Raw genomic sequence first — 243,793 nt, 5'->3', positions numbered from 1 at the left:
TATTTAAACCATCAGGGCAATGGCTCTCAGCCTTTCCAGACTACTGTCCCCTTTCAGGACTCTGATTTGTCTTGCGCACCCCCAAGTTTCACCTAATTTAAAAACTACTTGCTTACAAAATCAGACATAAAAATACAAAAGCGTCACTGTTCCTGAACAACCGCTGGCGTTCTCATCTTCACCATCAAATTATAAAATACAGTCATTGGGCTATAAATATTGTCCATACAGTTCAGTGTACAGAGCGGTAGAAACAAGTCATCTGTATCAAATTTTAGTTCGTATTGACCTAGTTTACGGAGCAGCCTGTTGTAAAACGAGGCAAATATCTAGAGGAGCAGCTGTACCCCCTAGAAGACCTGCGCGGACCCCCGGGGGACGTGTGCCTCTGGCCGAGATCAGGGCAGGGACACCGTTGAAGGCACCCTGGCCCTGGCGCTCTTTCCAACCAGCGGCTGTCTCTGCAGCTGGGCCCCCTGCTCCCACCCCACAGAGGCTCCGCGGGCCCAGCCGGGCCGCGCTCCGTCTCCCATCCCAGCGCGGTGCGGGCCGGAGCCTGCTTAGCTTGGGGGCGGTGCCGGGCTCGGGGGCGGCCCCTCGCGGCGGCCGGGCCGAGCGGCAAGAGGCGGCCGGCGGCGAGCCCGGCCCAGCGGCGAGCGGGGCATGGAGAAGGCGGCCGGCGGGGAGCCGCGGCCACGGCGGCGGCGCTCGGGCTCCAGCCCCAGCCCCAGCCCCGAGCCCGGCCGGTCTCCCAGCCCCAGCCGCCTGGACGTGAGCTCGGCCCGCTTCGACCCGCTGCTGGCGCTGTACTCGGCCCGCACGCCGCTGCCCTTCCCCGGCGCGCCCTGCTTCAACAACCTGGCCGAGTACGAGAGCTTCCAGCGGGGCCTGCGCCGCCCGGCCGCCCGCCGCCGCCCGCCGGGCAGCGCCCGCCGCCGCCCGCCCGCCGCCGACCCCGAGCGGCTGCAGCGCCTCCGCGGCCTCATGGTCAGCCGCGACCCCGAGCGCGAGGCGGCGGCCCGCGGCCGGGCCGGGCGCCGCCGGGCCCCGCGCAACGTCCTCACCAGGATGCCGCGTAAGGGGGGGCTGTGGGGGAATGGGGTGCGGGCTGTGGGGGGGAGCGGGAGGGGAAGCGGGGGGGTGCGGGCTGTGGGGGGGAGGGGGAGCAGTAGGGGAAGCGGGGGGGTGCTGGCTGTGGGGAGAGGTGGGGGAATGGGGGTGCGGGCTGTGGGGGGAAGGGTTATGGGGGTGCGGGCTGTGGGGGGAGGGGGTGCGGGCTGTGGGGGGAAGGGTTATGGGGGTGCTGGCTGTAGGGGGAAGGGGGGAATAGGGTAGTGGGGAGAGGGGGTAGTGGGAGGGTGCTGGCTGAGGGGGGGGGGAGGGGGAGCAGTGGGGGAAGCGGGGGGTGCTGGCTGTGGGGAGCAGTGGGGGGAGGGGGTAGCGGGGGGGTGCTGGCTGTGGGGGGAAGGGTTATGGGGGTGCTGGCTGTGGGGGGAGGGGGAGCAGTGGGGAGAGGAGGAGTGGGGAATGGGGGTGCTGGCTGTGGGGGGAGGGGGTGCTGGCTGTGGGGGGAGGGGGGAATAGGGTAGTGGGGAGAGGGGGTAGCGGGGGGGTGCTGGCTGTGGGGGGAAGGGTTATGGGAGTGCGGGCTCAGGGGGGAGGTGGGGGAATGAGGTGCTGGCAGTGGGGGGGGGAGCTGGCTATGGGGGGAGGTGGGGGAATGGGGTGCTGGCTGTGGGGGGAGGGGGAGCAGTGGGGGAAGCTGGGGGGTGCTGGCTGTGGGGAGGGGGAGCAGTGGGGGAGGGGGTAGCGGGGGGTGCTGGCTGTGGGGGGAAGGGTTATGGGGGTGCTGGCTGTGGGGGGAGGGGGAGCAGTGGGGAGAGGGGGAGCGGGGACTGGGGGGTGCTGGCTGGGGTGACGGGGGGTGCTGGCTTGGGGGGATGTGAGCCCTCTGTATTTTGTTGTTGTTTATAAAATATATACTTCACTGATGGTGTTTCATATCTGTTCTAGTTCACGAAGGCAGCCCTCTTGGTGAGCTACATCGTTGTGTCAGAGATGGTGTAAAAGTCAATGTCCACATCCGAACTTTCAAGGGGCTGCGTGGAGTCTGCACAGGGTTTTTGGTTGCGTTTGACAAATTCTGGAATATGGTAATTATTGTACTACTCCTTGACTCACAACCTCTGCACTGGAAACACCTAAACACCCCCTGGGAAAGGGACTAAACTGGCAAACTTGGAGGAGGTGGGAATGTAGTATTGTTAATCATGAACCCATTTTGCCCTTGTACTGAATGCTGGGATGTATTTAACAATTTCCCAAGTTTCTGTTACCAAACATAGAGAGCTAAAATATAAGGGATAGCAGAAATCTCTAAAATCTGCTCTGCAGGATCTAGGCATGTGTGTTGGAAACTACTCCCCTGCCTTTCCTCAAAACAATTTTTCTTGCTTATTTTGCCCCCCTGATCATTTTCCTTACCTTGATCTTCTGAATCTTTCGTTGTTGTTTTTTTCTCCAGGAGACTGATTTTTCTTTCATTTGATGTCACTCCTTAAATTACTGTCTTTTCCACATGCAAAATTCTTCTTCCACATATTCCATGGAGCTGGGGTAGTGCTTCATGCAGTCCCTCTGTCTCTTCTTAAGGCAAGAGTCCCCAGTTCTCCCCTTGGAACTATGTTTGCCTCTTAGGCCAGCTGTAGGGCCTTAGCCATCTTCTCCTTCAGCTGGGCCCTCTTCCCCAAAGAGTTCAGCAAGCAGGCCTGCTCCTGCTATGAATCTGCTGGTCTGCTTCCTAAAGCTCATCTCAATTGGCTGGGAGAAAGGGGAGTTTTGATTTATCCATTCTGAAAGGCTCCTGTTCCCAGGCCCTTAAAGAAACAGTAATGGGATTTCCTCCCAAACACTACCTGTTCCTATGACCACTTCCTCTCTACTAATATCTCTTACAACTTTGTTATATCAGACCTCTCAAAATCTTAAAGGACCACACCAGGTGATGGAGAGTGAGCTGACCCCAAGGCCCCATTTCCTTAAAGGGGACAGACTACCATGTTTCAGTGCTACAAAAGCAGAGCAAGGCAAGATTGCCCGAAGATTTTTGAGAGGGGAGATTGGATAGAGGGAAGGCAGCTGTCAAAGAGTTTTGAGCCCTGAAGGTGGGAGAGTGTTGGAAAAAAATCAGTGTTATCTTGGGATAGAAAACAAAAGTATTTGTGTGTGAGGATGATGGGGAGGATTTGGGAGTAATGTAGAAGCAGCTGCTGGGCACTACAGGGGCTTTGCAAAAAGAAAAGGAGAACTTGTGGCACCTTAGAGACTAACAAATTTATTTGAGCATAAGCTTTCGTGAGCTACAGCTCACTTCATCGGATGCATTTGTTTTTATACATCAATATAACTAAGTGTCTTGGACATAAAGAAACACATTCCTGTGTAGTGCTTGTTGCTAGATTGTCTTTGAGACAGGACACTTTTTGATGGCTTTATAAGGTATGATACAAAGCTATTCTGAAGGTCAGAGTGTTAAGAACTTTATCTTGAACCTTTTCCTTTGTCTTCTTCTAGGCCTTGACAGATGTAGATGAGACCTACAGAAAGCCAGTACTGGGCAAAGCATTCTACAGTGAACCTCAGCTGACTCTTACCAGGGTAAATAGCTTTCTAATAGCTTATCAACTGACTTTGTGCCTTATTTTTGTAGTAGTTAAAAAGATAGCATTTCCATCTGAAACTGTAGTATTTACTTTTACAGATAACCCTAGAAGATTACTAGAACTGAGAGTTCAGAGCAGAAACTCTGCCCTCCTCCCCCCGCCCCCATTTTATTTGTTTGTTTTGTGCATTTGACAGTGCTTTGTCTATAGTCAGTTTCACTGTTCATTTGGTAGTCATTTGAATGTCTGTCTGTTGCAATACCATGAAGCTGTCCCTCTCATGTCCTGCTCTGGAGCTCACATGCTTGCTGTTTTCCCGAGCCCCGCAAGAGGGCATTTACCAGTTACAGCAAAGCTGAAACTGAAGAGGCAATAGGCATACACATGAACAGCAAGGAAGGGGGTGATGGGGGATGGACATGCATGTTGTTGCTTTGGGCCTGCTCAAAAGACCTTTCTAAACCTCAGCAGGGGAGCTGAGAAATCCTTGAACGAATTTATTATAAGGAATTTGTTTTTAAACTGGGGACATTCTATCCAAACAACAGATTTAAATAAAAAGAAAAGGAGTACTTGTGGCACCTTAGAGACTAACCAATTTATTTGAGCATAAGCTTTCGTGAGCTACAGCTCACTTCATCGGATGCATCGGATGCATCCGATGCATCCGATGAAGTGAGCTGTAGCTCACGAAAGCTTATGCTCAAATAAATTGGTTAGTCTCTAAGGTGCCACAAGTACTCCTTTTTTTTGCGAATACAGACTAACTCGGCTGTTACTCTGAAACCAGATTAAAATCGTTTCCTCTTCTCTCTCCCCCCCCCCCCTTTTTTTTATTTTTAATCTATCAGTTAAAAAACATTCAAGTTGCCAGTGTTCCTTTTAAGCCCATTCATACTGGGGCTGGAAATTGGACATGCCAAGCAATCCAGTGTATATTTCACGTCAGCTTTATGCATAATGCTAGCATAATAATTTCTTTTCCAACTTCAGCACCTTTACACTTTCAGATTAATTAACTCTTTTTTTATATATCAGTTCTGCTATCCTAGGCATTTTTATGAATAGTTACTATTGGTTTTGGCCTCTCACCTCCCAAAACCGCCCTCTTCCTTGGTGCCCCATTGTCTCATTAAAGGAACCCCAGATCTGTTCTCCCTGAATGAAGTCCTGACATATCGAGGCTCCACATCACAGCTGTTTGTCTCCTGGCTGAGGTGGAGGGGATAAGGATTCTTTTAGCACTATCTTACTATGTTTTTGGGGTAGAGGGTGGTTTAGAGGTCATTGAACAACACACTGACTCCTGTCTTCCCTGCCATAGTGTTGAATACTGTCTCCATGGCAGTATCGCCCATGCAAAACCAAACTCCCTATTAGTCATGAGATGCTAAAGGCACTCTTGCATAGTCTGTCTAGCAGATCTGGATGCGTGAGACACCCATTCACCTTACTTCTTGGTTTAACTCTGGGAAAAATCTAATATCGGTTGATGATCATGTGTCCTGGTTGCTGATTCTGGGCCAGGTGCTCAGTGCTTCATTTAGGAGTGGAGAATGAGAAGCCTCTGTTTATGAATGTGATCGTTTTACCTGAATGTTCCCTTGTAGCTGTTCGACAGACTCAAACTGCAGGAGTCCTTGATAAAGAAGGGAGCTGACTCAAGGACAGCAACAGAGGAGCCAGCCCTGACAAATGAATCAAAGACCCTTGGACGGAAAGCTGGGTCAGGACGCGGGAGAGCAGAGGATGAGTGTGGGATGCAGACATTTTTGGGTGGAGCTGGAGAAAAGAAGACAACAAATGACAACTTGCATCTGGCAGTCAAGAATAAGGCTGACCTGCCAAGCAGGACGGCCCAGACAGAGGGCACTAGTGCAGGGGGTGCTAATGCAAAAGGCCAGCCACGGAAAAAGCGGAGGCCCAAAGTGGATTATCAGCAGGTGTTTACGCGTCATATAAACCAGATATTTATCCGAGGAGAGAATGTCTTGCTTGTTCATTTAGCGCATTGACTTGGCTGAGCCTTAGTATATTTAACACATAGCATGAATTGCAGCTACAGCTCTGTGCTACTTAGCATTGTTGTGAAGTACCGTGGTATCATAACTGTTTCCCTTCCTTCAACCATAACAGGATAGGGGAAATAGATGCAAGTTTGTTGGAGGTTGCGGCATTTTGAGCCAGCTGCCAGATCAGCCTCGCTAGACCTCTTCCATTCAAGGGGTTGAAGGCAAGTTCAGCAAGAGTTTGCTTCTGCAAGATGAGGAAATGAGAAGAATCGTCAAGGCAGGACAGGAGGCTTCTTAACAGGCTAAATTAAGACGGTTGGGGGTGAAATCAGTGTGCTTGGTTATGGGACAAAATAGTCACCCCACATTTAAAGAGCTTGCGACTCAGCATACAGTCTAAAATGAGTGACCAATGCTAAATACTCTCTCATAATTGTGAGAGAAATTAGTTTAAAATGAAACCAGCAACTTATGGAGTATTAGTTTAATAATAATTTAAAGTCTGGCAAAGAATAATTCTTCTGTCTTAGTGTGTAAGGGAATTAACAGCCTATGCAAAAGAGGGACAACAGCAATGGCGTTAACCTTTAGTTTCCTGCTGTGGCAGGCACAGCTCTGTAAATGCACCCCAGTCCTGAGCTGCTGCACCTTCTGTTGTCAAAGCCTGTCTCTTGAACAAAGACAATGTTGGGGTGTATCTGATGTGTCTAAATAAGCATTTGACGATCTCTCACCCTTCGGAAAAAAACAACCCTCTTTAAGGCAGGATTTGAACTTGTCTCCATTGGTATAGCTTGTGCTCTTACTCACTTGCCATGCTTTCTCCCTGCACTGCCAGCCAGCAGTTAAAGTAGTCAGTCCAATAACTTGGAGTTTTTGTATGAAACAAGAAATCCTACTCCAGTCTTTTGTATTTCTTATCATCCATTGGCCACATAGTATAACAGTGAAATGGTGACACTATGTACTTTTCTTGTCAAATTTGAAAAATAATAACTTGTGCTTAGCACAGTTGTACTGTATCGAAGCACCTTTGAAGTTCCCTCTATTGAAATGTGAGATGCTGCCTCTCCAGCAGTTCTGATGGGAACACAAATCTTAATGATTCTTTCCAGATAGTATATCTGTATGAATGATGCGCCCTCTAATTCCAGCTGAATTGAATTTCAGCGATGTACTTAATGTTTTATGAAACATAAAAATTAATGCTAAGCCCCAACAAATCAGTGGTTTAATTTCAGTAGTGTTCCCCTCCTCATATCTAAATCACTGAAGAATAGCCTCAAACCACTGCACTGTATAAACCGTTGACCAACAGCTATTGGTAAATTCCTAGAGCCTAAGGCTGGAAGGGACCATTAGGTCATCTAGTCTGACCTCTTGGTACATGACTCACAAACTGGGAGAGTGGTAAGTAATGAAGAGGACCAGTCACTGATTCAGAGTGATTTGGATCGCTTAGTAAACTGGGTGCAAGCAAACAAGCATTTTAAGATGGCTAAGCGAAAATGTATACTTCTAGGAACAAAGAATGTAGGTCATACAGGATGAGGCAACTATCCCAGGAAGCAGTGACTTTGAAAAAGATTTGGGGTCATGATGGATTATCACCTGAACGTGAGCTCCCACTGTGACACTCTGGCCAAAAGAGCTAATACAATCGTGGGATGCATAAATGGGTATCTTGAGTAGGAGTAGAGATTATTTTTACCTCTGTATTTGGCATTGGTGCGACTGCTGCTGCAATACTGTGTCTAGTTCCGGTGCCAACAATTCAAGAAGGATGTTGATAAATTGGAGAGGATTCAGAAAAGAGCCACAAGAATGATTACAGATTAGAAAACATGCCTTATGATAAATAGATCAAGCTCTTGGAGTTTGGCTTAACACAGAGAAGGTTAAGAAGTGACTTGATTACAGTCTGAGTAACAAGAAAAGGAGTACTTGTGGCACCTTAAAGACTAACCAATTTATTTGAGCATGAGCTTTCGTGAGCTACAGCTCGCTTCATCGGATGCATACGATGAAGTGAGCTGTAGCTCACGAAAGCTCATGCTCAAATAAATTGGTTAGTCTCTAAGGTGCCACAAGTACTCCTTTTCTTTTTGCGAATACAGACTAACACGGCTGTTACTCTGAAACCAGTCTGAGTAACAAATACTTAATAATGGGCTCTTCAGTTTATCAGAGAAAGGTACAGCATGATCCAATGGCTGGAAGTTGAGCCTAGACAAATTCAGATTGGAAATAAGGTGTAAACTTTTAACAGTGAGAGTAATTAATCACTGGAACAAGTTACCAAGGTTTGTGGTAGATTCCCTATCATTAAACATTTTAAAATCCAGAATAGATGTATTTCTAGAGCAGATCTTTAGCTGTTATTTTGGGGCTGTTCTCTGGACTGTGTTCTGTAGGAGGTCAGACTAGATAACCACAATGGTCCCTTCTGGCCTTAGAATCTATATCCTAGGCCATTACATTTCACTCCTGTATTGATCTCAGTTACCTGATGCTGCAAAGCAGCTCCCCTGCTAAAAATGAGGATTAAGACTGTCCAGCATTCTGATGGGAGAACAACTTCTTAATGCTTTATAACCTGAGTCATAATGCAATAAAAAGTCAGCCCTACAATTTACTGGTTATACAAAACCTTAGAAGTATAACTTTGCTGTTAAAAGTGATGTATAAATTGTTTATCATTAGGAATACATCTGATACAGTTTCTGGACATTCAAAATAGCCTTTTGTCTGGGGGGCTGTTTGAAACTTCTGTAGACCTTTCAAATAAAGCACCTATTAGGGTTTGGATGACTGATGGGATAAGTCTCCAAATTGCCAGTTCAAATCCTGTCTTCAATAAGGACTGGAAATGAAATGGAATCTAATCACTGTCACTGAAGACTATAGGGGGAATAAATATAAATTCAATAAGATTCTGAAAACTTGCTATGAAAAAAAGTGAATTACTATAACTTTTTATAATTAAGCATAGCTTTGTTACCAAACCACTGCCTGATCTCAGACTTTGGCCACTGAAAAGGCTTCTCTGGTCTCAGGCTCGGTCCATCCCTCTTTTGAGCTATTTTCCCTATTCTTAAAAAGCCTTCTATTGATTCTTCTTTCTCCCTGCAGTCCTTTCTAAAATCTTCGAGCAGAAATCTTATTTTCATATTTGCCCTTAATTCACTCCACCTTTCCAGTTTGGTTTTCTATCAGGTCACTTTATTAAGAGAGCTCTCATATGAGTTATTAAATTGTTGCTTGAGGTTGCAGCCAAAGATTTTACTTCTGTTCTTGACTTCTCATAATCTTCTGTCACTGACTTATTTTTTTTCATTGCCTCAGTTGTTTTTCTGACTGCACTTCAGTGTTTTCCTTATCTCGTTCTGTTTTTTTGGGTATCCTGGGACAACCATTTCTCTGCCTCTTCTCCTGTCTCAGCCCAAAGGGCTCTGTTCTTGGTCCCATAATCTATTTCTTCCAACTCACTCGGTGTGATTATCTCTGCTCAGGCCCAATCTTAGGGTAACATTCAGTTGTGTTCTTTCCTTTTCTTTTTTCTCCTATACCCATAATTCTTTCTACCTTGCTTGATTCCATTTCCACTTGGACTAAAACCACTCGCCTTAAATTAGATATGACCAAGATGAATGTTCTCTCTTCATCTCCACTGCTTACTTTTCTTTCTTGTTGATACTCCTATCAATCTGGTTGCTGCTGCTTCTATGAGTCTTGATGTTATCTTCAACTAACACCTTTTCCCCACCCTTTTCTCTTGTTAAACCTTGCAGATATCACCTTCAAAACAAATCTCTGGAGGCTTCTTATTTACATTAAAGTAAAAATGCTGATCCTTGAGCTGCTGATTTAGTGCCTTAATTTCTGCATAGCTATTGATCTGCTTTTCCAAAATCTTCTAGTCCGCCACCTCAGTTGACTAATCACCCAACACATGTACCTTTTTGCTCTCTCACCATTCACGTTGCTGTTTGTTTCATTTCAGTGTCTTGCTGTCCATCAGTGTTGTCAGTTTAAAAATTCTTTCTTACAGTGCTTGATCTGGTCCTTCTTCCTTTTATTGCCCCTTTCATATCTCCAGGTGTTTCTAAATATTGCCGCCTCTTTCTATAGCCCCAGATCTGGTGCTTTCTTCCCCTCCTCCACCTCTTTCTGACATTCTGTGACTTTTAAAACCCATCTGCAAAATTGTTTATTGTTGTCTCTTGTGAGTGTAAGGTATTGTCACTCAGCCATAAACAAGTCAATAGTGATCCTGTGTGTTTCTTTTATCCGTATGCAGCACTTTGGATAAAAGTTACTATACAAGGGCTTGTCTACTTGGGCAGTCATTTGGGAATAGCTATTCCTAATTAACTCCATGTGTGGACACAGTTATTCTGAACTTAAAGTACTAACTGGAACAGATAATATGCTTTAAATTCACTCTTCCTTATTCTATATTAACTTTTATATGTCAACAAGCCCTAAATAAAATCTGTGATCTTCTGGAATGAATTCTTCTACAACATCTGAATCTTCATGTTAATATTTGAAAAACAGTATTTAAAAACAATTTTTATATTTTTTGATTATTTATCTCCTTGATTTTTCCCTAAAAAAGGGTCTTTTTCATACATATACTGTTTGCTCTTACCATTCATTTACCACAGCAGTTAACTGTGGTGTCACAAATGAGATAACTTCAGGTGAAGAACAAACAGCAGGAGCAGATGGGGAAACAAAGAATTCCATGGATAGAATATCTAGGGTACATGGGAAAGGGATGGACATAACGCTTGCATTCTGTCTAGTCTTTTTTACTGTTCTTTAAGATGGTTGGATAACAGTGATTCATTCACTGGGTGTGTGTTTTGATGTGCCAAATTTTATTACACGAAACAAAGTCCTCTAAACTGCCTTTTGAAGAAGAGTCATGAAACCTTGGTAAATATTAGAAATGGTTCTAAAAATACTAAGAAAATACAGAATCTGTGGAATAATTTGATGTCAGCTGTTATGTGAAAGGTCCTTGAATCAAACTGCTTTCACACTATCAAATATGCTGTAATCTCTTTATTGCTAACACAAAACAATGGGGAAAAATAATTATTAGTACTTTACTTTTTTTTTTTAATAAGTGATCTTTAAATCAGAGCCCTAACCCCACTAGGATTAGAAGTGTTACAGTTGTATTTATGCATGGAAGCCACTAAGGAGCATGTTAGCATATTTGGCCCAGATGTTTTAAATATAGGTGACGATGCTGTGGTTCTGCTTCTTTTTGTGGACAGGGCAAGAACGGTTTTCACTGTTTTCCTGCCATGGTATCCGCTGTCACTTGAATGTGGCCCTTGCATTAGAGTAAATGGGTCTAAAGAAATGGAACCAACTTTAATAGAAAGTGTAAAATGTTTGTTCCTGTTCTAAACTGATTAGCCTTTCTGTTGGTGGCTGACTAAAGGTTTTCATTGTTATCTCCTGCCAAGTATTTGTTACTGGGTATCTAATGCATTCTTCTTCATGACCATGTTCAATATTTCTAGGCATGGGTTTCCCTTGTGCAAATTTTGGAGATAGGTGTAGACAGTCAACAGGCATAGGGCACCAGACGGAGACATGGGCTGCTGTTGGATCTTCTACCCACTCCTTACAGAGCAATGGGGCAAAACTTTCTAAACTCCATCTTTGGGCAGAATCCTTAGTTGGGATTGCTCTTTGACCTGTCTGGAGTGAACTGTAGTGTTTTTTGTTTTGTTTTATTTTCCCACAGAGATAAATTTCCTAGTTTGTTAGAAAAGATGTGTCCATCACCTTTTCTGCCTACTTTCCAAGATCGAACCTACCATGGAGTGACTTTGTCTAAAAATAAACCCAAATGAATGAAAGTCCTGAAATCAGTGCTACACAAAGTATCTTTAGCAACCAAAGTGAGCTTCAATTTATGCTTGGACTCCTTGAGATTTGCCTCTGAGTCCTTGGCATACACTGCAGTAGCTAAGAGAGAGCTGTGGTAACTTACGTTCCTGAGAAAGGGGGCGGGGGGCTAAGCCAAACATCTCATAGCATTCTCAAATTGTGCAGGTGGAAAATTTTCTTTGGGAAACCACTGGAGGACTAACAGGAATAAGAAATATTTCCCTGCTGTAGTCAGTAGAAAAGAGACTTCAGACCATCCTACCAAAGGGAAATACTCGAAACTTTTCAAGGCTTCAGTTCTTCCCAGATCTCTAGGGCTTGATGGCAGCTATTGTAGAGAAGGCTAGAAGCAAAGCCAGTTCCACAAGCAAGCAGAAGAAATTCCACCTGACTCTCTCTGCTTCACTTGCCCACGGACTAGAGCCCTTGAGAGACAGACTCATTCAGTTTGCGGACATCTACGCCTTCACCTCAGACAGATGAGTTCTAGGTAGAGCCTGATGTAAACCTGCCTCCTGTCACTATCCTACAGGTGAGCTGTTGACTAATCTTGCATCAGAAGATTCTTGAGAGGTGCAGTACAGCTGCTTAATCTTCAGAGATCCACCAAGTAGCACTGCGGAGGCTTAACTTGGTATTTTGATGCCTGCAAAAAGGTGGCAGGTTCTAAGACCTATGCAGCCATCATCCTTTTATCAGGTGCTCTGCAGAAAGTGTTATGTAATTATTACTGAGTCATTCCGAGGTCAGATCAGGTGTGTCCAATTAATTCCAGTGTGGAAGCATGTGGGTCTGGAGTGCCACACTTGAAGGCAGAGGGAAGCAGGGACAGAGGCCCTACAGGGAAATCTTCAAACTGCCAAACTCAAGGAAACTCACTTAAAGTGAGGTTCATGTTCCTTTTTGTTACCAAAAATGTCAAATCCCAGAGGGGGGTAAGTGTGGGCTTTGCGGGAGGGTGTGTGTGTGTGTGTGTGTGTGTGTGCTCTGTTCAGAATGGTTCGTTACAATGCTGTAATGAAAATGGTACCCAAACTGCTTCAGCCACTCTTTGTCTTGCCATCAAAGTAACATTACATCAGTGTGACATTCTGTCTATGAAGCCAGTGCTGCGTGTTGCATGCCTACAAAGTGGTCCTAAGATTAGACCCATCCTTGAAGTAAACACTTCTTCATAGGTCACAAGGTTGCATTTGTTCCCTTCTGTCGTAACTCTGTACCTCAAGAGGAAAATAGCATCAGCTGGCTGCAAGGAAAACTCTAGAAACTTACTTGGAATGAACAGGTGTCTTCAGAAAGTCCACGGCTGCCTGTGCCATATCGTGCTCATGGGAAAAGAGGCCTTTAAGTCATCAGTTGTCTTGTTGCTGAAATTGCGCAGTGAAGAACTTTTTTCAATCTAAGCACCCATTCTTTCTATAATCGATTATTGCCCATCAGACCAGATCCCCAACAGCATTCTGAGCAGGAAAATCTCAGGCCAACTATGAAAAGATTGGCAAGGGAGCCAACTGGTCCTCTATCCATATGGCCACTGCACAATTAATGCACAGACTTTGGTGACTGCTGCTGCTTTTGTTGGACAGGTACTGCATGCAGTAATATGCTCTCCACCCACACCCCAAATTCTGCTGCTTCCCTTAGCCTATCCTTTGGATTTTACCACTATTTAAAATCTCGTACTAAGAAATGGTAAAGCCAGCTATGAGTACGGCGGAGAGACGTTTCCTTACCTGACAACAGGTTTTCTTCTCTTAACCTTCTCAGATTTTAATGTAATTTGGCCAACATTGGGTGGTTTATGCTCTGCAGACAACATGGGAAGTGTTAAGGGAACGCGTTCTCAACTACAAGACGTCCATGACATTAGTTCGCTGCGTATTTTACAGCGCGTGAAACATACACTCTGGCAGTGATTCTAGGGGACACAGCCAAGCCCTATCTCTGCTAACCGACATGTTTGATCCTACCTCCAAAATTTGCAGGGGAAACCCATTGGGAAAAGAAAAATCAAGTAAGCAAATTTGTCTTTTTTGCACTAGAGAGGCGTCTTGGTGATTCTTGTTTGTTTCCTAGGGACAGAGGAGAAAGGACTAATTCAGTGGGGGAATATCAGAGATGGCTTGTCTCATGGTGTTTACAAGCCCTTTTAGATGTCATTATAAGTGCTCTTGCTCTCAGCTGACATACCTGAAAGCCTGTCAAGGAAGGAGAAATAGCTATTTTATTAGCTTCTAGTTTCATAGCATACAGTAAGATGACTTAGCTGAAGAAAATTAGTACACGTGAGACTTTGTCAGCCTTGTATTCGTTGAGAATGAAAAGTAGTTTGATCAGTTTGTGTAAAAACATATCCATCCTCCTTTCCTCTCAGAAGATCGGAGCTCTCCCTCAGGAAAGAAACGAAAGCTGCTTCTGCTCCTTTAGCAATTGCTTCTGATTTTTACTGCTTCAGAGCAAAGTGCAGCTGTATCATTGTACCTTCCACTTGGTAGATCACTTGAAGTTTAGAAATGGAGAGAAATGTTCCACTTATTTAAAACCTAAAATGGGCATTATTAGGGGAGGTGACAGGCTGACCTTGGTTCTGGTAGTGCTTGTATCCAGTGTAGCTGCATGGGTTGGGACTTGCTTTATATATTGGTAACTGATTAGCTATATATGTGAAAAAGAGAAGAACAGCATGATCTAATGGATTGAACTCAGGACTGAGAGTAAAGAGCTGCCTAGTTCTAATCCTGCTTCTGCTAACCTGCTGCATGGCTGTGGCAAGTTTACTTTCACTCTGTCTCACTTTCCACATCTGCTTATCTCACAGGTGTGCACCGTATAAATGCCAAATATTCTCAAAGCCATAATACATCAGGTGAAGCAGATATACAGGTCATCTGCCCTCTTCAGCCACTTGAAGGCACCTAACCTTTTAGCCTGGTGTCATGGCACGGTACAGATGTTCAGCTATCAACTGTAACACTTCAGTCTTGAAATGACTTGTCTACAGGGCTACACCTGGAGTGACTGCAAATTTCTATTTCACAACTGGAATACCATGGTTATAAACAAGTGTGTAACTTGCTCATAATTATCTTTCTCTGCCTTCCTAAACATTTAGTTTCTAGGAAGGAATTTGCTCTCCAGATACAAATATTTGTATAAAAGTGCTGAAACTGCAAAGCAATAAATATCTGTGTAACACTGGTAGTTTCAAGGAGATTTTTTTTTGATGCTCTGTTTAATTTGTGTATCAATTAGCTCCTACTCTAGTGGTTAGAACAGAAGACTCCTAGTAGAGACCCCTGGCAGTTTGGGTGGTGTGTGTGTGTTTTAAAAAATAAAATAAATAAATAAATAGGGATTGCATCAATAAATAAAGACTCTTCCAAACTAGTTTCTATCACTTTATTAAAAGTGGACCAATTTAGCTGTGGTACAGGGTACTCACCAAAGTGATATTCAACAGCTATTTTATTATGTAATTCTAGCTCATGCCCCTCAAAATAAAAAAGTTGTTTATGCCCTGGCCACTGGATTCTATTCCCAGCGGTGTAGGTGACCTGTCTAATCTTGGGCAAAATATTTAAGCTGGCTGTTGCGGTTACCCATCTGTGCAATAGGGATAATGCCTGCACACCTCTGAGAGATGTTGAGACTTAAAGTTTGTGAAGCATTTGGAGACCCTTAGATGGGAGCTGCTAGTTATCTGAGGTAGTAGTATTATTAGGGTGGCACCTAAGCAGCCCAGTAGTGGACCAGGACCCTATGGAGCTAGGCACAGTGCAGACACAACAAAAAGATGGGCCCTGCCCCCAAAGAGCCTCTTAAAGGGAAAGTTCATGTGTCCAAGTTCCACCTGGCTAGCCACTGAAAATGAGGATTCCCATCCTTTGTGGAAGAGATTAAGCAAGAATCCCTCATCTGTGCCAGTTTTCCCTGCCAGTCGCCTTGCTTATAAGGCTCAAGATAGTAGGCAAGAGCTATTGTTTAGCATGATCATGGTGTGCCATTTACCTAGCTAGGTCCTAATTTAGCAAAGTACTTAAGTACGTGGCAGACTTTAAGGATGTTAGTACCTTGCTGAATTGGGGCCATAGGCCACCATTAGCCTACTTTGCGAAGTGTTGGGGCAGTTCTATTTGCCATATAAATCCTGTGTGGGTAGAATAGCTTGGTGTGTTTGTTTGGGTATCTGTGCTCTTAGGCTCTTTAATCCAGGCACATGTATAATTATTAAAAGACTTAATCTATTGTTGTAATCCAGGTCTGTTTAAAAAAAAAAAGCAGAAAGCCTAATAAAAAGGCAATGAGTGACAGCGCTAAGATGTATATAGGAAGGGGGAAGAGGGGTCCTGCCTGGGCTTCACAAGGAAGGGTCATGACTCATTGACTTTCATTGGGAAACTAAAGCATTACCCAACTCCAAGAAACGCATTTTTTTGCTAGGAGTCAGCTCTTTCTTCCCTGTCCCTCTAACTTTTTCCTTCACTATAGATCATTTTATGAGATTTCAACAACTGATTTTTGCCCTGTGGAGACAGGGCTAGGCTTAGACTCCATCCAGATCTGCACAACACTTAAATCAGGTGCTTAACTTAAAGTACATGGGTAGTCTGCATTAACTTCAAATGAACTTCAAGTGCTTGAAATGAAGCATGTGCTTAAATACCTTCCTGATTTGGGGCTCCAAAGAAGTTGCATTAGTTGGGCCCCCAAAGGGTTGGAAAACCAGGTGCTATACTGCTGCAAATACCTGCCATGAGCATCTATCTCCTTGTTTTATTGCTCCCAAGTGCAGTTGAATTAAACTCACTTAATTCCTGTACTATTTTTAATGGAGAGGTGATGTGTATCTAATGCTAGTTAAGCAGATCCTAGCCAAAGCTCTTTAATTGCTTCAGATTAATCAAATGGGACCAGTGATGGTTCAGATGGTAAAACTACAGTTTTTGAGACAGGATTACAGGTTCATGCCCTAATGAGATTCTGCACAATGTCCCCAGAGCCCTACAAGCAGTGGCCTCTTGGTTGTGGTGTTGCTCTGTCCCTGTTTTGGGGAAGGAGTTGATATTGTAAAAAAGAGGGGAAAAATATTGGTGTGCTTTGTTTGGTTTTTTTACTGCTTTATAAGAAATAAAACCTCCTTGTTTTGGAATTTCTGGAAAAATAAGTCTCTGGGCTTTGTGGGAACACTTCTTTGGTGCTTCACACATGCACTGAGTTTTCTCAGCCCTTGAAGGAGCAACTGACTCCCGAACAGACACGGTTTCTTTTAAGAATCTGAGTTAAGCAGATGTCGAAGTTTTGACCAGTCTGAATAAGTCACTTCCCCTCTCCGTTCAGGTTTTGCTTCCAGGATCTCTGACATGATATAAGAATAAAAACCTTTCAGGCCTTCTTTGCAACTCATGTGGGGGGGGAAAAAAAAGAGCAGAACCCCAATTTTAGTTTCTTTGAAGGTCCTCTCTCAGGGCTTTTGGGAACTCCCTCAGAGCCTTTCCCTCCAGAGAAGAAAAATCACATTGCTTTAGGGCAGCTGAAGCCTGAAAGGCAATAACTCTCCAGTCTTCAGCAAACTGTTGTGAGCATGCTGACACTTGGAGGTATCTATGGAGGGCTAAAACCTAATCTTACAAATGTGGAAAGCATGCCTTGCTGGAAGAAGGGTTATTTTCTGCCAAGACTGGGACCTGGTAAATCTAGGCTCTGTAGCTTTACAACAGATTTTGTGCATTACCTTGAGCATGTTATATGCACATTTGGGGCCTGGTTTTCAATGCTGAAGACCCTCTACTCCCAGTTAAAATCATTGAGAGTTGTGGGTGCATGCTCAGCAGCTCTGAAAACCAGCCAAGTGGCTCAAGTTGGCAAGACCAAAATTGAGGCCTAGCAGCTACTCTTGAAAACACTGGGCTGTGATCTCTGCATATCCATTTCTTATCTATAAAATTGGGACAATAATACTTCTGAATCTCTCAGGTGGCATGCTCAGAAGACTGATGGCTGTGAAGAGTCAGATACTATGCTGATGAGCACCAGCAAAAAGCCTCTGCAAATAAATAGATATCCCAACCTCTAGCTGGTGTTCTGGGTTTTTCTCTCTTTGCCTTGCCTTGCCCCGCCCCATCGTTAATTTGTGGTGCCTCGCTCCCCACTGGAAGCAACCACTTTTCATGTCCAAACACTGCTTGAAAAACTTGTTCTGAATTCTGGGTGCTTCTCCTCAACTTCTGATACGCTTTGTGTTTGTATATTATTTATTATCCCAAACACCTTATCCATTCCATTCTATTCAGCTTTTTACATGCCTCAGAGATCTCTCACCCTCTCTGGAATTTATTACTCAGAAGAGGAGGATGCTCGGTCTAGCTAAGTCTCCCTTCGTAACACAAGTGTAATGAATTACTACTGAGTATTTGGTCTTCATGCCTTTTCAGTCCCTGAAATTTCTTTCCCCTGCTCAGAGATACACAGACTATGCCAGATGAGGTCTTTGAGGGGCATACACACCGCGGGCTGTCACTTAGGGCATGGCTACACTTGCAGATGTCGAGCACTTTGAGTTAAACCCGCCTTCAGAGAGCGCAGTAGGGAAAGCACTGCAGTCTGTCCACACTGACAGGGACAAGCGCACTGGCGTGGCCACGTTTGCAGCGGCATTGGGAGCGGTGCATTATGGGCAGCTATCCCACAGAGCACCTCTTCCCATTCTGCCGCTGTGGCTTGTGGGAAGGGGGCAGGAGGTGCGGGGCATTCTGGGTCCTGTCCCAACACCCCGTGATGCATCGGTTCACATCCCAGCAATCCCTCTGCTTCCGTCCACATTTGGCACCATCTTTAAATGTTTTTGTACTGTGCGCTCTGTCTTCCCTTTCGGACTGCGGGAATGGAGCCCGAACTGCTGGGGAGTATGCTGACGAGTCTCGCCAGTACGTCACGTTTGGCAGTCGAGTTATTCCTTAGGATCCAAAGTGACAGTGAGGGCTCCGACGATGATATCGACTCGAGTAATGCATAGAACACGAGTTTGCTTGTGGCATTCAGGGACATGCTCACCACCATGGAATGCCGCTTTTGGGCTCGGGAAACAAGCACTGAGTGGTAGGATCACATCATGATGCAAAGTCTGGGATGACGAGCAGTGGCTGCAGAACTTTCGGATGAGAAAAGCCACTTTCATGGAACTGTGTGAGGAGCTCGCCCCCACCCTGCGGTGCAAGGACACAAGATTGAGAGCTGCCTTGACGGGGGAGAAGTGGGTGGCTATTGCGATCTGGAAGCTGGCAACTCCGGACAGCTACCGATGGGTCGCTAACCAGTTTGGAGTGGGAAAGTCGACTATTGGAATCGGGTTGATGCAAGTTTGCAGGGCCATTAATCGCATCCTGCTCAGAAGAACCGTGACTCTGGGTAGCGTGCATGACATCGTGGATGGCTTTGCACGAACTGTTTGACACTAAACTGGGAGGAGAGGTAGATACGCTGGAGGGCAGGGATAGGATACAGAGGGACCTAGACAAATTGGAGGATTGGGCCAAAAGAAATCTGATGAGGTTCAACAAGGACAAGTGCAGAGTCCTGCACTTAGGACGGAAGAATCCCATGCACCGCTACAGACTAGGGACCGAATGGCTCGGCAGCAGTTCTGCAGAAAAGGACCTAGGGGTTACAGTGGACGAGAAGCTGGATATGAGTCAACAGTGTGCCCTAGTTGCCAAGAAGGCCAATGGCATTTTGGGATGTATATGTGGGGGCATTGCCAGCAGATCGAGGAACGTGATCATTCCCCTCTATTCCACATTGGTGAGGCCTCATCTGGAGAACTGTGTCCAGTTTTGGGCCCCACACTACAAGAAGGATGTAGAAAAATTGGAAAGAGTCCAGCGGAGGGCAACAAAAATGATTAGGGGACTGGAACACATGACTTATGAGGAGAGGCTGAGGGAACTGGGATTGTTTAGTCTTCGGAAGAGAAGAATGAGGGGGGATTTGATAGCTGCTTTCAACTACCTGAAAGGGGGTTCCAAAGAGGATGGATCTAGACTGTTCTCAGTGGTGGCAGATGACAGAACAAGGAGCAATGGTCTCAAGTTGCAGTGGGGGAGGTTTAGGTTGGATATTAGGAAAAACTTTCACTAGGAGGGTGGTGAAACACTGGAATGCGTTACCTAGGGAGGTGGTGGAATCTCCTTCCTGAGAAGTTTTTAAGGTCAGGCTTGACAAAGCCCTGGCTGGGATGATTTAGTTGGGGATTGGTCCTGCTTTGAGCAGTGGGCTGGACTAGATGACCTCCTGAGGTCCCTTCCAACCCTGATATTCTATGAAATGGGTTTCCCTGATTGCAGAGGGGTGATAGATGGCACTCATATTCCAATTCTGGCACCAGCGCACCTAGCCTCCGAGTACATTAATCCAAAGGGGTATTTCTTTATGGTTCTCCAGGCACTGGTGGATCACTGTGGGCGTTTCATTAACATTAACGCAGGCTGGCCCGGAAAGGTGCATGACGCACACATCGTTCAGAACACTGGCCTGTTCAGGAAGCTGCAAGCCGGGACTTTTTTCTCGGACCAGAAGATCACCAAAGGGGAAGTCAAAATGCCCATTGTGACCCTTGGAGACCCCACTTACCCTTTAATGCCGTGGCTCATGAAACCCTTGACAGCAGCAAGGAGCCTTGACAGCAGCAAGGAGCGGTTCAACAGGATGAGCCGGTACAGAATGACTGTGGAGTGTGCTTTTGGCCATTTAAAGGGCCGGTGGCGCTCTCTGTATGGGAAGCTGGACCTGGCCGATGACAGCATCCCCGCGGTTATATCCGCGTGCTGTACCCTCCATAACATTTGTGAAGGGAAGGATGAAGGATTCACTCAGGCATGGAACTCGGAGGTTCAACACCTGGAGGCTGAATTTGAACAGCCAGAGAGCAGGGATATTAGAGGGGCCCAGCGCGGGGCTGCAAGGAATAGGGATGCCTTGAGGGAGCAATTTGAGGCTGAAAACCACCAGTAATGTCTGGTACTCTGCACGGGAGTGAAGTGCAGTGGTTCCAATGTTAGTAGGAATCTGTGTTTGCTACGCTGATTTGCCGTGCCTGTTTCTTTCCAGGGCTAAGGTATCTTTTACTTTATGTAATAATAAAGAATGTTTTCGAAGCCAAAAAATCCATTTATTGGAAAGAAACACAACTGCTTGGGAAACAGAAAGGGCAAGGGGGTGGGGTGGGGAACGGTACAATCACAGATTTGCTGTTCTCGTACTCAGCCTTCCTGTCTGGAGTGCCGTGCAATGAGTGCTGCACTTCAGGATGGCTCTACTGCCTGGTGATGGGGGTTGAGCGCAGTGGGTCAGGGTCGTAATTTTCAGGGCTGGGTGGTGAAGCTACAGGTGTTGAGGCAGCTGGTGGCAGTAAGAACCCAGATGTTGGGGAAAGTGGGTTGGAGGCGACATGGGGGCACAAAGGAAAGTTTTGGGACAAGGGCTGCGGGGGGTGGGGGGGAGGCGGGCGCGGTAGTGCTCCGCCTGCATGGCTACGAGCGCCTGGATCGAGTCCGCTTGGCGCTCCATGATGCTTATCAGCCAATCTGTGCTTTGCTGCCGGAGCACCGCGCTTTTGGGCCGGCGCTCCTCATTCTGCTGGTGGATCTTCCTTGCACTCTCCCGCCACTCCTGCACTTTTCGATTTTCATTACTTGAATGCTGCATTACTTCATGCAACGTCTTCCTTCCTTCTACGTGGCCTCTTTCTGATTCTTTGAAGTCTTTTGGCCGGTAATAACACGGATGGCTGAAATCTCAACGTTGCATCTGTAAAGGCAAAATGCAACACTTACCAGAGGCAGCATTGTTCACACCAGACAGAGCAATGATTCCCCCGTACGTAAGGGCAAGCACAGTCTACACAATAGCATAATTTGCCCGTCCCAAAGCGAGCGCACATAACCCACGGGAGCCCCAAAATGGTGAGTAAGCACAGGGTCAAGCGTGACTGATTGTTTCACGGCTGTACTGTCCTCTGGGCTTCTGTGCCTTGGGGAGAGCCAACAATGGCAGGGGGCCCCAATACTGAACACTGTCCCCACATTTTCCACAGGAGTTCGTCCTGGAAGATACCTCGCTGCTGAGGGTGACCTGGGAAACAAGGGAGGATCTCCTACTGCAATGCGGATACTGCCCTGGCCCATATGCAGCTTGCCCGTGTGCAGCAATGGTCCCCCCGCCCCTCCCGGCACAGTGGTGCGGACAAATTAGCCTGACTGGGACAAGGAACACAGTGGCTCTCCCGAGAAACCTGCGCAAGCACATTGCCCACATTCTGGCTGAGACCTTTGAAGAGATCACTGAGGCCGATTACCGCGATGTGAGAGAGCACATCAACGCCCTATTCCGCATCTAGGCAGGCATGCAGCCCTAACCCTCCTCATCCCAACAGCCTGCACCGAATAACTTCCTTCCCAAAAAAAAGCCACTTACCGGGAACCTCCTCTGGTGTGTGTCCTTCCCCAAGCACCAGCCGCCGCGACTGGCTACCTTCCTCCTGGCTTGAGAACAGCTCCTGGCTGCATGCATCTAGGGAGTCCGGGGTGTCTTCCTCCGCCTCAGCCCCCTCACTTCCGCTTTGCTCCTCCTCCTCCTCTTCCTCCTGCGTTGTTGCACTGGGATCTGAAGTGTCCATGGTGGTCCTCGGAGTGGAGGCGGGGTCGACCCCAAGTATCGCGTCCAGTTCTTTGTAGAAACGGCAGGTCGTGGGGGCAGCACCGGAGCGGCTGTTTGCCTCGCGTGCTTTGTGATAGGGATTCCGCAGCTCCTTCACTTTAACCCTGCACTGCAGTGTGGCCCGGTTATGGCCCCTTTCCATCGTGCCCCTTGATATCTGCCCGGAAGTATCGTAATTCCTGCGGCTGGAGCGCAGCTGGGACTGGACAGCTTCCTCCCCCCAAACACTGATGAGGTCCAGCACCTCGCCATTGCTCAATACGGTAGCTCGCCTGGCACGTGGAGGCATGGTCATCTGGAAAGATTCGTTGAGAGCACTCCATGCCTGGCTGAGCAAACAGGAAAGGGATTTTCAAAATTCCCAGAGAATTTAAAGGGCAGGTCTGATGGTTGGTCACCTGAGGGCAGGGCAGTAGAGTTCAAAGTGATGACCAGAGTGGCTAGAACAGGCATCGTGGGACACTTCTGGAGGCCGATCAGGGCACACTAACATACCAGGGCGTCCACACTGGCGCCGGGGCACTCCAGCGGGGGTGCATGAAATGTTATTCCACTCACCGAGGTGCATCACCAGGAGTGCTCTACGTGCCTTGCCAGTGTGGACGCGGAATGAGCTAGGGCGCCCGGGGCTCCTTTATTGCATTGTAACTTGCAAGTGTAACCAAGCCCTTAGGGAGAGAAGGCTGGCTGGACCCAGGGTGCTGTGTTGGGCTGCTAGCAGACAGAGCCTCCCTCAAAGAAGGTAGGCCTACAACAGGGAGCCAAATGAAAGCTGGGGGGAAAAAAAGAGTCCACCCAGGGTTCTCTGTGCTGGCAGAGAGGCCTGCAGGGAGTAGGAAGATTCCTGCTGGATCAGAGACTGCCCTGCCAGGGGTGTAGAGAGAACTCTCCTACAGGAGCACTGGCTGGATGGCAGGCAGTGCTAAGAAGCTCAGCAGTGAGCCTGGAGAAGAGGTCTAGAGAGAGATGCTGATACACAATGAGCCCGAGAAGAGGCTGGGGGAAAGGCCTAAAATAGGGCAAGGTAGGAATTGGCCCAGGTAGACAATCCTTGGCTGCTCATTAAAGGGGCCCTGGAGCCCAGAACAGAGCGAAGGCTCTCCCAACCAGCCCACTGAGGAAGGTGGAGCACAATCCCCCTGATATTAGGGGTAAGGACTAGTGAGTCTGGAGTTGGGCTGAAGCCCCAACTTGAGGTTGGCAGACAATTGTTTGTTGGACTACTAATTTACCCCAGAGAAGGTGGGATTATAGATTTCCCAGCCGGAGGGCCGGGTCACAGTGGACATCAGCAGGGTCTGCCAAAGCAGGAGACCCTGACATGCCATGCCTAGCCACAAGGGAGCACCCTAGCTGGTGAGTCACACTGCTAACAGTGTTACCAGAAAAGCACACTGTCGATTTTCAGCCCATGCTCATGAGTCAAACTGGGAAAAAGAGGTGATAGAGACTGTTCTTAATCTCAGAATCTGCTAAAGCAATCAGCAGCAAAATATTTAACAACTTTGATATTTGAATGTGCTATCATTAGGTTTCAGAGTTAATACCCAGTGGGTATGAACTGGATAGTTAATAATTAAAGCACTTGGGCGGGAACCTCTGTCAGTGTCAATAGGCATAGATCCATTCTAGTTGGTGGAGGCCTTGTTTTTCTGGCTGTAGACTCAGTAAGACAACAGCGTATCAGGTCATGTTCAGAAGGTTTTCTTCATAACAAAGGCTGGAAACTTAAGCATTCATTAAAAAAAATAAAGCAATAAGTCTTTCGAAGCTGATGGGCACCCCTGGGAGAGGCTGCTTTGAGGAACTGGCTCTATCTGACCCTGTCCAGGCCTCAGGACCTTTATCGCCTTCCCTTTTGCTTTGTACAATATTTGGCAGATTTTATAACAGATGGTTTTAATATAACTGCCCAAATCGCCCCTAAATCTCTTCCCCGGGCTAGTCATCTCTGCTGGACTCTGCTCTCTAGCTCCCAAGCTGAGCAGATTGAGATCACATTTAATTTGCTTGCCTCTGTTTCACTCTAGCTGGTGCCACAGCCGCAACTCTTCCCTTGTTTTATTGTGTCGTTAGAAACGGTAGCTGTTTCGGGACACTTAATGCAGGTCAGCAGCAGTGCTGCTTCTCACAGATAAAGCTCGAGTCTGGGGCAGGGCTGGGCCTGCGTGTGTTATCACAGTCCCATACCTCACAGCACAGCTGACTCACAGGGCTCGCTGGAAAACAACTGCCCCTGCACATGGCTAGTGAGTCCCTTTGAAGGCAGACAGACCGGATGGCTCAGATGCAGGTTGTAGGTCAAACCCAGCCCCGGTTGATAGCAAGCAAACTCTGCGAGCTGTTCTGCCTGGCATCTTCTGTAGGTGCCGAATACCCAAAAGACAGGGTTTGAACCAAGCCCCCTTTGAAATACAGACCCTTAGACTGCTCTTTCTTCACTTAAAAGTTCCTGGAGCACATTGCTCCTTCAGAGTTCAGCTAGCATGGGGATGGGAGTAGTATAGGAGACTGTGTCGGAAAGAATAGCATGGACTTTATGGGCACCGCAAGCGTGGGCTGCTGGAGGAATAAATCCCTGACCAGGCCAGTCTCTGAAAGGGGGAGTTAACTGCACTCAAGGTGGTTGTAATATGGAGGGGAAAGGCTTGAGGATGCTTTGCTTTCTCGCCTTTTCACACCAGTACAAGGCCTGACTTCAGCTGAACCTTAAATTGCCTTCTGCACTTAGCTTCAACTGCAAAATCCCAGTCTGCTTGTCTCCCTTCCCACCCACTCCTGGAGGAGAAAATCCTGAAATTTTGTTATAGTCTTATTACAAGAAATCCTTTTTTCAGCTTTTTCATTCCACCACGAGGTGGCACTAGGTTAAAGAGAAACCCCTACACAAGGCTGGCTGGGGAGTTCTCCAGTCGCAATAGCCGGTTAGTGCTGAATACTTACAAGCCCAGACTGAGGCCATGAAAGTTACACACGATGCAGCCGGCCCAAGTGGCAACACTGACCTTTCTTATCAACACTGAGTTTATTTAGTCCGAGGCACGGGGAAGCCAGCTGTGTAGAAGAGGCAGTACCGAGGACAGCGTGGCTGGCAGCAGAAGGGGGTTACCTTGATAAACTGCACATACGTGAGTCTCGAACTGGAAAGAGCCGGGCTGGGCATTGTGCCCCATTCCGGGCGATTCTCAGTCTGCACTTAAGTTAATGTAGCTGCTGACCTTTACTGTGTCCCCTACGAGCTCGGCACTCGTGCTAGTGGGATTTGGAACTGGTCACAACCTGGGCCAGATCAAACCAGAGATCATTAATGAAGATGTTCATTTAGACTGCTCTGATGGCCAACCCGCACTAGACACCACCCTTCAACTCGGCTGGGCAGAGCATCACATTCTCCACTGGGTACAATCTGCTTGGGAGCGTCAGACTCTGCAATTCTATGACCACATCCTGGATGGCTCAGGAGCTTGGTAATGGAAATATAGAGCCTTTCACCTTCAGGTCACGGGGTCACATTCAATCCAGATTGGTACTGACCAAAAATTGCTACTCAGCTGTTGAGTGGCCTGTGCAAATTGGGTGGGGGCTCAATTCCAGAGCCCAGTGCAAGGTGTCCATGTGAAGAAAATGTCACTGCAAGTGGCACTGGAAATCCCAAGACTGAATGGAGCTGAGGCTGAACCACCCCTCCCTCCTTGGAGGCGATTCCTGCACAGCAGAAAGCACATGGGTTGGAAGGGCAGCGGGGGAAGCCAGAAGTGCTACTGCCCTGTGCTGTAGATGAGGATCGGCCTTCAGCCTCCTGGCCTGTCAAGCTGGTTCCTTCCATGACACTGAATTGCACACAGATGTTTCTCTCCTGCACAGTCATAGCACGGAAAGCTGAGACTCACGGTCATACAACAATGACAAAAACAGCCAGGGAAAGTAAAATAGGTGGCCAAACAGCAGAAGGCAAAGGGTTTCAGATGCGATGTTATCGGAGAACATCGTGACAAGCAGTAGCTGTTCGGGAATGTCTTTCAACCTGGAAAGTAATTAGGAATTGGTTTGCCTTAAGTGTCAGCTTCAGGGTCACTGGGTGTAGTATCTCATAACTGGGATAGGGTATGATCAACCTGTGTGTGTGTCCAGTTACTACAATGGCTGGAGGTAGAGCAAATAATGAGGAGCAATGCAATTGGATACCAGAAAATTCACATCACTTTGATGGCTGGACATGTAGAACTGCCTGTAAATAGAATAATTTAAGTAGGAACAAGCTAACGATCTAACATGTCCTCTATTGGGAGACTATTCTACTTCTTCCAGGGAGATAGCCTTTTCCCGTCATGGACTGTCAAGATCTGATCTGTTAAGTGGAACAATCCTCTGGCAGGTGGAGCAGGAAAAGCGTGTGGGGCTTTCTGTGGAAGAACTGAGAGCACCAGCCTAACAGCATAAAGCAACAGGAAAAATGGCAAACCTGATACAAGGCAGCATCAGCAAAGAGAGAATACCAAACCACAGGCACTGCTGCTATCTAAGGTGGCTGTTAGGCTGTCTGTGCAGCATTAGTTCTGGTGCCACAGGCTGGAGGACCATGGGACTGTAGTCACTCCATAGCAGACCAGGTCCCTTCCTGAAAGCATCCAAACCCACCCAGATCACCTCCTCCATCCTGGTGTGTCATTAAGCCTAAAGGGGATGGCTAAGAAGCACTCTTCCTTCCTCAGTCCAGACAGCATGGTGCACGACCCACCCCTCCCTAGAGCTCGGACAGGGTGCCCTCATGTATCAGTGAAGCCTGAAACCACCTTTGCAGAGACTCTCCAGACACTGGCTGAAGGTAGGAATAAGAGAAGATCATTTGGCCCAAGCAGTATGTCCATTTTAATTAATCTCAAAGTGTTTATCCAGTCGCACCCTCCTCCGGCTCCAGACATACAGCACAGTGTCACTGAGACCCACCCATACCACATTTTTTGAAGACTTTAGTCATTACCCAGCACGAACTTTCCATACAACTGTATTTATTCCCTTGAAAAGACCCATTTGTGTTTGAACAAAATAGTCAGACTGCTAAAAGACTGAACAAATTCCAAAAACGGGCACCATGCATTACAAAATCCACTTGATCCTGACCCTCCGGCTGACTGTCGTTTTATGCACTGGCAGGATTTCCCAGGCTTTAGTTCTCCATGCCGCTAATGCTGGGGCGAGCTGTCCTTTCCCCAAAACCACCTCCCCACCTGGGGTTGCTCCTAGCAACTGTGCTATCAGTAAGTCCTTCTCTGAGCGACTAACCCCGCTCCGGATTATGATCTAATGGCATCACCCTGAGTGCGGTAGGCAGCCTATCTTCAGTTCCCTTGAAAAGTCCACCCATCCGCACTAGTTGCCTGATTGGTACCCTCTACCGTACATGTACTGATTTTTGTTATCTTAGGTCCTTGATGGGATTTTAAAAAAGACTAGATGAGTATCAACTAATCACTTCTCCTTCACTGCTTCCGGCACCTGTGCCTGCCACTGCATGACTATAGCCACACAACTACCCCACCCTCACCCAATGGACCAGCTCCCACAGTGTCAAAGGGAGCAGGCATGTGCTCCTTCCTGGCCTGCTAAACAGGCCTAGGATTTCCTGATGCTCTGCTGACTTGCAACACCAGGAGCACAGAAGGGCCAAGCTGCTTATTGGCTTTGAAATGCCCTATTTCTTTTAACCACAACCTAAACATTCATTGCCTGGAAGATTAGGAAATGTATAGCAATCCCTCCAGGGCTCTCTTTGGGGTGAGTTTGTAATTAAACCTACCAGAACTACATGTTTGGATCAATGAATGTGTTTAGAAGCACATTCTCTCTGATCTCTTTTTTTGTGCCCACAATTGTCTGTACATTCACTTTTTCCACTGATGTTATTACCTTTACACACACATTTGGATGGAAGGAGGCACATTGGCTCAGTGAACAGATTCTGGGCACACTAGACAGCATTACAATCTACTGTGTAAATCTCAGGTTCAGTACTTTAACAATGGATTGTTGACTATCAAACTGCAGTGGTGCCTTAGAAGTTGTCCTGGTCGGTTTGCTGTTGCAATGTTCTAGTGACTTTCCCTGGTGTTTAATGCATAGCTCACATGAAATATATTCTGCAGAGAAGGTAGTGGTGAGAGTTCTAGAAGCCAGTGTCCTGGTTCTATCCTTGATTCTGCATCACATGGTACAATGGTTGGCTCTGTGGAAGCACAGAGCGTGGGGCCTGGTACACTAGAAATAGATGTGTGTGTGTGTGTGTGTGTGTGTACGTACATGCGCGCACGTGCTACACAAACACACACCCCTCCCTGGCAAAGATATTATACCTTCTTTAGTTTCATCTGTGTGTCAGGACTTGGAATATGCTTCCAAAATGCAGTTCTAATGTTCGTGGTCTCACAGTGACTCCAGAGCAAAAATGCTGGACTTGCAAGTAAAATTATGTTTATTCTAAGTGCCAAACAACCTCAACCTGGGATCTGAACATTAAGCTGGGTTTATTCCACTGCCTGCATCACCAGCTGTACTAGAGGCTCTGCAGAACAGGTATACCCGCACTGCCCTTTGTAGAAGGAAGGGAGTGGCCCTCCCATTGAAAGCTGGTAGAGAATTTTGTTGAAGATACACAAAAATGCAGTCCAACACACCCTCTCCTAGCTGGGTTGGCTCCTGCAATGCTAATAGCAGTAAAAGAATACTGAATGTACTGGATTATAAATTACTTTTAACACAGCAGGGCCTAGTCAATAGAGCTAAAGCCAGCAGAGGATCTGGCCCTAGATCCATTGGGCCCACACCTAAACGTGCATTAAAAGGAGCTCCATTGCAGTCAATGGAACTGCAGCAGTGTAAAAAGGTGTTTGGATGGTAAACCATCGTCAGCCAAAAATGCTGTTTGTGATGCAGTGAAATTCATACACACAGACAACGCTACTAGGAAACCACATCCGGACTGGCTTCAGAAATTCAAAGCAGAAACAGAAATTTCCTCTTTAAAATCTCTCGCCTTATTCCTAGCTGTGATTTCAAAGGGCAAGGTCCTCCTCTGTGGAAGGGGCTCAGAACAAAGGAGAGACTGTATACAGGCATGTGAAGGAACTGAAGTCTAGTTTCCTGGCCTCGTGGAGTTTAACCCCTTACGCTCTCACCATGAGTTGTGTGCGCAAATCAAAAATTAGTGAACGATTTTGGTAACCCCCTGGCATCACCAACATTTTGTAAAAAGACTAATTGCCAAGAAGCGTATGCATGTGGGACCATTAGTAATTCTATAGCTATGCAAATTAAAACAGTGATGTATGATTTATAGCTTTAATAATGTTCTGAAGGCTCTTAAATTTTAATCACTTGCAACATCCTTTTTAATATTCAATTACTTTATTAACTAATTAGGTCACTTGCTGAAAAAGCACATGAGGCTGGTGCTATTTTAATAGCAGCTGTGCATCACAAAATCTTTGAAATGGTGTAAAGGGTTTATTTATTTTAAATAGATCATTAAGATTCTCTCATTAATAAACCAATTATGAAAAAAGGCAAGAAACTGATAGGTGCCAAAAACGACACCAGCAATGTCCATAGGCTTATTCAGTTTCTGAACAGTCAGCGAGGTGCTGAAGTCAGATGGACCATGGCCACTGAAGTACTTTCCTCGGTGATTCATATTCCGCTGAGGAATTAGCTCCAAGGTACATCTGGTTCACTATAGATATACCTAGTACTTTTTGTACTAATTTAGATTCAACTACTGAAAGCGCCACAGGTTACTGATTCTGCTGCATCTGAAACCTTGAAAAGTAAACCCTTTAGAAGGACCCCCTCACTGCGTTACAGCCCTTTTGTATCCTTTAGAAATAGCGAACACAGAGCATCTTACTTGCATGGTGCATCTTAGTTCTGTTGGTCTGAGGCTTTAAAATTAAAGTAAAAACATTCCAAAGGAACAAAGGGGACTTAAGCAGCACTTTTGAAAGTAGGGCTTGGTCAAGATCGAAGCACCTAGGATCCTGTGTCATTAAAAGTCAACAGGATTTTGACTCCTTTAGTGCCTAAGTCGCTTTTGAAAATTGGACTTGGGCTCCAGAGCCACATAGGTGCTTTTGAAAAAGTTACCTACAGCCTTTCATCAACGCTTGGCACACCCAACCCCAGGTCAGTCGTGACCCCAAGTTGTCACCGTCTTAAGGGTTGTTTGGTGCTCTCAGTCCAATCCTCCGTAGCAAAGTATCTATTCAGCTCAAAGTTCTCCATTTGGCGTCTTTGCTGACGGTCTCAGCTGAAGAGAGACGGGCTCAATGGATGTGGTCAATAAACCACCTTCACCTTTAGAAGTGGCCCCTCGAGGTCAATTAAGACACACTCAGGTAAGGCAATGGACAATAGCTTACTCTGCCACTGGGGATGCTAAAACTATTCTGTAGCTAGAGAGGGGGCTTCAGGCTCCTAGGGGTTATCAGTCTGACCAGCAGGATTCACTCTTTGCAAAGTGTACATTTGCACATCTATGTGCCTTTTCCGGGGAAGTTTGGACTGGGCTTTCCCACAAAACACAATTAAATTCCCTGGGCTCCAGGGTTAAGATAAAATCAGTGTGTTCTTTACCTGCACATATTGCATTGACCCAATTTTCACTACAATCACAAATATTTGCTGCCAATGGAATTTACGCTCCGACTTCCTTTGACTCATGTGACCTCTGGCCCTAGCTGGTAAATCAATCCTCTTCAGTTGCTGATGGGCAAATAGCAAAACTTGCTATCAGTCTGCATCACACCACTCACTACCGTCTAGCAATAGAATTGTGGGCCTGTCTCTAGCTGGCATGGCTCCTTGTACCCTGCCATTGGAAAGTGACCTAATAAAAGGCAGTGATCCAATATTGGTTTTCAGAATGTGAGATAAATAAGTGGTGGGGAAAAATTGGAGTCATTCTAGCAGTAACTGTGGTTTAAATAATCTGTCAGTAATAACAGGGTTCCTTTCACCTATGGGCAGACTGGTGGAGTCTTTCAGGGCTTATGTAGTCCGGGAAGCAGTCCCCATTGCCAAAGAAGCTTGAGGTGTATAATGAACACAGGATGCTATGGGATGGGAAAGGTGTATCAGCATTCATTGGGGATGACCTGCAACACTCACTTGTGACTTCCCAGCTGCTAAATATTGTGCCTCTTATTCAGGCCAGACCTCTACACCCCACAATTGTGTATGACATATGCGTGGACACAGTCCCACCAAAAAAAAAAAAATCTTAAGGAGTAGGAAATTGTCAGGACCCACAAGAAAACAAGAGACTGAATTGATAGCGAACAGCCCCCGAGCCCAAGTATTCACACTCCACCTAGTGGCAGAATTTAACTCTGCAAACAAGCTGACCATCAGTGTGGCCACTGTTATAAAACAACTGTAGTCAGTCATTTGTTTCAAATCTTAGGACCAGTGAGAAAAAAAAAATACATTACTCCATTCCTGAAGTAATGTCTCACTCCAACTAGCAGAGTTTAGCTTTAATTGTATGAGTGTCATGGTATGTGGGGAAAAGTAAAGTTATCAGAAGCAATATGCAGCAGATCTGTAGCAAATACATACAGCTTTGCTTTGGATTGAAACTTTTTCTCTTTTGTTTCTTGCTCACTAAATGCTACTGCTCATGAGGAAAGAGCAGTGCTGAGCTCAATGCCACTGCAATCATACTGACTTTAGTCACAGCAAAAATCCAGATTTTTCTATTTCACCCCAATCAGACAAGTTTCCCTACAAACTACTTTGTGAGCCAGAGTTGGGAGTGACTTGGGGGCGAGAGATGTCTGTGTTCTAATCCCAGCCCCAGTGCAGACTCAGGCAAGCCACACACTGCCTCAGTTTCCCTCACCAGCAAAATATGAAAAATACACACCAGTCTCACAGGGGGTACGTGAAGATTAGTTAGCATTTGAAGGAAACTGCTGATCAGTATTAACCATCTATCACTAATGGGAACCGGACTGTACCGCAGTGTTCCCCAGTACAGAACTGCACCTGTTTATCACTTTGCATCCAAAATCCCAAACAATCATCAGTACTTCTCGTATGGCTTATAGACCCATCTAGTCATGCACAGGAATTGGGCACTGGGTCACTCCGAGAGGATCTCTACAAGACAGAGCACTGGGTGCCTGAAACAATGCTAATCCTGTTTAGAATCCTACCAAGGCATGTTAGGAAGCAAAGGTGGGGGACGACATCATAGGAGGACAGCCACCATTCTCCTTCTCCTGCCATGGATTGGTATGACACATGCTGCTACATATGCTGGATTCAGCTCTTGAGGTCAGGGATTTTAGGAATATAGCCATTGACACCTCCCAGTTCCTGCAGCCTTCTTTTCACAGGAAAAGAGGCTTAGTCTCTGAAATCTGCTGTGTTGATTTCACTCTATGAACACACTGGTGTATCAGAACAGCTCCCAGAGTGTTATCATTCCACTTAGAAACCTGTAGTTCTCTGTCAAATAGGTAGGTTTTATTGCAGTTCCTGTAATTCCTGCCCCGTCATTTATTCATATGCTGGATTCCTAGGTCTCCTAATTCATTTGTGCTGAAGAACAACTCCCAGCTTTGTAGAACACAGTCAGACAAAGCAGAGCGTGGCGTTTGAACTAAAAGGTCACCAGCGCCCAGCACACAACTGGCACCAGGAGAAATAAGGAAAACAACGTGCAATAGAAACCACCACCAATGCTTTGTGACTTCAACCACCATCCCCTGCCGTCTCATGAATGGAAGCAGAAGCCCTGTTCTCCGGCACAAAGACACTGGTACCAAGGAGTTGATTCTTAGCCTCGCCAATGCGATTCAATGTGACAGTGACACTTCACAGCACAGTGCACCCAATCTCATTTGACGCTGACAAAGATTGTTTCTGCTTTATATCTATTGGTTTATTAATGGACTACAGCCTCTTAAGCAGATGCATATTCATTAGATAGCCAGCTGTTAGGAGGTTCCCAGATGTCGAATGTAGCTCTGTCTTGGAATGTAATTTTTTCCCCCCCTTATCATGAAGCAAAGCAATTGAAACCCTATTAAAGAACCAGTTAATTACTAAACCAGTACCTTATGGCACAAGGGTTGTTTTTTTTTAAATATAATTTAAATCTGGAAACTCTTGGGGACTGCTAAAATTGTTTTAAAAGAGCCAATAAATAATCCTATACCTGTTTATGTACATCATATATACAGAATAGGTAAAGAGTCCTACCAACTGTAAGTATTTATTGCTACTATGAGTGTAAAAAATTCAGATTTACATTTATCAAGGAAGGCTCTCGAAACCTAGTTAAAGACTCCTTTCTAATAAACATTTCCATTCAGTATAGTTTCCTGTATGGTTTTCCTCCTATTATTGTGTACAGGAACAACATAAAAATGGAGAGTTTTTGCTTCTACTTCCTTGAAGCTTTTAGATGTCTGAAGAGAAGCAAATCCCTTGCATCACATATGGCTAGCCACATCCCTGGTGAGCCAACAGGCTGTCTGTCCAAAATAACCTACAAACTCCTTAGGACAGGAAGTCCTATGTACATTAGCTGCACTCAATAAATGATTGTCTCCATTACAGCCTTATTCTTCCCAATCCCTTTCAAGGCTTTTCACTTTAATATTTTTTTTTTAATGTTTGTAAATCTCTATGAATGTCTGAAAAATCAGCTCCAAAATACAAGCTTTCAATTTGTTTTTGAAACTTTACAGGAAAACACACACACACCCCATATTAATATGTTTGCTCAAAACATTAGGTGAGCTCTGACTCTAACAATGTTAAGGGAAAATTGTTCACACTGATTCTGGATAATCTGGTGGAAACAGAATTGAAGTTTATAGACAGCTGGGCGTCATACCATTCCGCAGCAGAAAAAGGAACCAGAGACTCCAATGAACATCTAGTACAGTGGTTCTCACCCTCTTGAATACAGGAACCGCTCTCCCATTTAGCAATAGGGAAAGGGTATGGTGGTCACATTCCCCTTCTGACTGTTTGCAACCTCCAGGTATAATAGATAGTTTCTAGCAATCTATACATATTGGACTTCCATTTCTTTATCTTGTGCTTTCATTTCTTATTCTTTTATAGTCAAACACCAGAGCATTGGGAGACTGCTTCTTCTTACTATTCCATCGGAAGTCAACCCTCAGATAAAGGAAACTAATGCATTGCTCAGCAATACAACACAAATATATCGGTAGTCCAAAAATATTCACATCTGGCCATCTCTCCCCCTCAGTGCAAACTGACATTACTAGGTCTGTGATATCTAAAAGAGAAAAGCATTAACGATCATATTGTAAAGCTACTTTCTTTTCCTGTGGTCGTAACTCCTTAGTTTATTAGACTGAAGAAAATTTTTACATTTATTTTTCACTGTTTTTGCAACAAAGTCCTGTTTGACTTTGGTTTATAGTTAATTTCACTTCCAGATTCTCAGAATTGCAATGCTGAAGTTGCCAAAACTTTTGTAAGTGCGATTTAACCATTTTCCACTGGAACATTAAAAAAATGGAAACTAATATTGGCCTTTTGGTTTCACAGAGGTTTATTTTTGGACCAATTTTGAGAGAAGTGTCCCTTTAAAACATTTCCACCTCCTCCACAAATACATTAAAACTATTAATCAACACCAGGTATGCAACTAGTGTAGGAGTTATTATAAATACTTATATACGCACACTCACAGAGGAAGGCAGAGCCTGCAGAAACAAGTTCTTGGAGTAAGTGCCTCCAGGAGCAAAGACCTAGGAGAATAAAAAAGTCTTCAGATGTTTGTTAGGCTGTTATTGTTGGTATCACCTTGTGTATAGGATGCCTGCCTGCATTATGTAAACGCTTCATTGATAAATCCCTCCCCTACCTCCCTCAGCAAGCTGCCTCAGACAGTTCCTAGCTGAAACAGATGCTGCTATAAATACCCTTGTTTAGCGGTTTTGAATGTAATTTTTCTTTTGTAGAACATACTGAATGCTCTGGTTATCCCTGAACCTGCATCTGTGCTGCAGTTTTACTTTGCAAGACTCTGGGTGCACACAACAGGAAGACGCATGTGTTTTTAAACGATCTCCTACACCCAGAGCCAGATGTATGGGGACAGAGTCTACTGCCCACCCTCCTTTAAAATCGCAATGGAACTACCTGTAGATTGAGCAGCTATTCATTGTGAGGGTGGCAGAAGCTGGAGGTCACTGAGTGGTCAACAAAGCAGCAGGCAGAAGTTAGCTCAGTTTGAAAACTCCATGCAGGGACACTTCTTTCCTACAAGATTGAAATGAATATGATTATGCAGATGTATTGGCACTGGTTGGGGCAGCCTAGGGAATGCTCCATGGCTGTATTTATTTACTTAATTTTATTTTTTAGCACCCAACCTGTGAGCACTTTCATCATGATTAATAGGTCATACAAAAGTTAGGACTGGATGTAAGCAGGAAAAAAAGCCAGCCCCTCCCTTACCACTAATAATTCATCAACAGACTCACCATCTCATCAGCATATATAACCGACTAGTTAGCCACATATATGGTTTGGTGATAAAATCCAAATCCGATTGCAAAGTTAATAAAAAGCTATTGTACAGGTTCTATAATGTGTCATGGTCATTTGGTTGCGTATTCAAAATCTTAAGTGACTGTACTAAGGAATAGGGGAATCAGATTTCATTTTTACAAGTTCCAGCTGTATTTATTTTATAAGATTGATTTAATCATGAGAGTTTCCTAGAATGTTTTCCTTATCTTTACCTGTGTGAGCAATATAAAGAGTATTAAATAATGGTCTTTACATATTTCATATCCTGAAAATTGGCTGGTGGGACTTCTTAAATATGTGGTCACTACCTTTTCTAAAAACTTACGAAGATGTGTTTGTGGATCTGAGATTTCAGTTTTTCATAATACAGATCCCTTTAAAGAGAAGTGGAAACACTAATTTCCCTGCCTAATACTTCTACATTCATCCTCCGTAGTCTCTCCAACACCAAGACAGTCTTTGTTGTGCATCCTTTATATTGACAAGGAAGTAAACCTCATTTTGTCAAGTTGTGTCAAAGCATTACCTTTGACCACTGTCTGCATGTATTCCCTTAACCTTTGTCTCTACACTTTGCATGCTCCTTGGGCTGGGACCAAGTTGCCTTTGGAAAATCCTGGATTATTTTGGACATTACCCAAACCAAGTAATCCCCTCCATCCACAGCTTTGGGTTAAATATGGGTCACCTATGGATTATGCTCATTCTTAAAAGCATTGTCAGATTTATATTTTTGCAGGATGGCAGGCGCTGCAACTATGGGCCTGATCCCAGTGAATTAAATGGAAATATTCCCATCAACTTCAAAGAGCTTTGAACTAGGCCCTCATTTGGCAATTTATGGCAAATATATTGATTTGTGTCACTTTTTTCTGTTAAAATGGCTTCAAAGGACTTTGGTTAGCATGAGGACTGCAGATGCGTGTGTAGGCCAGCTGCATGGGCTATCATGCTGCAAAGCACTGAGAAACAGCTCAGGAAAAAACATTCAACAGAGCATATCAAGAAGATTGAAAGATTCCCTCCTCTCCCAGCACTAGTGGGTATAACAGCTGAGTAACTTGAATGAAACTAAAAGCAGGCTGCAGAATTCTGCCCAGATTCCTCCATTTGCATATGTTCACTAGAGCTTCTCAGGCGTGCTGTGCTGGGGTCATAAACCAACTCATGAAATGGAAAGAATTGCAGATTCCACATAAACACATGTATGGAAAAAAAGGTTGAACTTTGGGCCTCCAGTCTTCAACCATGTCTCGAAGGTAAACATTTAGGCCCTTCGTATTTTGTCAGTACTTCTGAGGTGGAGGAAGAGGAAAACCCAGGTACAAGCTACAGCAAGCCTATTTCAAAGGATTGATACAGTTCTTGAGTTTTGTTCCTATACCAGAACATGAAGATCCTGGCCAGCAAAGCTGCTCCACACAGGACGATAGCTAACACAGTGCTCCTTCACAAGTTGTTTGCTCAGCCAGCCAATGAAGGCTGAAGAACCAACTTCATTTTACCCCAGTGATCCTCAGAGGGAGGCTTGGGAGCCACAAGTGGCTCTTTAATGCGTCTCCTGCCATTCTTTGCAGCGCATATTAAAACCACTGATTTAATTATTAACCAATCCAAAATATTAACCAATCAGGATGCTTTTACTATATTATCAACCAATTGTAGAATACTTGGTCAGTCATTTTAATACTGTGGCTCTTTTGGGTAATGTTGATTGCTAATTTGGCTCCTGAACCACTGAGGTCCGAGTATCACTGCTGTATAGTAACATTTTTATTGCTCTCCCTAGGTGAGTATCACCAGCGGAGGTGCTAGACTATATTGGTCACAAGCATTTTTACCCGTTGACTAACCCTGCAGATCTAGAGGACATGGTGGCTAAATTGCCGGTGGTCAGCCCACATCAGTGCTCCCAACAGGGGACATGCACTGAGGAGAGATTGAGACAGACTAGTGTAGGACCGGAACAGGAAGTTTCTCCTATCCTTTCACATGTGCATGTGTCATTACAACATATTGAAAATGTTAGGGTAAGAAAAATTAGTCAACTTGGTCATGTAACTGTCCGCAAACCAGTCTTGCTATTTTTAAAAGAAATGAGCAGAGTGGAATTAGACTTATGGCAAAGTTGGGAAACTTTATTTAAAAAAACACACACATCAAAAACCCCAACAACTAAGTAGTACTAAATACATCAACCCAATAGCTACTAGGCTGCAGGCTGGGCAAACTGCTGGATTATTCTTGTGTTTATTAATCCTGGGAGTGCAGTGTCCCTAGAATTGCTTTTCATTAAGGGGAAGCACCCAGGGTCACACCTCCCGGTATCTTCCTATATTTGCTCAGCATCTGCTTTGCACTAGAGCAGAACACTTTGTATGGTCCTATATGCATACATTGGGCTGAAGTTTGCAGAGAAGTGCCCAGCCATTAAAAATGGATTCACTTGCTCCTTGGGCAGAGCCTTTAAGGATGGAAGAACCTCTTTGAGGCGTTCCAATGAATGTCAAGGAGCCAGGATATTAGCCCATGCCTCACCTTTTTCATAATTCTTTATGGACTAATAGCCTACTGTTGTGTTGGTCTATGCGAAGACTCAGTTCAGTATTAAGATTATGGTCTAAGGACAGAGGTATGAGATCTATGAAATGAGTAGGGTGGCTTCATTTGGAGCCATTCCAATCCATTGGCTACAAAAAATATCTTAGAAAAGAGAGGATTTATAATAGGGACCAGAGTAACCCCAATGAGTTAACTTCTAAAAGTAACTGAGAAACCAAGGCAAGGCCATAGATTCTATGTTCAGTTAAAGGACTGTCAGGCCCCATCCATAACAACCAGCCAAACTGAGTTTAAAGCACATCACTCTAAACAGCTGACTGTAGCTTCCAAATGTTTATACAGAGGACGTTCATATTGACTGTGTTTGACATTCTCAAGTTGTGACACAATCTAACAGTTTGGCCTGTATGTTTGGCTTTCTGTGCTTCTCCACCATACTCTCCAAAAATAATCTGTTCCCTCCGCCTGGCAATTCTGTTTTCCAAACCAGCTTGAATCGTACCATCTGTCACAAGTTCTGAAGAGGATTATTCCAACGAAGTTTAAAGGTTTCAAAATGGCAACTGGAGAGAAGATCTCTCTTGCTCATCCACTAAAGTCTGCCTTGATTACTTTGATGTAACAACACTTGAAAGCTCCTATTCTTTGAAACTAATTTAAACACATTGAATTGTTGAAAGATTAAAAACCACAGTCAGCTAATTACACTCACTCTCATCTCTTATTCAGCAAATGAATCACTTTTCATTACCACTTAGCTGAAGTACATGAATTTCTGCCTAATTAGAAATGTTGTAGATGGAGCATTAGCAAGGCTGGAGTGGGTCAGGATATCTTGCCTGCTTCATTTTTAATTCCTAACAGTAGAGCCAGATAGGAAAGGCTGGAGATAAGAAGTCATTAAACAAATTTAAATTATTTATAAAAATTACTTTGCCCAAATTATAATTATTTTTTTTCCCAAACGCTCTTATAAACGTCAAATGGAATGAAAGGAAAAGCGGCCCAACACTGATTTTAATGACCATTTTAATGTTATGTATAACAGAACATTGTGCATACAATGGAAACAAAGTTTTATCAATTTAATAATAAAAAAGAAATCCAACATAAGAAAGGGGAGGTAATAAATTTCATACCTATAATATAGTGCTTATTCTCAATAATACTCCCAGCTTGTGAGTATAACCATGTCTTTGTATTCCAGACTCTAGAATCATGATTCATGTGTGAACTTAAAATGCAGAATTACAGCAGGAAAACAAAACCTTAATTAATTTCCTTTATTTTCATTAAATCAATAAAATCTTTGACTGCTACAGGTTTCCTTTAATATATATGTATTATATATATATATATTTAACTCCTTTCTATTGGATTCCACCACTGCTAATGCCATATTTACACCAAAAAGTCACCAAATGTTGTATAAAATCTAAAATCCAATGCTGTTGGATTGACAAGGTTTAGAGATTTATATTAACTTAAAAAGAATGTAGTTACCTTGTTACTTTTCTTTTTGTAAAGATTTTTTTTTTTTTTTGCCTTTTGACTGCTGCTGACACTGTAAACCAGTGGCTCCTAGGGTGTATGTGGCATGAAGTTGCCACTGAAATAGAACTGCAAAAAGTGTATATATACTGGAGTTTTCTGAAAGGAAACCATAAAGCAGCTCCGGATGAAATCTCTCCCAATTCAGCACTGGGTATTAATTATATCAGTAAAGGTGTGAAAAGCCCCTAAACCTATTAATGACCAAATTGCTTAAAGAGGTTTTTACAATAAAAATTTGGATATTATAGCAGTGTTGCTGAAACATCAGCAAAGTACACACACATTATTTATACACACATGTGTGTGTATATATACATATACATATATATATATATATATACACATATATATATATATATACACACACACACACACACACACACACTCTCCAGGTCCCTTTGAATTAGCCATAAGCACATATGTAAGCCTTTTTTTTGGACAAAAATATATATTCTTATAAAAAACTGATCATTGTACTTGAGTGACTTCAAATATGGACTCAGAGTGGTAGTAAAAGGAATGGCTTCAATTATGACAAAGCGATTCAGGGAGAGAAAAATCAAGCTCTTCAAGAAAAAAAAGAAAAGTATAAAATTAGATTCAAACAGATTTACCCAACACCCATTCCAGTCTCCCCACAAGTTTCAATGTTAAAATTGGTTCTTCCATCTAGAAAGGCTTTTGATGGTCTTGCTACAAAACAATGGCCTCTTAATTGCAAAGTCATCCAATTGATTCATCAGAAGAACCTTTCCTCTCCCCAGAGCTTGAATGCTAGGTGTTTCAAGCTTTTACAAAATAGCCTTTTGATTCTTTATGTAGGTTCATTTTAATTAACTGATAAAAGGAAAAAGGTATTGATCAGTGTTCTCCATCCCTCCCCCAGCTCTATTTGTGCAGCTAAAAATCCTTCATTCACTCTGACCAATTCTTTACAATCTTTATTTGCTAAAATTGGCAAAATTTGCAAAGGCATCTTGCTTGGATTGCACAGTTCCAGGAGTCATAGCAGAGGTCATAGCTATATTGGGTACCCCCATGCCCATTGTGCCTGTCAAACCCATTCCAGCAGCTGGCATCCCCATGTTCACATTCATTCCCATTATTCCCTGGTTCATCATAGGTGTGTTTCCCAAGGAGGTCATACCCATTGTACCCGTCATAACACTGGGCATCCCCATTCCCACAGGAATGGACCCTCCCATCAATGAACTTGTTGGGGATCGAACAGGCATCACGTTGGACTGGGAGTTGAGGCTCACGGCTGCAAAATTTTGAGTCATCACATTCACAGGTTGTTGCATATCTGCAGAAAAATAAAATACAACAGCCTTTAATTTAATCAATATCCTAGGGTTGAACATGGTGAGTTACAATCTACTTTTAGAAGTTATGTAGCTATATCGTGACTTTACAGTGAAGGACAAAAGTTATATTTATGTTCTCTAGCCAGTTAGCCTAAAAAAATAATTAATTTCCACATCTCTTCCTTCTTCAGTTAAAGTTCAGAAAAGTCTAACAGTTTTACGATATGTCTTACACCCAGGTTAACTATTGCTAACAAATTGAGCTCTGAGGACAGACAGTTGATACCATCCATAGGAAGAGCTTAAGAGATGAGGGAGACCTAATGTGAAGATTTGGGAATGAAGCAAGCCTCTGCAGTTAGAGACTTGGCTTCACAGCCCTGAAACATTCCCGGGCTCATTCTTCTGGATCATGTTACGGTAACAGAGCTGCCAATGGTTAGAGGCAGTGTAGCAGATGAAAAATGGGGTTATGAATAAAATTAAGAGAAAAGGTGATCTAGTAAAGGGGTCTTTTTTTTTTAAAAAAGACACATTGGGAACATCTGTATAGCAGGTCATGCCAGTGAAGTATTATTAAATCAATGGGATCACTTACTCTGTTGCTGAATCATTGTATTAAGCGATGGCTGCTGAGGTTTGGAAGGCTGCATACCAGGTACTAAATTGTCCAAACTGATATTTACACTGGGATCTGACCAAGTGGATGGTAGAGTTTTGCTGGCATTTTTTTGGACCATCTCTGTACTCTGATTATAAAGAGGACTGGGCTTCTGCAGCATAGTGTTAACATTCTGCAAAGGCTAGAAACAAAAGAAACTTTTTTTTTTTAAATGATACCATTCACTCCCTAACATTTACTACTGCTGTGTCTAAGAAATAAACAGTTCCATCACATCATCATAAAGTACAACAAATGGTTGTTTATGTTTGCATATGAGAAGTTAAAAAGCCAAAGAGAAATGTCATCAGTTTTTATGAGACAAAGAGTTCATATAAAGAGTTCATATCTTTCAAAGTAGTTTCCCCATCAGTTGGTATCTTGTTGGAAATGATCAGGATGGTATTTCATATGTTAGCACTAAGCATTTTGCATCAGTGCATTGTCTCTCAAAATCAGAGTTGCCTGGTGTCTCCCAGACCAGGTGCCCATTCTATTCTGGGCTTTTTGAAATGCATTTGTAGGTTTTTTGCACAAGAGTCAATGTGCTTTGGTTTCAACAGCCAATTACTTTCCACTGGAGTAACTCCTCTGTGTGTCAGGGCAACACACAGATGAGGGTGAGGACTGGTCCACCAGTTGCCTGACAATGTAGGCTGCGCACATATGCTATTGGGTTTTTTCACGTTCGAACTTTAAAACCTTCCCTCCCCCAAAAAGGATAACAGAGCATCTCAGATAGAGTGACCGAGTGATAAAGAAAGCATCTGAGAGCTACAGGTAACAAGGAGGTTTAAGCTAAAATAAGACAAAAACATTCTAGAACCTTTTCTTCACAGAGGAACCAGTCATTAAGGGATTGAGTAACAACAGCATACCTGTGACCTTGACATGGGTAGACCAATGCCCACCGCACTAGAGCTCATCATAGCAAAATTCATGCTTTGCGAAGAAGCCATGGTTGCTTGAGAGGAGCCCATCAAATCAAAGAGGTCAGTAGAATTTGAGGCAGCTGGAGGATGGCCAAGAGCTGGCTGCGAGCTACCAAAGAGCTCTACAGCTGGCTGGGCAGTGCCTCCGAAGAGCTCTCCTGCTGAAGCACTGGGACATGGAGAGGCTTGGTTGAAGGCACTCCAGTCGCCAAAGTCTCCGTTCCCACTTGCTGCTGTACCTGGGGGTGAGGGAAGGAAGGTAAAAGATTTTGAAAGGCACAGAAAAACATCACATTCTCTGAACTGAAACAAATGAGACCTGATTTGTGTCCGTCCAGATTAACATCTGCAGGTAGAATCTCCATCTGGACATCATTCCTTCTCATGAATATTCCAACAGTTTTAACAAGGTAGCAAAGGAAATATGAAACACCCATGCACAGACAAAAAATTACATCTGATAATGTGTCACCTATGGACCTGGGTGAGTGGGACACAGGTTTCCTTCAACTAAGTTTGCAGCATCCAAATACTTCTAAACAGACACTGGAAAAGTAGATTTGAGGTTCTGTCAAAAGCAGAGCTAGAAGTTTAAGAATCAAAACTTGCCAGTACTTTAATCCAATGCTCTGATACTCTCAATAGAGCCATGATCCCATCTAATGGGTATCATCCAGTCATTGTACATGAGAGGCACAATTTCACTGTCATAGCAAAGCATACAAGAAAACAGCCATTTGTTCAAAACTTTTTAATTACATATAATTAATAGTTTTTGCACAACATAGGAACATAGTGACACTGAGTGGGATACCAATAAAACCAAGAGCTTTCAAAACAGATTACCAGAGGGTCCTTATCTTATATATGGTACCGGTTTCAGATCGCATGCCCCAATGCCTACATACAGACCAGCGAGCCCAGGATATGACAGGATCATTACTTCCATTTCCTTACTTTTCTAACGATCAGTCAAACCACTGACATCAAAATAAGTTTCCTTCACTTACAGGAAAAAAGTAAGTTACAAGAAACATCATGGGTAACATTTTATAGTGAAAGTTATTTAAAATATCCCAAAAGCTGTGGTGTTTTTTGTGGTTTTGTTTTTAAAGGGCCATAATCTTCTAGAGTTTTTTTTTTTGGGGGGGGAGGGGGAGGGGCATTGCATAGGTCAGATTTTTGGTTATGTGGCTAATGTTTTACAGGTCTGGATGTAGTAGATGAATATCATTCTTCTGGCACATGAAATGCACAGGACTGCTTTATTTGCTACATGGATGCACAGCTTAGAGGGAACATTTCCACCATGCATAAGAATTATGATATTCCCCCGTAGGACTGATGAAGTTCTCACTCCCAGCTAGGCCACAAGCAATATCCCTGCAGTAGGAAAAGAGCTCTGAACTCGAATGATTAAATCAACTCCACTTCCCCTTGCAAGAGCAAAGGAAGAGGCTCTGATTGAGATTTCACGGATTTCAAAGTTACTAGACCTATGCACCTGGCTAGGAGTCCCACCCACACACCTGGCTATTTCCTAGAGCTGTATTTTGTCTAGTCAAAACCAAGGGCAATAATATTTTACACTCCATGTAAATGCTTCAACACCTGTGTGATCAAACCTGGTTTTAATTACCTTTACCTTCACGCGTGTGTTAAATTTTAAGTAATGGAAAAGGGGGCAGGAGGAAAGAAGCGAGTTAGTTTACAAAATCCAAGCACTACCAGCAGCTTTAATGCAAGAAATGGACTAATTGTCATTAGCTCAGGGCCTTACTAGAACGTTTTGCTTTCATTTCCCTTACAAAAGGGACCGTATTGGAGTATTTCAATTAGTACTGCATATTAAAGATTTAAACCCACTTTAAAGTATTCCTGATGGACAAGTAAACGCTGAATGTGCTGATTCTATGTGTATTGCATGCACATCTCTGAACACACAATAAGAAAAAGTGGGGTAAGAGGAGAAGGTTTTGCCCCCCTTTTGGGGAACTTGATCAAAGATGATTAATCCAGGAAGAAAGGATTACTAGAGGGGCTTATATTGTTAGAGAATGATTAATTATTTCACAAGACTCCTGGCCCCTTGTATAATGGTGATCGGTATAGATTAATCATGTTAATGCAGATAAAGGATTGTGTCATTTAGGCTGTATTCATACACAAATTATTTGCATAGTAGGCAGCTTTATACTTGTAAAAAAGAACTTTATTTTGAATAAGTATCACAAGTAAGGAAGCCTGTACAATTAGGATAGTGCTGTTTTTTTCCTGCCGGTTGAAATATTAAAGGTGTGTTAACCCACAGATGCCCAATACAGCTTTCCTAAATGTAGCAAATAATGCAAAAAGATTCCCAGGTGCTGATCTGCAGCCAATTTGCCAAGAGATTTACTAATCTGACATAGAAATGTCTTCATTCCTTCTGGATTTACTCCTATACCCCTAGCTGATGCACAACTCCCAACTGCCTCAATAGAAGAATTAAACCCTTTTTTATTGTAGCTCCATACTTTTTGGTCAACCGCAAATGCATGTATTTAGCAACATTGTTAAGTTGGCTCCTGCAAGTGGCCGAGCACCCTCAACTCCTACTGGAAGGCTGAGCTCAGAAAAACAGAAGTTAAGAAAGAAGAGATTTTAAGTGGTCAGCTCCAACACACTTTGCTAGCATAAGACTGTTCACTCTGGTTTGCTTACCGCTACTTTGTTCAGAATAGTTTTAAGCATCACAAGCGACGTGGGCTCCATTTCCCTTGAGAAACTACTCCCCAGCATGATATTTCTTTATGGATGCATTCTCCTTGTTAGAAGGAAGAGCTGTTCTCTCTTACTCCTAGATATATTTCTTGTGCCCCTATAAACAGTTCCTTCCCCTCTTTGGTGTTCATATCTTTCCAATACTTCTAAACAAGTTGTCATTTAGCTAAGCTATGAAAGACCATCGATCAGTTTTAGCCCACGAATATGCATAAGCATCTTCCACTGAAGACAATGAAGTTATGCCAGAGTACTGAGGGCATAACTTGGCCTCATGTCAGTCCTTCCAGGTGTAACTCCTATTCCACCTGGAGGTTTTGAAATCTTGATAGTATCCCCCTTGACATCCATCAAAGCCAATATACCTTTGTCTCTCCATTTATACTATACAAATGTTTTGTTAATCTTGGAAGACAAGTGGGATTTTGGGTATCTTTAGGGATTATCATTCGTCCTGCATAGGTGGGCTGTTATTCCTCATTGCATATGAGCCTATATTTTTGGTTTTATTTGTTAGACTTTTATAGGTGAATTGTTTATGGGAGTGTGCGCGGAGGTGGGGTTATCCTGAGGTTAAATTCCAATTTGCCAATGTAGTATTCAGTCTGAGCTTTGGGCTAGGTCAAATATTGTTATTTTCCCCCAGAATTTCCAACATACTAAAATTCCTTTGTATGTGTCCTCATGGACATTCACAAGCCTCCCAACTAAGTATTCTCTCATATTCCAGGATTAATACAGTTGCTATGCTACGCCAGTCCTGGAAAGGATCCCTGAGGCCAGTGTTCCCTCTAATTTTTCCCACTCATGTGTGGATTGAATTTTTTTATGTACACCAATATGGAGGTGATGTGTGACACATTACCTCCACATTGGTGCACGTAACAAAATTCATGTGCTGGGGGTGGGGCCAAGGGGTTCGGAGTGTGGGAGGGTGAGGGCTCCGGCTGGGATTACAGGCTCCTGGGAGGGGCCAGGGATGAGGGGCTCAGGGCTGGGGCAGAGGGTTAGGATGCAAGGGGGGGTGGGGAGGGGAGGGAGGGCTCCGGTGTTCAGGGTGCAGGCTACCCTGGAGCTATGGCGGGGAGAGAAGATTCCTCCTAGCTCTCTATCCCAGCAGCAGGGCTGGGGCCACAGGGGAGGCGCCTATCCCCCGGCAGGTGTGCGCGTGTGTGCGCACGCGTGCGCGCCTCTCCCCCAGCCGCAGCAAGTCTGGGGCTGGAGGAGAGGCATCTCTCCCTGCCGTGGCCCTGAGCGGCTGCGTGGCCACGCAGCTTAGAGGGAACTTAGCCTGCAACACCGCTGAACAGTTTGATACATTGTTGTCTGTCATTACCATGTGTTTAGGGCCCTTCAATCACTTTTCAGTCCGTGGCTGTGCTCACAGTCAAGCAACAGAAATTTGTTTTTGAAGACAGACTATCAAATACTTTTCTGAAATACTGCTGTCCCACTCAGGCAATTTTTTAGAGCGCTTGCTTGTATCTGAAAAAAAAGTTTGTGAACTTTTGACTGGAAAGATCAGGAGAAAGGCTGCCTTTTCTCAGAGAAAAAAGTTTGTCAGATGATCTTACATAAGGCATTAGAACATTTTGATGAACAGTGATTAGATGTATCAGTTAGCGATTCGCTCTATCAATAACAGCCAAGAAAGCATGAAGAGTTCTCCAATGATTTTGGAAACACAAATACGGTCAGTGGGAGCACTCAGCATACCACTAAGACTCCTATTAAAAAAGCTCCCCCTCCCCATTTCCAAGTATTATAAAAACCATGTTTTTACTGTGGAGTTTTTTCTGATGTTTAATATGTGTTTTTCACCTGGCACGCTACACCCACAAAACTTGGAAGTGTTGAATACCTTGAGTAAGTTTTATTGTCTTGATTTTCCACCCTAAAAGCCACATCTTATTTTGTTATGGTTCAAGAGAGACCATAATTCCAAATGTCAATTTGTAAGGAATTCTATTTTCACTAAAACAAAGTTATGCCTGAAGTTCCCACTGGTACAGTGTTTTATGAAATAAGGCCCTCACAAATTTCAGAATCAACTATATCTGCTATTGCCAAGAAGTGGGGTTCTCGCTTTCTGTCTGCAACATACCACAGCTGTGTTTTCATGGACTATTTAAGTACTTAAACCTTATGCCAATACAAAGATGAAGTTTAAATACTGATTTGTGACATCCACAAACTCTCCTCTAAGCCACCTGACATCCAGGGTGGACAATGATATTAAAAGCAACTTGGGAATCTGAATCACTTTGAAATGAATGAAGGGGGAGGGTAAAGACTCATCTAAATTTCCGTTATTAGCCTCCATTTTTTCTGACTATTTATGTACTATTTCTCCTCACTCCCTGTCTCCTTCTGATGGAAGTGACTATGAAGTCTGCCAATTTCCTCTAAGATATCTTCTGAATTTATAGCAACATTGCTAAGGGATGCTTCTCAGCAATGCAGCGTGCATCAAATAAGGCAAATAGGGTTCTAACCCATACCCATTAAAGGAGTACAGAAGAATCATTTATCAAAACCAGAAAGCTGTCCTTTATTTATCCTCAACTGTGTGAAAATACCCATAAGAGACCCAAAAAGCTATCAAGCACCACTGAGGTGAGGCATGTGGCTTTCTTGGTCAAACTATACAAACACAAACCAGCCCCAGGAAAGGGAACTGACTGCCAATAATGCCACAAAAAGGAAAATGGCTTCATTCCCTTCTCCTCATCCCTAATGGCAGCTTTTCAGTCAGTAAATTATCCTACCTTGTGGTGAGGGGAAACTTGCTGAGGCAGCAGCAGAGCCAAAGTCAGCGAATCCTCCAAACGGGTCAGTCGATCCACCTAGATATGAGAGGAATCACAGTGTTCTTACAGGATTGTTGAGAGATACCCTGCTCAATGAACTTGACAAGGGCTTTCTGTAAGCTGCTTTCAGGCGTTCCATTTTATTTTTAAACCTCTTGCATTTGGCAGTCAGAGCTTGTTGATTCTGTCGTATGTCTGTACCATTTTTTGTGGCTTTATTACCACCACCACTCTGTATTTATATGAACCTAGACAAATTGGATTCTTCTGGCCTATGCTGCAGATCTAGCTGATTGTGCTTTGCCATATAGGTGGTGGGGAAAACAATAAAGATGCAAGTTCTGTTTCACAATTCATTCTAAAATAGTAATTTATACACCGCAATGAAGCTTGAGAAATCAAACTGGCAGGAGATGGTGCTGGTATGGTATAAACAACTAAGTAATGGGAGGATTACAAAATTAAAACTTGAGAAGCAAAAAAATATCAAAATAAATACTTTTTGTTACTGGAGGAATCCTTAATTTATTATGCTGCTTACCATGAAAAATTGAGAAACATAAAAACTAAATATAAGAAGACTTAAAGCATGAATGATTCTGCAGTGATCTTGGTATCAAGATTTCAAGGACAAAGCTTGCATTGGTGTTCATTTTTTATAAGTTTGCTTTCTCTCTAGAGCAACAACATTGAAGTCCCAGCCATGCATTTGTAAGCTACCAGATAAATTATTAACTTTTGAATACAGTATTGTAACTATTTTTCATTAAAGCATATTCAACCCAAACTAGAAAGAAAAGGAAAAAAGCTCTAATAATTATATTTGGGACAACAGAATAGGCAGAAGGCTAATTGCTTAGTCCAAAACACACTTTGCTTTACAGTGTAGTTTTGATCACTTCTTTCCCTTACAGCTTTTAAGTGGCTATTCTAATGGCCTAAAAGTACCAAAAAGTTGACCTTATTTTTGTTTGTCCTTAAAGATTTCACCTCTGAACAGTCACACCCTGAGAAGTAGCAGCAGCAGTTCAATTATTGTGCTTTTAGTGTTATGCGTACATTATATAGGTTACATCACAGCTGCTTAGCCTGCAGTGCTTAGAAACTAGCCAGGTGGGACTGGAACATCTGTGCTGCACTCAAACACCACCAGGGACAGCTTCCAACATCTGGTGCCACTTCTGAATTGTCTTATCGCTGCAAGACATTCTGCCCCATCTGCTACTCTCAACTGGGTTAATTAAACTAGAACTATCTCCTTTATAATAAACGGCTAGCAGTAATAAAAGGAACAATTCACTTTCTAATACATGTGTACTTGTATTTTTTTTCAATTTTTTTTTATTGTAGTCAATATCAGGAAGGCATGACTGTTTTTCAAAGGGGATATGGTCTCTACCTGCAGAATGTGTATGATTTGATATAAAGCAGCAAATAAAGAGAAAGGGAAGACCATGCATCTCTGAATTCCCACAGAAGGTTAATTCCATTGTAATTCCTGTACCACTCTTTTTAGAAAAGAGACAGGAAATTTCAGTCGGATGATGATGCTGTCCGAACAAATGTAGTAGAATTTATATAAAACTATTTGTTTAGTCTGTTGTATTTTGATATAAAAACCTTGCATTGGATATAATGTAAATGTGGGAGGGAGGTGGCATGAGCCAGTCAAATATCAGAGTTGGAAACTAAGTGAGAAGATCAAACTTACTGGGTCTACTGCAAAGGAAACACTTTAATAGTAATACCTCATTTGCTTCCTGTTAAGGAAGGTGAAGATTTGATCTTTTTGTATACAGAACATACAATGCAAGTTCTGTATTCTCCTATGTCAAACCACCTCAAGATCAGCTGCTTTCCTGACAAGCCTAAAGAGGTAACCCATAGCCACAGCACTGACTAACCCCCTCACTTTGAACCCAAAAGATGTAAAGGATTTCTGAATATTCTTCAGGTCTTTTGTCTCAATGGTCATTCTTGCCAATTTTCTCTCTCTCATGTGCCTGTTTCATTTTCAGATTGAACACTAAGCTAAAGAGGAAAGCAGCAGAACCTAGACAGAAAGCAACAAAAGCTGCTCTCAATGGAGGAAGCCATTGGCCTAGAATTAAACCGAGCCTCCAATAATCCGGGCGCTGTCTTGTTGGTGTGACTTCTCTATGCAAGTCTGTCTTTACACCATCTGTAAACAGGATGTAACTTACTTGGGCAACTTTAGTAATTTGTAAATCTCAAATTTCACCATCCCTTTCCTGTACTGTAAAGCTTGCTCAGTGTTCCCTCATCTCAGGAGAAACAATTACAGCACCTACTACACTGAGAAATACATATAGATGAACAGTTGTTTAGCAAACGCCTCCACAGATCCTTGAACTCATAGTATTTCCCTGCCAATTTCTTTACAGGGGAGACCAAAGGCTGCTTTTGACCCCTCCACTATGTCTTGTGACCCAGGAAATGTTCCCACACCCTGTGCTGCAAGGAACATATTGGTCATCACAAGCGACCTGCATGTGAAGGACAGTGCTAATCTTCACAACATGAGCTATCCTCAAAGATTCCCACAGGAGATCTGTCGCTATAAATGAACTCTTTCCATCTGCCTTCACAGGGCAGCAAGGAGATTATTTACAATGACCAGCTGGTAATATGCCTCTTCTCAATACCACTCCTCAATGCTGCTGAAGAAGGGAAAAATTGCTGTACCACTGTAGAGCAACAAAAAGAATCAGAAGGTCAGATGTGCTCAAATGTGGAGAGCTCCGTTTGTTTGAAAAGCAAGGAGTCAGTTTAAAAGTGAAAAATTCCTCTCAGTTTAGAATTTTTTAAAAACAACTCTCTCTCTCTCTCTCTATATATATAAATGGGAGATTATACATATACAGTGTGTGCTTGTGTATTTTTTATATATCTCCCATTAAAACTGGATTTAAAAGGGAAAGAATAAAGTGTTACAAAATAGGCTTTTTACAAAAAACCTGACAGAGGGTATTTCCAAGGATAAAGGGGCAAGGTGGAAGACAATGTGGATTCTGCATCTGGAACATATCAGAATGGCCACAGATCTCAGCATTCCCAAAATGCATGCCTCACTCATTTACCTTTCCCTCAATAAAGGCAAATAAAAGTTAATGTATGAAAACTTTAAAGATCTCTGGGAAGCGGGAAGGAAAGAAACTTAAGACAGATACTAATTTATTATTTATTTTAAACTAGGTTGTCTGGTGAGTACTATGGGTGCTGTTTCTACCCAGCATCACTGCTTTGTCACCCATACTATTTTCAGGATCACACCATTACTGCACAAGTAGTACCTCAGATATTTATCACATTTGAGAGTTATTTCATGAATGCGTAACATGCCCAAACTAAACAAGTTTGCACTCTTTTGATAAGTGACATTGTGCAATGCAGCAGCATTGAGATTGTGCCACATCGTTCCTGGCTGCTAAAAGTGTAATCCTTTACTGAATTTTCATGCACTTATGGATTCATAAATAACCCACAAAGTTAGGAATTAAATACATTTTAAGTTTTATGTAAATCTTATACTATTATATCTAGTTAATGATTATGCATCATCCACAAAGCTATTAGCCTTTGGTTTGGGGCAAAACTAGGAAGCGTGGCCTTAAAAAAACCAAACGTATCACATAAAAGAGTAACAAGTTATTTGAAAAATTGTAAATTTGTTTTGATCAATACAACTGGAAAAGCTGCAATCAATTCACAGAATTTAAATATTGTAACCCAATCTGCTATGGGGAGGAGGCTCATTCACCACCACTATAAGCTACTGCAAATACTACAAGGAAAGAAGCACTACCAAGGGGCCCCATGTTACACAGAAACAGCAGCTTGTGTTAATTAGGAAAATTTCTGTTTGCAATTGAGAGAGAAACCTTCTCTCAAAGGTTTCTTGCCAACTAAAAGGGTCACATTGGTGCTTAATTTTCTGTTAAAATTGATCTTGATACAGAGGAAAAAATTACATCCAGCCATTTGACCACCTGAATCCTCCTCCAGTTAACTCTTCTTTGATTGTCCCATTAAAACACCCTAGATACATGACAAACTCCCTTTAATAGTTTATGATCCACTGTTTTAACTGTGGTTGGCATGAAGGTCTGTAGCATAACAAGATTTTTTTAAAAAAATTATATTCGCTCTCTCACACCCAACCCAGTTTTGTACTTTTGTAGGCAAGTCACTGAAATCTAAAGCTTGTCTAAAAGAGTTACTGTGATTTCATAGTTTAGTGAAAGTGTGGACATGAGTGAACTTAAATTTCAGCTTAGTATTTAGAGAATAATTCACCATAAATTAATTGAACAGAAATGTAACTTCAGAGTGAGTTTTTTGGCATTAGGGTTGGGGTTATCCAGGGGTCATGAGAAGATAAAAGAAATGAGTTTGCTTTTGCTGTATACATTAGATGTGGCTAGTGAATGGAGGACATCCATTTCTATAGCTGCCTATCCCTTAACTTGTAACATGAGAAACTTAAAGCTGACTGGATTGTGCTTGCTTTTAGAATTAATTATAAATAACTCTGCATTATAATCCATGCAGTTTCTGACAGACTGATTTAGTGGCTAATCTTTATGATTTGCTAAGGTTATTATTAATCCTATGTACAGTAAAAGCAGTGTTATCTAGCACTTTACCAACCGGACAGCTTTATAAACCGGTATTTCTGATCTTCATTGAAAGTCCGGTTTATAGTCCAGTTGGCACTGGGTCATCAGCCTCCCTACGTGGCTCAGCATGGCTCCCCAGAAGCGGCGACATGTCTCTGCTGCTCCAAGGCAGAGGCGCAGCTAGGCATCTCTGCACACTGCTCCGGCCCTGCCCCAAGCGCTGGCTCCGCAGCTCCTGTTGGCAGGGAACGGTGGCCAATGGGAGCTGAGGGGGTGGCGCTTGCGGGGGAGGCAGTCTGCAGAGCCATCTAGCTGTGCCTCTGCCTAGGAGCAGCAGGAACATGTTGCCACTTGAGGGGAGCTGCCCAAGGTGAGTGCCACCTGGATCCGGCACTCCAGCTGCTGCCCCGAGCCCTCTCCCTCACTCAAAGTCCCTCCCAGAGCACATACCCCATACCCCCTCCTGTGCCCCAACACCCAGCCCCATGCCCCCTCCCACACCCAAACTCCCTCCATCTTAGTTAACTGGATTTTTTTCATTTACTGGCACCCCCCATTCTCCCAACATGCCAGATAAAAAAGCTTTTACTGTAATATGGTAATTTGTGTGCAGTTATAAACTTATGCACAGTTGTCCATTTTTTGAGTACTTGAAACATTTTGCTTTGCTTTTCACCATTTTTCTGTTTCCCTTTATCCTTACAATATTAAAACCCACAAGCTTGTGCACAGACAGACAGTCACAATTAAACAGATCACAGATTAAGGATAAAGATATATACCTGTTGAGATTGGCTGGCCAGCACCATCAAACAGATCAAACAGATCATTAGACGACTTGCTGCCAGGGGGTACTGAAGCCTAAAGACAACAGAATTTACCAGCTTTTTAAAAAACATGATTGAAGCACTATTTACAGTTCAACTGCAAGTCTGGCTTTCTAACGGTCTTATCACAAACTTCACGCATGAACTGAGCATTGTTCTCCTGATGAAATGGCCCCCCAAAATGGCCAGAATGTCTGCAGAGATGCAGATGGGTAGAGGGGAGCTTGTTTGAGTAACCTAATTAAGCAAAGAGACTTCACTAGAATATATTTCAGAGAACCTGAAGTTAAAAAGTGCTGAAGGAACTAATTACCTAGTTATTTTTACTATCTGTAGCCATTTATGTCCATGGAAGATTTAAACCGGAGAAGCAAACATCAAAAGGAATGCATGTTTAAATCACTCTGGTTTTGGTTGAATGATGTAAACCTTACGTAAAATACTAGTAAAGAAGGTCACCGTTAATAGGTGGTGAGTATGTTCCATTAGTACTCCAAGTAATGGATCTTAGGGCTTGTCTACATAGGGAGATTTTCTTCCCACATACTTATAGCAGAATTATTAATTCATTAATACATAATTATTCCATATAGTTATACTGGTATAAGTCTCCATGCGGACACTATTCCAGAATTACATTGAGTTTATTCCATAATAATGACTGTGCTTTGGAAAATTATAAAATCACTTATTTTGGAATTGTGTGTCCACAGGGGAATTTACACTAGTAAAACTATTCTGGTATAGCTATGCAAGAAAATTTTGCCATGGAGACAAGCCCTTAGTTAATGGACAGAGCTATCTGGGAGAAAAAGTGTTTTGCAAGACATTAATAACTGACTTGTATTATCAAATATAATTCCAAAGTTACTGGGGGACCCTGACTTAGACGGAAAGCAGTATTGAAGCTTTCCTTTTATCAGTCATGTCCCAAGGAAGAGAATGCATTTCCTGACAGTACCATGACCCATCAGAAGTCACTTCATTGGCATAGTCACTAATACTAGCATTGGTCATGAATTTCCAAGAGAATATTTTTCATCACAAAATGCTGATTTGGCCAAACTATTTTCAGGAAAGGGTCAATTCTGACAAATTTTGAAAAAAAAAATTGGAAGAGCGTTTTGAAATTTTCTAAACATCTCATTTTGGCACTATGAAACAAAAATATTTTGTTTTTTGGTTTGAAACTAGTTAATTTATACTAAAAATACAAATTTTAAAAGGTCTGAATTGAAGTGAAACATTTAATTTAACCCGATCTGAAATTTTTGGATTATTGGTTTGTGAACGTTTTTGAAATTTCAACTACTTGTCTGATTCAGGATGGGAAGTTTTTTTTAAAAAGTCTTCATATGTGATGAGAAAACTGCTTCCCACCCAGCTCTAATACATGAGATCACCATCTGTTTGGTTAATCTGTCATACTCTGAATCCTATATATATAGGAAACATCACAAAGAATGCACACATTTTAGTCAACGTTACTGCTCCTGCAGTACAATGGTATTCTTAATGTTCTATGAACCTTGGCACTGCGGTCAAGTGCATCTATGGCAGACTGATGGATGGCCTGCTGAAAAGTCTGTTAAGTACAATTTTACTAAACGTCTGCCTGACTACTTGCCTGTGAGGAAACGTTTCTTCCTCAAACACACTGGCACAGTTTGTGGATTCTCTTACTTTAGGTGGAAGTGGGAGACAGTCCAGACAATCAATCCTGGTCAACAACAAAAAGAGGAAGGTCTGCTGACCCTCCAGAACTCTCCTGGCAGGCTTCCACATTTTACGATGGTTTCTACCTACTAGAGGAACAATCATGGACTCAGACATTAGTCCGGGGAGGGGGAGGGAGGAAGAGATCCCGAATGGCTGACATTAGCTTTATTCTTCCAATGAGAGTTTTGTACCCCTCTAACGCACTCATTAAATTAGTACTTGTGGGCTACAACCAGCAGTAAGAAAGAATCAGACACATAAGAGCATGATCATCTGGGAGGGGAAAGCCTTACAATCCCACTCTCAAAAGAGTTTTAAAATTAAAACTGCTTCAGAACCCTCTTCCCACAGGCAGCACTAAGGCCGTAGTCTAGTTTGTAGATCCTGGTGAAGATACGCATCAATGGCCAGTCAACTCTGAACATCTCTTCAGGTGAGGGCCTGTGTCAATAGAGAGCATTGCCCCTGTAGACTTTTGGGAACCGGTCTACCAATGTTGGGGTAGACTTTTCTAATATCACATCTTAGCCATTTGGAAATGGTTATTTTGAAGACTTTTTATTCCTGTATTTGGCGTGCAATCAGATTCACAGATCTCTAGTCAAGCTGATAACTCATCTGAGATCCAGTTTGTGCATGAATTCCTCCTTATGCTTCAGATTCAGATAGAGGGAAAGATGATTTTCTTAACATCACAGAGGATTCACAACAGCAATTACTGAAAGCAAAGTTGACAAGATCACCTTGTCCTTGTGAAGTATACAGGATGCTTCTTTGTCTGGGTAGTCTGAATACCTACAGAGGTAATGGAAACCAAGAAAGCTACTTCATTGGACCACAAGTACATGGATATGATAACATGGAATTTGAGAGCTTAAGACCCAGATCAAGTTCCATATAGGTTGTTTGTATAAAGGCGGCTTTATTTGGACTCTGATAAATCATGCTATGTGAGAAAGATAGTGAAGACTTACTGCCTCCTCCTAGAATGCTGGATATGTTAAAGAGTTAAGTGATGGCTTGTCTATGGGATCAGACTATTTATTAAGAATGAAGGAAGGTCTTTAGTTCTTCTTAGTGTCACACAGTCCATTAGCTCCATCCATTGAGTCTGAGCCAGAAATAAGCAGAGGCCTTCTAAGACTGCGTTCCTTTCGAGACGATGGTATAACATATGAATTAGATAAAATCTCTTTAGTTATGCTACATTCAAGAGCCATACTTCAAAATTCAGAAAAGCAGGTTCCAGATGGAAGATCAGGGTAACCAATAGATGACACGTACATATGGTTATCATCTCCATTTGTTCAAAGTATCAGGGCCTCATTAACCAACTGGTTATGAGCAGGACGACAAGTAATTTCTCTCTTTTTACACTGTTCTGTTCAGTAAAAGCATTGGGAGAGCAGAAGTAACTTGGAAGAGAGCTTCCATGCCTAGAACTATTGAGTGTGTCCTTCAAGACATTTGTTTTACTTGTGATTTGGCTGTGAAGCAAATAGGAACACTTAAGGCTGGCTGAATCTCAGATATGATAGGGAGGCAACCTAGTGACAGAGGATGTGGAAAAAGCTAATGTGCTCAATGCTTTTTTTGCCTCTGTCTTCACTAACAAGGACAGCTCCCAGACTGCTGCGCTGGGCATTGCAACATGGGGAGTAGATGGCCAGCCCTCTGTGGAGAAAGAGGTGGTTAGGGACTATTTAGAAAAGCTGGACGTGCACAAGTCCATGGGGCCGGACGAGTTGCATCCGAGAGTGCTAAAGGAATTGGCGGATGTGATTGCAGAGCCATTGGCCATTATCTTTGAAAACTCGTGGCAAACGGGGGAAGTCCCAGATGACTGGAAAAAGGCTAATGTAGTGCCAATCTTTAAAAAAGGGAAGAAGGAGGATCCTGGGAACTACAGGCCAGTCAGCCTCACCTCAGTCCCCGGAAAAATCATGGAGCAGGTCCTCAAGGAATCAATCCTGAAGCACTTACACGAAAGGAAAGTGATCAGGAACAGTCAGCATGGATTCACCAAGGGAAGGTCATGCCTGACTAATCTAATCGCCTTCTATGATGAGATTACTGATTCTGTGGATGAAGGGAAAGCAGTGGATGTATTGTTTGACTTTAGCAAAGCTTTTGACACGGTCTCCCACAGTATTCTTGTCAGCAAGTTAAAGAAGTATGGGCTGGATGAATGTACTATAAGGTGGGTAGAAAGTTGGCTAGATTGTCGGGCTCAACGGGTAGTGATCAATGGCTCCATGTCTAGTTGGCAGCCGGTGTCAAGTGGAGTGCCCCAGGGGTCGGTCCTGGGGCCGGTTTTGTTCAATATCTTCATAAATGATCTGGAGGATGGTGTGGATTGCACTCTCAGCAAATTTGCAGATGATACTAAACTGGGAGGAGTGGTAGATACGCTGGAGGGCAGAGATAGGATACAGAGGGACCTAGACAAATTGGAGGATTGGGCCAAAAGAAACCTGATGAGGTTCAATAAGGATAAGTGCAGGGTCCTGCACTTAGGACGGAAGAACCCAATGCACAGCTACAGACTAGGGACCGAATGGCTAGGCAGCAGTTCTGCGGAAAAGGACCTAGGGGTTACAGTGGACGAGAAGCTGGATATGAGTCAGCAGTGTGCCCTTGTTGCCAAGAAGGCCAATGGCATTTTGGGATGTATAAGTAGGGGCATAGCGAGCAGATCGAGGGACGTGATCGTTCCCCTCTATTCGACATTGGTGAGGCCTCATCTGGAGTACTGTGTCCAGTTTTGGGCCCCACACTACAAGAAGGATGCGGATAAACTGGAGAGAGTCCAGCGAAGGGCAACAAAAATGATTAGGGGTCTGGAACACATGACTTATGAGGAGAGGCTGAGGGAACTGGGATTGTTTAGTCTGCAGAAGAGAAGAATGAGGGGGGATTTGATAGCTGCTTTCAACTACCTGAGAGGTGGTTCCAGAGAGGATGGATGGTTCTAGACTATTCTCAGTGGTAGAAGAGGACAGGACAAGGAGTAATGGTCTCAAGTTGCAGTGGGGGAGGTTTAGGTTGGATATTAGGAAAAACTTTTTCACTAGGAGGGTGGTGAAACACTGGAATGCGTTACCTAGGGAGGTGGTAGAATCTCCTTCCTTGGAAGTTTTTAAGGTCAGGCTTGACAAAGCCTTGGCTGGGATGATTTGATTGGGGATTGGTCCTGTTTTGAGCAGGGGGTTGGACTAGATGACCTCCTGAGGTCCCTTCTAACCCTGATATTCTATGATTAAGTACTGGTTGCTCATTCTCCACTCTGATGACTGGACAACTTGACAATTCAGTCAGACTGGATTTTCAGGTATGTAGGACTAAATGAAGGCTAGGTTTCTCTCTTCCCATTCCATACTGTGAAATGTCTCAGCAGTTAAGAGCTTCTGATCCCTCCCTGCCAGCTGATGCAGACAAAGGTGGTCACTTATCAACTTAAAAGTACTGACCCTTGGGGAGGTCTGGGAAGCTAGGAATGTGAACTTCACTGATCTCAGCCTGAAGAGACTTTTTTCATAGCTTTTTCCACACTGTGGATGACCAAATGCCCTGAGGGTTGTGTGGGAGCCCAAGGTGAACCCCCACGCCTGAAAACAACAAGAAGTCTATTATTTTCTGACTTATTGCAGATAGGACAGCAGCGTAGTGCCTGTCAGAGAGCGCTTGATGAAAGACCACCACAGGAAACATTTGGAAGTCCAATGGGAAACATGCTCTTCCTTTTTATGGCAGAGAAGCGAGTAGCCTCAGCTTTGCAGCAGAAATCTCTGCAACAACCTCTTGTGGAGTCTAACCAAAGAAGACACATCTTTGCTTGAGAACATTGTGTCTAACAGCCTGAGGCAGTCTCAGTGACACTAATTTTTAGAACAAGAAAGTTTAATTTCAGAGGATTACAATTTCAAATAAGGAACAAAGAGCAGGACAGGAATAAAGATCCAATTTGCATGTCAGTGTCAGATTAAAAATAGACACTATAAAAGATATACATATAGGCAAGATGTGCTCCTAAAAGTTTTTGCCATATTTCAAGAGATGTCAATAGGCTCTTGAATTTTTCAATATTTTCCGATGTGTGTAAGCGAACCTTACAAAAAGGTTCATAAACTGTGGATTGACCATAAATAATCGTTTGACAGAGTCTGGCATGCCCACAATTACAGGGAGACAAAAAGCAGAAAGAAAACAGATGGGGTAGGAAAGGAAATACATTAGTAGAAACCCAAGGGAAGCTAGGAAGACTAGACCCTTCACCTATACTACATAAGTAGATATGTTTAAACACTATTGAGAAACAGGCTTTCAACCCAGCCATGTTATAAAAGACTTTTTTCCTCTTTCCCTTTGCGTACAGAAAAAAAGGTGAGTTGTGGCTGGGCCACAAACTTGTTCCAACAATTATTTTGTAGCTTAGATTGGACTGTAATTAAAACACTGCCCCAGACGCTGAGTTTTCTAGTCTAATAGCAACAGAGATTGACGACCCGGACCAATATTTGTGAACATACTATATGGCTGCCCATGCAGGGGCAAGGGAAAAAAGCTTGCCACGAGTATTTTTTCCCCCTTAGATATGTCCAAACAATTTAGGAGCAAATTCAGCCTAGTGAGAAATCAAAATCATATTTCTGTCTTTTAAGTTGGGGCTTTCATTTTGAAAGCTTTGCTAATTATATATGGCTGAATGTGGTGTTTTTAAACAAAAATGTTAAAAATCAGAACTATTGTATAGAATACTAATGTTTGAAATACCACACATTTGGAGATTAGAAACAGAAGTATCTTTTGAATCTTAAGTTCTCGCCTCCTGCAATTTTTTTTTTTTGGAGATAAAAACAGAGAAATGATAGTTACTTTGCTCCAAAAACCACATCCACCCATCAGAGCCTGTCCATTCTAAATGTGCGTAGCGATGGCACTATACTACTACATAAGGGACATATATTCTAGGTTCAATTTTAGGGTCTTACACGCTACTGAAAATCCAACCCTTTAATTTCTGGAAAAATAGTTACTCTTTGGGCTGATCTATAATCTACTTAATTCAGAGTCCCCTTGTTCTTAAAACAAAAATGGTTTCAGAGTTGGAAGAATGGAAGTTTACATCTTACCTTTACCGTAGATTGTGGGGTATGAGCTGCATTCTGATCTGGACTGGTTTTGTCTCCCGTGTAATGTGCTGCTGCTCCCAGATCAATGGTTTTGGAAGGGTTTGCTGTGCGTTTGTGTCTAGTGGTGGTGGTGGTCTCTGTGGCCTGCGTTATATGAATGTGTTTGGTCGTCACAGTCTCCTCTTCATCTTTGAATTCACCTTTGGGGGATTTACCTCTTCTTGCTTTCTTTTCCTCATCACTGTCACTAGAAGAGCAATGAAGAATGAAACAAAAATGATGCTAGTAAGTACAAATATGATTCAGTTCCTCCTCACCAAGATTCAAAGCCCACTGAAATCAATGGAGTCTTTTCATCTACTTCAATGGACACTGGATTCAGGCCTAAGAATTTTGACTATCATCCCCTTCACAGTGTTGACTGGTATTAACAAGAGACTGTAAACAGCGACTTAGGGAAAGGAGTACTCAGCTTTAATATTTGAGAAATTAATACTTTGCATTTATGTGGCACTTTACAAAAGTGGGGGTAGCATTATCCCAATTTTTCCCCAGAGACTTTTCTGTGCACGTGTGGGGTATAAAAGCATTTGGTAGACACAGCTGTCTAGCCTGTTATAATCAGGGATATTTAGAAAAAGAGTAAAAAGAAAAGGAGTACTGGTGGCACCTTAGAGACTAACCAATTTATTTGAGTATAAGCTTTCGTGAGCTACAGCTCACTTCATCACTCTAAGTGCCACAAGTACTCCTTTTCTTTTTGCGAATACAGACTAACACAGCTGCTACTCTGAAACCTAGAAAAAGAGTGAAGTTGGTAGGCCTGTTCAACACTTGCCCCAAGAGGTATTCACTGGTCCAAATGAAGCAGCGCACCAAGAAAGGATGCTAGCCTTAAGATGCCAAGCATACCAACTCCACTTCCAGCCCATTTCCCATTTGAGATATATGGGCTTTTATTTCTTTGAAGTATTCGTGAAAAAAAGGTTACCCAGCTTTAATAAGACTGGGTCACAGTATTATACAGAACTGTTCTAAATTTCCCAGCTCAGAAAACACATTTATTCTTACACCTCAAAGCACGTGTCTGTTTTAGTTGAAATCTTTTTATGCACCACAGTAACGTATGTTTAATCTGATTATTAAATTCTCCATTCTTACTTCGCTCGTGACCTAAGGTGGTGTACAAGCTCATTCATTTTTGCAACAGGCATATTGCATGTTATCATTAGGGCAACAGAATTGTACACAACAATGAAAAATGCTAGAGAGAAAGCTTAAATATATTGAAAACTATTTTGAAATAGCAATTCCCTTCTGGGTACATAGTTAAAAGTGAAAGGTTTTTATATTTTAATAATGCAGAAGAGTACTAACATATGTAATTGAACAAAGATTGTCCTTTTGTCAGGGGGGATATGACAACCACAACATACTCGGAGCAGTGCTTCCCAAACTTGTTCCGCCGCTTCTGCAGGGAAATCCCCTGCAGGGCCGGGCTGCTTACTTACCGCGTCCGCAGGTTCGGCTGATCGCGGCTCCCACTGGCTGCGGTTTGCTGCTCCAGGCCAATGGGAGCTGCTGGAAGTAGCGCGGGCCAAGAGATGTGCCGGCCGTCGCTTCCAGCGGCTCCCAGTGGCCAGGAGCGGCGCCGCTTCCAATGGCTCCCAGTGGCCAGGAGCGGCAAACTGCGGCCAGTGGGAGCCACGATCGGCCGAACCTGCGGACGCAGCAGGTAAACAAACCGGCCCAGCCGGGGCTTTACCTGCACAAGAGGCGGAACAAGTTTGGGAACCACTGCTCTAGAGGGTAGCCTTTGTTCTCTGCTGAGAATAGTGGGGTGGACTGTCATACTTCATATACCTAGAGGAAACGGGAGACATACAGTCTAGTTGCCACTGGAAGTGCTTCAATTCATGATCACTCAAAAACGTCCAGCATTCCATTTTGTATTCCAAAGACTAACAGCATTAGCTTTAGCCAGACATACAAGCAAGTATGGTGCAAGACTCTCACACAGCTCTGCCAGTGCACCTAACCCCTGACTTGTAGCAACTGTTTCAGCTCTTGGCCCTCTGAGCCTACAGTACTATTAGCACCATGCACAAATGAGGGAATAGAATGAGACCTCTACATTCATTTTCAGTTGTGATATCAGGATTTTAATCCAAGTCTCCAAAAATGACTGGCAAGCTCACTAATGCAATGCATCATTTAGTCACCCCACTCCTGGCTTAGGCTGTAAGCTCTTTTGGGGGCAGGGTCTTTCCATTGTGTGTTCATGCAGTGCTCAGCACAATAGGTCTCCAACCCTGACTGGGACCTTTAGATACTACTGCAATACAATTACTACTGTTAATTGTTAATCACATCAGTGCAGTCCCCGGTACCTAATGTGTACATGTGTTGTGGGGAATTTGAGGAAGAGGAGATGTTAACAAGTGCAGGTGCTGCCACATCCACGGATGAAATGTACGCTTCAGATGTATGCCCATATTACACTATAACACAAGTTTCAGAGGAATGAGCAAGGTTAATCTTACTTGCTCAAGAGTAAGACAGAGATGACCCTTTAGTGATCTACACCATCTTAACTGCTGCACTACCAGAAATTCTAGCTCTACAAAACATAAAAAGGGTTTGAGTGGTCAACTGATCTCCAAAATCTACAGCATTAGAGAAACGACGTTTAGGTGGATACATGTGTTATATCTGAAAGTTTTCCAGAGAGGTTAAATATATATTCTGAAATGTAGGACATAAAATATTACAGTGCCCAATTTTCTATAATAAATTGTACTGCTTCAAACTGAATGTCCCAGGAGATTTGTTTTGATTTTTCTTTGATGGTCACATTAACAGCAATGAAACATTATAGATTAATGTTCGCTTTAAGTGTGTTTACTATGTACAGAATAAATCCCTATAAAATCGCACCGCTTCATGTGAGAACTGCATAGTGAATGTTAAGAAGTTTCATCTGGTATTGTATTGAATCATTAAATTCAATGTCCTATGAGCAATGCACGTTCACATAACAGCCAGGAGCTGAACTCTAGCCTGTGGTCTCTTCCTTTACTTTAGAGTCTCTCCCCTCACCCTCCCCCCGCCCTGGGACTGAAAATGGTTTACTATCCCTTAGATTCTGGGGGAGATAGTTTGAGGCAGAATGCCTAAACCTAGTCAGCCCACAAAGAAGGATTACCACTCTTTAAACCAAGGTCACCTTTAGCAAAGATGACACTTACGGTTTTATGGGAGACCAACACCACATTTTGTTTTCCTTTGCCATCTGCTGCCTACACTAGCTTCTTAAAATGTTCGAGAGAAATAAATTTGGACAGAGTTCAAGAATTCCTGTTTGGTATTAAGAAATTGTTTTACAGATGCATGAAGGTACCTGGTGGAAAATACTGCTTCTGTACATGAGGATGGGATCAGCATTAATGGAGTGCAAAGCAATGAGGACACTGGGGTCAGGCTTGGATCATTAGTGTAAGATTAGGGGAAATCCCAACGAACAACAGAAAACCAGGGGCTTTTTTAGTGACTGCTTTCTGAATTGCCTTCTCTTCTACCATTTCAGTTCCAACGAGCCATCAATACTGGTAAGTTGGGAAAGGAACACAATTCTGTGAGACAGGAATGTTTTCCTTCTAAGGTTCAAAAATAGCCATATCTCAAATTGTAGGCCCAGTTTCTCTGCAGACAAACAGCTGCACATACCTTAAGTGTAGTTCTGCTCTGAAAAATGGCATGATGGGGTTACATATTTCTCTCTCAATGACTTAGATCAAGTGTTCAGCATATAAGTAAAAAAGAACCTTTTTTCTAACTAGATCAGGAATCTGAAAGTCAAGCTGGGTTCTTCTAGTTCATGCATCAATAAAAATAAAGATTGTAATTGGAATTTTAAGCATTCTAATGACGAGATGAAACGCAGACGGAGTCTGTTCTCATCCTTCCAGAGCAGTACTGACTGCAGTGCAAACAGGAGTTAAAAAAAATTTTAATCAGCAACGTCAACAGTTGAGACTGAACACAGAGAAGATCTGTGGATTGAGGCAGTACCCCTTACGTAGTCACTTTTCAGAGTAGAACAGCACATTAATTCTACATTACTGCACCCTCACAGACTGCGAATAAACTGTGGAGGATGTTTGTTTTTAAGTGAATTCATTTAGGTGGTAGTATTGCTGAAAAGGATCTGGGGCTTACAGTGGCTCACAAACTGAATGAATCAACAACGTGATGCAGCTGCAACAAAGGGTGATATTCTGGGATGTATTATGAGGAGTGTCATATGTAAAGACATGGGAGATAAAAGGCAGTTACCTTTTCAGTAACTGGTGTTCGAGATGTGTTGCTCATGTCTATTCCACAATAGCTATGCGTGCTCGCCATGTGCACTGGTGCTGGAAGTTTTTCCCCTAGCAGTACCTGTAGGGGGGGGAGTGCCCCCCACGGCCCCTGGAATGGTGCCTGCCTGGCACGATATAAGGGGAGCTGTGCGCTCCCCCCCCCGCCCCAGTTCCTTCTTGCCAGACAACTCCGACAGAGGGGAAGGAAGGCGGGGTGTGGAATAGACATGAGCACCACATCTTGAAGAACACCAGTTACAGAAAAGGTAACTGTCTTTTCGTCTTCGAGTGATTGCTCATGTGTATTCCACAATAGGTGATTCCAATCTATATCTGCTGGAGGTGGGTAGGAGTTCACAAGTTCCCAGGACGGAGGACAGCCCTGCCGAACCCGGTGTCATCCCTGGTTTGGGGAACGATCGCATAGTGCAAGGTGAACGTGTGAACTGAAGACCACATGGCGGCCCTACAAATGTCCTGGATGTGGACGTGGGCCATGAAGGCAGCCGATGAGGCCTGCGCCCAAGTCGAGTGTGCCCTCACAATGGGTGGCGGGGGACACACCCGCCAACTCATAACAGGAGTGGATGCGCAAAGTGATCCAAGTCGATCCGCAGAGTGGAAGTCGGCTGGCCCCTCGCGCGGTCAGCTGAGTCGACGAACAGTTGCAAGGACTTTCTGAACCGCTTGGTCCGCTCGAGGTAGAAAGCCAGAGCCCGCTGCACATTGAGCATGTGGAGACGGCGCTCTTCACTGGATGCATGAGGCTTGGGGCAGAGGACCAGTAGAAAAACGTCCTGACCCATGTGGTAGGCGGAGACCACATTCGGGAGGAACGCGGGGTGTGGGCAGACCTGGACCATGTCCTTATGAAACACAGCGTATGGTGGCTCAGAGCTCAGGGCCCTGAGCTCCGAGACTCGCCTGGCTGACGTGATTGCAACCAGGAAGGCCACCTTCCACGAGAGGTGAGACCAGGAGCATGTGGCCAGTGGTTCAAATGGGGGCCCCGTAAGAGGAGCCAACACCAGGTTTAGATCCCACTGCGGGACCGGGGCTCTAGAATACAGAAAAAAAGCCAGTCCAAACCCTTAAGGAACTGGCCAATCATAGCATGGGAAAATACCGTGCCCCCTTGCACTGGCGGATGGAAGCCAATATGGCTGCCAGGTGCACCTTGACTGACGAGGGTGCCAGGCCCTGGGCCCTCAGGTGGAGGAGGTAATCAAGGATGAGCTGGATTGGGGCAGCCACCAGGGAGACACTGTGGTCTGCCACCCACCTAGAGAAAAGGGACCACTTCACCAAATAAGCGCAGCGAGTGGAGGGCAGTCTACTTTTGAGGAGGACGCACTGAACCTGTTCTGAGCATGTCCTTTCCTCTCCACCTAGCCACTGAGCAGCTACACCGTGAGGTAAAGAGCTGCTAGGTTGGGATGGAGGTGGCAGCCCTGGTCCTGAGAGAGCAGGTCCAGGCAGAGCAGCAACGGCCACTGCGGAGCTACTGCCGGGCCCCAAGGGTCCTGTACCAACGCTGCCTGGGCCACGCCGGGGCAATCAGGACGACCCAGGCCTTGTCTGTCTTCATCTTCTCCAGGACCCTGCTTATTAGAGGGAAAGGTGTAGAGAAGTCGGCCTGACCAGGACAGGAGAAAAGCAGAGACAGCACCCCTCCCCGCTTCCCCCCGGAGCAGAACCGGGGCATCGCTAGTTCTGCCAAGTCGCGAATAGGTCCACCTGGGGAGTTCCCCACCTTCGGAAGAGCCGGTGGGCCACTTAATCTAAATCTCTCTTGCTACAGATGAAACCCCATTGCTGGGGGTCCTGTCTTCAGTGGACATGGAAAACAACGTCCCTGGACGTTGCCCAGAGCACCGCAGATGTCGGTCCCATGCTCCAGAGGCAAGCCGCCGCTGGGATCTCCGCAGTCGCCTCCAGCCCGGTACCGGTACCAGTCGAGGGAACATTCCCGATGCTGTTCACCGCCGAGCGACCACTTGGGGCAGAGTCCATGTGGATCGCCCTCAGCGCCGACTAGACTGTCTGGGTTCCGTCCAACTGGGACTCTCGGCACCGCTTGTCCTCAAGAAGCGAATATCGACGGGACCAATTAGCTATTATGAAAAACTTTTAACTATAAAGGTAGTTAAGCTCTGGAATATGCTTCCAGGGTAGGTTGTAGAATTCCCATAGTTGGAGGTTTTAAAAAACAGGTTGGACAATCAGTCAAGTTTACCTGATCCTGCCACAGTGTAGGGGACTGGACTTGACAACTTCGACATACATTTGTATGATTTAGGACAGAGGATCTCAGCATTCCCAGACTACTGTACCCCTTTCAGGAGTATGACTGGTGTTGCGTATCCCGAAGTTTCACCTCACTTAAAACTACTTGCTTACAAAAATCATACACAAAAATAAAAAAAAAAGTGTCACAGCCACACTATTACTGAAAAATTACTTGCTTTTTCATTTTTAATAATAAAATTAATTCATAATAAAATTAATTGGAATATAAATATTGTACTTACATATCAGTGTATAGTGTATACAGCAGTATAAACAAATCATTGTATGAAATTTTAGTTTGTTCTGACTTTGCTAGCGCTTTTTATGCAGCCTGTTGTAAAACTAGGCAAAATCTAGATGAGTTAATGTACCCCTGGAAGAGCTCTGCATACCCATGAGTATGTGTACCCCTAGTTGAGAACCACTGATTCAGGTTATTTCCATGAACCCAGAAGGATAGAAGGATACAAACTCCATATCTATTGCACACATTCTTCAAAGTACCATTCTGTGCAGTGTTGGATTTTTAATTTTTAAGCCACACACAATTACTAAAATCCAATTTCTTCCAATCACTGATGCTTAGACATTAAATATTTATGTAGAACTTACACCTGCAGTATTCAATTAGTGGGTTATGGAATAGGAAACGATAAAAATAGGTACCACAGTTTTAAGAGCATAAATAGCTATCAATATGATTTTTATTGGGTTTTAATTACACATTACATCATGAGATTCCTATGACAATATGGACCCGCCCTGAGGACTTTGCTCCTCCTGCGGACAAAACTTCCATTTGTTTCAATTCCCACTGCACAAGTAATGGCTTCCAGACTAGGCTCCACATGTATGCTGTTCAGGCAAAAAGATGCTTTTGGATTGCTTTTTGTGCAGTACTAGAGACACGGCATATTGGCAGAAGTCTGGATTATTTTGCATTTTGGGACTTAGATGGCACCACCTCACCTTAACTACCACTTGGAAGAGCATTTTTGCTTGTGTATGTTGCATAATTTCCCCTTTTTACTCCTTGTTTAAAAGCTGATTATTTAATAGTACCAAATGCTTTTATGGCACTTTACAGAATCAAAGACATTGTCCCTGGGCTGACATTTCTGGTAAAAGATGAAAGGAAAGAGAAAGGATAACAACCAAATATGCAAGATGTAATAACTATAAGGTGTGAAAGAGCAAATGATTAAGTTAGAGAACTGGTTAGTGCAGAAGATTAAAAACACTGGAGTAGAGCAGAGATTAGCAGTTGAAAGCTAGCTGAAAGATGACTGTTTTGGGGTGGGATTAGAAGGTGGAGAGAGGCTTGCTTGGCACACTTGGAGATGGAGATACACCCAGGTGATGAGCAGTAGTGGGAGGAAGAACACAGTGGCACAAGACAACATGAGGGGAATATCAAGGTAAATATTTGTTCATTTTCTATTTGAAATATAGCTAAGGATCTTTAAGGATGTTCTTGTGAGCAAAATTGCTTCTGAAGGATAAGGACATAAAGCTCAAATCAATGTACCATTATTGTTAAATCTGAAGTTGTTTAGGTTTCTTCTGATCCTCTCTCTTTGTAGTCTATTGATGATAAATTCTAAGAGGGAACGCTGACGTGTGCATAGAGTACCAGGTTTTGGTTTATTAATGTCCTAGGGGGAAGGCCATATTGCCCTGTTCTGAATAGTGCAGCCATTAGTATTACTTTCACTTCCCTGATGGACCACTTGGTATTAAAAAAAATACTTATACATAGTGTTTTGAAAAACTACCAATACACGTAAATGCACGATGTATTAGAATTCCTACAATTTTAGAATGTTTACCCAAAAGGAAATTATTTAAATGAGCATTTTCTCTGAAGCAATTTCAGATTGTTAAGAATGGTTTTGATCTCTCAATAATAAAATTTAATACACCTGTTAAACTGTGCTGCCTTTAGAGTTCATACTGTAGGCAAACACACCTCAGTTTTATTTTCTTACTGCAGAGGATTTAGTGGCCAGGTGAACAAACATTTGTCATACTTTACAAAAAGGTTAGCTGAAAATAAAACTATTTGTTTCAAGTACAAGAGTAAGTGGGCCAAATCTCTGTTCTTCCTGAGATCTGCTCAATACAGAAACCCAGTGAAAACAATGAAAATAGGAGATGGAGGGTGGGGCTAAAGTGGCTATAAGCAATTTCTGTGTCTCCTCCTATTCTTGGGTCATTTAGGAGTTTGCCTGGACTCTGCCATAAAATAGAGCAGCTTCAAGGCTGCTGCAGTGGGCCCAGGAGGCCAATAGCTGAGAATTACTAGAGTTCAATGCACTTTGGCCAGACTCCCCCTGAACAAGCAGTTGCAGGGCCAGGGAAGTTATGCTGGCTCTACACCACCCAAAGAGCCTTCTTATTCTCTGGGGTTGGGGAGGACAGCTACATAGCCCCCAGCCCCCCGCCCCCCCCCCCCCCCGGACCAACAGAGCAGTGTAAAGGGGGTGGGAGAGGGTCACACAACAAACTGGCCCCAAATTGTATTTCTATTAGGAGGGGAAAGCATGGCAAAAAACTGCAGACACCTAATAAGCCTTACAATAACAGTGACTATTCAGAATAGATACAGCTATTTTAACACAGTAAAAGTACCTGCATCTTTCAGGAGAGTCCTCTCTATCTTTCCTCCGGAACTTGCTGATGGTATCATCAATTGTGCTTCCAATTTTGTCACTCAGTTCACCTAGTTTATCGCTGAATGGAAAAGCTCCCTTGTTTTTATCCCATTCTTCATCCCATTTTGACTTGGGCTCAGAATCATACCTTTCACCTATATAATTTGTGAAGACATAATACTGATGGTAAACACACAAAAAAGCCTGTAGTCTTTTTGGAGTCATCCCCCCTTACCCCCACAAAAACTGTAACCTTATGAGTTTTCAAAGCAAACTGAAAGCTCCCACAGTGCTGAATCAACACTGCTACAGCAAGGCACGCCATGTAAGGCCAATCATTAAGTGGCAGAAATGCAGATTCAAAAGCTTTTGTTTATGATAACTACACAACCTTAATGCACTGCACAGCATAGCACATCAGGATAGCGTTAAACCTTGTTGGAGGAGCAGCATAATAGAATCAACTCAGGCTGTATAAGCAACTTATCAGAATTGGAACATGCCATTTTTATAATGGTCACTTAATGTGCAATACTGCATTCCGGCCCAAGCTGCTATGCTAAGTGGTAAATCTTTCAAAGATTTTATACATTTTAAAAGCTCATGAATACACAGAGGCACAGTACCAAACACCAAAACAGACTAGTGTGAAAACATATGGTAATATTTCTAGCATCTATTCCAGTTAAAAAACCCTCAAAAACAACAAGAAGATTTAAAAACCATTAAGGAAAGTACAGCAACTTACCTTCTCAGCAGCCAGTCAGTGCTTTCATTTCTCAACACTACAGTGCCATCAAGAATTAGCAGCAAAATAAATCTGCTTCTGAATGTTGAGAAGCAAGAACTCCAACTAGCTGCTGGTTAGTTTAGAAAAAAGATTATAGCTTTGCTTGAATTACGTGCAAATAGTCCATGTACACATCTAAATGGAGATTTATTAAAGTAGATATTTTCACTAAAACTTCCCCTTGAATTGTTGGAATCTGAAACAATGACGACGACTGCACTACGTTTGAAAATTTTAGCCACCCAATCAGTGGCTTGGTTTTCATAGGGCAGGTATTTGGATCCTGGAAATATTAAGCCACTTATGGGGTACCTAAATTTGTATTCAAGTACTTACATTTAAGCACCAAACATTTGAACATGTTGGTTATAGTGCATAAGAATTAGAAAGGAGACATTGACCAGCCTGCTTTTAGTGCCTTACCTGAGTGAAAGGGAACTAGCAAGCAGACAGCAAAAACAGTAAATTTGGGAACTCATAAGAAAGTTGTAAGATACTTAAAAAAAATACAAGGATCATGCTCATTTAAAAGTTTTAAATCCACACACAATGAATAAGTGATAGGAATATGAAAAAGGTTCAACTGAATCCAAATTATGCCTCTCTCCAACCTGAATTACACATGCAAAAATAAAAATCTCAATCTCTGGAAAAGAAAATGTGAAGATCAAAATGACTCACTTTGTTAGTTTTTTTGGTATAATACAGAATCTGGACATGTACAGATATGCTTTCTGATCAAATGGCTCGATGTTAGTATCCAGCTGCCTATATCCTTTTCTCCATTTTATATGTACCAAGACTATATTGAAAGTGTCTACCAAACCAGATAATCAATAGTGCTCTCCATCACAGGAAGCAGAGAAAGTGCTAGAGAGCACATCAATGTGCACTGAATGTGCTTTTTTTTGTTGTTGTTTCTGTATTTTAACTTACATTGTGTTTCCTTGTGTGTTATAAACATTTAGAACGCTGACAAGCAGCTTAAAAACCTGGCCTGATGTACTGAAATGTAGATTGAGACAAGAAAAAGAAATATTGGTTGGGTGGGGTTGTGTAAAAAAAAGTTGCCCTATGTAAAAAGTTTATTCACATGTTCCAGAACTTTGTTACACAGCATTGTTAAAAATCATGGGCTATTTTGATGATAAAAAATAGCCTGTTCACATTTTTTTAAACTCACAAAATAACCCAAACGGATACGTTTTTGGATACTTTAGAAAAAGCAAAAAGAATCTTAAAACTATTTCCCCCCATAAATCCTACTGGATCCCTCTGCAAAAAATACATTTTCTGTATAAGAGACTATTCCTTTCCAGCTGAAAGACCTGACCTTGTATGTAAAATTTCAGCCTGAAGGGGGGTTTTTTGTGCTGGCATTTTAAGATGATGCAAATGGCTTGCAAACACTTCAATATAGTGATAAATGAAGTGATGCTAATTATAGATCCTTTAGTATAAAAACAAAATACATTTGAATGAGATGACACAGGTTCAGATTTGGAAGTGTGGTGAAAAGAGCCGAAGAGAATATGGAAAAGGAATGAAGTTTTCCACTGATCAACATGGGGTGGGTAAGTTATCTTTGGACAGAGTAAAACAAGAGCCAACCCAGACAGAAAGATAGGAGACAACAATGAAGAAGGTACAGAGGCAGTGGCCCATGAGTGTTCTACAAGACAAGAGGATTACCATAGCCCCCAGCAGGTAGCAAAAACCCAAAGAAATATATTGCAAGGAGGCACTTATCCTACAGCATGGTGGAACTGCCTGTCTACCTTATTTATTTCGACCGGGGGGGGGGGGGGGGAAGGAAGGGAATCCTTCCCTATACCATGGAGACGGTTCAGCCCACTGGCACTTACACATACCCTTCCTCCTCACTGTGGTGGAAGGGTCCATAGTGCCACACAGTGGCTTGTGCAGAGCAAGTCTCCAGATCACAGAGGATGCATACTCCTGGCACACCTCTCTCACATACAGTCCATTCTCGCACAGAGAAGTCACACTGGTTTCACTGCACAGGAGCACTCAGAAGTTGTGAACATGAGGGTTGGACTTTCCTCTTAGTGGAAAATATCCTGATCTCTAATAATACCAGGGAGAATATGGACAGACTGATGGTTTAGATGCAACATGTTGGGCTACACCAAAGAGATGCAAATTTAGATGCATGCTCAGAGCTTTGTTCCTCACTGTGGCAGGGCTGGGAGCATGCAGGAGGCCAAGGAGGGAGTGGTGCACAAAGATGTGCCTTGCATTGCTCATGAGTGATCATTTAAGAAAAGCAGAGAGAGGTGGGGAAGCTTCAAAGCATGGCAAAAAAAGGCCTGATGTGAGATATCAATGCCTAAGTCATAGGAAAAAACCCATCGGTTCTATGAAGCCAGATTTTAGGCAACCACTCCTGCAGATGAAGGGCAACTTCCCCTGGACACATTAGGCTCTGGAGCACCTATTGTCAAGGAGAGATGCAGAGTTATGAATGGTCAAGTGACCTTAATGGTATTTATAGACTTATACATTTTTGCATTTTAACCCTAGAATATCCCTTTAAACTGATTTTTAAGACAAAGCTACTGCTTAGATTTCCCCCCTTAAATTCCCTAAGCTTCAATACCAGCTGTTGCTCAAATAAGGTTCCTTTAAGTTTCCCAAGCACCCATTGAAACACTGAACGGGTGACCTGCCTTCAGTTTTGCAAGGCAGAGTGGGCCTGGTGGGTGCAATAAAGCAGCACAGTACATATTCAGCTGCAAGTTTCCTAGTGTATCAAGGCAAAGTGGGTGTGGTGCTGGCACTGGGAAGCACGCTCCTTAAGGTGCACATGGGAACTGCAGATTCAACGCATGCAATAAAAAAAAAAAAAAACACAGACCAGATGCAGACCCCTGAATTCCATTAGAGATTGTAGATCAGCAAGCAGCACCACACGCACATTAACAAGAACACACAGACCTGATGTGAATATCAAAATACATACATATGGTGGCTTATATGCCAAGGGTCCATATAATGCTACCCGGGGAGTTTAAGATCTGCTCGCATATCTTAAGGTACACATTGTTTTACTTTAACACCATACACTCACCACCAAAACAAAATCAAAGGCACTCAGCGAGAACAGTTCGCTAAGACAAGGGTAGGATGTCTAGGTCAAGCCACTTTTCAGCTATGAAGAGGTGACAAGGTATTAGCAATTTAAAAAAAAACAGAACAAAAAAACCACAGAATTCTTCTGGAAGCCCTGTATTTTTAAAATGCCTTGTTTGATTTGCTTCAAACTTTCCATTAGAATTCTATTGTGGCAAAAGACCCTACATGCCAATTTTTAGGTAGATCAGTTAAGTTTTGGAAGTGTCAGTGGATCACCATCAGCCATATAAAAAAAAATCTCCATTTTAGTTCATTTAAGTGACTCCCCCTCCTGCCCAGGGACATTTGAAAATATTTAATTTCTATTCAGAGGTACCAGAAGGATGTGAAAAGTTATTAGCTTGATAAGAGTATTAAAATTGCCAGTATTATATTTTAAAGAGTCCTTTAGAAAGGGACAATTTATCCAGGAAGGATTTGCTCAGTAAGTAGCTACTCTTTTAGTATTTATTTGCTCCGTGCAGCACATCCATGAAATCAAGCTAAGTCACTGGGTGCAAATTGCTCTCCTCAGCTAGTTGACCAACACAGCACTGAACTCACCATATCTGAACCCTCCGACACTGTCAGAAGAAACCCCAATATATTTGTCTTTGTTCTTCTTTGCCTTTTTCCTCTCTTCACGAAGTCGATCATCATCCTGGGCAAACTCTACCATTTCTTTTACCTTTTGGCGTATGTTTATACCTTGGTCTTTGCCATTCTCATCTGTATATATTGGCAAAGGGGAAAACATTCAGAAATAGCTGTTAGAACTGAGCATTAGACAAGCTAACAAATTTAAAAAGTTACAAAATGAACAATTATGAGAAAAATCCTAAAATGCACTGAACCTGTCTAAAATATGAGGTCAAACATAACATTTTATTTCAATTGAAATTTCATCCTCAACTAAATCATGTATTTTCATTAAGCACAATTTTTATTTAGAAAGGTCTAGCATTAATCTTTAACAGACCAACAGCAGCAAGTTTTGGAGTAAAACAACCAGACTCAGATTTAAACTATTTTCTTCACTCATTTTATTCCGATTTTAACCCATTTTAAGAAGCAGCACCAGTTTTTAGCTTTTTTAGTGCAGTTTTAGAAACACTAATTGCTAGAATTCTGTCACACTGCAAAGCTAAAATCTAAAATTTGCTTTTCTCGCCAGCCTCTTTCACATTCAAAACACACATTGGCCTTGCTGCCTTTGCACTGTAAATATTATTTGGTGGGAGGAAAAAAAACCCCCAGCTTCAAACAGATGTGTGTGTTTTGGAGCTCTAACCTTTTCTTCCCATATGATTAAAGCTATTCCTTTACGGACACCACAGGGGACCAGTCTCTAGTGCATATTTTAATATAAACCCGAACACTCATGTTGTGTTGGTTCTGTTGTTATTAGCCAGTCTTTTCTGCAAGTTCTTGTCTTCACTAATTAATACTCTAGGGTCCCATGTCTTGGATTCTGCACTCTTCACACAACCGGCAACAGTCACATTCTAATTAGAGCAGGGAAGCTTCTAAGCTGGTTCAGGTGACTGACAACTCCAACTCCTGTTTTAATTTGCTTATAAGATTTTTTCTATTGCTCACCTACAAAGTGGTAATTTTCCAGGGAGCGCAAATCATAAATGTGTTCTCTGGCACTCGTAACAACACGCTCTGATCCATTCCTTATGAGGTAAGCTAGGAGCAGCAAAGACTATAAAAATACAAAGCACATTAAATGACTGCATGACCAAAAGCTCTATCAGAATTTGTTTTAAGTGCAATAAAAAACTAAATCCTAAAATCCAAAAGTCAGTCAATGTCAAGGTTTGTTCCCCTTTTAAATAAGTAACTATTACACTGATTTGCCTTATCAGGTTCTCTTTTTTCCTTCCCCTTTTTCATTTATAAGCATCGCAAGCAAATTTGGATTGCATTTGTTCAGTAAAAACAAAGTAGATTGTTATCAGATCATCACTAATTCTTGAAGCAAAATAACTTTTCATCAGAAAAAGATGGTGATGGAAATTTAAAAAGCAAACCTAAACCTGTAAAACAAAACAGTTTTCCTGTATCCCTCCTGCCCCTTCAATTCCCCAAAGTTTTTCATTTAAAAGCAATTTTTATGGTGACTTATTTCTGTTGCTCTCTACAGGAATGTGTTCATGTATAAAATACAGTATTCTGGAGTAAGTTTAAAGGAAACTTCAAGAGAAAAATTTTAAGAAGTTGAAAAAGTATTTTTTAAAATTGTGAACTTCCTTGAACTTCAGTAAGTTCCATCTAAAAAAAAGTCACATGAAACAGTCTATCAGCTAAAATACGTACTCAAAATGCAATATATTCAAACCTGGTAGATAATTCCAACTTAATTTAGAACATTAAGTAGTACATATGATAGCATTAAATATTAATTTACATTATACTTCAGGGAAAACAATTACGAGTACAAAGCACTGGGCACCCCAAGAAAACAGTATACCTTAGAATTATTTTTGTCTTGTTATATATAATCTAAGCCTCAAACAAGACACAGTAGGATCTAAACCTTAAATTTTAAAAATGGTATGTGCTATACCAATCCCACCCCATCCCCGAAAAAAAAAACAATATAATCCTACATATGTTGTTACACTGGAAGTACAGCATTACAATAATTAAGGAAAAAGATGTACTTCACACAAATTATTCAAAGCCACGAAAACTTCAACTGGTGTTCAGTGCTTTCTCTACCACTAATAAGACAAAAGGCAAATGAAATACAATCTTCAAAATTAGTGGGAAAATTTGGATTCTTTTCAGGCAGAATACTTAATGTAAATTAAGTTTTAAGCTGTTTAACTTGGAAACAATTTTAATTTTTCTAGTTAGAAACAATATCCTTTAGAATGCTTAAAAAGAATTTGAAAATATCTTGAAAAAGAATTGTTTACCAACAGGCATACATACAAATGATATTTCTTTTGTTTAAGTACAAAATGTAGATGTTATTCTGTTTGACACTCCTACAACAGTAAAATAAGATTACTATGTTAATTAAAAAGCATTTTACACAAAACACTTGTTTTTAGAAAGCTCTATACTGCAGAACAAAACAAAAACAGAAATTTGACTTTTATAACAGAGTTAATAGTAACATCTGACAGGAGAAAACTAAAGTTTATTGGTAATACAAACGTAACATAGTTGAATACGTACATGCACAACAGTGCATCAAGATATGAAACTAAAATTAATACCTTGTTTGTTCTTCAGTACACAGAGTAAGAGTAATCACACCCTAAAAATGTCTTATATGCACACACCTTATAAACTCTCCTCCAGTTCTTTTTATTATCTTTCAGCATTCGAGTCCAAAGCATGTTCATAAGTTCTGGAAACTGCTCATACATAAATGTAGCTCTAGGAGAATTAAACAAAAGGAGCAAAGCAATTATTTTCATAAGTTTTCCCTAGTAGTTTGCTACAATTAAATGTTGACAGTAGATGGCAGACTTGGTCTAAAACTATTGTAATTCCATCACACTCCAAGTGAAGAGCTACCAAAATTTCTTATTTATACAGATGAATTTCACACACCATTTCAAACAAAGCTGAGTATCTATCAATTTGGTGGAGGCGGGGGGGAGGAGGGGAGAAGAGGAATCTATTCTCTTCAAAGCAATGGTTTAATGTCTACAACATGACTATGGTGGTGCCCCTCATAACTAGCTCATCACACACTATCCAAGCCCTTCTCTGAAAGATAAACTGATACATATGTTCAGGAGCAAAAATTTGGCTAATCTTACTCTGTTTAAACCCTTAAAAATCATTGGAGCAACTGGCCCCAAATAGGATCTTTTTATTCTGAAAACCCCACAAAATTATACATATTGTAAGACCAAGAATTAAAAAAAAAAAAAAAAAAATACACTGCAAGTACCCTGTGACATGTCTCCGATTTGGTGATTCTGATTTTTTTCTCCAGCATATAATCTTAAAATTTAATTTACAATTATTTGTCAGCTCTTCTCTATCAACCTGGCATCCTTGCTGGTTTGGCAGCAAATTTTACATTTCTGTATAAAGATGCATCTTTTTCATCACTGCTGAGTCAAATCATCACTTACTTGGCAATCTCTCCCATGAGCTGCCCTGAAGGTCCCCATGGATCATCATTGGTTGCTTCTCGAACCTTAGACTCGATGTCTGAATAATTCATAACCACGTTGGTGCTGCAAAGGAAAAAAAATAAACACACACATGAAGATTAGCATCAAACTGAGAAACACATGAAAACTTAATAATGACACTAGTGGGTACCTTAATGAGATTCCCACCCTGTAGAGGTAAGAAAACATCTTTAGTGAAGAAGCTACCCTGAGGACATTATACAACACATTTAAGTTATCTTTAAGAAGATTTTTACTATTCCATTAGTCTTCAAGAATACAGATGAGAGACTAGGGATTACACGAGAGTTGGAATCAGTCCAGTAAAAATGGCTTTTGGTCAACTTAAAACTGAAACAACCACTAGAGTCTAAATTGGTAGTTTCCCCAGCTAGATCTGGCTTGCTTGCAGGCTTACATGTTGCACAATTATTTGCCAGTACTTCTATAACTCAATGAACAGAAGTGGATGTGTATTTTTTCAAACCATGTGCATTATAATGAAATCCAAACAATGTCAGTATCCCAGCAGGTGCTAGCAAAATTACACAGATAGGAGAAGCTGGAAAGAAGGGAGATGAGAAATTCACAGGGAAGTATGTTTTTTAGCTTGAACAGTTTTAATTAAGGGAAAATGGGAAGGAGAAAGGGAGAGAAGCTACAGGGCTCCCTGTATGCCGATTAAAGGAATGAAAACAATATCAAGAGTTCAAGGACCCTCTACGGGAGTTCTTGCAAAAATGCAATATGGAAAGAGGAAAAAAGATGTTGCAGTACTATCTCTAAGAGTCAAAGAATCTGCCTTCTTAATGAATAGCTGCTGCAGAAAATGTTAACGTTTAATTACAAGTCTAATTTTTAATGCTTTCTTACGAAAAAGAAGTCCTAATATACTCTGGAAGCAAGATGATCTGCCTTAACCTGAACAAAAGAGGGGCTCAATGGATTTATTCCTTAACTGTATTCACATGAAAAGAGCTCTCCAACAGCAATATTTAAAGATGTATTGCTTTCAGATGTTGTGCCAGTGGGAAAATGGAATAATTGTGCATATTCACATTTACATCAGAGAAACACTGCACAACTAAAAGCACACCATTACCTATACTCTGCCTACTTGTAGAATGTTCTCACACGCTCTAGTGTATTTAAAATAGATATGCAATGGTTATGTTTATACCCCTTATACTACAAAGTTTAGAAAAAAAACTGTTAAAGACATTATACAACTGGTTTCAGAACCTGAAAGAAGTTGCTGCAACATGATTGTTTTCAACTGGGAGTCCATAGAACGTCTTGTAAACCAACTGGAATGAAATGCGGAACTGGTCCAGTGGCCTAGTAGTAATGCTATGGCGGAGACTAGGTTCACCTTCCTTTGTTCTCTGAATCCGGAATGGCAACAAAAACACTGCTTTACAGTCACCCGTCTGGGTGTTTAGGGAGAAGCATGAATAGGTTTTAAAATGACACCCATCCAACCCTTCGTGCAGAAAAATGATGAAACTGGGAGTGTAAAACAAAAGAGAAAGGAGAAGCAAAAAGTTTAAGAGCCAGAAAAGGACACAGAGGGTAATAAATCCAGAGGTAGAACTCCTAGACTTAATCAGGGATTCTCAGCATTCGAATTCTTGCAATCAGATTCTGAAAAATAATTTTATCTGACTGTGTCTGAAGAAAGCATAACCTACATGGATGAGTAAGTAATCAGCAAGCCAATAGACTATGATCTGTATAAGAAAGCATGTCCAAACTCAGCAATAGGTTTGAACAATAGCAATTAGGGTTGTATAAAGTCACCGTTAAAAACTATTTAAAAAACCCTACAAACTTTTGTTTCTGCTGTTTTGTTTGCTGTAGACATCCAGATGTAAGCTAGTACCATTTTCAATTCTCATGCATATGGAACATTTTCATTTATTTGTTTAACTACAGGCTTCAGAAGCTTTGCAGCTTTCAGCACACTAGTTTTCTTGTCCTATGTAAGGAAAACTTGTGGGTCAAAAGGGAAAGGTTCTGTTTGTTTCTATAAAACCTCCCCAAGCTCTTGTTTGAAGGGATGGATGGGGATGGGGAATATAAAAAAGTTTCCTATATTTCAAGTAACGTTTGAGATTGGGAAAAAAAAAAATCACATAAAAAAGAAACTTACAGTAAAAATACCAGCATCAACTAAATAGTTTCTCAAAGTACAGGGCTAACACAGTACTGGGGTGAAAGTAAGCAATGGGGGGGGGGGGGGGAGTGCAGTTAAACCCCACTAAAATAGAAAGACATGCTCCATTTCTAAAACCATCCTACAGTAAAGTTATTGTTCTCAGCAAATTGTAGAAAGCTCTCAAATACCAAGATGAGATCTAATGGCACAAAACGTTCCAAAACAAAATATCTTTAAGCCACAGTTAATTCAGAAACAAATGTAAACTTAAAAAAGTTGTATAGTTTGGCTTTGTTCCAGGTCTTTTAAAAATAGCTATTTTTAAAAAGGTGGAAATATAGTTTTATTCTTCCTTTCCCATGTTTTCTATGGCCCTCATTCCATGCCCTACCCATGATTCCTGTGACCTTTGCAGCAAAAAATAATTTATGTCCAGATGTGAAGGGAAAAAGTGACTAGTTTGATTGCCAAGACTTCCTGTGATTGATATAAATTTAATATCCGAGGACACTTTCAGACGCCAGGGGGGGCTCTCTGATTAGTTTATACTGGGCAGCTTCCAGGGAATCGTGCTGGACTTCATGGACAGATTGCTTTGAAAACAAATGGTTATGCAATAGTTAAGACTAACAGAAGGAATCCTAGTACTGAATGCTTAAAGCACACTATAATCTCAAAGATTCCCTTTGGATTTACACCAACTCATTAATTTAAAGCCCTCACAATTGAAATCTTATAACAAGCCAGTTTTGACATGGATAGAGATGTTAAGTAAACGGAAGAAGTGGATTTAGCCATTAGGTTAAAAGTACGGCATATGGAAAAGATAAATTAATGATTACAAAACCTTTGCCACATTCCTTTCTGCTTACATGGTACATGTTAGCTTTCTTATAATTGTCTTTTTAATCTTATAGATCAGTGTCAACTCCCACTGATACATTTTAATATTTTTTTTCATTCACTGTTCCAGCACCTTTTTTCAAAGTCAGTGATGTCAGTATAGGTTTGGTTATTATATTTCTAGCCAGAAAGAGGCACTAGCAATAAATAAATAAATAAATGGGTTCAGTAAAAAAAAGCCGTGGTCCGTGGGGTGTTCTTTATTTTAAAATCTCAGCAACAGATGGGTTAAGTTTATAAATACAAAAAGCTACACATTTACAACAATTTTAAAAAGGTAGCTCAAGTGATGCTCTCAAATTCTTTGGCAGTGGGAATGCCAGTACACCTCATTATTTAAAAATATTTGGCTTGTCTCAGTGTGGATCAATTAACAAAGATTAAATATTCTTCACGTTTTTGAAAAAATGAATATTTATATTTAACACCTAATTCTACAGCCAGATAAACTAAAAAAGAGAGATGCCTTTATTGTGATTAAACATACCCAGTTTACTTGAAGTGTTTTATGTGCTTCTGAAAAGGAAAGGATCTCTGAAAGAACTATACAGCAACTTCATAAATATTCCAAATTTCTTTTTGAGTTATGGTTTCCTGAGATCTAGAATATTTGCAATGCGGCTCTCATCAAGGCCCAAGTGTCATGCCTTAAAATGAGTTAAAAACAGAAAATAGGGGAAACGGGTTGGAGAGAAATATTGTACATGCTTCATTATATTTCCTGCTGCTTGTCTTTTTTTTGTGGGGGAGAAGGGAGAAAGGAGGTGTGGGAGAAAAAAGTCAGTTCTGTAACCATTCCTACAAAGATAACAGAAAGCCAAAAAACAATAAGCTCCATCCAAAATTTGGTGTGCAGAATATTTACAAATTAGCTATCCGTTCCCACTCATATTATAGAACACTCATAAATCACATCAGCTTTCAGGAATAAAATGAGGGAAGAAACCTGAAATGCTCTTCCGAAGACAAACATATATGGATTTCTTAAAGCATACAAATGAAATAGTTCATTTGCAAGTAAAGATTTAAATGCGTTACAATTTTCTGAAGGAGTGTACTTCACAAGACTAAATACAGAAAGCATGAAGAGATCATTTTTCACCATACAGATGGTACACACAACTCAGGAACAAAGTAGGCACAAGAAACACTGTGTACATAAGTAAGTGATAACTATGTTGTGCACATGAGTTTTCTAAGTACTTGATTTCAATACATTCCGTGGCTGTGATAACAGTAATATTTTAGGCTACTGTACTATGGCTCTTCACAACACTGAACCCCATAATGAATCATCAGATCTCGATAATGCTCCTCAGCTCTGAAGAACAGCGTATTAAAGAGGGTGAAGTGTATTATGCTCTCCAGAAAGTATCAACGTCTCTTCGAAGTGTTTTACCATAAAACACCCATAAAATAAACACTGAAAAGGAAAGTTCCCTTAGGCTAAAAAATCACTTTAGTGCCAGGAAAAATCTGTTCTATTTTGCATTTTCAGCCAAAACATTAGGGATAACAGTTTTAAATAATACTTGCAATGTTGTGAGGTGAAACCTTGATCAATCAATCATGTGGTTTTCATTATTCTGGATTACAGGACACCCTCCACAGATTCTTATGCTGTACTTGTACCCAAATTGGAACTCCTAAGGGAGGTTTACCATCCAACTCTAGATTTTGGGAAGCAAAACAAATACCTGGTTCACTAGAAAATGACATTTCAGTCCTTCAATGTGCACAAGAATCCTCTAATGACGAGAAGTTTCTGGATTCAGAAATGTCCAAGTGATTCCCCCAACACCCAGATCCAGACCCAAACTGTGAAATATCCCTGAAGTATCAAGGAATACAGTACTGCTGTACAAGTATCAGTATAAAAATTTGAAGTGGATAAAAACTAACTATTGCAGCACACTTTAATCAGTATTTACTGGAGTTTGCAAATACAGTTCTTGCCACGGGGAGAATCACTGTGCTGAATAAAACTACGCTCCCATGTAAGCAACACTAGTAAAGTATTCCTTTAATTCAATCCCCACTGTAGCACTGACTATTACTTCAAAGTAGCTAGAAGAGCCGATATTAGGTAAGGAATGCAAATATGAGCCAATCAAAAGGGGTTGAGAAAAAAATTCACACACTAAGAAGTGTAATGGGAAAGTGTAAAACGTATCCACACACAGAACCCACTTAATACTGGTTAAGGGACAAAGCAGCATAACAAAAGTTATTTAAATTAGTATTTTGCACAACTAAAAAACCTCAAGTGCAGCCTGAGGTAAGAGTCAGGGCACTCCATTTAAAGAGCTATGAGAATTAGGACTCCTATTGATGTAGGTGGTGTCAGCAAGTGCACAGGCTCAATTCTGGACAGGAGATCTGCACTAGCTTTGTTCAATGCTAAGTCAAAACTAGTGAGAACTAAATCATCATACACATTGTAAGGAGAGTGGTCACTTTAGATAAGCTATTACCAGCAGGAGAGTGGGGTGGGGGAGGTATTTTTTCATGCTGTGTGTGTATAAAAAGATCTTCTACACTTTCCACAGTATGCATCCGATGAAGTGAGCTGTAGCTCACGAAAGCTTATGCTCAAATAAATTGGTTAGTCTAAAGTGCCACAAGTACTCCTTTTCTTTTTGCGAATACAGACTAACACGGCTGTTACTCTGAAACCTAAAATAAATTGAAGTCATAGTGAAAGGGAATATTATAATAGTTTCTTTATAGTGATGGAAAAAGGTATTGGATTGGACAGGGCAAGACTAATTAGAAACATTTCTCAAACCTTTGGGAAGCTACCCACTGTGCTGAGGGAGCAAGCAGCATGAAAAGGGAACCTGGCTACCCAGTTAAATTTTTTAAATGCATATTTCAAACCAATTATGATATCATATATACATGAACTCCTATGTGCATAATATTATACCTTTAACTTTTACTCCAAGGACCTTACTGGATTATGCACCTTCTGTTTTTCCTTTTTTAATTTTACAACTGGGAACACTAAAATACTAAAAGCTGAAACGAGAAACTCTTTTACCACCATTAACAATTTGCAATGAAAGATCATTCCTTAAATATCTCCATTTGAAGAGTAAAGCTGAGTTAAGAAAAATGTTATATATTATAGAAAGCTTTAATACCAACACTACTGAATAAACACCAAATTTAAAAAAAAGAAAAAAAGAAAGAAAAACAGCAACCCACATTTGAAATCATTCCTTCCCAAGAATTACTCCTTTGATAAAGACTATTAGGTTAGGTACTGGGCAACAAAAGCTCTATTAGTGTAAAACATTGCTTAGTATAGGGAGAAAATTTTGCAAGAGATAAGCAATTTTTTTTTTAAATAACTGAAGTTATTTCTATAAGAGCTATCACAGTATATGCCTAATAGTCCTATCCTCAATCTATAAATTACCATCTGCTGAACAGTCATACCTTTTAACAATTTTGAGATGTGAACACTTCAGTTTTCATCAAGTCTAATTTTGTTAGTTGCTTATTCCCTTTTTATGAAGCAGTTCCCACAATACCTTCTACCTGACCACTTCAAACAGAGTTTTCTTATTAAGCGGAGAATAAAATAAAATCTTATATTGGGGCCATGAAAATATGGTTATGTATTCAGAGTTGGTAACAATCTAGTGCTCTCCTCTTCTACATCAACAAATGGGTGTTTTTTTGCAACCTCAAGCCCTGCACCCATAAAACCAAATAAAAATATGTTAACAAAGATCTGTTGTATTTTCAGACTGGCCATATCAATCTAGTTACTTGTCAACCATAAGAGGTCAATGGCTGACATCATCTGAAAATGGATATGCAAAATAAATAAATAAATAAATCCATCTTACAACAGGGGTAAATATCACATTGTATCTGGCTCAATAAGCAAGTAGTTCCTTGCACTCTCTCCCTCCTGCACAGCTGTCTCAATCAGAGTATCAAGACTCTTGAGGTGGGGTACACACAAACACACAGGAATGTTTATCCATGTAATATTATGCTAGTAATTAACTCCTGAGGTAAACCTCTCCCAAGTCCACACTGGACATGCTCAGTTTCCAGGAACGTAAGCAGACTCAGACTGAGCTCTGTGTTCATTCTAGTAATATGAGTGCTGGAGACCATCTCTCCTACCAATTTAACTACTAACCATTTCAGTGCATGTTATTGGGATCTGCTCTAAACACCCAAACTGGAGGAGATAGGACTTTGCTTGTGGTAAGAGACAGAAACCCAGTTTAATAGTTCAGTCAGCTCATTGGTGCCTCTCTTATGAGCTTTGTTCAAACCTGTCCCCTGACTTCACACAAGCAGCACAGCTAGGGGCTAAAAATGGCATAATAGGTAAAATGAGGGGGTTTATTTAAACGTGAGGTTATACTACACTACCTTTAGAAGTCAAAGATAGTAACATCCACACTTACAGAGTAAAATAACCTCTCTTTTACACATCATATCACCAGGGTGAACATTTATCACATCACCAGGGTGAACATTTATCACATCACCTTAACAGCAGAAAAAGCAGCTCACATTAATACTATATTTGCAATGAAGTAGCAGTTATCCAGTAGACCTTGTGTTTAGAAAGAAGTCAGAAAATTTTCCTCTACCATTTAACAGGGTCGTCATCATCAAGAGATAGAACAGAAGTGCTATGTCCAAACGTCTGAGTGGATAAAGTATCTTTAGTACCTAGATTGCTAATCAAAGGATCCTCAGTCATGTACTGTAGGAGGAAAACAGATGCATTTTAAAAAGTTAAAGGTTTTCCTTCAATATAAACAACCCAGTCTTAATATTGGGCTCAGAAGTTGGCCTCTACTGTTGATGTGTCATAACATACAAAATTTCCAACTGGCTCATATAGAAGACATTTCCCCACATTCCTACCTAAGCTGCTCTTAACCTGTTTAGTCCATCTATATACAGTTTACAATTAGTTTTCCAGAAGCATTACTTTGTTATTAAAATAATTTACCTAATACTTAGCCAGCTGTGCCTGAAATATTTCAATAGCGCATTTAAACTGTAACATGAGAAACCTGAGCTCCTGAACCTCAGCACTGCTCATCAGCCACTAGGGGCCAGCACAACATGTGAGAAACACTAACATCCCAGAAGAAGAAAAGTGATCATACAGCTCTATTCATCTCCTTCTGTTAGCAGATTATCATGGCATCACTTGTTCCAGACTCTGAGGAAACAGAGTTGATCACCCATCCAAAACAAGCACCTGTTTCAGAAATATATTTTTTTTGTAAACTTTTAAGTCCTGTTCCTTGTATATCAGAGCTCAGAAGAAAAGGTGTATTACAGCCTTAGGATTTCATTGGCTTAACCTGTTACAGTATGTGTCACTGCCTCAGAAAGCTTAATGCACCAAGTAGCTTGGTTCACAGATGGGAGTCGGAGGTCACATGCTTACTTGCCTGTCTGCTCTCCCAACCACCCCCCCAGAAATTCAAGTATCAAAAGTTCCTCAAGCCTACTGACTAGGTTTGCAGAGGAAGGGAAGTCAATTGTACCTGGAATAAATCTTAACAGTGCATTTAAAAAAAAAAAAAAAAAAGTCTTCATCAATCCAACATAGGTTAGTTACCATCTTACCAGCCAGCAATCCCCCACTTATTCTCAACTAGCCAGCTCATGTCATTTTCATTTAGTTTGTGTCAGTTATGTCAGTATTGTTATGAAATGTGCAGTCTGGATTTAAGATCTTACAGATGCAACATATGGATGCCAACTATGACACCAGCAGGTCAAATTCAGCTGAGAAATAGATGGGCACCCTTATTCTAAAATGCCTCTCAAAATGCCTTCGGTCAAGTGCTACCTGACCACTTGAAATTACCTACTTTTGAACAGCAGTTTAAACCACCACAAGAATGAAGACCAGTGGCACAATTACAAGGAGTTGGAGCAGGAGAAGGCATGAAGGGCTCACTCTCCCACAAGGGTTTTGCACTTGCTCAAAGTTCCATAGGCTGTGGAACTGGGGAGGGATATGGCCCAAACAGTTTTAAGCAGTGGTCCCGTACTAAATCAGTACAGCTGCTGTCAGAGTTGTCTGGAGCATTGCTCAGACTACATGGTTGCAGTGCACTGAAATCTGACCCACCTGCCCCTCCATAGAGAGGGGCTGCTGAGCCAAATTTTAGCAAGTGGCGTTGTGAGTTGGCACACAGGAAGTCTGTTAGCATACGGGGCAGTGTGGGGGAGTCCGGCAAATATTCAACTCCTTGTGACACCTGCTCATGCGCTGTGTGGGTAAGAGGGGAGACTTGCCAGCCAAGGGAGATCCCAGGTCCCTGCAGGAGGAGGGTGGATGAGTGGGGACCAGAACAGGTTCCAGGCTGAGGGGCGGAGGGAGAACCAGAATTTGCTCCCCCTCCCCAAAGAAATATCTGAATTGGTGCCACTGATGACAACAGCAGGCAATGTTGTATATAAATACCAGATATGATAAGAATTCTCTCTGGAACTCTCAATCATTTGAGTTTTTTGACCAATGATACCATCTTCACTATACCACAGTAAGAGTCTGAATATCGTTTTAATTTTTTCAAGTTAGCAATTTCATAATTTATGTGGCAGATGTGCAAGGCAAATTGTACAGAAAGAGATAAGCCAAGAAAAACATCCTGGTGTCCACAACTGAATTATGACTTGGGGGAGGAAGGAACTATAAAGCTATTTCCTGTGCCTTACAACTTCTGTGGTTAAAACAGTACCAAGTAAATAAGATAACCCACTATGCAGCAACCCCTTTTTCAAACCTTTAAAAAGCATGCCAAATTAAAGAAATGAGGGTTGCATGCTGCTATGAACACTTTAATACGCTGTACAGAATATACCCTCCTTTCCCTTCATGAACTACTTTTACTTCTCACTTAAAACAGATGTTTAAGTAACAGAATCATTCCACTTTAGCTATAGCACAGCATTGGTATAAGTACATTTTTTTCCCTTTTCAAAATGTTTTACAAAACATGAGACTATTGTTTTTAAGTAGTTATACAATGAAATCTGCATTAAAAGGTCAGTGTCCCGTGTCATAAGAGAGGAAGTCACCCTCTTCTGGTGAAATTTTAAAAGTGCTTTGGGAGAAAAAAACCCCCACACTATCAACAGTTCAGTCTTTCCTGTCCACTGAAGTTTGTGTGTAATCAATTAGTACTTGTTCAAAAACAGAATGATAAATGTATTTTCCAGGGTGGGAATTTCAAAAGCAAATCAAGTGACTCAGGAGCAAAAGCTCTATTGAAAACTCAATCTGACTTGTGCGCCTAGATCACATAGGTACTTTTGAAAAATCCCACCCATAATCTTCAAACCCATGGGCTCTCTTTCCCAGGTTACAGATCACTGTGGAAATATTTCACCAATGTGAGCTAAGCTCATATTTTGTGCACTGCTTGTATTACAAACAGACCCACCCTCAGGCCTTTTACAGACAGCAGTTTAAGCTAGCCAAGAAGCACAACAGCACAGGACAATGGGACACCTGGATTGGAAGATAACCTTAGAACTATCTAAACTTGTAGTGATCCAGTACCATACACTGAACAAAAAATATCTAGTCTGTGATGCTGTACCTAGGAATAAGAGAAAGTTTTCATGGAAGTACTTCAGATAGTTATATTCTTTGAAAGAATTCTTGATGCATATGACGCTACAAACCTCTAGCCATTGGGGCCACAGGTAAGCTCTCTCACAGTGGTGAGCACTCAAGTCTGATAGTATTTAAGGGTTCAAGGCCCCAGTGACTGTTTTTTCCCCTAACATCTCAAAGTCCATTATCCTTTTCCAGTGACGAGTATAATTTAGGGAAGAAGGCTGGCAAACTGAGAATCTGATTTAAGTTGAAGTCAGAGTCTACCTCGGGTAAGAATTTTGGTTGTGGGCACAGGGTGAAATTCTCAGTTCCACTCAAGTCAAGGCAAAACTCCCACTGATTTCAGTGGGCCTGGGATTCTACGGGGTTTCCTAACCAAATAAAATAGCATAAGGAAGATCAGCCACCAGGGCCAATAGTTCACTAACTCTCCTTGATGTTGTTATTGGCAATAAGGAAGGCAATCTAAAGTGGTTAAAGGCTCAAAGGCTGGTTCCATCAGCTTTGTGAGCGCTAGATTTACAATCACATTAAGGCATCTACTGGGATAAGAACAAGTCAGAGGACTGAAAAGGTGTTTCGGGAAGCTGATACAGTGGCCACATTAAGACTTACCAAGTTCAGCAAGAAACCATTTCTTAATAAATTAAATTTTTATATTGTGGTTGCTCCTAATGCCAAGGATGGGCCCTACTGTGCTAGCTGCAACACAGACGACACCCCTTCTGCAAAGAACTTACAGTCTAAGAGCCATATGTAACATGGATGAAAGCAGCAAGTGGCATAATAGATAACAGAAATGTCACTCAAGTGTCTTCAGTGTCAAACATTTGCTAATTCTTCAAGTAATTCCTTATATATAAAATCAGTAGACTTGAATTACACACACACACACACAGTTACAGTGCATATTTCCAGTTCTTCACCCATCAGAATGTTACAGAAAGTATCCATGTTAGAGTTTATGCAGACAGTCACAACCCAAACAGTTTTAATACTAAGCAAAAGTATCAACAATTGTAACATTCCTGGGTAACGTAATTAGTTACTTCAATCAAATGATATCACTTATGGCAAGCCATTAGTGATATTAGCACATTTAGTGTTGTCAACAGATACTCAGTACCACATCTAAAGCATGCCTCTTCTCTTATCCAAGTCCTTCAACCCTGGTCTATTCCTTGGTTACCTCTTGCCTTCCTTCCCCAGCCCCAATCTTTCCCATTTTCAGTCTACCCAAAGTCCTGCAACTTATTTAAAAAAAATAAAAAATAGGATATGCTGTCAGTGGCTTCCTCTAATCATTACCATCTTCTCTCCAAATTCAAGCTGTTTGGCCCCATCTATGGCCATGTCTACGGTAGGATTAAAGTTATTAACATATGATCTCTCTCTTATACAAACTTCCTTCTTTAAAAAGGTTGTTTAACACACAAAGTACTTAGAAAGTTCTAAATTCAAGTACTTAAGAACCACACTTCCTTTTAATGGGAGGGCTCGACAGCTACATGGTAAATATAGAGTAAGAATTTCATTTCATTATATTAGGTTTCTCAGTGAATTTACAATGTTTAGATTGCACAGTATTCACTGCTATAATGTTACAGTCACTGCACCTTTTTACAATGAAACATATCCTAAGAATGGAATTAGTAAAAATGTAAACCAATTTCACAAAGAGATTTAATAGTTCCTTTTCGATACACCCTCTTAGCTGAAGACAAGACTCAATACTTACATTGCTAAACACTGGAAAAGTAAGCTTGTGTTCAAACGAATAGAACAGAGAAAGTAGTCATGGAACTGCAAATTGGGCAAATTTCCCCATCTCTCTTCCTACACCAATATGCACACACAAATCTGGCTTATTACAGTTGAAGTCACTGTTTAGCAGGCTTAGTTCCTTTTGATTTGTATGCTCCCAAGGTTATGCAAATTACATTTAGACTATGATAAATATACAACCAAAAGATGTAAAAACATGTAGTTTGGGGATCCTAGTAATTTGACATATAGATTTCTGGTTCTTACAGTTTAGATACATTTTGTAGCCAGAATGATTACACTTACTTCTCTTTTTAACCAGTTCTCAGACTTTTAGATAATGAACAGGACAAGTGAATAAAACATTTTCTTTCGGGTAATGGGCAAACTAGCAATGAGATTAGTATTTTTAAATTAACTGTGTTCGTGTACAGGATTTAGACATCTCGTTCCCTCCCTCAGGACAGAGTTAGCCACTACCTAAAAGAGGTAACACTAGGGATTGAGAGTGATTGCTTCCCTAGCCTGCCATCCGACTGCTGGTAGAGCTGCTCACCAACCACATCCAGGAGGAAAAGAGTGCTCTGGCCACAGCTACTGCTGACTGCTCCTTCTGCCCAAACAGCCACCTCTTGGGGGATAGAGGGCTTCTAAGGAAGAGAGATGAAATGTTTAATTAAGAAGGAAGAAAGGATGGCAGCCAGAAGTTTGCCATAATGACGATGATTTGCCAGAAGACCTACATAAGCTTTTTTGCTGGGCGCTTTGGCTCTTTCCCCTTTTGAAGAAGAGTCCTTACTTGATTTCTATAGCGGGGTTTGCTTGTTCTATCAATGACAAGACCATGATGTACTAAAGGAAAAACAGACATCAAAGTCCTTTTGAGGTCTAGTATTTGCACCCCAAGGGACAGGGCTACAGGTGAATGTTCTCCTTCTGCAGTTTCCCAATCCCCAGCACTAATCAGAAAGGGATGCTTTAGTAGTTCTCTTCTCTCAATGTACTAGTGTTTAAATCACTCGGAGAATTAATCAAAAATTCAAGAGATATATGTACACCACGTATCTACAGTTGCACATAAAGTTTCAACGTCTAAAGCAGAACTGTAAACCAAGTAAAAGACATCTGTTTTAAATGAAGTTGAGGATATTAAACATGTTTTAAGAAATTAAATGCGGTTATTAATGGCACAAAAAAGGAAAACCATAGAGCAAGAATTTGAGGATACTTGAGATTAAAGTAGTTGAGAGCTACTTGAACTTTTAATCAAACTAAATTCAACCCACTCAGGAGGCTGCAGAATTTCTACCATATCCCTGGTGAAATTCTTGTAATCCGGAACGGAATGATTTGGGGGGCAGGGAGGGGGAAGAGGAGAAAGTGAGAGGAGAAGGAAATAGTCCTGATGATCTCTTCAGTGTCTTGTCTAAGTTGTGATTGTGTAAGAGCACCTGTTTTACTTTTACAGAAGGTAAAACAGGTGCTCTTATTTACCCTCTCATAATACAATAATGGGGCAAATTACACAGCAAAATTTCAAACTGATAAAAAATATACTTTTACATAACAATTAACCTTTGAAACACACTGCCATAATTTATTGATAGCAAGAGCGTAGACATTTATCTAGATAATGAGAATATCCATAATTGTATTAGATAAGAAATTAAAAATAGTACGGATATATGCCTTTATTCTTCAGAGCATAGGTTTAAAAATAACTAAGCATATCCCTTAAAATATTTATAGTCAGTAAAATATATATAGTCAGTATGATAATTCCTAAGCTTCTTAGAAGGAAGAACAGGAGACATGTGGGAGACGCAAGAGGTTTTAGCCAGAAGTTAAAGCTAAAGTGGAAAGGAAAGAGTTACACTTAAAACATTTAACAGCATTGTTGCGTCATCAGTTAGCGGACAGAATACTAAACTGTTATTGGAAGATAATTTCCACAAATACATTTTACAATAAAATTACAAACATCTATTTTGATTTTTTAAAGAGCTTGTTACATGGGTGTAATTGAAAATAGCCACTGTTAGTGTCTTATATTCAGTTACGAAAGCCTGAGTCTCTTGCTTTAGATGCAAAGAAAAACATGAACTCAGTTGTTTGATACATAAGATGTCCTATAACAGAAGCAGCATATTATTTGCACAGACAGGTGCAACAGTGTTTGAACATCTAAAACCCTGTATAGGGAGGCAGGGCTCCTGTGTTAAGCCATGCTCGGTTTGTTTGAACCCTGCACTGGAGCACAGTACAGTTACTGCTAAGTTATACAAGCAGGTGGATTTTGTTGAAACTCTCTTGGCATGAGGAAACAAGGGTCTGGGTCAAAGAGCTCAAGCAGCAATAAACCTTGGAGAAAGCTTTGGCGTTGTTTGAGTGTTGTGTTACACAAAGTCAAATCTCAGAAAAGGGCTAATCTGGACTATACAAAATGTGCATGTGATTTATTCAGAGGAGGTTGGAAACCACACCTGTTTACAGAAGGGTCAGAGGCAGCAGCAGCTAATTGATTGTGAGTAATACACAAACATTAATTTACAAAATATTGATCGAATATTAGTATTTATCTACAGTTACAGATGGAATCACTAATTAAATTGGATTATTTATTCTGCAATCAGTTGCTGGAGTCAACCGTTCTTAAAAAAGGAAAAAGCACTCAGTCTGCAAATTAGATGCTTAATGCAAAATCACCTCCCATCAAGTGAATGCACATCATAACTATTTTCTTTTAATAGTCAAACCCATCCTTATTTAAAATGCAACACATTTTGCTCTTGAACATTGAGCCTAGTTCATCCCCAGTGCAGTTCAAATGAATACGATGGTGTTATACCAGAGATTAATTTGGGCCCATTACATGTTACAATACATGTGTATTACATATAATGTTATAGACTTTCAGATATTTTGAGTGCAAAGGATACTAAATATGCAGAGCATTGCACCAATGCCGCCTTTTGTCTTTTGGGATGAATTTGGCGAATCTCTCAGTTATGTGCGTGACACACTGGCAATGTTGGCTACACTAAATAGAGTGCAAGCTTCCCACCCAGAACTTCCACTGTCTTTCTTGACCAGCAAAACTCCTGCTACAAGACCTCTCAAGTGAAGGCTCCCGTTGTACCAAGGTTTGCTTTCCAGATGCTACCCATAGCAAACTTAATATTTTTATGACAGTAACTCTTAAAGGACTATACAAACACATAGGAGTATCAGTCTTGATGACCTTTCCAACTAAAAAGACATAACAGGTATCTTTACACCATCCCCATTTTACAGATGGGGAATTAAAGCAGCGAGATTAAGTGACTTACCCAAAATTCAAACAGTAAGTCTGTGGCAGAGGCAGGAATGGAACCAGATCACGTGAGACCCAGTCCAAGGCCTCAGCCTGAAGGCCATCCTTCCACCTTAGCCAGTTCGGTTTACAATATAAAGTGTTGAACATACTTGCTTGTCTACACTAGAGAATTCTGTAGAAGTTATACTTCCCCTTGTTCCAACACAAGTTCAGATGAACCAGTGGGAACCATAGGGTAGATGATGTTCTTGAAGCTGTACTAGTTTACACCGGTATATTCATAAGTGTCACTGAAGCCTTGCCTAGACTATGAGCCCCACCAATTCAACTGAACCAATGCGAGAACTGATGAAGTTTTATTGTAAAATTCCATGATGTGAATACAGCTGTTGATTTGGTGTTTGAACTCTATGTGTAAACTAACTTATGTACATTTTTTTATTTGGACATGTTAAAGCACTTATTTCCTTTATTCCTCTGACAAGTGTCTCAAGTGTCTCTGGGACACATAAGAACAAGTGAAATCTGATTATATTCTGTAAGAGTCAAAGTACTTTTGATATGAAAGGCCCAAGTCTCCAGTATCACATCTTTCACCCCTGAAGTTAATCAGCTAAAGAGTTATTTGAGCAAGGATGGATTTTGGAGGAGAAAAAGGGAGCACATCATTTCACTTCCATTGTTAGCCTATACCTTAGCCTACAAAACATTCAACAATGACTAGGCCAGCTGATGTGGTGTGTCTGCTGCTTATTATACTAATCATAATAGTATTATTGAGCTCCTGTGCTCCCCCATCCATTTGTTGCCTCTGTCATGTTCCTTACTTGGGACAGAAACTCTTCCTTATGCTGCATGCAATGGCTCACACAAAACCACCTCAATCTTGATTGAGGTATCTAGGTACTACTGCAATACAAACGAAGAATCATCCCAAATTTTACTAATATAGTAACTATAGTCACAGTTTTTTCCTTTTACAAGATACCTAAGCATAGCATATCATGCAACACTTCACTGTTTTTTACTCCCCTACTCAGCTCTTCACCCCTTGCTGTGTTTATATAATTTACGCAGTAATGTCCTTGTAGGAAAAAACTAAATGTGAAGTGCATTTATAAAATGCTGAATAGATGTAAGTCACTGTCTGAGAAACATTTCTGATGTCATTTTCCTCCAGCATAATTACATTTGATTAAATTATCACTTTAAGGCCCCAATCCCCCCATCCCCACAAGAGCCCCTGAAGCTTGCACAGAGCCCCACTGAAGACAAAGGGGCTTCCACGTCCAGGCCCCAAAAGTCTTCAACTTCCTAAAAATCTCCACACAGCGAAGAGAATCAGGCTTTTGCCTCTAGAAAGACCATGAGACACAAGTGATAAAAATAATGGTTTCAAATGGACAATCAGGGTTCAATTCACCCACCTTTTCTTTTGGTATAAAGGAGAGACAACAGCACTAGGGATTATAAGAAGCTGCATAAAAACAAGAAAGAATTAACTGAATCCCTTGAACCTCATGCTTCATATTACTAACAATACTAAGGAGAAAGGATTTGTGGAAATCAGTGCAGGATTATTCCAAAGTAACTAGCTGTGGGGCAACTTTTCTTTTTAAGTTTGTAAAATTAAGTGCAGAAACACTCAATTACTCTTTGCATTGCAAACAATGATGTATCAACATGCTAATGCAGAGACAATTTCTCTGTTAAAAAAAATTACATTAAGATAATTCTTCTAGAAAACAAAAGCCGTCGTACCCCACGCAAGAATTTGGTTGATTTAAAAAATAAAACTAACACTGAGGATATTGGTCTATTGATGACTGTTCATTTACTGGTCTCTTTTGATTGTGTTCCAGTAAGGCATATAACAGATCACACCATGGCTTTCTAAAGAGATCAAGAGCATGTGACAGGGTTATGCTGCCAACATACAAGTAACACAGCTTGCCAAAGAATGGTCTTGACACTATAAATGCTTGAAAAGTATTAGCTGAACAATTAGAAATTGAGTGCTTATGCCACAAAATAGAAAGGAATTCTTAGAGAAAGACTTCAGCCACCGGTCCTAGCGAATACACTGTGTAGTGCAGTGATTCAAACTGGAATTCTAGATACATCTAAAACTATCCTTACATCTAGGAATCAAGCTGGAATTTGAATATCCAGGAATTAGTGGTTGGAGGGGCTATGGTAGACAAAGAAGAATGTACACACTTCACAATAAAGCACAGTTCTTACTTTGCAAAACAGCCACTGTAACGGACCAGGTTTATCAAACAAGACCCATTCATTGGCTTTCCATCACTGCATTGTTAGCTCAAGGTATAACTCTACCATTGTCCCTAAATCAACTCCTGATTACACACAAAACACTCTATATCTCGAGTTAAGTGGTGCTTTAACTTTAGCTAGCTGGCCTGTCAGGGAGCAAGGGTTAAAGCTCAAGTGCTGCTGATGCTTCAGCTAGTAATAAAGTGCGGTCTCCTCTACCCTGTTCAGCTAATACAATAATCACTTTGGTGCTGATAATCCACACACAGTCATAAGAACATAAGAATGGCCAGACTGGGTCAGACCAGTGATCCATCTAACCCAGTATCCTGTCTTCTGACAGTGGCCAATGCCAGGTGCCCCAGAGGGAATGAACAGAACAGGGAATCATCAAGTGATCCATCCCCTGTCGCCCATTCCCAGCTTCTGGCAAACAGAGGCTAGGGACACCATCCCTGTCCATCCTGGCTAATAGCCACTGATTAACCTATCCTCTATGAACTTATCTAGTTCTTTTTTGAACCCTGTTATAGTTTTGGCCTTTACAACATCCTCTGGCAAGGAGTTCCACAGGTTGACTGTGCATTGTGTGAAAAAATACTTCCTGTTTGTTTTAAACCTACTGCCTATTAATTTCATTTGGTGATCCCTAGTTCTTGTGTTATTAGAAGTAGTAAACAACACTTCCTTATCTGCTTTCTCTACACCAGTCATGATTTTGTAGACCTCTATCATATCCTCCCCTTAGTTATCTCTTTTCCAAGCTGAAAAGTCCCAGTCTTATTGATCTCTCCTCATACGGAAACCATTCCATACGCCTAATCATTTTTGTTGCCCTTTTCTGAACCTTTTCCAATTCCAATATATCTTTTTTGAGATGGGGCAACCACATCTGCACACAGTATTCAAGATGAGGGCATACCATGGATTTATATAGAGGCATCATGGTATTTTCTGTCTTATTATCTATCCCTTTCTTAATGATTCCCAACATTCTGTTCACTTTTTTGACTGCCGCTGCACATTGAGTGGATGTTTTCAGAGAACTATCCACAATGACTCCAAGATCTCTTTCTTGAGTGGTAACAGCCAATTTAGAACCCATCATTTTATTTGTATAGTTGGGATTATGTTTTCCAGTGTGCATTACTTTGCATTTATCAACACTGAATTTCATCTGCCATGCTGTTGCCCAGTTACCCCATTTTGATAGATCCTTTTGTAGCTCTTTGCAGACTGCCTGAGTCTTAACTATCTTGAGCAATTTTGTATCTGCAAGTTTTGCCACATCACTGTTTACCCCTTTTACTAGATCATTTATGAATAGGACTGGGCCAAGTACAGACCCCTGGAGGACACCACTATTTACTTCTCTCCATTCTGAAAACTGACCATTTATTCCTACCCTTTGTTTCCTATCTTTTAATCAGTTACCAGTCCATGAGAGGACCTTCCCTCCTATCCTGTGGCAGCTTACTTTGCTTAAGAGCCTTTAGTGAGGGACCTTGTCAAAGGCTTTCTGAAAATTTAAGTACACTATAGCCACTGGATCCTACTTGTCCACATGCTTGTTGACCCCCTCAAAGAATTCTAGTAGATTGGTGAGGCATTATTTCCCATTAGAAATACCATGTGGACTCTTCCCCAGCAAATTATGTTTATCTATTTGTCTTACAATTTTGTTCTTTACTATAGTTTCAACCTGTCTGCCTGGTACTAAAGTCAGGCTTACCGGCCCAAACTCTGGAGCCCATTTTAAAAGCAGCTTCAGTGTTGTTTTGCAGTGCGACTACTCTCACTCAAACTAGGCTAACTCAGGAGAAGTGAAGTCAAGCCAAGCCAACACTGCAACTAAGACAAACCCTTAGTCATTTTTTTAAAACAAGTTTATAAAACCTGAATATTTTCGCTATCCTGCAAGCATCATCTACAGTTAGAGAGTGTGTTTATTTAGTGGGGTTTTTGTTTGTTTTTTTAAAAAAAATCACTGTTGAAAAAAACCACCCTCCATCCCAGTCCTCATCTTCTGAATTACTAATACTACTTTTCAACCCACCCAAGAACATTAATTTCCTGGGAAACATTCTCAATCTACAGACTTCTACGGCTTCTACCGCTGCAGCATCTGAGTACCTAACAAACATTGATAGTCTTACAATGCACCTTCTCAATACATTGCTCTTTAGTATTGTGTGTTTGCTTACAGGCTTTCAGTTCATGGGACACCAGTTATACCCAAACCACATATTATATCAAGGGCTTTACTCACATGTAGCTGTAATACATCTACTGCATTCCTTTCACAAGCAAGACTGAAATCTGATAAAAAAAGTTATCAAATTTATCTCGCAAATCATGCCAGATAAATACAGTGACCAAGTGACACTATTTTTGCCCTATATTGTGCTAAAGCAAGAATGCATTGGCTGTGACTAGATCAATGGAGCTCATTCCTAGACTCCACTGGCATATAGCAAGAAGAGCACATTGCAAATGATAAAGAAACACAAATTTAAGACAGTTTCCAAAGTGGCTTCCCTTTTTCTGCAGATGCAAGAATTGCCAAAACTAAGGCTATCCCCCTCCATTCAACCCTGATAATAAATGGGCAGGGGAAAACTCTTGAGCTCAAGTAATCTAGAGTTTTGAAGAAGCTGAAATATTAGTTCAGATGGTAAAGCAATAGTCCGTGGTCTCACTTCGTGATCTAGTTAATTTTAGCCTGATTACACCCAATTTGCTGACATAAAGAGGTTTTTCAGCATAAATCTATTAAATGAGAGCTGACCAACTCAACAACTTGAAATTTTTCATTTCATACATCTTTTAATAACCCCTTATTACATTCAGGTCAATATGCTGGCTAGTTACGTGATGGAGATATCAACAGGTACTCTTCCAATCTCAAACACCACTACTCATTTTTTAGTGCCCCGGCACTGGCTCAGACATTCTGCAGAGAGGCTATGCTACAACATACTAAGGTCTTGTCTACACTGCATGTTGATGTGCACCAGCTGGGATGTAAACTATAGTGCACACCAGTGTGCTGTGCACTAACTGGGCCCGTTGATGCACGCTAAAAGTTCCCTAGCATGCACTGATGTAGTTCTATTTCAAACAGTACTATGTCAACATACACTAGAAGACTTTTAGTATGCACCAATCATGTTCACACCACACTCGTGTATATTAGAATTTACACCCAAGCTGGTCTGCACTAACGCTTAGGGCTTGTGAACACAAAAACTCTGCCACCTTAGCTATGCCTGTATAGTTAAAAACAGTACAAACCCCGAGTGTTGACACAGTTAGGAGAATAACTTACACCTGCATAACTTACACTTTCCTACTGGTATAATCTAGTCCAATGTTGGGGGTATACTGCTTTAACTATTTAGGTCTGCAAACCCCAAACTTTTGAGGATTGTCCCCCCCACCGCTGTCCTTGCCTCCCCTTCTCCCCCACCCCCCTGGAGCGGGACTGCAGCTGTGTGTGGGAGTGTAATATGAACAGGAGTAAGGGGGCCGCGGCTAGGGATGGGTCTGGGAGCGGGGCCACGGCTTAGGGTGGGATCAGGGCTGCAGCCAGGCCTGTGGCCAGCTGCAGGTCTGCTCCTGGCCTTGCCCCCAGGCCAGGAAAGGAGCTGCAGCACACTTTGGGGACCTCTGATTTAGGTTTAAAAAAAACTCACCCCCCCCCAACCAAAATAGTTAAATCTGTACAAAAACTGTAGATCAAGCCCAAGACAGCTGAAACTAAAATGAAACAAGTTTTCCGGAGAATGGAATATATTCCTTCTTCTCTAGAAGAGATATTATGTAATGAGTTATACTACAAACCTTTTAAGTTAAAAAGAACTCCAGATATTTTATAAGGAGGCAGTATATTTTCTTGTCCTCTTCCCTCTGGATATTCTAGGAACACTCTACTCTAGTTTACTTTAAGTGTTGTATCAAGGCAGCCCCTAAGATTCCAGACATTGTTTCCACTATAACCTTACTTTCAGAATCTATTCCTTGGCCATAACATTTTAATCCAGTCTGCCATAAATGGGTCTGTCTGAATCCAAGTTCTCCCTTAGAAAAATATAACAGAATTTTCACATTAAAAAAACCCTAAGCCTGAATAATCTCTGCATGCAAAATTTTAGCTCCCTAAGTAAACATTGTTTCAAATGCATACTGGGAACAATATTCAGATACATCTTAAATATATTTGAACCCAATGGTCTGTAACATCACAATGTACAATAGCACATTTTTTTCTAAATCTTCATCCTTTTATCAAAAGAAGCAGCTTTAAAGAACAGCAGCAAAAAAACACTGCTGCCCAATCTTCTCCTGTTTCAGATTTTTCTCTGTTCTCTGATGAATTTGGATTACTATAATTTTGCTTTCCCACTCCCTGAATAGCTAATTAAGGATAACAAAAGATGCAGTTACCAACTCTCAATATACTCAATTAGCTCAATACTTCTGTTTACCTTTAAGATTTCAGTGAAGCAGAGTCACAACCTACAAATCCTTTTATTTTATAGAGTTGGAGAAAGTTATTTCATAAGATGTAACAAACCAGAGAATCTTATATGAATGGCTACAGTCCACCTCCATTTGTTCACACTAAACTATGCCAGACAAATTGCATACAAATAAAATTGTGACAATGGAACATCCAGGATAAGAGATATCTATATACGTCAGTCGCTCTTTAAACTTTTCTTTTTGGGGGGGGGGGGGCGCGGAGGCAGTGGGGGAGAGAGAACTTAACTGAGACGGAGCTAAAAATACATTACAAATACCTTATGGTGATCACTGAAGATAAATATTCTTTTGTATTGCAAAGCTTGGCTGCCAATATTATATACACAAAATAGTTTTTTAAAATGCTCATACAGAAGGACAATGTGAAGTTTCCTCTCCTTTCGGAGGTATCATTTATTAAAATGGTTCCACTAGGAGAGCAAACAATTAAATCCTCAAAAGACAATATACGGTGGTTTCATTTCCATCATAGCCCCAGTTTCTAGTTTCTGCCTGCAAGTACAATGAAAAGAGGAAAATCTGAGATGAAGCAACAGACTTTAACACATTAAAATAATTTTTCACTATGATCAGATATAAAAACTTACAAATTAATGGGAAGATTTGTACATACAGTAAACCTCAGAGGAACAAATAACTCGGGAGTGGAAGTGGTTTGTAACTCTGAAATGTTCGTAACGCTAAACAAAACGTTATGGTTGTTCTTTCAAACGTTTACAACTGAACAGTAACTTAATGCAGCTTTGAAACTTTACTATGCTGAAGAAAAATATTGCTATTAACTATCTTAATTTAAATGAAAAGCACAGAAACCATTTCCTTATCTTGGCAAAAAAAATTAAACTTTTCCCTTTATTTTTTTAGTAGTTTATGTTTATAAACCCCCAGTATTAGGTAGGTTTTTGTGTGTGTTTGTTTTTTGTTTGGTTTCTGCTGCTGCGCTGTCCGGTTTCAAATGAGGTGTGTGGTTGACTGGTTTAACTCTGGTGTTCTACTGTACTAGAATCTGATCATTGCAATTGTGCTAGGTAAATTGCTATAATATATTTATATTATTTTGCATAATTAACCAAACGAATTCTGTCATTTTGACAGTCTAATGATGGAAAATAGGAATGAGAACCCAGTTTCCAATTAGAAAGTTTTGGATTTTTAAGTTTCCAAGTTACTGCAAGTAAAACTATATTATGATGTCACCAAAAAGATTATTAATTTACCATGCAACAGCCTGAATGTTTAGTATTTTCAAGGCTTAATTGGAAAGCAGTTTCTTTCAGCCTTACTTCATCTCATCATATGGTGACTAGAAAGCATCATGAAAAATTACAGCTTTCTTTCATGCTTCAGAGATGCACACACAGCTACTGACTTCAGTGAGATCCCCATCTAAGGGGAGATTCTGACTGTATCAAATTCATTCCAAAATGAATTTGAATATTTTAAGAAGTTTTAGAACCTCAATAGAACACAACCCCCAAAACACTTCCTGTCCCTTGCCAGTCTTCCACAGTGCTCCCCCCTCCAAGTCCCACTTAAAAGACAAGTTTCAGACTAGCAGCTGTGTTAGTCTGTATCCGCAAAAAGAAAAGGAGGACTTTAGAGACTAAGGTGCCACAAGTCCTCCTTTTCTTTTTAAAAGACAAGAAATCCTACCTTGTGTGTGTGAAGCTGCATGTCAGGTGGCACTCAAGTGATAAATGAGGCGAATATCAGTTGCTGTTTTGGGGGCAAGGATAGGGCAGACAACAAGGAGAGGAGCATATTCCCTAATCCATATTAGGTCTTTTTATCATTGCTGCAGATTAATGAGGCTGGGCTGTGTATTTTAAGAAGTTTGAGAAATTCTAACTTATCCTGTCATTTTAACATTTCTAATTGTATCCTAGATGGGCCAGCTATTTTCTGCTACACAATAAATATGCAGTCTATATCAAACTGGTGAGGTAGATATGGAATACACTTTAAGAGTATCATAGAAAGCTTCCTTAAAACACAGACACTCCACAGTGGCTTGGTATCACACTAGCTGGAACCTAATGACAATCTGATCCATGTCCAAACAGATTTACTTATCTATTCAAAAATACTATTCTACACAAAGTACTGGTTTGTTAATGATTCATCAACCCTAAAACAAGAATAATTAAAGTACATCCCTCCAGTGCTTCGAACACAATTTACATTAGCTTAGAACTTTGAGTTGAAAGTGTCTCATATGTGGCTATCTGCACAGCTACTAAATCAAATTTTAGTCGCCAAATGTGTGATCTACTTCAGTTTGCTGCTGTTTTCACAAATTAGCAGAGGTGCCCAAGATAAACCAGAAATAATGTCGTGTTCAACCCCAAAAGAGTGACTGGGATGAGAATGCAACAAACATTGGGTAAACAAAGTCAGAAGTCTGAAGCAGTGATGTGCGAAGGAGAATGCAGCCCTAAGAAAGTGTGGCCAAGTCTAAAGTTGTAATCATTGTGACATGCACAACTGTCCTAAAACATTACTAAGAGCAACTCTTCTAGAAACCAAAAACCACCTCGTCACAACCTAGACATTAAATATTTCTGCACTACCCCATCTTTATAATCCTTGCCCTTCAGGGACAGAGTAGGGGAGTCCCTTTTGAGGTTGCAAAATTCCTCAAAACTCTTAGGGCTTGTCTATACTTACATTTTATAGCACTCTAACTTGCTGGCTCAGGGGTGTGAAAAATCACCCCTGAGTGCAGCAAGTCTGAGCTGCTAGTATAGACAGGCCCGAGCGCTGGGAGCCATGCTCCCAGCGCTCAGAGCTAATCCCGTGGTGGAGGTGGAGTACCAGGAGCGTTCCCATGGGAGTGCTTTGAAGTTTCCAGTGTAGCCATGCCCTTAGTTTGTGTTTTTACACTGGCTTCACTTAGGCCTATTGATGGAATTATTCAGTCATGAAAGTCTCCATTGTACTTACAGATCTCAAAGGTTATGTCTACACTGGGAAGTGTTTCCTAGCTGGCACTGATGGCCATTTGGGCTAGCCACCTGAGTCCAAGGTTCCCCAACCCCCTGGTCTGAGTTCAGGTGGCTAGCCTATGGTGCAACATCCACAAGGTGATTTTTTGCATGCTAGCTCAAGTTGAGCTAATGAGAGTATCTGGACTGGGAATCACACCTCCCAGTTGCAGCACAGACATACCCAAAGTGATTACCCAGTCTGGGAAATATCAAAGTATGTAACTTAATCAGTTGAAACTAGATTAATTGAAACCTAGTTATTTGGATTGCTTTCTTTAAGCTTAGTACAGTCCCAACTGAGGACACTGAGGCAAAATTCCAAACTGACATTCTCTCTAAAAGAAGATACTCAATAATTTGGCTCTACTCTTCAGAAACAGGGTATGAACAGGGAGAAATAAAATTAGTCTTTAAAGAAACTGTTGGACTTCTTTATGTGAGTGACCTTTGTAGTCCCAGATGCACTACCATCTCTGTCTAAGGAGCACATTCTCAAATGTGAAGGACTTTAGCTAAACAATATCATTTATTCCAAGTCAAGCTGGGAAGTTAAAGCTCTCACATAACTCAAAATATACATCTCCTCTGTCTACCTTTATCGGTTTCCTGTGAATACAGACTGCGATGTCAGTAAGATGAGAGACATGCTGCAAGAAAGATGGAGGCAGACCAATGAGAGAGCTGAACACATTAGTATGCACATTGCGGAATAATGGCAGGCATTTGCCACACCATCTTAGTCAGGTCTAGGAGCGCCTCATTAACAGGTAGATTCACTCTGGAGGGTGTTGCCAACTGCAAGGTATCCAGCAGCTTGTTTTGAGGATCCTTGACCTCCTCCAGCAGGATCTGCAGAATATCTGCTACCCTTCTAATGAGGTCCTGAAACTGCCTGAAGTCATCAGCCATGGAAGGTAGTGGAGGCATAACGGTCTCATCCGGTGATGATGAAATAGGAGTGTCAGGGGTGACAACTTCTTCTGCCCTAGCTTCCTGTTCTTTGAAAGTTTCCACCTGTGGTGGGGGGATGGGTGGGGAGGAGGATGTGAAACCTTGGTCTCCCTGGGGGATGACATGTCGTCTGTTAAATTGATGCCAACAGGTAGCCCACAGGTCCCAATACAGCCATTATGGGTCTGCAAAGATGCAGAGCTGCATGCAAAGCTGGTTCTACCATCCTTGGTCACCTGCAAGCTCCTCCCTGTGGCTGGCTAAAAGCAGATTCCCAAAGGCTTACGTAGGAGAACCCTCCCTGGAACCAAGGAGACCTACTGGGAATCTTCTTCTTGCACATCTTCCAATGGGGGAGGTCAGGAAGCAATTGAGGATGGAGGAGAACCCTGGGCCATGGGATGGCTGCTCAGAGACAGAGGCCTCAGTAACGAGAGACATTCAGTACCTGTCAACAATGGGACTCAGGTTCTTCCAACACTGAGAGGTACCTCAAGTATAGGAATTCCCAACAGCATCGAGGACGATGGGCATAGTACAGGCATTGTAGATATCAGATGCCATTGCTTGCTGAGTACCGAGGGTACCACTTGCACAGAAACTCTCAGCTGAGCTGCCTGCATCAATATTGATGGCTGGATTGAGGCGTGTGTCAGCACCAATGGCTGATGCTTCAGGCCAAACTCAACGGTTCTCTGTGCTTGTTCTCCTTACTGGTGGGGAGCATCGGTGCCCTATTGGAGCCATGCATCCTCTCCTTGGAGCTCCAGGGCTCCACAGGCCTGCTGTACTAGAGGAAGAGTCCTCAGACTCAATGCTACCTTCAGAGACCGAGGACCTTACCAGGGATGTGGTCTTTTTTGGAGCAGGCTCCTTAGAGTGAGAGTCCACGGTCCTCTTTCTGGGAGTCTTCCCAGTGGATTTCATAGACTTTCCTTTCTCAGAGGAACCATGCCCTGAGATTGATGGGGCACTGGATCTATCCGGGGACAGATGTATTGGGGGGGTGGGGGAGGCTCCTGACCTGGCTTAGGGTGTATTCCATGGCTTGAAGGGTGTATTCCATGGCTAGCAGTTTGAGCTTTATCTCACTGTTCTTCCTTGCTCTGGACATAAGAACCAAACAGAATTACTTCTGGGAGACATGGGAATCCCCCAGGCAATGGACACACTTGGCATACCTGTTGCTTACCCATAGAGCCTCCCGAGAAGAGAGGCAGTGTTTGAACTCTGGCAAGCCAGGCATGTCCTGCCAGGAGAAGACAATTCTCCGGGAGGGAAGAGAGGGGGGGGAAAAAATCTTAAAAAAAAAAAAAACAACCAAAAAACCCACTATACTGAACACTAAGGAATTGTCTTCATTACCAGGGTAAGTCGATTTAAGTTATGCTACTCCAGCTACGTGAATAACTTACCCCAGTATATTTGCTGCGCTGCATCAACGGGAGACGCTCACTGGTCGACTTACCTTACTCTTCTCGGGGAGCTGGAGTACTGGAGTCGACCGGAGAGCACTCTGCTGTCGATTTAGCGGGTCTTCACTAGACCAACTAAATTGACACCACCTACATCAACTGCAGCAGCGTCGATCTTCCCAGCAGTGAAGACCAGCCCTTCCTTACAACTATCTAACTGCAAGAAAAAACAGAAGGCCGAGTATGCTCTAGGTGGGTGTGGTAGGGTTCCCTCTCAGACCAAGGCGGTAGAGAAGAAACTGAGGGCAGCTTCATCACACACCTCTATATAGCCTCAGGGTCTGCCATGAGGAAGTACAGGGCACATGTGAAGGTCATATGGATGCTGCTAGCTCGAACTCTCCAATCAAGGGCTCAAGAGGTGCAATGTGCACCTGAAGTAGAGCACCCATAGGGACACTACTCGAAAAAGCAGTTTGAGTTCAAGACGCCCGCTATATACTACTGGTTTCTCTAGCAGCCCATAGTTGAAGTGCAGGGTTTTTTCTCCCACTGATACATGTACATAACTGTCACAAACAATTGGAGTGATGTATGTGCATAGAGGGAAAAATGGTGATCTGCTATTTATGTCTTCATTATTTGTAACTGGATTTTATATTACTTTGTTCAACAAGTTATGAGGTTTTGGAGGAAAGGGGTTGTTTGGTTTTTTTTTAGTAAAAGTGATTGACCAGATGCCTTTAACATGGTTGCTCAGAAAAAAATAGAAGCTCTCTCTCTTGAAAACATCTCTATTTTCAAATTGTCACTTTATACACCGGAAGTTAGAGCTAATCAAGTATTTTTATTCTGTTTTTCTATTTTGTAAACCATTTTCCAATTTTGAAACAGGAGAACAATCAAAACTAATTAAAGTAAGTAGAAATATTTAAATCTCAAGCATACAAAGGCTGCGTTTTAAAGTGGCACGTGAAAACAGAAATGCACATTGATATTTTTTGGCGTGGAAAAGGGACAGCCCTATCATTATGCTTTCAGTCACCACTAATTTACAGCTGAGCACTCCTCTCTTAATGGTCTTTCAGCCATTCAAGTATTCCTTTTATTTAAAGACGGACTGAGAAAACAAAAGCAGGCTCACACTCCCAATTTGTGGGGGTGGGAAAGCACCATCCTACAATCAAGGAAATCTCTTGTTTTTATTACTGAGTTCTGACATGGAGCCATCACTAAATCCGATATCCCAGTCACCTATCAGGGTACACACAATTTACTCACCCCAGAGGCCAAGAGGATCTTTTCTTTCCTAACGTTGCCATAAAGCCAATCTTACAACGAAGCAAAGCTATTCCAGCTAGGAGCAATTCAGAGGGATTCATAATTTTTTGCATCTGCCTCATTATCATGTTGCTTCCAGAAAATGAGGAAGAGAAATGGCCATCAGCCAGCTCTACCTCTAAACTCTGTAAATGTGCTCACTGTTCACCCAAGGGGGAGAGAGAGAGCCAGGCACCAATGGATCCTCACTTTAAGGTTTCCACTGAAACAGATCATGGCAGTCTATGCTGTCACGCATGGGAAAAAAAATAAAGACAAAAAGCAGGTGCTGCATAGTTTAGTTAGAAGCTGAAATTAGAGGGTGCATACACAGCATCTGAGTGCAGGATTCTTCCTTTGGAATTCAAATGATTTAGTTACAGCTGCGATGCTTATGTATAGATTACTTGGAAAGGAGCAATCCTGATTAGAAATGTATACAATGGAAAGAAATTAGTTAGGCTTTTGGGAAGAAAGCACGTGTACACCACACTATTTATAACGCACTGTGGTAGGCAGCATATCTGGAGGAAATAGCACAGCACTGGGAGCAAAGCACATCTGAGTTTTAATCCTGGTTCTGCTGCTCTCACACTGTGTAGTGCTGGGCAAGGCACTTCACCTCCGCCTGACTTCCCTTAGCCATAAAATGAAAGCAAGGCTTAGCTACTTGAGAGATGTCAAAGTTAGTTCATGTCTGAAGAGCACTCTAAAGATGCTTAGATCAGGCACTCGAACTAAGATTAGCATACAGTACATACAGTGCTTATCTTGGTTCTAAGTGTTGTATTTTTACACTCCATACAAGGGTAAGAGTTTCAACCAAATTGGGTCCTGTTCTATAACTAGGCTCTGAGGAACGATAGAAATACAAATAAATAATAATTAAGGAGCTCTAAGATCAAGCCATCACAGGAATAAAGCTTGAGTGGATGAGTTATGACACACAAGCTTCCCAAAGTCTTCCTGATCACAACTGCCTTTTTAAATTTAAAATTATGTGCCCAATTAGATCACTCCACTGGCTGAACATTCTAACACCACAGAATGCCGTTACCCATTAAATGCAATTACGTATGGCAGGTCTTAGTACAAGAGGTTACAAATCATCAGTGGTACAATGCCTATGAATGCACACAAGGTAGTATGTCAAGGGACAAAGGGGCACATTTTGGAAAGTAATTTCTTCAAGCCATCCTAACCATCCTTATGAATATCAGGCAATTAGAGCTACCTTCACTTGTCTGCATGAACCATAAGATTTCATTAATATTGAATGTCAGGTATTTCAAGATCTTAAACCACAGAAATTGCCATACTGGATCCAATTGCGGTCCATCCAAGTCCAATACGCCATATGACAGGCAGATGCTTCAAATGGAAGGTTTAAGAAACCCTGTAATAGGCAATTATGGAATAACTTGCCAGCAGACATGATTCTTCCTTACCCCAGCAGAGGTTGTAGGTCTTTACCCAGAAGCATATGGTTTTATTTCCTTTCCAAGTTGGCAGAGGACAGATTTCACTGCTTCCTGGAAACTGAGGAATCAGAGTAATTTAGCAACACAGAACCACACCAAAAGGGTGAAATACAGCTTCATTGTAGAGGGGAAAAAATAATTAATGTTTTAATGATTACCACGATTTACTCAGTTTTTTGGGTATTCACGTAAACCAAGTGCTCTGCACTCAAACCTATTTTGTATAATACATGTATATATTTGTGTGTATATGACTACACCCACTTATCTTGCATTAAAAATATTGCTTCACTTTCATCTACCTCTTATTTTCTGGGCGATAATTTACTGGTACATTTTGGATAGAGGAAAAAAAGCTTTGCCTCAAAAACAGCGCATAGGCACAGAGGTGCAGAAGTTGTGTTCTTTCAAAAATGAGTAATTTATAGTACAATATTAAATGACATGCACTAGTTACTAGTGCGATTCATTTAGAAAGGTAGACAAGTAGGTAGAGTGACTACTTGAAATTAAGCTGGAACTGTTCTCTTTGTTACTAAGCTGTTCATTCAAGCCCTACAAGAAACAAAAGGCTCTGGGAAAGATGCTGCCTGTGACAGCCGTGCTCAGCAAACACAGTTACATACAAGCACAGAGTGTATCATATAGCTTCACAATGATCTTTCTTCTCAATCCCAACACTACGTTCCTTCTCTCTCTCAGAAGGACTGAAGAGCAGAGAAGAAAAGTACATTTAAGGATGGAGACAGTAACAATCACCTTGCTTGTAATAAGGATACAAAACGCTCACTGTTAAAGCAGTTATCACCAGGAGGTTTCATAAAGCAGCAATGGGAGGATAACTCATGCAGTGAGGGTTAACTGTCCCTTACATACAGTGATCAATATGCTCCTTGCTCTAGAGATCTTACTTATGCAGAACAAAATAAATCTTAAATATAAGGTAAAATGAAATGACCCTGGAGCTAGAGGGGAGTTTACAGGAAGGTCAGACAGCTGTAGATAAGTACTAGACAGTTATTTACCCTTCAGCTGGATATATCATGTGACAGATCATTTACCATAATACCTGCTATTACTAAGCCAATGAGCAATAACTCAGTCATGGAAGGGCTGAATACTCTGGGTGGACAAATCCATAAACCAAAAAGAAAACTGCCTGTTAACAAGCTCAGCAATTACAGGCATAAGGAAAAATTGCTGAAAGTAGGTAAATGAGGTGATTTAAATCACACAGTGGGGTAATGGTAAGGCCCTACTTACATCTTGGTCACACATCAGCAAAAAAATATAAGCAACAGGGAGTTGAAAGTGAAATATAAGCCATATAACTGTAGGGTAAACTACTGATGAGCAATACTATTTAATCACTAAACATGGTGCAGACTTAACATGGGCAGATACACAAGCACATGCGACTAGGCGACAGGAACTCCAGAGTACTAGCGTTCATTACCATTGTCTCACACTACAGAGCTGAGCACTTAATACTAGTGCAAACGTTACTACCCATTCTAAACAGGGACATAAACACTTGCTCTGCATATCAAAACACAGAAATTACCTAAATGCATATATTTGGCAGGACAGTAATAGTGAAATATGTTTCCATAAATATCTCACTTGAAGTAGGGCCTACAGTGATATGGAACTATACACTGTCACGTGGGAGTAGAGCTATATATATGCATTTACCTCTATAGCCAACAGCGAGGAGGCATGTTGAAGTGTTGTGTAGGTGACACTTTCACCCTGGGGAGGGGTATGGTCAAGTTTCAACTATCAAAGCTCCAAAGCAATTCTATGATGTCCTCCAAGACTGATTATGTAACTATGGGATCAGAACCCATCTACGGGGGGGGCGGGGAGGGGGAACTATATAAGGGCAGGGAATTTAGAATTCAAGATCTCCCTCACCCTTTTAATTAACCCGTATATCCAAGTATCTCCAAAACATAAGCAGAGTAGCTACCAATCTTCTGTACCACTAACTCATACATCTAAACTGTAATCCAAATGAAAACAGTCTGAAAACATTTGGATCATCCTGTGCTCATTACATTCATATTTTTCAGTGTGACACCTACTTTGTCTAGGCCATTCCTGGTTTTAGATCTTCCAAACCTCTTATTTCAAGATTACTTTCTCCTTATAGGAGAATGTTAATTTTTAAATTGATAAAATCAGATTGTCTAACATTTTGTACTATTATCAATTCATTTCTCACTCCAGAAGCCATGGGCATTCAGGAGATAACAGAAGCTCGGAGCAGTAAAATAATGAAATGCTGCAGAAAGTGAAACCCCTGGCTATAAAGTCAACAGATTGAGATCTGATTGTTGCTTGTCACAGTAGGTCCAAGGTTAAGTAGGATGGAGGGAACAAGTTATCAATGTGCTCTAAAAGCCTGTGATGGGAGCTTCTTAGACAACACGCAAAGTTACGACATGTTATATTTATGCATCAGCTTTTATTCCCCCCACAGGATCCCAAACTGTTTGGCAAACTATAGAAACACAAACATATGAATCGTACCCACACTACTTTAAATGCAGCCACTTCAGGGGAAGAACACATCTGTTGTTTAAACAGGGCAAAGCAACAATATGCAAACAGTTCATTCAGGACAGTAAATTAAGAATACTGCATCCAACTGAAAGCAGAAGAGGGATTCAGGAAGTCAAAACATATGTACAATTACCTAAATTAGAATTTGGCAAGGATACTAGAGCTAACATTTCCATTCCTTTGAAAAGTACACCAAGGGATCTTAAGAACATAACCATACTGGGTCAGACCAAAGGTCCATCTAGCCCAGTATCCTGTCTACCAACAGTGGCCAATGCCAGGTGCCCCAGAGGGAATGAACAGAACAGGGAATCATCAAGTGATCCATCCCCTGTCGCCCATTCCCAGCTTCTGGCAAACAGAGGCTAGGGACACCATCCCTGCCCATCCTGGCTAACGGCCATTGATGGATTTATCCTCCATGAATTTATCTAGTTCTTTTTTGAACTCTGTTATAGTCTTGGTTTCACAACGTCCTCTGGCAAAGAGTTCCACAGGTTGACTGTGCGTTGCATGAAGAAATACTTCCTGTTTGTTTTAAATCTGCTGCCTATTAATTTCCACTTGGTGACCTCTAGTTTGTGTTTTAGAGTAGCAGCCGTGTTAGTCTGTATCCGCAAAAAGAAAAGGAGGACTTGTGGCACCTTAGAGACTAACAAATTTATTTGAGCATAAGCTTTCATGAGCTACAGTTAGTTGAATGACAGGGTTCTTTTTTGGACTGTGTCTTGTTTTAAACTTTCCTTTATAAGCTTCTCTGGAAAAACCTTTTATAGAATACGAAGCATTGCACACAACAAAACTGAAAAAAGGAAATTTCAAGATACATAATATTTACAAAATATTCAGTCCCCATAGTTAAAATTGGCTAACATCAAGGCCTAAAATGGATGTTTCACCCAAGAGACTAAGGCCAGGTTCCCACTACAAACTCTTGTCATGTGATGAGGTGTGACTTGACTGAAATAGCTATGCTGGCAAAAAGCCCTACTGTAGACATTTATGCCAACAAAATTGTGCTTTTGATGGCATAGCTGATTTTACTTGTAGGGGCTGGGCTTAAATAAACAAGACCAACAAAAGCACAGATTTGCTGGTATCAGCTGCCTCTACACTAGGATTGGCCAGTATAACAGCACAGCTATACTGGCAAAGCACTACTAAAGTAGACCTTAACCTAAGTTTCTGACGGCATAGCACTTCATAACATTCTGCCAGGGCACTGGTTCAGCAATGACTCAGAGGGGAGGGTGCCACCTGAATCACCAGGATCACATCATGCAATACCCTAGATTTTTCTTCGGCAGGAAGAAGAGAGCTCTGCAGACCAGAATCAACCCTGTTTGGTGGTAGGACAGTGAACAAGATGACAGCTCAATGCAGTAGGGCTGCAGTCAAAGTTTATTGTTTTGTTTCAAATATTACTTAGTTTTTTAAAAAACAAAACTAACTTCCAAATGACACAAGCTCACAGATTCAAAAGGTTTCATCTGTTCCAATGTTAATTTACTTTCAAGTTAATAATAACTCAAAAATAGCAATTTATTCCAGAAAAGATGAGAAAATTCAAGTCAGAAGCCTGCAAGCAGTAATAAGCTATGCAAACAGGCAGTTCCTCATACTAATATGACACATTTGAGGAATACTTGTACAGACTGTGATATTTAGTAGCCTATGTTTTAAAATACTTCTGAACATCTCTGTGAAAAATGTGGTAATTAGAGACAGCAGGGATAAAATTAAAGGTGCAAAATCCCCTCCATAGATAGCAACAGAACTACATTAACCACTTGGTTTAGGCCCCAAACTATTTTCAACTGGCCAGTAAAGACATGGCATGAAATTATTGTTCATGTACAACTACTCAGTAAACCTATAAATTTAACAAGAAAAAAGTGTGAAGACTATTAAAAGGTTATATTAATAGCTAAAAATACTCAGGTCACACAGTGGAAACTGGAATAGTGTCTTCCCAAAACTTAAAGGGATACGATCAGGTAGTTAAAATAAAAAATTACAACTTTATTAAACATAAAAATCTCACAAAACTTTAGTTAAAATAGAAATATTTTCATGAAATTGAAGTAATCAAGATAACTTCTTTTTGGGGGGATTTAAATATTCCTCTTTAGTGTTTGGTTTGCAACCACCACTGCCTGGGTCCCAACCTGCAATTTGCTATGCATGGGTCCCTGGACCAACATGGAGCCAAGTGAATGGGGTTCTGTGTGGGCACAAGGGTCTACCCACATTAATAAATTGCAGGATCAGTGCCTTGGAATGGAAGCTCTTTGAGGACAGGACCACATTTTTGTTATATGTATGAACAGTGCCTCACACAATGGGAACTTAACCCCGTTTTGGACATCTAGGTACTACTGCAAAGTGATGCTAGTGCAGCTAAATCAAAAAGTAAAACTAGACAACTCAGTTTCTACCTAAACTGAGGGAAGCATACAAAGTAAACACCTTAAAAATGTTAATTATAAACTTGGATCTTTATTTGCACTTTTCATAATCTCTTGTCATGCCCAGTCTATTTTCAGATCATAAACTCTCAGGGGAAGGGAATGTGTTTTATACCTCTTCTGGAATTTCATCTAGCACACGCAGATGTTAACAACAAAATAATAAAAAAATAAGTAGTAATAGTAGTAACTTAAAAACAAATGATTACTAACTCCACAATGTCTTTTTTAGAGAATGAGAGCCTGGACAGTCTAGAAGTGGTTCTCCAATTTGACATCTGAGATGACTGATCAAACAGAGCTCTAAGCCAGCAAAAGACAAAGTGAAGGACACAGGTCATTGTGGTGTGAATCACAACAAAAGAATAGAAATAAATGATTGAATGGAAGTGTTCTTTTGTTATCAAGATATTTCTAACATAAACTTTTTGTATGAATTTATATAACAGATCAGTAAGTTACAATAGTAAGAAGGCCAAAATCAGCTTTACGTGGAACCAAGGTCTAGGAGATAAAATAAGCAAAAGACTTCAAATTAAAGTTTTCAGAACTGTGTTTTCAAGTTACTTGCACACATTTCAAGCCACTTCCTTATTTAAATCCCATTCTCCCTCTTCAAAGGGAGAAAGTGTTACTCTTGTTAAAATTCAACACTGTAGAAATAGAGGATTTTTTGAATGACTGATTTTTAATAATAAACAGAGTGGAGAAGCTACGATAATGGTCAAAGCCAGTGGATATGGCACTAGACATGAATAAGGAGACTGAGTTCTATTCCTAGCTCTTTCACTGAATATCTCAGCTTCCTTCTATATTAATGTTTAGGAAAGTAAAATAAATGTGTATGTATATTTGTTTATAACAAAACCTATGCAACAAAAACTAAACCCTGACCCCTGACAATGTCTTTTTAAAATCTGGAATTCAAGATCAGCACAGGAATACTAGAAACTGAAGGCCAACAAAACCTGACATACCACTTTTTCTATCTATTAAAACTAGTGTCCGCCATTGACAAGAATCAATTGCTGTCATAAAAAGGAGACTCAGCAGAGAAAAGGTAAACAACTTCCTGAGAAAAAGTCTTACACCCTGCATATTTTAAATGTCAACTTTGTTTCCTGTCCTAGAAAAGTCTCAGTTGTGTACTGAGTCAGGGTGCACCAGGAAGCAAAATGAATACTTAACCAGTGTCAATAAGAAACCGCTGTTCCTCTTCAGCTGGCTGTTTCTAAAGCAGGCTGGTTAAAAACTGTTCAGACAAACTAGAGTAACTGAAGATTAAACAAATAGAGTCATGTTTTGAAAGACAGATTCTTAAATTTTAAGGTCAGAAGTGACTATAAGATCATGTAGTCTAACCGCCTGTATAGCGCAGGCTAGAGAATTTCATCCAGTTACTCCTGTACTGAAGCTGATAGCTCATGCAAAGTTGCAAAAAGTTTACCATTAAATAAAAACTGCATTCTCTGATGCAGACACATTTTGGGTGAAATTCTCAGTCTTTTCTCCACCACAACAAATAAGGAATGGCAGAGAAACACACTAAGTGATAACTCATGTCGTGCTACATTCTTCAAAATGAGACAAAGGTGATGGTCATGATGATAGTAACCAAGGCAGCCAGGCTAGTGATAGAATTTCTCATGTGCAGCATGTAACTGCAAATAGCTGAGTCTACATGTTAGGTTGCCCTAAGGCACCTTACATCAACCTAATTCTGTAAGCATCTACATGAAAATGTAGCTCCCACCAATGTAACTCGCCCACTACATTGACTTAATAATTCCACCTCCAGAAGAGAAGTAGCACTTAGGTCAATGTAATCAGGTCGACACAGCATCAGTGTAGACACTGCATTGCTTACATTGACTGTTGCTGCCTTTCAGAAGCCATCCCACAATGCCCCATACTGACAGTTAAATCACTGCAAGCACTCCTTGTGAGGACACGATACAAGGAGCATAGTGTGGATGTGCAAAACCAATTTAACTACTGTGGTGGCTGTCTGTTGATGTAACTTAAACCAGCTTCATTTTGTAGTGTAGACTTGCCCTAAACTATCTGGGGTTTTTTAAGGTCCTCACAAAAGGAGTGTTTTATTTCCTGGATTGCCTTTTCCCCACCCACTTCGGCTCTGGCCTAAAGGCTGTGAGTCAGTTATAGCCACAGTAGCGATAAGGTGCAGCATGTGAATTCGGGGAGGGGGTGGCAGAAAACCTGAGAGAAGAGGAAATGAACCTTTGCAAGTATTCTGGGGATTTCTTCCAGTACAGGTCATTTTTTAAGTGTATCACTTCCTCTCCCACCTGAGAGGCCTGGAGGCCATGACAGGGGCCAAATAAGCAAGGGTCAGCTGCAAAGACAATGAACTTGGGGAGCAAAGGGGGGCAGGGGAAACTAGCAGTTAGCCATGACAGAGGGCAGATCATCCAGAAGAGAGGTGGATGAGAGGGGCAGCAGCCATGATGTGGGGGCAAATCAGCGATAATAATGGGAGGGAGGGAGACAGATCAGGTAAAGGAGGGAGAGGCATCGAGGTTGTCAGAGGGGCATCAGCCATGATGGGATGGGGTGGAAGGGAAGGCTGAGAGAGGAGCAGCAGCCATGACGGGACACACGGCGGGGGGGTGGGGGGCGGGGCAGATGAGGCTGTGAGGGGGCAGCAGCCATGACGGGACACATGGCGGCGGGGGGGGGGGGCAGGGGCAGATGAGGCTGTGAGGGGGCAGCAGCCATGACGGGACACATGGGGGGGCAGATGAGGCTGTGAGGGGGCAGCAGCCATGACGGGACACACGGGGGGATAGGGAGGTAGAAGGGCTAGTCACAAGGTATGGGGTCAGAAGCCATAACAGGGGAGTCAGCTGAAGGGGCCGTGAGGGCAGCACGAGGAGATAGCTTGGCATGGGGGAGGGGGGGCGCTCGCCAGCTCAACAGGGGGCGGGGCAGCGGCCACGTCGGAGGGCAGGAGGGGCCCAGTGAGGGGTAAGCGCGCGGCCGCAGGCCCGGACCCCGACACCCCATAATACTCACGCCTTGTCCACCAGCTCCCGGACTTTCCACATATTGAGCATGGCGGCGCGGAGCGCTCCCCGGCCTAGGTCCCCTGCTCCGCCGCCCGGAGCCCCGCTCGCCGCTCCCTGGGCCCCCGCCGCCGAGGCACCGCCAGGCCAGACCCGCCTCGGCTCGCTGCCTCCTCACCCCACAGCTCAACAGCACCCACGGACGCGGCGCGGCCTCCGGAAGCCGACACCGCATCCCCGCAAGGCCTGCTGGGACTTGTAGTCCGCTCCCAGGCGGGGAGCGGCGGTAGCCGCTCTCGGCCTTATCCCTCGCAAGGCATGCTGGGGGAGGGATTCCTCTTTTGCCCCGCTAAGCTTGCTGGGAGTTGTAGTCCTCGTGGAGTAATCGGAAGAACTGTGGGAGTTCCTCGCAAGGTAGTCTGGGAAGGGTAGCCTGTCTTCTTGGGGGGCATCGCTTCCCTCCGCGGGCTGCCGTTGGGGTTTATGACATGTCTGCAGACAGTGCTGGGGGGGCGGGGGGACTGCAGCGTCGGGGCACCCCTTCCTCGGAGCACACCCTCTCTCCCCAGTGCCCCGGCGTCCTCAGACTGGGGTGTCCCGCCGCCCTCCCCACTGGGCGAGACAGCCGCCCGCTCCTCTTTCATCAGCCTGGGCACAATTCGGTTTTTTCATTTGTTTTAAAAAATAATTCTCACAGATAATATCGCTGTATTTTTCAACTTTTTTTTATCTATTTAATTTTTCACAGTTGTGGGAAATTTGGGGGGGGGAGGGGAGGGGTGTCCGACAATAATTATTTAATGCAAACTTCACAAAGCTAAAAAACTTTTAGGAGCCAAATCATGTGGGAGGAAGAATTGAATCAGAAAAATGTGAAGAATACGTGGAAATCATGTAAGAGCGGCTTTGCGAGATGCTAAAAAAAACAAACACCGCAATCAAAGAAGACCATGCAGGTAAAACAACAACAACAACCTGGTTTAGAGGGGAAAGCAGCTATACAAATTATATATATATATATATATATATATATATATATATATATATATATATATATATATATTTACAGTTGGAAGGGTGGGTAAAGATGACAAGAGTCAAGCCCCATTATCCTGGGGGCTCAACACACATAAATTAACATTGTCCCTGCCCCCAAAGTGCTTGCAATCTAATTTAAGTCAAGTTGCAACAAGTGATTGTAAATCTGGGGTAGAGATGACAAGATCATGAGGTTCCATAGGCTGTCTACCTGCACTATTTGATGGCTCGTTTAACTGCACAAGAAGTTTTAAGGGCAGGAAGGAAAACAAAGTACCCTATTTTACTGAATATCCACCAACATTTGGAAGTGAATAAATGGGGACAAAATAAAATGGAGACACAGTTTTGAATAACAAGGAAATACACTGACACAAGAGAGCATTTTTGGAGGAATGTCATGAGAAAATAAATATTTTGCTTCAATATTATGGTCTGAGTGTTTGCAGTAGGGATAATTGGTTGGTGTTCAGTTGTTCTATTTAATTACCACAGCAGTCAAACTTAAAATGTTTATAACAGTTTATTACCACTCATTAACTTTCATTTGGCATTGTGGGTGCTCAGTATCTTTGAAAATCAAGTTGTAGGTGTATTAAGATAGGAACTGAAATATACTGAGGAACTCCAAATTAGTAGGCCCTTTTTGAAAATGTTGGCTTACGGTCACACCACAAACCATTGTTGTACATCAGATGAGTAACCAGGTAGTCTGCCGCCCTGTCTCATGCTCTAGTTACAACATGGCCTTTGCCTTTCATCCTATTTATGTGTATTTAATAGATTCTCTTGAAACACCAGCACAGATTAATTTCTTCTTTTAGGGCCATGCAAGAAATGACAAGGACACAGGTCTATGCAGATAACTATTTAAACCACAAAACAATTATATAAGAATAACTTCTGATTAAAATATGTTTTTAGCCTCCAGGCTAATGCATTTTTATATATATATATAATGGTCCAATAAGAGGTATCACATTACCTCTTTTGGCCATTTTTTCCCTACAGAATACATGTGGAACTAGGTAGAAACATTTTCTTTAATAATGATAATTATCTTACTTAGATTAAAAGAAAATAGGAATCCAGAGTTAAGAATAAAATTTTGTCATTGTGATTTCTTTTTTGTTTATGATTTATACATCACCATGACTATGCCTTCCACTTTACAAATTATTTAATAGCGTCCCTGCCCTCAAGGCATTGCTTAGGTATTGAGACATGTGTGCAAAACAGTCCACCGAATACTTGACCAGCATTCGGAAATAGGGACCACTACACAGTTAAGACTAGTTTGTTACATGTATATTGGAGAAGATGCAGTGCTTCATCATCCTAGAGGCAATATCAGGAAGCACGAGAAAGGCAGGCTACTTCCCAGAGCTCTCTAATTGCACCGGGGTAGGGAAAGCCATCTGTCACGCACCTTTAGAGGATGCACCATACATGTCCTGTGTGGAACTGGCTGGGAGCCATGGTTCTGTCTACTTGCTATGGCTTTTCTAGTCAGTTGTTCCCATTGGTAACAACTAAACATCAACCCCTCAACTATCCTGAGCCCAGGGGCTGCTTGTCTGACTGGCCTTTACTCTCTCCCCCTACAAAAAGAACAGGTGGCTGGGTAGGGGAATCATAACGTAATTTCCAAAGGACTTGTGAATTTTTAAACGGCTGCATTAAAAGGTCAATGACATGTCATGGCACATTTTTAGAAAGATTCCATTTAGATACAAATCTGCTTATACAGCAGGTTTTCTATAATTCTCTTCTCTCTTCATTATTAAACATAATGTATTCCTGAGACACATTAGCAACTTCTCCCAGGTGGTTGAGATCATCTGGGTTGACCTAGCTCTCTGCTCGTAGGTTCCATCTTTATCTGGATGAGTAAGGTGAGAACAAAGGATGTGCAAAGCAGACGGAGGCAGTCATCGTAGTGGGCAGGGAAGAGGATTTTCCTGGCTGCATTTTATATTAGATGAGTGAGGCAAGAACCATGGAGATTGAAAAGGAGGAGGTTGCAGTAATCAAGGTGAGAAGTGATCAGAACTTGCATCAGGAGCTTAGCATTGAGAATGGGCAGATGCTGGCTATGTAGAGGAATAATTGGCAAGATTCAGCAATAGCAGCAATGTGAGGAGGAGGAAAGAGAAGATGAAAATGATACATAGATTGTGGATCTGTGGAACAGGAAAGGGAGTGGAATCACTGACAATGGAGAAGGAGTAAAGGAGAGGGGTTTGGGAGTTAAAATGGGGCATTGGTTGTTACCACGTTGAGTTTGTAGCAGGACAGATTGACATTTCAGAAAGGGGTCAGAAGAGCAAGACCGAAAGGAAAGGGAATGGCAAGGTGAAGCACGTGCACATTTGGAGCTAGTACAAGTTCATCTGCATCTGGTACATGCAGAAGCCTTGTCTCTGCTACTCACAAAAGAGCAAATCAATTAAAGGAAACTAAAGAAGGAGGAATCATACATTAAAGCTGCCCCAAGAGAATATTAACTTGCTTAAATTACTTGTCAACAAAGTGTTGCAAGATTTATCTTCAGATATTACTTGTCTGTGCAAGGGTATTGAGCAGTTATCATAACAACTCCCTTGCGATACAATGACAACTATGGGGCCAGGGCAGTAATTCCATAGATAAGATTGTCAGGAAGTTCCCATTCTAAACTCAGTTTTGATATCTATCTATCTATCCCCATACACCCCATCTATCTATCTATCTATCCATCCCCTTACACCCCTTCTGTCTGTCTATCCCCTTACACCCCTTCTATCTATCTATCCATCCCCATACACCCCTTCTATCTATCTATCCATCCCCATACACCCCTTCTATCTATCTATCTATCTATCTATCTATCTATCCCCTTACACCCCTTCTATCTATCTATCCCCTTACACCCCTTCTATCTATCTATCTATCTATCCCCTTACACCCCTTCTATCTATCTATCTATCCATCCCCTTACACCCCTTCTGTCTGTCTGTCCCCTTACACCCCTTCTATCTATCCATCCCCATACACCCCTTCTATCTATCTATCCATCCCCATACACCCCTTCTATCTATCTATCTATCTATCTATCCCCTTACACCCCTTCTGTCTATCTATCCCCTTACACCCCTTCTGTCTATCTATCCCCTTACACCCCTTCTATTTATCTATCTATCCCCTTACACCCCTTCTATTTATCTGTCTATCTATCTATCCATCCCCTTACACCCCTTCTATCTATCTATCCATCCCCATACATCCCATCTATCTATCTATCCATCCCCATACACCCCATCTATCTATCTATCTATCCCCTTACACCCCTTCTATCTATCTATCTATCCCCTTACACCCCTTCTATCTATCTATCCCCTTACACCCCTTCTATCTATCTATCCCCTTACACCCCTTCTATCTATCTATCCCCTTACACCCCTTCTATCTATCTATCCATCCCCATACACCCCATCTATCTATCTATCTATCCCCTTACACCCTGTCTATCTGTCTGTCTATCTATCTATCTATCTATCTATCTATCTATCTATCCCCATACACCCCTGCTATCTATCTATCCCCATACACCCCTGCTATCTATCTATCCCCATACACCCCTGCTATCTATCTATCTATCTATCCCCATACACCCCTGCTATCTATCTATCTATCTATCCCCATACACCCCTGCTATCTATCTATCTATCTATCCCCATACACCCCTTCTATCTATCTATCTATCCATCCCCTTACACCCCTTCTGTCTGTCTGTCCCCTTACACCCCTTCTATCTATCCATCCCCATACACCCCTTCTATCTATCTATCCATCCCCATACACCCCTTCTATCTATCTATCTATCTATCTATCCCCTTACACCCCTTCTGTCTATCTATCCCCTTACACCCCTTCTGTCTATCTATCCCCTTACACCCCTTCTATTTATCTATCTATCCCCTTACACCCCTTCTATTTATCTGTCTATCTATCTATCCATCCCCTTACACCCCTTCTATCTATCTATCCATCCCCTTACACCCCTTCTATCTATCTATCCATCCCCATACATCCCATCTATCTATCTATCCATCCCCATACACCCCATCTATCTATCTATCTATCCCCTTACACCCCTTCTATCTATCTATCTATCCCCTTACACCCCTTCTATCTATCTATCCCCTTACACCCCTTCTATCTATCTATCCCCTTACACCCCTTCTATCTATCTATCCCCTTACACCCCTTCTATCTATCTATCCATCCCCTTACACCCCTTCTATCTATCTATCCATCCCCATACACCCCATCTATCTATCTATCTATCCCCTTACACCCTGTCTATCTGTCTGTCTATCTATCTATCTATCTATCTATCTATCTATCTATCCCCATACACCCCTGCTATCTATCTATCCCCATACACCCCTGCTATCTATCTATCCCCATACACCCCTGCTATCTATCTATCCCCATACACCCCTGCTATCTATCTATCTATCTATCCCCATACACCCCTGCTATCTATCTATCTATCTATCCCCATACACCCCTGCTATCTATCTATCTATCTATCCCCATACACCCCTTCCATCTATCTATCTATCTATCCCCATACACCCCTTCCATCTATCTATCTATCTATCTATCTATCTATCTATCTATCTATCCCCATACACCCCTTCCATCTATCTATCTATCTATCCCCATACACCCCTTCCATCTATCTATCTATCTATCCCCATACACCCCTTCCATCTATCTATCTATCTATCCCCATACACCCCTTCCATCTATCTATCTATCTATCCCCATACACCCCTTCCATCTATCTATCTATCTATCCCCATACACCCCTTCCATCTATCTATCTATCTATCCCCATACACCCCTTCCATCTATCTATCTATCTATCCCCATACACCCCTTCCATCTATCTATCCATCTATCTATCCATCTATCCCCATACACCCTTATCGTCCTTGAGTGCTCCTTTAGCACCTCGATCATCCAGTGGCTCCACTGGTTGTTTAGCAGGCTTCCTTCTTCTGATGTACTTAAAAAAAAATTGCTATTACTTTTTGAGTCTTTGGCTAACTGTTCCTCAAATTCTTTTTTGGCCTTCCTAATTGTATTTTTACACTTCAGTTGTCAGTGTTTGTGCTCCTTTCTATTTTCCTCACGAGGATTTAACTTCTACTTTTTAAAGGATGCTTTTTGCCTCTCACTGCTTCTTTTACTTTGTTGTTTCGCCACGGTGGCTCTTTTTTGGTTCTCTTACTATGTTTTTTAATTTGGGGTATACATTTAAGTTGAGCCTCTATTATGGTGTCTTTAAAAAGTTTCCACGCAGCTTGCAGAGATTTCACTTTTGGCACTGTACCCTTTAATTTCTGTTTAATTAACCTCCTCATTTTTGTGTCGTTCCCCTTTCTGAAATTAAATGCTACAGTGTTGGGCTGCTGTGGTGTTTTTCCTGCCACAGGGATATTAAATTTAGTTATATTATGGTCACTATTACCAAGCAGTCTAGCTATATTCACCTCTTGGACCAGATCCTGTGCTCCACATAGGACTAGATCAAGAATTGATCAAGATCTATCGAGTTATCTAATCATATGAAATTTTGGCATGCTTAGTCTTATGCCAGAGGAGAATTTTTCTTTAGAAAGCTTGAGGTCAATTGGATGTTCCTTTTTCAAGCTATGGTACTGTATTTCATTCAAGAAAATTGCAGAAAATGTAAATGAACATTTGCCTTAACTATGCCCCACATACATCTCTGTACATCAGCCTTTTATTTTAATTGTCCCCACAAAGCAGACCAGACAGCACGTGAAAAATCTGTTGCAACCTAATGCTCAAGTAATGACTTGAAAAATGAAACTTTTAAAGCATAGTTGTTCTTGAATGGATCTATGAACAGAAACGGGTGTGGTAGCAAAAATGTGATGATATAGTTATACCTGTATTCAACGTTTCCACTTTCTGAAGTCTTTCTGTGTATCTGTCTGTCTGTCCATCTGTCTAGGTGCTTATATGGCCCCCATCATCATAGCATCTAAGTGAATATGGCAATACAATTTTATGCAACATCCAGTTCAATATCCCAAATGGGACCTGATAGCTTAAGATTGGTGATAGGATGCAGACTATCTTGACTGCTGGTTCAAATCTAGGCTGATTTAGAAATGACCAAAAGGTTTTAACTCCTAAAGCAGGACCAGGATCTGTGCATTTGTAGCCACAATTTCTGGAATGGTCCTTAACACAGCTTGTTTTTGGCAACGCTTGCAGTTAAGCTGTACTCAGCACCAATTCAGCTGCACCCATTGCAGATACCCATTGTCAGGTACTTATCCTTATCATTGTCAATGACATCTTGTAGCAGTGAGTTCCACAGGTTAAGTATGTGCTGTAACGCCCAAGTGGCAAGCTGGGTGTGGAAGCTTGCTGCGTGATACCTGTGCTTGCTCTGTGCTACCATATTCTGTGGATAAACAGAGGACTTTGGTCTCCAGGAGGATGAGTACAACAGTTTTCATTAGCACTACATAAAGAAGAAATAATGTAAACTATCACAACACACTTCAGAGAGAGATGGTGAATAGCGAGGGGAAGTTTCAGACACAGGCAGAGCAGGATAACAATGAATACCAGAGCTCGGGCAATCTAGCATCTCCAGGATGTAGGGAGATTAACACTCTTGCTAATCTCACCTGTATTAGCACATACCACAGGCGTGTTCAAGTTAGTGGAGGATTTAAAAGTAAGAAAATGTTAGGAGGAATGTCAAGAAAAATGTAGTATGACTAGGCAATAGCGACTGCACAACTAACGTTGAGACAAGCTTTTCATTTAAAGTAGGAATGAAATAGTTGTTTTTAACCCACTGGTGATTTAATCTAGCCTCCAGATTTTACACATGAACTCTTCTGAGCCCCACTGAATTTTCTAAAAGACATTTGTTTTAAGAATTAGTTACTTTGGAATTTGATATGTCTCACTTTTTTTCTAGATCCCTCTAAACAACCACAGACCCTATAAACCCTGAACTTCTCTCTCACACACACACACAAGTTGATCATATGTGCACTGCATCACAAGCTGCAGATTCTCCAGGTAACATTTTATCCGCCATAACATTTTCTGTCTCCGCCAAATGTAGGTGACAGCTCTCCAGCTACTGCCTGTTTCCAGCACTACCTGTCAGCCTCCTTGACTCACCAGCTGAGCTCAATGTAGAGCCCTGTGGATCTAGAGACAGAGAGGTGAGTTTCACAGCGGTCTGCAGGATAGTGGAACAGGCAGTTATGGGGGATATAGGGAGTGAATGCTCCATTTGGAAAGAGGGGAGAATGGGTCGAGGAGAGATCTGGGGGAGATCAATGCCACCCTATCCATATCCCCCTTCAATATTGTCCTTTCTCCTGTCGTACCCTTGGAACAGGGGAAAATGCTTTCCTTTACCTCTAGCACTTCCAGTTTGAGGAACTGTCTGTGGTTCATCTTCATAGGACGTTCCTGTTGGCAAACCCCAGGTGCCTCGAAGTGTTCTGAGAAGTAGAAATGGTAGCTCTTACCCTTAGATCGCTGTAGGGCCTAAGCCCTACCTGCCCCCTTATTGTGTTGGCAGGAGACAGGAAACGTGTGAGTGCTGGATGAAAGTATCGGGGTGGGCAGGATAACATCTCAGGAGTGGGGCTAGCAGCCCTGCCGCTCAGACAACTTCCCCTGCTGCCAAAACACCTGTAGTTTGTTCATGAAAGTGCCCCACAGGGAGGAAATATTGACCATTAACCTTATGCTGCATGCAGTCTTAGCTCTGTGTTCTTTCCCCATGTCAGCAATCACCAGTGTGCTCGGTGTTTTCAGTTAAGAAGAAAAAGTGGAAGTGCTGGGGTTGCCAGCTAATGGCAGATGCTGAATGTTTTGAGCTTTTCCTACAAGCCAGTAAAAAGAAACTTTGTGCACTACTCTGCTACTTTCCTTGAGGCTTTCAGGCCAGATTTTCAAAGATAAGTGCCTACGTTGCACCTGTAAAACATGTACACGTGGAGAAAACAGCTATTGGTATGTGTCACCGCTACCTATTTTGTGCCCACAAATACCTGTTTGTCCCTGGCTGTGCATACTGCATGGAATATATGTAGGTGCCTGTCTCTGAAAATGTGGTCTTTAATATATAATGTTGAGCCTTCAGAACAGCCATATGTGAGTATATTCCTTCTTTACTTCTGCAGCTCACCTGCAGATTCTTTACTCTCTCACACACATCCTCGGCTCTGATATATTCTGGTTATCCAGAGGCTGGATGCTTGTTGGGCCTGTTGCTGCAATACAGCACTTGCTGAAAGTTCTTACATGCATTGCTGTCTCTCCACAGCAGCTCTTCCTGGTGTTTAGCTGTTCAGTCCACGAAGGAGGTGAAACAAGGAAGAGGCTGCTGCCTGCTTTTTGTAACCTTCAGCCGTCAGACAGGTTTTTCCTGGTTATCAGTCAACTCTTGGAGTTCTTCTACTCCAGTGACACTGGCCAGAGATGAAGAACTAGTAGCAACAACATGTTACAACACAGGGTTGAACCAGAAGCACGTCCCAGACTTGAGGCTGGGATTCTTAGGATTGGCTGTGGGCATAAATGTTCCCATTCGCTATTATGTCTTTATGTGTTTAGTCTGCATCACTGAACTTTGTTCCTGACTCCAAACCAGAAAAGTCTTTCCCCTCACTGCTTTCAAGTATATCGCAAAACAAACTATGACCCAGATTCTCTGCTATGTCCAGCCACAGCATGAGGGGAGAGAAGGCTGCAAGGTAGCTTGCTGTGTTTCTGTGATTCTCAAGCCAGCTCTGCTTTGACTCTTGCACTGCTTAGAGCAATTGAGGAGTTGCTGTAAATGCAGCAATTGGCCACGCCATGATGAAGCATTCCACCAGCTGAGGATACTGGGAATGCAGAGGGCTCCAGCCACACTCCCTCCTTGTCCCCAGCATGCTGCTTACACCAAAGGCTAAAGGGGGTGGTGTAGCGATGGGAACCAGCTATGATGGGTATACAACCTCACAATTTGGGAATCCCCAGCCAGAGAGGTACAGCCAATTTGCAACCAGAGAATCTGTCCCTCTCCAAGGTGGAGGCTCTGGGGAAAGAAATATCTAAAATATCTGTTCAGATTTAGTTTTGATCTTCCCTCAATGGGCTTCAGTTAGATCATAGTTAAAATAAATCTCCAAAAAGGAAAAGAACGGGGAAAAGTGCTGCTGTTTATGTAACTCTTAAAAATAAAATAAAATAATGTTTTGCTGAGTTTCTCTTCTATCCCTGATAAGTCTCTGTCAGGTCATCGAATATCTCCAAGAAAGCCACGCAGACCCACGTACTCCTTGGGGGAGGATCTCTCAGTGTATTGGATATCTTTGGAGGGGAAATGGTGTTTTGAGCAGCTTTCAATTCCATGTTCCTCTCACCCCTCTTCTCTTCTGTTTCAATTGCTTGGAAGTGGTTGGGGGTTTTTTTTTGTTTTTTTTTTAAAGCAGCACTTTAAAGGCTGCTGTTGACTTTTAGTGCTTAGAAACGGGCTTTTACAGAAAAGCTCATGTGGAAAACAAAACAGTTTTCATGGATGAAAATAAAAATGTAAAGTCAAATTAAAATGAGGTGAAAGTGATGAGACTGTTTTCATTGTCATTTGAGGGGAATGTAAAATGGGAGCATACAGTATCAATTATTAGGGTTTAAACCCTCAAGCTTCACAGTATAAGACAACAGCTAGCTATTGGGGGCTACGAGTAGATTTTCCTGGAGTGCGATTTATCCCATGTCAGGGTTTCTTTCTTTGAAACCTCTGGTACTGGCCACTGTCGAGTAAAGGATACTGGATGGGATGAACCAGAGGTTTGATCCAGTCTGCTAATTTCTGTGTTCTTGTATCAGATTCTTGACAGTCCTTCAATTTGAACGAATACTGAGTATATGCTGACAGCACCCCCCAAAATGCTTTTTCTGGCACTTAAATCACCTTCTATTCCTCTTTCTCTCATCCTCTACCATGATTTTTGGAGCAAAATGCTGCTCACGTCATGTTCCCCTTCTCCTCCCTCTGATATAATTCCCAGATTAACCTAAAGTTTTGCCTTATGCGAAACACCCCATAAAACTCGTGTGCTGCACAGGATCTTAATGTAGTGACCTCATTACTTTTGTGCCAGCTGCTGACTTCTGTGCTTGCAATAGTTGTAGTTCCCCTGCTACCCTCAGTGGTGTGTTTTTATTCACTTGTTCGCCCTTCAGCATGAGCTTAATGCAAACCTTCAAACTCACAGTGAAGAGGGAGTCCTACAGGGAAAATGTTAGTAACTCTTGAAGCTTAAACTGCTGAGCATCATGGTGCTTGCTCACTAGTGTTCTCCAGCTGGAGACCTGTTTGCTGCAGATATACTTTGGAAGATTGGGGCGAAGAAAGGTATAAATGCTGCCACGCTGAATAACAGAGTCTGTTATTGGGATGGGGAAAAAATGAAAGAGGAGCATCAAGGTAAGAGATCTGGAGAGGCAGGGGTTGTCAAAAAGCCTTTCCCATCAAGCAGGCTTCAGAGAACCATAACAGACGGATTTTCAGTAACAGTCAACTCAAAGAGTGTAGTAAGTTGACATGCTGCCCCTAGGAGAGCCGAGGTATTGACAAAAGACATGCAAACTTGAAAAACATACATTTGTGGAAATATCCATCATGACAAGTGACTGCACTTAAGTCACCAAATGGACCTCACCCCTGGGACAGAACTCACTTATAGTTGCACATCCAATGAAACCATCCATGGATAAAGCAAATGGCCAATAAAAGGGAAGCAATGGGTAATCAGATCTTTCAAAAACTATTTAGCTTTTTGGCAGTGAGTACTTGCTGTAATTGACGTGTACTTCCCTGCAAAACTGCTGGGCTCCTCAACCCCACAGGCAGAAGTGCTGAGCCATTGTGAGCTGTTCTGAAGCACAAGCACATCTGTCCATAATCACTTAATGAAACATCTCAGACTATTCTAGGTAGAAGTCTGACGTAGCCTTTCAGTCATTGTATTAATTGCACATGAAGGATGTCCCTATATTTTGGAATATTTTTATGGTACTAGCAGCTGGAACTATTTAATGCTAAAGTGTGTTAAATGGTTTAGCACAGAGATTGCCACTTGAGGCCCCATAAAGTAGAAAGTTCTCAAGGTTTGAGTAGTTAGGACAGATTTTCATTTTTAGTCAGAAAGAATCTGATTGGCCGCCGCTTCTCTGAGCTTACCTTTCCATTTCAGTATTTCCTAGGGGCCATCACCCTCCACTGAAGATTACATTATCTTTTACACAACCTATGAACATTTTTGTCACCCTTTTTATTTCAGTCCAAACAGAGTTAAGATCTTGGATATATCCCTCTTAGATGGTGAACACCTCTCTTGGGTAATTTTTATTTTCTGCCCAGGAAATGAAAGCCAGACCCACTAGCAACACTCAGCTATTTACTTTAGGATGCACCTGCACATGTACTTGGTTTGCAACAAAAATATCTCTGAAACTGAAATGCTTTGTAGGAGAACTACAACTATAGCATGCTAAAAGTGGTCAACAACAGCTGGTAGATACTTTCTGTAGTGTGGAAACTAGGGGGAAGTGTAATCAGAAATAATCACAATGGGCTAAATGTGAGGTCCTTACTCATTTTTATCAAGTACTTCTATCTATCTATCTATCTATATATCTATATATCTATTATCTTCTACTTACATAACCATCAAATCTTAGGCAAACTTCCAAGAGTTTTTCTCTCTCTCAAGGCTTTTGCTTGAATAAGTGATGGAGAAAACCTGAGTCAAGACTTCAAGATTTAGCCCAACCTGCTTTACTTCTCCATATGGAGTCCATTCTCTCTCCTACCATGTTAATATTTACTGTGTGATCACAGGAAGCAGAAGTGGCATGCCATTGTGGATGTCTGTTGCTTCACATGCTTACTATGAGAGAAAGGATGGGGGAATCTCTGTGCCACTCCCTGACCACAACTGTGGGCAGCCTTCACGTATCTGATTTTTTGTTGCGATTTGGAATGAAAATTCCAAATTTTCTGAAATGTGAATTTTTCTCCAAAACAGAAATTCCAGTTTCCATGCCACTGTAAAATGTATAGAATTATGGATGTCTGTCTTAGGTAGATTATTACTGAAAGGTTTAAACTGATTGGTTGACAGTCAAGAAATGCAGAGCATTCCACACACAAATGGGCAGTGTGGGAGGAGGTTCAAAGATGAGAAGCATGAAGGAAATGGTTAGGAGAGAGCCTCAGGTGGGACAAAGGGAGTGAGAGGGGAAACGGAAGGAAGGGAGAGCAAAGTGCTGGGTTCATTGAAAAACCAGGGACATTTTCTTTTTGTGGTGTTGGGTTGATTAGCACCACACTATTCAGGAGAAGGCTTAGCCAGCTCACAGACAGGCTGCACTGTCATGGCTATGGAAATACCAAACACAAAACATGTTGAGAATCGTTGATTGCTTCTTCTGACAATGCAGCCAGGAAGTTCCACACGCAATGGGAGGTGGATTGTTCTGATGCAGATTTATCCCCATTTCAATCGGCTTGGTTGCAAGATAGCTTTTGGACTTTGTAACTCTCCTTGGACAGGTAAGCACTCATTTGTATCTGTTTTAAAAATATATATATATTACTGCTTCTATAACAGCCTTGAAAGCCTTCCCGCCCTTCCTTGCACTGCAAATTTTACATAATCTCGGATGACCACATTAATGGGATAATGACAAATTTAGCTTTATGAAAGCAAATAGCGGTGATGGGATGGTATTCACAAAAGTCCCCTTTTGTGTGGATACATTTGGCCAGTGCCAAGGAGTTAAGCTGTGAGTTAGTGTTGAGATGTTGTACTCCGATTTTTTAAATGTAGACTTTGTCAAATAAATATTGCCGTCAACAGAGCTATGCCAATTTACATCAGTTGAGGATCCTGCCTTAAAAATAGAAGAAAAATGAAACTGAGGGAATATGATATTTAATTCTGTACTTTTATTCAGTTTGGTGTTTTGTGTCATTTAAAATCTTTTCAATATTTAATAGATCTGTATCTCAATCAGGGCAGCTGCTTGTTCTGGGAGAAATTCTGTGGTCTGTATGTGGGTGGGGGTGGGGGTGAGGGTGGGGGTGTGTGCAGGGGCGGTGTCAGCTTGGATGGTTGTAGTGGTCTTTTCTGCATTTGGAATCTGTGTACCTGAGTCCTGTTTATCCCCTTCCTTCATGGGCTGGGGGAGGACAGGCTTGCCTGCATAGCCCTCAACATACTCATAATGCTTGCAGCTCTGCATTAAGATAATGGCTATAATCAAATCTCATACTTTAGGGCTTCAGCCGGTCACCTGCAGGGGTCAGAAAATCATTTTTCCCCTGCTGCATTACTGGCTAGATGTATTCTGAGGTGGCCTTTTTCCACATCTCCCTCTGAAGCATCGGATATTGGTCCCAGCTGGAGACAGGACAGTGGACGGGGTGTACCGGTGCTCTGAGGTGATGCAGAGAATCTTTCTTCTAGATGTTTGGTGGGTGTGTCTTGTTCAAATGCTCAGGGTCATACTGATTGCAAGGTTTGGGGCAGGAAAGAATTTATCCCCCAGGTTACATTAGCAGGGATCTTAGGGGTTTTTTTTTGCCTTCCTCTGCAGCTTGGGTCATGGTATGCCAGCTGGAATCATATGGGCATATCTCACCCAATCAGTTGTCTGCTATTGCAGGATTGGCAAGCATTGAGGGCACCTCGGTCTCTCACATTCTTTGCCCGTGGCACACGGTTTAGTTCCCTGAGGACTGAAATCCTTTAGTTTAACTAAAGTCTTTGGGATAATATGCGGTATCTGAGTGAAAATTAATGGCCTGTGAAATACAGGAGATCTGATTGGATGATCTAAGGGGCCCTAGTCTGGCTCTAAACAAACTCTAGGAATCTATGAATTTTAATTGGGGAACTAGGTGGAAAACATCTCAGTTTAGAGGATTCTACTGCATTTTTTAAAATGCTAGACAGTAACATTATAAAATGGATCTTACTGTATAACACTAGACTTCCCTTCCGAGCACTGTAGAAATATTAATACAGCAGAAAAAAGTCAAAGCTATCTGAAGGGTCTCCTTGGGGAGCTGAAGAATTATCCCACAGCTTCCTGTGTCCCACCAATGAGGTGTTTCACTTGCTATGTTCCTGCTATCTTTCAGCCCACTCAAAGTGTAGCAATGTAGTGTCTAGATCTAAGATCCCTTGTACATTTTCCCTTCATAAATACAGTGACTCAGCACACCATAGGCATACTGAGCCACCCCACCATTAAACAAATACTCTCCTTAGTTTGCAAAATTCCCAGAATACCCGTGGAGTAGCATGGCATTTGAGATCTGAAGCATCAGAATGTCATGTAAAGTTCAATTAATTATTTTCTAAATGGTCACCAGAGCTGCTCTAGCTTTGATTAGGGTTCAGCCAGTATTATTGTGATCACAGTGAAGCCTTTCAGAGGAGGGAATGTTTGCCATTTTTTTTTGTTTACAATACAACTTATTCTTAGAAAAATGTTCATTTTTAAAAAATGAAAACCATTTTTTGTGGGACAAAAACTGAAATTTGTTGTGAAAATTCCTGCGTAGTCAAAAAGCCATTTTCCATTAATCCTCCATCCTCCCCGCAACTTTTTAATGGAAAATTTCCAACGAGCTCTTGATAGAAATCCCTTCCAAATAGTTTGCTTTCTACATTCATTTTTCTCTTTTAGTGATGTGGAGCTCCACCCAGTCTCTGAAACCTGCACGTAGATGACATTATTTACCCTCTATAAATCTGATCCAAAGCCCCAGTCTTTCCTCTGGCCCCAGAATGTGATTGATTGGTCCCTATGTACTTATACTGGAATGCATCATTATAGCTATATTAAACACTGATCATTTTGGGCAGAGGTGTGTGTGTCCCAGCTTAGATCTGTTTCCATTGTGATGTGCTTCTCTGATAAGGAAAGGTATAGGAAAGAGGCCACTAGTTTGGCCTTGTCTGTCTATATAAGAGAACCCCCCCATTGAATAACCCTCACAGACGCATCCATGGTTTAACTGGCTTTTGCCTGAGTTGGTTGGCAGGGTAGAGCACTAAGCACCAGAGCCTCTTAAGGGGTTTATAACATTCCATCTGAAAATACCTCTTAAATACCCAATTTTGAATGTTTTGTAAATTCCTTTTCTTTCTCACCCCACACCCCCAGGCTTCTCAATTAATGATGGAATAAATTGACCAACAGGACAAACAATTAACAGCTGGGGAAATGTACCCAGGTAGGTTTAGTTCTGCTTTTTCTGTCCTTAATTCAAGTTAATTTTTTTTTATCATTTTGTTTGGAAAATGTCCTTGAAAAGGAGCTTATTTTCCAGTCCAGTCACATCCTGGAATCCTTGTGTGTGTGTGTGTGTGTGTGTGTGTATAGAAGAAGTGTTTGGCATCTCAGTGAAATGAATCTCTCTCTCTCTCTCTCTCTCTCTCTTTCTCTCACTCTGAGCCCACCTGTTTGAACTGCACATCACAGCACACTGACTTACAACCACAAAGATGTTAGTTACTGAACATGGAGGGGGAAAATCCCACATTGATTTTACATGATCAATATTTTAAAAAGTTGTTTACGGGGAGCTGTAAAGAATAGCTTGCTTAGCCAGCTGTCTTAAAGGAGCCGTTGCTGGAGATGCTGAGAAAGGGTTTACTAACCTTTACTTGTTTATGCCATTAGAGATTCCTTCTATCCTTAGGGGTCTGGTTTCCCCCGATCTGTGTGTGGGTGTCTCCTGTTATCAGCCGTACTCAACGCTTCTATAGCACTTCATATATATATAAAGCATGGCACAAATATTAACTAGTTGTACTCACAATCTCCTCTCAGAGGTGCGGGAGTGTTAGCTCCATTTTACAGATGGGAATATTGAGACATGAAGGTTTAAAGGGCCAGATTCTGCCACACTTACCTGCATCCAGCAGTACTTTACTTTTTGAGTTCTTCCATGGATTTGAGAGGTAATGTGGCCTAGTGGAGAGGGCGCTGGACTGGGACTCGAGTCCTAGGATCTATTCCTGGCTCTGAGCTGCTGAGTAACCTTTGTAAGTCTCTTGACCTCTGTGTTTTCCCTTCCACCCTGCATCTGTCTTGTCTATTTAGTGTGCGAGATGTTCAGGGCAGGGCTTGCCTTTCACTGTATGTATATATAGTGCCGAGCACAATGGAACTCTGATCTCAGTTGGGGCTCGAAGTCCTACTGAAATATAAATGGTAAATAAATAATAACTCAGTGTGAATGAGGGTTCCGGAATCTGGATTTGCCTAAGACCAAACAGTGACAGGCAGGCCCAGGGTTAGAATTTGGGAGTTGTAGCTCTCAGACTTATACTCAGTCCATTCTACACCCAGGGCATGGCTACACTTGCAGATGTAGAGCGCTGTGAGTTAAACCCGCCTTCAGAGAGCGCAGTAGGGAAAGCGCTGCAGTCTGTCCACGGTGACAGCTGCAAGCGCACTGGTGTGGCCACATTTGCAGCACTTGCAGCGGCATTGGGAGTGGTGCATTATGGGCAGCTATCCCACAGAGCACCTCTTCCCATTCTGGCGCTGTGGCTTGTGGGAAAGGGGCGGGGGCTGCGGGGCATTCTGGGTCCTGTCCCAACGCCCCGTGATGCATCAGTTCGCATCCCAGCATTCCCTTTGCTTCCGTCCACGTTTGGCACCATCTTTCAATGTTTTTTGTACTGTGCGCTCTGTCTTCCCTTTCGGACTGCGGGAATGGAGCCCGAACTGCTGAGGAGTATGCTGACGAGTCTCGCCAGTACGTCACGTTTGGCAGTCAAGTTATTCCTTAGGATCCAAAGTGACAGTGAGGGCTCCGACGATGATATTGACTCGAGTAATGCATAGAACACGAGTTTGCTTGTGGCATTCAGGGACATGCTCACCACCATGGAATGCCGCTTGTGGGCTCGGGAAACAAGCACTGAGTGGTGGGATCACATCATGATGCAAAGTCTGGGATGACGAGCAGCGGCTGCAGAACTTTCGGATGAGAAAAGCCACTTTCATGGGACTGTGTGAGGAGCTCGCCCCCACCCTGCGGCACAAGGACACGAGATTGAGAGCTGCCCTGACGGTAGAGAAGTGGGTGGCTATTGCAATCTGGAAGCTGGCAACTCCGGACAGCTACCGATGGGTCGCTAACCAGTTTGGAGTGGGAAAGTCGACCATTGGAATCGGATTGATGCAAGTTTGCAAGGCCATTAATCGCATCCTGCTCAGAAGAACCGTGACTCTGGGTAACGTGCAGGACATTGTGGATTGCTTTGCACAAATGGGTTTCCCTAACTGTGGAGGGGTGATAGATGGCACGCGTATTCCAATTCTGGCACCAGCCCACCTAGCCTCCGAGTACGTTAATCGGAAGGGCTATTTCTCTATGGTTCTCCAGGCACTTGTGGATCACTGTGGGCATTTCACAGACATTAACGCAGGCTGACCTGGAAAGGTGCATGATGCACGCATCTTTCGGAACACTGGCCTGTTCAGGAAGCTGCAAGCCGGGACTTTTTTCCCAAACCAGAAGATCACGGTAGGGGAAGTCGAAATGCCCATTTTGATCCTTGGAGACCCTGCTTACTTTTTAATGCCATGGCTAATGTAACCCTACACAGGGAGCCTTGACAGCAGCAAGGGGCTGTTCAACAACAGGCTGAGCCAGTGCAGAATGACTGTGGAGTGTGCTTTTGGCCGTTTAAAGGGCCGGTGGCGCTCTCTGTATGGGAAGCTGAACCTGGCCAATGACAGCATCCCTGCGGTTATATCCACATGCTGTACCCTCCATAACATTTGTGAAGGGAAGGGTGAAGGATTCACTCAGGCATGGAACTTGGAGGTTCAACACCTGGAGGCTGAATTTGAACAGCCAGAGAGCAGGGATATTAGAGAGGCCCAGCGCGGGGCTGCAAGGATTTAGGGATGCCTTGAGGGAACAATTTGAGGCTGAAAGCCACCAGTAATGTCTGGTGCCCTGCACAGGAGTGAAGTGCAGTGGTTCCAATGTTAGTAGGAATCTGTGTTTGCTACGCTGACTTGCTGCGGGGGGTGGGGGTGGGCGCAGTAGTGTTCCACCTGCATGGCTACAAGCGCCAGGATAGAGTCCGCTTGGCGTTCCATTATGCTTATCAGCCAATCCATGCTTTGCTGCTGGAGCACCGTGCTTTTGGGCCGGCGCTCCTCATTCTGCTGGCAAATCCTCATTTCACTCTCCCGCCACTCCTGCACTTTTCGATTTTCATTACTTGAATGCTGCATTACTTCATGCAACATGTCTGCCTTGCTTCTAAGTGGCCTCTTTCTGATTCTTTGGAGTCTTTCGGCCGGTGATAACATGGACGGCTGAGATCTCAAGGTTGTATCTGTAAAGGCAAAATGCAACACTTACCAGAGACAGCATTGTTCACACCAGACAGAGCAATGATTCCCCCGTACGTAAGGGCAAGCACAGTCTATACAATAGCATAATTTGCCCATCCCAGAGCAAGCGCACATAACCCACGGGAGCCCCAAAATGGTGAGTAAGCACAGGGTCAAGCGTGACTGATTGTTTCACGGCTGTACTATCCTCTGGGTTTCTGCGCATTGGGGAGAGCCAACAGTGGCAGGGGGCCCCTATACTGAACTGGATGAGACCTTTGAAGAGATCACTGAGGCCGATTACCGCAATGTGAGAGAGCACATCAGCGCCCTATTCCACATCTTGGCATGCATGCAGCCCTAATCCTCCTCGCCCCAAAAGCCCACACTGAGTAACTTCCTTCCCAAAATAAAAGCTGCTTACTGGGAACCTCCTCTGGTGTTTGTCCTTCCCCAAGCACCGTCCGCCGCGACTGGCTACCTTCCTCCTGGCTTGAGAACAGCTCCTGGCTGCATGCATCTAGGGATTCCAGGATGTCTTCCTCCGCCTCAGCACCCTCGCTCCTGCTTTGCTCCTCTTTCTCCTCCTGCCTTGTTGCACTGGGATCTGAAGTGTCCATGGTGGTCCTCGGAGTGGAGGCGGGGTTGACCCCAAGTATCACTTCCAGTTCTTTGTAGAAACGGCAGGTCGTAGGGGCAGCACCGGAGCGGTTGTTTGCCTCGCGTGCTTTGTGATAGGCATTCCGCAGCTCCTTCACTTTAACCCTGCACTGCAGTACATCCCGGTCATGGCCCCTTTCCCTCATGCCCCTTGATATCTGCCCGAAGGTATCGTAATTCCTGCGGCTGGAGCACAGCTGGGACTGGACAGCTTCCTCCCCACAAACACTGATGAGGTCCAGCACCTCGCCATTGCTCCATACCGGGGATCACCTGGCACGTGGAGGCATGGTCACCTGAAAAGATTCGCTGAGAGAACTCCATGCCTGGCTGAGCAAACAGGAAGGCGATTTTCAAAATTCCCAGAGAATTTAAAGGGCGGGTCTGATGGTTGGTCACCTGAGGGCAGGGCAGTAGAGTTCAAAGTGATGACCAGAGTGGCTAGAACAGGCATTGTGGGACACTTCTGGAGGCCAATCAGAACACATTAACAGGACAGGTTGTCCATACTGGCGCTGCGGTGCTCCAGCGGGGGCACACGAAACATTATTCCACTCACCGAGGTGGATCACCAGGAGCGCTCTAGCTGCGGAGTCAGAGTGCTGTACGTGCCTTGCCAGTGTGGACGGGGAGTGAGCTAGCGCCCCTGGGGCTCCTTTATTGTGCACTAATTCGCAAGTGTAGCCAAGCCCCCAGTCTCTCACCTCTTAAGCCATGTACCTCTTTTACCAAATGGTAAAAGTACATGTTGCTCTTCGCAGAGTGGGGTGTGTTAGAGGGATCATTAATGCTCATAGCAGTTGCATGATTGGACAAGATTAAAAAGACAGGTCAGGGTTCAAATCGGCTAAAAACTTACTCCAATGAAAAAGCCTCAGACAGATGTGTAAATGTGAAAAGCTGTGGTAGGAAGGGACAAGTCAATTGAAAACTCTGTGCAAGACTGGACCTTTGCCTAATCGTTGTGGTATTTCCAACTCTGGAAGTTCTGGGAATCTGGTGAGGACCAAACTCATGACACGTACAGCCAGATTTGCAGAGCAAAGACATTGGAATCGCACCTTAACTTTGAATGCTTACCCAAAATGAAGCTTTTTAGGCTCAGTCATTAACTGACACCTCTGGACTTTTGTGTCATAACTTTTGAGGCCCTATCAGAGCTGTGCAAAGCCAAGAGGCTGCGTGGCAGAAGTTCATGCCAGCCTTTCCCTCAGTCCCAATTAGTGTGAGTCTGAGTCACCGTCCTTGAGTTACTTGTATGTCAACCTGTCACAGAAACACACAGTGAAACTCAGTGGGAACCACTAATTTGAGTGCGATTCGGAAACAAGACCAAAACCAGGCCCAACATTGCTTGGAATGGAGTCAAGTGTTACTCAAAAGGATCACACCCATCAGTAAATTTTTTTCAGTAAGCTTGAGCAGAGTTTTGCATTTCTCACAAAAATCTCCAGGCCTGGGGAATTTCATGTTTCCTGGTGCTCTAGTTCTGTGCCAGTGTTACTCTGAAGGAAGGGATACTAGGCTGATGGACCAAGGTTGACATATCCCAAGAACCATTACTGCTAATTAATATTCCTCACATATTTAAACATATTTGCTGAAAATTACCAGGTTCCCCCTTGCCATCACCTAGAGATCTTCAGGAATAAAAACCTCTGTCCTGCGAAACTCAGGGGCTTACTGTTATTATTATTATAGTAGCATCTAGAATAGAGCTGGATGGAAAATGACCCATCCTGTGAGAATTTTCAAGATTCTGAAATTTTTCCCATCCCAAATTGAGATGAAAAGTCAAAATCTCGAAATTTTTCAGTGAACTGAAGGTCTGAAAAAAAAATCAGATCAAGTCAATTAAAACATTTTGTTTAGATGATTTCAAAATGCTGTTTCCATTTGGACCTTGGACATTTTTTTTTTACGTAGTCTGTATTTAAATTTTGAAACAAAGTCATTTCAACCCAAAATATGCAACTGTTGTGTTTCAGTGCAAGGAGACGAGGGAGCAAACTACCTACCGCCCTCACCACAGACCCTGTTTGTCTGGTGGTGACTATTTATTTTTTATTTACTTACATTTCAAGTAGGATCAGTCTTCTGGCTGGTGATCTGACGAATGATTACACAAGAGTTGTCTCAGCTACCTTGATAAAATGTGGAGTAACTCCATTTATTCCAGTGGAGCTAGTCTCTGGATTTACATGGGTGTAACTGAGAGCAGGGTCTGGCACTCTGAGTACACAGCACCTTCAGTAACTATGACCTTTATGAACTATACCATCACGATGAGGATCCTGAATCTTCAAACCCTCAATTAAACTTCGTAGATGAAGGTCTACCTTCCATTATGGCTGGGCATTTCCATTGCAGACGATAGGAAGCAAGCAGAAGCTGACCCTTGACTGTACTTTAAGACTAACCTGAAAGAGGGTTATTAATGCTGTGAGCCAAATTCTCTGATTTTATGCCAGGTTTCAGAGTAACAGCCGTGTTAGTCTGTATGCGCAAAAAGAAAAGGAGTACTTGTGGCACCTTAGAGACTAACCAATTTATTTGAGCATAAGCTTTCATGAGCTACAGCTCACTTGTTCTGCTGGATACTAGTGTGATCTCGGTTACATCAGTGTAAGTTCAGAGTGACACTGTTGACGTCAGTGGGATCACTTTGGATTTATACTGCTGCAACAGATCAGAATCTGGTTTACAGATTTCACTTGGGCTGTATGTAACTCAGTGGAGAATCTGTACATTGCCATGTCTGTCTGGTTTTAAAGGTGGAATCTAGTCTCTTTATATACCCAGCTTTCTGAATTTGTGGCTATTGCAAGCAGAGGCATGATAAATTCCTTTTTAAGAAAAAAGGACTTTAATTTCAGTCCAGTTGCATCATTTCCTTGGTTCTTTAAAGTGTTATTCTTCTCCGTGGAGAAGATAATTTAAAGTGATACTTGACTATATTCACACACCTTTTCCCACCCGAGGAGAGCTGTAGCTGAATTGATTTGCATATGTATTGAATATATATTCCTAGGATGGCCACACCGAGATGCCATATCTCATTTACAGCATGTTCCTGCTGGCTCCGAGGCTTGTTAAAGGAAAGAGACTCTAAAAAAGAAAAAACGCATTACGTGTGGACTGCAAACATAAAAGTGACTGAAGTAGGAAGAGAGAGAAATAGACTGGCAGCCTGGAGACATAATAAGCCATTAAACCATTTAAGGGAGGCCTACCATGGCTTGCTGAGTTTGTTGTTCAATTACTATTACTGATGAAGTATGTCAATAATTATGATTTTCAGCCCGGCTTGACGTTTACATTTGTAAAAGTTTGAAAGTCCAACTGTACTAAAAATCAATGGAACAACAGCTGTATCTTCTCACAAAGAGGGCAGATTATGCCTCCTCCACATACTAAGAACTTTCAGACTGCAGGCTCATTAATGGACTGTGGCTACAACAGGCCATGCTGCGGAATATACCAGTGGATGGTAGGCACAGCCAGGCCCCCAGTGCAATGGTGGATTAACACATGGGCCTGGCCAATTTGGGGGCCCCCAAGCGCATGAACCTGGGTAGAAATGGGTGAACCACCAGCATGGGAACTGTGGCCATGCCCCCTGCTCCTCCTCTTCCCCCAGGGCCCTACCCGTGGTCAGGCCAGAAACCAGAGCCAGGAAATGATCAGAGCTGCCCAGGGAGCCTGGGCCAGTATGGGAAGCCCCAGACCCTCCATCTGGCCTGGGCAGGGGCTGAGGTACCCGAGAACAGCCCCCAGCCCATGTCCCCACCCCCCAGGTCATGCAGCTGCCCCCAGGACATGCTCTGTGGGGAGAGGAGGCCCTACGCCGGCCTGGGAGGTGGCGGGGAGCCCCGGGAAGGTCACAGGAAGTGAGGAGTTGGGCAGGGAGGGCTCCTCCAGCGCAACTCCCGCTGCTACTGGCCTGGACTCAGCAGCCACTGCACTCTGCCTGGGTTCGCTCAGTGCCTGCACCTGGCTCCCGCTGCCAGGCTGCCCCCGCCAGGTCCCTTCTGCTCCCGTAACAGGCTGCCTCCACCGCTGCCTGTGCTTTGCACCTGAGGCAGCAACCACATGCGGCGCCGCTCCTCCTTTTGCCTCTAGGCCTGAGGCTTGCAGTGTGCAGGGGCAGTGCCCCCCTGCCAATCCAAGCAACGCCCACGCTGCCGCTGCACCACCCCTACCTGAGGCTCCTACGCCCAGGTTAAAAAGTGGATGGGCATTACCCTCCCATTTTTAAAAGTGTGCGTGGGTACATGGCCCCCCTGATCCCCAGGGCATGGGGGGCCCAAATGTTCTTTGTGCCCAGAGCCCCAGTAAATCTTAATCCACCTCTGCCCCAGTGACTGAGATGAATAGATGAAGTGGGAGTGTTTGCATGATCTGGGTGGCTGTCAAGTTTGACCCAGGATGTAGAATTTAGTACAGTACAACAATGAAGCTTTTGCCCTGCAGTGGAGCAATTAAAGTTGACTTCATATGTCATCATCACTATCACCACCATTTGCATTCTTTAAAGGGGACTTTATGTGTCCTTTGTATTTTAGGAAGGCACCAGAGTCCAAATCTCTAAACTAGTAGGTGCTGAAAATAGCACAGCCAAGCTCCTGTGTATGTCAGCAGAACACAGATTATAGACTGTCCTTTCTCAGCCTCTCCATTTCCAGTTCTGGCGGTGGTATGGTGGTTTCCAAGAATGATTGCCTTTGGCCTTTTTGACATTCATGTTTAATTTGTATTTCACAGCAATGTAGCCATGCCACAAAACCACTCATTTTACCATGTCCTACCCTGAAGCGATTTCATTGAGAAGACTGGTATCAACTGTATAACACAGACTGCAGTGTGTGTCTCCAGCACCATACAGAGTAACACTCATTGTAAATCTAGAATAGATGCTGTGAAATGACACCCTCCGACAGGGTCCTCTTTTGGTTCTGTGCCTTCCACTTTGCTGGCTCTCAGGAAGGCTGCCCAGTAAACTGATGAAAACCCAAGTGTAGCTGAGTGGCCCAGAGATTTATGCAAGACTAAAAGCTCTCTAATGTAGTCAGTTAAGCACATTCGCTATTGAAACTGGTGTCAATGTATGAATAATATCTTTGCACTAGATCTTCAAGTCACTTGTAGGTACATCTTCGCTTTCACCAGCAAAGCATGGTTAAATGGTGCACAGGATTCTGTGCAGGGCCACTGTACTGGGATACATTTCACCCTGATTATTCAGAGACCTTGGAGGAAGACAAAGAACAATTCAAAAGTCTGATGTCTTTAAAACTGTCCTTTGCCTTGATTCCTACAAAAAAGAACATTAATAAGGTTAAAAGAACATTATGTTAAAAGAACATTGTTAAGGTTGCAAAGCTAAATATTTAGCCAGTGCAACCTTAATTCAGCTCCCTTGTGTGTATATATTATGATACTATCTTTAATTACATGATCACATACTATTTTTTCCACTTTTTTTTCCTGCTTCTGGTTTTAGAAGACTCATAGGTCAGAAAACAGGGCAAAATTTTCATCTGACCCTCAAAATGCTGGTCATTTGGGAGTTTTGCTCACCCCTGAGCTATATCACATCCACCCTTCATTGCAAGCATTTCCTCTTTAGTATAATAGTAAAGTGGCCTGAATGTTTGTGCAAAGGGAGAATATGTGATAAGAAAAGGTAAAAGGATTGAGAAGAAGCTCTGAGTTATCAGAGGTTTCCCAGGATGGCATCATCAAATCCCTTAGATCAGCTTCTCTTCATCGCTCTTTAGTAGATGAAGATGACAAAACAATTTAAGATGACCCAAAAAAGAGAAATGAAGATAATCTAAAAATATAATATGATCACAATTTATCCAAAGTGCCTCATCATTCTGGATTCATTTAATATGCACTGTAATAGCACTGGTCCTTATAAGGGCGTTTGGTATTCAGATGGATATCACAGTCACCTTCTGTAAGTATTGTGTTATAATTTAACAAAGGTTATTGGAAACTATAAATAAGATCTCACTCTGACTGTCTATAATCTGCCTTTGATGCATAAAAAAGGCATTTGGAAAAAAAATCACAGGTTCAGACAAACTGTAACTTAGAAGCAAAAGAATTTTCTGTTCATTAAAATATTAATCTCACTTTCAGCAGTAGGAAAAACATCCACCGGTATAACTCTGCCAAATTAATGTTTCTCCTCCTGATTTACACTGCTGTAACTTGAGAGTACAATCTGGCCCCCATCTCTGTAAAGCCTTTCTTCAATAATCATCATCATTATTATTGTTGTGGTTTTGCTATAGTTGGTCAAAAACAAAAACCTGTTTTCATGAAGAATTTCAAAAAAAGGAAGTTGTCATTTCAGAATGTTGGAAAGAGACCCATTTTTGTATTTTAAACCTCACTCCACAAAATTTTTCTTTTTCAAATTTTTATCAAGAACATTCACTTTTTTTGTTATTTTTGTTTACCATGCCACGTGGGTTTTGGTAAACAAAACACTTCTATTAGCTTTTTGATAAAAAATTTGAAAAAAATATTTTAAAAAGGCACAAGATTTTTGGTGAAAAATAGCTGACATTTTTCATTTTTCACCTCAGAATTTGTTTTTGAATGCAGCCATTTTTTGATTTAAAAAATTGTTTAAAAATTTCCAAGCTCTGATTAGTATCAATAATAATTCATGTGTCAGGTCAACTTCAGCATGCTGGTTCTGGGTTATGGAGTCTGTATTTGAATTGACAGAGATAAGACTTTCTGGTGGAGAGCCTTGGGCTTTGACATTCACTATGACCCACCATCAAGCTGAGTCTTGCTTGCTTAATGGTTTAATGCAAGATCCATGTCTTTCAGCAAGTCTGCATCTTAGAACTGAGTTGTGACATGGCCCCCACTGTCCCCTCTGAGAAATGAACCATCTCAAGTAATTGGCTTTACATTTCCAGGACAGGGAAGGGACATTTGTTCTTCTTCCTGGGGGAGTGGATATACTCCGAAACGACTTTCATTATAAGCAATTCATGGCACAGTCCAAAGCCTGCAACAAGCTCCTTGTGGGTTCAGGGGTCTGCCTGTGCAGAGCTCACGGCAGGTTCAGAGCCTGTGCTTGTACAGCTCCTAGCACAATAGGGCCCATATCCTGACTGAGGCCTCTGGATGCCACGATAATATAAATGATTCATACAGGTGCACTCAGACACTCCACAGATGAGTACTTCAGCAAAAGAGACAGGAACAGATTTTTTGAAGTGCTCAAGGCAGATTTCTAAGCACCCACAATGGGAGCCAGCTCTGTTCCCAACACGCTGGGCTCTTTTGAAAAGCTGGCCCATTATACCTACAGCATCAGAAACTAGCACAGTTCTTTATACATCCTTGAGTAGGAGTCGTCCCTTGCCCTGCAGGGCTCCCATCTCTCCGTTTGTGCTGGTGCACAAACATGTTTTTTTTTAAAAATCCTTCCTTTAGCTGGGATTCTCCTGCACCCTGGCCTCTAGCCGCGGACAGCACATTTCCTTCTGCTAAGAGCGTGATCAGTGGCTCCAGTCCCCAGGGCTGCTAATGGGATGTGGCATGGGGTGTTGGAGACACATTCACACCTGCTAAGGGATGATTCATCAAAGCAGGTCCTTGTTGGGATTGATTCCCCCTTGGAAATTTAAAGAGTTAATAAGTGTTTCCTTACATAGATTATAGCCTGGTGGAAGGGAGGTGGAAGAAGTTTCTTTTAGAAATACATTCATTTTAGTAGCTCTTCCCTCTAAGAAATGTGTCTCTGCTGGCTTCTCTCTTTACAAGAATGTATACCCTACCAGCAGGTCTCTCTTGCAAGAATTACGGCTGGTGAATAGGGGAGCTCCAGGACAAAATAACATCTAGCTTTCCCCACACAAGGGGTGTGAGGCTGCTTCTCTATTGTAAGAATAATACCCCTGCAGGAAAGGCTGCTCCCCCGACTAGGAATTACGGCCGGGCCTTGAGCAAAGGGCTAATACAGATCAACATGTTTTCCGTGTCACTATGCTGTTCCCCTCTGTTTGAGCTGACAGCTAATGCTGGGAATCTGCTGCATGTCCCCCGTGCCTGGAGGAGTTTGGATGTCAGCTGCAGGGGAGATGGGGCAGACATGGGCAGCCAGGCGTGAGCTGAGGGGAATAGTAAAGAGCAGCCAGAGAACAGGTCCCAAAGTGTCATTCTGGACCTGACCTTTAGAATGCAAAGCATTTGTCAGAAACCCAGAGGAAAGCCAGTCTCACCAGCCAAGTGACACTGAGAGGAAAGAAAGCGTCTCTGTCTTTCACACACCCATCCTCCCCCACATACCACACGGCGCTGGTGTACATTACAGAATTACTTCGGTATAACTACATTGCTAAGGGGTGTGAAAGTGCCTAGAGCAGGTCTACACTGTCAGTGCAGCTGTGCCAATGCAGCGTTTTAAGTGTAAACCTGCCCTAGGCCTGATTCTCCTGCATCTGGATACAAGTGCCTGTGCTGAAGCCAATGTGAGTCACACCAACCCATTGGCAAGAGAACGGGGCCCGATGACTGTAGTCTTGCTCAGTCCTAGATTCTAGGGGCTCTGTCCTCCCAACCCACCCCAAAGGTACAAGTAGCTTATCTAGTGAAATTATCTAGTTCTTTTTTGAACCCTGTTATATTATAGTCTTGGTCTTTACAACATCCTCTGGCAAGGAGTTCCACAGGTTGACTGTGCGTTGTGTGAAAAAATACTTCTTTTTGTTTGTTTTAAATGTGCTGCCTATTAATTTCATTTGGTGACCCCTAGTTCTTGTGTTATGAGAAGGAGTAAATAACAATTCCTTATTTACTTTCTCCACACAAGTCATGGAGGATAGGTCCATCAATGGCTATTAGCCAGGATGGGCAAGGATGGTGTCCCTAGCCTCTGTTTGCCAGAAGCTGGGAATGTGTGACAGGGGATGGATCACTTGATGTTTACCTGTTCTGTTCATTCCCTCTGGGGCACCTGGCATTGACCACTGTCGGAAGACAGGACACTGGGCTAGATGGACCTTTGGTTTGACCCAGTATGGCCATTCTTATGTCCTTATGTTCTAAAATGCAAGTAGTGTGTCTACTGCACTTTGTACCTGTCTAGTAAAACCAACCCCCATGTGTGAAACAACCGATACCAGCAGAAGCGCAGTTTTGCCCCTACAAATTGCATCTACACTTGGAGCTTCTGCGGGCACAGCTCTGTTGGTCAGGGATCACACCTCTTCACTCCCCTGAGTGACAGAGCTATGCTGTAGTGTAAACCTGGCTTCAGAGGAATACCAGAGGGCAGAGACTTGCTCAGGTGCCAGAGACCCAAGCTACGAAAGGGTTTGTGGGCTATCAGCAAGATATTGAACTAAACCCTTTGCTTCACCAGCAGCCAACGCAGATTGCAGAAATTAAAGATCATTTAACCTCTCTTCCCTCAGCGAAGCCAATCAAACATGCAAATCTCTTGTCTAGAGTAAGAAAGGCAGAGCACCCAATCAGAATGGGTCCCCTTTCATTCCCCAGGACACCTTTCTCCAGTGCCGTGCAGCCGAAGTGTTATATCAGCTGAGGTTCAGTACTAAGTGTTGCAGATTCTAGGTGCTGTGAGTAGTTGAGAACAGCAGCTGCCTCACCGAAGTGCTGAGCATGTGGAGCTCCAGCCCTGCCTGGTCACTCTGTGCTCTGCTCTGACATCTAGTGGAACAATTGTACTAAAGCATCGGATAAGCGAAGCCTCTGAGGCAATGGTTGGCTTCACTGGCTACAGCAGAACAATAGATTCCACCATGTACTCATTTGTTTTATTGCAGTTAATACAGCCAAAGCAATTGTGGCAGGAGAAAAGAAAAGCCCTCAGCCTGAACAAAGAGCAGTCCTTAATTGATAGCACTTCAGTCCTCTTCCCTTGAAGAATGTACTTCCTTGTTGCCAGCTGAATGGTCTTCTAGCTGCAGTAGTTTTCGGCAGCAATTTCACAGTTACCTTGTGATTAACTCCATGAAATAAAATATAACTAGCCCACCATCCCAAGAGGTTTCAGGGTAAAATCTTGTGAGGCCTTGTGATAATCCCTGTGATAAATGTGAAATCATGATGGGCTACATTTTCAAAGAGGTCTCTCAGAATGCATCCGCACAGTCCGGGAGCACAGCTCTTTGCATTAGAGCGAGATGAATAACTGATTTGTCAATTTGGTGGCAGTTCCAGAAAAAAATGGTTTCAGATTGAAATGAATCTGAACATTATGGGGAATTTTTGGGGAATTGCCCATTTCAGGTCTGTTCCTGAGCCGGCATTTGAACCTGAGTCTTTCACATTCTAGGTGAATGCCCTAAGCATGGGGCTGAAGGTTATAACAGGGATGGAGGTGGCTGTGGTGACAGCTGCAGCACATCCACCTCCACCTTCTCCTCTTTTGGCCATTTTGTGAATGACCAAAGCTATTTGTGTCGAATATGTCAATAGTAAACTTTCGGGTCAACTGAAACTTCATATTTTGTCAAATAAACAATTTGTTGGAAAAATTTGACCCAACTCTAGTTTGCATACACGAAGCCATCTCTTTTCATGCATGAGACAGGAGTTGTGCATGCAAAGGAGCATTTTGTCTACACGGGGAAGATTTTCAAAGCTCCAAATGGGAGCAGGGCATCTGACTGCCCTTCGTGCCTTTGCAAATCTCACCCATAATGGTGATGGGTTCCCCCTGGGGTGCCACTGAGCCCACTTGACTCACCAGCCTGGACTGCCTTTCATGCTGTGGTGCTGTGATAAATTGTCAAGCTCTCCAAGCTTGCTCTTTCACCAGCTTACACACAGATGGGGACATACCCAGCTGCATCTTCACACATAGATGCTGAGGTCAGCTCTGGATGGGAAGGCTCAGCTAAGGCACCTCCCAGTTGCTAAGGCATGCACCCCCCTCTGGAGTGTAAACCCAAAATTATACTGTCTTGCGTTGCACAGGGAACTGTGCAGTGTAAGTTCATAAAAGTCGCCCCCTCCCTCAATGTGCCCCAAGTTATGATTTCTACACACTGGTTTTAGACAAAACAAAAACAAGTTTAGTAACTGCAAAAGATAGATTTTAAGGGATAGCAAACAGATCAAAGCAGATTTCCTTAGTAAATAAACAAAACCACAAACTGAGCATAACACACTACATAGGTAGGATATGAGTTAGAAAATTCTCACCCTGAGTGATAAACAGGCTGGCAGAGTCTTAAGGCACAAGTTGCCTTGGCTTTCCCAGGTTTTCATACACAGGCTAAAAATTCCTCTAGCCTGGGACCATCACTTCCCACAGTTCAGTCCTTGCCCCTCAGGTGTTTCCAGGTGTGTTGTTGTAGGGAGAGTGAGGTCCCATCATGATATAATTATCCCCCTTTTATATCTTCTTCCCACTTGCTGGAAAGCTCTTTTGCTGTGACCTGGGTCAAACAGTCCCCATTGTGTAGTGCTATCTCTGAGAGTTTTCTGTTGTACACAGTTCCTGGGTAATCCTTGTGCTTTTGTGCTTTTCCTCAATGAGCCATTCACATGTTTGGCCTTTTTACTGTTGTACCTGAAAGGCTGCTTGTGGATGTTTTCAACCTCACAACAGGTTTCAGTAACACACACAGAGCCAAACTTCATAACTTCACACACAGCGATAACACACACAATCCAACGAGATATTAATGTCTAGCAGATCGAGACTTTTAGAATGATACCTCACAAGGCATACTTTGTACAAAACATATCCTAATTACATGACAGTGGTGAATATTGGAGTGCCAGGGTGTCACAGGGGCAATGCATGGATCTCTCACCTCTGCTGAGTAGACAAACGCGGGATTTGTTGCTCGTGGAAGGGTATACTGGCAAATTTTATGGTTGTAGTTTTATAGGCCCTGTTGCATATTTGGCTCTATCTGTGTGTTGCTGTGATATGAGCTAGTATGCTTAGATAATGCTGATAATGGTAGTGATCTTCCCGATTATATGTGGTCCCTTTAGACTACGCTAGTGATATGTATGGCAGATGAGTAAACCCTTCCAAGTTCTATTTGCAAAGGGATTTGCAAATTTGTGCATGTGATTGGTATAGTTGGCATGGACTGGCAGATCCTGAGCACTGAAGAGGATAAACCCAGTTTTCTCGTGGTCAGATTGGCACTGCCATGGTTTGGATCTGACAAGTTCATGTTTGTTCACACACAGGTTAGCCCTGTTTGGTCCCTTCACCACAAGCAGGATCTCGTTGCTGTCCTGATGCAATTCTAGCTCTCTATTCCCAGGGAAACAGTCTGCAGAAATTGGATCAGGACTGTTATGTAAACCAAAATATAAAAGAGTAATAGTGAGCCAGTTCCCACTCCCTTGGTGGGGAATGACAGGAGTGAGTACAGGCTTCTGGCAGGGAGACATAGAGATGAGATCTCACTTCTGCTGCAAAAAAGAAAACTCTGGTCTCGGGGAAGTTTCAGAAGCTGGGATACAGTTATGAAAGCCAGATGTAAAGCAGCCCATGAGTGGGGGACTTATAGAAGCTAATAATGTGCCAGGCCACAGTCTGAATAAGATAAGCCACTACAGGGGCATGTAGTCTCTCTTTGTGACTTTTCTAGTTGCATCAGAGAACTCAGCTAACACACAGCCTCTCGCACTGAGAAGGCAAGTGGCAGTGGATCCTGCTGAGCTGGGCTGGCCCTCCCAGGCACAAGGGACAAGCTCAACCAGTCAGAGGCCCCGGAGATAGACCACGTGATTCACCCCACCTGACCTCTTGTGACAAACAAGGCCCAGGCTCGAAATAATGGTGAAATGACAGCTTGAGGCCTTCCAGATGGAGGAAAAAAGCCCTATGGACACCAGGGAAAATGGAGCAAGCCATTGCTGTCCCAGAGATGCGCTGCTCACCCCAAGAAGGCTGATTTGGGCTGCTGCATTGTAGTCGGAGTCAAAAGCATTTGCATTGCTCGCCTCTCCCCTTCTTGGTTCTCTAACTAATAATAGTGGCAGTTTCACAGAGTAGCTGCTGTGCCATAAGCCAGACGCAGGCAGGCTGCCTGGTGCTTGGAGGAAGGAGCAGCGACAGTGAGCTCACGTGGAACTAACACTATTGTAACGTCGGAGTGGAGGGCAAACGCAGGCTCTCCACATCTTCTGGTGGGTTTTCTTGTGCCGTTTGGTGACAATACACATGGCTTAGACAAGGATTTAATTAAGATTTTAATAAGCCAGTCTCTGCATACTAATTAAGAACCTACTTGATTATTTCCGCATATTTTGTGAAGTTCAAGAAATTGGTCACATTGCTATTAAATTAGCATATAATGTCTGCTGCAATTATCATCTGATGTAATGGGGCTGTTATTATGTGTGAATAAAATAGCGATTGATGAATGAAATCCTACTCTCTGAACCACAGCAATTATTTAAGCAGGGCAGGTATATTTTTTGACCAACCGAGCAGGTCACAGTGAAAGATCAGCCCAGGTTGTGAAGTTTGGACTTTGGAATTAGTACTGGCTCCCAACCACCCCAGGACTCAGCTGTCTTTGCTTTTTGTGTCCCTCTTTGGCCCATCAAAGAGATCGGCGTGAGCTGGGGTCTGGTTTGGGCCTGTCTCTATTTTTAATATTAACTTTATATTTGTTTAACACACAGGGCCAGATCCCAGCTGACCTGAAAAGACTGCAGCTCTTAACATTCCCCTGTGTATTACTCTGATCCCGCTGCTGCTCTGGGCTGGCCGGCCCCTCTGTGTTATGTTAGAGCAGCCTGAGGTGTTGTCTAACTTACACTGGCTGCGATAGTCATACAGACAAGTATCAGCATAATGCAGGGACATCCCAGCTATACCTCTTTCCTGTGGCCATAACTTCTGTCCCCTATATTGGCAGTGGGAAGGGGGATATGAGCTCTGCATGGCCATCCGGAGGATCAGCCTTACATTGCAGTCTGCTCTGAGACTACTAAATTGGTTTTGGGGCCAGATTGCCCTGCTGAAATAGAGCAAAACAGATTCACATGCATCACAGCCAACTCGGGCAGGGTTGCTAGGGTGAAGGGGGTGAGGGCAGGGATGTTGTTCTGCCCCAGCTAATTCTGGTCTCCAGAAGAGTCTCTTGGGTTCATAGGCAGCTGGTATAAAGTAGGACAGCCTGTGGCTGGGTACTGGTCTGGAACCAGGATGGTCCCAGGATTGGGGGAATACAAAGATAGCTTGAAGCCACTTTTGCACCATCCTTCCTGAGCTGTGTCGATTGCAGCTTAGCTACGGTGCAAGGAATGGGCCACTGAATCTTGCAGTCCAACTATACTGTAGCTATGAAGAAAGGTGTGGGTGGTCCAGGTTTCCGTTACGTAGTAGGAAAAGCCATATGAACTACACTGACCAGGTGTTCTGGAGATGGCCAGTTGTCCTTTTGCTCACCTTCTGTTGACGATGCCTCATAATTTTTAACAGTACTTGCTTTGGAATAGTGTTGGCATGGGGCTGCCCCTCTGCGTCTCTGTTTCTGGTCCAGTTTTTAAGCAGCAAGAGCAGTTGCTAAATCCAAGAGAGCTAAGACAGCATCACATTGAGAAGAGTTATAGAATCATAGAGTATCAGGGTTGGAAGGGACCTCAGGAGGTCATCTAGTCCAACCCCCTGCTCAAAGCAGGACCGATCCCCAATTTTTGCCCCAGATCCCTAAATGGCCCCCTCAAGGATTGTACTCACAACCCTGGGTTTAGCAGGCCAAAGCTCAAACCACTGAGCTATCCATCCCCCCATTGTCTTATCTTCCATCTACTGAAGATATCTAGTCCAGTGAGCAGTGCGCTCTCTCTGAATTAGGAACATATCATACTGAAGATGTGTGTCTGAGCATGTGACACATGTGAATGTCATGTGTTTTGTGTGTGGAGGGCCAGGGAGGAGAGACTTATGCATATGTCACGTGTGGCTAAAATGCATGTGCTCACGTAGGCATCTTGTGGTCATGTTCAGCGGGGGTGGGAAAAGGGAAACTTACAGAGACTGGGTAAGTTTGTTTTTTATGCAGCTCAGCTTCCATCCGATATTCCCCCGTTCTGTGTTCTGCAGTAGAATATACAGGCTCCCAATGTCCCTGGGTGGGCAGATCTCCCAAGGCCCACAGCTGGCTTGGCAATGTGTCTTGTGGACTGACTTTGAGAACTCTGATTTGTACCATCCTTTCTAGAGGTTTGAGTTCTTGACAACTGACTAGGCTTTGCATGTTTACACTATGCCTATTTTTCTACCCCATGAAATCCCATTGTCTGAGCCAGGTGTCCTTACATGAGCGAGTGCTGGCCTACACAAAGCTTCCCAAACAGCTCTAGTTTGAAAACGCTTATTGAAGTGATCAGTGACTGTCAGCGTCATTATTTATTTGTATGACATTAGACCCTCGACGCCCCACGGTGCAAGCCACTGTTTAAACACATTGTAAGAGACAGTCCTTGCCCCAAAAAGCGACAATCTGACTAGAAAAAACAGAGATGGGAAGCGGAAGCAGAAGCATAGAGAGATGAAGTGACTTGCCTGAAATCAAAAAGCAGGTTAGTAGCAAAGATGAGATTAGACTCCAAATCTCCTGGCTCCTAATCCAGTGTTCTATCCACTGGTCATACTGCCCTCGCTCTGCTTTGATTGCTACAACCTATAATCAGTTATAACTATTACTGTTTATAACTCTGTTGAAAAGTGGGCTTCTGGCTTTCGCCCATGCTGCTCTATCCTCCTGGGAAGGAGAATGGAACTGCTATTGTTTATAAAGATCTCATTCCCCTGATAAGGCACTGGACACACAGGCATCTAAGTTAGCTAACTATAGCAAAGCAGTTGATCAGCATGTCACCCATTAGTGCTGTAGGTGGAACTGCACTTGATAGGAATTACATTAAATGGATATAGGAGACCTGGGGATAATTGATCAAGCTAGTCTTAAACGTGTTTGTGGAAAGAAAAAGCCACATAACAGGCACCTTCCTCATTAGCCTCTCTGCAGAACTAAGCAGCAGGAGGAGGTGCTGTGGGTCAGATCCTCAGGTGGTGTGAATGGGCAGCGCCCTTTCTTCTTCAATGGAGCTATGCTGATCTACCCAAAATGGCATTCTGTATAATACAGGCGGGATCTGGCACGTGCTGTGGTGTTTGCAAACGGAACTGTGCTTCTCTAGTTATATAAACAGACTCTTAGGGTGATTTTTAAAAAATGAAAAGCCCGACGCTTACAGAGAGGGGAGGAAAGACTCAGAATGTTGGGATAAACAGGTTTATTGTCATTAGCCTTTTTTCTGGGGTCTGCTGGCATTACGGACAATAATAAAACCTGGCTCCAATATAGTGCTTTCCATCTTTAGATCTCAATGCATGTTACAAAGGAAACCAGTATTGTTATCCCCATTTTACTGATGGGGAAACTGAGGCACAGGACAGTGAAGTGACTTGCCCAAGGTCACCCAGCAGGCCAGTGGCAGGGATGCAAACTGAATCCAAGTCTCCTGAGTCCCAGCTCAGAGCCTCTGCTAACATAAGTGGCTGCATCTCCATGAAATAAGCAAAGGGATGCTATGCAATGGAGTTGTGTCAGTGATTAAATTAGCCCATATATTATCCACTCAGTGCAAAGTCAGGGGATTGTTTTCCAGAAAGAAATTTCTTTAGTGCTAGCGTGGCTGCAAAATAGACTTGTCTTTTGAGTCTTTTCTCTCCTTACACAAGTACGAGGCCTTTCACAATCAAAGGGAGCCTTAATGCACCATTTATAGCTCTGCATTTTGCTCTGTTATTTGCATTCAACATTGATTCCCTTTATTTCAAAGCGGATAGTGACAAGATTTGTGAATTATTCCCAGCCGCTATCTTCACGAGTCCAAACAGGAGAGTTCTTTCCCTGTCACCATTGGGGATTGTAACCTCCATGTAATGTGCCTGGCCTCTGACCCTGCCTCCGCTGAAGTCCATTACAAACATTTCTTTATACCATAGCATTCATCTTCCTCCGACGGGTATATTTCACAAGTCTTGCAAAGAGTGTTGTTAAAGGGGAGATTGTATTGCAATAAACTGATACAATGATTTAAGGTCTCAGTTCAGGAAAGCACATTTATTCAGGACAGCATTTAAGCATGTGCTTAAAATTAAGCATGTGCTTAAGACCCATTGAAGTTAAGTTTTCATGTATAAAACACTAAGTTTCTAGCCCTTATGATTGCAGAGAAAACAAGACACAACCCAAAATATGTTGTTTTTTTTTTAATCCAATGATTTTTAAGCCAAGCTCATGGTTTTTGAATGTTTCATTGAAATCACTGGGATTTAAGCACATGGTTAAAATTAAGCATGTGTTTAAATGCTGTCTTGAGCATGGAATAGACTTAAGCATGTACTTAAATACTTTCCTAAACTGGAGCCTAATTAAGTTAACGATGATTGTTTTGTTTGTAGTGGCAATCCCTTCTTACAGTTATTGACAGCTAGCTCCTGCTACTGCACGGAATCCCTAGGAAAGAAAACAAACATTGCGACATAGGCACAGATAAAAATCAAGCCGTTTATTTTAAAGAGAAGTCCGATTTTCATCTTTTTCAATAAAAGAGGAAACTTGATTAAATTCTCTACACTTGTAAGCGCCATGCTTTCAAATCAGACCTGACACTAAGTAGGTTAGTGGGAGGGGAGCTTTAACAAATTTCCTTTAACAGAACTTGATGTGATCCTCTGACCTGAATTTTCAGTCTTAATCTGCTTTATAGAACATGCCCGATCCTCAAACAAATGTAAAAAGCTTAGCTGTTAATTTAGAACAACAGCTCAACAACAAAACAAAGCAATTCTCTAAGAAACATAAAACCACAACCTAAGTATACAGGGAGTCAGCCAGTTACAGTAATATATTGTTTTTCAAAGGAAGAAAAGTTGTTATTGAAAGTGTTAAAGAAGCAAACCTGGGACTAAGCCCAAAGCTACTGAAAGGGGCTTTTCATGATACATCCCCCTGAAAAACTACAACCCTCCCATAAGTCATCAGATATGGTATTGCAAAGGCATTTAGATGTGAGGTCCTGTCAAGCAATGCAAAAGCCCAATGATGTATGGCCCAAAGGAGTTTATCTTGCTCTGGGAAAAAAAGAGCTTGGAACTGACACTTTATATTTCGAAGCCAATAAAAACATCTTAAAATAACGCCCCCTCCCTCCCTCCCTCCCTCCAAGAGCAGCTGACAGTGAGAGAGAGAGAGAGAGAGAGCGCAGGGGTGGGAGAGCAGCGATCACAAATGATTCAATTTCTGGGTCTGAGAACTTTGTTGTGGGCAGTGCAATGTGAGTGATTTATAATTAACTCTAACATGAGGAATAAAATGCAATGCTTTCATAACTTTGCTACAAAAATAACCACATTCACAGTGTTTGCAAAATTGGAAACAAATGTCCCAAGGAAAACAAGAGCTCTTTGCAGCCTACCCATGCTTTAGAGAAAGGAATATACTGGAATTCAATCATTACCTCAAATGATGAGCCAATATCATTTGTCATGGGAAAATCATCTGGGTAAAACAGGATTGCTCCATTACTCCTCCATGACTCTAACAAATAATTGTACTGAAATATCTTAAATTAAAAGCAGTTCAGTCTGTTTTTTTGTCTTTGGCAGCTAAGTTTTGTCTTCTTCTGTTTCTGGTCCTCAAGGACCTGAAAGTGAAAAGCAGTACATTTAAATACGTACTTTTGGCATAATCCAGCCAGTGTTTGAGAAAAGACTCTCGTGTCCTGGGTGGTCATCTGAGTGTTCTTGGACAATGGGCATGCAAAAACATCTGATGGGGCTAGTGACAGCAAAACTGAGCCCAATGGATTTTTGTTTAAGTGAGGTATGATTTGCCAGTTTGGTGGGTACTAATTGTGAGCACATGAGTAGACCCACTAAAATCAACCGGACTACTCAAAGCTAAGTATATGCTTAAGCACCTTGCAGAGTCAGGGCCTGAATTAGATAAATTAAAAGTTGAGAGGTTAGTTGGCCCATAACGCTGTGCTGTATAATGCCTTGGAAAATAACAGTGAAGATTCTATATTGGCTCATGAGAAAGTAAAAGTGAAAAGTTTCTCTAGGAAAGTATTGAACAAATCAGAACAGTGCTGCCACCCTGCATGATCTTATTATGAGTCTCATGGTATTGGAACATTTTTCTTAAAGCCCCAGCTCTTGGAGTCATGGGATTATATGAAAATTTCAGTTTTTACTAAAAAAAATAAGCTTCTAGGTCTAAGGATTGCACATGAAAAGGAATCCCCAATTTTTTTTAAAGTCTCATCATTTTTAAACCAATCTTATGATGTTTTGGGGGCCTGATCCCTGAATTTTTTTGAATACTGGAAGTTGGCAATGCTGTAGAAATGAAATGGAAGGGCATGACTCAGGAAAACAGCATATTGCAGCTTAAAATTCTTGTCTATTATTCATGGTTCCTTATCTTCTGGCTCCTGACTTGGTTAGCTATGTCTGATAAAGCCTTCCAGGGACAGACTGAGTTCTCCACAGTGGTATCCTCTCCAGGCTTCACCATAATTATTAATATGTCCTGTTACAAGGCAACCATAAATGTGCTAAGTGTTGTACAGAATGTAACTGTGCAAAGCAATTAGTGGTGTCCCGACCCACATGTGTTTACAATATAAAAGGCACAAGTTGATACAAACCATAGCTACTTCACAGTAGAGCAAACACAATGCTACACAGAAAAGGGAAGACTGAAAGCAGATACTCAAGATAATGAATGCATCCTTGTGATCTATATTTATATCTACAGGCCATTGGATGATGTAAGAATGCAGGTCATAAAAATGCTTTTCAGATATAATATCAGGGATTGATTGATTGATCTATCTAGCTAAGTAATTTAATCTTTAAATGAAAGGTGCTAGGTAATGTCAGTCATTATTTTGGTTCATTTTGTACATTTTCTTTCTTTCTTTCCAGTTGCACAATAAGAACTCCAGTCAAATGCACCCCTTAGAAACAATAAGATAAACCACCTCTGTCATTTACTTCCATTGTAGGAAGTCTTAACAGTGCTGTCTATTCATTAACACCTCTGGCTTTGTGATCATTCATCCGCAGAACCACTGCAAGATTTGGTGATTTGAAGCCTGTGAAGCCTAATTTTGATTCATGAGCTGGAATTTCCATAGCACAACCCTTGAAGAGCTTGAAATCTGGCTTCTGTTTTACCCAGCCTCATGGACATGCAATCAACCTGTCTGGAAGATTTTGATGACGTCATACAGAGCAAGCACAGAGATCTCTCCCTGATGGACAAACTCTTCAAAGTGGATTGACAACAAGTGAGCTTTACAAGATGGTCCTAAGCATACAGATACTGTTTAAAGGTCTCTCCTACATTTCTGAAAAATTCACTATTTTTGTTACATAGATTTTCACTTTACAGTTTTTTCTCTTTAATTCAATATGGTTTTGCAACTCTCAAATTTTGCTTTATTTGGAATATTAACAAAATGGCTGTTTCCCCCCCAGATAAAAAACATACAAAGCTGCACTATTCCACCTATTTTTGATACAAAAGACATCTTTGCATGGAAAATGGACTCAATTTTGAATGAAAAATGAACTACTTTTGTCAAAAGTCCATGAAAATTGCCCTATTTCCCAATTCATAACAGGTGAAAAACCTTGTTTTTCCATAATTTTGTATTTCATTACAAATATTTACACACACCTCATCGTTCTTTGGTTAAGAACATAAGAATGGCCATGCTAGGTCAGACCAGTGGTTCATCTAGCCCAGTATCCTGTCTTCCAACAGTGACTGATGCTAAATGCTTCAGAGGAAATGAACCGAACAGGGCCATTATTGAATGATCTGGTCCCCAGTCATTCAGTCCCAGCTTGTGGCAGTCAGAGGTTTAGAATAATAAAATCATAGAAGATTAGGGTTGGAAGAGACCTCAGGAGGTCATCTAGTCCAACCCCCTGCTCAAAGCAGGACCGACCCCAACTAAATCATCCCAGCCAGGGCTTTGTCAAGCCGGGCCTTAAAAACCTCTAAGGGTGGAGATTCCACCACCTCCCTAGGTAACCCATTCCAGTGCTCCACCATCCTCCGAGTGAAATAGTTTTGCCTAATATCCAACCTAGACCTCCCCCACTGGAACTTGAGACCATTGCTTCTTGTTCTGTCATCTGCCACCACTGAGAACAGCCTCAGCCTCTCCTCATAAGCCATGTGCCCCAGCCCCCTAATCATTTTCGTTGCCCTCCGCTGGTCTCTCTCCAATTTGTCCACATCCTTTCTGTAGTGGGGGGCCCAAAACTGGACGCAGTACTCCAGATGTGGCCTCACCAGTGCCAAATAGAGGGGAATAATCACTTCCCTCGATCTGCTGGCAGTGCTCCTACTAATGCAGCCCAATATGCCGTTAGCCTTCTTGGCAACAAGGGCACACTGTTGACTCGTATCCAGCTTCTCATCCAGTGTAATCCCCAGGCCCTTTTCTGCAGAACTGCCGCTTAGCCAGTTGGTCCCCAGCCTGTCCTAAAGCTGCACTTGTCCTTGTTGAACCTCATCAGATTTCTTATGGCCTAATCCTCCAATTTGTCTAGTTCACTCTGGACCCTATCCCTACCATGCAACATATCTACCTCTTGCCCCAGCTTAGTGTCATCCGCAAACTTGCTGAGAGTGCGATCCATCCCATCGTCCAGATCATTAATGAGGTTGGCTGTGTGTTGTGTGAAGTACTACTTCCTTATGTTTGTTTTAAACCTGCTGCCTATTAACTTCATTGGGTGACCCCTGGTTCTTGTATTATGTGAAGGGGTAAATAACTCTCCCCTAGTCACTTCCAGTACACCATTCATGGTTTTACAGACCTGTATCATATCCCCCATTAGTCATCTCTTTTCCAAGCTGAAAAGTCCCAGTCTTTTTAATCTCGTCTCATCTGGAAGCTGTTCCAGACCCTTAATAATTTTTGTTGCCCTTCCCTATACTTTTTCCAATTCTAATAAATATATTTTTTGAGATGGGGCAACCAGAACTTCAGGCAATATTCAAAGTGTGGGTGTACCATGGATTTCTATAGTGACATTGTGATATTTACTGTCTTACTATCTATCCCTTTCCTAATGGTTCCTAACATTCTGTTCGCTTTTTTGACTGCCGCTGTACATTGAGTGGATGTTTTCAGAGAACTCTCCACTATGACTCTAAGGTCTCTTTCTTGAGTGGTAACAACTAATTTAGACCCCATCATTTGGGAATATGTTTTCCAATGTGCATTACTTTGCATTTATCAACATTGAATTTCATCTGCTAGTTTGTTCATCTGCTAGTTTTGTGAGATCACGTTGTAACTCTTCACAGTCACCCTTGGCCTTAACTATCTTTAGTAATGTTGTAACATCTACAAATTTTGCCACCTCACTGTTCACCCCTTTTTTCCAGGTCATTTATGAATATGTTGAACAGCACCGGTCCCAGTATAGATCCTTGGAGGACCCTGCTGTTTACCTCTGTCCATTGTGAAAACTGACCATTAATTCCTCTCCTTTGTTTTCTGTCTTTTAATGAATTGCTGATCCATGAGGGGACTTTCCCTCTTGTGCCATGATGGCTTATTTCCTTAAGAGCCTTTTGGTGAGGGACGATGTCAAAGGCTCTCTGAAAGTCCAAGGACATTATATCCACTGGTTCATCCTTGTCCATATGCTTGTTTACACCCTCAAAGAATTCTAATAGATTGGTGAGGCATGATTTCTCTTTACACAAGCCATATTGACTCTTTCCCAACATATCATGTTTATCTAGGTGTCTGATAATTGTGTTTTTTACTGTAGTTTCAATCAATTTGCCTGGTACTGATATTAGGCTTATAGGCCTGTAATTGCCAGGATCGCCTCTGAAGACTTTTTTAAAAATTGGCATTTACATTAGCTATCCACCAGCCATCTGGTAGAGAGGCTGATTTAAGTGATAGGTTACATACGTCAGTTAGTAGCTCTGCAATTTCATATGTGAGTTCTTTCAGAACTCTTGGGTGAATACCATTGGTCCTGGTGACTTATTACTGTTTAATTTATCAGTTAATTCAAAAACCTCTTCTATTGACCCCTAAGTCTGGGAGAGTTCCTCAGATTTGTCACCTAAAAAGAATAGATCAGGTGTGGGATTCTCCCTCACATTCTGTACAGTGAAGACTAATGCAAAGAATTCATTTAGATTCTCTGCAATGGCCTTGTCTTCCTTGAGTGCTCCTTTAGCACCTCGATCATCCAGTGGCCCCACTGATTATTTGGCAGGCTTCCTGCATCTGATGTACTTAAATTTTTTTTTGCTTTTAGTTTTTGTGTCTTTTGCTAGTTGATCTTCAAGTTCTCTCTTGTCCTGCCTAATTATATTTTGACTTGACTTGCCAGTGTTTATACTCCTTTCTATTTTCTTCAGTAGGATTTGCCTTCAATTTTTAAAAGATGCCTTTTTGCCTCTAACCACCTCATTTATTCTGTTAGTTAGCCATGATGGTATTTTGTTTGTCTTTTTACCATTTTTTTAAAATTTGGGGTATACATTTAGTTTGAGCTTCTATTATGGTGTTTTTATAAAGTTTCCATGCAGTTTCCATGCATTTCACTCTTGCGACTTTTCCTTTTGAAGTTCTGTTTAATAGCTGTCTCATTTTTTGCATTGTTCTCCTTTTAAAGTTAAATATTACTGGGGTGGGATCCTTTGGTATTTCAACCCTACTAGGATGTTAAATTTAATTACATTAAGGTCACTGTTACTATATTCATCTGTAGTCCATTTAGGACTAAATCAAGAATTGTCTCTGCTCTTGTGGGTTCCAGGACTTGCTGCTCCAAGAAGCAGTAATTAATGGTGTCTAGAATTTTATCTATGCATCCCATCCTGAGGTGACATGTACCCAATCAATATGAGGTTAGTTGAAATATCCCATTATTACTGGGTTTTCTGTTTTTGTGGCCTCTCCGATCTTCCTGAGCATTTCACAGTTACCATCACCATCCTAATGAGGTGGTTGGTATTGTATTCCTACTGCTATTCTCTTATTAGTCAAGCATGGAATTTCTAGCCATAGAGAATTCGTGGTACAGTTTGATTAATTTAAGATTTTTACTCCATTTGACTCTATGCTTTCTTTCACAGATAGTGCCACTTCCCCATCAGCATGACCTACTCTGTCATTCCTAAATATTTTGTACCCTGGTATTACCATGTCCAATGATTATCAGCTTTCCACCAAGTTTCTGTGATACCTATTATATCAATATTCTTGTTTAATACAAGGCACTTCTAGCATTTGTATACAAACACCTATAAAATTTGTCAATTTTAATTCAGTTCCAGTTGTGATTAACTTTCTTTAAGTGATACCAAAACAGTTTTTAATTTGAAGAACCCATTCAAGTAATAAAAGTCCCTTCTTTGCCTTAAAATCTATGAGTCTATGAGTAAGCATTTTTATGGGTACAATGTTGCTGATTGCCAGCGGTTTGAAGTAGTTTTACATATGGCAAGCATACAGTATAGAACTCTAATAAAAGCCAACACAAGCATTAAAATTACTAAGATTATTTCTTAGCCTTCTTAGAAGGTGTGAGCTGGAGAATATACAGTTCTTTGTTCTTATATGATGTAACTTACTGCCTGTGATCTTTGCATATTACACTATAGTCCTGTTAGTAAAGAATTGATGATTATGTAGGCAATATACCTTAGTTAAAACAACATAGGGCCAAATCCATCACTAGTGTAACACCACTGATTTCATTGGTGTTTGTTGGTTCATCTCTGTAGGGTGCGTTACTTGTTTGCTATTGTGTGTGCCTCTCACTGCCAGAGGAGTTTAGCTTGCTCTAAACAGTGCATCACACATGTTAGAAATAGTGTTGGTTTGTGCCAGATAATGAGACATTTGTTCAACGTCTCTGACTTTTTAAGATAATTTCTTTGTTTCAAGAATAGTTGAGTATTGTTGAGGAAATCCAAGTGGGTGCTTCATTACTCATCCAAACACAAAACAAATTTTCCTCCACAAATCAGTAAAGACCCCTCTGAGTCACAGATGGGAAACCACCCACGGATGGTGGATTCATTTACATGAAGCTAAATGTCAGTTCTTGGAAATAAGTCCACTAATGCTGGTAGAAAATTGCCCAGTGGAACAGTTTTCCACTGGAAAATTCTAATTCAACAAACTTGAAACATTTTGCATATAAAAGTGGAAATGATACGTTTGAAACAAATCATTTCTCTAATGTCAAAGCAATTTTTTTTTAATATATTGTTACATGCACAATTTTGGGATTTTGACTTTTTGTCTTCATTCTGGATGAAACCCAGTTTTGTCCTTTGGGACAGAAATGCCAAAGTCTGACCAGCTTTAATGTCCACCAGAAGTTGAAGATCATGACTAAAATATTGACCCAATTGAAGTAAATGGAAGGTTTTCCATTGATTTCAGAGGGGCCAGGATTTCACTAAATGCATCTTCTCATATGATTCAGGCCAAATTGGTCATTAAAATAACATCTATTTTGCAGTTATTGGACCAGGTGCAACATATGGAAGAAATTCCATTTAAACCAATTCTAACATATTTTCTGGGGATATTGAAGCACTTTGGTAAATTAAGAATAATACCATGTCTGAGGCTTTATATCATCAATTTCATAGATGGGTAAACTGAGGCATACAGGAGTCAGATCACACATGAGTTCAATGGCTGGGCCAGCAACAGGCGTCTAGACTCCCAGTCTCCTAGGAGGAAAAAAAGAGATGATATTTTCCAATTAAACAATGAATGATTTAATCTATTTGTCTAATCAATCAGGCTCCAATTCACCCATCTCCAGAGGATCTGAACACCAGATAATAACACCTGTAATTTTCCTGTTCTTTTTGAGGTTTTAAGTGAACTTAACTCTTGGGGGGGAAACTGACAGCCTTGGAGTCTGAAGCCTTTTATTTAGCCACATAACAAGCGCACAGACATTAGACACAGCTGGGAGCGTTCCTCCACATTGCTCCAACAGTTTGTGTCAGTGCTCTTTCGGATTCTCCTCTGGATGCTCTGCTGGATGTCTAGGATTGAGAGAATAGTCCTATCCCTCTGACGTCAATGTCACCAGCCTGTCTGCTGAGACCCAACCAGGATGCTAATGTTGGTGTTGGTTTTTGCAGCAGTGATATATGACCACTAGGAACTGCTGGGTTTTAGCTAAACTTGAAACCCTGAACAATCAGTTCTTGGCAAATTCATTCCTATTTGGCCGTCCAGTGCTAAAATCAAGACTGGTGTAAGTGATTTCCCTGGAATTTTGCCAGCTTAGCCCATGGCAGAATTAGTGCATATTCTATTCCCTTATGGAAAATGATTTCTTCTGATTTGGACCCCAAAGATGCGTGTTCTGAAGCCATCAAAGGAGGAGCTCGGCAGCAAAAGACCATCACAAATATGCCAAATAAAAATAACTTTTATTTTCTGTGCCAAAAAACTGCAGTGCCATTTCCAGAATCCACAATATTATAATAACAAACCCTAAAACATATGATGCTAATACAGTGCATCTTTTGATGATAAACATAAGTAATGATCCTTGTCAAAGAGACATAGGGATGAATAACACACAGCAATTGCCTTTCAAAGAAAAAGAAAGAACAAAGGGGGAAAAGAAAGTGAATTTTTCCTAAATTACTGTATACCAGTGGCCATAATACACTAAAATTCTGGGACAGTGTGAGCTTAGGGTAACAGAGGAATAAATGGGAAAAAATGTTTGTGCAGACGATGTGACATTGTCTCATAATTTGCAAAACTCTAATGATTTCCAAAGCTGGTATACAAGATTTACCCTCCTTTTTTGGCATTCAGATCGACACAGGGGCTTTTTCTTGCCAACTAGAACATTCTTGAGGTGTTTTTTTTCCTCACATGAAGTTCATTGTGATCCCATGCTTGCTATTATCCATAAATTAATTTCTGGCACTACAATAAATTCTAGGAAAACCAATAAAACCACAAACTTAGAGCTAATTCTTCGTCATTTTTCTTTTCTTTTCTTTTTTCCCTTAAAACGTTCTGTGGGAAAGACGGGGTGGGGGGGGATTAAATGTTTGCCGAGGTGCTAGCTTGGATCCACAGCATGAATTTATGTTTCCAATTGGTCTTCCTTACTTGTCAAAGCACTGTAATTGCAGTCAACATTCTTTATTGGTTCTGTTGGGTAGGGCCAACTTTGGAATGTATCATAGTTTGAGTCTCTGTGTTTCACAGGAACACATTTGTGATGTCTATTAAAGTTGGACCAGACCCTGAAATCCTCACTCAGTTCTTACTTGATCTTTACTATGGTCTTCAATGGGAGTTTTGTATGGGTAAGGACTGACAGTGAAATTTACCCAATGGCTTGTTGTCCGGATATTCAAGTCACACATTGCGGGCCCTGCATGCCCAACTAGCTGCACATAGTCCAACTGGTGGCCCGTGAACCAGATCCAACCCGTGGGATGATTCCATCTGGACCATGGAAGATGCCATTTTGTACAACAAAATGGTGTCCTCCGCACAGCATGACTGTACATGCAAGGTCACGCCACATGGAGGATGCCATTTCAAACTGCCTAAGGCACGCAAATGACTTGTTACATGCCTTACTAAAACTGTCATGGTATGCCATTGAATTTACCCCTCTGCATAGGCCTTGTGGGACTTACGTGGTACATTGGTCTTGTGTTGGTCCCCTGCACATGGGAAAATGACGTGGTTCAGCCTGCTGATCGTCTTCTAATTTCAGAAGCAGGAGTCCTCAGTCAAAGAGGGATGTGTGCAAACACATAATGTGTCACACACATGCATGTACTTTGAGAATGGCTTTGGCCAGAGGGAAGTGGCTTCTCTTATAGTAGCCTCACACAGTAGGCGGTCATGGATCAGCCAATGGAAGATAACATCATTAACAAGGAGGGGATGGCCTGTCGCTTACAGCTCATTCCCCAAGTCAAAGGAAAATGTGTCTAGTCCATTAGGTAACTGAGATGTGAAAATAGCTCCATTTTTCTTGGTATGATAATACAGATTTAGAGCCTCATTTCCATTAAAATTACTGGGTTGAAATGTCCACACTGGAGCCTTATTATGATTGATCTATATACAGGCAGGTATGTATATACAGTATCTTTAACTCATCTATCTGTCTCTTTTCGGGGAGCTTGATTCAAGTTCTTCTTTGTGGATTTACTTTGGGAGACGGAAGGCTTTCACCATGGAGACTTTCATCTTATATACTGACATATTCTGAGCTGCAAGTAGTTGGGTGACCTTAGTTTGTGCCTAAATGGCCCAAAGTCTCTACAGCAGGGATTAGTGGGATTTTTGGCAAGGTCTGGAAGTCTGGAATGTGAATTCGTTCTCAGACAGGATTTTTTCTTACAACAGTGAAGTGAATGGGAGGTTTAGCATGAACTTCAATAGGAGCAGGATCAAGCCCTTATCTGTGAAAAAGAAGGACTTCTTCTGGTCATGTGTGTTGCTGAGGTCAGGCTTGACAAAAAGAAGAGATAATGAAGCCATTTGCGGAGCTGGCTAATGGAGAACCAAAGTCCTTCCTAACTAGAAATAGGCATGTCCAATTAATATTGTGCTTTCCTATAAGAGATGACTTCTCTGAGTTTGTACATTAGTGCAATTAAGGAAGCTCACATATCTTTAAAGGGGGAGGGATTAGCAGAAAGTTGAAAAATCTGGGTTTTTTTGCTGATGACCTTTCTGTATTAGTCGTGTAGAGACAGACAGGCCTTGAGTACTATCAAAACACCAACATGCCATGTTGTGATGCGAATCCAGAGGTAAAACCTTTTGTAACTGGGGTTTTTCTTGGAGCTGCCCCACTTTGCAGTCACAGGAGATGGATATTACGGGTCACGAGCACATAGTCCTAATGAATTATCCCCATGCAAATAATTGACATAAAGCTTTGGGTTCCTTTGAGATGATAATATAATAAATAATAATAATTAATAATTAAGACTGGTCAGTTTTGGGAGGAAGAAGATGTGTGCACCTTGTTGGATTCCTTCCTTTCCTTTCTTTGGCCTCCTCCTGCTAGGGTAACCAGCTAGCAAGTGTGAAAAATTGGGATAGGGATGGGGGGTGGGGAAGAGGCGCCTATATAAGACAAAACCCCGAATATCGGGACAGTCCATATAAACTCGGGACACCTGGTCACCCTACCTACTGCCCCTCTCCCAGAATATCTCTGTCTGAGCGATTCAAAACTAGATGGCATCCACTTCAGGACTGTGAGTGGTCGACAATCAGCTGCGAAGAAGCAGGGAATGATGAATTTTTCCAGAACACTGCACCTGCTCTTTTATAAAACATATTAGCATTGTTATAAATCAATGAACATGGTTTATAATAGCAATGATGCCCTTGAAATCTGTTAATACTGCAGTCAGCAACTGGTTTGTTAGAGCATTTACTGTCCTTGGTTTCACCTTGGGCTATTAACTAACAAATCAGTTATTAGCCAGTGGTGGTAATGACCAATTTTCTAGGGATGATTGCTTAAATATTGCCCACCTTGAAAAGAGAATTATTGCTCAACTGAAAACCGAACCCTTATTTTCAAGTCGACAGAGCTAATGATCTTATTTTTTTTTTTTATCTTCCTCCACCTACTCTAGGGGGCTCTGAGATCATATTACTAGAGAACTGTTTCCCTATCTGCCTTCTGTGACTTGAATCCAGGAAAAGTTCCATATTTAATATTTATTCTCTAAGCATCAGTGGATGAAGACAGATGGTAATGAAACCAGTGTTGCTGAAAGTGACCACAATGATAATAGATTCTTTATGATGTCCAGGAATTCTGGACTCTCAGTCTCAGCTTAAATGTACCACGGCGCCAAGTCTGTCGCCTTAAGCTTAGTATTCCTGCCATCTTCATGACCTGTCTTTAGCCCTGACGAGTACAGGCTGCACTAAAGATATCAATCTGTCTTTTTCCCCCCACATAAATGGTTTAAACACCCAAAGCCGGATGCAAGTAGGGGAATTTTCAGACAGGGGAAAAAATATCCAGGAAAGAAAGAAAATAGTCACTTCAGAGTCCATTGGCTGTACGTGTTTGTTAAATATGTCATTATCTGCCTGCAGTTGATGCTTTCTGCCTGCTGTGATCTTTTCCCCAGAGCAATATACAGCTCTTAGCCAGAAGCTGAGCATTCTTGGCAGTTTTGCTATTCTCTTCTGCTCTCTTCTTTCTTATGAAGGAAGCTGGCTTAGTGGTTAAAGCACTGGCCTTCAGGCAACCTGGGTTCAGGTCCTGGCTCCGCTATGGGATCTTTGGGCAAGTTATTTAGTTTCCTGTGCCCCCATTCTCCATCTGTAAAACTTGGATATTGAGCATTCCTTTGTCTGTCTTGTCTATTTTGATGGTAAGCTCCTGGGGACTAACTTACCATTTGTATGTATAGCATCTAGCACAGTGGGTACATGCTCTCAACTGGGGCCTCTTGGCACTATCATAATGCCAATAATAAATACCACTGATGGTGGATATCAATGTACGCAACTAAAAAGGGGGAAAGGTGAGGTGGAGCTGGTCAGGAACTCCACTTCTCCCCTAGGCTTAGTGAGTTGATGCAATCAGAGGTGGGCGTGGATTGGCACCAAGAATCCGAGCACATCTTAACTTGTGAGTGTCCATTTGGGGGTGGGGAGATGGAAGGTTTTGGAATCTGGACTCAGATACAGAGTTTGGGCCCATTGTTGGTTTAAATGGTTCCATGCAGGGATCATCCCTGAGCGCCCTGGCATGTCTGTGAGGCCACAGGCTGCCTGAAGTTCATATGTGGACGATTAACGGCTTAGCAGAATGTTTTTGTTTACCTTTCTGTTTCTGTTGATGAGTCACTGTGTTTGCACCATCCTCAACTTTGCGTTTGTTTAACGAAGGGCAGGGCTCATCAGCTGCCTTGCAGCCTGTATGATTTATGTTGATGTTTTAAAAAGCAGTCTATGAACTCAAATATACTGATCCCATTGAAGTCAATGGTAAAAACTCTTGCAAAGTCCAGTGTGACTAAGATATGGCCTAGAGACATTTATACTGGGTTCATTTTAGAACAGAGATGACTAGATATCTAAAGGAGAGTAGAGTTTTGTATTTAAAGCAGGTAAGTCCTCTTTGGTATGTATGAAGGATACAACAGATCCTCCCCCCAAATTACAGCATTTACACCAGTGCAGTGTGGGTGTAGAATGCTACCAGACCAGAATGCACTTTGCACTGGCGTAAAGCACCATCCGTCACGCAGGGGCAGTGGAGAATCAAAGCCTCTTGGTGTAGAGACGGAATTTTCTGAGGCTAATTTAAAATGGATAAATAAACAGTTACTTTTTGTTCTGTTGAAACACGACCGACAAGCAGTGCTCTCCGCCTGGCTGAGCCCGGGTCTGAACAGTCGGCCGGGGGCTTTGGGGAGCATCTTTCCTGTCTCCGTGTGCTCGCCATACCTCCAGCGCAGGGTCAGTGGCACTGGGCCTTGTGGAGATTCCCAGTCCGATAGGAGTAAATAATGAATGTTGCACCAGCTGCCTGGGTAGCCTGTAACCTTCTGTTTCTAAACACAGGATAGAAGAAGGGAGAAAAAAAAAAAAGTGCTGCTCTGGTCTGTGCTCTTAATCGTTCTGGCCACAGCTTTACAAAACAAGATCTGAATACTCTGCAGGGAAAGCGTGTTCTAAAGGGACACTCAAGTTTTGTTAGCCAAAAATGCACCAGTCTGTATATAAAATCCATACAATTCTCTCTCCATATTGAAAACAAATGGGTCAGTGTTTTTTGAGTTCAGATGCCAAAAGCCTGGCATCCATTAATAACATTCTAATAATAAAAAGATCCTATAATAACAAACCAGCATGCATAGCCCAGTGATCATGGACTGCCCTATGTACAGTCCAACACCCACCAACATCAAACTGGTATGTACACCCCGCTCCCCTAAGCGACCCAGGGTGCATAGCCCAGAAGTCATCTGCAATAACAATCAATGTGCACAGACCTGCAGTAACAAACTGTCAGTGCAAGGAAGAAAACAAACTCAGTGAGGAAACAGTTTATAATTTTAAGTTGCCAAGAGGCAAAGTATTTTTTAAAATTTCTGAAAGTCAGGTCCCTTAAAGGTGACTTAATTTGGGATCCCAAACTTTATGCACTCAGAATTACCAGACGCTTTAAAAAAAATACTGTATATGACAATGACTCAGTGAAACAAACCTTGGACAGGGGAGCTAGATGCAGTCCAGAGCCCAGCAATATATATGCCTTCCTGCCAGGGACAACGCGTAAGGCCTCAGAAGCGGCAGCAGAGCGTGGGCTCATTGTCCTTAGGTAGCTGCTAGGAAACTAACTCCTGGCCACTCACTCTAATTTCTTTCTATATAGCATTACACGATGCACAACAAAGCAGCAAAAAAAAACCAAACAAACCCCCAAACCAGCCCAAAAGCTGAAAAATATTTGGACACAAGAAACCCAGCTTCAAGCTGCAGCTTTGTCCTTCCTACTTTCAATGACTTCCCGGGAGTTTAAATGACACTACATGCTGTGCCACACAGCCAGAAGAAGAAAGTAGCTCATGGGAAGTGGCTACATGGATCTAGCCAGCATGCAAAGGATTAACTCTATCTTTCTGGCTAGACGAAGAGCCTCAGCTGCCTGCCTAGAGGGCAGGGTAGCTAAGTGGGGCCAGCTGTGGGGAATTAACTCATCTGCCCCAGCTCACTATAAGAGGGAGCCGTGAGGCACTATCCCTTGGAAGCTGCTTGAGAGAGTGGGTGGTTTTTCCTGATTCTGTGGAATAAGTGCATCATGTTTGATAGTGCTCCACTCAAGGAGGCTAATAGGAGCCTCTGGTGAAAATTCACCAAGCTGTAGGGAGGATGAGGGTGACTTTCTCTGCCTCTGATTTTGCTCATCCCCTCCTAAGGTGTTGCTAGACCATCTGTTCCAGAGAGAATTTTTAACAGGGAGGGTAATTAACAATTAGAACAACTGATTAAGGGTTGTGGTGGATTGTCCATCACTGGGATTTTTTTAAATCAAGATTAGCTGTCTTTCTAAAAGATCTGCTGTAGCTGAAGCAGGAATTAATTCAGAGAAATCCTGTGGTCTGTGTTATACAGGAGGTCAGGCTAGATGATCATAATGCTCTCTTCCAGCCTTAAAAATCTATGAATCCCTGGGATCATGAAAGATTCTGAAGAGCCATTTTTTTGCTTTTCCAAAGGGTTGGCTTGTACCAAGTATCAGGTATTTTCCAAACCCTTCCCCAGGACCCCCTACAAGGAGCATAGACAACATTTCAAAAGCTACAAACTGGACACTGTGCTATATATGATCCATCTGCTCTGTTATGAGTGCAGTATAACTTTCCAGAAAAGTGAATTTTGAAGAAGTCTGTTTGCTAAGTTGGCTTCCTCCTTGATTATGATTGTAACCGTTTTTTTCTCTTTTGTTTAAAGAGAACCTTGGAGTAGATTATCCAGTCCTGACCTCTGCTAAGTGCAGCACACTCATCTCTCTGGTTTTCTCACAGTTTAAAGGAAAAAACTGAGGGATCCTGTTTTTCAAATCTTAGTAGCATGTTAGTGATGTTTTCTTAGACCTTGGCTGGCAGAAGCCACGTTGTATCTGTCTTTGGTGCTTAAAGGAATGGGATAGTCTTTATGTGGACTTGTCTTGCCACAAAGGCATTGACGTTCCATATGAAGGTGCCTTATCCTTTCCTGTTCCAATCAACCCAAATATACTTTATTGTCCAAAATAGCTTGGAACCACAGCTTGCTCTGCAAAGAAATTAGAGTGAAAGAAGCAAAACAGCTGATCCTCAAAACAGGTCTGTTTCGAATGCAATAGCATCACATGCCTGTATGTAGCTTGGAGTCATTCCTTATACAGCCATACACAAGTTTTGGCCTGGTTACTTTCTTCAGTTAGCCTTGATTATATCCCACAAAAGGCCTGAGTTCCAGAGGGGCATTAACCACAAGCAGAATTGACTTGATAAGTGTACAAAGGTATGACAGCACCTTGGGCAGAAGACTATTTACATGGGACCCCCATACATCACCACTAAACCACCCTCCTTCCAGCACTTACAAAGAACTGATGTTGAGCTGCTGGATGGAGCACACACAGGATCAGAGAAGTTAGAAATAGAACAACCTGTTAGATCTAACTCTCTTTCTGCCAGGGGTCAGTGCAGGATTGCGCCTTCTAGTACACATTGCAGTGGTTTGTCCAGCCTAGGTTTAAAAGTCCCAGGAAATGGTCCTTCCACCACTTCCAGTGGGAGACAATTCAGGTCCAAGTCACTTTGGGGAATGGTTCTCATACTTAGACAAATGTTTAAGAGAGTTAAAAAAGAAAATTGTGTCAAATGTAGCTTAGCGCTGCTATGGTCTGCTGAGGAAGAAAACAAGCCTGCTTGTGTGAATGTGAGTTTGAGGGACTGGGCCAGTTTGTTGTGCAGTGCGTGTTGGTCTAGAAACTAGTCCTGTCATAGCCATTTGTACAACATTCCGCTTGGAGTGTGTGTTATGCCACAATAGTGATGCAGGGCATCTGACCGGAAAGACCAGACCCAGAATGACATAGACATCTGGAAATCGCATTAGAAATGCAAGTTCCCAGATGGCGCTGGAAGGTGGGAAAATGGACTGTGGAAACCAGACACTCTAGCCTTGCTTTGCCTGCTTGAAGGAGATGGAGGGGTTGGTATCAATAGATAAACAATAACAAAAAAAGATCTGCAGAAGCAGAGAGCCATTCGTCTCCCCTTCTTGAGTCATTAGCTTTCTGCAGCCTGATCCAGCTGCATGATTAATTCTACTACTCTTAGCTCTATGCTTTCCTCCTTGTAGCCCCACTGTGCTTGGTTCTCCCTCCCTGATCCAGCCTTCCATGGCCCCGAACTTCTCCTCCTTAAAATTCTACTACACCCAAGAGGCCATTCCACCTTAGACATTGTTAATGAACTGGACTAAAATTCTTTACCTTAACAATGAAAATTGTAGAACCAAACTGTGTGCTAAACCATCACTGCTTTCTCTCTTCATGTCCTGCCATCCTGTGTTTGTATGTTGTCCCTTTGTTGTCCATCTAACTGGTGACAATTCCACGCAGGCTCCTTGGGAGGGATATTAAACCTCATACTTCAGGTCTGACAACAGTCTCTACCTAGGAGAGTTCAGGAAGAGACCTCATGCAGAGGGCAGGTTATCCCACATTTGCCTGGTGCAGGGTTCTTACACCTTCTTCTGAAGCGCCTGGCACGGCCACTGTTGGAGGCAGAATACTGAAGTAGGTGGGCCAGGAGTCTGATCTGAGATGGCATGACCTGTTCTTGTGAGGTTTCCAGCTCAGATGTGCAGACCTGACAGGTCTGATGAAAGTATGGAGAAGCAACCAAACCTTTATGTGAACATCCGAACCCTAGTCTAATGTTCATCAGTCGCTACATTTCATTATTATTATTTGTCATCATCTAGCAAATGGTCCCAAAGTGGACAGAGTTGGAGCAGTTACTTTATTTCACCTCAAACAGATAAATCAACAAAACCAATGTGTAATTAAACAAGAATGTTCTGTTCTGCAATCTTTAGCAGTCAGTTAATAACTTCACAGTGCTGTTAAGGGTCCGGGGTAATTTTAAAGGAACTTCATATTGTTTGGTGACCCAGGGATACATTTTCAGAGTGGCTTGTGGTTGGTGTTAGCCACATGACAAAGAAGGCAGACAATTTAGAGGCAGATACTTGATAAAGACTGAAAGATGGGTTCTTAGTGCTATTATAAACCTCATGCTATACCCCCCCCACACACAATCTAAAAGTATGACATTACTTGGCATTTCTTTGCAGTCAACTAGAAAGCTCCATTTTCCAGAATGCGATCATACAAATTTAGTCTAATGCAACAGTACAGTAAGTTACCCAGTGCCTTTCATGATTATGTCACCAGCACTTTCCATCAGGTGACACATCAAACATGTTTAAAATCACTATACCAATGCAGATGCTGCTTTTTTTGTACCTACCAGATGGCCAAATTAAAAGAAATTTTGGGGATTAGGAGGGGGAAAGGAAAGCAAAAGAAAAGACAAAATGGACAGTTCTTTGAGCACCAGTACTTTCCAGTGGCAAAGACTATCAGAGTAAAGTTTTGTGTCTTCAGAAATCAACAGAATTACTAGTCTAAAAACTGTCACTATCACTTTCTTTTTGTTGTCATGGTTGTAAGGAAAATGAAATGAGGCTGCACAGATATATTTCATGGCTTTAAGAGAAAGCAACCTCAGTGTGAAAATTAGAAATAGACCTAGATTTTTGTTGTAACTAAACAGCCTGTTAACCTATTTAAATAGAACATATTACATACTCTTGTACTATAATATATCAGAGTAATGCAATCCTGTCTGTTTTGATACTGCTATATCTTGGTGCTACCTGGATGCTCTTATATGAATGGTACATGGAATTAGTTCCACATTTTTTCTGTTGCAGTTAGCATATTAATGCACCAGAGAGATAGCGCTAAAAGCCTGGATGCTTGAGCACTCCCAGTCCCTTCTTCATTGAGCTCTGACATTCAGCCCCTGTTAGTCTGCAGAACTGTCTCGCGACCTCATGTTTCGTCTGAAGAACAGCCCTGAACTATGTACTGCTGCTGAGGTGCTGTACACGCTGAGTTACTTTGGTGGCTTCAGAAATCGTTCCATAAGAAAAAGGCATCATGTCAGGCTGCAGACATGTTAGGGTTTTAATTTGTTTTGTTTCAGAGTAGGTTTCAGAGTAGCAGCCGTGTTAGTCTGTATTTGCAAAAAGAAAAGGAGTACTTGTGGCACCTTAGAGACTAACCGTATGCACACAGAGAGGTACACAGACATATCTACGTATATGTACCTCGGCAGCTTTGAAAATACCATTAGTAATGTGTGAATACAAATAGCTGTATTCACACATTACTAATGGTATTTTCAAAGCTGCTCGTTTGAGCGCCCAGCCCACATATAGATGTGCCTGTATAGATAGGTGTATATAGATGCATGTATGTATGGGTAATGTGTATATAATGATATGAAGGCTGTGTCTCAAATTAGAGATTCAGTGTGACTGGTGAAAGTTCTAATCTTCAGTCTATCTTGATGAAACATTAATGAACTTGTAAAAACAGGAAGCAGCGGAAAACAAATGAATTTCAGCTGGTGTTTGAAGAGCTGTCAGATCCTCTTGCTGAAATGTTTCAGAGGAACATCTTTCTGATAAAACCTCTGAGAAAAGTGGAGGAGTTTCAGAAGAGTGATTGGAAAAACAGGATGCCGACTTGCAGGCTTTGCTAATGCATTGCATCTGCAAAGACTCTGCCAACTGCACACAGCACTGGCTATGTGAGAGCCGCGGAACTAGGGAAAGTTATTACATCGGAGCGTGATGGGTGGAGGGGGAGGAAACAGGCTGTTCCCTTTATGCATCTTCAAGTTTGAAAAAAAAATGCAAGCCTGTTACATTTTTTCATTCCCTGTCTCCTCTGCTGTCAGCACACAGCCTTAATTCTGACAATAATGACCCCCTACTTTGCCACCCTAGACTATCTTTCATCCTGGAATCTCAATGCATTTTACAAACATTAAGTAAACTCTCCCCTTTCCGGTGTTGGGAAGATAGGCCTCTTTGGCTTTGGGGAGGATGCTTAAGCTTTCTATGTCTTATTAGCCAACATAATTCACATTTTTTAGATGGGAAAACCAAGGAATAGAAATGTGGCCATTTATTTTGAGCCCCTGAATTTCTGGGTGTCCATATTGAGACACCTAGTATTTGGCCCCCTAACAATAATGGGCATGTTGCAAACGTGGGCCCAAGTGACTTGACTAATGTCATGCAGCAGATCAGCTGCAGAATTGGTAATAAGACAGGAGTCCTGCCTCTCGGTCTTCTGCTTCAACCTCTGGTTACATTCCTTTCCACCCCTGGAGTCTTCTGTTCCGCTTCTGGTAGATTTCTGCTCATGCACCATTAAAGTTTTTCCATTGACCTGAATGGGAGCAGGATCAAGTCCACAGCGAGTTCTTGGCCTTGTGAGACTCTGACTAAGAGCATGCATGGACCAAGCTCAGAACCCACTGGGGAGTTTTAATCTTTTTCCTTGGGGCAGTTGCTTCCTGTTACCTGCAAGAAAAACAACAGGAGTGTTTTAATACAAAACTTGTTTCAGCAAAACACTTAAGTGCATACTTAACTTGAAGCATGAGAGAAATTTCATCCTTATTTATTAATACACTTGCGCACACACCTACGTCCCACTGACTTCAAAAGGACTTGGGCACATGGGGCAAGAGGAGAACGTGCATGAATGCTTGGCTGGCTCCATATGGTCGTACTGTATGGGAGGGTAATTTAGAAGGTTGTTGCTTTTGTTTATCCCTATGTGGATCATCGCGTCCAGGTCATAGCAACAGAAAGACAATTCAAAACATCCTGGTCTAAATGAGACAATCTAATTGTGGGCCCAGAAAAGCCAAGGACAAAGCAGCCACTAGAACAATGTAAACAGGAATGCATCTTTAAAAACATTAAAAGGCTAGAAGCAAAGCTGCTGTCCATGAATTAATTTTTTTTATTTGACTGTTTTGCACCTGATTTCAATTGCCTAAAACTTCCCCTTTTGGGGAGGAGATGGGGGTCTAGTGGATAGGGATCCAGGAGATCTGATTCTCTTCCAAGCTTTGCCACTGATGGTGGGCAAGTTATTTTACCTTTCGGTGACAATTTCCCTTCTCCCCGTGGGCCTGTCATGTCAGTCCTTGCAGACCCTAACCTGCAAACACTTATGTACATGCTTAACTCGACATGCATGAGTACACCAACGGACAGCAATGGGGCTATTTGCGCACATAAAGGTAGGGATGTGCGTCCACGCTGGCAGGATCAGTGCCTTTTATTGTAAACCCTTTGGGGCAGGGACGGTCTCTTGCTATTTGTGCCTGCAGGGTCTAACACAATGGGACTTTGATCTCAGTTGAGGCCTGTAAGCCTGACTATAAAGTAAATAACACTAACAACTGTTACTAATGAATAATTCTCAGCACCCATCAAGTGCTGGATATGCACAGTGCGCTTTGCAAATATTAACTTAATCTTTGTGCTGTGCAGTGAGAGAGGAGACTGTCAAGTCGTATGAGGCTCAGTGCGCAGATGGGGAAACTGAGGGATGAGATTGACTCCCTCTGATGATAAATTGCTGAAAATCTGTCAGTATTTTTCTCAGGTCTCAATAAACTTGTCTGTTTTAAGTGCAATAAAAGCTTTTACAAGCTATATTTTTCCTACTGCTATCCTGGAAGCAAATACTAGATATATTTCACTCATTTAGTTATAACCATAATTAGTTTCTTCTTTAATTATAACCCAACACTGTCTCTATATCTCTGCCTGTCGTGTCTTTATTAGACTGTTAGCTCTTTGGTGAAGGGACCGTCTGCCAGCCTATAGCAGCTGGAAAACAGGCCTTAATCTTGGTTGGGGTCTTTAGCTGCCCGTAATGATTTTTATTCCTATTGAAGTGTGAGGAGTTTAATTATTGTAAAATTCATGTTGTCACTGGGTTATTTGATTCGATCTGGGGTAATTGATGGGGGAGGTTTATTTTTTAAAGTTTGTCTAAGGGTATTCACAGCCTTGGGTGGGGACTGTTTTATTACAGAGCAGTAACAATTTGAACAAATCAATGTATAACATTCCATGCTGTGTGTTAGAGCCATGTAAAATATGATGGCTGTGGCTGGCCATTTATACGGACAATAAGAATATCCACAGATGGTGAGCCCCTTGGGGAAGGTAGCATCTCTTTGCTCAGCGTGTGTATAGACAGCGTCTTGCACAGTGGACTCTGAGGTGCTACAGTAATATAAATAATATAATAGTTAATGCTTAAAAAAAGTTTTGGAAGGGCCATAAAACCTCATGCTTCAGGGTTTAAACCAGTGTCAAAGTGTCAGAGATTAGGAGGAGACCTCAGGTAGGGAGCAGATTATCCTACATCTGCCCAATGTGAGGTTTCTTGTACCCTTCTCGGAAGCATCAAGCATTGGCTACTGTTGGAGGCAGGATATTGGTCTAGATGAATCATGGGTCTGATCCAGTCTGACCATCTCTATGTGTCTGTAATTCACAGCTGGTTGTGGGGGCATTTCTTTTGGTTTTGCATCCCCAAAATCCCCTTTAAATTCTGAGTTTGAGCAAACACGAATCCTGGTTTAATGGCTGAGTCACACCTGGCTTTGTAGCTGTGCGAATCTGTGAGTTTCACACCATTTAGCTGTGAAACTCTCAGTTGTTCTAGGTTTGATCAAAATGAAAAAACATCTGTACAAGAGAAGAGAACCTGCCAGGTCTTTTAATAAACCATGTACATTGATGGGTCTGTATAAGTAGGATGGTTTTTTTTTTTTAAAAAAAGGACATTTATTTTCATCCAGTGCTGTATTTTAATGATTTTCCTGCTCCTTACCTCCAAAATAACTGGAAACCCTATCCTCTTCCCATATTTTAAATCAGAGGGGTCTGAACCAAAGACCCCTGGCTGAACCCTGGATCCAGATTCAGATCTGAGTTTGCAGTTCATGCGTATGGATTGGATCCAGTCTGAACCTAACAAACTTTGGAGAAAGTCCCGATCCTGATGTAAAGCACTCAAGGTTCCAGTAATATTTGGGTCTGCTGTTTTGGTTCTGTACATGGCAGAGATATGGAGTTTGAGCTGGACTCATCTCTGAAATAAAATAAAATAAAATAAAGTGTGTGTGTGAGAGAGAGGGATGGGGTGGGGTAGGGAGAGGATTAGAACGTTAATGACTTGAGAATTCTCCAATTCTAATAAGGGAACCAGCTTTCTCATAGGTTCCCACATCATCAGTCAGCTCATCACAAGCATTTGGTTGCAAGATATTTTTTCTTGTAATGAATTGAATAATCACATCTGTTCCCTCAAAGCTTGAGAAAAGTTTAAAAAGTCGTTAGCGTTCTCCCATTTCCAGCATTGGCAGAACTTCCGTTTCTTTTTGTCAGCATAGAAGATTTGTGCGTGTGGAAACACAGCTACGTGTTTGTGTGTCTGCAGAGATCCTGCCCCACCCCCATATCCATATACCCATACACACAGGGAGAGAGAGAATTGATAGATAGATAGATATAGGTTATACACACACTACACAGCTGTACTCTCTCTGTCTCTCCACACAGAGAGATCTATAGATCTAGATCTCAATATATATACACACACAGATATGTACATTAGGCACCAGAGGGCAGACTTTCCCAGTCATGTCTCTCTCTGACTGGGATCACTGCTATTGTTATGTTTATGCAAACAGCCTTTGACATAATAGCTTTGAAACAGTTGAAAATTGGATTGTGCCTTGAGGCCAAACATTCAGACCACCACCTTGGCTATATTCATCTGCCACAGTAAATTGGGTTCAGTTTAGGCTCCGTGCGCTGTATTTCAGAGAAAGATTATAGAACGGCAATAACTTTTGTACAGGAAAGACAAATGCAACCACCTGGCAGAAACATTGGAGCTGTTTAGTTTTGCAGCCCTTATTTGGAGGAATATAGACTGTGCCAGGAATTTCTTTAGACGTCCGAGGAACAAATAAAACAAATTCTCAGGCTGGAATCTCCATTTCTCTTTTCCAGCTTCTTAGCTCAATCTAATTATGGTTTAACCTTCTGAAATAAATACCTAATAAAGAATGAACCTATTAGAAGAGTAAATTTACTGCCCACTAGTTTGTACAAATCCTCAGCATGCACCCTTTAAGCGATAATGTCAATGGATTGAACATGGTTTGGCTGGTTAATGGTCTCTCTGCCACAAGACGGATTATATAGAAAATAAATGTTGAGGCAAAGCCAGTCAGGGTATTAACTTCCACGGATGTTATTGCTAATTCTATGAAATTACTCATTCAAAATAAATGAGATGGCAGCAGCGCCCCCCATAGCAAGTACCCAGGATGGGGTTTTAGAGGAGACACAATTTACCCTGGAATAATTTTAATCCATATCTGGCGTTGGTTATGTTGCAATTTTATTATGTATTTAACTGAGTGAAGATTTATTTGGGCCCAATCCCACATACAATAGCTGGATTCTGGTCTTCTCTGTTGCAGCCGTGTGTGTGTAACCCACTGGTCCCCCTTTGTGCCTGTGCACAGATGATATGAATTGTTTCAGCCCCCTGCTACAGAGACTTGGCTCTTTAACTCAAGTTCTGGCTTGTATGCAAGGCGTGGGTTAATGACCTGGTGCATCCTCCAACCCTGCGTTAACTGGACTTTCGGTGTCTGGTCAGTACATCTGATGACACTTTCAGGTCCCCTTTTTGATCAGATTTTCTGGTGGAAAACCAGGCACCTGGCAACCCATTGGCACCTGGACACAGAAGCCAAAAACCGGACTGTCTGGGTAAAACCTGGACAGGTGGCAACTGATCCTTTTCGCTCTGGAGGTTCCTGGTTCAATCTGGTGTGTTGGACAAGAGGGCAGCTGTTACGCAAGGCCTCTAGATCTCACTTATCCAAGGGACATTGACACCTACTCGTCCGTCAGTCTCCACAGCGAGAGGGCCTGGGCTGCCAGCAGGTCTGAGCAGAGGTGAGGGAGGCGGAGGTGGGTAGTTCTCTGGCTATTGTCAGCTGGGCTCTGAAGATGAGGTGGGGTGGAGGCTGGGGATAGGAAGGGGGATGCTGGGGAGTAGCAGCTCTCTCTACCATTGATCCCAAGCAAGTCTGCAGGGCACTGTCTGACTTGAGTTAGAACATAAGAGAGCCATACTGGGTCAGAGCAAAGGTCCATCAAACCCAGTATTGTGTCCAATTGCCAATGGCAGGTGCCCCAGAGGGAATGAACAGACAGGTTATCAAGTGATCCATCCCCTGTTGCTCATTCCCCGCTTCTGGCAAACGGGCTATGGACACCATTCTTGCCCATCCTGGCTAATAGCCATTGATGGACCTATCTTCCATGAATCTATCTAGCTCCCTTTTGAACCCCGTTATAGTATTGGCCTTCACAACACCTTCTGGCAAGGAGTTCCAGAGGTTGACAGTGCATTGCGTGAAAAAATACTTTCTTGTGTTTGTTTTAAACCTGCTACCTATAAATTTCATTTGGTGGCCCCTTGTTCTTGTATTATGAGAAGGAGTAAATAACACTTCCTTATTTACTTTCTCTATACCACTCATGATTTTATAGACCTCTATCATATCACCTTAGTTGCCTCTTTTCCAAGCTGAAAAGTCCCAGTCTTATTAATCACTCCTCATACAGAAGCCGTTCTATACCCCTAATAATTTTTGTTGCCCTTTTCTGAACCTTTTCCAATTCCAATATATCTTTTTAGATATGGGACGACCACATCTGCACGCAGTATTCAAGATGTGGGTGTACCATGGATTTATATAGAGGAAATATGATATTTTCTGTCTTATTATCTATCCCTTTCTTGATGATTCCCAACATTCTGTTCACTTTTTTGACTGCCGCTGCTACACATAACCCCCTCTGAAGGGGCAGTTCTAAGGAGATAGCCACCAGGCGGCTCCTCGACATCAGAGTGGCTGCAGGCACAGGGCCTCCACACTGATAAACTTATACCTCCATGGATTCCCCTGGGATCTGACCTACTGGCGTAGGGGGAATGAATCAAGAAGCTCAAGGAGCTTCTAGCCTACCATGTGGGATCGGCCCATTAATGGGTGATAAGCACCCTTAACCTCACTGGGGTTGCATTATGTAAATGAGAGGAAAATTTGCCCCATCCCATTCATAACTCTCACTGAACCCAAAGCCGCTGGGATGATAAAAATGTTCTTCATTGAAGGAAAGGCTTTAGCAGAGAGCCTTGGGTAGTAGCTGGGTAGTGGACACCTCTATTGCAACAAACTATTCTGCTGTTGCATTTTTGCAATATGCATATCTGGGCTTTCTGAATTTATGCTGTAATTGTGTATGTCCAGAAACTGATTCACCCACCACGGAAACGCAGCTACCTCCCATGTGCAAATGAAACAGCCCCACTATTGGTAGAGGAAAATGAGGAATAATACAGCCAATTAACATTAGAGGGAAATTTGTCCAGATCCCACCACATTGCAGCCCTTGAGATCTCCCGTTAAAATATTACCCAGGCTTAACTCTTCTTTACTCATGAGATCTGTTGAGGTCTCATCCCTAGCTAACTGGACAACAGGATATGACAGCAAAGATCCAGTAGAGAAACCATGAATGTTGCCTTTCTAATAAATTTGTTGTTCATGCATATGAATGATATAGTCCTTTTACTATTGGCCTTGGAAATAGCAGCCAGCATTTAAATAAGAAGGTAAGCAAATTAAAAATGAGAACTTATGCTGGCAATGCTGAATCCACCTTTCATCACCAAGGAGCAAATTTTGATCCAAAAAGTAGGTCAACATTTTTAATGTACAATCCATGACCATCTCTTTAATAATAAATAAGTTGCAATTCCAAGCATAGACAAGTGGCATTTGCCCATGATTTGTGTGGGGAAACTTTTGTCAGACTGAGTGCAGTAGAGAAGTCAGTGATGACTGTGCTGCAATAGAAAAGCACCAGACTTAATCCATTTGACATATGCCTTTATTTTTCTAATCCACTCAATCAGACACCATTGTCTTAAGCAAACTGGTTTTGCCAGGGATTAAATATTTGGTGCTAACACTTGAGAGCACACTGAAGTCTCACATTGAAGTTGATAGGAAATAATACTTAATGGGAAAAAGTATATATTTGCATCATGACATGAGAAACTTTGTCACTTGAAAAATGCTGTTTTTATTACAAATAATTAATCTTTTTTTCACCAACTCCAGCTGTTTCACAAACATTTCTCTAGATGCCTTCAATGTGATTTTTTTTTCACCTTTCAAACCACTCAGACTGAACTGAAGGCTGTTATTTTTCCAGGTGAGATTGAGTGTGCTAGCTGGATTTTGCTGTAACAGACTCTGATGTGGTGAGATTCTGTATCATATATCACAGTCAGGAATCATTTAACCTCCTTGGTTTTGGGAAAGTGGAACTCCTTTGAAGAGGCTGTTAAGAACATAAGAGCAGCCAGACTGGATCAGACCAAAGACCCATCTAGCCCAGTATCCTGTCTTCCGATAGTGGCCAATGCCAGGTGCCCCAGAGGGAATGAACAGAACCAGGTAATCATCAAGCGATCCATCTCCTGTCGCCCATTCCCAGCTTCTGGCAAACAGAGGCTAGAGACACCATCCCTGTCCATCCTGGCTAATAGCCATTGATTGATCTATCCTCCATGAACTTTAGTTCTTTTTTGAACCCTGGTATAGTCTTGGCCTTCACAACATTCTCTGGCAAGGAATTCCACAGGTTGACTGTGCATTGTGTGAAGAAATACTTCCTTTTGTTTTAAACGTGCTGCCTCTTAATTTCATTGCATGAGCCCTAGTTCTTGTGTTATGAGAAGGAGTAAATAACATTTCCTTATTTATTTTCTCCACACCAGTCATGATTTTACAGACCTCTATCATATCTCCTCTTAGTTGTCTTTTTTTCCAAGCTGAAAAGTCCCAGTCTTATTAATCTCTCCTCATATGGAAGCCGATCCATACCCCTAATAATTTTTGTTGCCCTTTTCTGAACCTTTTCCAATTCCAATATACCTTTTTAGAGATGGGGTGACCACTTCTGCACACAGTATTCAAGATGTGGGCATACCATGGATTTATATAGAGGCAACATGGTATTTTCTATCTTAGTATCTATCCCTTTTTTAAATGATTCCCAACATTCTGTTCACTTTTTTGACTGCCTCTGCACATTGAGTGGATGTTTTCAGAGAACTCTCCACAATGACTCCAAGATCTCTTTCTTGAGTGGTAATAGCTAATTTAGACCCCATCATTTTATATGTATATGTATGTTGTGCTGTTACAAAATATCCCGATGCGATCCTTCTCTTTCCTCAAGGGCCTACTGTGGGTTTATTATTATCACTTTATTGCTGGTATTACGGTAGCGCCTTGAAGCTCTTTTATGGTGAACAGTGGCAGAATTCCCACTCATTAGAGTCCAGAGAGATTGTTTTGCCTGGTTCCAAACACACTTGGACTTGGGCTTCAGAGGGCTTCAATCAAAATTTCATGCCAGTGTTGCCAACTCTCTTGATTTTATCAAAGTCTCATGTGCTTTTCACAGAGTTGTACCTCCTGCAGTCCTGTCAGTCTGGGAGAACCTCCGCTTTCATCAAAAGAGAGACAGCACATTTTGAGCCCTTGTTGCAGTGAAAAGCTGGAAAATGTAACCCAGGTGCACCCTAAAGATTAAAAAAACAGAAAGCAAATAAAACAAGCCCCAAATGTATTATTATTTTTGTAAGAAAACCTCACGATTTTTAAGTCAATTTTGTGTTTTTTGGAGGGTCTGGTACATGACTCCTGAACACTTGGGGTTGGCCGTACTGTGTAACTGGTCTCATATTCTACTTAGGAGAGGTTGAGAAATTAAGACTAGAGGGTGTGTGGGGGAAGGACACCACTGACTCGTCCCCTTGTGCTCAGTGTCCTCTTGAATACAGCAGAATGTACATGACCCATATTAACTGTCTTTTTTACCTGCTGTTGTTCCTTGCCCTGCCCACTTCCTCATCTGTTGGCTTTGCATCTTGCCAGCCATGCTCACGTGATCAGAATCCTTTGGTGCCCCCCTCCTGTCCCCACTGGCCACCTGCTTAGAATTTTTATTTCCCAAAAGCACCAATAAGACCCGAGGGAGGAAGAGTATGAACCTCTCCCTTCCTCACTAGCTGAGCCAGGAATCGCCAGTGGGAAATCCCTAGAAGTGTACTTTGGATCCTACTTAGTCACCATGGATCCACCATCCTTCAACACTTTGCACCCAAGCTCACGTACCATAATTGTGTAGCCTTACTCATGGAAGCAAGGCCTAGTTGGCTGAGTGAGGGTTTCAGGATTGGGCCCTTTCCCCTGCCATTTCTCAAAGGCTGCATTAAGAACTCCTGGTCCTGTCCTTCCTGGGAAGGTATTTTCCTCCCTTCCCCTTACAATTAATTAGCTAATAATTTTGCTACTGATCCATTCCTCATTAAAAAGCTGAATCCGTTTCGTTAGATCTGGTCAGAACAAAGGTGGGAGAATTTATATCTTAATTTTAGTTCATTATGGTGGAGAGCATCCTCTCCCATCACTCTGCTTCCCTGCACTCCCCCTGCCAACCCCTCCCTCTTCCTTTAGAGGATCAGTTATCACCATGCCCCGAAACTCCTCACGCTCCGCGGAGGCAATGGAAGAGCCATCACTGCCCTTTATCTTCTGCTGCCTCATTAAGAGAAATGAACCTGAGTCTGAGAGAAATGACACCAGGGAAATAAAAATGTAATCCCTTGGTGCCGCCTATAATGAATTGTTATGAAAACCATGAAAATATCTGTCTGCGGATATTGTTCTTTGATTTGAAGTCAATGTTATAAGCAGTAATTTTTGTCATTAAAGCTGTTAATCTGCTCGGTGTTCCCCATAAGCTTTATGAAGAAAAACAGCTCTGCTGCCTACATGCTCATGCAGGGAGCTTCTGAGCAGGGCTACATGAGCCAAGCGCCGTTGAATAATTAGCTTTAATTATGGTGGAGGTTGCTGTCTGTCTCGCTGATGGGGCTATGCCGCTGCAGTGTGCTGTCCACCACAGCTACGTGTCAGGCCAGCTGGCCCATCCCAAGCCCGTCGGCCTGCTGTCCCTAACACCAGCCAACAGTGGGCTTCTGGGTGCAACACGAGGCACTGAGCCTCCCAAATGGGAAAAGCCATTGGAACTGTTCAAATCTCAGGGTTGCATATGGGATGAGCTTCCTGCTCGACTGCAGCATCCTGAGGGTAGATGAGCTCAGGGGAGCCATAGAGACTGAAAGCAAACTGAGACCTGCTACAGATGGGAAACTTGCCATTCACTGAACACCTCCTCCATTCTCCACAGCTACTGGCATTCTGTCCGAGGAGGAAAGAACAAGGCTCCCTTCGGAGTCTACCAAAGCCTCTCCTTAATCAGTCCAAAGGCTAGGCATGCTGCCTGCACAGGTTTCCCAAAGCCCTTCTAGCCCAGAGTGCTAGAGACCAGGCCCAGGAACCAATTGCGGGGCTTGCACATGGCAGTGTAGAATACTAATCGCTAGGCCATCAGATAAGAGGCATTTTTAATTCCTCCTTCTATTCTTTGAACATCAGAGGAATGGAGAGAGCAAGAGAGGAGAAAGTCTCTATTGACTTTAATTAAGTCCTCCCTCGCCTGGTGAGCTTCCGTACCAGTCTGCTTTTCCCAGGCTGTCGGGCTCAGCTCTTCGTCAGGGCACTTAGCTTGCTAGGATTACTGGTATTTTTCCCCATGATGTGCTCAGCACGGTCCCCACCCCGAGGAGCACACTCTTCACAATCAGAAGAGTAACACTCCACTGTTGGAGGCGGAAGAAAGCACTGAGCAAATGAGCAGCACGGCCAAAGAGTGGCTATGCAGGGGAGCCAATGGACACAGTGCCAGAGCCTCGTCTCTGTGCTGCTTCCATGGAAGTGGAGCCAAAAAACCTGGATGCAAGTATTTTCCCTTAATAATTTACAGCTTCATAGAAGATGCGTCTTGAACAGTTAGCTGCAATACAGTGGATGTGAGTGCGTCTTTTCCCAGGGAGGGAAATAGGCAGAGAAGGGAATCCACAGTACTTTTCAAACCACCACGTAGACTCACTCTTGGGTTCATAGGACAGTAGGACGTCTTCTGGGTCCACTAGTGATGGGGAGATCGCTTGCAGATTGTGTGGCTTCGCGAGGAAAATATGCAGTGCATGAGAAAAGCAAGGCCACTGCATTAGAGAGATGTAAAGCAAACCCTGAACTCGTCTGCATTGGGAGGAAAGCCCAAGCGTAGCGCAGGTGGCTGAGGTTTGCACAGTCGCATGTCCTAGTAGTAAGGTGGAGGAATAGCACCACTGGCCAATTATGAGTGCCCTAGCTGCCTTTGGGCCACTGCGAGAGGTCAGGTAGTGATGGCCCATGAGATCATGACATCACCCGCACTGGCTCTGGCTCTAGCACCAGTCTCATCGGTCAGTGCTTGAGTAAACCGATTTCATTGCAGATTGGCAGATTTGCTGTTTAGCCCCATGCGGGTTCACTGGGTTCTGCGGTAGCTAAATGTGGGAAATGCTGGCCAGCTCACAAAGTCCTGGACACTTACACCTGGGAGGAGATGGGGAGATGTCATCCACTTTAGATCACCATCAGCAGGCTGGGTTGTTCCGGTTCCAGGCGAAGAAGAGCCCATCCTGTTAATGGAAGGGCCATGATCATGGTTGTAATGCTGCTGGCAGAAGCAGAGGGCTTGGGATCTCTTAGCAGGAATGAGTGAGAGGAAACAGAGCAAATTCCTCTGTAATTCCACCATCTGTCACAACCTAGAGGTCCAATTCTGCTAAACCTCACTCCCAGGAGTAGTCCTTATTCATGCGGGTGATCACACTGAAGTCACCTGCAATACCTGCCTAAGGATCTACAGCAGAGGTGGGCAAAGTATGGCCGGCGGGCCATCCTGCCCGGCCCCTGAGCTCCTGGCCCGGGAGGATAGTCCCCAGCCCCTCCCCCGCTGTCCACCCTCCACCGCAGGCATGCTGCCGTGAGTTCCTGCCCTCTGAGCGGCATGGTAAGGGGGCGGCGGCGTGCGCACGCGTGGTGGTGGGGGAGTTGGGTAGGAGGTCCCGTGGGGCAATCAGGGGACAGGGATCAGGGGAGGTTGGATGGAGTGGAGGTTCTGGGGCGGTCGGGGAACGGGGGGGTTGGATAGGGCGTGGGAGTCCCGGGGGGGCCTGTCAGGGGGCGGGGGTGTGGATAGGTCAGGGCAGTCAGGGGACAGGGAGCCGGGGGGTTGGATAGGGGTTGGAGTCCTGGGGGGCGGTTTGGGGCGGGAGGTCCCAGGAGGGGGCAGTCGGGAAAAGGAGCAGGGTGGGTGGATGGATTGGGGGTTCTGAGGGGGACAGTCAGGGGGCGGGAAGTGGGAGGGGGCGGGGGCCAGGCTGTTTGGGGGGCACAGCATTCTCTACCTGGCCCTCCATACAGTTTCGCACCCCAATGTGGCCCTCGGGCTAAAATGTTTGTCCACCCCTGATCTACAGGATCAGGCCATAGGCCCAATGCTTGAAGGGCACCTGCAGCGTCAAACTCCCTTTGGTCACTAATTTAATCTCTCTTTCTCTACAAATAGAATGAGAATGATGAAGGGGTCTGGATAAACGCTGACATGGAGAGATGTCCTCAATGGTCTGCTTCAAGTAGAGGAGACCAAACTACGAGGCAGATTTCCCTTCTTATTCCTCAGCTTCTATGCAAAGTAGCAGCCAGGCACAGACTTTCCTCCCACTGCTTCTCACATCCCAGAGCCTTGTCAGTATTTTATAGCATTCCTTTGGATGTAGGAACAAGATGATCAGCAAAAGGGACTCTACAGACACCACTGACGCGGTAGGCTGAGCCTGCTGACAAGAAGTCAATGATTCTCTCTGACATGACTCTAGGAGTAGCAAAAGGACGCCTGTAGGATGAGTCATGTTAATAGAAGGAAGGAATGTCTGACTTGAGATTTAGGACAGATGTCAGGTTCAGAGAAGTGTGGGGTAAGGAAGATCATTTTTATTGGCATAGTAGCAGGAGACAACGTGTCAGAGTGATGTTGACTCCTCTCTCTCTTAATTTTTTGTATTGTTTTGGCTGGTCCCTTGCGGGAAGGAGGTTTCAAAAACCAGTTTAGTTCAACCAGCGTAACTGCCTGTGTGGCTGTTGGTAAAGATGGTTCTATCGGCTTCCCTTGCCCTTGCGCATTTCCTGACATAAGCCAGGTTTTAACCAGCGTTAGAATGTGCCCACAAGGGTTTGCACTGGTGTAAGTCACCCAGGCTCCCAAGGAGGCCGCAATGCAGATCCCTTCTCCTCACAGGTTTTAGCAGCACTGCTTGCTTTTGCATTGGAAACGGCCTGAATTTCTCAGCTCAGTTCATCGCACAGGAGAGGGAAAGTGGGGACTCTCAGATGGAAATGTGACCCTCATCCCTACACTGTGCAGGAGGCTGGTGGGTGTTGCATCCCCATTGGTGACTGTAACATGTGCTCCATAGTAATGAGTAAGGAGAGCTCGCAACCAGAGGCTGGAGCAGGATTCCCTGCCATCTCTCCACCCAGCTCCTGTTTGCTTATCCTTCCCCACCCCTGGGCCCCCATGCGAAGCAAAGCCACAGGGGAAGTTTTCACAGTTCTGCCACTATTCTGTGGAGTGGGGTTCACACCTCTCCCCGGGGCAGCACGCTTCCACACAATCCTTTGCGTTTAAAATGGCCCTCTGCTCGGCCTGGCCTCCAGTTTTGTCGGCACAGATTATGGGCACAGTCAGATGTCTGAATGCCGGCATGTCTGCAGCTGCAAAACTGGAGGCTGTTTTTAAAACTCAGAGTCACTTTTTTGTATTTACAGCACCTAGCACAACAGGACCCTGATTCAGGATTGGGCCCCCTACGTGCTACTGCAATACAGGTAAATAGCAACGATAGTCTTCCAAACACACTGCAGACTTTGGCTAGATAATAAACCCGCACCATGCTATGCTGCCGTAGACAGAGCCGTATGATCCCTGATTTACAAATGGGGAAACCGAGGCAGAGAAGAGGAGTGAGTTGCTCAGCCTTACAGAGGGAGGGTAGGAACTCAGAAGCTCCTGGATCTCAGGACTATGCTCAGACCATCAGAGCACATCTTCTCTGTGTGTCTGCAAAGTGTGTTGATTAGAACCCTGGGGGAAACACTGACTGCTCCACCATGTCATTAGTGATTCAGCAGCCGGTATCAGCTGAACAAACAGATAACAGAGTATCATGTTTTTGCTTGCCTCATGTTACCACAGCAGAGCAATTCCAATTCCCATGCTTTATGAAATGTGAGCCTTTTCATTGAGTTGTGTCTGGTGGGTCAGGAGGTGGAAAGGGAGGAGAGAGATGATGAGGAGAGAGGAAGGATGTTCCAGTGTTTAGTGCACTAGCCTAGGATTTAGGAGAGCTGGCTTCAAGTCCTTGTTCTGCCACAGACTTCCCATGAGACCTTTGGCCAATCAGTTAGCCTTTCTGTGCCTCTATTCACCCATCTGTACAATGGGGACAACAGTCCTGCCTTGCCTCACTGGGCTGTTATGAGGATAAATACATCAAGGACTGTGAGGTGCTCAGATACAAAGACGTACCTAAGATAGATGGGCTAAGTCATCCCCATCTGACATTCATGCCATCTCCGGCAGTTCAAATGTCAGAGGTCTGTAAGGTCTGTGGAGGTTCTGCTGAATTGGCCTCCAGTGCCTTCACAGCAAGAGTCAGGCTCAGAGCTGTGGCCAGCAAAGTCTGGCTTGGAAGCGTGGGAAACTGAACAGTGAGAGACAAAATCTCCTCTATCAAGGGCTGTTTTCCTGGGGCTGCATTTTCCGATGCATCCAGCACATTTTTTGGGTAATCTGTGATCCCGGAGCAACATTTGAAAGAGTGGAAAGAGAAGTATTTTATCTATAAAAAAACAATTCATCCAGCAAACTGGGAGGGTCAAGGCGGTCAGTAATAAAAGTAAATGAAACTCTTCTGGGTTCACGCTGCCACTTTCTGCTGAACCCATTAACCATTAGCTGTAAGTGCAGAAGGGCGAAATGGGTTTTCCTCTTGATTCTTTTCAATATAAGGCACATTTTAAAAAGGAAAGTCCATTCATACCAATGAATGGCAGGCACATTGCCAGCGTGTTTTCCATGTATTGTTGCTGTCCTTGGTCCATCCACTAGTAAGGAAAAGATTAAAAGTGAATCTTAAAGGCCTCGTTGAAGTATGTTTCCTCCTCCTCTCCTCAAGACTGTGGCACCAGAAAGGTGGTTCAGTGGATAGGACCCTGTAGAGGGACACAGCAGATGGCTGTTCTATTCCTGATTCTGTCACTTACTTGCTGTGTGATCAGGGGGATGTCATTTACTGCCATTTCTCTATCTCGTTAAGCCGTAAATTCCTTGGGACACAGGGATTTGACTCTCACTATGGGTTTTCACTGTGCTTAGCACACTGGGATCTACTCTTGGTTGTGGGCCGTAGGTGCTACTGGAATAACAAAGAATCTCTTCTTTCAATTGTCTGCCCATTGCCTCCTGCTGCAGGTGTCCCAGAAGTGCAATTCTGAGATGTCCTAGCCTGAAGAAACGGGATCAGTACTGACAAGACAACTGAGGCAGGCAGGATTGAACCTGCTCATTAGGGTCATACATTCATTTAGGATTGAGGCATGTACTGGGTCTCCGAGAAGCTCTCAATTAGGAGGTGGCAGTTTCCATCATGTAAGGCTGAGGGTACTTAGAACGCTTGTCTTGGACTGCAAGATTTTTTTCCAAGAGGGAGATGTCTATTTATCTATCCACTCTAATCTCTCTGGTACCTGAGGGCCACTAGATCAATGCATTTGTCGCGTAGGAGCAGGAGCATTTGGCATTCTCCAGTTGGAGGGAGATAATTCTTCTTAGATGGAGAGCTCAGCCGCTCCCTGACCATAAATAAACAAAATTATTCAGTGTCTCTTTGTCGGTTGGTGATTCCTATTGGACAAGGCTAGCCGTATTCTCTTCCTAGCTGTTAACTAGAGCTGGCTGAAGAATGAGACACAATTTTCACAAACATGTTCATGAAAATATCGTCCCTTTTTTCTCTGACATATTTGAAAGGTTTGGACCATCTCTGTAAACTGGCTGAAAAAATGGGACAACGTTTGCATGAAATATTGACTCCTTTTTTTATCAACATTTCAAATTTGTACCCAGTTCAAAGGTTAACCATGGAGCAAAGGCTTAATTCACACCTTTGCATGGCACGGCCCTAACTGATGTGGCCTGGTGAAAGTAATGTGTGGGAGGAAATCCAGCAGCACTAATCCCAGCCTCCTGATTGGCTAAATGGATTCTACCAGTGAACGAGCCAGTAGTGTGTGTGGTATTTCTTGTCCTCCCTTTCACACACAAGCAAGGGCTTTCATCAACATTTTTACTATTGAAACGCTGCTAGCTAACCAAGCCTCCCATTACTAAGGGATCTGAGTGCCCCACAATCTTTGTAATGTATTTGTCCTCACAGCACCCCTGGAAGCTCATGGAATGCTCTTATCCTTACCTTACAGATGGGGCCCTGAGACACAGAGAGAAAGCTAACGTGACTTGCCCAAGATCACTCAGGAAATGTTTGGCCAACCAGAGAATTGGACTTGGGTCTCCTGAGTCCTAAAATAGCACCCTAACCACCAGACCTTCCTTGGCTTCACCACTCAGGCCAGCAAAACACAATTAAGGGACTTGGGGATAGATACTCTTTTTATTCTTTGGTTGTGACTAGAGCTTGCAGCTCGTCATACATTTTTCAAGGGTGCTTTTGCGCTGCTGTGAATATGAGAGCCACCTCTCATATTTATCTTCTGTCAGAAAACCAAGGAACATGGATTATTGGAATCAGTCCTGCTTATGCTTTACAGCAAGCCCTCTCTTGCCTATGATTCTACACTCGTGGGTTTTTTTTTTTGTTTTTTTTTAGGCTGTCTCCATTCAGTGACACCATGTCTAGGTCTCATCATAACAACTAATGAAAAAGCAAACCCAACAACTCATCATCAGGTTCACATGTCCTTTAGGATTCGCTAATATCACAGTGAGTCAAGCTGTAGCTCCATCACTTTGGCTGCAGTGTTTTATGGCTGCACTGACCTGCTGATGTCACACGGTCATGTGGAACAAGATGTGAGGTTAGCAGCATGCTGTCGCCTAGGAAACGGAAAAGTCACAGGGGAGATGGGAGTGCAGGTCCCAGAAACCAGCAGCAGGGAGCTGGGCGAAAGGAGCCAGAATTTCAATGGCCCATAGAGGAAAATGTGTTTTTTAGCTCCGCTTGCCATGTTTTCATCCATTCCCTCAAATCCAATAGATCAACATGCTCCTTAGTAGGCAGGATGCTCCTGCTAATGAGCTATGACATTACAGCGAACCAAATCACATGCAGATATCAATAAATGAGCACAGAAAAAGCCACGGTCTGCACAATGAGCTGTCAACAGTAGCACAGTGCAAACTGCATCTCTGAATGAATTACAGTTAAGATATCAACTTTTCCATCTAGGGACTTCTTTCAAAGGGATCCTGCTCCCTGTGGCACGTATAATTAACGACCCTATGTTTGCTGCTGTGGGGTTGTCAACCTTAGCAGCATATTAATACCAATGCAGCGGGCTCACACCAACGATCAGCTTCTGAAGCCAAAAATTTTCCTCTCTAAGTATGACAACCCCTTAATAATCTGTGGAAAGAGTCTCTTTGCCTAGCTTGAAAACCATAATCCAAGTTGTCTCGGGCTCACTAGCTACACTGATGCTCTCTCTTGTTGTAATAATGACACCATTTAAGTATTTAACGTATTTATTTATTTATTTATATATTTCTATTACCACAGCACCTAGGAACCCCAGTCAAAATCAGCACCCCATTGTGCTGGTGCTGTACAGACATATATCAAAGATGACAGTCCCTGCCCCAGAGAGCTCACAATCTACATACCAGACAGGATGCAACAGATGGGAGTGAGCAGGTTGGGAGGATGTAGTTCCAATGAAATTAACAGAGTTTAGCAGAAACCACTTGAGTAACCGATGGTGATGGGAGTGACTCGTAAGCATCATGGCACAGGGAGGTTGTAAGGAATGATTTACTAGAGAATAAGGTGCTGGCTTTGTGAATTTGGACAGGGAAACTTTTGCATGTGGGGTGGGATGTAGGTTTGGCTTGAGGGAGAAGCAGGCAGACAGGGTTTTCAGGTTTCATGTGCAGCATTAAGGCAGGAAGTTCATAAGCTTCTCTGTGTATTGAAACACAGCCTTTTTCAAGCGCCGAACATTAGAAATGGTCAAAAATAGCAAAGATTTTTTTCAGGAAATTTGGAAAAGTTTTGTTTTCTAAAAAAAAAAATGTTTCCCACGATTTTTTTCCACTTTTGTAATTTTAAAAAAAACCCAAACAAACAAACCAACCAACTCTCGAAATCAGAAAAAAATTTTGGTTCTCAGATTTTTTTGGTAGAAATTTTCAGTTTAGTTACAAAAAATCAGATTTTGAAAACTAAACACTGAAATTTTTAACTGAAAATTTCAACTAACAACTTTTGTTAACAAAATTTCAGTTTCTATTTTTCATTTTTTTAAAAACCCAAAGTTTCAACCAAACTGAACATTTTCTGCAAAAAAATTTGTGGTGGCCAAAAAATTGGCAAAAATTGTTCAACCAGCTGTACTGAAAATAAAGTGAAGATGTTAAAAATACACTTGCCAAAGGCTACTAAAAGGGAACACAGGTCCGTCCATGTGGGAACAATGAGAACTGAGCAGCTCCTGGCTAAACGCCTTTTTCTCAAATCACCAAACAGTGTTTCCTCTACCTCACTGAGACATTTTTCTCCTGTGTTAGATCATTGATAAGAACATCTTGGAGATGGGAAAAATATTCCACAACCAAAGAGTGAAATAATTAAAGGTCAGAACTGCTTTCTCATCTCCAAATTGTTGCTTCAGGAGAGACTGCATATCAGTGGGCATTCTTCTTACTTATTTATACAACAGTAGTGTGCTAGAGGCCTCCGTTCAGATCAGGGCTCTGCTTTGCTAGACACTATACAACATATAGCAAGGAATGATCCCTGCCGTGAAGAGCTTACAGTCTAAAGAGACAAGACAAAGGGTGGGAGGGGAAAGGGATCCAAAGAGACCTTCTCTTGCTCTTACTGGGTGTTCCATATAGAGATTAAATGCAGAATGTATGGTGCCGACTGGGGAGGAAAAGTTTGCCCTAGAAGACAGCACGGTTTCACGACAAGTGGTGATAAATAACTTTTTAAATATAGCTCCAGGGAAGAGGTAGTTTACTGGAAAGGAAAAGCTGCACTGGCTAAGGAAGACTTGTGAAGAAAAATGATGCTCTTTGTTCAGAGGAATTTTTGGCCTGGAAAGCAACTCACTGAGCAAACTGTTCAGAAGGGCAGCACGAAAAGAGAAAGCTTTGGGGAGATTTCTGCTGGAAATGGTGAAATCTTTTTTCCCCTCCCAAATGCAATTAAACAATAATAGTAGCATGTAGCACAGTTTATGAAGCAATAATTCAGTTCCCCAGTGGAGAAACCAGGATGCTGATGGCCAAGTCACTTATCCCGATGAGGGAAACAGATTATTTCTGAGGAAGCCAGCAGGATGGAATTGTTATAATTATTCCACTGTCTGGGTTTATCAGTTAAAGAATCTGCCTCCCTTACTTATGTTGAACAGTGCTTTGGGAGGAGTCCTGTTAAAGTGATCAGGTCTACTTGTGGAGTAGGGTACTACTGATAGTGAATAAGGGTGGCAGGATCTGTAATGCAACATGGCAGCTAAGAAAGCCAGTGCAATTTTGGCCAGGGTATACAGAGACGTAACATTATGGAGCAGGAATGTAACAACTCTCACGTGACTGCAGCTGGAATATCATACCTAGTTCTGAGCACCTCATTAATAGAAATATACTAACAAATTGGAACGGATCCATAGACGAGCCAGTCAGTCAGAGAAGCTGATTTACAAATCCAGATGGGCCTAAGGTGCCGATGTCCAATCTGAAACCATATCCAAACTCCCACAGATTTCAGAGGTGGGTGCCTGGTTACCCAACTTCTGCTCACAGGAAAGGGATCGGAGAATGTAAAATCAGTGCATTGCTCCTTTTTGCATGCAACTAGTCACAGTCTGGGTAGTCAAAACTTCAGGCCTGCTGGGAATTTGGCTTTTGCATCCTAACCCAATTCTCAGCCATTTCCCAATAGGCTACTACTTCCTTGCATTGTCATACACTTTAGCTGCCAGTGTGCAATTCCTTGTTTTACAGGTAATCATTCTAACCCTTCTCAGTGAGCATCTCCACCCCAGTGCAGTTACAATGTAACACAAACCCCGAAGAAGAAACAAAAGGTCTTTATTTCAGTTTTCACTTTCTATTGGCTGGTTGCTTATGTCTCTTCTAATTGCTTCTTCTTGCAGGGATAATATTCATGGTGCTGGAGTATATTTTCAAAAAACAGCTCTTTTGTGGCTCTCTGACCCCTCTGGCTCCTTGCAGCATGGAATCGGCTCCCAATGCCTGTTTGAACATAATACTCAGTTCTTGTATAGTGATATGCATTTCCAGTGTGCTTTACAGTCCCTAACTAAAGAATTAGTCTCCACAACACCCTCTGGGGTATATAAGTGTTACTAGCCCCATTTTGCAGATAGGGAAATTGATACAAAGAGAGATTAAAATGACACACTGAGGCAGACGAGCTGGGATTAGAATTTAAGACAGCCCTGTTCCAATCCGCACTAGACTGTACTAAATGCTCTTTTCTATACACCAACACAACATGCCATGAACATAATCCCTTGAATAACTGGGACAGCCTCCAGGAGGGCAAAGAGCTATAATTATGAATACACTTAAAGAAACAAGTTTGATTGCTGGATATATGTGCCATGATGTTTATTATTATAATTGATTCAGTTTTAGGCCTTTTAACCAGTGAACCCCTCTGCCTGACTGCACAAAACCGATCCATCCTTTGGTCATGAACACGTGCACCCCCATTGTATTAGTTAAGACATGATGAAACACCGAGGACAATGTGAAAATATATAACAGTGGGGGACCATGCAGATTATGTCTTGTATGACACTGCAAGAGTTAAGCACTCCAGGCCTTGAAGAAGGAAACCAGTTCTTGTAGAGAATGAACCATAAAAGCAATTAAAGCCCAAACCAATATCAGAATATTGCATAATGCCATTTAAGGGTCCCATTTGGAATTTAGATCCCCATTGTTCCCAAAGCACCAAAAAGTTAGCAGCAGTTTAGATTAACAAGCCTGTTGTTTCACAACCCACATGCATGCTGACTGCTTTATTCCCTTTGCTTGGCTTTAAAGCAGTGAGATAACATGATGCTGATATCTTGAGTCTTGCTTATACATGCCCGCTAACATCTGTCTGTTTTATATTGCGAATTCTGTCTGCAGCATAAAATTATCCCCCAAACAAAGAATTCTCTCTTCAAATGAAGGAACAATAAATGCTCCAAAGGGCAAAACAAAAAAACATCAAATGATGTTGAACTCTGTGTAACTGATCCTGCCGCAAATGTCCATTGTAAGCCTGCCAGCTCCAAGCAAAGTGTGTTGTGATTGAATTTCTTAGTTCAGTGTAAACAATGGGATCAGAACAGGGGCTTTTCTGATTAGTATTTTTTAAAGTTTAAATGCGATGCTGGAAAGCCCCATCAGATGCTGTTCTGCGCTGGTGACATAAGATGGGGCTAAAATCTCTCCAAATTTACTAGTGTAAGTACCTTAACTGATTTACAGAGATTACAGACTGGAATAGCAACGTCACATCTGGAACATTATAAAATTGTCAGTGCTGAAAAGGCATTAGTAAACATTATTAAGAATTTCTTGCAGGCAATTAGACTCCAACAATATCTTTGGAGAGGGCATTTTTTGTGTGTGCATCTTTATTTCTATTCTGCTAATGAGAGACTAATGAGCCACAGACTTGTTACCTAGGAAGAATATCTCAGCAAAGCTCTAGTGAACTTAAAAACAGTATTTACAAACTGATTATTGTTTGCATTCATTATACTTTTTAAATGAGGAGGGACTGTGATTAAAAAAGAAAAGCCAGGAAACAAAATTGTTCCTTGCTAAGAGATCTCTGAAACTCTGAATGTTGAAAGGCTAGGTTTCCTAGTCCTGAGGCTAGGGCCTTGCGGGGTTCCCTCTACTTGTTTATTACCATATAATTCCTGCCTTCTCTGAGCACTATAACACCAGTTTCATAAGGATCGGAGGGTTATCAGTTCTTTTACTTTTTCTAACACAGGACAGAGATGAATTATTTTGCTCACAGACAATGGCAACCCTTCTTGCTCTCAGTGAATGGGAAGAGAACTCATTCATAAGCTACACTTGCACTTTCAGACTAGAATAGATAGTCCATTCAAGGAAGGATGGCCTTGTGGTTACAGCATGGGGTTGGGACCGAAGAGATCTGGGTCAAGTCTCAACTTTGCTACAGACTCCCTGTGTGACCTCAGATAACTCACTAGGGACAGTTTTTCACAAATGCTTATAATCCATTTAGGCACCCAACTAAGGTAGCTAGATTTTCAGAAGAGCACAGCATCCAATACACTGATTTCTTTTGAAAATTTGGCCATAAATACCACTGTGGGAACCATTCCTCTGTGCTGAGCACTCAAAACTCTGCTCCCCTGAGCTCTTTTGAAAATTGGCCCTTTAATCTCTCTGTGGCTTTGTTCTCCCCTCTGTGAAATGGGAATAGTCAGTACTTATTTTCTCCAACCGTTGTGACTTGCCTGTTTAGATTGTAAGGCAGAGGTGGGCAAACTATGGCCCATGAGCCACATCCAGCCCGCGGGACCGTCCTGCCCGGCCCCTGAGCTCCTGGCCAGGGAGGCTTGCCCCTGGCCACTCCTCCGCTGTCCCTGCTCCCCTGCAGCTACGTCGCCGTGCGGGCAGCGGCTGCAAGCTCCTGCCTCTCTGAGTGGCATGGTAAGGGGGCGGCGGTGGCACACGCGCATGGTGGTGAGGGGGTCGGATAGGAAGTCTCAGGGGGCAGACAGGGAACAGGGGGCGGTTAGGGGCGGGAGGTCCTGGGGGCCAGTCAGGGGACAGGGAGCAGGGGAGGTTGGATGGGGTGGAGGTTCTGGGGCAGTCAGGGGTCGGGGAACAGGGGGGTTGGATAGGGCGTGGGAGTCCCGGGGGGCCTGTCAAAGGGTGGGGGTGTGGGTAGGTCGGGGCAGTCAGGGGACAGGGAGCCGGGGGGTTGGATAGGGGGTGGGGTTCCAGGGGGCAGTTTGGGGCGGGAAGTGAGAAGGAGCAAATAGGGGGCGGGGGCCAGGCTGTTTGGGGGGCACAGCCTTCCCTACCCAGCTCTCCATACAGTTTCTCACCCAGATGTGGCCCTTGGGCCAAAAAGTTTGCCCACCCCTGTTGTAAGGCCTTTGGGGCAGGGACTCTCTCACACGATGGGTATGTACAGCCCCTAGCACCGTTACAGCCCAAATTGGTTGAGCCCTCTAAGTGCTACTGTAATACAGGTGATAATAAACCCTCTCTTATGGCCATAGCAAGCTGTGTGCCTTTGGTTTTGACTGGAATCTAGTCCTTGTCTGTCCATGAGGATGTGTATCATTTTTTTTAAATCCATGCAGGAAGCTCATCAAGACTGATCCATAAGGCTTCTTTCCTTTTTCCTTTTACCAGTCTTAAAGGTCAGTCAGGATAGTGCGTCTGGTGTCACTAAGGGTGCTCCAAAGAATCTCTGTGCCACAGGAGACCAAAATCTCCATTGCAATCCATGAGCTGTGGTGCAGGTATGTGGCAAAGACAAATTCATTTTAACAGCCTTAGGGACGTCTTGTAAGCATTTTCCATTAGACTTCTGCATGGAACTCATTGTGATAAAGGGGAAGGCTAGGTTTGGGTTCATGCCAGGCCTCTGCTTTGTTTCGTACACCCTTCATAGGCCTCAGGCCATGCCCCTCTCCGTCCTTTCTTGAACACAGACAGGTTGGTGGTAACCAAAAGTCACTTGTGATAGCTGTTCTGATGGGCTATATGAAATGAGTTTGGGGGATCTCTGTCCAGTTCCTGTTGGACAAGTATCCATATCACCAAAAATAAGCAGAACCATAACTGACATCCTTCTGTTCCGAGAGTGCTCTATAAAAGAGAGATGTCTGTAAATAGGGAATAAATAAGGGGCCAGTAAGTGGTGCTCAGGAATATACTGCACGGTTCTTGGGTTTGTAGGGCCAATGTAAAACTTGTTGTGCGCATTAAATGGGCTCCTGAGTGCATCGCTGTAGATTTTCAGTGGTCCTTTGGCAAATGGCCCCAATCTTTACAATGAGCTGAACCTAAACCTGGAACTGTATTTTGGGGTGATAGAAATCCAGATGTGAATTTTGTTGTTTGAACCCATTCCTAAGCATTGTCCCTATCTGAAAACCCACCAGGAAACACATTGTCAGGAGAGAAAAAGCCTTTATTTCTAGAGCTGGTCAGAACATTTTGATGAAATTTTTTTTCCATTGACATATGCTATTTCATTGAAACTGAAACATTTCACAGTGACACACTGATTCTGATGATGTTTTTGAGGGGAAGGTTTCTGAGGTCCAGGGCTGACCCTCACTGAGAGAGTGAGAGAGATATATATATAAAAAAACCTGACCTTTGGGATCCAAAAATGGATGTTTCTGTATAATGCCATTTTTTGAAAATATTTGAAAAGTTTTGGTTTCATTCCAATGCAGAATGAAAATATATTTTGAAACCTCAAAAGTCACCGCAAAATGAAATTGTTGTGGTTCTCCAGCCAACTCTTTTTATTTCTCTTTGATTTTCTTAAGGAAGGGTTATTTACACCTTCTCATAACACAAGAACGAGGAGTCACCAAATCAAATTAAAAGGCAGCAGGTTTAAAACAAACAAAAGGAAGTATTTCTTCACACAGCACACAGTCAACCTGTGGAACTCCTTGCCAGAGGATGTTGTGAAGGCCAAGACTGTAACAGGGTTCAAAACAGAACTAGATAAATTCATGGAGGATAGGTCCATCAGTGGCTATTACCCAGGATGGACAGGGGTGGTGTCCCTAGCCTCTGTTTGCCAGAAGCTGGGAATGAGCGACTGGGGATGGATCACTTGATGATTCCCTGTTCTGTTCATTCCCTCTGGGGCACCTGGCATTGGCCACTCTTGGAAGACAGGGTACTGGGCTAGATGGACCTTTGGTCTGACCCAGTAGGGCTATTCTTATGTTCTTGTTTTATTTTTCTCTAGGGATGTCAGGTTAACTTATTTAAATAGCACCTTCCTATAGTGCCCCACCACATCTTTCTCCTTGACCCCCTTTCCTTGCACTTTCCCCCACAGTCTGTGTTCCACATGCTCATTTGTTTTATTTTGTTCATTGCAAACATCAGTGTGTTCATGGGGGGCTGCAACCAATTCACATCCAGGACTTGGCATCCATTATAGGGTTAACAATAAACCATCATCCAGGTTTTTGAACGATTCTTCCCCACAACTCTGCATCAGCTGGGCTGGGCTGTAAACTTATGATTAGCAAGCACAGGGCAACCTGTTCCATCATTTCCCTACCTTATGTGCACTCACTATGAGGACTGTAAGCAATTATGCTGGTAGGTATTAAATACAATATACAGCACATGGCAGTGTAAAATTATGGAATTTGAGGTTTTTAATGAGCTCAGGTGCAATACAAAAGCACTTTTTTCTGTCCATAAAATTATATGGCTTGGAATCAGGGCTTTATACAGCCCAGATAAAGCCATTTTATTTAAAAGGAAAAAAATACAACAACAACGCCTTGGCCCAGCACAATTATATGCAGATTTGTTCATAAATCTGAGGCTGGAGCAGATGTGCAGCACATGTTGAAAATCCAGAGCATGTCGCTGGAACTTGAAACATAAACATGAACCTGTTTCCAAAGAGGAAAATCTGTTCACAGCGAGGAGCTGACCCTGTGCTTTAAACAAAGATCAAGTCCCTTCTGCCTATTGTGCCTTTGCCATGTGTTTACTCTCTATGCGCAGTGCCTAGGGTAATTTAAGGAACAGCCAGCGGAAAAGAAGCAATTTACCGAGGTCACATAGAGCCAGTGGCACTCTGGGCATAAGGAAACATGAGGTAGAATGTGACCCAAACCTCCCAACTATCAAGGGTCCCGTTAGACTGGGTCATTGGTATCATGCCAGATCTCTCATCTGTATTTTTAGATGCTCGAAGTCTTTTGCCCTGTAGCTAAATCTCGTAGAAAAACGTAACTGCACTTCCCAGTGGGTAGACACTCTAAGAACTAGCCTGCTTTACACACTAATGTGCACTGTGTCAGTCGTGGGGAGTGAAATTCCCTTAACTTGCTGCATGATTATATTTCTTTGGAGCGTAGAAGGACAGCCCCTGGAACATTTGCACCCTGACAGAATGCTGCTCTTCTAATGGAGAACAATTGGAATTACAACAGCTGCTGCTCTCCAAGGTCTCAGATTTCCAGGTCTTGGTCTTTTGCACGTGTGCCATCTGTGATTCGGTGCGTGGCCATTCCTTTTCTCTCACTCATTATTTTATTTATCAAAAGAGGGGCGGGACACTCAGGGTGCAACAAGAATGCAAAGTACTTTCCTCCTGATCCTTGAAAAAGCTTAGCCCTCCAGGTAAGGGCTAAGGTCATTTGCTGGTTAATATGGGGCTTCTTGCACTCCATCTGCTCCCACCAGGTCTACAGATGAATGGAGGAGTTAATTTACCCGTACTAATGATGTCACGACCTACAAGAACACCAATGTTCCAACCTCCTTTCTTCTTTCGGTGGATAGGTGGTGGCGGAGTGTGTGTGAGTGTGTTGTGAGAACTCTTGCTAGGAGCTGGGAGCTTCAGGTCTGATATTCATCCAAGTAGCGCCAGTGACTTCAGATGGGGCTGGTCGCAGCGATGAGGACAGCAGGACGGGGCTCTAACATTTCCCAAATACCTCCTTGTGTCAGTTATCACTTTCACAGCTCAGTAGAGTTATCCTGCCTAGAGTAGGAAGGATGGGCAAGTGGACTGGATGCTACGCTGGGGTTCAGGATCAGCCTCAGGTTTAGACAGGCCATTCCTCTGGTTTTACGCCAGACAGGCCTCTTTTTCTATGGTTTGTCCCCTGTCCAGTAATGAGACAAAACTGGACATGGCTTTGTCCGGTATCATGCACGGAGGATGCCATTTTGAAGCGTGCGCTGCTCCAACCTCCACCCAGGTGATCTCACACATCTAAGTCCCACCAGTGAGGGCGGGGCAGTGTGCTCTTCAAAATGGCATCCTGCCTGCAGCATGATCAGGAGCGCACGGTGCCTGCGAGGGTGTGCCAGCCGGGGCACGGTCACGCTGGTTTGATGGGTCCCCGCCGTTCTCAGAAGTACCAGTATATCCTGTATTCTGGGGGTGGATCAATGGCCACCCTACACAGGCTTGTTGTGTGATCTTTGGCAAGTCACTTAAGCTACCCTGTGTCTCACTTTCCCATCTGGAGATAGTCTTTGCTCAGGGTGTTCTGAGGATAAAGATGCCCAGATCCGAGGTGGATCAGTGTCAAATAAATGCCTAGACAGATAACTGAAATGGGGTTTTCATTTGAGAAATGGCCAGATATGCAAATCTGTTTCAGTTTCAGAGGAGATTTTACAACTTGGAAACCCAAACGACCCCGACACTGACCGTGCATAACCCTAACACCGAGCCACTGACACAGTTAAAAGGGCTGTCAGCGCTTACATGGTTGCCTGAAACTGGAAAAATTTAAATGTTCCCAGTGGCCCAGCTATTTGTCCTTCCACATGACTACCGCTCAATCCATCGCCCACAAGAGGCGAAGAGAGAGAGAAAAAGGGATGCATTATTATTAATAAATGAATGGAGCTATTTGTTATTTATTATTTAAGCTCTCAATACCAGCAGGCTTGAGTGATACATGAAATATAGGCAAGTAATTTATTTATTAGGAAAAATAATGATTTCCCCCCCACACCCTGTACCGTAGCCTTCTATGACCCAGAACACTAGGGGGTTTATCAAATACGAATACGATGACTTATAATTTTAGAGTCTTTCACAGCATTGTAACTGACAACCTTTTTAACATAAGTACATTGAGCAAATAATTTATAGAAGTATTCTGGGAATATTTTAGGGTGTTTTATTACCACTTTTGAAAGCTATGGCATGTTATTGATTTTGGTGTATTAATATAACCTAAAAGTGAGGGTCCCTAAACCAAATCAGCTTTGATGACATTCCATATAGTTCACAGAAGGGAGCCTTGCACTCAATGGCAGAGGTTCACAATTACACGTTATAGCCAAGAGTTTCAGATAATGAAATTTTGCTCATTAAAGAGCTCTAGTAACAGCAGACTTATTTTTTACAAACCAAATTCCTGTAGTAACTGTTTGTCAGAATTTTTGAAGCCTTATTTCTTGCATTTGTATCATGCAATTTACCCTGTGTTCATAAAGATTACATCCCCAGGATGGGGACAATCATCATGATCCCTTTGTGGTTGCCATAAAAATAGCATATTTCTCTTAAAAGGGGATTGCTTGCTTACTGGACTCTTAAAAATAGTTATGTGCCCATTTCTGTATTTATTTTCCCTTTCCTTTTATGTGAAATGAAATGTTGATTAGAGGCACCAGGTAGAGCTTCCCCCTTCCACAGCTGCCTTTTAAAATCTATATAAGGAGATCAAATTAGCCTCTGTGCTGAGTGTCAAGAAGAGCAGCAATGACTGGTGTTTTTGTGAACCGGACACCTGTCCACTGAGTAATGCAGTGAAACAGCACATCTGATTTCCTGAGGCCCCTTCCAACCCTACATTTCTATGATCTCACCTTTGCCATAGACAGCTGTCAGATGGGATCCACAATCTTGCTTGGACTCCAAACAAATCTCCAGATTCTATTACCATTTCCATGTCCCCATTTGTTCTTCATTCCAAAGTCTGTTCAATAGCCCTCCTTTCCTTACCCAAACCTTCTCTAACCCAGCTAATTAAATTATTGAAGTTTGGGAACTTTTTAAAAAAATATACTTACTCCTTGCCTTGGAAATTGTCCACTGTAACTTCCTTTTTTAAAAAAAAAATTAAAAGTGCCCTGTATAATAGTCTTATAAACAGCGGTTTCCTTTTAGCTGCGGCCTCTCAGAAGCTTCCAAACAAATCTTATTGTCTTACCAGTTTTGTTCTTTTCCTTCTGGTGTTTCTGATTTTCCTCTTGTGTTTCTACTTTCTTGTTTGTGCACTTGCTGTATCAATGGTGTCTTCAGTAGGAGATTATTTTAGAGTGAACGTCTGGTAATGAATTAGTCGGTGGGGCAAGCATTGAGCACGTTTTTATAGGTCCTGTAAGATCTGTGACTTTTCAAAGAATTTTTTAGTGAAACATGATGGATGGCAGGTTTCATGGGGAGCAGAAAAAAATGGGAAGGGAATTCTGGGAAAGAAAATCTCCCTACGGATCCCCCCATATCATCCAGGCTTGTGTCCTGCTATGGAAAATGCTTTGAGACCTGATGCCCAAATCTGACTACTGCAGGGATCCACCAGATTCTGAGGAGTCCATGGGAGGCCAGGACCCTCCATTCATAATGAAGCCCTGTACCTCTGCACTGGCTCGGGTCCCTAGTATCTGTCAGGGACTAGGACATAAAGAGTCATGCCTCGTGGTTGGAGAAGGAGTCAGTAGCCAGGAACAGGAGCCTAGGGTCAGAGGCCAGATACCAGCGCCAAGGGTCAGAGCTGGGTTACTTGGTGTGAGACAAGGCAAGAGCAGGACTGAAAGAAGGCTGGAGCAAGTCTGAGAACAAGCAGGTGCAGGAGCTATCGCAGCCGTGGGCAAATACTTTGAGTAGCCATCGAAATGGAGCTGCTGCTGGGCTTAAAAGCTGGTTTGCTGACTCTTCCCACCAGGCAGGTGGTGTAGCCAGTCAGGCAGCTGACTACAGGGCAGCTGTGCTTGCCAGGTTGCCCAGAGACTGGCTCTGCTGCAGGCCCTGATTCCTGGGCACTATTAATACCACGTTGTTATAAGTTAGCACTGGATAAAAAAAATTTCGGCAAAGAATGCAGATTTGGCAACACTGGAACATTTTGCAAAAGCGTCGGTTTCACCACATTGTTCATTTCAAAACCAAAAAATAGGGAAAAAATGGAAGAGTTTCATTCTGACAGTTTTGAAATGAAACATTTTGATTTTTTCCATTTGAAACACCTTTTCCTTTAATTATTAAAAAACATTTAAAAATGGTAAAAATGGAAACCAAACAGTTTGTTCAACAGAGAGGGATTTTTTTCCTTTTTCTTTTCAAAATTACCAATGAGCCCAAAAATGCTTTAGTGACCCAGGTCTGCTATTGGCTCTCACCAGCTTGGGAATTCTGGAATGAGTATGAGTGGGGGGGCTCATTGGAAAAGATAATACAACCTTGGGTAGTGGTCACCACAGTGCTTGGAAGGGTGCAGTGTGATTTGTTCTTCCACTGTTGTACTGAATGGTGTGTATGTGTGTATGAATTGTATATTAAAATGATACTTATTTTTTATTTTTGGGGAAATAGTTTAATAAAAATAATGTTTTTAGGGAAAACATACTAAATCTGAGGAGCAGGGAAAAGCCCATTTGGCTCAACCTTTAAAATGTATCTTAATCCGAGCTTCCTGCTCATTTGCCATGTGCTTGGCTGTGTGAAAGGCTAAAAAGCAGCATCCTTAAAGGGAAGTTGTATTCCTGGTTATCTGAAAAGCAAGTTCTTCATTAAATTTGAAAGAGGCATTTTATATTCATCAGAATAGATTTTACCACATCTTTATTTCCCAGTAAAGCTCTTTTGCTCCTCCTGTACTTGTGGCATGAATACGCCATATCTGACCCCGGGGTTAGAACTCTGGGAAGCTATTTTTCCACTTCTTTGGAGATTTTAAAATGTGTTTTACTTTATTTCAATAAACATAAATGCAATGGACAAAGGAGACTGTACAATTAACAGGCTCAGAGGAGGGAAGCACACATAGTAGTCGCATTAAAATACAAATTGTATACAGTTTGTTTTATTACACTTATATTTCCCTTGCAATGGACAATCGATGGTTTAGAAATAATAATAATATCCATACAAACTAAAGGAGTCCCTTAAGTGCACTGCTAAGAAGCAATATATGCAAATGTAAAATGATCTTAGGGAACAATCCATCTTGTGGTTGCAACATTAGACTGAGGGTTGTCTGTGGAGGTGGGTTTTTGCGGTCTATTTTGCTACAGATTTTGGAATCTGTTGGCTAAGGGCTTGATATTGCTCAGCCCTTCTGAACTGTACCTCATAGTGGACTTGAATGAGAGTTTGTTCAAGCTTTTAGAAAGCCTTGGTAATGTCAGGTCTTGTTTCCCATGCTGTCCCACAAACAGATGAAAGCAATGTAACTCCAGTGGGTCATCTCCAAGAGCTGTTAAGCACCTAACCCCCATTGAAAGTGAATGGGAGTTGGGTGCTTTAGTATTATTTGTGCCCTGGAAAATCTCTTCTGGGAGCCCCACCATCCATATATTGCTTCCCTTATTCAGACCTTCTTTCCACTTTTCATAGCCATCTAGATGGAAGCAGAAGATCCCATGGCATTTCTTGCAAAGCCTCTGGAGATCTGGGGATTCATGATGAAGGCAGCCATGACACAAAATGCACTTTGGGTTTTTGGGGGGGTTCAGTGGATTTTATTGGGTTACTTCCCCATATGATGAAGCAGAGGTACCAGCCACGTGATGGCAATTGCTCCACTTAAAAAAAAAATTATATATATATATATGTATATATATATATATATATATATTTCAACTGCTTGCATTGAAAAGGAAAGGAAATGGTGGGAAGAGAAGAAATGCCAAGTAGTATCGTACACGTGCCATGGAATTCAAAACTTCTATGTATTTTTCTCTTTCAATAAATGTAAGCAAGAATAAAATGTACTGAAAAAATGTACTGGATCAAAGCTAGCTGCTCTGTACCCCCTGTGACTTCAATGGGAATGTCTGGTGCTCAGCACCTCTGAAAAGCTGGTCGTTTATTTAGGTGTCTGTCTTTATGCGTTTAGCTTTAGGCACCCACTCTGAGAATGTTTTGGCTGACACACAACTTACCTGATGTTCCAAAGCAGGCCGGTGGAAGAGCCAGCAGTAGATCTCATGTCTTTTCATTTTCAGTTCTCTGCTTTTACCGCCAAATAGTCCTTTGTCTTGAAATCAAGTTCCATTTGGAATTGTGGTCAAGCCAAGTCTCGGATTTTAACCGAGTAAACGACAAGTGCTGATTACCTCTCTTCTGTCCCTGTCTCTTTGCAGAGTTCAGTTTGTGCTGAGTTGCTCTCTTATGCCAGCCTCTGCCTTACACTGTCTGCAACCTTCACAGACTTCCATGACAACTAAGTGTTAGACTTTGAGCACCCGTCACATCCAGTTTATGCTCTTCAGTTGGTTTCTGCCATTTAGGCTTCATTTAGGTTTGATAATGAATGGAACAGTCAGGTGCAAGATTTTAGGTCTCAGTTTAGATGAATTGTGCACAATACACACCGAGCCGGCAGCGTGTTTACAACACCCGATGACACAATGCGTTACTGATTGTTACTTGAGCTTGGAGGCATTGCCATAGAAATATGGTAGATTGCACATCGTTTGTTTTTGCAGCCAGCCTAAGGTAGTGTTCCTAGTGCTTGCTTTTGGATTAAACCCCTGACTTGTAATCCAATCGGATACCAGCGGTGAGTATTTATTACGGTCTGCAGCTTCCAGGCACATTGGAGCCTGTGATAAAATCAAAGATTCTGTGTATGCAGGCGCTTTGATTGACAGGTGGAGCAGCAAATCAATAGGAGAACTGTGATTCAGTTCCTGGGGTGCAGTACAACACCCGGAGTCCTTGGTAGCGTGCCTTGTGATATGAGGTGCACTGTCCCGTGCCCTGGATTGCAAAATGCCTCCTATGCTGCTATGTCTGTGAAATATTTCTTTAGCCGAATGGCATTTGGGGAGAAAACTTCTTGTCTCAGTTAGACCAACTGAAGATACTGGGGTGACTACGAATAACATTTGGTCTCATGGCCTTTGCTCTTTGCCTTAGGGTGTCTAGTCTTGTCTTGTGAACCCCTATTTCATAACTTTGTGAATAGTCAAATTCTTTGCCTTGCTACAGCCATGGCCAACCATAGTGCCAGTTTGGCTCAACTCTGTTAGCGTTTTTAGTTTCCTTGTACTCTCCTTGTCCCATCTGTTGTTTCTTGTCTTCTACTCAGATAATAAGTTCCTTTGGGACCAGAACCATCTTTTTGTTCTGGGTTTGTACAGCTCCTAGCACCTGGGGGGTCCAGGGCCATGACTAGGGCTCCTAGATGCTACAATAATAGAAATAATAACTAATCATCATCACAATAATAGCTCTCCACTGGGAACTGGACTGAGATCACCACCTCATTTCAAATATAGGCCAATGAATTGCCAACAGAGGGCACTGACCTTTGTTCACGACTCACTGACCTTTACCAGTCTCACACCTGTGACCAGGAAGCTAAAAGGCTCGCTCTCTCCTTATCGACTAGAGCGGGTCGGGATTTTTTTACCCCTCTGTAAACAAGTTAGATAAAAATCAATGTTTTCATTGTTTGACATTTTTTTGCATTTTAATTGAACATTCTGCCCCCCCCCCCAATTAATAAACAATCAACATTTCTTGTGGAAATATCCAGCCCCACAAGAAGCCACTTATAGCTATAAATATCTGACCAGCTATACTGCCAACTCGCTGGGTTAGCCACACCCCCATTACCATTGAACCTGGCAGTAATGACCAAGTTCCAGATGAAAAGAACTAATGAGTTAATTACCATGTAATAACAGATTCATGACATGCCCATGCATGCTCTATAGCTTCCATGTATTTAGAGTGTTATTACATGGTTATTTGTGATCTTTAAAATAAATAAGTGGGGGTAGAGGTGGGGATGGCTGTTGTTTTCCCTAAAGAACATACATAATTTTGCTCCACTAAAGTGAGTGCCATTGCACATTTGACTAAGAGATGACTTTGGAGCTATATAATACACTTTGGAAGAAAACAGAGGATTACAATGTGTAATGCACAGTGACCCTGGCTAACTCAGATCTCTCCCAATAGGACCAAGAGAATGTTTTTTCAGAATCAGTCAGAGATAACCATGACTAAGGGGTCACAAAGAAAGAAAATGGTGCATTGTATAGCAAATTGCTGTCTGTTGTTCTAGGACTTGATCTAGCAAAGAATTTAGGCCCCCATCAGCTCAGTACTTAAGCACATGCTCAACTTTGAACATTGACCTCCTGCAGTCTCTGCCAACCCTAATCTTCTATGATTCTATGATATGCTTAAGGGCCATCAAAGACAATGGAACTACTCACATGCTTAAAGTTAAGCACAAGCTTAATGCCTTTGCTGAATCAGGGCACTAGTATTTTTAAAATGCTGCTTTTTCTAATCGAATAGACCATTTGCAGCTTTAATTCAATGATTAGAGGAATCTGCACTCACCTAAAATATACAGATAAGACTCAACCCTAATCTCCATCACTCCTTCCCCTCTAAACGTTGTGGGGATCAGTAACTTTCTAATTAAGAGTGATTTTACTATTTTTTTTCAAATATAAGATTATTCTGTTCCTACAAATCTCCTTCTGCCATTACGTGGGCTTCTGAAAACTCCCCTCCTCCCAAATTGGTAATTTATTTTTTTTAAACAGTACACATACAAACATTGCTATTTTAATTAGGAAGAAGCAAACAGAAGGGAAAAGCTATAAGGCAATGCAAGTATTCTTGCTACTCTTTACGTTTTAATTATTTATTGGAGTAAATAAAATTAAATATTTTCATAGCAATCCAGAACAGGATCTGAAGTAATTACTCTGTCAAATTCATCAAAAATTCTCTCATCAAAATAAAAACCTTGATGTCATTGAATAATTTATAGTACAAATACACAGAAATTGTAAAGTATTATAAATAGAAAACTGCAGGGTAAGTGAACATGAATTAGTTAGGGGTTATGTTTCTGAAAGAGGCTGTCATAAGCTGTATAAATTTTTAATAAGCATTTTTGAGGCCTAATTTTAGTGCACAGTATAGATCAACAATTACAGGAAACAACCAAAAAAATGGTGATTTAAAAGCACATCTGTGCAAGATACAAGCTGGATTGTGTGAGAAAGAGAAGCTCAGAAAGAGAAGCGACAATTTGGACTAATGATGTTTGCTACTGAATGTCTATGGTTTAATGTGAATCATTTGCCTAACAGCAAATATATTAACTAACCTCATCCCTGTTATCAATGAATCCCAAATCCTGGGACAATAATGGGGTACTAAAAACCCAACTGCTCTATGACCTCTAATGGCCATAATCCATAATGGGGGTGGGCTAGCTTAGTGGTTTGAGCATTGGCCTGCTAAACCCAAAGTTGTGAATTCAATCCGTGAGGGGGCCATTTAGGGATCTGGGGCAAAAACTGGGAGTTGGTCCTGCTTTGAGCAGGGGGTTGGACTAGATGATCTCCTGAGGTCCCTTCTAACCCTGAGATTCTATGAATTCAATCTGTCTATGTTCAATTTTGTTCTCTCTGTGCCTCAACCAAATGGGGGTCTTTCTAGTCACTTTAGTGGGAGCTGAATTGGATTCTCTGTCTTTGCAATCCCACAAGCCGCTGAGCTCCCATTGACTTTAAAAGGAGACAGAGGATGCTCAGCACCTTGTGAGACGGTGTCTTTTGGGTTTGATCTTGCACCACTGAAGTCAATGAGAGTTTTGCTGTTGACTCCAATGGAAGCAGGCTCGAGTCCTTATGCTGTAATATGGGTCTTCAGAGGTTTTGGTTGAGCAATATACATTTATGTTGCTATATACTGTAATTTATAAACAAAGACCATGCTGAGCCAGAGGCTCTAATCTGAACAACCCTGTCTTTGGTTATTTCTCTCTCTTTTTTTCTTCCTCTTCAGAATCTACTTCTGGATCTAAATTCTGTGTCAAAAAGCTCATCTACTTGAGCAGCAATAAAACAATAATCAAGTTGCAAAAAAAATCAAGTTGCAGTGGGGGAGGTTTAGGTTGGATATTAGGAAAAACTTTTTCACTAGGAGGGAGGTGAAGTACTGGAATGCGTTACCTAGGGAGGTGGTGGAATCTCCTTCCTTTGACGTTTTTCAGGGCAGGCTTGACAAAGCCCTGGCTGGGATGATTTAGTTGGGATTGGTCCTGCTCTGGGCAGGGGGTTGGACTAGATGGCCTCCAGAGGTCCCTTCCAACCCTGATATTCTATGATTCTATGATTCTATGAATAATAATGGCTCTGAGCCTTCGGTCACTGAAGTCAATGGCAATATTCCCATTGACATTAGTGGGTGCACGACTGATCCCAGTAACAGTAGCATTCCTTAAAAGAACACGTTACATAACAAAATTGAAGAAAGTCCTGATTCTATGGATCAAATTTTCAATCGGAAAAGAAATGCAAATCTGATGTAACTCCATTGAAGACACTGAATTAATTCCAATGTAATTGAGTTCACACCCTAGCTTTGTGTCTCAGGATGTCTGTTCAGTTCCATGCTTTGAAATTTCTAAACAATTCTGGTCCTTCCCTTAGAATTAATCCTGGGAGTGAAAACACAAGCAGCTTATAAACTTTGTGCCATACAGTGTTTATTATGTTTTAAGCGGGATCGTTCGAGTGGATATTTTTCTTCGCCTTCTTGTAGCACTTCACTATTTTGGTAGACATGTCACTTCAGAACATATCTGGCCAAATCTTTATTTTGCAAGAGCCGGTAAGAGAAGCATGCGCTTTTTTGATCAATATATGTTACAGAAATAGGTAATGATTTTCAGACAGATAAGTCAAGGAAGCATTATCAGCTGTAGAATATGCTATCTTATTTCATGCATCTGACTCTGGGATGATCAAGGTTCTTTCTATTTATGGGACTAAAAGGAACCTATTCTCCTCTGCTTTTTCAGGGAGTTATGCATGTAAATCTCTGGCACATCAGAGAGGTCATTGTACAATGTGCAGAGCAGGTACAGAACCAATGGGAGTAGGAGCAAGGTTGGACCAAGTTAAAATGCCAAAGCCCTTCTCTGCATTCATTGTAGATGCTAAAACACCTAAATAATTCCTGAGAAGAGTGGGAGGGTACTCAGGAAGCTATGGAAATCTTTACATGGCGTAACTGGTGGGTACATAAATCTTGTGCTGGTCCTCCTCAAAGGGTAAACGACACCCTGCTCGAATGTAGTCCAAGACAAATCTATTGTCTACAGAATAGACATTGGAACTTATTACCATGCTATTTCCATTCCAGTTCATTGGCCAGGACTTTTTCAAATGGCTGCATTAGCACTGTCACCAGTCATTTTCTATGGGGTTTACTATGACTCAGGGGGTTCCAGCCTCATGTTTAATTACCATCACACTAAGATGCTTCCAGTTCACAAGGATGCAGGGAGGGAGCCTTAACTTGCTGCTTTAAATACCACCTTGCTATATGTCAGCCTTGCAGAAAACATGTTTTTAATGATGATTTGATAATGGATGAGCTATTGGATAGTTTTTCAGAGCTGGGTTTAGCTGTAATAATGCCTCTTTGTCTAAATCTTGCACGAGATCATTTGTGTGGCAGAGGCAGAGGCTGCTGTGAATTGTTGTTCACCTTTCAGGTCCTTCCTTTCTCACTGTTCAATATTTGATAGACATTCTTTCTCTTACTTCACTATAGCCAATAGGGTATCAACCTTGGCCATCCTCTGGGGACACCTACCTGGAATGCTCAATTTTAGGGTTTTTCTGCTTAGCTAACTCAGACCTTTGGATAGTAGAAGGAGATTTATACTTTATATGTTGATTGCTAATCATTACCAACCTACTGTAAAACCAGATAGTAGCTCGTTTAGGGAATTGCTTAATTTCCCTCAGCGTGTCCCAGCCCCACTTGCTTTAAAGGACAGGCTCTTAGCTTGATTTTTCTCTTTGGGTTTGGAGTCTTTAAAATTTCATCTTCTGTTGCTTGTGGTTCCATTGTAACATTATTCTTACCACTTTTCCTCTGCCATCTATTTTGCTTTTTACTCCATGAGGATATTATATTTTTTAGACGTCAGATGGAACAACAAAGGGAAAAAAAACCCACAATTCTTTTTCAAACCATGAATAGTTTTCCCTTTATTTTTTTAAAGTTCTGGTTCATCTGCAGCCAAGTTTATTGGAAACGACAGCTCAAAAGTTCAGTGAGTGAGTGAAGTTCTTAGAGATCAGAGGCCCTCTGCTGTTTCTACTGTCTCCCCTGTTTTAAGCCCTCAATACAAGGGCATCTTTTGGAAATTTCAAGGTCAGCTGTAGGTCTATTATTATGGGAAAGGAATTATTTCGCACTGGTATCCAACTTTTTGTCATCTTTCTCCTTAACCTACTTGGGTTCTTTGTAGTATCTGGAGGCCTTGGCTCTATTTCTTCTGGCCATTGTAAACGGTCTGATTGGTGTTGATCATGTTATCACTTCTATCTCTCTGGTTATACAGAGCAGCGATCGTGCCCTGCTGAAGAAACCATCCTTTCCATCAAATGATTCCCCTTAATTTTCATCTTGTCTCAAATTTCCCATTTCTCATCAGTGTTTCAGGAAAAAGATAACTATTGCTTTTCAGTAGCCACCACATCATTTTCACTTTCAGGTTAGAATAGCCACAGCACAGAGACTGCTTTGGATAAAAATGCGACGGCCTCTTCCTTTTGCCCCTTCCTTCTTGCGGGTTCAGGCTCTGTTTGTAGCTTGCAGCACTAGGTCCAACCACATGTTGCATAGGCAGATGCAAGAATACACACCAAAGCTCTGATAACAGATTGCCGCTTCTCATGTAATATCAGAACATTGATCTCCGATTGGCCATAAGATTTTGTGCTCCACTCTCATATTCTTAGCTCTTTGTTTTCCAATGAACAGCAAACGTGCCTGGTTGGACTCAAGTGTTTACACCATTCCTACCCGTTCTTTTCAGAGCTCCAATTCTCTGCACCTTCTCCACCAAGCCGCCTCTATTCCGGTTCCCACAAGCTGACATATTGCTCCTCCTCCCTGTACAGCTGCAGCTCCCCCACTCCCAGGCCAGCTATAACTGCTAAACCTGTGTCAGACAAGTAAGCTGTTTCTCTGCCTACCTTTCTGCTTCTGCATGACAGGAGCAAATGCCAGCTTTGGATTCTAATGAGCCACTTATAACTAAAAGTTATTTCCACTTTTAACCTCAGCAGGTTTGAACCCAGGCTCCGCAGGTTTGTACTGAAAAACAAGTACACTGACCCCACAGTGCTACCAAGCACCTGGTTTCAGTAGTACGTGCAGAATAGTTAGTGGCTCTTTCTGGTATCTCCATTAATTGATTTATTTTGTATCTGGTTGCTGGGTTTCAGTGTGGGACATTTAATTTGGAATAATTGAGCCTTATTCTGATTTTACACCCTGCAGCTCCACTGACTTTGTTGGAATTGCTCCTGATTTACACTCGTGTGAATGAGATAAGAACTGGGTGTATTGTTTCCCGCTGCCATACCTTATGGGTATAATCCCAATGGCGTCCTTTACAGTGAGTTTTCTTCTGTTGTGTTAAAAATGTCCATAGACAAAGATCAAAGCTGTACTTGAAGTCCGCAAGGCTGTTATTACAGATTAAAGGAAACAGTGAAGAAAGAAAGAACAACTAAGCAGAGAGAGCTTGATGTGGGGGACTCATTGGTCATCTTAAATCAACTCATTGGGCATGTCCTGCAGCAACCTAGAATATCACCTAACACTTACAACTGCAATCTGAAGGAACAACCTTACAGTTACCAATCCACCTCCTCAGTCCCCACTGTGTCTTTTGCACACTTTATCAGTTCTTTTCATTATCCAAGGAACACAGGCAGCCTTTGGCCATTAGATCACCAAATAATGCAGGGATTGCTATCCAAATAGTTTCTCGACCTTTCACTGGAAGGTGCTGTGATACTTTGCTTTATGACCTTCCTGGGGAAAAAAATGTCTGCCCTGTTCCTGACAGGTGGGCAAGGCTGTGGCTTGAATCTGACATCCCAAAAGTGGGCTTGGTATGTAGGAGGAAGTTCCATTAGTTGCCAATTACATGTCAAATTGATTCTAAAAGGGCATTGATGACTTACAAAGCAATGTAGGGTTTGGGGCTTGAGTATTTATCTGAGCAGTTCTTTCCCTCTGCATGGGCCTAGTCACTGTTTGCCATCACCTAAAGCTCTTTTATCAGCCATTCCAAAACAAACAAAACCCAAATAGGCTTAACACCTTTGGAACACGAGTTTTTAGTTATTATGCAGAATTCATTTGAATCTGGAGATCTGTAAAGCTGAGTCAATACACTGGTTTCAATCTAAACTGAAATCTTACTTTTTAACCAAAACTTATTCTTCCCTCTGAAAGACTTCTTATCTGCATATGTATTGATTGTGCCTCTATTGCAAAATGCCCGGGAATGCCTTTACATGAAAAGTGCCATGGAGTCTTGTTTTGAATTAACACTATTAGAAACAATTGAAAGCAATGCAGTGGTAGGGGAGGGGTGAAATGGCCTTTTCTGATGTTTAGGAAATAAGTATTTATATGTGAATGGCTTGAACCAAAGCTCCAGATCTCAATGCCTCCAAACTATGGCAGAGTTTGGATCTGGCTCTGAATTTTGCAGCTGACCTTTTTCTCTTGTACCACCCTGCTTTGACAAAGCCGGGGGAGGTAGGGATAGGGCATTTTTGAGAATGCTTTTGCTTTAACTTCTCCCTTGGTGCACTAGAGCCCAGATTCAGTGAAATTCAGGGACTTGTCCGTTTCTCCAGGTTATCTCCAGCAGGGGTTGGTTGGTGTTAGAGGGGTGATATCAGAGGAAGGGTGGTCTGGTGGTGAGGGAACAAGCTTCGGACTTGGGAGACTGGGATTTAATATTCTGTACCATCAAAGCCTGCTTGTGTGACCTTGGGTAAGACACTTTGCCTCCCTGTAAAACCAGGATATTAGCACTTCTCCTTGTCACAGGGGTGCTGTGAGGATAAACACCTTAAAGATTGCGAGGCGCTTGGGTATTACTGTAATGGGGGGCCACGTTCCTTAGTGAGAGGAGTTTTTTGTTTTGAGGTGGGTTTGCTGCTTGCGTTTTGGATTTTGTGTGCATCTGGAGGGCTACTAATACACACAGTGTGTAGAGCTAAATGAATAACAATTATAATGGGCTGAACTGAAATCCTGGATCGGAACGACAACATTCTGGATCTGGGTCTGCACTCTGAAGTAATGGCTTTGTTTTAAACGTTGCCTCTGCATTGACAAAGTCCTGGGAGACTTATATTCTGAAGCTCTGATTAGATATGATAAATCAATGGTGATAAGGTGCTTTATGGGACTTTTCCATTGCCAGCTCCCATCTTTATTTTATTCTGTCTCTGAGTCAGTAGAAAACAGATTCTCCAGTGCATACACAACTTTGCAGCTCTGTCACTCACGGGAAAGGTCTGGGTGGGTAGTGTCCGGATGTGCATTTCCTCTAAAATAGAGTGACTAGTCATTTTGGATGCCAGGCTTGAGACACCTTAAAGGGGCTAATTTTCAGAAAATATTGAGCACCCACCCTCTGAAAATCAGGCCCCTTTAAGGTGCATTCAGTTGAGAAACCACAAATCCCTTGTCACTTTTGAAAATATTGGCTTTTTCACATTACGTAAGAACACAAGAATGGCAGTACTGGGTCAGGCCAATGCTCCATCTAGCTAAGTATCGTATCTTCCAAGAGTGACCGGTGCCAGAGGTTTCAGAGGGAATGAGCAGAACAAGACAACTATCGAGCCATTCATGTGCTGTCATCCAGTCCCAGCTTCTGGCAGTCAGAGATTTAAGGACACTCAGAGCATGGGGTTGCACCCCTCATCATCTTGGCTAATAGCCATATATGGGCCTGTCCTCTAAGGACTTATCTAATTGTCTTTTGAACCCAAATTATACTTTTGGCCCTCCCAACATCTGCTGGCAATGAGTTCACAGGCTGACTGTATGTTGTGTGAAGAAGTACTCCGTTATGTTTGTTTTAAACCTGCTGCCTATTAACCAGGATGATCCCTGGTTCTTGTGTTATGGGAAGGGGTAAATAACACGTCCTTATTCACTTTCTCCACACCCGTCATGATTTATAGACCCCTATCATATCCCCCCTTAGTCGTCTCTTTTCTAAGATGAACAGTCCCAGTCTTTTTAATCTCTCCTAATTTGGCAGTTGTTTCATACCCCAAATTATTTTTGTTGGTCTTCTTTGTACTTTTTCCAATTCCAATATATGTTTTTTCAGATTGGTTGACCAGAACTGCACACAGTATTCAAGGTGTGGGCATACCATGGATTTCTATAGTGGCATTATGATATTTACTGCTTTCTTATCTATCTCTTTTCTAATGGTTCCTAATATTTTGCTAGCTTTTTTGACTGGCGCTGCACATTGAGCAGATGTTTTTAGAGAACTATCCATAATGACTCCAAGATCTCTTTCTTGAGTGGTAACAGCTAATTTAGACCCCACTGTTTTGTATGTATATTTGGGATTTTGTTTTCCAATGTGGATTACTATGCACTTATCAATATTGAATTTCATCTGCCATTTTGTTGCCCAGTCACCCAGTTTTAGGAGATCCCTTTGTAATTCTCTGCTGTCAGCTTTGGACTTAACTATTTTGAGTAATTATTTATCAACTGCAAACTTTGCCACCTCACTGTTTATTCCCCTTTCCAGGTCATTTATGAATATGTTGAAGAGCACTGTCCCAGTACAGATCCTTGAGGGACCCTGTTATTTATCTCTCTCCGTTGTGTAAAAGGACCATTTATTCCTATGGTTTCTTTCCTTCCTTTTAACCAGTTACTGATCCATGAGAGAACCTTCCCTCTTATCTCATGAGTGCTCACTTTGCTTAGGAGTTTTTGATGTGGGACCTTGTGAAAGGCTTTCAGAAAGTCCAAGTACACTATATTCACCAGATCACCATGGTCCTCAGGCTTATTGACCCCCCTCAAAGAATTGTAAGAGATTGGTCAGGCATGACTTCCCTTAACTAAAGCCATACTGAATTATGTTTATCTATATATCTGATAATTCTATCCTTTACTATAGTTTCTACCATTTTGCCTGATACTGAGGTTAGGCTCACTGACCTGTAATTGCCAGGATCACAGATTATCTATCTCTTTCTGGCCCCGATTGCCACAGTTTCTGAGCACCTCACAATCTTTAATATGTTTAAAGTGCATATAGCAGATTTACAGGACATAATGTAACTAATGTGACCCAGAAGGACATACTTTATTTCCTGAAAATTATAGGTTCATTTCTCAGAGGCTCCCTCAAAAGCTGCTTTAATTTGGGAGACTACAAAATACAACCAGAATGTCCAAAAAGTGCTATAGAAAAAAAATCTATGTAGTAGATATCTGACTCCACGGTGAAGACTTCCATTCCCACATGGCAACACTTAGCATTTCCGCCATTCCACCACCCCACCCCATGATTAAGTATTGCTGTGACAAACCAGGTACCTTCTCCTGTTAATAACGACTGCTGTTAACTAACAAATTGCTCATTAACAGAGGATAGTGATGGATTTCACCAGGATTACAGCTCCGTGGGTCTTTTACAAAAGAACTACCCACAAAATGTTGCAGCATCTTCTTTTAAGGATAAAGTTATTTTCTTTTGTTATTGAGGGCCCTAAAGGTGTGCAGAGGACATACACAGTGGTAAGGTACCATAGCACTATAGACAGTTACTTAAAGAGAATAGCTACCCTGCTATTTTATAACATAAAGAGTCCCTTCTAGATGTTATCTTTCAATAGGTGCACCTATTAAGACATTGCGACATATTAACAATGCACCAGAACTCAGCAATAAACACAACACTGTCATATGATAGACCTTATACTTTACAGTACCTACAGGGAATCACTTTTAAACATCTGTAACATATAGTAGTCTTTTTATATGAGTGTCTGAGTCATATAACAATAAAAATTGATAAAAAATAGTAATAAATCTGGATTTTACATCATGCACTGAGCAAAGTCTAAATTAAACCACTGTATTAAACCTTCAATGGCATAGACCAAATTAATTAAAAACACCAGGGTTAAGCAATTTAGCCATCAATCTTTTAGCTTAAGTGGGGTATGAGGTGCGTATGGTACCCTACTGAGGAAGACAAATGAAAGACCCACTGTACATAGGCTTACGTTGACCTGATGTAGGGGAGGTTAAATATGAGCCACTATTCCCAGGGAGACTTGCTATGGTTCCCTCAGCAAGCTGGTTTTTTCAAGAGCCCTCTGCAAGCTGCAGTAAGCCACTTATGTCCTGCTTTTAGAACTCACGGTGGAACAAAGCAGGCCAACCATATGGTTCTGCAGGAGTCAAATGTGGGTTATGATGCTGGTGGTTTCAAGGAAGAGGAGGAACTCTCCTAGAGATTTGGCGTGATCATTGCTTTGGTAATATAATGGACTCCACCAGTGGTCCCCACAGAAAACGAAGACCCTTTTTTTTTATTCCCAAGGAGGATCCAGAGAGAGGTTCTGCATGACAATACACAATGTCATTCTTGCATTTTGGCCATTGGACCTTCAGACTGCAATTCCAAACAGACCTAGAGGAGCAGAATGGTCAAACAATAGCTGGCACCTATTGCTAGTGAAGGGACCTCAACAGAAAGGCAAAGGAGTGATCAGTGGGGATGGTTAAAGTTTCCGAGTATGCTAATAGCTAGCTCTTATATAGCACTTTTCATAAGTAGATCTTAGTGTTCTACAAAAGAGGTCAGTCTCATTATCCCTAATTTACCAATGGGGAAACAGAGGCACAGCGACTCGCCCAAGGTTACGCAGCAACAAAGCCAGGAATAGAACCCAGTTGAGTGGATTATTCACAATGTCACATGGCCTCCTTGGCTGCGTGGCATATTCTGGGGAAATGGGACCTCAACAACCATCAACATTATGTTCTAGAGCTGGTTGAATACTTTCTCTATTTTCAAAAAAAAAATTGTTTTGGAAAAACAGAAAGCTTTGTGAAAAAACTCCTTTTTTGCTGAAAAACTTAAAGTTCAAAGAACTGCCTTTTTTCGTTTTCAGCAATCAAAATTTTTTTAAAAATCACTTTTTCATGAAAATACAAAATACGGTGAAGAAAATTTAGTTGAAAAAGGGAAAAAATCATTTTCATCAAAATTTTTCATGGGGAAAAATTAATTTCCCAACCAGCTCCATTATTTTCTACAGTAACATTTAGTCCTTTGCTGTAGCAAATGTGAATGTCCTGAAACAAGGACTTTGTCATGAATATCATGAACTTTTCCCCATCTTTTATTGAGATGGGTGGTGGATGATAGCTGGGTTGATTGAAGGGGATTGGATGGACTCTTAGCTGGGGAAGTGTTGTTTCAGGACTGGGAAGAGATTGTGAGAGTATCTTTCCCTCTGGGCTCAACAGATATAAGCCCATGTTCATGCACTCTGTGCTTACGTCTACACTGCAAAAAAAGACCCAAGCTGGGTCTACTGATTCTGGCTCATGCTATGAGGCTAAAAATAGCAGTGTAGACATTCAGGTTCAGGCTGAAGCCTGGGCTCTGAAACCCAGCGAGGGGGAAGGGTCTCAGAGCCCAGGCTCCAGTCTGAGCCCCAACATCTGCAAGGCTAATTTTAGCCCTGAAGCGCAAGCTGAACTCAGTTGACCTGGCCTCTCAGACTCACCGCTGCAGGGTTTTTTTGTTTTGTTTTTTGTTTGCAATGTAGGCATCCTACGTGGACACTAGGACAATGGTTTTCAACTTTTCCTATATCATGGCCTCCTCCTAAAAAAGATTGGAACTCCCCTCCCACATAGCTATAAAGAAAGAGAAGGATGTTGCGAACCCGCCTGCAGTCGTTCTGATCCCCAGGTTGAGAATCCAGGACCTAGAACTTTGCACGGGCTTAGTGATAAGTTGACATAATATATACATTTGGCTACCAAAAAAGGTGAAAGATGATACCCAAGAGGTGTGAGTCACATGGCTCAGTACGCTACTGGAAGGCACTCAGATACCACAGTGATGGGCACTCTGTGAGAACAAGACTAGAATAGAACATCCACCATTTCACATCTCCAGAACAAATTAATCCTGGTGTAACTCCATTGACTTTAGTATCTCTTGATTCCTTTGTGTCTTCCATAAAACCCTTACTTAAGTGTAACTATCCAATATTGGATGCAAGTCCAAGCCACACAAAAAACCCTCTAAGAAGCAGTGAAGATTTAACACACCAAGCCACTGATGCTAAGCTTATTTACAAACTGTTGAGCCAACAAATGGATTGGCAGGCGGGGATTGGTGGGCAACACACTTAAAGGGTTCAAGTGGCATTTGAAGCATTCTGCAGAATGTGAAGCACACTTGAAACTAAGCTAGTGCATGCAGGCAGCAGCTGGGATTCATGTGATCCTTCCTCACAGATGAAGGCTCAAATCTTGTGGCTCTTCCTCATTTTTTATTAATCCTTTATTCAGGCAACTACCCTAAGCACTCATGGCGAGTTTGCCTGTGTTAAAACTTAGTAAAGGACGTTGGAATTTGTTCTCGTATGAAAGAGTAACCACTTGTCACAGCTTTGGTGGATTCCCGGATGGTATTATATATGAAGTCTTCTTGGAGAAATTCTCAACTGATCTCCTCACCACAAGTGTATCCTTTTACGTTGGGTTTGCCTTGTTCCTGGCCTCCTAAAATCAACATCTTTAAAGGGAACTTAGTACCGGGGCATAAGGAAGTCAGTTTATGATTGCACATATTAAAAGTAGAAAGATTGTATGATGTGGACCAATGTTAAAGTTAGTATAAATATCATAAACTTTTAAAGTGAATTCAGCACAAAATACATTTCTTTTCAGTGGCTGGAAAAAGTGCGTGTAGCTTTGCTCTTAGTGGTACGTAACTTCATTGCTGGCAGACACTGGGAAATAAAGAATGAAAGTGTTACTACTGTGGCACTGGGTTTTGCCTTTATAAACAATGCTCTGGGAGCAATCTGCTTACTTGTGCAGGGTGGAAGGGCTGGTTTTAGGATTTAGAATCACTGATCCTCAACTAGATGCAGCCTTGTATATATTGTTATGCCATAGATTTCCCCATCAAATACCTTAAATAAGAATAACAGAGTGCCCCTTTTGGTGCTGGCAATAACCTCATACGTCATAAGGGCTTGACATACAGGAGGATTGCTCTTTATGTCTAAGTCACCTGCCATGTTCAAGGGTTACAAAAGATTATACTCCCTGTCATGTGATCCACTGACTCCAGCCATATCTTCCCTTATGCAGAAAATATAAACATGCCAACAGAAGAGCCTAGGATGGAGGTCATGGCAGATGATGAGTAATTATTGTGCCTCCAAATGGACATCTATCCATAACTACTATCCCCAAGCCTCATGGCCTTTCTGACTGCATGGCCACTCCCTGTTCTCTGAACAATGTATCCACCCTCTGCAGCCTGAATAAAATGGCCGGCCATGTGCCTAACAGGCCATTATTGCACATACATATCTTTTTTGCATGTACAACAAATGTGTTATTGGTACGCACAGTCGCATGAACCTATCTTTGTAAATCAGTCCCTAGTATCCCGGGCCCAGATCCTCAAAGATACTTAGGGTCCTAACTTCCATAAGGCGTCTAAATACCTTTTAGGATCTGCGCCCTGGAGTTTAAAGTACCTTGAAAAGATGAAGATCTGATTCAGAGGTACATGGACTCATGGAAGAAGGCCAGGTCCTCAGCTGATGTTAACCAGCACAGCTCCATTGACTTCAATGAATACCCTCTCGAGTCACCAACAAACTGAGCTGAATTTCAGCCCTTGAGATGATGAGCCTGGGTGACAGGGGTGCCTGTTTTTTCAGTTCTACTCTTTCACACACATCCAGTCCACAAAGGTCTGGTCTAGAGAGTTACCTAAGGTCAGATCAGTCCGAGGGAGCAAAATATCCAGCCAAGAAGCAGTGCATCCTGACTGCAACTGGGCAAAGGTTGAAAAAGCTGGGGTGCAGAACTGATCCCACACAGTCATGGTATGGGGGGAGGCAGAGAAGTTGGTGTCACACTACCTTTGTGATACCCCCTACCCTCCGGGACACCAATCTGAGCTGTTTTTCACCTGCAGTTTGGTTCCAATGGGCTTGATTTTCTTCCCACTCATACAAATTTTACATCAGTCTAATTCCATTGGCTTTAGTGAAATTACTCTGGATGTAACAGCAGTGTGACTCCAAGAAGAATCAGTCCCCTTGACTGCTAAGCCAGTGAATAGTTACAAAGCATGTGGGATGTAGCTAAATACCCTAACAGTTAATGGCCTGAGACTCCCAAACTCATTGCACTTGTGACTGAAGCAAGATTTGAAAGGATAACTCCAGAGGCTAGTTAACTGCCTAGCCCTGATTTTGACTCTTTTGGAAAAAGCCTTTGTCAATACAAGAAAATGAATGTCCACCGAAAGATGCAATAAACTCCAAAGAGAAAGCCCTAGACAGAAGTGGAGCAGCAATATTCCCTGTTCTTCTATCTTCTTGGTATTATTCTGTTCTTATTATAAGTATTTATTTACAGATTGTGAGAAAAATACATGACCTTGCATGGCCCACAGCAGGTGCTCTAGAAACTATGCTAATTCCTGGAACAACCACAGTAATCTCTCCCTCCCCTATTATGGCCATTTCTTTAATGTGGGAACATAAGAGTTCAGACCAACTGAAATATTTGGTGGGGGTGGGGGTTGAAAGATATAAATAAGCTAGCTGGGGCTTCAACCACTGGCTCAGCAAGATTATACGGGGCTAGTCTTTGTTTGCACTGTATCGCCTTCTATTTTGGGGGCCAGCGGAATAACTGAGTTGTAAACTGCACACCTTACAAATCAGTCTATCCTGACACTGCTGGAGCATTCATTACAAGCTATAAAAAAAAATAAAAACACTAGCAAGAATAAGGTTTCAGTGCGACAGCCCCATTTTCCATTGCAATAACCCAATTAACTGGTGTGTGTTTGTTTTACAAAGCTCTAAGCTACAATAAACCATGCAGATACACAGGCTGCAGAAAGCTCCGTAATTAGGACAAGGTGTACAAATTAAACCACTCTTTTTAAACTTCAAACCAGCTAACTTCTGACATACTGTACTGCTGGGGCTTCTGGGACTAGACCCAATTAACATCTTAGTATTTTATAAGCATCGTTTTAATTGCATTTGTATGCTATCTTCTCTCCAAGAGCCTTTCAAGGTGCTAGCCCTTGTTCAGGTTTTATTACTTTAGTGATTTAAAGCGACTCTATCTGTTCTTCCCGTTAATAATGACTGCTGCTACTTCAGCTGCTGGTCTGACATAAAACTGAGCTCTCCGAAGAATTATACTTTAAACCCGTTACATTTAACTTTATTATTACATTTTTAACCCCCCCCCATTTGAACATTACACCTTGAAACGTTTTATCAAACTGTCAGCTTTATAAGTGCAGAAAGAGTGAATGTTTTACTTTTCAGCGTTTCATTATGGCTCAGCCTCTTGGCCTACATGTGACACATTTTGCACTATGTGACACTGTCTTGCAGAGAGGCCTTTAGCATAGCACAGAGTCCCAAGATGCAAGGGGGGAAGGGTAAAGTTTAACTATTTCAGCGACGGCAAAAAAATCCCCCCACTGAAATTTTGAGTTCGGCCGAGATGAATGGGCAACCGTCCCATTTTGTTTGATCATAGCATAGACTTGTAAATCATTACTTCTGTGAGTAGGTATATTGATTGCAATGGGATTGCTCATGTGTGGAAGAATTGGGCCTTAACTGGAACATTGGAAAATTCTATGGAAAATCTGATGCATTCGAAGGAATGTGAATTCCCATCACTTTAATTGCTTTCGCTGTAAAATTCTCCCAAGTGCTATAGTCTTCTGTAAGCATCTGTTTTTGGAAACTCATCCTGCATTGCAAAGACCAAGTGAGATTTTAAGAGAGATTTAAAGGTATTAAAAAGTATCATGGGAAACTCCCCCCCATCCAATTAATGAAATGACACATAAAGTGCATTATCAGCTCCCTTTCCCCAGCACAGTATTTATATTCTTTCTTCTGTCTTTTGTGGGAGAAAAAATATATAGGAATGTGTTGGATCTTATTGAAATGATAAAATGACTAAAGTGTTTACTTTATAATGCTGTCAGCCAAGCTCAAAATATTTTTCCTCTTTGCGAAATGCAACTTAGGGTGAATATGTACTAATGTTACTCTCATTTAGGGTTTCTGTTTTCTGGATACAAATATTGGGTCTTAAAAATGCAGAAGGTTCCTCCTGGAATATTTTGAACCTTTTCGCTTGATTGAGTGTCTTGTCAAACCAAACTGGCAGGAGCTCTCCTGGAGCTGCCTGAATCTATGCAGATATGATTTCTATCGTGCCTTTATTATGTGTAGCCCATAATAAGGATGAGCATGTATAAATCATCTCTGGCTGGCACTTAGGATGCAATACTCAAAGGAGAAAGACATTTCTGTCTTCAAATGTCTAGCAATTTCAGATATTATACAGTAAGTCTCCCAAGAACCATACAATCCTCAATTCCATGCAGTCCTCCTGTGAAAGAATAGAGCTTTCATATCTTCCTTGAAAGACTCACCAGTGAGATAAGAATTGGGCAGTTAAGATGTGTGCTGTGTATTGCCGGGGTGAGTATACTGAAGTTCGTTTGCAAAGCCCCTCTAAGAAATTTGCAAAGAGATGAAGATTTTTGCCTCTGCCAGTCCTCATATAGAATTATGTGAGTGTGTTTGCATAAATGTATACCCTCATGTTTTCCTCCCTTCCCTGCTCCCATGGTATGTTCATCTATGTTCTAAAACATACACAATAGGCATGACACTAGATAATGTATGTGTCTGTGTGTTTTCTGGGCAATCGAACCACATAGTAATATGTAAAATTAAATAACACGTGAGATGGGAGCTGATCTGAGAAATTCTTACAAACTGTGATGCTCCCAACTCTGCACTATCTCGAATGAGCTGGTCAAAAGTAGGTGCAAAATGTTTGGGAAACATTCAAAAGTATTAAAGTTGTTTCTGTTCTGCAGGGACCCATTCTTCATTTATTTGTATAATTTTATGAATGTAGGTTTACAGAAATATTTATAGAAATCACTTCCAAAATCATTTCTGATTTTTTTTTATTACTGAAAATCCCAGTTTTCAGTATGAAAATGTGGGGTATGGTAAACAAATTTGATAATGATTAAAAAATGACAATGATAAAATGTTTGATTAAAAATTCAGTAAAAAGGGCACAGAAAAGGGAATATTTTGATAAAACCAGCAATTTTTCATGAAAAGCTGTGGTTTTTATTAAATGGCCATTTTTGATGAAAAATAAATTTGTGGAAAAAATTTCTCACCAGCTCTCTCTCTCTCTCTCTCGCTCTCTCTCTCTCACACACACACACGCCAATCAGAATTTGTCAAAAGATAGTGTTAACCTCTGCCTTTCAAAATTCCACACAATCAGATGTCATTATGACAAGAATTTATGAAACTACCATCCTCGATACTCCAAAATGATATGTAAATCAGAGACACCTATAATCATGGAGGTGGTTATAAATGGGATGAATGCTTTTTGGAGCTATGATACAGGGATCATGGGGGTAGAAAGCAAAATAATACCTTATACGAAGGAACCTTAAATTGAGGGTGGAGTACAAAATTCTGAGCCCTTTGTAAAATACAGCAAGCCACAGTGAAGTATATTATTTTCCACTGTGTTAGAAGAAGGCAAACATGATAACAGGTGTCACTGAGAATGATCTCTAACGATGACCGCTAATGCCACTGTTTAGTGTACAATGGCCTGCCACATTGCACAGGCTGGACAATCACATATGTCATTGTTATTGTGACTATGTTTATACAGAGTGTTCATCTGCCTTTACCTAGCAGAGGTGGCATGCTTGTAGTAAAAGCGCATTAATTGGGCCGAGGGAGGTTGTTAATAACTGTACTTTCTGCATATTTAAGATGATGACACCACAAAGTGCAGATTTTGTTTGAAAAGTGACCTTATAACACCTTCTTAACAAATCTGCTCTCCAGGCATAATCAGTCTACTAGGAGCAGGAGAAGAGGTCAAGGCCCATTGAAGGAAGTGGAAAAATTCTCATTGACTTCAATGTGTTTTTCACCAGGTGCTAAGTTTTCATTACTGTCTCCTCCTTTACACTTTCAGCTGGCACTGAACAGCCCAGGAAGATAAACTGGATTTTCTTCTCTTATACACACACAATAATTATAATATAATAAGGATCCCACAGCAAGGCCTGTCTTTACTTGCATAGCTCCAAGTACAGTTTTGGTCCTTAAATCATAGATAAACAAGTAATGAGGAATAAATTAATCTATAAGCAACAGAACAATTAATGAATTTTCAGTTAATGCTGATGACTCATGAGCCAGAAAGAACCCAATCACCAGTTTAATTTGAAATTAGAGGGGCAATCTTTTTGTTTGTAAACAAAGACAATTTGCTCTGAAGTCATTAAGACACAATAAATATGGAACCTTGAGATACCATCTCTAGAGTCCCTTTTCAGAGTAGAACAGCACTTTCATTATGGCAGGAAAGGCTGATAGGAGTTATTGGTCAGGGATTAGAGAGAGGGTTCAGTGTTCTCAGGATAATATGGTCATACCAATAGTCCCTGTAATCCAATATCCTGTTCCCATTGGTTGGCATTAAGGGTACGTGTACACTGCAGCTAACAGCATGCTTCCCATCTCGCGTACACAGACGCACACTAACTCTGCTCGAGCTAGTGAGCTAAAAATAGCAGAGTAGCCGGGAGAGTATGGGTGGTAGCTGAGGCTAGCTGTCCGAGTGCAGACCCACCCAGACCACCGGGGTGAATACTTGGGTGGCTAGCCCGAGCCACTGTCCATGTTACCCCCGGCTACATTGCTATTTGTAACGCAGCAGTTTGAGCAGACCTAGTGAGTGTCTGTCTACTCACGCTGGGAAATGCCCTCCCAGCTGGCATGTGGACATGGTCTCAGAGGCTTCAGGCAATCGGATAAAACTCCAAAATGCACCTAATGATGCAATTGCAATAGTATCATCTGGGGATCAACTCATTAGACGCACAGATTTTAAGGTCAAATGGGATCATCATGATCCTCTAATCTGACCTCCGGCACATTGCAGGCCACAGAAACTCCCCCCTGCCCCACTCCTGCAGTAGACCCCTGAACACTGGCTGAGTTACTGTAGTCTTCAGATCTTCATCTGAAGACTTCAAGTTACAGAGAATCCACCAATTACACTAGTTTAAACCTTCAAGTTCCCGTGCCCCAGGCTGCAAAGGAAGGTGAAAAATCCCCAGGGTCTCTTACAATCTGACCTGGGTGAAAATTCCTTCCCGACCCCAGATACGGCGATCACTTAAAACCTGAGCATGTGGGCAAGATCTTCCAGGCAGACACCTGGGAAAGAATTCTCTGGAGTAACTCAGAGCACTCCCCATCGGGTGTCCCAGCACCAGCCATTGGGGATATTTGCTGCTAGCAGTCGCAGACGGGCTACATGCCACTGTGGGCAGTCTCCTCATACCATCCCCTCCATAAACTTACCAAGCTCAGTCTTGAAGCCAGTTAGGTTTTTTGCCCCCATGCTCCCCTTGGGAGGCTGTTCCAGAACGTCACTCCTCTGATGGTTAGAAACCTTTGTCTAACTTCAAGCCTAAACTGTTGATGGTCAGTTTATATTAGAAAGGTGGCAGGTCATTGTGTGCATGCACGTGTGAATTCTGGATTCTCTGACACAACTCTGGGGTTAGCCTAGCTGGAGTGCAGTCTGAAAGACATAACCGCCAGTTCCTAAGACCCAATGCTTTACTGACCCCCCCTTAAAGAATATTCATCAAATGCTGTGAACCCCAGGGACGCTCTTCTCACTCTGTGTATCTAGCTACCATATTTATAAGACACCTATCACCTTGGCATCTAAGTGCCAGACAAAATTATGGAAAGTGTAAATCCAAAGCAACTGGTGTTTTCTCTTGTCTCCCCTGGAATTACGGCAGATGTCAAATTTACAGGCCAGGAGGAACTGTTTGTTTACTAGATGTAGTTTCTGGGGAAAGGCACTTTGATCTGAACACAGCCAGGCTTGGGATCAGTCTAGTTCTTCCCACCAAGGAGTTCCATGGGTTGGATCCTACTGCTGACAACGTTCTGCCTCCACACCCCATTGCCCTCCAATGGTCCTCAGAGTCTGAGTCTCTCCAGCTTTCTCATCCCTGTGGACCTCAGCTCTCATGGAGATCACTGTGGACTCTGTAGTCCATGCACATATTATTATAAGTGAGATGAGGGCCACATTGTGCTAGGCGCTGCCCAGACACACAGTTAGAGACAGTCCTTGCCCCAATGTGCTGATACTGTAACCAGAGAAGACAGACAAAGGGTGGGAGGGCACACAGAGGTGCAGAGAGAGGAAATGGCTTGCTCAAGATCACACAAAAGATCATGGAAAAAACCAGGAATTGGTCTTTGGAGTTCCAGTCCAGTGCCCTCTCCACTATCTGCTTTCAAGTAGCCCTGCCTTGTCCATTAAGGGCTTTGTAGCTTAGGACCAGGATTGTAAAATTGAAATGAATGAGGGGAGCCAGTGGAATTTGTGAAGCCCTAACTACAGATTGACAGACTGTGCTTACAGGGATATTGATGTCCTCAATGTGACATCCCTAACAGATTTGCCCACAGGTGCCCCTTTCACTGCAGGACTTTAAGAAGAAGTTTTGAAGTCTAGCTGTGTTCTAGTTTTCATCAAAATTGCAACTATTCCCTGAGAGATCACATCCCTGATACTTCCTGCCACCTCAGCACTAGCACGTGGGGGTTCAGTCTGGACAAACTTTAGCACAATATTAGTATTTTAATTTAGTATTAGTAATTTAGTATTCTTCCTCCCTATCTAGGTATTTTTATGGCCCCTATCGCTATAGTATTTGAGGGCCTAATTCTCATCACTGCCTCAGCAAGATCTGGTATTCCTCGGTCATCTGGTCAGCTGATGTATATGGTTGTTTGCCGCTGTTCAGCAACTGGTGCACTAGAAATGGAATCTGTCCCTTGTATAATCCATACCTTTGTTACTGATATGGGATGAAAGATGCCTTTAGCTGTCAGAATGATAAATCTTTTCCCCAGCACTAGCCACCGCAACAAATCACGGTGACGTTCAAGCTTCAGCCCTGGCTCATTCATTCAGCTACAGGTTACCGAAAAGCTCTGAACAATGGCTATGAAGAGCACAGTGTATTTGTTAGCATACGAACTTTGTCCTTTGTCCTTCTCGTGTGCTCAAATTGGAGAAAATGCCAATGATTCAACCTGTTTTGTGCAGCGGAGTCTCTGCTACCTGACGACTTGTCCGCAAAAGCCCCCGCTTCAAAGATACCTTTGCGATACACAGGCCAGCTTCATAGGTTCATGATGGTATCTGCTATTTTGTGTTGTCCAGTAGTTACTCCTGAGAAGTGGATGTTTGGTTAGGCCAGGGCTGAGTTGTGGAATGTAAGTTCACACAGGAAAGACTTCATTTTACCCTGTGCTTTGGGACTGGTGAGCAGAATGCATCAAGCAGAACCACAGATGAAGAATGCCCTGCCCTCTAGATAACTGCTAATGGTCTAAACCCCATCCCATCACACAGGCTGGGGAGAGCACTCCTTTAGGTTATCCTACTCGACAGCAGAGTCAAGTGGAGCAAATGTTCAGTCACAAAGGACCCGATCAGTGGGAATTATCTGTCTAAATACCTTCAAGAATCGGGGCTAAGCCATCTCTACCAAGTCCCACATACTGCTGGCACCATCCAAAATGGAGGATAACTACACCGGCTTTGCCGGAGTACCTGCAGCATTCTCTATCCGCAGAATGAAAAATATCACAAAAATGGCACCCCGTTGGCGGTAAGTGCCCACATTTTAAATAGCATCCGCTCTAAGGGTTTCTAAAGGAAATAGATACATTGCAATAGAGAGGCTAGAGCAGTTTTAGCTTGCAGATGTACTGCTACCTGAGGATGTTGCTGTCTTTAGCCAGCAAAGGTAGTGGACATAGTTTAGAGAATGTATCTACTATCTAAGGTTCTTATATGGCCTCTTTCAACATATCAGAGCATCTCATAGCCTTTAATGTAAATACATTATCAACTCACACATTTATCCTCAGAACACCCCTGGGAGGGAGAGACGGGCTATTCTTCCCAATTCCCAGATGTAGAACTAAGGCAGACAGAGGTTAAACCATTTCCCAAAGGTCACACAGAGAGTCTGTGGTGGATCAGGGAACAGAACCTGCCTCTCCTCAGCACTCTGACCACAAGACTATCTTTCCTTCGTGTAAAGAATGCACATGGGTTGGTTTCCAAGCGTTGCAAAAATAAAATGTGAAAATGGAATCGTTTCATGCAGAACTGTTCTGTTGTATTTCATTTTTTAAAATGCAGCTGTAATTTACCATAAAAATCTTGGATGCTGTGCAAATATTTATGAAATTGCAAGTTGACAATATTGATATCAAACAATAAGGGCATTCACGGCTCTTTTCTGGGATCACTGAGGCTGTGCAGTTTAGGGAGACCTCTGCTTTGCAGAGCCACAAGAATAATTCACAGTGAATATTTTATTCCATGAATTTTGCTCTCCCCCCACCCGCTTATCCTGCTAGCAAATTGTTTGCAAGAAGACTGTGAAATTCTCCAGTGAATTCATTGTGGCCTTAATCCACCACCCACTGAAGTCAATTGATAAACTCCGATTGACTTCAGTGGGAGATGGATCAGGCCTTATTTGAAATTATTCACAAATTTTTTCTTTTGACCCTTGATGGGTGATAGGAAAAAACTTTACAAAAGGGCAAGTTCTTTCATTCTCCTCCTTCCTCTGAAGCAACTGGTACTGTCCACAGCCAGAGACAGACCTTTGGTCTGAGCCAACCTGGTAATTCCTATGTTCCTAGATCTGCAGACCATTTATACTAGAAATGATGTATATGATAATCAAATATAAAATGCATCATTTGTGCCATCATTTATGTAATTAACGTGTGCAACTACTGTAAGTCATGTAGCTAACCTGCTCAGTGCAGATTGCAAATGTTGTACACGAATATACACTCTGAAAACCCGGTTTCAGAGTAGCAGCCATGTTAGTCTGTATCCGCAAAAAGAAAAGGAGTACTTGTGGTACCTTAGAGACTAACAAATTTATTTGAGCATAAGCTTTCGTGAGCATCCAATGAAGTGAGCTGTAGCTCACAAAAGCTTATGCTCAAATAAATTTGTTAGTCTCTAAGGTGACACAAGTCCTCCTTTTCTTTCTGAAAACCCGCTTTCTGCAAATATTTGAGCACTCACACTGGAAATGAGTTGTGGACAAGTATTCATATTAGCAAAGTTACGTGAGGTTATTTTTATATTGACCCAGAATGCAGTAATTATAAGCAATCCTCCCCCCGCAAGGATTCTGCATACAGGATGATTAAAACCTGCTTTTGAATTTGAACAAATGTTCTTAGAAAAAGCACTTTTCACCCATTTCTGGTGTTTTGTTACTCTGGGCAAGTATCTGTTCTTTTACCTGCTAGATGGCGCTGTCATCTAACAAAACCCAGACTTCAGACTACCTGGTGCATACATGCCATGGTGCATGAGTACTTGCCATCGGAGAAATAGAAACAACTGAAGTTTATAACAGATTGCTAAATGAATGAATGAATAAATAAATAAATAAAATAATAATAAAACAATCCCCAACTCTTTCTCACACTCTTTTCAGGGTTATTTTCCTTCAATGTGCCCGTGAATTATATATAAATTTTAATAGATCGTGCCACACATTTAAAGTTATAGGGTTTTTTATATAAACCCAGCATGCAGTAATTATGAGTGTAAAATACATTTGGGGAAAAACATTTTGCAGCTTGCCAAGATTAACAGCTTACAAATAAGGACTCATTCCTGCTCTGGTCTAAATCCTTACTCTGGAGAATTTGCACATGCATTTGAAATTAAACAATCACCATGTTTACTGGAGAGGAAAAAAAAGCCCTGAATTCTATAGGTCCTTCTATAAATATTTTTGTGGCTCTTGCTCATTGGCCAGTGTGCAATCAGAGATGCGGTGTGGGGTGTTTAATGCAAAATAATACCTGGATTTTAAACAGAAAATTGGCTGCTGGGATTAATTGGTGCCTTATTTTCTCAGCTGGATCTTCTGTTTGCAAGTGAGGGCCACAAGAACAGTTCCACAGCCTGCATCACGAATTAGGGCTCCGAACTGCAGCTTCCACTGTATTACACCAACAAAGTGGGAAGAAAGCAAAGAGCAGAGAGAGAGATGAGAGTAAAGGGAGACAGAGGGAAGGAAACCAAGAGAGAGGACACCAAGGAGAAGGCTCTAAAATGAAAGAAAGCTAAGAGGAGAGGCGAGAGAGAACACGCAGAGAAGAGGAGATGAGCAAAGAGGGGATAGAGGGAGAGGAAATGGAGGAGAGATGAGAGGAGAAAGAACAGAAGGGGATGAGGGGAAAGAAGAGGGAGAGGAGGAGGTGGAAATCAGAGAACAGTGTGAGGAAGATGAGTGGGAAGAAATGAACCTAAGGGACGGGGTGCAGACAGGAACAGAGGAAGGCCACAGGAGCCAAGGGAGAATGAAGAAACTCAGAGAGAAGCACTGAAGGAGAGATGAGTGTGAAATGCAGAGCGGGAGAGAAGAGGCTAAGACGCAGTGGGAGGTTGACAAGACAAGGGGATGCTGAGCTAGCACAAAGGAATTCTGACCCTGGGGGTGCATCATTTTCTGGTGGTTGAAAATACAGCGCACTTCCAGCCTGGGTGGGTGGTGGGTGGTGCTTCCCCACCATAGCAGTCTGCTCTGAGCCGTGTTTAAATCCGGGCTGATCTATCGCTTGTTGGCGTTCCTGTCTTGGAAAGCTGTTGGCCCTCAGGTTCCGTGGGAGTCACTCTGGACAGCTGCTGTGTTCAGAAAAAGAGGCCTTAGTTGGTAGGACCTGACATCTCCCAGGCCAGATGACACAAATGGCTTTATTAAAGGAATCCATTTCTTATGATTTCCAAAGTACCCATTGCACATATAGGAGTACAAGATACATACAACGACACAAGAGGATTTAGGCCATTGCATTTAGACACTAGAAAACAACCATCCGATTAGGGTGCACAGTTCTCTGTGCTCTGACAGCAAGAAACGTGGAGGACTTTTCTTGCTTTTTAGCTTACACATAGTAACTGTAGTGAGAGGCAGCAGGTTCTTCACATGCCCTGCGGATTCCCCCACTGCTTCGCCCATCTTCCTGAAGGCCCTACCCATAGCAATCAATCATGTAGTCATATCTCATGATTCTTCGTAGCCCATCAACCACACTACTGCTGCATTATTATTACTTGGGGGTACAAGCACGCACTTATGGATGCAGAGTGAAATTCACCCCCCGTGCAGAGTGTGAGCCCAAGAACTTTGAACCATTTCAGTCCTACATAAACTTTATGTGCAGGGCTTAAGCAGGACTTAAGTGCTGCACAGAGGGGTGAATTTCACCCCAATGCATTCCCATCCCCATAAGGCATACGTAGCATCCCCACTTCTTAGTCCTGCATGCATCCAAAGGAGGCTGTGGTTACTTTAAAAGTTATCAGAGCTTTGTGGGTGGGTGTATCCCTGTGCCCTTAACAAAATGAACATATGTTCTGAAACATAAGGTTCGTAGCTCTTTGCAATATTAGCCAATCACCAGTTCCTGAGCCATTAATGCTTGGCTTCCAGATTAAATAAAATTGTGTTCCTTCTCAATAGGAAATGAAGGATTTCTAAAAGGATGGAGTGGATCCTAGAATCCCTAATCCTCCCTACCGCAGTTCCATTCCTTCCCACACTTTCTGCTGTTGGAAAAAATAAAAGAATGAGAGCAGAGTCCAAAGGGCTGAGCGCAGAGCAGGAGCTGGGATTGTTTTTCCTGGCTGACACACTTAGTGTTGCTGGTGCGCTTGCTGCTTCCTTGAAAGGCTGAGGAGGGGTGGGGGCGGGGGTGGGGGTGGGGAAGAGATTAAGGTCCAAGATAATGCAAAGACTATCAAACTGGAAACAGAGGGGAAATATAGAAGGTCTGTTTTTTCCAATAGTAAGTAATCAGAATACAGGAGGATGTAATTTGCAGATTAGGAAATGAACAAAGAGGATAAAATTAACTTTATCACAGAGAGGAGAACAGTCAGTTTGAAGGGGAAAACCGCCCCCCCAAACCTCCATAAAACTTTCTGGCTGATACAATCAGAAGATTGATTTAAACTACGTAGGAAATATCAGCAAATATGAAACAGTGAGGGCAGCTTTCTGTTCTTTGTTCTGTTATCTGGATTGTATGCAACACGCAACACAAGGCTTGGCATTCCCAGGGTAGTAAAATCTCAGCTGGTCCTCCATTCGGGCTGTGTGTGTGTGTTTTGGGGAATAGGGCGTTGGGAGGGGAATGTCAAACCTTACCCAACACACTGCTGGTGGGTGTCAATCACTTTGTGATGCTGGTAGACCAGGTGCCAGTTCATGCCAATGCCCCAGGCCTCACTGAACACTGACAATTATATAGCTGGAAACCAGTCTGCCTTACCCAGGTGTTCGTATTGTTGAGATAAATATTAGAGTGAAAGAATGCATTTGGTGTCTAGACCTTATGAATAGTGTAGGATGCTGCATGTATTGATCTCCCTTATAACTTCTCTAGCCCATGGTATAAAGTTATATTGAGTGTTTGCCTTGTAAACCTCTGTGACTGTGTAACTCACCAAACAGGAAAGAAGCATTAATTAGTGTAAAGTGCTGGTCCTGCAGGCACGAGGGCTATTGAAAAACATCAAATGGACAAACACTTGTGAATTGCCCTCCCCACTCAGATGGAGAGGAATCAGGTGCTGATGCTTGTTCTATGAGTTTGGACTCTGGGGAGAGGGGATAAAAATCAGAGACAAGGAGAAACTGGGTCTTTATGCTGTCTAGACTCGGAGGAGCAAAGATTCCTAAACGTAAGCAAGAGATCCCCATGCTGCTTGGCATGGGTCAGCCCTAAAGGACATACAGAGCTGCATATTATAGAAGCTTATATTACCTTTTAAAATCTAAGATTATAACTGAGTTGTGTGTGGGTATGTTTCCTGTTTTAACCTTAGCAATAACTCATTTCTTAGTTAATAAATCTTTAGTTAGTTTATTACAGGATTGGCTACAGCACTGTCTTTGGTTTGAGGTCTGAGTACAATTGACCTGGGGTACGTGACTGGTCCTTTGGTACTTGAAGCAACCTGAATATGGTTGTTTTTTGTGTAAAATGACCATCTATCATATAGTCCAGCTTGTTCGGGTGGCAACAGAGACTGGAATCATAGAATCATAGAAGATTAAGGTTGGAAGAGACCTCAGGAGGTCATCTAGTCCAACCCCCTACTCAAAGCAGGACCAACACCAGCTAAATCACCCGGCCAGGGCTTTGTCAAGCCGGGTTTTAAAAATCTCTAAGGATGGAGATTCCACCACCTCCCTAGGTAACCCATTCCAGTGCTTCACCACCCTCCTAGTGAAATAGTGTTTCCTAATATCCAACCTAGACCTCCCCCACTGCAACTTGAGACCATTGCTTCTTGTTCTGTCATCTGCCACCACTGAGAACAGCCGAGCTCCATCCTCTTTGGAACCCCCCTTCACGTAGTTGAAAGCTGCTATCAAATCCCCTCCGCCCCCACTCTTCTCTTCTGCAGACTAAACAAGCCCAGTTCCCTCAGCCTCTCCTTGGGAATGCCCAAGGAGACTCTGTGACTGAATAATAAGGCTGTTACAGTGCTTCAGGAGTTCACACTTGTTACTGAGCTGGTGAAATCTAATGATAGAACATGCAATCCGTTTGGGGATTCTGTCGGACTTGTTTGACAGTCTGCCCTGAGGCTGGCACTCACAGTCGTGAACCACCCCAGACAGCAGGACGCATTTTTCCGCTCATCATCTGATGACTTCTCCCATTGAACTTCCATGAAACAAACTACCAAATTTAAACTAGCCTAGAAAACTTCCTTAATATACAATATAAATAAAATTGTCTCTCACACTAACCAGCCTTGGGGGAGCAGTTCAGTGGGTGTATTGGAAATAGACGCTTTTAAAAAGCAAAAGGATTGTAAATTATGTACAGAACCGGTTGCTATAACGGGGGACCCTACTGAGTGGTGGCATGAACTGTCGGAAGGGGTTCTCCTCATGTTGATCATAGTATTACATGGCCAAAGAACAATATATTCTGACATGTTCAGTGTTAAAATACAGCTGCTGTTCTAGATGTAAAGGAAGACCGAGTGGTTCCACCATCCCCTGGCCTAGCACACTCTCCTTATCAAGATTAGGGGCAAGTGAAGTGGATTTGACAACATATAAATAGATTCATCCCTTTTCCCAAACAATATCTAAATCTGAAATACAACTACTTTGACTCACTGGAAAAGATCTCTTAATATCTCTTTTTTTATGTTGCTTTAAGTTTACAAACATTACCCTTAGAGTATTATGGATGCGCACTAGAAGCACAAGATGCTGGAAAATGTGTGTCAACTCCTGTTCTCTTGAAATTTTCATTTTGGGCTTTGCAAAATATTTGACTTCAATTCTGGAAGCCAAAGAACTAGAGCAAATCAAAAGACAGTGACAATTTTTCAGCTGCAAATTTTCAAATTTTCTCTTGAAAAAATGTCATTGACACTTTGAATTTTGCCAGAAATTTCAACCAGCTCTGTAAGTTGATCAAAGCCCTGAAAACATTTATGGAAAAATTTCAACCTTGATTGTGAAATTGAAAAAAATGAAAAAATTCAACCTGCTTTATTTGCGGTGTACCTCTTTTCTGGTGCCAGGATTTCACCCAAGGATCTCACCTCTCAATCAGGATGTTCTTTCCAAGGGCTTCACAGAAAGGCTGTGACCCTTCAGGAAAGCAAATTTCCAAAAATGAGGCAGGAAAAATCACCCAAAATGAAACGATAAAAATTTCTATTCAAATTTTCATGCAAAAATAAATCATAGCTCTATTTTCAGCCTGACCAAAGAGGCTCATATACATTCAAATAAGCACCCTGCAATATCTCTGAGCCCAGAGTGAAGGTTCATTTATATAACACTACTGCTTCCCAAAACAGCTCATAAGAACATCCACCTCTAAGGGCATGACTAACCAATGAGAGTTGGTTCTGAAGATGGAATACTTGTAACCTGATATTCTGCATGAGAGTTTTGGTGGGTGGAGCTTGTATGGAACCGTACAGAACTGTTACTTCCTCTTGAGCTTAGTGATATTAACCACCTGTTACCCGCTGGGTGGGATTCTATGAACTGTGTTATACAGCAGGTCAGACTCGATGATCACAATTATTATTTATCATTTGTGTTACTGTCGCAGCTAGGAGCCCTAGTCATTGACTAGGACTCTCCCTATGGTGCTGGGCGCTGTACAAACACAGAACGAAAAGACAGTACCTGCCCTAAGGAGCTTACAAGCTAAGTTGGTCCCTTCTGGCCTTAAAAACTATAAATCTGTCCTAATTGTTACTTTTTCTAACCCTACCTCAGACACTTTCTTAGTCTTACTTCAGACACGACATGTGACTTTTTGTGGAAATGTGTACAAACCTAACCCTCACCCCGCTGAAGTTTGCACCTCAATCAATAGTGCTATGGTGCTCACCTATTTTAAATGAATATCTTGACAAACTTCTTTTTCCCACTTGATTTAACCTCCATTCAACCTGCCTGTAGCGCAGGGGTGGGCAAACTATGGCCTGCGGGCCAGATCTGGCCCGCCAGCCATTTTAAACCAGCCCTTGAGCTCCCGCTGGGGAGTGGGGTCTGGGGCTTGCCCCCCTCCGGTGCTCCAGCCAGGGAGCAGGGTTGGGGGCTGCTCCACGTGGCTCCTGGAAGCCGTGGCATGGCCCCCCTCCAACTCATAGGCTCCAATAGCCCCACTCCAATGGCCCCCTCTGGCGCTCCCATGGACGGAACAGTGTGCAGAGCCTCCTGGCCACACCTCCGTGTAGGAGCTGGAGAAGGGATATGCCACTGCTTCCAGGAACCGCTTGAGGTAAGCGTCGCTGGAAGCCTGCACCCCTGAGCCTTCCCCATGCCCCGGCCCCCTGTCCCAGCCCTCCAAACCCCTTGATCCCAGCCCAGAGCACCCTCCTACACCCCAAACCCCTCATCCCCATCCCTGAGCCTGCACCCCCAGCCGGAGCTCTCAACCCAGAGCCCTCACCCGCACGCATAACTCTTCATTTCACCCCCCAACCAGAGCCCTCGCCCCCTCCCGCACCCCAACCCCAATTTTGTGAGCATTCGTGGCCCGCCGTACAATTTTCATTCCCAGTTGCAACCCTCAGGCCCAAAAGTTTGCTCATCCCTGATGTAGTGGGGTGGCTCGACTGCATGAAACACTGGCTTCCATGATCAGCTTCCCTGCTGAAGAATTTTTTAAAAAATGAGTAGGGTGAAGTTGCCTTTCCCATCCCTAGGGGCGTGCTCTTGAATACACATGGCAGAGCAGTGCCCTCAGGAGCTGAGTCAGCGTGGCCGGTGGCCTCAGGTCCATCTTCATTTTCTCTACCAGGGGTGACATTTCGGCTCTTTGTAGCTTGTGGAGGTGACACCAGTGGCATGTCCACTCTGAGGCACCTCTTGGCACCACGCTGGCCCAGAGTGCAGGAAAATAAGCAGGTGCTATGGTTTCCTGTGGGGTGCTACGCGTCTCTCTTTGCTTTGTGGGTTGTTTCACTGTGGTCCGGGGCCAGGCTCCCCCCACTCCTCTGGTTTGCAGTTGCCGAGGGTAACAATGATGGCCTAACCCCTGCCATTGCGTTTTGCATTCACTGCGAACCTTACTTGTTCCTTACAGCGATGGGCTTGAGAATTAAGCAGCAGCAGTTGCTTTTGGGGGCTGCAGGAAGAACGCTCACGCGCAGAGGAGGAAAGCTGAGGTGTTTCTCTCTCGCTCTCTCTCCCCGAAGCCCGGCCAATCTCTGCTGACTGCAGCGTGCAAGACAGCAATTCATAAAATGTGACATTCAGGGTGGTGGTACACTGCTGGGAGCCTATTTCACTCTGTGATCAAGGCTACATCTGTCAGGGTTCATCTCCGCCTCGTCAGGTCTGTTGGACAATTACCGAGTCCAGATTTGCTAGTTCCCTAGACTGGAGATAGAATTGACCCTCTACTCCCCCTGCCCTCCAAGCCGATAGTAATGGAATAGCTCCTAGCGTAGTGATGCTCAGGAGTCTTTTTTATACAGTCAAGTTTACTTAGAGTCTTATCATACAGGGATAAAGAATCACTCCGCACCATGCTGACCTCAGGCCTTGAGGGACAAATCTGTGTAGCCTTTGTGCATTTCCGCGCCAAAACTCTAGGAAGAAAAGTAAACCTTTAATTATATTGTTCACTGCGGAATGTGAAAGAATCGCCATGTGCCACTGAAGTGTTGATAAATAGCAGGCCAGTAAATAAGTTTAAAAGAATATACTTTGCGTACTTTGTTTTTTAAACTTTCACGAGCCCTGCTTTGTTTCAGTTAATCAAAATCTTCTATTGCAGCACTGGGATTTTAAAACATTTTCGTAACCTTCTGTCTCAGTCCCAAAGGTTTAAACATTATTTTATAATTAGCCTGCGCAACTATGTTATATGCTCGAAAAGAAAGAAAATGTTCCCACCCCCCATTTTTATATAGGAGGAATTACTGTTTCTATCTGGGGACTGGAAAAGAGAGTGGAGGTGAAGAGAGAGAGAGTGAGAGACTCAATATGTAGAAATTTCATCTCCTGCCACTTACACATGAAATCCTCACTTAGGAGAGGGGGTGGGAAATTACTGAATACACTGGAAAATTCCTACTTTTCTTAATGAAAATGCTCTAAAATAGTGTGGCAGACGGAGGACTCAGGACATCTGTGTGTTGCACCACGAAGTGTGGGGAATTAACATTTCCTTTTCACCTGTCACTGTATAACTCGGCATCAATCACCTGCCGATATCAATGGGAACTTATTTGCCTTTTGTACCTACAACATTCCTGCCATTCGCTAAGGAGCAATCTTACGGAGGCTAGACATCAGAATAGAGTTGCCAGCAAGTTAAACAGTTGTGTACGCATGTGCACACCTGCTGAGAAATTAATTATATTTCCCTGTATTTTAGTGTAACAATAATAATAATAATAATAATAATAATAATAATAATTTATAGTCCTTTGCAGATACTAACTAATTAATCCTCACAAGAGTCCTAAAAAGTAAGTATCGTTATCCCAGTTATACAGATGTGGAAACAGAGCCGCTGATGGTCTAACAGAACTGCCCAAGGTCATACAGAGTTAGTGGCGGGGCTTATGTTAGAACTTGGGAACTCCAAGTTCTCAGCAATGTGCTCAGAGTACATGGACTCTCCCCTGGGCAACATTTATCTGAGAAATCATTGCTCAGCAGGATGGATTTTTAAAGGTGCTTTTGCCAGCATTACTATTTTGTGCATGCATTTTTTTGCACATGCAATTAGTGGCAGATAGTGGCTGCCATTTAATCAGCTGTACAACTAACTTTAGCAGCAAATTAGCTACTTAGGGTTTGATTCTAAACCCATTGAGGCTAATAAGAGGCTTTGCATTCACTGCAACAAGTTTTGGATCAAACCCCGACTGCAGGCATGATTTTTGTAGACAATATTGCCCCCACACAAAGGGAAGCTGCCCTTTGGAAACTCAGAGCATAACCCAAAGCAAAAGTTTCACAAGGACAAAAATGTTCTGGGGGGGAGAGAGGGGAGGAAAGCAAATGTGGGTGTCTTATGGTCTTTGGCATTGGAAATAAGAAAAGACTTGTGAGCAAGAAAAAATATTAGTCTATTGCTTTTGAAAACCTCCAGACAGATCTGTCTGAAGCGTGTATTTAAATGGGAAGCTTACAGGTGTTTTCAGAGCTGCTAGAGCCTGTCAGCAGGCCTAGGGCAAACCTGAGAAGACAGTATAATGTAACAAGAAACATTCCTCCACCATTCTGCATGCTTCAGTAGGAAAATGCAAATCAACTCATTTCCTCTTTTGAGGAGGACTTTAGATAAGGGCGTCCTGAAGCAAAGTAACCCGTTCTACAGTTCTCCTTCCTCAGCCTTTCTGCAGCCTTCCCTATAATGTGTGGGGGAGGGGGTTTGAAGGGGGTAGCCACATGCATGGAGATGAGGGAGCAGATGCATAATGAGTCAGGGGTATAGAAAGAGCTGCGTGTGTGTGTGTGTGTGTGTGTGTGTGAGAGAGAGAGAGAGAGAGAGAGAGAGAGAGACTCTTTTCTTCTTGCCAATTCTCCACGCGTTCGGAGTCAGGTTGTCCAAATGATTTGTTAGGTGCCAATTCTGAGATGCACGCTTGCTCTCGGACAGAGTCCCCATGTGCATCGATTGAATTATTCTCAATTAAAAACTACTGAAACCTGAAAATAAGTTGTTTCAACGAGAAGCATGTCTATAGAGCCCTGTTTTTTTTTCACTGAATGAAGTAATAGTGCATCTCTCGCTCTCTCTTTTATTCCTTTCAGGGAAAGGGTCTGAGTAGGTTTTGACTTGATTTTGCAAGACTTTCTTCCATCCATTTATTACAAACCTTTCTTTCTAGCCTGTTGGGTGAATTTATTTTCTTTACTAGTTTAGGCTTGAGAGAACTTTCCATGGATTATTTTTTTCACTTTGCCCATTAGGAGTCAGAGTTTCAAAAGCACAGTCAGCATCCAGTGGTGTCCGCTTCATTTAGGTCCCTAAATGGGACCTGAGCTCCTTTGAAAAATCTGGCCCCAATTGTGGGTGATAAGCAATGCAGCCTTTAATTAATGAATAATTAAGGCACTGAAATTCAGTAGGCATTGGGTGACTTAAATTCCCTTCGCCCCTTTGTGAAACCTGGCCTTAAAGGAGAATATTTTAATCACAATATTTTCCAGCGAGTTTAAAAGTGTCCCCCTCTCTCCTACTCCATTTAATAGTTTTAACTTCCTTTGGAAATTTGCATTTGGAATTTCTGCCCCTGCAATCATTACTCAAACAAAATTCCCACTGCTCTCAACTCTTCTTCAGTACGTGTTTTGAGGGTCAATTCTTTGAACAAGAGATACATGCTCCTAAGTCTCCATTAGGTAAACTGTTCTCAGTGTAACATCTTTCAGCCATTGCTTATTGAAACAAGGTAAAAAAGCAAAACAATCAGAAATGTCCTGATCGAAAGCCCATTGAAGTCAATCAGAGGATTAAAAAGCTCAGGTTTTCAACCGGGGTCTGTCTTTCTCTCTGGAAGTGGCCAGAGACTCTCCAATCCAGCTCCATATACTTTTGGTCTGGCCTCTGTGTTTCCCC

General features: G+C 42.5%; 3 protein-coding genes and 1 long non-coding RNA gene across 4 annotated transcripts; 2 read left to right on the top strand and 2 right to left on the bottom strand.

Moving 5' to 3' along the window:
- The first annotated feature begins 663 nt into the window (after positions 1-663).
- LSM11 (LSM11, U7 small nuclear RNA associated) lies at positions 664-7,643 on the top strand. Its single transcript, XM_074960217.1, has 4 exons — positions 664-1,075; positions 2,014-2,153; positions 3,574-3,657; positions 5,273-7,643. The coding sequence occupies exons 1-4, from the start codon at positions 664-666 to the stop codon at positions 5,675-5,677; spliced, it is 1,041 nt and encodes a 346-aa protein (XP_074816318.1). The 3' UTR covers positions 5,678-7,643.
- Positions 7,644-20,781: 13,138 nt separating this feature from the next.
- On the bottom strand, positions 20,782-22,654 carry LOC141992716 (uncharacterized). The gene is made up of 2 exons (XM_074962049.1): positions 22,058-22,654; positions 20,782-21,391 (listed from the first exon to the last, which is right to left on the bottom strand). The coding sequence occupies exons 1-2, from the start codon at positions 22,593-22,595 to the stop codon at positions 21,294-21,296; spliced, it is 636 nt and encodes a 211-aa protein (XP_074818150.1). The 5' UTR covers positions 22,596-22,654; the 3' UTR covers positions 20,782-21,293.
- A 17,742-nt stretch (positions 22,655-40,396) lies between these two features.
- On the bottom strand, positions 40,397-117,175 carry CLINT1 (clathrin interactor 1). Its single transcript, XM_074960214.1, has 12 exons — positions 116,982-117,175; positions 78,121-78,225; positions 77,314-77,410; positions 75,614-75,722; positions 74,579-74,743; positions 70,067-70,244; positions 60,786-61,032; positions 53,890-53,968; positions 48,426-48,503; positions 42,841-43,133; positions 41,900-42,104; positions 40,397-41,300 (listed from the first exon to the last, which is right to left on the bottom strand). Exons 1-12 carry the CDS (start codon positions 117,020-117,022, stop codon positions 40,936-40,938), a joined length of 1,962 nt encoding a protein of 653 aa, XP_074816315.1. The 5' UTR covers positions 117,023-117,175; the 3' UTR covers positions 40,397-40,935.
- On the top strand, positions 117,173-157,705 carry LOC141991849 (uncharacterized). Its single transcript, XR_012640484.1, has 7 exons — positions 117,173-117,385; positions 117,804-117,927; positions 125,181-125,283; positions 130,568-130,679; positions 131,407-131,570; positions 133,304-133,373; positions 157,299-157,705. It is a non-coding gene; the product is annotated as an uncharacterized LOC141991849 (long non-coding RNA).
- Positions 157,706-243,793: the final 86,088 nt, after the last annotated feature.

This window comes from Natator depressus, chromosome 8, assembly GCF_965152275.1.
Source record: "Natator depressus isolate rNatDep1 chromosome 8, rNatDep2.hap1, whole genome shotgun sequence".
NCBI classification, from domain to species: domain Eukaryota; kingdom Metazoa; phylum Chordata; order Testudines; family Cheloniidae; genus Natator; species Natator depressus.
This window is presented reverse-complemented; position numbering and strand designations above follow the sequence as displayed.

Bases quoted from the DNA above. Each gene is read 5' to 3' on its own strand.
- LSM11 (XM_074960217.1), top strand. From the start codon at position 664: ATGGAGAAGGCGGCCGGCGGGGAGCCGCGGCCACGGCGGCGGCGCTCG. The intron at 2,154-3,573 runs GTAATTATTGTA...GTCTTCTTCTAG, and splicing joins TTGACAAATTCTGGAATATG to GCCTTGACAGATGTAGATGA. The intron at 3,658-5,272 runs GTAAATAGCTTT...GTTCCCTTGTAG, and splicing joins CTCAGCTGACTCTTACCAGG to CTGTTCGACAGACTCAAACT.
- LOC141992716 (XM_074962049.1), bottom strand. From the start codon at position 22,595: ATGACCATGCCTCCACGTGCCAGGCGAGCTACCGTATTGAGCAATGGC. The intron at 21,392-22,057 runs GTAAGTGGCTTT...TTGCCTTTACAG, and splicing joins CACACCAGAGGAGGTTCCCG to ATGCAACGTTGAGATTTCAG.
- CLINT1 (XM_074960214.1), bottom strand. From the start codon at position 117,022: ATGCTCAATATGTGGAAAGTCCGGGAGCTGGTGGACAAGGC. The intron at 77,411-78,120 runs GTAAGTGATGAT...TAATTCTCCTAG, and splicing joins CTCATGGGAGAGATTGCCAA to AGCTACATTTATGTATGAGC. The intron at 75,723-77,313 runs GTGTGTGCATAT...GTATTTTTATAG, and splicing joins ACTGGAGGAGAGTTTATAAG to TCTTTGCTGCTCCTAGCTTA.